General features: G+C 43.1%; 1 protein-coding gene across 2 annotated transcripts; it reads right to left on the bottom strand.

Moving 5' to 3' along the window:
- Positions 1–50,763: 50,763 nt before the first annotated feature.
- On the bottom strand, positions 50,764–211,859 carry LOC126181628 (amphoterin-induced protein 3-like). 2 transcript variants are annotated; one of them, XM_049924786.1, is made up of 5 exons: positions 211,763–211,856; positions 211,604–211,680; positions 76,638–76,808; positions 69,158–69,731; positions 50,764–55,262 (listed from the first exon to the last, which is right to left on the bottom strand). In XM_049924786.1, the coding sequence occupies exons 2-5, from the start codon at positions 211,613–211,615 to the stop codon at positions 54,973–54,975; spliced, it is 1,047 nt and encodes a 348-aa protein (XP_049780743.1). In that variant the 5' UTR covers positions 211,616–211,680; positions 211,763–211,856; the 3' UTR covers positions 50,764–54,972. The 2 variants fall into 2 exon arrangements, with proteins under 2 accessions (XP_049780743.1, XP_049780744.1); XM_049924787.1 differs by lacking the exon at positions 211,604–211,680 and having other exon boundaries at positions 211,763–211,859.
- Between the last annotated feature and the right edge of the window lie 60,239 nt (positions 211,860–272,098).

Here is a 272,098-nt window from a genome sequence, read left to right as displayed (position 1 = left end):
CAAAAATTAGGCATAATTCATAAGAGTATCTGCATTTTTGAGTTTTCTAGGACTACAATGAAAACAATCAAAATTAACACTACATGAATTACAGCAGTGCAAAATGCTTGCTGGTAAGGATGTGATCTGAAGATAGGACATCACTGTAGTCAGATCTGAAACAGGCCCAATAATAACATGAACAGTCTAAATAATAATTGGTGTAGTGCAGAGTCATAATATTTCCGTGGGCTGTGGAGAGGAACACATTTGAACAGAATTGATGTGAACCTGCAACCGCTTGGCCCTGAAAGGCCCATATTATCTGCCACTCAAAGATGTTGTCTGCTCACTGCTCACAGAAACCTGCCTGACATAGGTTTAATGGGCCACATCAGTAATATGGCATCATCCATCAATACCTCTGGTAGAATTACAATATACAGGATGAATCATAATTAATGGTATAAATGCACACAGTTGAAAGTACACAATACTAGAAGCAAAAAAGTCTCAGTAAACATAGAGTTGAAAATGCATACCTGAAGAGCTATGAGCAATTTTTCATCTTTGATACTGTGAATCAAATCTCTTCTATTGCAAGCTCTTTGATTTCCACATTTTGGGAAGTAGTAGTATAGATAAAAACAAGAAAATATCTCCAGCAAACATTTGCTCTAAAATGCATACCTTAAAAGTTATGAGCAATTGTTCATTAGAAGAGTTGTATTTCCAAGTAGCGAAGATGAGGACATGCTCATAGCTCCTAAGGTATGCATTTCCAGCACATGTTTACTGGAGATTTTTTTATTGTTATTACCATCTCCCAAAATATGAAAAGCAAAGAGGTTGCAGTAGAAGAGATTTGCTTCTCAGTATCGATGACAAGATATCGCTCGTAGCTCTTAAGATGAACATTTTCAACCCTATGTTTACTGAGACTTTTTTGCTTCTAGTATTGTGTTCCTTCAACTGTATGCATTTACGCCATTAATTATCATACATCCTGTATACGTGGTGATAATTATTGAACTTTGTGAAAAAAATGTAAATTAGTTACAAACTATGGCGAGCACATGCTTTATTCAACATGTAAACACCACTACAGATATTCGGATTTAGATTATGACATGTTCTATATGCGTGCCGTTTTTGGCAATGACATGGCACTGATGAATAGTGAAATCCTGTGTGACCCACTGAAGTGTCAAAACATCAGTGGTGATATAACCCCCTGAATGGCCAATCGAGGCCCACGTCAATGGCCTCTCGGTACCCCAGAGCCATAAAGCAGTCCCCAAAGTGCTCCTCCAAGGCATCAAACTCTCTCTTGCTTTGATGGGGTTGAGCTCTGCCTCGCATGAACCACATCTTGTCGAAATCAACGTCACTTTGGATAATGGGGATGAAATTGTCTTCCAAAAGCTTTACGTACCATTCGGTAGTCACCATGCCATCAAGGAATATCACACCAGTTATTCTGTGACTGGACATTATTCCATGACCAGACATTGCATACCAAACAGTCATCCATTGAGGGTGAAGAGACTTCTCAATTGCAAAATATGGATTCTCAGTCCAGTGTTGCTTATTGATGAACCCATCCAAACGAAAGGGGGCTTCATCGCTAAATCAAACCATACAGAGCTTACTACTTCCCACCATGCCCCATGACCAGCCATGCAGTTTGAATGTCATAATGCAAACCATTCAGAAGTTGTGACCATTTCATTTCACATACTACGATAACTGTCATCCTGCATAAAACCAAACGATAAGCAATAATACACTATCCCTTTCAAAACTTTTTTTTTGTGTAAAGATTTGTGACCAAAGAGTCAATGTTCATATTTGTGTTATCTGTAAAAGTCATAATACCACAACCCTTTGGGATCCTATATCCTTTTACAAGTCTCATCCCCACTCTCCCGAAGAGGGCATATGAATAATATCAGTATCCAGCTTTGATGTTGTCTTTAATGGTTATCTGGATTCGAATTCACTGAAGAATTTCTATTGCAACAAATTAATAATTTGCACTAATTTACACTATTGTTTCGACATTGTTTACTTTGCGGCTCATCAATATGCAGAATGAAGGAAACATTTTGGGTTAATCACAATTCGTACATTATACGAACTTCAGGCACATGGTAGGAATAAAATTGCTATTGTAATTATGGAGTAATTAATGATTACAGTTCCAATATTTCTAGTCATTGAAAGATAGCTATTTTTATGTTTTCAAACTAAAGAACAAATTGTATAAGTAAGAGAAGTATGACATGATAATTTTTCAGTCAGAATTAAGCATACTCATGTTCTAATTGGTGTTAATTAATGGACTTGTTATTACGACTATATAGAAATGTAAAATTTTGCTCATACAAAATTTAATTAATTGAATCTAGGCATTCCATTCAATAAAACTAATCCCTCTGTTCACCTGAAAATGATAGGATGATTGTCCTTTAAGTAAGTAAAATGATATATGCAAATTAATGAAATATATTGTTGCAATGATAAAACATGTAATTTATGGTGCTAATAGAAATAGATTCTTTCCTGTCTTTGTTCGAAATTATTCACTTTTATTTCATGTAAATGTCTATGTAATTTGAGAAGATGTATGTAAAAGTTTTAATTGTTAAGTATGTAAATTGAATTTATAAGACCTGCCAGGTTAGCTGAGAGCTCTAATGTAGTGTTTCCTGGACTCAGGTAGGTGCGTCATCCCCGAATCGAATCTGCCCAGTGGATTAATGATAAGGGCCAGTGCACCAGCCAGCCTGGATGTGGTTTTTAGGTGGTTTAACACATCCCACTCAATGAATCCTGGGCTAGTACACACATCCCACCACAATTACACACCTCACAGACATCTGAAATATGTTCGCACAATGTTATGGTTTACACTAGATGCAGACAGCTGGGGTATACTAGTTCCATCTCGTGGAGTATTGGTTGGTGACAGGAAGGGCATCCGGCAACCCCTTAACATTAACAATGCCAAATCTGACCTTAACCATGCCACCCTGCACAAAAAGCAGGACAAAGGCTCTAGCAAAAGAAAGATGTAAATTTAATTTATAACAATGTCAGTAATTGTGTAAAATCACATAAATAGAGATGATTTGTATGCCGCTTTATCTCCGTTGGAGTTCAGTTTGACATCAATCATGAGACAGTAAACTATCTTCCTGTTTATTACAGACAGTACGCACCTGCAGACTTGATTTTGAATGTCAAAGAGAGCAGTGAGTGGGTAAACCCTCTTCCAAAATTTCCAAGACAAGCTGAATACTACAAAAAATGGAAATATCTGTGTTAACTGCACTCACTCATCAACTGCATCTTAGAAAATCACGGTATGACAAAAGTCTTAGAAACATCCAGAATTAGAAAGAATGAAATTATGTTTTGCTCAGAACTCACTGCAGATCTTCACAGCTCAAACAAAAAAACAGCAAGTGGGCACTACTTTGTGGAGGACCGTAAGTCGTCACACACATTCCGCATCCAGGTTGTTATTTGTTAACAAATCCTAGAACCAATAAGATTCAAGGATTGTACCCACAAAAATATTTGAAGAAGTTTCAATGTACACAAAACTGTAAATAAACACTGTGTAGGGAAGGAATATTGGTCATACTGATGTCCAGATGAACTGAAGTACACAAAACATCACACATCCTGACTTCATTTTGGAATGAACATTAAATCTGTAACACATGTACATATCCCTGATACAAGATCTGCACTAACTGGAGTTGTACCTACGCATCTGCATATGTATTGTTGCGGCCACATGTAGTAAGCGTTGCTTCACGAAGTGGAGAATGGCAAAACAGAGGCACGCCGGCGACCGAGGCATTGTGAAGTAGGCAGGCACAGATAGCCTTGCTGACAGCAGCAGTCTACCAACAGACTGATGCAAGGATGCACACAGACCAAGCGCCGAGCGAAGCCTGGAGAGTGCTGAGTTAGGGGAAATGAGGCCAGCATGCTAAGTTATGCTGCAATACACTGCGGTGGGAGTAATAACAAAAGTTACCGCCGAGGGTGAAAAACATCCTCCTGCTGGATATAAATACTGGAGCACAGGCAGCAACAGACAGAAGCCATTAAGAAGCAGTTCGGATCTGAGGACGGACAAGGTCCATGTCCGAATGTTCAATCTTCATAAGTGACAATTCCAGAAGTCTGTTCCAGCTTGCAGGAGTAATCTGTTCACCACCAGATATCAACTTCAGCTCTGTAGGTTGGGCCGAGTTCGGTCGGCACCATGGCTGACTAACTACAGCGAGAACTTCCAGTAGGACCGGCCGCAGAGCGGTCTTGGTCACAGGCGCCACTGGGGACCAACTTCCGGACTTCACGGCAACCCTGCCCCACGGCACGTGGTCCGTTCATGATGGGACCTCACGGACATTGCGACTGATGACTTCCCAGCTGCCGGTGCAGCAGTCGTCAGCAGCTGACCTCACTGCGACGCGGCTCCATGGGCGTGCCCGTACTGGGGCGCTGAGCAGCGACGAGTTCATCTCAACCACAGGGCATCCTGGCTTCAGCAGAACACTGGTGGCCTGAGGCTCCCGAGTGTGATCAGTGGCACGCGTTGCATGCATTGTCAGAGAATCTACACAGCAGCAGCCAGACGGAGGGTTCCGCAGGGCTGGGCATCGATGACAAGGGAGAAATTGTAAAGAAAGTTCAATTAATAATTATAAAACTCCATGCCATCTCAGTCTCTGGCACAGCCACTGTGTCTGCTCCTAACAAGTGGTGCGGAAGTCATAACAAGTGGTGTCATGTGCACCCACACCATTACTTTGACTAGCACTGTGTGGAGCAACTGAGAAACACCCAATAGGGTGAGTCCAGCAACTGCCTTCTCTCTGTGTTTTCTGTGTAGCTAGACATGTCAAGGGTAATGTTAAGGGACATGAGAGTGTCATTTGAAAGGCCTAGTGGCCCTGTAGACTTATCGCAGTTTCGTGGTAATGATAGTCACGTAAACTTAGTACCATCTAAATGTGTAGTGTGTGGATTAAAAGGTCACGTCACTCCTTGTGATAAATTTGTACCAAGCACTTGTGATGTGTGTGGCTTCTATGGTCATGTAATGGGGCAATGTGGTAAGTCTAGATGGCTTGCCATTAGACGTGCTAGGAATTTACTTGCTTCTGAGTAATACAATTTTATTTTTGTGAGGTGAGGTATACCACATGGAAAATGCCAGAGACATGCGCAACCAGGACAAGTGACACCATAATCGCATTGACAGAGCAAGTTAAGAAACTGATTGAAGAAAATAAGTTGCAAAAGCAGCACATGCAGAGGACCGAGCAACAATTGCTGCAAAATACTCAATCAGGCTCGGGAAGCAATAGTGTCGAATGCAAGGGTACTGTCTTTTCCGGTGTGGCAGATTGTTCAGTGGCTAATTTGATACCTTCCTTCTCGGGTAAAACATCAGAGGATATGTAGTACGGCTAGACTGTGTGGCTGGTCAGAGGAAATGTGTTTGCAAATGGTGAGGTTATGGTTAGTAGGTGATGCAAAGACTTATGTGGCATACGACAAAGGGTTAAAGGATGCTACTATGTTCACAGAGTTGGCTGAGGTTTTATTGCAAAGGTTTAGTACCAGATTTTTTAGAGAAAAATTGGGGAGGATGATGGAAGAAATGGGTGAAATGGTAGAAGAATTTTCAGACAGAATTAGGAGAATGAATTCGCACATGTATGAGTTAATGCAAGATGCGAGTGCAAATGAAGTTCTATTGAAAGAAGCAGAGAATAGAGCTTTAGATGCATTTTTGCGAGGGGTCTCGCCAGATTTTTCATGCCGGATACGGATGGAAAATCCAAGTGACTTAGCAGCAGCATTGCGCGTAGCTACACATTTGCAGGAAGTGGATAGCGCCACTAGAAGTCACAATGACAAGAAAATTTTTTCGTCTTCCAAAGAGTGTTACCATTGTAGGAAGCAAGGCGATTTTAAGGGACAATGTCAGGAATGGCAGTGTTTCATTTGTCAGAAAATAGGGCTTAAGGCACAGCAGTGTAAAGCCAAGAAAGGGGTTAATGATACAGCAGGTAAAAAACTGTTAAACAAAAAAGGGAGTGTTCCTGCCATCGGGAGGCATTCCCAGTAAAAAGAGGTATTCAGAGAGTGCACGAAGAGGCGGATTGTAGTTTGATGGTTTGGATAAAAGTGGTGAAGAATTTTAATGGATACTGGAGTGCATGTATCAGTTGTCAGTGTGGACCTTGTGGACAAGAAAGGATTGGAAGCTCCGAGATACAGATTGCGCGCAGTAGGTGATAAAAAATTAGATGCACTAGGGACAGCACAGCTCAAGTTTAAGATGTGGAATGTGTGGTTCTGGGAGCAAATGGAGGTGTTGTCAACTGTGGGACAGGGATTTTCAGTGATACTTGGGTTGGAATTTCTGATTGAACATCATGCCAAAATTGACCATTCGCAACATACGCTGGAACTCGATGGGAACTCGTTCGCAATGGGTACAGCCGTTGCAAATGTTTCAGAGTCACAAGGTGCACTGATAGCTAAGGTGATACCAACTAAACTGCGTACAAGTGCATTAAAGGTGATTTCGTGTGACAAAGTATGATCAGGTACAGGGAAGTTGATCTGGGTACCGGTGGATGTCGATATGCCACAGCAGGGGTTATTTTTGGTAGAGCCACTACCGTGTAATGAGGTTTTGGATGAAAAGCATTGCTTCATTCGTAGGTGTGTATCATGGGTAATGGACATAAATGGGCAGTTTATGGTTCCGGTGAGTTTAGATAACTTTGGGCAGGATGATGTCGATCTGCCGAAGGGATTAGTAATAGCCACAGTAGAGTTAATGGACAAAGAGGACATTGATAGTTTGAGGCTAGACTATGATGTAAAGCAAACCGTCAGCATGTCTGCACTTCATGACAAGGTAAATCATTTGAGAGTAAATGATCGTTAGGGTATGGAAGCATTATTACTAATGTGTAATGCATTGTTTGAAGCACAGGGTACATTACCTGCTACACCGATAACACAGCATCAAATTCCAACAGGGAATCACGCTCCGGTGTATCGTAAGCCATACAGACTACTGAAACAATTACAACCAGTAGTAGAGCAATTAATAGAGCAACAACTGGAAGATGTGATAATCCAGCACAGTAATAGTCCTTGATCTAGTAGCGTGGTCCTAGTTTCGAAGAAGACACGGACGGGTCAAAAAAATTTCACTTTTGTTGTGATTACTGACATCTGAATGAATGGACAGTGGCAGATGTATATCCAATTCCAAATATCACAGAAATGTTAGACAACCTAGGGCAGTGTAAATTTTTCTCCACTATGGATTTGTGAAGTGGATATCACCAGATTGAAGTATGTCCGGAGGACAAGCCAAAAACAGTATTTACAACACATTGTGGTCACTTCTAGTATAGGAGAATGCTGTTTGGACTAAAAAACATTCCACCAAAATTTTGGAGTTTGCTGGATGGAGTCCTTTGCAGGTTGAAACCGAAAAAATGCATGGTTTATCTGGATGACATTATAGTTTTTTCAAGAGATATAGAGCAGCATGTGGAACAGTTAGAGGAGGTGTTTAAAAGATTAGGGGCAGCATGACTAACATTAAGTTTGGACAAATGCCATTTTGCACAAGCTCAAGTAATTTATCTCAGGCATGTTATCAGTCAGAACGGGGTACGGACAGATCCTCGTCTCACTTCTGCAGTATGAGATTTTCCGGTTCCGCAAATGGTTAAACAACTGCAATTGTATATTGGTCTTGCGAGCTATTATCGAAAATTCATACATGGGTTCGCAGGAATACTGAGGCCACTTACTAAGTTGCAAAGAAAAGGTGTTACCTTCCAGTAGATGTCAGAGTGCGAGAAAGCATTTCAAGAGTTGGAACGGATACTGACATCAGATCCAGTTTTCAAGTTTCCAGACTTTTCGAAGGAGTTTATACAACAATGTGATGCATCTAATCACGCTCTTGGGGTTGTACTTGGGCGAGAAATTGATGGCAAAGAACATCCGATTGTGTTCACGTCTTGTCAGCTTGACAAGGAGGAACAAAATTACTCCACGACGGAGAAGGAACTGTTTGCGGTAATGTATGGGATTTTGTACTTTCTATGTTATCTGTACAGTAGAAGGTTTAAGGTTGTGTCGGATAATTCAGCTTTGAAATGGTTATTAGGTCTGAAAGACCCAGCGAGTAGGTTAGTGAGATGGGCGCTGAAACTCAGTGAGTTCGATTATGAGGTGATACACAAGCCAGGTGTGAAACATGCCAATGCTGACGCACTGAGCAGGAAAGTGGCAGTATTACAAGTAACAGGGGTGACTGAAGATGAGTGGTAAAGGGCACAAGCCATGGATTGCCAATTGTTCAGAAAGCAACCGCAGTTCCTAGTACAGGATGGGTTACTTTGCAGGTCGACGAAATGGGGCCTGCGCGTCATCTTACCAGCAGCGTTAAGATCTGAAGTTTTGCAATAGGCACATGACCATTTTCTTTCAGGACATGGTGGGAGAAGAGATATGGATAGGCGGATAGCGGAGAAGTTTTGGTAAAGATAAGGTGTCAAGACGTGGATGAGTACATCAGGAATTGTGTGCCATGCGCACAGCGTGCAGTATTGAGCCATCAAAAGATTCAGCTTCATAGATTACCAGAGGCAGACAGACCTTTCCAACAAATCGGAATTGATGTATTAGGCCCATTTAATAGGAGTGCAGCAGGGAATAAGTATGTGTGATTGACCACTTTTCTAGTTATTGAGTCATGGTCGCATTACCAGATCAGAAAGCAACTACGGTGGCACAAGCTTTAGTTAATAATTGGTTATTCAGGTATGGGATACCTCAGTCCTTAATCTTGGATCAAGGTACTAATTTCACGTCTGATCTGATGAAGCAACTGTGTAAGTTACTGAAGGTAAAGAAACTACGGACTAGTCCATTCCATCTGCAAGCAAATGGATAAATGGAGAGAGTGCATCGCACGATCGCTAAGATGGTGAGTCGCTATGTAAATAGTCATGGGACATGTACTTGCAATTCGCAGCCAGTGCATATAATAGTAAGGTACATATGTTGACAGGATTGTCGCTGTATGAAGTGGTGTATGGGCGGAAGATGCCATCACCTTTTGACATGCTTCGTCCAAGGCTAGGAGCGGAGGGCGAGTATGTAAGGCAATTTGCGAAAACCATTAAGGAAGTATGGCAGATAGTTAGACGAGCTAACATGAAAGCATTGGAATGACAAGAAAGGATGGTAGGTACAACGGGGAAGTTGCCACAGTACGGAGTAGGCCAATGGGTGCCACTAGCTAATCCGTATCTTCCAAAAGGGAGAACCAAGAAGTTCACAAACAAGTTCCAGTGACCATTCCAGGTAGTGGAAATGACATCACCTGTCAATGTAAAATTACAATTGCCTACCAAGACAATGGTGGTTCACATTAGTAGAGTTAAGCCATTCCAGGGGGTAGTAGATCCGTGTATATGTACTTCTCTTTCTGGCAAAAAGCGAAAAGAAGGGCCAGAAGCAGATAGTTAGCTGGGTATTAAGTATAAGTTGCATTAGAGGGATGTGTAGTTAGCAGTAATTATCATGTGTGTATTATTTTTGTGCACAGACTAGGATTATTTTATTGGTATTAAGGGGTAGTGACGGGAGTTTTTCCTTCTCTCTCCATTCTGTAGGTGATGCAGGATGGGGTACAAGTGATATAGTATGGGGTGTAGCCCTCTGGCAGCTGACACAAGCTGGCCAGGTACAGGATACGCTGTTGCGAAGTGGGGTGTTGTTTGGGAAACAACTGGATGTGGTCCTCACGAGTCACGAGTGGATGCTTTGACTGGCCCTCAGCATCCTGCAGGTAAGGAACAAGATGCGGCAGCTACAGGAGGTGGTATTGAGTGTGGAAACAGTTGCATCTAAGAATGGAATATTACGGGACATGCAAGAAGAGTACGAGGCTTTTGATAGGTCATGTAAGGAAATAAGGGAACAACTGCATCAAGTCGTGAGCATGATTCCAGGGAGGAGAAAGTGAGTAAAGAGGGGTTGGTTGAATGCAGGTGGGAAGTTGCTGAAAACAATTTTTGGAACAGCGGGAAGAGGCGATATTGAGGGTTTGAACAATTCTTTAACAGTTATTCGCGACAGGGAGGAAAGCATAGGGAAGTTAGTGGATATACACACAACAGAGATACAGGGATTAGTTACAGAGTTGTTGAATGTGACATGCGTGGTGTGAGAGATGGCTACAGGGTTACGGGCATATTTAGAACAAACACAGAAATTATTGAATACGGATCTGGAACAGGTACAAACATGATTGGATGTAGTGGAAAGGAAGCTGTAAATGGCTAAATTGCTGTGGGAACTGGTTAACAGCATTGGTGATGCACGAGTGAGGATGGATGAACTGCAAGAGGCAGTACATCACGCATTGCATGGGCAGGTGAGTGTGACGTTGATGTCACCAGAAAAATTCAGACAGAGTCTGAAGCAGGCAGAGGGAGAGTTTCCAGAGGGGGTAGAGCACATAGTGCCAATAATTGAAGCGAGTGTGTCACTTTTTTATCGTATGTCTAGGATTAAGGCAACAATGGATCTAGTTAAGATGTAAATAGAGATTAGATTTCCAGTAACTAGTGTGGGGATACAGTATCACTGTTACACAGTGCATACTTATCCGGTCAGATGGGAGCGCATGGGGAATGGCATACAGTTCAGGACACAGGAGGTTTTATTAATTTCTAAGGAGGGGTATACTCATGCTTCTATGTCGAGTTTAGAGTTGAGTAGATATCTAACGGAGTCAGTTTCCATTTGTCCATCACGTTTAGTTTTCACGGGCAAGGGGTTTTGTGAGATCCAGTTATTTAGGGCAGAAGCAGAAGCTTCGGAGTGTTGGAGAATAATAGTGAAGCCTACGCTACATTTTCAGCAAGTTGGGCAGTATTGGTTGTATTCAGTATTCGCTACGGAGAGGATATCAGCCAAGTGTTATGACAATGGGAATTGGACAGCAACCACAGAAATGGAATTACGGGACAGTGGTTTGCTAATCAATGGGACAAATTGTGAAATAGTAGGGGATCATTTCAGCTTATCAGCGATAGTCATGGGAATCACCAAGGTTACAGATACTCGTCTGACATTGTACTGGCCAGATGCATCATTCAGCATCACTCCAGGAGAAAATTTGAGGTATATTAACAACACCTTGGATGCTACACTATTGCAAATGATAGATAAACTAGTAGGTTCAGAGAAAGGTCAAATTTCAATGCAGCAATTATTAAGGCATGTGGAGGAGTACGATACCAGGCAGAAACATAGCATAGTGACCATTGGTATTTCAACCAGTACTATTATCGTGTTGATTGTATTTATTGGTGTGGTATATTCTTATTAAAATGGAGGATTCAGCATGTTAATGCAAGACCGCTCCATGAGATTCCTGTAGAATGGATTACCAGTAGGGGATGAGTCAGGGCAACCTGGATGTATATAGGGAAGAAGTAGAATATAGGATAGAACTAGAGTTAACATATAGGGTAAATTCGGGGACGAATTTAATTTTTAGGAGGAGGCAGTGTTGCAGCCACATGTAGTAAGCATTGGTTCACGCAGTGGAGAATGGCAAAACAGAGGCACGCCAGCGACCGAGGCGTTGCAAAGTAGGCAGGCACAGATAGCCTTGCTGACAGCAGCAGTCCACCAACAAACTGATGCAACGACACACACAAACCGAGCACCGAGCGAAGCCTGGAGAGTGCTGAGTGGGAAGTGAGGCCAGCACGCTAAGTTATGCTGCAATATACTGTGGGAGTAATAACAAAAAACTACCACCGAGGGTAAAAAACATCTTCCTGCTGGATATAAATAGTGGAGCGCAGGCAGCAACAGACAGAAGCCATTAGGAAGCAGTTCGGATCTGAGGATGGATGTGGTCCCTGTCCAAATGTTCAGTCTTCATAGGTGGCGATTCCGGAAGTCTGTTCCATCTTGCAGGAGTCATCCGTTCGATGCCAGATGTCAACTTCAGCTCTGGAGGTCGGCCCGAGTTCGGTCGGCACCATGGCTGACTAACTACAGCGAGAACTTCCAGCAGGACCAGCCACAGAGCGGTCTTGGTCACAGACGCTGCCGGGGACTGACGCCCGGACTTCACGGCAACCCGGCCCCATGGCGCATGGTCCGTCCATGATGGGACCTTGCGGACATCACGACTGATGGCTTCCCAGCTGCCGTTGCAGCAGGCTTTGGCAACTGACCTCACAGTGACGCGGCTCCGTGGGCGTGCCCATACTGGGGCGCCGAGCAGTGACGAGTTCATCTCAACCACAGGTCATCCTGGCTTCAGCGGAGTACTGGTGGCCTGAGGCTCCTGAGTGTGATCAGCAGTGCACGTTGCATGCATTGTTGGAGAATCTACACAGCAGCAGCCAGGTGGAGGGATCCGCAGGGCTGGGCAGCGACGATGAGGGAGAAATTGTAAAGAAAGTTAAATACATAATTGTAAAACTCCACACCATCTCAGTCTTTGGCACAGCTACTGTGTCTGCTCCTAACAAGTGGTGCAGAAGTGATAACAGTATGCATGATCAATCTAAAGAGGATATGCAGCAACACCAACTCACTTTTTTTCATGGTTTTCTCTATGTTACTTAAATGCTAAGTTGTCCACCTGCACAGGTATAATAAGGTTGTTTTCTCTGTACACATCGGGGTACCTTGGACTTGCATATTGCTGAATACTTCATATGCTTAGCATACTACAATATTTATTTTGTGAAGAGAGTAAATTTTGTGAAGAGAGTAAAAGGTAATCATGAACTGATAAGATTGAGTGAATAGTTAAAATACCAGATAATGTTTTCCTGTCAATAAATGAAGACATTTATGCAGATACACTACACTGTGTGCCATGCACTCTCTAAACATGACATGATCTTACACATATACACAATGTATTAATCTATTCACAAAGTGAACATCAGCAGTACACTGACACATTATACTGTTAAGCAACATGAATGGTAATGTACCACTGATGGAAAACCTGCTCCCTTTGATGAGTATTTGCTTGTTCTGTAATTGAATCATTTCTAAATGTTGGTACTTTATTTGTGCTCATGAACTTTAGGTAGCATGTGTTGTGATTTTTCTCTGACTTAACTTTTACATGCATGCAAGTAATTGAAATATTAATTTCCTAATACATGAATTCTACACATAGATTCTAAAGCATATTTTAAAAGGCTGAAAGTAAGTTAAGCGAAACTGGTAAACAGAAAGAAATTTAATAGATAAAACAATTTAGAAAGAAAATCAATAAAAATAAATGCCCATAGTAAATAAGCAATTAAGTACACAGGCACCTAGGCTTTTATTATAACAAAACAAGAGAATTAGTGCACTGTGTGTAACCCTGATCACTGGTTGGATGCTAAATGCACATTAGGACATGTAAACAGCATTTCTGCCAGATACAAAGCTATGCAGTTACCCTTTGAAAAAACTGGAGCCATCTGCTCTAAGAGGGTGTGCTTCTGAAGGGGATGTCAGTGGATTCAAGTGCATAGGAACTCAAAATGTGTCTCTAATGCCAGTCTTGGCTGAAAAAACTTTACATCACATAAACACATTGAGCTGGGTCCAATGGTCATATCTGAAATAGTCCAAGGGCGAACCAGCAGTAAAATACACTGAAACACCAAAGAAACTGGTATAGGCAAGCATATTCAATTACAGAGATATGCAAACAGGCAGAATATTGTGCTGCAATTGGCAATGCCTATGTAAGACAACAAGTGTCTGGCACAGTTCTAGATTGGTTACTGAAGCTACAATGGCAGTTTATTAAGATTTAAGCGAGTTTGAACATGGTGTTACAGTCAGGTTGCAAGCGATTGGACACAGAATCTCTGAGGTAGCAATGAATTGAGGATTTTCCCATACCACCAATTCATGAGTGTACCATGAATATCACGAATCTGGTAAAACATCAAATCTCAGACATCGCTGCAGCTGGAAAAAGATCCTGCAAGTACAGGACCTATGATGACTTCAAGAGAGTCATTCAGTGTGACAGTAATGCAACTCTTCAGCAGATTGCTGCAGATTTCAATTTTGGGCCAACAACATGTGTCAGGGTGTGAACCATTCAATGAAACATCATTGATATGGGCTTTTGAAGCCAAAGGCCCAATCGTGTACCCTTGATGACTGCATGACACAAAGCTTCACACCTCGCCTTGGCCCGTCAACACCGACATTCGACTGTTGATGAATGGAAGCATGTTGGCTGGTTGGATAAGCCTCATTTCAAATGGTATTGAATGGATAGATGTGTACGGGTATGGAGACAACCTCATGAATCCATGGATCCTGCATGGCAGCAGGTGACTGTTCAAGCTGGTTGAAACTCTGTAATGGTGTGGGGCATGTGCAGTTGGAGAGATGTGGGCCTCCTGATATGTCTAGATACAACTCTGGCAGGTGGCATGTACACAAGCATCCTGTCTGATCACCTACATCCATTCATGTCTATTGAGCATTCCAGCGGGCTTGGGTAATTCCAGCAGGACAATGTGACAGCCCACACATCCATAATTATTATAGAGTGGTTCCAGGAAGACTTTTCTGAGTTTAAACACTTCTGCTGGCCACCAAACTCCCCAGACATGACCATCATTGAACATATCTGTGATGCCTTGCAACATGCTATTCAGAAGAGATCTCCACCCTCATAGTCTTATGGGTTTATGGACAGTCCTACAGGATTCATTATGTTAATTCCCTACAGCACTACTTCAGACATTAGTTGAGTTCATGCCATGTCAAGTTGTGGCACTTCTGCATGCTCGAGGGGGTCCTATGAAATATTAGGCTGCTATACCAGTTCCTTTGGCTCTTCAGAGCATAATAGTTGCTGGGTGTCTGTGTGGTGTACACTTCTGAACATTAAAATGTACTCACTAATATGCATACAGGTAAATAAAATTATGGACATGTTGATACACATGTGAATTTATCAACTTTTGATCTTCATAAATAAGATATATACTACCCAAACAAAAATGATCGTTCAACGTTGTTTGAATTTACATTATTGTTGTGCTATAAGCAATGCCCAAGTCATTCCAGTTGACGAAAACCTCATGTGAAAAGTGAGTAACTGCTCATCCTGACCTTCTGTCATTAGCTATTTTTAAGAGACCTATCCAAATTTTTATCTATGGTATATGTAATTATCCATACATGATTGATACAAATGTTTCATGGGTCAAAGTGCACATATATGTGAGCAGACATTGGGATGCAAACCAATAAGACAACACAGTGTCCCTGGACTGCCGGCACACTAAGCAGATCAGATCAGCTGGCTTAACACTGCCTGGGTGACATCATGTAACCTACTTCTACACTGCAATCCTGTGTCTGATGAAGAAATCCACTTCTGATGTCCATCCTCTGATGTCCATCCTCTGATGGACTTGCAGCCAGTGTTGCACCATGTACACAAACCGACAAATTTCTGGAATCAGTGCTCACCCTCAGAATATTGTGTTGCTCATCTTCCATTGTAATATTGCAAACAGACAAGCCTGTGCCAAGGACTTCATAATGGACAAGCTGTACACTAACTGGAATTGTTCTTGTCAGACAAGTGAAAGAAATGTATGTTTCCAGATGCATGACTACTCACAATGAAGCAACAAACTGCATTGTAGTCATACAGGGGACATTGTAATAACACTTTCTAAAAAATTATATTTATGTAAAATTTTGTGTAAAGATTTTTCACCAAAGAGTTGATGTTTATATTTGCACTATCTGTACAACTGAAGGAAGGTATGACTTTCAATTGTGTTTAAGAGTGCTAGGAGGAGCCTGGCTGTTCGCATTTGTCTTTCCTCTTACAGCCATCAGAATGTAAGCATTGAGTGCTGTAGTTATTACTGATTTCTAATATGCAAACTGACTGAGTAAACAATGTGCTGTATCTTTATTAACCCACCAGATCAGAGGTTTATCTCAATCTTTATTATATTACAAGTTCTATTTCTTAGCTTTCCTCATGTGTAAGATTCAACACTTTGATGTGCCACTGATTAGCCATTGGCAAGATTTTATTACTAATCTGCAGTGTTCACATTTGCTTATTGTATGACCAAAATCTGCAGTCATTCAGACAAGAAATCCAAGATTTTTTAATCAATCATACAGCTTAGAATGGTTAGTAAATCACTACATGCAATTTACATTTTCAAAAATTCCACCGGCCCACATTGCACCACTCCTAGTACTAATAAGGGACACTTAAAGACTTCATTTTTGCAAAATTTTGAAACATATTAGTTGGCGGAGGTGGAAGCCATATAAACCATATTAAAAATCATTATCTGCTGAACTGTTTACAGTTTCAATAATTAGTCACATCATTACACAGCATTTTTCTAGAACTTTCTATTTGTTGATTTTATATGAAAATAACTTTGGTGCAAAAATATTGTAAGTGGCCATTTAAATTTGATAACTTTGTTTTAGATTGTTACAAATGCTGTTTTTGGCTGGTCCTCTGGAATGACTACTAGCTGATGGTAGCTTCTCCTTAAGTCCATTGTCAAGAAATACTGGCACTAGCCTCAATAATCTATGGTTTCCATAATGTTTAACAAAGGGTAGGTGTCTTGAGAGTCAAGCGACAAAAATTGCCATGAAACCTATATTTTCATGACCCATCCACTGATATTTTGGGCAGGACAACTGTTCTGGTCCCCCATGGGCTATTACTTTTCTCAAGAATCACATTCTTCAGCTGCTGATCAATTAATTCCTCCAGAATCAGCTGCAAGTACATCAGTATCCTATATAGTTTGTGTAAAAGTGGTGATTTTTTCCAAACAGTATTCACTGTAACAATGGCAGTTTCACAAAAACAAATCCCTAAATTTAAGCAGTTATTCTTCCATTTGTTGTTGATCACTCTCATTTAGATGCTTCACTTTCCCTCATAATGCAGTTTCAGTAGCATTTGATGACTGTCCACGGCTGGCACCCATTGTCTTCCACTGCCATAATTTCCATGTTAGTGATCAACAACCCCTTTGTTAACCTCCAGTCCTCAGCACTGTAATTATCCACAAACACAGGTACCACCTTTTCAACATTTGCATCTTGTATGCATACATCACTTCTTTTCACTAAGCAATCTGCCTGATATAGTAATTCATTTACTTCCAATGGTTCTACCACACACAACACCCAGACTGGTAAATCAGGCTTAACATTAACCCATAGTAATTTACTGGTACCTTCAGATACACAGTTGTGAGAATTGAGTCTTAGTGTGACTGTTAATGGTTTAAATGGTTCATCATATTTGACAGATTCATCACATGACATTGCTACACTGGCAACAGTTTCACCTAGTGGAAACATGTTTCCATCAGGCTCCACAATGTGTTGCCAGAAGGTCAATTTTGGGGCAATGTTGATGCAAGAAATTGAGCCCCATAATCATGTCAGAACCTTCACTCACACATGGAAAAATCTCTACACATTGTCTGAACTGTACCATACCCAGGCAAAAATCTGTGCCTACTGACTGCAACGGTGTGACATTGCTATCCCCCTCTCCTCACAGTCTGTACCATGGTGGGTTCCAGTGCTTATGTTCCAGCAGATCTCTACCGGCAACAAACACACAACATACTGTACTTTTGGATGTCTTCTCATGATGAAGATGACAAAATTGCTGTGAAAGACATAACACAGGGCAAAAGGAACCCATGTGGATTTCTGTGAGACCAAACACTGCTCCAGGAAGTGCTGTGTTTAGCTAGTGTTGAAGACTGTCTTGAGGAATTTAATTCTGCTACAATAGCCCAGTCAATGAAGATGAAAGCATGTCAATTGGGGGGGGGGGGGGGGATTGTGTATTAGTAATTTTTTGTGCACTGGTAAAATTCTGACTGGTTGGATGTAAGCTTGGTGGTGGTGGTAGTGGTGGTGGTGATGGTGGGGAGGGGGAATTTAAAGGTCACTTTTTTAGGATTTTCTTGAATACCTCAGAAGCTGCAGCTCTAATGAAAATTTTTCCCAATACAATATTAAACTAAATTAAACTATCCACAAGAAAAAAAAACTACAATTTTTTGTCTAAGACTAACACTTTTTGAAAAAATCATAGATTATTAAAATAGTGTTCTGAATGACATAAAATTGATGTTCCCTGTTAAATGAAGTGAGTTAAGAACAAATATTAAATATTTGCACCACATGTAAGTGCAGCAGAACAGCATTAGGAATGAATTGTGTTGCAGGGTAGAATCATGAGCAAAGATGGATCACTAGATTGTAGCCATCACTTCCCTCCTTCATAGGTCCATGAAATAAAGAGCAAGTAGGCAATTCCCCTTTCTCTGTATCACATTATGTCACAAAAAGCAAGTACAGGCTATAACGTCATACGGATCCATCTGCAGCTGACTTTGTGAACCACTCGTGTCACAGTGCATAGACATCCCTGGGGTGCAGATGGTTATTTTCCACAAAGTGTGTTAACACTACATTGAATACCGATATGAGCTGCTAACAATACAAATGTGAGAAAAGCATATGGATAGAATCTATGAAGATCTCTGCACACTGTTCTACACTGATGAAGGGCAAATTGATTCTCACGTTAGTTATCCTGTAAAGCAGCTTCAGCATTCTTCTGGGAAAGGCAACTTACTTCACCAAGAGTCCCACTTGCTTTTAGGTTTACAGACAGTTTGCACCTCCCCTACATTTCTTGTCCAACTCTCTTACGCAAGCAGACAAAATAATTTCATTGAGCTCATGTTTATATATTGAAGTTATTTTAAGTTTATTAAATGAATAATTATTTGCAGTTGTTAAGTGACCTTTTATGTAAAAACTTTCAGCAGATGGAGTTCTCCATTGACTTCATCACTGAAGAGCCTGTCCCAAAAACAACATGCTGTTGATACGTAGTCGACAATGTCGATTTCATTGTCTCCACCATCACTGGCTGGAATGCTTTTCACAGCCTCAGGGATATGATATGTTTCAACCCAGCCTCAGCTCTCCCAATGTCTGAAGAGGCCCAGAAGCTTAATTTGGCTCCTTCTCCAACAGAAGTAGGTCACCTACGTGTTATGGAACTCAAGATATTTAAACACAAGTCAAGTAATGCATTGCAGCAGATTGAAGTTCTAGATCTGAACATAATCAGTCCTTTTTCATCAGACATTTTGGCACCCACCCTGCAAGATATACTGTGGATGTGCGGTAAGTGATTCCACTCAGTGTCACCCACTCTGCAAGTGGCAGCAGTTTCTGAATGGAAATGATTTGTTTAGTCTATCAGTAGCACTATTAATGGCGAGAGAAATGCAGTAACTTTCTAATCATTCATTAATTCACCACCATGTGACCACAGCACAGTTACACAGCTTCACTGTATGCTGTCAATGATAGACAGCAGCAAGGTGCCACATTTACCAATCCAATCCAATCCATTTCCCATGAACACTACACAGGTCACTGATACCGCACCTACAAATTAAACAATTTCCAGCCATTGTTTACAGGAATATGTTTTACATAAAAGGCCACTTAACAATTGCAATAAATACTCACTTAACAAATATATAAAGGCCCCCCCTTTTTTTTAAAAAAAAAGAAAAACAATACCTGTATTGACCCTGGCTGTTAAGACACTTGTCCCACTGTGACACAAGGCAGTGAACGGCTATCTCATAAAATCCCCGGGGCTGCAATGTTAACCAGTTCCACATGTACAGCTGGACGTTGTCATCCAAGGTGAATTGTTTGATCTTAGAGCTTTTTTAAGGGGATCAAAAATGATGTAATCACAGGAAGAGAGGTCCGGACTGTATGGAAGGTGGCCAAGAACCTCCCATTTGAATTTTTGCAGGAGTGCCGCAACTGTGTTGGCCATGTGAGATTTTGCATTGTCATGGAGCAGAATGATCCCACAGGTGAGATTGCCTGGTAGTTTTGATTTGATCGCTTGGCGAAGGGTGGTCAAGGTTTTCAAGTAACACTGGGCATTCACTGTTGTCCTGTGCTGCAGGAAGTGAATCAGAAGGGGGTTATCTTTGTCAAAGAAGAACTTCAGAATAGGGACAAACGATTCACCTCGGATGACAACATCCAGCTGTACATGCAGAACTGGTTAACATCGCAGCCATGGGAGTTTTATGAGATAGCCATTCACTGCCTTGTGTCGCAGTGGGACAATGTGTCTCAACAGCGAGGGTCAATACTTCTAACATACAGGTACTGGTTTCTGTAATTATGCCTCTGGTGCGTTTTTTTTCCTTTTTTTTTAAGAAAAAAAAAACATTCCTTATACATATTCCACCCTACCACTGTAGAAAAATCCATAACTCTGTGAATTTTTTCTGTAATTTTCCTTCGTTAACTGGAGTACAGTTGGATACATCTCATAGGCAACTTGGCAATAGTACTTTGAGGAAGACAATAAAAGAATTCAGCATGGTGCACAGGAGTGACTTTTCTTCGACTTCTGTTTGATCCACCATACAGCAGCATGCTCATCATTATGGAAGGAAGAACAACTCATAAATGAATGAAGCCCACACTCCATAATCAAGCATCTGATTTTATGCTTTCTAAAGAGAAGATGGTAAATGTTGTAGTATTACAATCAATCTCATAATGCTACAGCTGACTAAATGAGAAGTTTTGCGAAATCACTGGAAATCATGAGTTTTTTTAAACCTATTACAAGCCTGGGATAGGTGATAGAGAATGTAGGTTCACTCTCCAAACACTTCACAAAGGAAGTCACAGTGGTAATAATGGGTGGGGTGGGCAACAGCATAGACAGGAATCCAAATTATTCAATTGAGAGTGACCTGGTAAAGACAGCTTCAGCAAAGAGACATATTGTTGTTGAGAATGTGTCTGTTCTGAGGTGCCATGGCCAGCCTCATTTAAACTCTTCTGTTAGGAGAGTTAATTTAGAGGTGGAATGGCTGCTTGTATCAGGTATGGGGTTTCATATCAGTGTGGTTCCTGTTGACTCTATCAGCACATGGGACTATACTAGGCATGGCCTTCACCTCAACAGCAAAGGGAAGGGAAAACTGTATGGGCTAATAGCAAATAACTTAAGGGGGGACACTGTCACTGTCACAAGTAGTAAAGTACCAGTGGCTACAAGTGATGGAACAGCAGTTTTTTTAGGATAAGGAGGGCAGAAACAAAAATGTTTGGAGACAGGTTGAAAATGACATTCACATTGATAAAACAGGCAGCCAGAAAGCAAATTTTCATGTACACAACTCATGCAGACAGCCTCTGATTGAAACTAGAGATACTCAAAAATTGACAGGAAAATTAGGTCCATCCAGTTCTGATTCAGCCAGTGCAAAAAAATCAGTTATCCTTATTGCATCAGAATATCCAAGAACTACGGGGTAAGCTTAATGAGTTGCTTATTTGTGTTGAAGAATTAGAATTGTGCAAACCAGTTGATATAATCTGCCTCTCTGAACATCATGTGACTACTGGTATAGATATGTTAAATGTCGCAGGATTGAGATTAGCTTCTTACTTCTGTAGAGAAAATAGGAGAAAGGAGTTGTTGCCACATTTGTCAGAAACTTGTTTTGATTTCAAGAAAATTGATATTAATCAATTTTGCTTAGAACAGCACTTAGAAGCTTGTGGAACAGACAGTATTTCATAATAAGTCCTTTATAGTAGTAAGTACATAAAAATCACCCCAGGAAATTTTAGCCTCTTCATAAAAAATTTGGAATCTCAGTTGCCCCATCTTACAGTAAAAAACAGGGGTATAGTGGTTGCTGATGATTTTAATGTGGATTTATTGAAAATCTCTGGCAGTGAACAATTATTGCAATCAATAACACTATCATTCAATTTAGTTCCTTCTGTGAACTTCGCAACTAGGTTATGTAAATGCTCTGAGACTGCTATTGATAATATCTTCATAGACAAATATAGGGGAAAAAGTAATATCATAAAACCAGTAGTAAATGGGCTATCTGATCATGACATGCAGCGTCTTGTGTTAAATGTCAAAACTTGTCAGGATAAAAACTCTCTCAGGATAAAAAATCTGTTTACAGGAGGGTAATAAATCAGTCAAAAATTGAGAAATTAAGGAAATTACTCAAAAACATGAACTGGATAGATGTTTACAATATTTTTGAGTCAGATGGAAAAGACAAAGCATTCATTAATAAAGTTACTTCCACTCTTGAAAACTGTTTTTCCTAAAGGTAACTCAAATCATACAGAAGTAAAAAAATAAACCATGGATTACATAAGGAATAAAGATATCTTGTGGGACAGAAAGCAGACTGTATCTATCATCTAGGAACAGCTCTGGTGTTAGCATTGTAATGCATTACAAAGAATACTGAAGCAAGAATTCAGAAATCGAAGCACCTTTATTCCGAGGAAAAGATAATTACATCAGGCAACAAAAATAAAACTGTATGGGATATAGTGAAGACAAAGACAGGTGAACCAAAAAGGAAGAGGAACAGATAGCTCTAAGAATAAATGAGAGTTTGGTAAGAAGTACATGTAGTGTTGCAAACCTCTTAAACAATACTGCATTTCTGGTACTGACAGCCTTGGGTTATCAGGTTCGGTGAACAGTGCAATGGAGTTTCTGAGACCAGTCTTTAAAAATAACTTTAATAAAATGGAAATGACTCACACATCTCTCAAAGAAGTAGCAACCATCATAAAATCCTTAAAATCTAATGGGTACGATAACATATCAATAAAATTAATCAAAAAAGTGCTCATGCGAGTTGAGTTCCATCTTAAGTTATTTGTATAATCAATCTCTTCTCAGCAAAAGATTTCTAGACTGGCTAAAATACACCAAAGTTAAGCTTCTTTACAAGAAGGGGGATAAAGAGATACCATCAAATTAATGACCAATTTAACTTTTGCTAGCTTTCTCAAAAATATTTGAAAAGGTTGTGTTCAAGTGTTTGCTTAAGCCTCTGACTGCAAATAATGTATTGTCCAAGTCACAGTTTGGATTTCTTAGGGGTTCTGATTTAGTTAATGTACATAATTCATTAGATAATAAATTAAAGGCTACTGGCATTCTCTGTGACCTGTCAAAAGCCTTTAACTGTGTGAACCACAGCATTCTCTTAAGAAAATTAGAATATTATGGTGTCATTGGCAATGTTGCAAAATGGTTTGACTCTTATATAACAGGAAACATAGGATGTCATGGCAAAATACTTGTGCAGTAAGCAGTCAGTCTTCATATGACTGGGAATTAATTACATGTGGTGTGCCTCAAGGTTCCATCTTGGGCCCATTGCTTTTACTTGTGTACATTAATAACCTCTCGTCTGTTATGTTACCAGATGCTAAGTTTGTTTTGTTTGCAGATGACACAAACATTGCAATAAGTAGCAACTGAAGTACAGATTTAGAAATAGCTACTAACCAAATTTTCACTGACATTAATAAATGGTTTAAAGCTAATTCACTGTCATTAAATGCTGAGGAAACACACTATATGCATTTCAGAACCTTGCTTCTTTCCAGAAAGTGTATAACATATGAAGATATGCAAACTAAAGAGGTTGATAGTGTTAAATTTCTGGGTTACAATTCAATAAAATTCAGATAGGAAGGGCATACCATAGAATTGCTTAAGTGCCTAATGAAGTCTGTATGTGCAGTGATTCTTTTATATCATATGAGATCACATTCTGGGGTAACTCATCAAACCAAGCAAAAGTTTTTAGCTTGCAAAAGCATGTAATAAGAACCATTTGAGGTGTAAATCAAGAAAATCATGTAGAAACCTGTTCAAGGAATACACAGTATCAGTATGAGGAATAAGAACAATCTACATAAAGACCTCAAATTACTTACCTTGGTCCAAAAAGGGGTCCAATATTCAGGAACACACACTTCCAATAAATTTCCAGCAACCATTAAAAACTTGGTGTCAGGTAAAGCATGGTTTCAACAGTGTTTGAAAGACATTTTGATATGCATCTCCTTCTACTCTATACATGAATATCGTAACAGGGACTGTTAGACCAGCTTAAGTAAAAATGTCTGTTAGATTTCAGTTTTGACAGTACTTGGTCGCAAGAGTAGAGATTAGGTGTAAAGCACCATGTCTTTGGACTCGATCTTTGATTTATCTTTGTCTAGACTTACTCAGCACACTACATTTGTAAAGCCACATTGTATTCGCTTTCTTATGTGTTTAAATAAATGTATATTCGACATCTAAAGTGTGTTATTACCACTCTACGACATGTAATATCCACAGTAGCGACCCTGATGTCGTCGTCGTCATCTGTTTGCGAATTATTTTGTGCTCCTTTTCATCATTAACCGGCTTTGTGTGCCAGCCCACATTGTCTTCAGAACAATGTATCTACCAGTGTCTTTCTGTGCTTGTGCCTTGCATCCTATTAACTGTGTTTGTGTACTTACAAGTGTACCTAATGGGTGTTTGGTTAAAAGTGTACAATTACCTATGCCCAGCCATGCCAGCGGCTGCTCAACCATAACTGGTCCAAAATGGCGACTGTCAATTGCAACTACACAGCAACAGCTGCTACACAGACAGTGCACGCCTCTTTGTGACATTGTCAACAATAACCAAGTGAAGGACGTTGTGGTTTACCCCTCAGCTATGCAGTCTCCTTCAGTTTGGTTTGATGTGCCGACGAAGTTCGAGAGCTGTAATTCGAACTTTCAAGTACACGGGGTCACACATTCTAATATGCCTGAAGTCATAACACCTCCGCCCCCCCCCCCCCCCCCCCCGCCCATGACATTGCGGCAATGTTGCTCAACTTGAGTGCACCTTCCGTGACCATCACTCCGTGGTCACACCACAATCGTCCACCACCTGCTTTCGTAACAGTGCCCGCCATTCCACCCACGTACATTACTGGATCAGCCTCCCCCCCCCCCCCCCCCCATGGGTGCACTGTGATTACCTTCCGCCCGCTGTTGCAACAGCACTGGCCATTACACCCACACTGCCACATTTGTTATCGGGCCTGCAGTTGGGACACATTATGCCGCCGCTTGCACCGGCTCACTCCACATCGTGTGCTGCTTGCAGCTGCCCCCCACACAGACCCCGTCCATCACTACTGCACTCCCAGTGTTGGGGTATTTCTACCCATCTGACACAGATCTTCACCTCCCAGTGCTGCATCAACATATGTTACCTGGCGTGTTTCCTAAGCTGCCTGCTTTGTAAAAGGACAACCCTAAGACTTGGTTTGCATTGATGGATTACCTATTGGATATCCACGGAATTTTGGATGATGATGCACATTTCGTCTGCCTGGTGAGCAAGCTCCACGCTCATCCAAACCTCGTCAGAGATTTGCTCCTCATCCCCGCCCACCTTGCCCAAGTATTTAATGATGGAAACATTGCTCATCGAATCCCTTTCTTTCCCACCAGTGCAGACTATCCACCACGTCATCAATTACGAGCACCTCAATGACCACACACTTTCGTAGCTTTGGTGGCACCATCATGCATTAATTGAACTTTGTAGATGGTCACAATTCCATCGGACCTGCAACTTCACCTGCTATTTCATGTCACTGACCCTCTCGAGGTTCGTCTATGCATGGCCGATCGGGCCTATGCAATCATTCGTCACTGACAACACCTGTCACAGACGACGTACCTGTCGCCATCAGTTGGCGCACCTGCACCTTCAGTTCCACACTCTGCCAGCAGAGTCCAGCGCGCTCGCCTCAGCACCTCAGTGGCCTGTTAGGATATGCTGCCTAGCGGCCTACAGGAGGTACTGCCTGTGGCATCCTGGCAGCAGCCGACCACGCCCGAGCAGCAGCCCAAGTGGTCTCAGACAACGATGCAGTCAGCTGCATCTCCCTCCCACTCCACACTGCATCACCTCCAAGCTTACCCGCTAAGCTGATACCGTGCCACTTATGTGGACACCACCCGAAACTGCAGGGCACCTCGTGCATACCTAAACGATTCCAACGGGCACATTTATGCGCCAAGTTCCGTAACAATCGTCCACGGCACCCACCGGCCAACGTTGCACCACTTTCTCCATCTGCGCAACACCTCAACGTCACCGGGCACTCGATTTCTAGTCGACAACATCGCTGATGTCAGCGTTATCCCGGCCAAGCATGCGTGCAACATGCCTTCTGCTAACCTCGCTTTGATCGCTGCAAATCACTCTCCTAACGCTGTCCTTGGCTCCATCAAGATGTCACTTCCCCTATTACCAGCCACCACCTTCCCTCGGACTTTCCACATCACAGATGTGGACGAACCTGTGATCTGGTTGGACTTCCTACACCATTACAAACTTTCGCCAGACCTGCAGGTTGCCACACTCCGCCACGAATCTGGTTCTACTGTTCTGTACTCAAAAGAGTTCAGGACGACTCTGCTCTCTGCCTACTTGGCTATGCTTTCCACGTGTGCATCTCTGCTCGAGTGTATTACTGCACGACTCTCCGATTTATTGGACACGTGTACATAAATCGACGAGCTCTGCACACATAACAAGGCGTAACGCACCCACTTTGATGGCACCTCTGTCGAATTATCAGAAGCACAGAGTATGATTCACATCATGTCTGCAGAGCCACAATGCATCGACCCATCACTCATATCTACTGCGCCTTCGCACTACATTGCTACTGTGTCGAGCTATCCTCCACCTACTGTTGTATCCGTGCCGTCGCAGGTGAATCTACAGGATGCTCATGTTACTGCTTATGGGATCCCTCGCATCATGTGGCTGCCGCGCCATGCCCTCTGTCGTGGTCTGCTGCTGATGCTACGCCCACTCCATTCCAGCCCAGGAAGGTCAGTGAACCGTTGCCACACCTGCCCCCCCTCTTGCCCTCCTGCCTGCCTCCCTACATCGGCCATCAGCAATGGCACTTGTCATAGAATCCGCACCATGGACGGCCCACCTGCATATTATAAAGCTAGACGTCTTAACGTGTCCAAACTTCTGTGTGCGAGAGAAATCATTCAGGATTTATTGGCTTCCGGCACGCTTCGACCATCGGACAGCAACTGGCAGCACCTATCCACCTTATTCCTGAGAAGGACGGCTCCTTACACATGTAGGGACTACAGGTCCCTTAATGCTCAAACAATTATCGATAACTATCCTATTCCTTATATCCAGGATTTCGTGCAATTACTGCATGGCTTGAAGTTCTTCTCTGCCTTAGATTGTTCAAAGGCATATCACCAAATTCACATGCATCCACCAGATATTCTGAAGATGGCCATCATCACAGCCTTTGGCCTATTTGAATGCTGTTACATTCCTTATGGCTTGAAAAATGCTGCACAGACATGGCAATGATTCGTGGGTTCCCTTTTGCTACCTCTGTCTTTCAATTTTGCTTATTTGGATGACATCCTGATTTTTTCCTCATCTGCCGAGGAGCACCAGTCTCACCTTGATGCAGTTCATTCAGCTCTCGTGGCCAACAGTGTGGTGGTCAACAACGATAAATCTCAGCTCTGTTCTACATCAGCTACATTCCTAAACCATACTGCCTCGGCCGACAGCCTCTGACCGACGGATTCTCATGTCGAAACCATTCTCGCATTGCTCGACTGTCGTTTTCTGGGTATGGTACACGTTTATCAACACCATATTCCTCGGGCTGCCTCTGCCCAATCGACCCTTACCATTGCCCTCTCCAGTAAAAGTACCAAGAGGAAACGAAGGTTAGACTGGAATAAACATATGCTCGATGCATCTGATCATCTGAAAACTGCGATCGCAAAAGCTGTCGCTCTCACTCACCCCAATCCTGAGGCCCGTGTTTCTATTACAACTGACACAAGCGAGTCAGCTGTGGGCACTGTTTTACAATGGCAGACCACTGACCCCACCCGCCCACTCCACTTCTTTTACTAAAAACTAACCAGGAGTCAATATAAGTGGTCGGCTTTCGACCATGAGATTCTCGTAGTTTATGAGACAATCAAACAGTTCTGGAGAGACGTGAACGGGTGCCCTTTCACTCTCTACTCTGACCACAAACCTCTCGTGGACGCAGTACGCAACCTAGTGAAGGACCTTCTGCCACAATGCTTCTGGCACATGGACTGTATTTGCCAACATTCCTTGGATGCTTGTTACATCTGCAGTTCAGAAAATGTTGTAGTTGACATCTGTATCGTATCTCAGTGCTTACCGCACCCTGAAAGTTAGATGACCTCGTCCAACTCCAGGCTGAAGACATCAATACACAGAGATTAGTTTCGGACAACGAATCTTTGCTCACTATCCAACCCTGCATGTATTGACGACCCTGGTCCTTAGCAACGTTTCTATGGGCTCCCCCCGCCCCTTGGTGCCGTCCGCTCTTTGGCATGGGGACTTTGATGCTTTACACAACTTGGCCCAGCCCAGAATGTGGGCAATGACGAGACTAGTAACTGAAAATTTCGTCTGGCCCAGCGTGCAACATGATTGCCGCACCTTGACCTGCACATGTCTCCCTTGCCAGCGGACTAAAGCAGGCAGACATTTGCAGCCTCCTTTAGGCCAATTCGACATCCCAAGGGATCGCCTTTGGCATGTCAACATTGACGTGGTCGGTCCTCTCCCCCCTTCAGAGGGGTACAAATACATATAATCTATGACTGTCCACATAACCCCGTGGGTTGAGGCAGTCCATCTTGTCAACATACCAGCAGAGATGATAGTTTGCGCTTTCTTATCCGTGTGGGTCGCACGATTTGGTTGCCCTCTTTCACTCACTACTGATCAGGGATGACAATTAGAGTCCACACTTTTTGCTCAAACGTGAAAGCTGTGCAGTGAAGCAAAATTCCACACTATGGCCTATCACCTGCAGGTGAATGGCCTGGTTGAGCAATGGCACCAAAATCTAAAAGCCAAACTCCTGTGCCACGGTGGGCTATGGTCTGAGGTACTCCCTTGGGTCTTACCCGACATCTGTTCTGCACACAAGGACGACCTGAATGCTTCGCTGACGGAGATCCTAGACGGAGAGCCCCTCCTCCTGCCAGCAGAGTTTGTGGTGGGTGCACCGCCATCTGATGTCATTGACCTTCTAGCCTTGTAGAACGGGTGCGTGCGCACGTCGCTCACCTATGACCTCCCCTACCCCACCCTCATATCATGCCACTGCTATTTGTCCACAAAGTCCTGACATCATGTGAATCCGTGATGCTGCGTGATGACTCTGTGTGTGCGGTCTTGCAACCACCTTAATCAAGCCCGCACTGCATTTTACACCGTGGAGTGAATACTTTTTTAATACATCTCATACGATTTCTGTTAACCACCTAAAACCGGTGTGGTCCCTCTCCGAGCCACATTCCGACGTTTCCAATCTGCCTACCATCGCGGCCACCATGCCTGCTGACACCGCCGATGTAACTCCGAGCGATGTTCCGCCATCTACACAGCGGTCTGATGCACATGACCCTGTCAGTGCGATTTCCGAGGCGCCCACTTCTCGCACTGGATACCGTCTTCAACTGCTGCGCTGACACAAAGATTTTGTGTTCAAGTGAGAAAGTTTCCCTCTGCCGTGCTCAGCACTGTCGGGTGAAAGGGGGGGGGGGGTCTGTGGCACCTCTAGCGTAAAGAGCTATATCTTTGGACTCGATCAACTTTGATTTATCTTTGTCTAGACTTACTCGGCGCGCTACGTTTGTACAGCCATGTTGTATTCGCTTTCTTATGTGCTTAAATAAATGTATTTTCGACATCTAAAATGTGTTATTACCGCTCTACAACACGTAATATCTTAGAGTATTTTGTGTATGATAATTTTATTAAAAGTGCATTACAATGTTTCATTCTGACAGCGTATTAATTCTGTAAATATTAGCAGTTCCGAGTTTACTGTAACGTATTCACCTGTTTCGACAATCTACTGACAAACGGCCAGAGTAGTAAGTGTTATATTCAAATGTTTTATGTTTTCTTTGTTATATTTTCTGACATGTTCCACTCCCGCGAGAATCATCTCATGTTTGGGTCTATGGAACGAAAACTGAATCTAATCTAACCTAATCTAATAACAATTTTATGATTTATGAAAACATTGTACTCCAGATTCCATCGCAAGGATGGCGGCCCGATATTGTCATATTACGACACTTTCTGTGCTCACACGTGCGTTCTCCAAAGCACTGCTTTTTCGTACCTACTTTTTTTTATGAAATGCAGTGTTGTATTCCAGAATATTAATTGCTGTGTAGCTGATGAATGTAGACAGAAATTAGGCTCTAATAGTTTAATTTGAAATATGAAAAAACGTTTGTCGCATTATACATGGGCAATAACGATATGTTGGTAATTTATAGTTTGTTGTTAAAGGTAATGAAAATCTGCGTGTTTTATGCAAAAGGTGACGTTATTTCGCAAAACTGACTTTGAACACAGACGAAATTTAGTACACAAATAAGGCGTTAAAAACCAAAATCAGTAGAATATGTACAAATGAAATCGAGAATGTGACAAAAGTGAAGAATAGGTCTGTGACGAAAAAAGTTAATTTCATGAAAAGTTTTCAAATTATTGATTAAAAATAGAAAAGTTAAATAATTTATAATGTGAAAACATTAAAAACACCACGATGTTTTGAAGTTAATCATGACTGATTTTGTGATAATAAGGACCGATTTATATTGTCAATAAACTATAAACGTAGGGCCTACAAGTGTCAGAGGCCATGAGAGACCGTTTTTTTCGAAGATTGATTTGGCGAGTAGATTGTGTGTTTTTGTCTTACTCATTTATCGAATAAGTTAGTGTTAACATTTAGTGCCAAATTTATCTATCGGAGAAACCTGCCCAATTCATCCTGCACCGAAAATAATATTTGGGAATTTAATATATACACCTATGGAGCTATTGGTGGCAGCCCATAAAACGCAGCAGGCTACCATGTCACAAGTTAGATGGAATGGAATGTTAACCCTTGATTACGTTCGTGGCTAATGTGTTACCTATGCGTCACTATTTTGCTTACAATCCCGTTCCTAATGGAAAGTAGCCACTCCGCTTCTAATTTCTAAGTAATCTTAGTGCCGGCTGAGCTTCCGCATCGTGCTGGCATCTAGGTTACTAAGCAGCGACCATTATTTCTGTAGACACGTACCACTAGGGGTCGAAATCTATCCCACGAAGTTTAAAGCGTTGCTTTTCTTGTCACTACAAATGGTTTTTATTGTTTTAGATAGAATGGGGCGACATTTGAATGCTAATCAAATTTTGGAGTTTTTGTTAGCTTCTGAAGACTCTTGGAAACACTAGATTCTTTGGAGATGCTGAAGTTTCGTGACAAGAAACAGAAATATCTGATGATGAAAGTGATAGTGACACAGAGGATGACGAAAAGGCGTACGAAGAGAAAGTTTGCGAAGAAAACCAATAAAAAGTAAGACAATCTGGCTATCTTTATGGAAAAAACGATTATAGAGTGTATAAAAACAGAAAGACGGTGCATCGAGATTTCATGAAACAACTCGGCGTATCATTGCTCAAAGCAAATATTAGAGAGAGGAATATGAATTCCAGGAAATTTCTAGGGACTTGCAGACCGCAATGAACGAAGTTCTTCGCAAACATTTTTTGAAATGATAGCAGAGATGACGAATCTGCAGTGCAAGTTCAAGCAGGACCGAGCCAGCCAAAAAAGTCAAAGGTGCCACGGTCCCTCATATGTCCATGCCGTGGAGACAGAAACACTATCAAAACATGTTCTAAATGTCAAAAATACTTGTGAAAAATGCATTCCATTAACAAAAATGTAAGTCTTGACAATGATGAATAAATATAAGTGCTTAATTGATTTGTTCATGAACCTAGCGCCATTTTTTAGGGTTCCATACCTCAATCTGTACAGGCGGAACCCTTATAGGATCACTTTTTTGTCCATCTGTGTTACAGCATGGGGGTGTTTTTCGCTTTTATGGTAGAGTCCCCTTACTGCAATTAAGAAATCGATAAATGTGGGAGGCTATGAACAAATTTTACAGCATTGTGTACAGTAGATGAACAGTATGGAGACAACGACTGATTATATCAGGATGACAATGTAACTTGTCATAATGTAGTATCTGTGAAGCAGTGGATTTTGCACAAAAACATTCCTGAATGGACTGTCCCGCCTCGAGGCCTGGCCTGAACCCAATGAAACACTTTTGGGATGAGTTGGAGCTTTGACTTCCCTCAAGGTCCCAGTGTCCAACATCACTATCTGCTCTGGTCTCTTGAGGAAGAATGAGCTGCTATTCCTACACAGACATTCCGTTGAACGTGTCCCCAACAGAGTACGAGCCATCATAAAGACGAAGGGTAGATCAAATAGTGTGCACTACTGAACAAACTGCCCTTACTTTGGTTATCGTTTTGCTTTTATTTCACAACTTTTTTTTTCATTGCATGCCTCTAATTCTATGCGTCTCTGCTTCCTTTGAATCAGTTTATTTATAAATGTAGGTGAAATAGGAACTGGTAATATATAAAAGCCCCCCCAACATCATATGGCTTTAGCTATGTAGCACCAACGGAGTTTTAGCCAACAAACTTTTCTCTTATCATCAGGAATACCTAGTTGTGGGAAGGATAAATTTCATTTTCAATAAATCATTTTGAATTCAGTGCTGTATAATGAATGGACTATTTACTAGAGAAATTAGTAATTAGCCACATAACATCAAAGAGTCTGCTCCAAATCTAAACTTTATTATTAGCTTATACCATCGAATGTAGCCACGGCCCTAAAGTCAAAGATCACTTGTGTTTACTGCTTGGTTCGTCAGCGAATCCTTATCAACAATAGTCGTGTCATATTGTACTGCTGTATCCTTAGATGCCAAATTCCACTGCAATATTCGAAAAAAAAAAAAAAAAAAAAGAAAACGAGTCTCATATCTTCAGTGCTTAAAGTGGACATTATCTGATTCCGCATTGCTTGCTTGTTAGCAAGAACTTGGTTGCTCGGATGTCGCTATCACTAAATCAGCAGATGTTTTCAACAGACGGAGGAATGTTACCTTTTCCAACTACTACCGAAACGTAATGTCGCATGCATCTTGCTCTCGCTGCACATCCACCGCTCTATTCATTTCCCTATCTGAAGTGCATAGTGCACGCTAATGCGGTGACACTCGACTCAACGGCAGGAAAAAAAGATTTCCACAATTTGGCTGAACAGGGAAGTGGGGTGATGCAAAAAGTTCTTTAACTCCAGACCATGCATTAGCGTCCTCTAAATTCCAAAGTTCTCACATAAGTTCTGTCCGAATAAGAACATGTGACGCCGTTCACGATGGGAAAATTCAACCTGATGGCTTCTTGATGGTTATTTTGGCATGAGTTGGTTTCGTATCAACATTGCGTGTTCAAATGGTTCAAATGGCTCTTAGCACTATGGGACTTAATATCTGAGGTCCCCTAGACTTATAACTACTTAAACGTAACTAATCTAAGGACATCACATAAATCCATGACCGAGGCAGGATTCGAACCTGCGACCGTAGCAGTCGCGCGGTTCTGGACTGAAGCGCCTAGAACCGCTCAGCCATCGCGGCCAGCCATTGCGTGTTACCCTCTCCTGAACTTTCATAAACATCCACAACACTATCATAACCCTATGCTCCACAGCACTTGCACGCATTAAGTTCTTAACATGGCAACCCGAAAAATCTAAACCACTCTATGGAAGTGTCAGAAGAGAGGGGGTGGGGTTGGGGGGTGGGGGGTTGAGGCGTGGTGTGGGTGAGGGGCCGAGGAAAGAAAAGAAGGAAACTTAGGGTTCAACGTCTCGTTAACAAGTAAATTTGCCACGTCCTTTTCAGAGGAAACAAACCGGGATTTCTGGAAAGGCTGGAAAACTTTGAAATGTAACTAACGCAATATTAAATCAATAAACTTCCAGATACCACTACATTATGAGCGGTTCGGTACCCGCCCATACGTCATCGAAAACATTTCTTTTTCGGACTAGTTTTGTAAAATATTAAATATTGGTGGTTAGGTACATTCTAAAAGAAAGAAAAAAAAAACGACGCACCACGAAGGAATTATCCAAATGGGGCAGAAATCGGTAGATGTGATTTACATTTACCGCCAAACAAATGATTGCAATTTCAGAAAAAAATGCATGACTTTTTCACGATAAGGAGTAGAGAGCTTCATAAATCGAGAAAAACAACACGCGTTGGTCCACCTCTGGCCCTTACTCAAGCAGATATTCGGCATGGCATTGAGTGGTAGAGTTTCTGGCCTGATCTCGTGCCAAATTCTGACCAACTGGAGCATTAGATCATCAAAATCCCGAGCTGGTTGTTTAACCTCAGTCTAATACATACAGTCGCGACATTCTCTGCTGCAAAAATTGTTACCATTCTACAGCTGGAACAACACTAGACCTCCAAGCGGTGAGAAAGCAATCACATGTGTCATCCAACGAAACGGATGTTACATTGTTGCGTTCCGCGTATTAACAGATCATAAAGAGACACGAATGATCGTGAAATCAAAGTACAAACAATTAAATCTCTCATCTCACTGATATAATGACACAAGCTACAACTTATTATGGCCGGCCGGAGTGGCCGAGCGGTTCTAGGCGCTTCAGTCTGGAACCGCGCGACCGCTACGGTCGCAGGTTCGAATCCTGCCTCGGGCATGGATGTGTGTGATGTCCTTAGGTTAGTTAGGTTTAAGTAGTTCTAAGTTCTATGGGACTGATGACCTCAGATGTTAAGTCCCATACTGCTCTGAGCCATTTTTGAACTTATTATGAGGAAATACTTTTGAGCGTATGTACAATTGCAGCTTACTCCACTGAAGATGACAGGCATAGGCATATTTCATGCATACGAAAGATACATTTTCTGTTGTCTGTTGCTATTACGAATGACACTTTCCTTGGCACAGTTTTTATATGGATTCTAATGACTTGCCCATTCTTACTCGTTACTCGACCTTCGAATACACCAATATTTTTGTAAATGTAATTACTTTTGCCTCAAAATGATTCTTGCCGTTTATGGCTCAGATGTAGATTGGTTTCTTCTTTGTTGGGAAATAGTTTTACTGCTTTTGACATTTTGCGGAGGGGGTTCAATAAGTAATGCAACACTTTTTTTTCTCAACCAGTTTCGGCCGAAAACAATCGGAATTTGTTGTGGGCCATCGTGAAATATTCCCGCTTCAGCCCCTATATTTTCATGAAGTTCTGATAGGCGGCGGTGCTATACGTAGACTTCAATACGGCGTCTGTAACGGAAATTCGTTCCAAGCAGAGAGTTTTTCTTTCGGCGGGAAACCAGAGCATCACAGACATGCATAGGCGCTTGCAGAATGCCTACGGAGACCTGGAAAGGAACAAAAGTATGGTGAGTCGTTGGGGAAGGCGTCTGTCACCATCGCAACAAGGTCGCGCAAACCTGTCTGGTTTGCGTGCTGGCCAGTCACACAGAGTTGTGACTCCGTAATGTTGGAACGTGCGGACGCTCTCATTCGAGACGAACGACAGATCACAATCAAACACCTTGCTGCGCAAATGGACGTCTCTTTTGGTAGTGCTGACACACTGGTCCACTGATTGGGATAGCCAAAGATGTGTGCCCGCTGGGTGCGTCGCTGCGTAACCAAAGACCGTAAAGAGCAACGAAGGACCACCTGTGCGGAATTAATTGCGTGTTACGAATCTGATAGTGACAATTTTTTGTCGAACATCGTCTCAGACGACGAAACATTAGTTCCTCATTTCGAATCGTAAACAGAACGGCATGTCATGGAGTGGCTCCACATCACCTCTCCTCCGAAGAAAAAGGTCAAAACCGCGCCTTCCTGGCTCCACACCACCTCTCCTCCGAAGACAAAGGTCAAAACCGCATCCTCAGCTGGTGGAGCCCGGGTGACTGTCTTCTTGGACTCTGTATAGGCCATTTTGTTTGATCTCTTCCTTCATGGTGCAACCATCAGCTCTGAAGAGTACTGTGCTACCCTCAAGAAATCGGAGAAACGACTTCAGCGTGTTCGTCGCCATAAAAATGCAAACAATTTCTTCTTCTCCATGACAACGCAAGGCCTCAGTCAAGTCTGCGCAACCGAGGGCAGCTCACAAAACTTGGTTGGACTGTTATTCCTCATCCATCCGACAGCCCGGATCTCGCACCTTTCGCCTTCCATCCGTTTAATCTAATGAAGGATGCACTCTATGGGAATCAGTACATGGATGATGTGGAGATTATTGATGTTGCAAGATGTAGGCTCCGACGTCGAACCTACGGGCCCTTCCTGTAAGGTGGCTTAACGCCGTCGCATTGAACGGAGAGTATATTGAAAAATAGGGTTTTGTAACCAAAAGAGTAGGGAATAATATCGTGTATTGGAATCCTGAATAAAACCAACCTGCTTTCCGACAAAAGGTTTTACATTACTTACTGAACACCCCTCGTTTTATCACCCCTTTTGTGGTTTTTAATTCAGCTACAGGTGTGATGGCTTATTTGGTATTTTAAATAATATAGGTATTGCATTCCATAGACGTTTCCTACATGCAGTATTCACTGACTTGGCCGGAAGAGTAGCAAACAACGACTCAACACGCTTTTGTTCTGCAAGAGCCTATGAATGACTGCGATGCTCTGTTGGGTAGAAATTCACCGTCTTTCTGCAAAAGATAAGGTCGTGTGTTGTTTATGAGCAATTTTTTGTTCTTAAAGGAAAACATTCTTCGGTAAATATCAGTGCGTTACAAGAGACTCGCAAATAAAATTTCCTGTAATATACGATTTCCTACTTCCCAAGGTCATTAGAAAACTAAAGAAAGACAAATGTAGTGTCGTTTTTAGTTATTGTCGATGTTTATGACATTACCTACGTTCCTTAGTGTAAAAGCTATCTGGTGGTGGTGTTTTCAGTCCGAAGACTGTTTTGATGCAGCAGTCCATGCTACTCTATCCCGTACGAGCCTCTTCATTTCCCAATAACTACAGCAATCTACATTGTTCTGAGTCTGCTTACTGTATTCATCACTTGCTCTCACACTATGATTTTTACCCCCCATACTTCCCTCCCTGGTGATCCCTTGATGTCTCAAAATGTATCCTATCAACTGATCCCGTATTTCGGTCAAGTTATGTCACAAATTTCTTGTCTCCCGAATTCTATTCAGAACCTCCTGATTATTACAAGATCACCTCATCTAATCTTTAACACTATTCTGTAACACCACATTTCGAAAACTATTTTTTTCTAAGCTGATTATCGTCCAAATTTCATTTCCATACATGGCAACACTCCATACCAATACCTTCACAAAAAGACTTCCTAACACTTCTATCTATATTTGATGTTAATAAATTTCTCTTCTTCGGAAATTGCCACTGCCAGTCTACATTTTATATCTTCTCTACTTCGGCCCAAATAACTGACTTACTACTTTAAGTGTCGTTTCCTAACTAATTCCCTTAGCATCCCCTAATTTAATTCTACTACTTTCCATTAACCTTGCTTTGCTTTTGTCGATTCTCATCTTATATTTTCCTTTCAAGAAACTGTCCATCCCGTTCAGCTGCTTCTTCCAAGTCCTCTGCTGATGTCATCGACTAACCTAAGAGTTTTAATTTCTTCTCCATGAACTTTAATTCCTACTCCAAGTTTTTCTTAGGTTTGTTTTACTGCTTGTTCAATGTGCATATTGAATAACATCAGTGATAGTCTAAAACCCTGTCTCACTCAGTTTTCAACCACTGCTTGTCCCTTTCACACTCTTCGACTCTTAAACCTGCCGTCTGGTTTCTGTACAATCTGTAAATAGCCTTTCGCTCCAAATATTTTACCCCTGCTACCTTCACAATTTCAAAGAAAGTATTCCAGTCAACATTGTCAAAGGCTTTCTTTAAGTCTACAAAGCTATAAACGTAGATTTGTCTTTCCTTAACCTACCTTCTAAGATAAGTAGTACGGCCATTACTGCCTCGCATGCTCCTATATTTTTCCGAAATCCAAACTGAACTTCTCCGAGGTCGGCTTCCACCAGTTTTTCCATCTGTAAAGGATTCGTGTTATCATTCTGCAACCATGGCTTATTAAACTGATACTTCGGTTGTTTTCGCATCTGTCGGCAACTGTTTTCTTTGGAATTGGTATTAGTACGTTCTTCTTGAAGTGTACGGATATTTCACCTGTCTCATACATCTTGCACACCAGAGGGAAGAGTTTTGTCATGGCTCTCTTTCTCAAGGCTATCAGTAACTACGGGGTAAGATAGATACTGCCTACAGGAAAATTAAAGAGACCTTTGGAGATAAGAGAACCACTTGTATGAACATCAAGAGCTCAGATGGAAACCCAGTTCTAAGCAAAGAAGGGGAAGCAGAAAGGTGAAAGGAGTATATAGAGGGTCTATACAAGGGCGATGTACTTGAGGACAATATTATGGAAATGGAAGAGGATGTAGATGAAGATGAAATGGGAGATACGATACTGCGTGAAGAGTTTGACAGAGCACTGAAAGCCCTGAGTCGAAACAAGGCCCCCGGAGTAGACACCATTCCATTGGAACTACTGACGGCCTTGGGAGAGCCAGTCTTGACAAAACTCTACCATCTGGTGAGCAAGATGTATGAAACAGGCGAAATACCTTCAGACTTCAAGAAGAATATAATAATTCCAATCCCAAAGAAAATCAGGTGTTGACAGATGTGTAAATTACCGAACAATCAGCTTAATAAGCCCAGCTGCAAAATACTAACACGAATTCTTTACAGACGAATGGAAAAACTAGTAGAAGCCGACCTCGGGGAAGATCAGTTTGGATTCCGTAGAAATACTGGAACACGTGAGGCAATACTGACCCTACGACTTATCTTAGATGAAAGATTAAGGAAAGGCAAACCTACGTTTCTAGCATTTGTAGACTTAGAGAAAGCTTTTCACAATGTTGACTGGAATACTCTCTTTCAAATTCTGAAGGTGGCAGGGGTAAAATACAGGGAGCGAAAGGCTATTTACAATTTGTACAGAAACCAGATGGCAGTTATAAGAGTCGAGGGACATGAAAGGGAAGCAGTTGTTGGGAAGGGAGTAAGACAGGGTTGTAGCCTCTCCCCGATGTTATTCAATCTGTATATTGAGCAAGCAGTAAAGGAAACAAAAGAAAAATTCAGAGTAGGTATTAAAAGCCATGGAGAAGAAATAAAAACTTTGAGGTTCGCCGATGACGTTGTAATTCTATCAGAGACAGCAAAGGACTTGGAAGAGCAGATGAATGGAATGGATAGCATCTTGAAAGGAGGATATAAGATGAACATCAACAAAAGCAAAACGAGGATAATGGAATGTAGTCGAATTAAGTCGGGTGATGTTGAGGGTATTAGATTAGGAAATGAGACACTTAAATTAGTAAAGGAGTTTTGCTATTTGGGGAGCAAAATAACTGATGATGGTCGAAGTAGAGAGGATATAAAATGTAGACTGCCAATGGCAAGGAAAGCGTTTCTGAAGAAGAGAGATTTGTTAACATCGAGTATAGATTTAAGTGTCAGGAAGTCATTTCTGAAAGTATTTGTATGGAGTGTAGCCATGTGTGAAAGTGAAACATAGACGGTAAATAGTTTGGACAAGAAGAGAATAGAAGCTTTCGAAATGTGGTGCTACAGAAGAATGCTGAAGATTAGATGGGTAGATCACATAACTAATGAGGAAGTATTGAATATGATTGGGGAGAAGAGAAGTTTGTGGCACAACTCGACCAGAAGAAGGGATCGGTTGGTAGGACATGTTCTGAGGCATCAAGGGATCACCAATTTAGTATTGGAGGGCAGCGTGGAGGGTAAAAATCGTAGGGGGAGACCAAGAGATGAATACACTAAGCAGATTCAGAAGGATGTAGGTTGCAGTAGGTACTGGGAGATGATGAAGCTTGCACAGGATAGAGTAGCATGGAGAGCTGCATCAAACCAGTCTCGGGACTGAAGACCACAACAACAACATCATCAGTAACTCAGACGGAATATCGTGTATCCCCAGGGCCTTGTTTCGACTTAGATCTTTCAGAGCTCTGTCAAATTCTTCTCGCAGTAACATATTTCCCATCTGATCTGTATCTACGCCCACTTCCCTATTTATAACACTGCCTTCATATCCATTTCCCTTATATTGGCCTTCTATATACTCCTATCCTTCAGCTTTCCCTTCTTTGCTTTGGACTGGCTTTCCACGGGAGCTGTGCCACAAATCAATATAAACGATACTATTCGCACTCATCCAATATCGTATTTAGAATTTTAGCTTGCTGGCCACTGATGCATTGCCACCGCAGCGAGTGCGTGTAATAAAAACGAGGAGGAATATTGCAAGTGGTTTAACTACGTCGTTCACGTGAGGAGAATCGCTCACAGCATTCGGGTTAGAACTAACGATTAGATTAATTCATTATTGCAATATAAGAAAGAATCTGAAAATACAGACGACTCTGTATAGATCTTTCATACGGTGCTATTTCCACTGGGCTACCTGCTTATTTGTGTACCATGACTATTGTTTACATTTTTAATGCCTTCATGTCATGTTTGCTTTGCTTGCAACTTGCTTTCTCATGTTTCTGTATTACTCTACATAATTTGGTTCCTATGTCCCGAGAGTATCATGTACAATGCTTGCAGGTAGACAGACAGACACCGTTATGTGTAGCGGTATCGGGCACCGAACGACTGCCGTGTCATCCTCGGCCCTTAGGCGTCATTGGTTGCTGTACAGAGGGGCATGTGGTCAGCACATCGCTCTCACTGCTGTTGACAGTTTTCGTGACCGGTGCCGGTACTTCTCAATCAAGTAGCTTCTCCATTGGCCTCACAAGGGCTGAATGCACTCCACTTGCCAACAGCGTTCGGCAAACCTTGTGGTGACCCATCCAAGCGCTAGCCAAGAGCGACAACGCTTAACTTTGATGATCTGACGGGAACCTGGTGTTACCACTGCGGCAAGGCATTTGGCGCGATGCTTGCAGCCAACATATCTCTGATAGTTACTCATAAGTAGTTAGGTAGGTAGGTATCTCAGTTCCTTTCCTTAATAATTTGCTCCATGTTTTTATGTCTTCCGTGTGGTTACAACGGAATAGCACAAAACTCTGCCGTATTGGAAGACGGCTCCTTTTGTGCCGTAACAAGCAATTAGATTTTCGTCAACGCAATGCAAATGTGAAATAAGAAAATCAATGGCGTCCAGTCCATTCAACAACGCTAGATCTGAGAGACTATGGGATGAGGAAACGAGTATCTTCACACGTCGCTCAAATGATTGGACTCCAAGAGCTGGGCGTTGGCTTCAGGGCTAACCGGGTTGACCTCTACATTTGCTTTGCCGCTATCGGTAACTGTTAATACCTCAGGCAGAATCAGCTTGTCACAGAATGTATGATGAAAGACACTTTCCTGTCATCTGCTGGACGTATACACTGTCGGTAGAACTGACACCAATAACCCAATTTCACGAAAACGTATGCTAGGCAGTCGTGTTCTCTCACAGCTGTAAATGTAAAGAACAACGTCTGGCGGGAGGGCTAGAATTAACACAAATGGAATGCAATACACAAGCAGGCATTAATTTGTGTCATACTTAAGTTATTATTCACCTGTTACAGTCCAAAATGTTTACTCTGTTCCGCCATATTCCGTATCAGATACATATAATACCTCAGAGCCAACACCACAAACAGAGTGAAGCAAACTAAACAAGAACACTCCATCATGTTTTGTGAGGACAAAAGAATGGGACGTAGTACATTTTGTACATAAGGAAATAACGAAATAACTTTCAACTGTTAACGTTTAATACTTCTAGCCGGAAAAAATATTACCTCCGAGTACACCACACTAATACTTTATATACAAGGTGGTTATAATTAACTTAGGCTACTTGAGAGGGCTCTCATGAAAAATAAGTGATCGTGAGACAGTGAAACTTTGTGGAAACATTTGTAAGGACACGAGGAAAAGAAGTAACGAATAAAACGTTGAAAGAAACATTTTTATTTGCAATTAGGAGGGTAACATTTTTTACTTGCGTACAATGTTTACGTTCCAGGTTACAAACGTTGTTCAGTGTTACGCCCTTCTGCATGTGAAGTTTAAAAGCTTGAAGACTACACATTGCGTCCAGCATTATCACCCAAGGCAATGGTAACTTCAACAGTCTGTGGCGCATTCCCAAATCGCCAGTTCATTCGGACTTCCGCGTCATGTTCAACCCCGGCGCGACGAGAGGATCTATCCTTATATCTTTAATGTATATATAATCGAGAAGAGCAGCAGCAATACTGCTGTTGTTCTGATAGAACAGCTTTACGAGTAAAGCCCAACTCTCATTATCTAGACACTTGTTGACTGCAACTGCAGTGCACACTGCAACTCATGTTTCAACGCTACGTCTCCGTACCAGTACCTTAATGCAAGTCGTGACACTGCCACTAACCCAAATCCTGGATCGCACTGTCTGAACATCATTCGTATAAAGTTGGGTAACTATCTGGTAAATAAACTCCTGGAAATGGAAAAAAGAACACATTGACACCGGTGTGTCAGACCCACCATACTTGCTCCGGACACTGCGAGAGGGCTGTACAAGCAATGATCACACGCACGGCACAGCGGACACACCACGAACCGCGGTGTTGGCCGTCGAATGGCGCTAGTTGCGCAGCATTTGTGCACCGCCGCCGTCAGTGTCGGCCAGTTTGCCGTGACATACGGAGCTCCGTCGCAGTCTTTAACACTGGTAGCATGCCGCGACAGCGTGGACGTGAACCGTATGTGCAGTTGACGGACTTTGAGCGAGGGCGTACAGTGGGCATGCGGGAGGCCGGGTGGACGTACCGCCGACATTGTGCATGCTCTGTTGCCTGTGTCTATGGTTCTGTCAGTGTGATCATGTGATGTATCTGACCCCAGGAATGTGTCAATAAAGTTTCCCCTTCCTGGGACATTGAATTCACGGTGTTCTTATTTCAATTTCCAGGAGTGTAGTTTTCCATCTACACTAGCTTAAACAGCGAAAGTTTGGTTATAACCACCGTGTACAGCTTCTCTTGAGGGTGTCAGTAGCTTTCGTACAAATACTACAAAACCATGCGTTCAGGAACTGAGAATTTATGAGCTGAAGAATCGGTTTGGAAAATTTAGTTTGAGAACCAATCTTCGTGTGTTTTAGTATACTCTTTTCTATGCAAAACTTTCGAAGAATGACAAAGGTTTCAGAGACGAATGTTCTGCAAAAAGTTTACGATAATTTAATTTGTGTGCACCACTGAATTCAACTTCGAAACAAAAATTGTGTTGGACGGGGCAAGGAAACATTACTTCATTCAGCAGGTAGTGTGCTGCCAACTCGGTTTGTTTGATACACTTCCTGCGGGTGGCCGCCTCTGTACATTACTTTTTTGCAGATCATTTGGAGTATCGAAAATACCAGACACGGAATTGGTATATAATCACCTTTTGTCATCCACTTCATACATAAAACTGATTTAAAATGTGAGGAAAAAATGCAAGTGTTATTATTGGAAACCAATCTCTCTCTTCTCGTCGTATTAACACATCTTTTCGCCAGCAGCTTGTTTTTCGACGGAAACCCATGGTAAAACAACAAATTCACATTTCCACGTAAAATTAAGAAATGTGTTAAGTCCGCGCTGGTGTGAAAGAGAAATGTACAAAACCACTGGAATATTTTTCAACAGTACGCATGTAGAATAAAAAACCTTTATAGTTTCATTACTTCTGAGCGTGCAGTGGAAACGGAAGGCACGATTTCGAAAAGAAGTTCGGCAGTCGCTATTTCACAAGGTCGCACATGTACTTTCGCCTTTAAATCAACCACAGTCTTCACAACACATGACGGCTAATAGTACAGAATGGCACTGCAGGGAGCGCTGAATAACGTGACGTGCCATCTCTCTCTCTCTCTCTCTCTCTCTCTCTCTCTCTCTCTCTGCTTCGACAAGCTAAAATGTGTTGAGGCATGATTTCAGATACGGAACGACGATAGGGATTGTGTCATAACACTGTGCATCTGATAATTGTTATTCTCAGGCTGTTCTAATCTTATCAAGTGCATGTGTTACTATTGAGCAATCATCCGTCTTTGAAGCGGTCTCTCAAAGTTCTTGCGACGTCGAAGTTCGCTTGTTGATATCTTCGTGGTATTGATGTGAGATATCTGCAGTTTCTTCTGCGAATGTGTCAAACGACAACACATTACAAGAATGTTAGTGTGTTGAGCTGTGATACAGTGTTCTGTCTGGAGACTCCTAGCATGCTAATTTGGTTCCTCAGTTGCACATTTACATAACGTACGCAGAGTAAGACCGTTCAAGCGCTCGTGCATTCCACGTCCCTGTATGTATTTTCTTCGGCGCTGCTTGACACAAAGCTTTACTCCAGTTAATGTCCCGACATTTCATTCCACAAATAGACCAATAAACACGCCTCCCCTCCTTAGCTACCAGTTCACTGAATTTATTCTCCAACACTGTAGACCACGTGTAGTATGGCAGCTATTAGACGCACGTGGCTTCTACGTAGGATATTCGGAAGTATGGCTCTTAACAATTTCCACGCGTTTCCTCTGGCACCATATGGAGACGTATCATCCAACATTCTAACAAACTGTGTCAAAGAGAAAACTATAGATGGTCGTTCCTGCGCTAGCGATTTGAACTTTGGAATTGGCTGGTTTCACTCAGCAAGATGACGTATCGAGTTTAGTTCTTGAAATTCTACAATTGAAGAATGTGATTATCGTCTCCTCCTTAGCTTATTTCCAACTAGTAGTCAGTTTGTACAGAAGCGTCGGTTTCAGTCTCGGTGCATTTCTTTGTCTCTCAAGCGAGTTTTTTTGCGTATGTGAAACTAACACTATTCTCACTCCATTGTAAGGGCAAATTCGTAGTCTTAAAAAAACCGCTTTAAATAGAGACCTCTCAAACAGTAGTTGTTCGTCAATGCGGGATACCAGTCATAAATATTATCAGTTCTGCATTTCAAATCTTGTGACAGCCTTAGAACTTTCTTTTTTTGTATACATGACGAGCGGCAAAAAAATGAGATTTGCATCACACAGTGATTTAGCGAAGATGTGCGCTTCCCATTCCTCACCGCCAGCCGGGGTAGCCGCACGGTTCTAGGCGGTACAGCCTGGAACCGCGCGACCGCTACGGTCGCAGGTTCGAATCCTGCCTTGGGCATGGATGTGTGTGATGTCCTTAGGTTAGTTAGGTTTAAGTAGTTCTAAGTTCTAGGGGACTGATGACCTCAGAAGTTAAGTACCACAGTGCTCAGAGCCATTTGAACAATTCACCTTCAGGTTAGGAATGGTTGTTTCGTAGTACAAATTTCGACGTTCGGAAACTACATGAATGCATAGTTCGTAATGAGTGAGGTTCTCAATTTGTAGTGTTGCGAAAAACGGAACAAAGAAATTTCGGGCGGATGCGTTCTATCAAGATTTGTTGAGCTTGATTTATCTGAGAGTTTGAGCTGCAAAAAGCTGCAACAGATACATTCCTTACATACAGTACAAAATTTTTTGTGAGGAAGAAAGCAGTGTTCAAGTAATGGAAAACGGAAGCCACTCAGCTAAACCTTCAACATGCAGAATTGATGAAAATTAGGGTTCTTGTGGGATCAGGCCGTCGGCCAACATTTACGCCATTTTGGTTCAAGATTCTGGCGGAGGATGTCGTGTATCGCATTTATTCCGAAACGACCAACAAAAAAATATGTACTGCCAATTCTCCATATCACTAATGAATGAATGTGGATTTCTTTTAGAAGAATTTCGAACATGAGACATCGCAGTGGAGATTGGAACACTGGCCAAACTCTTCGAGGAAAAGGAAGCTGGAATTGACAAAAGTTGCATTAACCAGTTTCTGATGAAACCAGGTCTCCGAGGCTGTTCAGCTCCTCCAGTCTTTCGATCTCAAACTACCCAACCTTTTTCTTTCTTCGTTTCCAAAGATCAAAACAACTTGACAGGCCGTCGTGGTAGTGTCTGTTGCATCGTTAGGGGATCATCATACAGGCTATTGCGATACAGATGCAAATTCTACATAAATCTGATACTGCACGACACAAATATTACTCTGTAGAGTTCGTAAAGCGTTAAACAATTCACTCACAATCCAAAACGAAGAGAAACGATGAATAGTCGATGTTATTAAAGGAAAGTTGATTAGGGTTTAACGTAGCGTCGATGAAGATGTCATCAAGGACTGAACACAAGCTCGGATTTTCAGTTTCAAAAGAAGTATACCGTCATTCGCCTTCATAGTTTTTAACAAATCGACGAAAACCTGAATCTGCTTGGCTGGACGAGGATTTAAACCGCTGTCTTCTCGAATACAAGTTGGTGTCTTACCTCTGCGCCACCTCGATCGATAGATGATATTATTGACGAATGAATTGAAACATTATACGGATTCGACCTATTTGAGAGATGACATAAATAGGGGAGGAAGGAGAACTTAATAGCCGGCCAGAGTGGCCGTGCGGTTCTAGGCGCTACAGTCTGGAACCGAGCGACCGCTACGGTCGCAGGTTCGAATTCTGCCTCGGGCATGGATGTGTGTGATGTCCTTAGGTTGGTTAGGTTTAAGTAGTTCTAAGTTCTAGGCGACTGATGACCTCACGTGTTAAGCCCCATAGTGCTCAGAGCCATTTGAACCATTTGAAAACTTAATGTGGAAACGTTGATTAATCCTAACATAGGCGACAGTGATCATAGGTTTCCAAAATATACACCGACTGCCAAAAAAAGTGAACCACCCAGTAAGGAATGGTCGGATGTCACGGTAACTTCGTACATACGAGGTGTGATCAAAAAGCAATCGGAATTTTTTAATTTCGTGTGCTACATAGTCCGATTTTCTCATTTTTTATGTTGTTGACACACAGGTTCCTGATGTATGTTTGCATTTTCAGCTGTTTTCAATATTTAGTTTATTATTGGCAGTCAAAAAGGTTATGCATATTTTCGAGTGCTTGGCGATATTTTTAACTTAAGATGTATCAAACAATTTGCATTTAGTTTTGTTTGAAAAACGGAATGACGTTGCAGTATCGCATTCGATATGTTGATTGCGGCGTTTGGCGAATGTACTATGAGTCATGCAAGAGTTTACTAGTGGAATGAACGTAGCAAGGAGTGTCGAAGAACGTTGAAGACGACGATCGCCCTGGACGCCCTAGCAGGTCACTTAGTGTCGGAAATGAGGAATCAGTAATGAAAATTGTTCTGGACAATCGGGGAATCACCATCAGAAAGTTGCTTATGATGTCGGCATATCCTTTGGCTCTTGCCGAGCAATTTTCTCGGATGTTTTGGGTATGCAGCGTGTGGCAGTAAAGTTTGTTTAGAAATTGTCGAATTTCGACCAAAAACGAAGTCGCCTAGATGATGAAATGATGAATGAAATCATCAAAGATCCATCATAGCTTTAAAAACTGTATCAGGTGACGAAACACGGGTATAGCGGTATGACGTCGAAACCAAGACCCATTCATCCCAATGGAAACCGCCTGAAAATCCGAGACCGAAAAAAATTACGCAAGTTGGATCACATGTGAAGGTTATTCCACTGTTTTCTTCGATTACAGTGGGATAGTGCATCATAAGTTCCTGCCTTATGGTTACACGGTCAATAACGAATACTATCTGGAAATTACGTGCCGTTTGCTTGAAGCAATCTAATGAAAACAAACAGAATTGTGGCAAAACCACTCATGGAAATTGCATGACAATGTTTCCACTCGCACGTCAATGCTTGTTCGTGATTTTTTGGCAAACAACAAAACCGTTATGTAGCCTTAGCCACTGTAATCGCTGGACATAGCCCCAAGCGAGGTTTTTTTCTTTAAATTTATTTCCGAGGCTGAAATGAACCATGAACGGACGTCGTTTTGCCACCATTGATTATGTAATAACGCAATTGCTGAAGGAGCCGAAAACCACAACGAAAGATGAGTTCTAGATCTGGTTCCAAGACTAGCAGGAGACACCGGCACAGGGAAAAATCCAATCGCTGACAAAGATCCCTCAGAGCTGCCAGAGTCCATTGTCGCAGACAATGCTCCTCAATTCACTTTGGCTTTTTGCAAGTAAAATGGCTTTTCTTTCGTCATACTGCACCATTTCACCCAGTTTTAATGAGTTACTGGGAAGATTTGTCCATACTTTAAAAAACACACCTTGTGAAGCTGTGTCACTCACTAGAAGAGGCAGTAACCTGGTCACTGTACACCACAAGCCGACACCTCTGTGGCTGCCCTCACTGCTCCGAGCTCTCCATCCTTCATCCTAGGTAGAGGAAACGCACCTCAGATGCAGCGAACTCCACAGGTTGCCTCTAAGTCCTGGTGTGGGCCCTTGCTTATGGCCGTATGCCACCGTCCCCATCCGTCAGTGCACGATTCCAGTTTAGAGGGGAGGAGTTTGGGGTCATTGGCGAAGTCTTATTGGTGTGTAGGGACACACTGACCAATTCTTTGTAAATCTGACTATTTTGTAACCACTTTAACAACATTCGTACACACACATCAAGTTTAATTTCATTTCTGATCCCCTTCTGAAAGCTTAGCTTTTTCGTCAGATGGTGTATAAAAAAAAAGATGAACCTGCAAGAATTTTACACATTATGTTCAATCGAAGGAAGAGACCTTGTTCTTCGCTGTTCCATGCAATTAGATATCTGTCTTCCATTGCAAAACAAATTTCTACAAATACTTTGAGGGTAGATTAATCACAATGTCGACCTATTTTAGCATTACTGTTTAGGGAAAAACAATTTCAGTGGAACTGCTGGTGTTTAGGTGGAGTGAAAATTAAAAGGCAATAATTTTCTGGGAAGACTGATTATATGAAAGTATTTTGATGAATACATTCTGAAAATCTGTTTCATCTCAGCTAGTACTCTTCCCGAAGAACTGTATCTGGTGCCACTGACACTAGAATCTTCAAAAAAAAAATCACCATTGCTCCGCAAGCATAGTATTTGTGTCACTAGGTGAAGCAGCTTTTGATTAAATTTAGGGTCACACGCAGATTTGTTAATAACGCTGAATGGATTTAGGGAAACTAACTTCTCCATTAATGGCAGTTACTGCAGTCACATAAAATGACGAAGAAATGACAAAAGGTAATTAGTTTTTATACTTGGTTCAATTAAAACTTCAACAATTTATTTACACCTTTATTATAAAACTATATGTCTGTACAAAACAGTTAATACGTATTTTCTGAAAATAAACTAAATAAGAAATAACTATGTCCCATAAATCATCACCTCAATAATTACACGGCTTTTACAGACCTAAAAACAGATTACAAGTGAATATGTGTGTGTGTGTGTGTGTGTGTGTGTGTGTGTGTGTGTGTGTGAGAGTGAGAGAGAGAGAGAGAGAGAGAGAGAGACAGAAAAAGAGAGAGAGAGAGAGAGAGAGAGACAGAAAAAGAGAGAGAGAGAGAGAGAGAGAGAGAGAGAGAGAGAGAGAGAGAGAGAGAGAGAGAGAGACAGAAAAAGAGAGAGAGAGAGAGAGAGAGAGAGAGAGAGAGAGAGAGAGAGAGAGACAGACAGAAAAAGAGAGAGAGAGAGAGAGAGAGAGAGAGAGAGAGAGAGAGAGAGACAGAAAAAGAGAGAGAGAGAGAGAGAGAGAGAGAGAGAGAGAGAGAGAGACAGAAAAAGAGAGAGAGAGAGAGAGAGAGAGAGAGACAGAAAAAGAGAGAGAGAGAGAGAGAGAGAGAGAGACTTATTAAACAAACATTAAATGTAACAACTACATTCAGCCCATTTTCTTCTATATGAAAATTTCTAAATTACAACATAGCATACGGAACAATACATTTGAGAACAGATACATGTTGACTAGAAAAATTTTTTCTTTATTTTAACAGCAGTTCGTGAGACCCCATTTTTCGAAATTTTGCCAGCTCATACATTTAAAAACTAAACCCACGTTCATGGCAGCTTTATCGTCAAGTTAAGTATTTTGCCAACATTTGTTTCATGTACCTGATGAAAGATAATTATGTTTTCAGTCACAGGGAGTATCAAATAATTAGTATCAGTTCTCACAATGAAATTTTCTCCTTTGCTGTAAAGCCCCTTGTGAAGAACATTGTCAGGGTTGTGTGTTCCTGGTCGTTCATAGGTGTACTTTCTCCACAACTCTTACAGGATCAGAGAAGTTCAATGTTTGTAATCGTGTTTAAATTACAAGTCCATATTACGAAATTATGATTTTCTAAGCTAGTCGTTTTTGGCCTTCTCTTCAGTGTAAGATTTTTGCAGGGCTGTGCAAGCAAGTCTTTGATTATTCTGAGTGCTTAGGAATATTCAACATGTTACCGAGCATGTAAGTAAAGTGTATTGAAATCGTGATGCCTACATCCATCTCTCAACAAACTCACTCTCTGGGAACCTATCATGGCTTAAAATAAATAGTTTTGAAATTACATATGATTTTAAATGGTTTGAAAACTAGAAATTAAATTTGTCTGTAACATTTGTCAACTTTTAAGGTAACTGCAAAAGGTGGTGTGGGTGTATAACTTCAAATAATAATTTTCCATAAAAAATTAAAATCGAATTTCTCTCTAATTTTGTGTATGTTCTGTACATTTTAGATAACTATGTACTTTTAATTTATTTTAAAATTAAGTAATTAAGTAATTTCTACAGTTTCAATGAACACTTTCACAGTTACAACAAGTTATCTCGGGAGCTGTTTGGTCCTGAAGACCGTGATTTACGTTGATTTACAGTAAACCACCTGCTGTTACATTGGTTGCTCTGATACCACTTCCTGTTTGTGGTATAATGTGTAGTAACAACCAATTTTTGTAACTCGCTTTACACCTTTCATAGTGTACATTTGAACGTGTTGCTCACTGAATTGTGTCTCTCTCTTTAATATGACTCCACCAATGGGAATAATTGGGAGGAGAAGAAATCCTTTAAATGGATTCTAAAGATCATGACCTTTTGTAACCCCACATTCAGAGAATGTGGTTAGGGCAGGCAACACTGAATGAAATGCTTTACATCAAGTGCTTTGAAGAAGCGGCCTGTTAACAGTAATGAATGACCACAATGTTCAATGAAACTGAATGCTGTAATCTGTGTGATGGAGAGAGGATAATTTCTAAAAATGTCTTCAAAAGAAATAGTTTAGTTCTTAGTTTGGAAGTATCTTGTTCGAGATGAGAGAGTAAGAAAGAATTCTAGACCTCTGAAGAATGTAGAACAGTATCCTTTCTGAGACGAACATCAGATATTTCTATGGGCTGAAATGCATCAGTAAAGACTCTTGGGCTGGAAAAACTGTGTGCTCTTATGAATCTGTCATTGTCAGTTACTAATGTTTCAAGGTACACAGATGCTTTTGGGGGAAATGGTGGTAGAAGTAATAGCAAAGACTCAATTAAATCTGCAACAGTAAAAGTAGTTGACAGAAATAATGGTAACAATAACATTTGAATAGCATTTGATGGACTGTGGAAGAAAATGGACCATGAAGCTAAACAATCTAGTGCAGCTGCTGTAAGTATTGATAAGGGGCAGATGCTTGATGTTGAAGTACTGTTGAAACATTGCCGTAGATGCACAAAAGTTGGTACTAATAATGAAAATAAACAACTGTATGAACATAACTGTCAAAAAACATATGAGGGATCCAGTGGAGGTATGGAAGTTTCTTATCACTGAGGATCTTTCAGCACTGTCAAGAACAACATGGGGTTTGCTATGCTGAATTCATTGTGATGGTGATTCCAGTTCATTCAAATCAATAATTGACAGCAGGCCCTATGACGATGTAACACCACGAAAGTTAGAATATGTGTCCTGTGCGTAAATGAATGGATACCTGACTGCATAAAATCAGGCAGAACGTTTCTAGCAAAAAGGTTGAAGAAGGCGAGACTGTTTAAATGATGTCTGGCTGACATAAAAGTGAATACTTTGGCCAAGCCATTAGCAAGAATACAGATAACCTGTAAGAAATGAGAAATGCTGTCTGGGCAAAGTTAAGTGATGAGAAACCACTACACAAATTGTGTTCAATTGACTCGTGTAATACTTTAGAGCTGAGGCAACAGGAACTAAGTATACCCATTGAAATGCCATCCCTGAAGCTGTTAGAGCAGTAGTAAACCCAGCACATAGAGATATAGGACATCCAGATCTTCTGAAGAAATGCCTTGCAGGAAATCCTCAAACTGTAAATGAGTCAACAATGTAAAATGGACCAGGGTGTACAAATGTGTATTTGTGGGCTTGAAAAGAGTGAATACTGGGGTCAATAGTGCTGTGAACTCCTTCAGTGATGAATGCAAACAGAATAAAAGTTCTGAAGAAATTTGAAGTCTGGCCACAATACAGAGACAATCCTTCAAGAAATGGATAGTCAGTGAGTCCTCAAGGCAGAAACTTTGTTAAAAAATACAACAGCAGCAGCAGCAGCAGCAGCAGCAGCAAGATCCCCAGAAAGAGAAAGATTCGAAAGCTGGAGAGGCTTAGGCTGTCACTTCATTCAATAGTGAGTTTTCCTTTACTTCAACTTTCAAGTGCAATTTCTGATAAACTAGGTTTTTGCAAGTGTTTCCCATTATCTCAGAAGCTACTCGAACTAATGTTATGTAATTTTTACCTCTTATTGGTGGTGATATTTATTTATGTGGATCTACACTGGTACAGATAGCACTCATTCTTTGATCATAAAAATATTTTTTAAAAGTTGCTTAAATTTTTAAGACCTACATTAAATTCATGTCTTGATCCCTAACAAAGTGAGATATGTGCTAAGAAATCAGTGAATGTGTAAGATATTTCACTACATCCTTTCAAAGTTTTAATGTCTCTGATAGTTCCTAAAGGAATGGGCTACAACTATGTTAAATTGAACATTATCAGGATAGAGCATTGATACTCCCTTTAACTTAAAGATGTAAAGCCGATTTATATGATACACTGAACATGAAGACATTAAGAGTGTAACACACCTACAAAATTCGCAACTCTTAGCCTACGAAAAGACCCAATAAAAAAACAGGATTTAAAACTGTAACAACATATTAGGCAGTTTTTACACTGTGAAATCTGGCTAGACAAGTAGAGATTAATACACATCACACAACACAAGTGACTTTATTGTCTAACTGTATGTGGAAAGTATCTAGAAAATTAAAGGTAGGAAGGAAAATAAGGTTTTAGCTTAATGTTACACATGCACTATTTTGCCAAATGACTAATGAGTAAATCTCACATGGGCCATTAACATTCCACATTATGAAGAAAATGGGCAAAAGAACAAAAAGAAGAGATGTGTTTACAAGCACCTACATTAAACTGGAAAACTTGTAGGATTTAAAATTTGTAACTGTGTATGTATATGTGATGGGAAGGGCGGGCAGGGGGCATGCAAGGTGGTGATCACTAGCAAATATTGAACACACTACATGAAACCAAAATGTTGGCAAAACCTCATTTTCAGTCAAGTTACAACATACAAAAGCTCATACTAACAAGAAAATAGCCTACGAACTGGCTTAAATGTCTAACATTCACCGAATTAGTTCGAATATATTGATCAGCAGTGATTTATGTTACATAGATTGTAAGGTAAGAACACCTACTCAGCATTGTTGCTGTCATTGTGCTACACTGTGAGAAATGATTTTACTGCATTCTGATAATTAACAAGCAGTTCACTGAATGAGCATATTTACAGTGCATTCAAGAAGAACATATAGGAACTGTCCAACTTTCCAAACTTCGTCTGATATAGTACAAGTCACCATTCAGCATATCTGATAAAATGACACACTCGTCACTACATAACAAATTTAATCTTTTATATAACTGCCTCTGCAATTTCATGGATGTCATTAAAAGTAACATTCTGTTACTGGAGATTTTTATACTGTCTTAATCAAATTTAAAACATCAATAATATTTATACTCAAATGACTTCCATGCAGATTCTGTTGACAGTTAACGTCTGTACCAGTACCTCAACAAAGATTGTAACAATGCGACATAGGAATTTGAACAGTTCATAATCAAAATAACTGTTCTATAATAAATATTGCTAAATGAAGGTGCTCGTAGGTTTTAAGATCACTTTTCTCTTTAACTTTTAGCTCTATACTAATTTTAGAGGAGTAAAAATATTGTTGAGGGCAATGAGAAACCTTGGGGGTCCCCTTATTTTCACCTAAACACATCAGAAATAAACCTCATTCACGTTCTAAAGCAGTATGAATTAGATAACCTCTACAGCCTATCTTGAAAATAATATCTGCTGAAAAGAACACAGCCAATTCCAGCAAACTTTTATTATTGAATATACTCTTACTTCATTCTTTCATTTTGAAGTTCATAGTTTTGCCAAAAACTGCTTCTCACTCAATAAGATGATGAATGCTATTTAACTGCCTTTGATCTGCAGCAAAATTTCAAATAGATTTGCTTGGTCTGTTATCTCCTCGAGTTGTCATAACTTTCATAAACTTCATGGAACACTTCTTAGGCACATAAATGCTGGACATGGTAAGTTTGTAAGCTATAGTTTCTTGCTCTAGTCACAGCCACACTGAACACTAAAGTGATTGTATATATTGTCTTTGAATGTCTTTGCACTATCATATTTTCAGTGCATTCACTTTCACGAAGCGAAACTAATACTAACCACTTACATCACAGAAACATCACAGTCGTATTGCAGAACAGTTTTATGTACAAAGAGATGAGAGAAAGTGTAGGAAGCTCGAGTCACTCTCTGCTCCATTAAGAACTACAAGTCTTGTAGGAGCTGCGAAGATGAAGGGTCTGGAGGCATTTTCTTCACATCATTACACACCATCTGGTTGTTATTGTTTGCAGACACTTTTCTCCTGGAGGAATTCCTGCAGTGCATAAACAGTGCCCCAGTGAGCACAATGATCACAAAGATAGCAGCTGCTATCCCTGCCCACATCCATGTCTTCTTTATTGCAGCTTGACGCTGAAATGTCTCTACTTTGCTATTACATCTCGAATGGAGATCTAATGCTTCTCTCAGTGATGTTGAATTCTCACAGAGTTCTGTAAATGTAAAGCAAAATCTTTCTATTAGTGGCTCTGTTACCATAAACATGCACTGCATCTTTACAGCTACACTAAATCCAAACAATTTTATCTCAAACATATGAATACATTATAGTCAGAAGAAATAAAATTTAAAAATTAATCACAGTATTTTTTACTGCAATTTCTTGCTAAAATATAGAATAAGCGAGACAGCAGACAATAGCAGCAAACCCTCAATATCTACAACAAACTAAGAAATTACATGCAATGTGTGTATTTTGTTTTTAAGTCAGAAAAGTTTCCATACTATAAAAATGTAATTGACTCAACAATCAATTACCTGTGGTTCAGAGATATATCATATGATAAAGGGCATGAGTTTCAACCACTTTCGTATTTTCTACCAACTATCTTCTTATTACAGCAGGTTTTAGATTGTGTTGGTTGAATTACACAATTTATGTATAAATTATGTTTTTAAATTTATTTTGGCTGTCACTAACTGAATACTGAAATACAGCAGGACTAGTAGTGAAGCTGTTGGAGGGACTCTCCAGAGTCATTTGTACTTTTATTGTAGAGCCTTCGTAATTAATTGGGCACAAGGTAGATTGTCTGTCAAAGACTGCACTTCTTACACCTACGTTTTAGGGGAGGCTTAGAGTTTGAAATATTACAGTTAAAAAAATTAAACTTATTATACAACATTCTACACAAGAGTAACTTCCTTTAACTGCAAATTTGGAAACTGGTAAATAGCAATCTAGTGTGCATTTGCCAATTCATCTACAATGGTTAATCTAGATATTCAATATATTAACAGCAGAGTCTGTAACTGACGAGATAATGAAGTGTACTTTTGGCATCCCATAATCAGTAACGAACTGTGAAATCTAGGGCCACTGGAAAGAATCTACTAGAAAAAAAAAAAACCTGCAGTAAACCTAGACTATAGGAAGGAAAAAATTAACAAATGAAAGACTGCTATCAAATGTCACTAAACTGATTTGATGCCTGTACTGAAAGATTTAAATTTATTGCAACTAACCAAGGGAACATTCTGAAGTGTGATTTTGATGAAACTGTGTGTATATAGAAGAATCAAAATAATGCAACACATTTTTTGTTTTGTCCAATTCACTTAAGGGGTACAAGACACTGCAAAAGTAATTTGCATAGTAAGTTTCAAATGAGTATCTTTGAAACCACCATATTTAAAAATGTGTTCCATGTGAAAGTGGAAATGCAGTTAGGATTCTTAAGAAGTGTCAATCAACTTTAATAATACTTTGAAATTTTACAAAACCCTTCACTATCAAAAATATATTTTGAAAAATAAACAACTTTTCATAAATAATGAAGAAGCTTTCATGCCACATCCATATATGCGTAATAAAGCTGTTTTATGAAGAACCATTTTTAGAAAATAATCTGTACACAATGTGCTGTCAGAGTATTTCCAGCATGCCCAATTAAAATATCTGGAAGTTCATTATTATTCCAAATTATTTATTTTTTCTGATTTTTGTTTGATATTTGGTAACAGTTATTTTACATCCATGGCTTTTTTGTTTTTAGTTTATTATTGTGCATATACTTTATTAATTGAAAATAATAACTAATTATCACTACCACACAAAATCATTACAATAATATTAATCTGTAAAGGCATACTTAAAACATAACTTTTTTACATCATGCACATAAAATGAAAAATTTTTTGTGCATCATACACCAATGACAAATTACAACAAAATGCAGCAGGATTTCAGATTGTGGTCACAATCCTCTAAATATCTTTATCTATATCAGTCATATTTCAGTACACTGGTGTTCCTTGGTGAAGAGAAGTGATTATGTATTAGTGACTGAAATATTACAGTGAGTATCAATTAAATAACAATTACTCCTCTTCATTTCTTTGACATCTCCAATGCTGCAGAACCTATAAAAGAATTCTCTTAGTATCTACTCCAACAAAATTTGCTACAACTTGTAGAGTTCTTGACAGTGTAGCTGATGATTTGGTAGTGACAAGAGAAATTTTAAGAAATTCAGTATGACATGATATTCTCTTTCACAAATATATGTTTATTGCTGAAAACTGTAACAAAATTGGATCACAAAAGTCTCTCAGTAAACTCAGGCCTTCATGGTTGATTCGCCACTGTTTATATATATTTCTAACCATCACTGCTTGTACCGTTCGCTATTAGAAATATAAATTTTATGGATTACAATCAAAACCTTGTTGGTGTAAATTGACTGCATTAATTTATTCCTCTCATATTGCAACAAAGTTTTACACGGCTTTTAGCTTTTAGTGCTGAAAAATGTTCCTAACATTCACATGAGCTTATCAAAAATTATAACAATAAGCTAGTTTCGCACATGCATCCAGAAGCATACCAAGCTCGAACTCATATCAGAATCACCGAAATGCCATGAGTAATGCAGATAATGGGCGTGGGGCACTACATTAATAGTGTGTAGGTAAGATAAAAATTAGGGTCTGATGGGAGGTGTGCATATGTGATGACCATTGTGTCCAGACGGCTTAATAGTCAAAGGATCTACCTAGTGAGCTAGACACCCGGGTTCAAATCCCAGTCTGGCATAAATTTTCTGCCCTCTCCATTGATTTCAATCAATACCCATTTGCAGTAAATGTCTGTAATTCCTTTGCGTCTTAAAATTGCTTATGTTTTGTGTCAGTCCAACCAACACAAAGATATTTGTATGCTTGCCAAGTTCGAAACGAGATTAATCTCTGAAAATGAATCAGTATAATAAATCGAGTTCTAAAATTACCAGATAAATGAAATTCACTGAACAGAGAAAGAAACTGGTACACCTGCCTAATATTGTGTAGGGCCTCCACGAGCACACTCACGTGCCATAACACAGCATGGCATTCACTCGACTAATGGGTGAAGTAGTGCTGGAGGGAACTGACTTCATGAATCCTGCAGAGCTGTCCATAAATCCTTAAGAGTACAAGGGAGTGGAGACCTCTTCTGACAGCACATTGCAAGGCATCCCAGATATGCTGCATAATATTCATGTCTGGGGAGCTTGGTGGCCAGCGGAAGTGTCAAAACTCAGAAGAGTGTTCCTGGAGCCACTCTGTCACAGTTCTCGATGTGTGAGTGTCTCATTGTCCTGCTGGAATTGCCTAAGTCCGTCGGAGTGCACAATGGACATGAATGGGTGTAGGTGATCACACAGGATGTGTACGTACGTGTCACCTGTCAGAGTCGTACCTAGACTTATCATGGGTCCATATCAGTCCACCTGGACACGCCCCACACCACTGCAGAGCCTCCACCAGCTTGAACAGTCCCTTGCTGACATGCAGGTCCATGGATCATGACATTGTCTCCATACCCATACACGTCCATCCGCTCGATACAATTTGAAACGAGACTCGTCCAGCCAGCCAACACGTTTCCCGCCATCAGTAGTCCAATGTCGGTATTGATGCTCCCAGGCAAGGCCAAAGCTATGTGGTGTGCAGTCATCAAGATTACACGAGTAGGCCTTTGGCTCAGAAAGATCATGTCGATGTTTCGTTGAATGGTTTGCAGGCTGGCACTTGTTGATGGCCCAGCAATGAAATCTGCAGCAATTTGCGAAAGAGACGCACTTCTGTCACACTGAACAATTCTCTTCAGTCGTTGTTGGTCCCGTTCTTGCAGGATCTTTTTCCGGCCTCAGCGACGTCGAAGATTTGATGTTTTACCGGATTCCTGAAATTCACGGCACACTCGTGAAATGGTCGCAGGTAAAATCCCCACTCGATCGCTACCTCGGAGATGCGGTGACCCATCACTCGTGCGCCGACTATACCACCACTTTCAAACTCACTTAAATCTTACAACCTGCCACTGTAGCAGCAGTAACTGATCTAACAACTGCACTAGACATTTGTTGTTTTTTATATGCGTTGCCGACCGCAGCGCTTATTTTGCTTGTTAACGTATCTCTGTATTTGAATACGCATGCCTATACCAGTTTCTTGGGCATTTCAGTGTAATACTGTTACGAAATTTACTTAAGTCTACACAAGTGACATCCTGACATCTGAGGTCAACAGTTCATGTCATGCTTATCGTAACTATCAATATAGGTACGTTTCAACTGAAGCTTGATTATATTGTTTCTAGACTGGGGTCTGACATCAGTCATTCAGCAGAACTAGATCTGAAAATCTTCTAACAAAGTCCTTCCAACATCGAGAGCCATATACATTTAACGGCTGTACGTATCCTGTTGAGATCACCGGATGAACAAGTTGCTTGTCCTCAGGTATGACACCCAAAGGTGTTTTTTCTCATTGACTCCCTTTTCCATAGTTTTGAAAGAGACTAATAAAAAATTTGGACCAAGATTTCGAGAATCTCTTTCTGAAGACTAATATTCGCTGGAAGTTTTCTTTCCCGGTGCAGGTGAAAATATGTATTATTGTTAGATTCTTGGTGTGGTCAGTGCGAAAGAACCGTTTTGACCATCATACCTGAGGACAAGAAACTGTTTCATCTGGTGATCACAAGAGACTTGACAGGGCAGGTACAGCCATTGAGTGTATGGTGTGTGAAGAAAAATTACAAATCTACTTCTTCTTAATGGTTACAATGTAAAATTGCACCTGAGAAACGACATAATCAAGCTACAGTTATTAGTGCAGAATCAAGAAAATTAGGATGTATTAGATGATCAGTTTGGTTATAGTAAAGGAACCAAAGAGGCAATTGTGATGTTGCAGTTGACAATGGAAGCGAGACTAAAGAAACATCAAGATACATTCATAGGATTTGTCGACCTGGAAAAAGCTTTCAGCAGTGTAAAATGGTGCAAGATGTCCGAAATTCTGAGAAAAATAGGGGTAAGCAATAGGGAGAGACGGTAATACACAATACATACGAGAGTAGTCGCTATGAAATAAGAGTGGACGACCAAGAACGAAGTGCTCATATTAAAAACGGTGTAAGACAAGGATGTAGTCTTTCACCTCTATTGTTCGATCTGTACAGAGAAGAAGCAATGACGGAAATAAAAGAAAGATTCAGGAGTGGAATTAAAATTCAAGGGGGAAAGAATATCAATGATACAATTTGCTGACGACATTGCTATCCTGTGAAAGTGAAGAAGAATTACATGATCTGCTGAATGGAATGAACAGTACTGAGTATGGACTGAGAGAAAATCGAAGAAAGACGAAAGTAATGAGAAGCAGCAGAAATTAGAACTGAGAGAAACTTAACATCAGGATTGATGGTCGGGAAGTAGATTAAGTTAAGAAATTTTACTACCCAGGTAACAAAATAACCAATGACAGACTGAGCAAGGACATCAAAAGAAGACTAGTACAGGCAAAAGGTGCATTCCTGGCCAAGATAAATCTACTAGTATCAAACACAGGTCTTAATCTGAGGAAGAAATTTCTGAGAATGTACGTTTGGAGCAAAGTATTGTATGGTAGTGAAGCAAGGACTTTTGGCAAACCGGAACAGAAGAGAATCGAACCGTTTGAGATGTGGTGCTACAGACGAATATTGAGAATTTGGTGGAATGATAAGTTAAGGAATGACGAGGTTCTGATAGGAATCTGAGAGGAATGTAATATGCGGAAAACACTGACTAGGAGGAGGGGCAGAACGATAGAGGAAGCAGAGATTGGAATGCATCCAGCAAATAATTGAGGCCGTAGGTTTCAAGTGCTACACTGAGATGACGAGCTTTGGCACAGGAGAAGAATTCGTGATGGGCCGCATCAAACCAGTCTGAAGACTGACAGTTCAAAAGGACGTTCTGTTTCCCAAGGCTGTTCAATGTACTGAAATGTGCCTGATAGAAATCAGGATATTTAGAGGATCGCCCACAAATTGCAAATCTTGTGGATTTTTTAAATATTGAATTACACGATGTTACACAGTTTCACACAGTGTTATATGACGACATTTTGTTCATTTCATGTGCATTGTGTATAAGAACATTATTATTTAAGTATTTTTTTGCAGATTGTCGTTATTGTAATGATTTTGTACATTCATAATGAGCTAATTATTATTTTAAATTAAGTACACATGTGAAATGATAAAAAAGACGAATTTATAATGTAACAATTTCAAACAGGAAACAAAAATAAGTGAGTAAATAATAACGAGAAAAATAATTAACTTTTATATATTTTAATTATAGGTTTTGAAAATACTCTGGCAGCACATTCTGTACAGCTTATTTTCCAAAGATTGTATTTCAGGAAACAGCTTTAGTACAAGCGGATAGATGTGCATGAAAGCTTCTTTAATTTTAGTTGTAACAAAAGTTTCCATTTTTCAGAATTAAGTGTGGTAGGGTAGTTTGTACTACTTCAGCTTATTACAAAAGTTGATTACACAGTTTTCAAGAACATTAATAATATTTTAACTGTTGTATGAAGCATTTTTTTATATCATGGTTTTGAAGATATTCCTTCTATGCATAAAATGCCAAAGTACCTTTCATAGTATGTTTTATTGCTTAAAAGTGAAACTGAGCAGAAACTAAAAACTAAGTATTGCATTATTATGAGCCCTCCACATACGAACCAAGTTTCATCAAGATCGTTTAATTACACTTGGGAATGTTCCCTTATAAATACAGTTATTAAGTAATGCAATAATAAGATATGTTAATCTATGCAAAGTGTTAAGATTTAACTCTGTGAGTACAGTTACGCTGCTTTGTTTTCATTTATTGTATGATAATCTTTGACGCAAGTCATATGATCAGTGCCAAAAGTAATGCCTGTGTGATGACCATATAAAACAACTGCAATCTGGACTCAAGCGTGACTTGTGAAATCAGTTAAAGGACTTTGTCACTTTGTGCAAGTTTCAGAAAATGTGCAACATAGATTAAAATACTGTATTTTGCTATAGTCTAACTGAACTGATGTGTTTTTTGAAGTTTGTAGTACTTGGGTTGATTTCCAGTGCCTGTCCAAAAGAAACGATAGTTGTCATCCTTTCCCAATTCGACGAATTTTCCACAACTGAAATGCTGCATTAATTGGACATTAACAAATCTCTCCATTTGGAGTGGAGGCGGCTATTAGGTCTCAGAATGCGTTCCATGCAGGTGTTTCTTCTTTCATCGTCATCCACTGGCTTGTTACTTTTTTTTGTCAGTTTGCCAGAGGAGCGCAGCTGTACCTGGCTCTGTTTGAAACACCAAGTTTCGAACCCCTCAGCCTGCCTCCTTTCATACATTCCTAGTGTGCAAGTCTCAGTGTCATAATACAGCACACTTCATATTAATATCTAGGTTACTTTCCTCAGCGGCAGGCTAGGTGAGTTTAAAATTTTCCTTTTATAAACTGATAGTACAACTTGATTGTAGTCCATAATAGTGTGTATAAACGGAAATCTGAAGTCAAATGGTATGAGCTGGTAGAGGAGAAATTCTCTGACGCTATGCTATCAGTGTAATGAGCATTTGGAAGCCACTATCTTGGGTGTAACTTTTAATTTTCAAATACAAAGAGTGTCATGTGACTTTTCAAACAGAGAACAATATGAGAAAATCACTAGTGCCTTTCATTTGGGCGTAGCTTTGTTCAGTCTTGAGTTATGATGCTGATGCTGACTAGGTGATTCAGGAGACAAAACAGCTAAGGCCATCAGTTTCCTATTCACCTCTTCGCAGGACAGAAGCAGTGTACCCGATCTGTCTGTCTATGGTGCAAATTCTGTGTGCAAGTGTGAGAAAGTGTACTAAATGTTTGCGTAGTGTGTTTTATAAGGCGGAACTTCGAGACCAGCCCGGAATTCACCTAGTGGGATGTGGGAAACTACATAAAAACCACATCTAGGCTGGCCGGCAATCCGACCTCTCGTCATTAATCCGCCGCACGGATTCGATTCGGGGACAGCGTACGTCCCCATCCAGGCAGCGGTCGCGAGTCACGACTGACATTTCTTGCTTACAGGTGACGTGAAAGCTGACCGTGTTAACACATGCCGAACACATTTAGATCATCCTCGTAGGAGGAGGAGGAGGAGGAGGAGGAGGAGGAGGAGGAGGAGGAAGCTGTCTTCTCGCAGTGGGTTTCAAGTAACGCCACTCAGGTATACCACCTATTAGCTACGCTGAGAGGTGGTGAAATTTCCTGCGAAATTCCGTGAAACCGGCTCTGTCACAAGCAAACAAACCTGGCTGATCGAAAACTGTTACGGATGAAGTAACGCCAAATACTGTTCTGGCGCCAAGAGCGCAGTACTTGCCACGTCTCGCGGAAACTTTGGCAAGCTTTAAGTCAGTAATGAGAATTTTGGCCGTACATTAATAGATAGCAGAGATCTGGTGGAGTAGCCACGACGAAGTCCTGGTTTAACACCATCGCCTTTCTCTCCGTGGATAGCGACATTGCGATACAAGTTAATGCAACTAAATATTCAGTACTTTTGTTTCAATGCCGAATACTTCCATAATGAAATCATTTTTTTGATACTTACTGAGTATCTAAAGGACAGTACTTGTCGCGAATCGGTTTTACGCATGCATCTAGGTAGTGGGTGCCTTCTTGTGTCTATGGTACTTTCAGCCCTTCGTGTTTACCTTGCTGCCCCGGGCCTGCTAACCTTTCCACCGGCCGTATTGTTCGTTGATGTGTTCGCTTTCCCTGTATGGTGGCGCCGCCGAAATCTGAAGTACGGACATACTTTCCGAAAATGAATATCACGGCAAAGTGCAAACAGTGTTTTAAAGCTAAAGTTTTCGGCAATACGTACAATTTAGTGAACCCGCCAGTACTCATGAAAATGTTGAAGGAAAACAATACAAAACCAGCAGTGCCTCTGAGTTTGATTAAGCAAGTAAAATGTAAGTATGAGCCTAATAACAATTTTAACTTTCATCTCTGGATGAAAAAGGACATTAATGACGGTTGTGCCGTGTGATATTAATTTGAAACAAATTCGCTGAATGCGAATATCTTGACATCAGCTGTGTTTGGCCACAATTATATCACCTAATAGTGACATGCAAAAATCTGTGCCGGCTGGAACTGCAACACCGATTTCCCGCTTATAGCGAATGATTGCCTCTAACAGCTTGGCTATCCATGCACGCCTCCCGAACCGATCCAAATTTCCACACGTCACACTGTGTACATTCTGCACTGCAGTTCCCTACAGTCATCACTGTAAAGGGCTGTAGACAGTCTGACAGGTGGAAGATTCGGTTGGGCCAGTAAGGCTGCACAGATAACCGAAGTGGTTAAGGCGAACAGTCAGGGTAAGCGTGAAATCCGGGTTTGAGTCCCAGTCCGGCACAAATTTTCACATGTCACTAACAGGTGGTATATCTATACCTAACACAGCTGACGCCTTTATGTTTTCCTTCAGTGACTATCTTGAACTAACGGAGAAATAACACAGCCAACCGGTTGCAAATAATTGTTTAAGACAGTGACCTAGGTTTCCGCGCCTCTAAGGATGTCTTCATGAGAACGAAAATTCAAAAGTCCTATTAAATAATACACAGAAAACCGGTTTGACAGAAACATGAACCAAGATGAAAAATGTCATAACATATGAAGGTTACTTACGTAAAGTTACATAGTGAGAAGGCAATAGTCAACTTTTAGAGCAGTCATGCTCAAATCAAAAATTAAAAACATTCCAGCCTTTTGTACGTACATCTTGCAAGGAACAACATAAGACTGAACGACCCAATTGAGAAATTATAACAGAAATAATCAAATTAAAGAACAGTTTATCATCAAAACAAAATCCAAAGGATCAGAGTTTAATGTATTTTAGAAAATAGAAAGTAGTCGGGTAAATGAAGTGCGACTACTAGCTATCTATCTATCAGGTTTTACTGAAATGTCCATTACGTACCCAAGTATAGAGTATTGTAGAATATTTACACAAACAGCTGCACTGTCCAAAAACCTCTAACTGAAGGAAACATTAGTAGTACACAGCTACATGAGATTTGAAGAAAAGGAAGTTTTGGAACTAGAGGTAAGGAAACACAGTAAATAACAAAAGAATAAAAAGTCAGCAAGTCGTGATTAAAGCCATCGAAAAAAAAAAAACTTATGTTGCGTAGTTTTAACTGTTCATTGATGATGAGGCCATCGCTCTTAGAAATATGCTTAAAAATCTCCTGCTCTCCGAGCACGTCGAACCTGTGATCTTTTTATTCCCTATGCAAAATGGTAATCCCTTCGACACTTTTCAGTTTGTGAGCGGAAATTAAAAGACGACCAGCAAAAGTAAAATTATGTACATTAGTGCCTCTTATTCCCGATAAATGTTCCTTATATCTGACACTGAAAGATCTCCAAGTTTGTCCGATATAGCAAACAGTACACGTATCAGAAGTGAATATATAAACTCCTGAACTGTGAATAAGAGCAACTGTGGACTTGAGATTGTGAACAAGATTTTTCTGCGGATTAGTGTTTATAGAAAAGGCAACTTTGCCTCCATGTTTTTTCAAACTAGATGACGACGAATTCTATAAAGAAATAGGGCTTCAAAATAGAATCTAATAACTTATACGCGGTACTGTCAAAAACAGCACTGACACCTATAATATTCACCTTAACGTAAGTTTTAACGTTGAAGATGTTTTCAACTTACTAAGGGTCATAACCATTATTAATTGCAATAGCTTTTATTAAATTCATCTCTTCATTAAGCTTACCTGGTGACGACGGCACAAACTGCACGATGAATGGTTGAAGGAAAACATGCTTTTTATTATAGGAATGAGGATGCACTCAACTAATGGGCACCATCTGATCTGTATTAGTGGCTTTTCGAAAACTACCGAAGCAATCTATGGCAATACTAAGGTCCAAGTAATGCAGCTGACGATCATTTTCTAACACACAAGTGAAGCTCATTTTGTCGTGAAAACTACTAAAAATTTCTATGTATTATTTTATAGGGCTTTTAAATTTTCATTCTGATGAAGACATCCTTAGAGATATCGAAACCTAGGGCACTGTATTAAACAATTATTTGCAACCCGATGGCTGTGTTATTTCTCCATTGAACTTGCATATGGTTGCTGAAAGACAGCCATGTTCGAAACTGTAAGATTCAGAGCTGTAAGATTCAGAGCTGTAAGATTCAGAGCTGTAAGATTCAGAGCTGTAAGATTCAGAGCTGTAAGATTCAGAGCTGTAAGATTCAGAGCTGTAAGATTCAGAGCTGTAAGATTCAGAGCTGTAAGATTCAGAGCTGTAAGATTCAGAGCTGTAAGATTCAGAGCTGTAAGATTCAGAGCTGTAAGATTCAGAGCTGCAATAATAATTCTTTTCTGATATCCTCTGACGTGCTTATTAATGTAGCGATGGAAACGCTCCACCATTTTGCAGCTTTTTTAAAAGCCTTTTGAATGTCACAAAAGAGACTTCTGGACGTAAGGATGTTACAATATTCAAAATTATACCAATGATTAATTTTTTGCCAACATAACTTAGCAGTATCACACCAATATCAACAAATGTCAAAGATTGCAAGGCATTATTGAGAGAGCTGGAGAAAAAGTATCGTTTAACTGATTGAGATGACGATGCATCCACTGCTACCCTATTTGATCTAAATTTAAACACTTGCATTTTCAAAATCAAGCAGCATAGAGGCGAGTCATATACAAACTCAAAATTACGGTTTATGAGCAATGGCGTAGTCCACGTGATCGGAGGAAGATACTGCTTCGTCTACTGTACACAGGAATACGATTATTGGAAACGTCAAACAGCTAGCGTACGGCACTCTTTACTTGGCAAACCTCTTAATATATTTAAAGAGAAACCCATTTGGAGCATTGGAAGACAAGAACGACAATTTCCCATGTTTATACAAATACATTCAATAATATTAACTCATGGTCGTTACATCTCTGTCGAGTGAGTCAATGTCATTTCCGAAAGATGATCCATCTATGACTCAGAATAGAACAAGTTGTCTCCTAGATGTTTACAATAATTCCTCTTTCTGGACGGGGTCGCTTTTTATTAAAGGATTTTCATTGGTAAAGAAACAAAATTATTTCATTTACATCTACGTGACTACTACGCAATTCACACACAAGTGCCTGGCAGAATGTCCATCTCACCCCTTTCGTTCTTTTTCTATAGTGTCCCGCTCTAAAAGGGCGCGAGAAAAACGAACACCTTAATATTTCCGTACGAGCTCGTATTTTATTGTCATTTCTCCCTAAGTACGTGGGCGTCAAGAAAATATTCTCTCTTTCGGGGGAGAAGGTTGGAGATCGAAATTTGCTGAAAAGATCACGCCGCAATGAAAAATACCTTTGGTTTGTTGGATTACATAAAATAAGCAATCAGGTCAAATATACATACACAGCATTGCTTCATTCGCATACGAAATTAAGAAAGAATCGATATGAGTAGATATCGATACTTTTGGAGTAGTCATACGAATAATAACGCAAGACGACTTCAGTTGTTTTGAACTGAGTAGGTATCGATACTCTGATGTATTTGAACATCCGTATCTGTTGGGAAACACGAAGGCAATTGCATATGCGGCGAGGATCAGTACCTTCGCCTACCTTAGAGAGCGTATTGTTGACGCTTGTGCTCCCATTCCGGTAATGGGTCTGGTCAAGTCCATGAGGAATGGCTCAAGTGAATAACAACAGACTTAAAAACGTGCTAAACAACAGTTGGAGCGCACCCTCTAGTCTGTGTGTTATCACCAACATTCGCCTTATTGTGTACAAAATGGGGACAATTCTAGGCTGAATAAAGCTATGATCAAATAAAAACACTTCATTGCTTTTCTGGCGTAATTCTCTGTCTGCTTGATATGCCATGACCCCTTATTCATTAGAAATTTAGGAGTTTTATCCAAGACGGTGACTTTCAAAATGGCTGGTATGTTGTTAAATAGCGTCAAAGGTTTCCCTCTTTCCGAACTCATACTATTTGACTTCTAAATTCTTTTCATCTTCCTATTTTTGTTTTAGGTCTGTCGTTCCACATCTTCACACCAGCGTTTACTATAGTTTGTGTGTTTGTTGACAACAAAGGTTATAGTTTTACAACATTGCTCTCCAGAAGCACTCAACAAAGATGAATTCAGGACCAGCTAAATTTAACCTATGCCTTCACAGTTACAAAAATAATTAGGTCAATTTCTGTAAGAGAGCCACAATTTCAGAAAACCACTTTTCTGGCTAACAAAAGCTGCTACATGCGTGAGGAAATGTCTTCTGCTAGATACACAGTGTGATTCCGAGATGAAGTTACCAACTTTCAGAGATGGAGAAGTCTAAATGTATCAGTCTGGTCTGGAAACGATGGAGGCTAAATTTACAAGCGACAATCGTTCTGGTATCTCCGACAGTGGCACACATGCAGCGGTACTGTAGTTGCTAAGATTGTAGGGCAGGCAACGTTCCGAGATGATCGCATCGGCCAAACCAGGAAACTTTGTGCAGTAAACATGGGCTCAAAAATGCATACCTTGTTAAATAGAAAGGATTTGTTTCATATTAGTGAAGATGATGGGCTCTGAACTCTTCAGGTATGCATATCAGAGCCCATGTTCACTGGACATTTTTTCCTCTCCCCCGTTTTCGACATCTGATAGTTGCCTACGATACAATCTTAGCAGCAATAGTACCGATCGGAGGTATCAGGGTGATTTTTGCTTATAACTTCCGATTCTGTCGTTATCGTACCAATCCCTTATCTAAGACTGATACATTTACCAGTCTCTATCATCCATGAAAGTTGATATCATCACTGAATCACGTTTCTCGTCGGAGCTAATACTCCACTCGTAGGTACACAAAATAGTGGACATTGTGTGCGCCCGCACCAAACAGTGTTCATTTACAAGAAAAATATACGGCATACATTAACAGATACGTACCTGTATCGGTTGGAGGGCAGTTGAGAGACACTTGCGGAATTAACTTAATGTTCCTCCTCTCAATCCATGTGGAGAACAAGTAACAGTCACACTTATCGAGTCCACCTTTAAACAATTTTGAGTTGTGGCTTGCATCTATTTCTTTCAAGCGACACATTGGAGCAATGTCTGTGATTTTTATACTTCGCAGTTCATTCCCTGAAACATTTAAGTACTCTAACTGAGGCACCATCCACAGAGGGGGAAATTCTTTCAGCTTGTTCTTGGCAAGTGACAGCACCTTCAGGCTGTTGCTGACTGGAGCACCTTTGTAAACATCTGGATCGTCCAGAATAATCCCGTTTTGCGAAAAGTCGAGTTTTCTTAACACGGGCAACCGCAGAACATCGAAGGGTATTCTACGGAATACATTCAAAGAGAGATCGAGAACCTCTAGGGAACTTAGAGGAGTGAACACTCCATCGTCCGCAAGGTATATCGTGTTATCTCCTAAGTAGAGAAACCTCAGACTGGAATATTTTGACAGAGAGTTGGTAGTGAGCTCTCTTATCTTGTTGTCAGACACATCCAGAACCTGTAAAAAAGAAAAGAAAATCATTAATATTTTACATCAGAATATTCTAAACATTCTTGTGTTCATGAAAACTTCTTCACAACAGGTAACACCATATTTAAGGCCCATGTAAGGTGACAGGGTAAGACATTAAACGAAAAGAAGAAACTAGAATAGTGACATTTCAGTCAGGTGCCACAGAGTTGTGTGTGTTCACAGTCCACTTTTTAGTTTTAAGACTTTCGATAAAACACTTTGCTTACTAAAGCTGTAAGTGCGTTCTGTAGCTATAAAACAGACACTTGGTGTTTTTATCTTCTCTGTTTGTCGGCTTTTGTGCTAACACCTCAGACGCAGAACCTTCGTTCACCTCATACCTCCAGTTTCTGTTTATAAATTCGCTATACGAATACCAACGCTGACATTTAATAATGAAAAAATCGATAAGTCATGCATTAGCGAATCCTTTCCGGAGATACAAAAGAAATCCAACACTCATCTTAGAACAGAGAACTTTTATGACGGAGATTCGACGCTTCGCCGAAGCGTACTGCGTCCACAGCGTGCAGTCACTGGTGTCCCTTTGTACCCATAAGTTGAGTGTAGTGCCTCAAAAGCAGCAAAGTTGCACGAAGGGGGCTTTGCCTTTCACACACTTTCTTTACTCCTAACATGGTCTCAGATCGTCAATATGGTAGCTCTTTTTACACACATGTCAGTATTTATTTTCCCAGGCATTTTATGGACAGTAAGTAACTCTTGCACTCAGGTTGCCATGTAACCGTGACTTTTTTAGTTTCATAATCGAAGAAAGGCTTTCACACATGCATGTTGATCGAAATATTTTCACACACTTGCAACCTCATTATGGAGAAGTGAAAACACTTCCCGAAGAAAACAATCTAGATCGCCTGTATGGTTTTAACGCAAAAGAATTTGTCTTGTAAACGGGAATTACATTGCAGACCAGTCAGTTCCATCTGCACATGGCACATGCGCGCTTTCAGCTGAAAGAACAAACGATCTTGAAAACTTCTCGAAAACAGATGTAAGATTGGCATTGTACTCACAACACTGAGAAAATTATCCTAGAATCCTTTCAAGACCTCAATGAATTCTTGAAACCTGGAGTCGTCTTTAACGCCAGTGACCTTGGGATATGGACGGCGCTTTTTGCTGGAATTCGTCCCTTCAACAAAGCGATTTATTTTTTTAGTAGCTGTGTCCAATAGATTTAACATCAAAGGGTGGCCCCAGTAAATGAGTCTAGGATGTTGGTCTTCACAACAATCATAAAAAGTATAATGCATGGAAAAAGTATTCACCAACTACTGAATTAAATCTTCACCCAAGTGAATCTAAATTTATGAATCTTAATGACATGAACATGGATCTCAATAAGCACACTGCAGAAGAAAGATCTAATTCGAACACGGAAATGACATAAAACTAGCACTGACTAACTTTGTGACGTGTTCGAAAAAGCAATCGGGATTCAGAAATAATCATCATCCTCCTGATAAATTAGTCGTGTGAAACGTAGCTGCAGGTGCACACACATTGATAGCAGGATCATGCTCAAAGGTGAAATGAAAAACTCATATGCACCTACGCCTGCTCACCTCGTCATGGCCGGCCAGAGTGGCCGAGCGGTTCTAGGCGCTACAGTTTGGAACCGCGCGACCGCTACGGTCGCAGGTTCGAATCCCGCCTTGGGCATGGATGTGTGTGATGTCTTTAGGTTAGTTAGGTTTAAGTAGTTCTAAGTTCAAGGGACTGATGACCAAAGAAGTTAAGTCCCATAGTGCTCAGGACCATTTGAACCTCGTCATGAATTCACCGAAGAGAATTTATTTAAGTATCGAAAAACGTTAATTTGACATCTCCCTAACCAATTGGTGCGTCCAGATAACTCACCATAATCGCTGAGTAGAAATGCAAGCTGCATAGGTGCTGCCAGCTGTCTCTAACAGTCATCAGACACGCGACAGCCTCCTCTCCCAACGTGAATTATCTTGCTGATGATTAACGTTTTTCGATACTTAAATAAGTATCGAAATTCGAAGTCTCTAGTCTTAACTTTATGCGTGTGGACTGCTTCTCGTCTCCCTCCAGAGTCTACTCAAAAAAACTACATATACTGCCCTGTTCTGAGCAGTCTCGGGCAAAGAAATAATCCTCCAATAAATACAGGCGCGCCAAACTCTGGCCAATGAGAAAACCGTTAAGGAGTTGTCTTGTGTCATCAAAGAATCTGTCTAAAATCTTCTCTAATCAACCAACTTCCCACCAATACCATTTCTAGAGCATTGGATGTTGTGATTCCACGGGTGTTTATAAATTAGTTATACAAAATTAACCTTTAATAGTGAAAAAGGGAAATTACGGAAATGTTTGATACAGCACTGAATGCAATGTATCTTCAAGGTTTATTTACAAGTGCTCAATGTAGCAACCTTTAGCAACACGACAAATGTCCCATCTGCAATCAGTTTCCTGCAAAATCCTATGAAGCAAGTCTGCTTGTATTATCCGTCGCCGCAGCTCGTCGACGATTCGCGGGAGCGGAGGACCAAACATTCTATCTTTGATGTAACCCCATACACAGAAGTCGACTCTGGTTAAGTCAGGTGATCAAGTTGGCCAGGATATTGTTCCATCACGACCAAGCCAAGTCAGCACATTCCTACGGAGATATACGACAACTTCACGATGATAATGTGGTGGGGCGCCATCTTGTTGGAAAATAAGTTCTGTGCCCATATCGTGCTGTAACTCATGCCTTACACAATGTTTAAGCACGTCCAGGTACGATATGGCAATTACAGTTGACTCGGCAAAAAGAAAACACCGTAAATATTGTTGCAAAAAAAAAAGATTTTGTAATAAATCTTGTTGCAGCTTACAGTGCAAAGGAACATTTATCTTAGGTGAGTCCCGCATATGTTCGATTACGTGACGTCATTTCTGCTCAACATTGTGCTGACTCACTTAACCTCAGGTACGGAAGGTGGCTTTCGTCACTGAACACAATGTTATTTAGCATAGCATCTTCAGTCTGCATTTTGTTTAACATTTCTGCATAAAACTCAGCTAGTTTCTCTAGGTCACTTTCTCTTAAAGCTTTCAGCAGTTCCAATTTGTAGGGCATGAATGACAGGTGATTCTGTAATACCTTTCACACTGCAACACCAGACATATTCAATTGTAAGTTGGCGCGTCTTTATTTACCCAGATTACGAATGTAAAACCGCCGAACTTGTTCAATTGCTGCGTCAAAGACCGCTGGCCAACCGTAACCCAGTATCCTATGTGATACACAGTTTCGACGAAACAGTGGTACCAATTAATAACAGTTGTCTTTCAGGTGGTAGCTTGCGATGTTTAGTCCTGAACTGTCTCTGAACTCTGGTACAGTATTGGGAATCATGAATCCATAAATAACACCGTGCACGCTCTGCACCGTTATACGACTCCATGATGACTGAGTAAGTCATTTGTACACGCCACCTAGCGGGAACGTCAGAATCTAACAGTGTTAGACAGGGAATATACTGCATTCAGTGCTGTATCCAAAACTTCTGTAAGCTATTTATGATTTTGATAATTGAAGGTTACTTTTTTAAAAGTAATTTATAAACACCCGGTACTTCTTAAGAATTTCCAATGAGGACATCTCCCGCCTTTTGGTTGGTAGAACTCCGCCCTCCACAATGGCTGTTGTCTGACTGACACAAACTGCTTTCACCAGGAGACAGAAAATACATAAAACAAAATCAAATAGCGTTGATTCTGTCGAGAGGCCAGGACACAGGGATCTGTGCAAACTGTTCCCCACTCCAACTGCCTTGTGGAGACACTGCGGTCAGTAAAATATACTCTGAGAAGCGCAAACTGACCGACGTGGCTCTGGTTTTAAAACGGCTTCCTACAAGATGCACTATTCTCGTGTTTTAGCCAGACTCGCACTGGTCCCCACAGCTCACTGGAGAAGCTTGAGGAGCTACCGGAACGACACCTAACTGCATTATGGCAGAAGAAACATCCAGTTTCTCGTAGACATCTCTCAGATGTAAAAACACGTCTACAAACTTCCATTTATGCGCACAACTCCTCCTTGGTGTTGCGATTTCCTTTCCTTCAGTGTATTTTTAGTGCAATACGGACACGCAAGCAGATGGGGTATAAGAAACCCAACAGACTGCAATTAACTCAGAAAAAAGCCGCTGAAATCCATGAGTGCCTTATACGAAATAAAAATATTTGAAAACTAAAATAAACCGATAAAATCTTTTATGAAATTATATATCTAAAAGTAAGGAATAAAAAAGAGAAACATGCTACACACCTCTCTCAATAACGCTCGAGATTATGGACAGCAACTGAGATGTCGATGAGAATTTAGAGTTCAATGATTTTCTTAGAATTTTGAACAGTACTGGAGGATATTTGTCTGCTAGATTACGTAGAACGTGCCGTCTGCTGTTTAGTGGTCTTGAGATATTATTGTTGAATGATGCGGAGGAACGTCAAATGTTTATTTAATGCATTTTACTTATTACTTTTAAACAAATATTTCCATAAAACAATTGACCGTTTTGTATTTTCAGATTTTGTTCACAAGGTATGAAATATAATATACGGTGAACATTAATAAAGCGGATAAACTGCAGGGACAGATTTATGACTGGAAATGAAGGAAAAAGGTCCTATGAACACATATCTGGAAATGCATCTTTACCACGGTACTTGGCGCTGACGAATGAAAGTTGCTCTGACCACGTACTGCGTCTTTAGCCTACAGAGGAAGATTATGCAGATTGATGTTGTCAGTTCTGGTAAAGGTTGCTTCGTCGGTAAAAAGGACTAATGACAGAAATCCCTTAATTGTGATGGTCTGGTGCAAAAACCGACAAAATCCGTCCCACAGAGGGAAATCCGCTGCTGATAATCCTTGCACTCGTTGCAGTTGACAGGGATAGTAGCGTTTGTCATGTAAGATACAATCGTATGTTGGCTTACAGCTCGTTCGCGGGCGACTTGCCTGGAGCCTGTCTAGGAATCTTCTCAGTATCGTGTAGAACATGGTCTGCCAAATCTGATGTATGCACAGTCCGCCGGCTGCCCACATGTTCGTCTGTCTGAAAGAACCCATGAACACACAAACGCCCAAAAAGGGCTTGATATGTTGTCTGATGTGGTTGGTGTCTGTGAGTGTGCTTGTTTTCGTATAGTCCTGCTGCTTCTCGACCGTTTCCATCACCATGGCCTTTCAGAAACACCATCTCGGCTTGTTCCCGAAATGAATACCGGACATTCTGCTGCTTACAGTATGCTGCGTCAACCACACAGCCTATAACACACAAGGAACACACGGCATGTGGTCAGACGAACTGTAATTCGTCAGTGCCGTCTACAATGGCAACGACGCATTTCCAGACACGTTCGTAGTACCTTTCCTCCTCCATTTCCATTCCGGAATTCATCCCTGCAGTTTGCCGGTTTTACTAATGTTCACCCTTTATGTTTAAAAATCAGTGAGTATTCTATTATTTCTAAAAGTACGTTGACGAAAAGAAAACGAGTTTCTGTTTGTACTGAGATCTGCTATTTAATTTTTCAACAAGAAAGAAAAAAAGAAAAGAAAGAACGCAAGAAAGAATGAATCTATGTGCCCAACTAAACCACGCTCTAAGCATACTTTTTTTTTTTAAACTAGATCTCATGTTGGCCATTTTGATGACTCATTTGTCAGTTTCCCAGTCTACATTTGGATATGAAAATTCGGACAAGAATTCTTTCTGGAACACTACACATCATGCTGGTCAGTTTGATACCGTATTTGCCGATTTCCTACTCTTCCTTTGTTTATAAAAATTCGGACAAAAATCAATTTTGTAATTTCTAGGGAGTGTTGTTTTCACTCCGCTCAATCACGGGAAGACCGAAAGGGACCGAAGACGAAGACGAAGGAGAAAAACACTCAGAATATATCCGTGAGTGAAGTCTGAAATTTTGTTGGGAATACATAGTTACATTCATAATTTATAAAAAAAAAAAACAGCTACCAGCCACGTGTATGGTTTAAAAAGGTTTATTATCTTCAGACCATGACCGGTTTCGGATTTTTCTTTACAAATCCATCTTCAGATGGCAGTTACAAGCATTCTAAGTTAGACCTAGTTTTGTTTTAGTTATTCGTTTGCAGCAGAGCTATGTAGTTCTGCCTGACGAAATATTCGTGCGTTTATATTTTCGAGCGCAAGCTTAACACACTTTTCAATATGCACTATGTGAGTGCTATTCCAGTCAATGGACATCACTTTCAACCTCATCATCTTAATTACACACGCAGCACACACAAATAACGTTTACAAAACGTGGCCCAGCTTCATATTACAAACGTTTGTAATATGAAGCTGGGCCACGTTTTGTAAACGTTATTCGTGTGTGCTGCGTGTGTAATTAAGATGATGAGGTTGAAAGTGATGTCCATTGACTGGAATAGCACTCACATAGTGCATATTGAAAAGTGTATTAAGCTTGCGCTCGAAAATATAAACGCACGAATATTTCGTCAGGCAGAACTACATAGCTCTGCTGCAAACGAATAACTAAAACAAAACTAGGTCTAACTTAGAATGCTTGTAACTGCCATCTGAAGATGGATTTGTAAAGAAAAATCCGAAACCGGTCATGGTCTGAAGAAAATAAACCTTTTTAAACCATACACGTGGCTGGTAGCTGTTTTTTATAAATTTTAAACCTTAGTACAACAGCCACGTTTCTCAACATGTCGACTTTCGACAAAATAGCGACACAGTTACATTGTTGTAATGTTTCTGTGCAAGCGGCCTGTAATTTCTGATTTTAGGATGTTCTTGAACTTCCCTAGCGGGCAGCGTTAGGAGCCGGGAGGCCACGCACCTCTATGCGGGTGTCGAGGTTCTGCGGGACGTCCCTGAGGTCCCTGGAGCTGCAGTCCGCTCCCAGCATGCCGTGCGTCCGCAGCACGACGCAGCCGCGTCCCTTCTCTGGAAGCTCGAAGGCCGCGCAGCAGAGCGCCGCCGCCAGCAACAGCAGCCACCACCAGATCATCTGGAACACGCACGTGCACGCAGCTGTAACCAGAGCCCCACCTGAGATCAGCATTTGCCGCTACGCTCGCTGCGGAATCGCAGCTGACACTCCGGCAGCGGCGCAGCCATACTTGCTAATGCTTCTCTAACGACCAACACCTGTCGCATATTGACAGAAGCGCGAGCGCTCACGTCCTTTCCATAATAAATTTCTGCTGAAACTTTAATAATTAGCGGCTCCTCTAAGCACAGTATGTTTCAGTGAAATCCAAGTTTTACCAGACATTTTCATTCTTCAATACGCGCTGCACTATGTTATACACTGAGATAACAAAAGTCATGGAGTAGCGACATGCAGATAGAGATTGAATCACGTACGCGAGGTATAAAAGGGCAGTGCGTTGAAGGAGGTGTCATTTTTAATTACATGATTCACGTACAAAGGTTTCCGAGGTGATTACGGACGCACGACGGGAGTTGACAGATTGTGAATGCGGTATGGTAGTTGAAGTTAAACGCACAGGAGATTAGATTTCGGTAATCTTTATGGACTTCAGCAATATGAGATCAACAGTGTATAGTGTGTGCCGAGAACACCAACTTCAGCCACTACCTCTGGCTACGGACAACGCAGGGGCCGACGACCTTCACTTAACGACCGAGAGCAGTGGCGTTTCTATAGCTTTGTTAGTGCTAACAGACGAGCAATACTGTGTCGATTAACCATATAAGTTAACACGGGACGTACGACGAACATATCCGTTAGAGCAGGCGAAATTTGGCGTTAAAGGGCTATGGCAGCATACGACCAACTTTAATGTCTTTGCTAACAACACGTCATCGGCCGCAGTACCTCTCCTGCACTCTTTACCATACTGGTCGGACCCTACACGACTGGAAAACCGTGGCCTTGGCGGGTGAGTCTCGATTTCTGTTTTTAAGAGCTGATGGTAGGGTTCGAGTGTGGTAAAGATCCCACGAAGGCATGGATCCAAGTTGTCAACTCGGCACTGTGCAAGCTGGTGGTGGCTCAATGTTGCCAGCTATATTTAAATGGAATGGACCGGGTACCCTGGTCCAACTGAACCGATCATTGACCCGAAATGGTAATTTTTGACAACCTGGAGACCATTTGCAGCATTTTAGGGACCCCATTTTATAGACGGCAGTGAGCCATGTCACTGGACCGCAGTTGTTCGCGGTAGATTCGAAGAACATTCTGGAGAATATCAGCGAATTATGTGCCCATTCAGATAGTTCGAAATGAATGGTCCAGAACACTTATGGGATATAATCAAGATATCAGTTCCTGCACCGACAATGCTTGCAGTTTTGGACTGCTGTAGAGACAGCATGGCTACTATTTCTGCAGGGGAATTCCAACAATTTGTTGAGTCCATGCCAAATCGAGTTTCTGCACTACGCCGAGAAAGAGGGGGTCAGACGCGATACTGGGAGATAACCCATGACTTTTGTCACCTCAGGTTACTATAGCAAAGAAAACTCCGGTAAAGACCGAAACTTGTTCCATAATGACTATTAGTAACTTAATTTAACGATTAACGCTTCCTTCTACTAAGACAAAACTACTACTGAATAATCCTTTCTCAAACTTATGACGAACACAAATAACATTACGTTAGGTATACTAGACATCCATACTTTTTTCTAACCAAGGGACCATACTTAACTTGCTGTGCGTGATTGTAGCCTACTGTATACTTTGCACAGTGTGCTGCCTGTATACTATTTATCTTCATTTTTCATGCTCCCAGTAGGTTCGTAGTGTCAGCAAGTCTTCGAAAAGTGAGGATTTTTTTAGTAATTGTAGACTAGAATGTGTCAAACTTGCTGTTAACTAATATACTCTTCACTATCGAATAAGTGACTATTTTATCACAGCAATAATGTAATATAAATGTTATATTAAAATTCTAGCAGAATATAAATGATTCCGGATTAAAGGAGGCCAGTCATCGAAAAGGGGAAGACAGACAGGAATTATTGACCTTTCCTGCCAGTGTGCACTGATTTAAATCACTGTCCACTAGAAGCTGATGTCAATTTCTTTGTGTCTTGATTCACAGCGGCTGCAGGATCAACTTATATATTTATATGGATATGGTGTCTGTTCTTTCGGACATGACCTGCAGCCGACTAGAACGGAATTAGAATTATATTAATACCTTCAGCTGCTAACGGACGTTAGCCGGTGGCTCAGATGGATAGAGCGTCTGCCATGTAACCAGGAGATCCTGGGTCCGAGTCCCGGTCGGGACACACATTTTCACCTGTCCCCGTTGATATGTATCAACGCCCGTTAGTAGCTGAAGGTATTAATATAATTATAATTTCGTTCAACTTATATATGTCGTCTGTTATTTCTGACAAGTCCGAAAGAACCAAAAGCAAGTTAGTTTTTTCTTCTTTCTGCTTGGCTATATATCACTCCGTCAACTGTCTTTCGACGAGTGGTCTCCTTTAATACAAAATTACTTACAACACAGCGATACAACTATATATTATTCCAGAGGTAGCACTGTGACAGCATGCGGCAACGACCTGTACTTTTACATCCCAGCGGCATCTTTGTTTTCATTTTTAGGTGCTTAATATCGGCTGCCGAGGTACTGAAAATACTTCTCTAATTTTTTAACTCTCAACATGTTCCAAAATTCTGGTGAATCACGCCAATTTATTTTTGAATTTAGTATTTTTATCCAGAACAACACATTGGCCAACAATATAAACTATTCATACATAAAATCTAAGCTCAGGACTGAGGAGGATACGAAGGTATGTATGTTACGATGGAGATTGTCAAAGTCAGGGCAACACAATCGCTGACCAACTCAACGATGCATTACACTGTAGTTTGCAATTGTACATTTAATGTAACCCGGTCATGAAGCACACTGACTACGGAAACTATGTTCGACTGTTAAGCAATTCACAAGGCAGGGGTTAGTAGTACTCATCTGCTTCTACTCAACCATTAACTAGTTTATCCATCGTCTAATACGAGTTGAGCAGCGGTGGTCGACTACAACCCGACTGCTGGAAGGAATTTCCCAACACCTGCATATCGTTTACAAGGTATGGTCGAAAGATGACACAGTATTTGCGACCCCGCAATTTAACACAGGTCAGGGGACGGACACCTCTGCGCTGATGGCACGCGACACTGTCGCTGGTGACCCGACACGTCGGATGGGGACGTTAATGTCACGCGGCACCTTGGTGAGGACAAAGGAAGACAGCGTTTTACGTCCCACCGGCGTAGAGGTCATCGGAAGTGGGCAAGGCAGGTAATCGACGCGCCCTTTTCACAAGAAGCAACCTGACATTTACTTTAAAACGTAGATAAAACTGGTAGGACACTGACTGGGACCCCAGTAGTCCTGAATACGTGTCCAACAACGGAAAGGTCTCAAGACACGATCAACCGGTTCGACTCAGATTTAGCTGTCCATTGTATAGTCCACACCTGCAAAATTTCTACGGTGCTCAATACTTTTAGCCAAGGGTGTACGTTACTGAGGCTGCTATGTGTCCAATCAATCTGACTACTTTACCTCGCCAGACAGTCGTTATGCCTCAGTCTGTTTTCAGCCAAGTACTACCAGCAATGAGAGTCAAACCTACTGATTTTCGTCAATCTTTGCGTATTTGAAAGTAAGAATAATTATTTTTGTAATGAAATCTTCAAGTCATTTACAGCGACTGCTTACCATTTCTCTGCATATATTCCTTTTCTTTTCCTCCTAATAAGCCTAACGTTTGTACACATTGGTACTTCTGGAAAATGTTGACACTGTATATACTGCTGAAATTCTGCAGGTGTTCTTCAGCACGGCGCGCTTTTTTTGTCAGCGTGTGTCGCAGTGGATGTATACGCAGTAGCACCAGCTAACCAGTATTTGTGGAAGCTATTCGCGAAGTCGGGCGCCACACCGATCAACACGTACGGTCACCTCGATACATTGGGAGGAAATAGCTGCCTCCTTCTACATCTCTGGCCTTGTCTATCTGCACTATTGCTGTAAACCTATATGCAACAGAGTCGAGGCTGCGTTTGATAGGAGCGATCATCTATCAAAGTATTTGAATTAGGGTTGACACAAACCTGAGTAATTTTAAAAACTCTACCCAGTGGGATAATTGTATTTTATGGGTTTTAATCAATGTTTTGGGATTTTCTCAAAATATATTCAGCTAATTCTTATGATTAATTCATTCAAAACACTAATCCATTCTTGCAACTACTTTTAGTGTTAAAATTGGAATACAACAGTCTGAAGAACTCTCTGCTAACATTAGCAAAATCTTTGACAGTATTAATAATATGATGCTTATCTTCTCTAACAACTGTCGGAGGTTTGTACAATCTTAGTTCTTTGCCAAGCAGTCAGCACAAATATTGCACAAGCTGTCGAACTGTGGACTGATATTGTAGAAAGTCCTGATGTGGAACCCAACAAAAAAACCAAGGGAACAAGCACTAGAACCCTTTCATTAATTTACCAGTATGTTAGATCCAGGGTTTAGAGGGAGGGGATTAACTACTGAACAAGAAGAGTGTACTGAAATGTGGCTCTGAGATGCATCCAGATTGAATTGCAAATGTTTGTCTTTCAGGATTGCTGATTGTGATTATCTCTCAGACACTGATGTCATTTTAACTAAGTTCCATTCAAACAAATGAATGAAAACAGAAAATTTATCAACAGGATTTATTACTTTTGTGGAAAGCCTCATTCCTTCTCCTACTGCATCCACTGAGAGAATCTTCTCCACCTATGAGATTGTTTGGTCAAAATTAAAAAAATAATTTAGGAGAGGAAAAAAGCCAAGAAATTAGTCCAGTTCTGTAAGTTTCTGTTATTCCCCAAAAGCACTAAATTGTACTTTACAGCAGTTGCGTTTCTACGTGAAGTTAAAGTTTTTCTGGAAGTGTAAATTTTATTTAACTCTTTTCCTTATACTGCAAGAAAAGTTTAAACGCAATATTAATTAAATTATTTCCTGTTTTTCGTCATTATAGTTGGTTTTATTGGGTTGCTTTTTTAAATTTTTTCTCGGCTTAAATTACAACAACCCAGATTTTAATTTTATGTAGCCTCCGGAGACAAGAGCAGGTGCAGCAGGTGATTGCCTCTTACATTAAAGGCTTTGTTGGTAATTTGCATTATTTGTTTGAGAAAATTAGGATATACAGGGTAGTCCACTGATAGTGACCGGGCCAAATATCTCACGAAATGAACATCAAACGAAGAAAACTAGAAATAACGAAATTCGTCTATCTTGAAGGGGGAGACCAGATGGTGCTATGGTTGGCCCGCTAGATGGCGCTGCCAAAGGTCAAGGTTTTTTAAAACAGGAACCCCCATTTTTATTACATATTCGTGTAGTACGTAGAGAAATATGAATGTTTTAGTTGGACCACTTTTTTCGCTTTGTGATAGATGGCGCTGTAATAGTCACAAACGTATAAGTACACAGCATCACGTAACATTCCGCCAGTGCGGACGGTATTTCTTTGCGATATATTACCCGTGTTAAAATGGACCGTTTACCAATTGCGGAAGATGTCGATATCGTGTTAATATATGGCTATTGTGATCAAAATGCCCAACGGGCGTGCGCTACGTATGCTGCTCGGTATCCTGGACGACATCATCCAAGTGTCTGGACCGTTCGCCGGATAGTTACGTTTAAGGAAACAGGAAGTGATCAGTCACATGTGAAACGTCAACCACGACCTGCAACAAATGATGATGCACATCAGTAGCAGACAAATTGCACGAGAAACTGGAATCTCAAAAATCGGTGTTGAGAACGCTACATCAACATCGATTGGAGCCTCATCATATCTCTATGCACCAGGAATTGCATGGCGACGACTCTGAACGTCGTGAGTAGTTCTGTCAGTGGGCACAAGAGAAATTACGGGACGATGACAGATTTTTCGCACGCGTTCTGTATAGTGACGAAGCGTCATTCACCAACAGCAGTAACGTAAACCGGCATAATATGCACTATTGGGCAACGGATAAACCACGATGACTGCACCAAGTGGAACATCAGCGACCCTTGTGGGTTAATGTATGGTGCGGCATTAAGGGAAGGATAATTGGCCTCCATTTTATCGATGGCAATCTAAATGGTGCAGTGTACGCTCATTTCCTACGTAATGTTCTACCGATGTTACTACAAGATGTTTCACTGCATGACAGAATGGCGATGTACTTCCAACATGATGGATGTCCGGCACCTGTTACCAACTGTTCGTCTAAAATTGTTAGCCATACGTTGTGACGATTACAGCACCATCTATCACAAAGCGAGAAAAGTGGTCCAACTAAAATATTCATATTTCTCTACGCACTACACGAATATGTATTAAAAATGAGGGTTCCTATTAAAAAAAGCAGTTGATAAGCGTTTGACCTATGGCAACGCCATCTAGCGGGCCAACCATAGCGCCATCTGGTTTCCCCCTTCAAGCTAGACAAGTTTCGTTCTTTGTAGTTTTTTCGTTTGATGCTTATTTCGTGAGATATTTGGCTCGGTCACGATCAATGGACCACCCTGTATATTGTGAATGTCTGCCCGCATATATATAGCGAGCCACCTTACGATGGGTGGCAGAGGATACTTTATGTATCACATATCATGGAGCCCCCCTCCTGCAATCCTATTTCATTCACAAATGGTACGTTGGAGTATCAAGAATCTGTAAGGCCCCGGATTATCTCTAATTTATCAGTAACTTCGCGATATGTATGTTGGAAGCGATAATCTTGTGTATTACCTGACTATACTTGAGACGACTGATCTCGGAATTTCAGTACTCTGCGTGATGCACAACGCCTGTTCTGTAGCGTCTGTTTCTGGACTTGAGCATTTCCGCAACAGTCGTCGCTTTCCGAACGAGCCAATGACACAATACGTCGTAACCCACAAAGACTGACGACAGTACTCAAGAAAGATTATAGCTGTGACTTCTGATGTCGACGGGATCCGGCTGCATACCCGGAAATTATTAGAAGAAGATTATAGCTTCTTAATATACCGCATCGGACTGACTGACGAGTAGTGGGGCTCTCATCTGTTCATCACATTTGTTGCTACCAATAATAGTGTGCTTTAAATACGATCATTAATAAAATATCTTAACGAGAACATTTTAATACAGAATTTTACTACCGTTTGAGTTTATTTTCAAATTATCAGTTAATGCCTATACGTTTGAAGTCAAACGCGTCCCCTTTATGCAGTGTGTCCCTCCATAACGGCTGTTAGTCGCGTTTTCTCTTGTGTTTCGCCAGATATTTGCAGTTTCGTTTTTGAACTGTGTAGCTGGAGTCAGCCCAAACAAATACTGCTCATTTCATGCGACGCCCAGTGTCTACGGAAAGCGTAGATTTGTTTCCCTTCTCAAACAAAATGATTTTTAAAGCGGAATTTTACGTGCCCATTTGATAGGGCACCGCGCAGGGTAGCCGCGTGGCCTGGGGCGCCTTGTTACGGTTTGCGCGGCTGCCCCCGTCGGAGGTTCGAATCGTCCCTCGGGCGCGTGTGTGTGTGTGTGTGTGTGTGTGTGTGTGTGTGTGTGTGTGTGGTCCTTAGCCTAAGATTAAGTGGTGTGTAAGCCTAGGGACCTATGACCTCAGCAGTTCGGTCCCTTAGGAACTTACCAACAATTTCCATTTCCCCATTCGATAGAGCAGCCCCACATTAGTCCAGTGTGGTATCTGTTTTATCCGTATATATTAACACGGACAGTGAAACACTAAGAATAACCTATGCTCCAGCAGCGGCAACACCGACCATTCTCCCATGAGTAATACCGCCACGCAGCACCACCGCTGCTCGCGTACAGGTCATGCTTCATTTTTTACTGTCCCTGTTAGAACACATCGATAAAACATATCACACTGGACTAATGTGGGACCGCTCTATCGAATGGACACGTAAAATTACGCTTTGAAAATCATTCTGTTTGTAACGGAAAACAAACCGGCGCTTTTCGTCGACATTGAGCGTATCATGAAAAACGTGATGGGTAGTATTTGTTTGGGCTGACTACAGCTACACAATGCAAAAACAAAATTGCAAATATCTGCCGAAACACCGGAGAAAATGCGCCTGACTACTCTTAGGAGAGACAGTCAGTATAACAATTCTGCCTGTCTTAGTGGTCAGTGTAGATATCATGTATTAGTACTCCTGAAGTTAATTTAACGCAAGTTTGGTTTGCTACTTTTATCGTTCTTGGTAGCAAAACGTCATAGTTAACACCTATATACGTTCAACAAACAATAAACAGCCGTTATGAGAATGCATTTGTCGTAGCGCGAATTTTGGTACGCTGGAAGTCGTCGTAATATAAACTTCCACTGAACGTTGGATCACCATAGGGATATCCGGTACTTTCTGCACATCTCTCACATACTATCTGAGCGGTTGTATCTAGACATCAATCAGTGGACACTAACATAGAATGTGTCCATCCTTCGACTTTACAATTTGACCTCTTGTGATTACAGTGAGGGCGGCAACTAAATGTTTGTGGAGGAACGACAGCCCATTCTATCTGATGAGCTGAAAGTAATTATGCTGAAGGCTGGGATCTGGAGCGAAGTTCATGATTTAGCTAATTCTGAAGGTGTTCACGTCGGTGTTCTATGCACGCCAATCCGTTTCGAGAATGTTATTGCCCATAAACCATTGTCTACAATTACTGCTTCCTGTGAGGGTGCATTTCGTGCTGGTACAGTCAACTGTCTTCTCCCAATTGTTCCTTACTGTGTGGAGTACACAATGCTGTAAAACGTGTACATATCCTTCCGGATTTAGCGTATTCTCAAGTGCCGTTAAGCGACCCCACAACCACGAGGAACAGCCCTATACCTCAACACCACCTCCTCCGTACTTCATTGTTCGCGCTGTACGTGACGGCAGGTATAGGTTTCCAGGCATTCGCCGAACTCTCACTCTTCCACTGGATTGCCATGCGGTGTAGCGTGATTCATCGCTCCAACTCATTCGTTTCATGTCATCATCTGTCCTGAGGAGTCGCTCTTTACACCACTCAAGAGTCGCTTAGCACTGACTAGAAATCTCTAGTTCATGAGGAGATGCTCGACCATTGTATCGCATACTTTTTAACACCCTACCCACAGTCGCTGAGCTAGCTGGAGAACTGGTACTACTACGAAACTCACGAATGGTCCCTTCCCCACACGGCATGCCCTTTTTTTCAGCCACTTTTGGCGATGCTCCACAGCGCCTGTTCTTCAGGAAATGAGATCTGCCTCGTCTTGGTTCGCCTGTGGTCGCTCCTTCTTGTTTACATTTAACAGCCACGTCAACAGCAGTCGATTCGAGCAACTGTATAAGGGATGAGACGTCCCTGATATATTTGTTACTTCGGCGACATCAAATGCCTAGTCCGTGTCATCATCTCTCCTGACCGACCCACTGAGGTGTTACTACTTCTCTATTGACAACACTATACTCCACGCCACCACCTCTACTGGCGAATCCGCCTCTCGTGACATCTAGTCGCCAATTCCGCATTACATAGGGATGTCCAAATACTTTTAGTGTTTCATGCCTCAATATGTAAAAACGAGATCCTTACAGAGTCCCTTTGTTGTCTTTACATCCGACTGTTCAGAACCCATTTTCTCTAGCACGAGTGAACGTATCAACTTCAAATTCATGTCACACACCAACAACGAAAACTCCCATCGCACCCCCGTACGATTTACTGGTAAGATGGTCCAGTGAATATCCCGTCAAAAACTGATCACAGATCAAGCATGTAAACAAAAAAAGTGTACTGAGCAATGAAAAAGGAAGTAAAATCGAAACAGTGAATGGTCGAAGCTGAAGATGTGCAACATAGAGCTAACTGAAATAGCCACGGCGTCGTCGTTATGTGGTCACATATTGCACGTTGTACCATCATACAGCGAGACGTTCAGAGGTGGTGGTCCAGATTGCTGTACACACCGATACCTCTAATAAACACGTACTCTTGCATTGATGCAAGCCTATATTCATCGTGGAATACTATCCAAAAGTTCATCAAGGCACTGTTGGTCCCGATTATCCCACTCCTCAACGGCGATTCGGCGTAGATCCCTCAGAGTGGTTGGTGGGCCACGTCGTCCATTAACAGCCGTTTTTAATCTATCCCAGGCATGTCCGATAGGGCTCACGTCTGGAGAAAATGTTGGCCACTCTAGTCGAGCGATGTCGTTATCTGGAAGGAAGTCATTCACAAGATGGGCAAGATGGGGGCGCGAATTGTCGTCCATGTAGACGAATGCCTCGAAAATATGCTGCCGATATGGTTGCACTATCGGTCGGAGGATGGCATTCATGTATCTTACAGCCGTTACGGCGCCTTCCATGATCACCAGCGGCGTACGTTGGCCCCACATAATGCCATCCCAAAACAACAGGGAACCTCCACCTTGCTGCTCTCGCTGGACAATGTGTCTAAGGCTTTCAGCCTGACCGCATTGGCTCCAAACACGTCTCCGACGATTGTCTGATTGAAGGCAAATGCGACACTCATCGGTGAAGAGAACGTGATGCCAATCCTTAGCGGTCCATTCGGCACGTTGTTGGGCCCATCTGTACCGCGCTGTATGGTATCGTGGTTGCAAACATGGACCTCACCCTGGACGTCGGGAGTAAAGTTGCCGGTCATGCAGCCTACGGCACACAGTATGAGTCGTAACACTGCGTTCTGTGGGTGCACGAAAAGCATTATTCGACACGGTAGCGTCGCTGTCAGGGTTCCTCAGAGCCATAATCCGAAGGTAGCGATCATCCACTGCAGTAGTGGCCCTTGGGCGGCCTGAGCGAGGCATGTCATCGACAGTTTCTGTCTCTCTATATCTCCTCCATGTTCGAACAACATCGGTTTGATTCACTCCGAGACGCCTGGACACTTCCCTTGTTGAGAGCCCTTCCTGGCACAAAGTAACAATGTGGACGCGATCGAAGCGCGGTATTGACTGTCTAGGCATGTTTGAACTACAGACAACACGAATCGTTTATCTACAAAATCCACAGTCAACGTATATCTTCAGGAGTTCTGGAAACCGGGGTGATACAAAACTTTGATGTGTGTATATATTCATAAAATTATGAACGGTCCGTCCAGTCGTTGCCGTGTCTGTTCGCTGTATTGAAATTTGTGCATGTGGTGTGGTGTGACGTCCATTTGCAACAGCGAGATGTAAGGATGCACCTCCAGAAGTACGTACGTCCTATTTGTTCTATCCAAGTACGACATGATGTTACTCTTGCGTTCCGTTTTGGAAGCTTTGACTCTTGAATTCCTTTCTTGTAACATACTTCACACTCTTATTTGTTGTTTTCAGTTCTGTGAGTGACCTAGCCGAGATCTTTCATTCTCTCACTATTCATCACATTTACTTGCGATGGTAATATATTCTTATAACATGACACATATTCTTTAACCAATGTATAATATGGTAATTGCCAAGACTACAGAAGGAAAACAGACACGTCGATGATCGGACGGTTCTTTCATAATTTTGTGAAAAAAGAAAAAGTGGCATGAGTGAGATTTGAAAACGGATCTCCCGCGTAGCAGTCCAGCACCGTGACCACACAACCACGACGCCATAGTTTTTACAGTACGCTGGATGTTACACACATTGAGCTTGAAGCGTTCACTGTTTCTATTTCTCTTCTTTTTTCGCAATTCAGTACATCATATTGTTTTCACGCTTTATCTGTGTTCCGTTTCTGACGGGGTATGCACTAGACCATTTTACCATTGAATCTGAGGGGGCTGCGGTGGAGAGATTACATTGTAAAGACGATGGTCCCTTGAAGGTGTAAAAATTAATCTTCTACGTCAATGCAATCGAAAGATACGACCACTTATGTCACATATTTTGATATTCGAAAACGTACTTTTCAAAACCTATAGGATACTTCCTGTTGATCTCGTATCATGAAATTAAGGAAGGTTTAACAGTAAAAAACTGACCGAAAAAGCCTTGGAAGGCCCAACGGTACCGACCGGTCGCCGTGTCATCCTTAGCCCACAGGCGTCTCTGGATGCGGGTATGGAGGGGCATGTGGTCAGCTCACCGCTCTCCCGACCGTAAGTCAGTTTACGAGAGTGGAGCCGCTACTTCTCAATCAAGTAGCTCCTCAGTTTGCCTCAAGTGCTGAATGCACCCCGCTTGCGAACAGCGTTCGGCAGAGCGGATGGTCACCCATCCAAGTGCTAGCCCAGCCCGACAGCGCTTAACTTCGGTGATCTGACGGAAACCGGTCTTACCACTGCGGCAAGGCCGTTGGCTCAACAGTACAAGCAAAGGGTAAAATCCCAAACTGTTAATTTGTGATTACATCACACGAAAAAGTGTTTCTTTTGAAGTTTGTTGTCCGACTTCAGGCTTGGAATTAAAACATTCTCTAAAGTCTTTGAATCCCTGGGACCGATATTCTGCCAGTATCATTGTTCGTAAGGGGCAAAACTCATCAATATCCTCGATGATCGAAATGAACGAACTGCCTATATACATAATTAAATTTATACGGAATCTATAGTGCGCGAATCCTACTCACAATTGACCAATTTTTGACCAGGTAGTTTAGATCGACTGTACTCAATGAAATCACTATGCAGACACACTGCTCTAACACAACCACTGGCTTCACATTCCAAACGCACTTTTTCGTTTCGCGACGACCTCGCCTACATAGCATCGCGTGTTCTGGTTGGCTGAGCGAGAGCTTAGGCGCTACGCTTAGAGGAGGAGGAGGAGGAGGAGGAGGAGGAGGAGATTAGTGTTTAACGTCCCATCGACAACGAGGTCATTAGAGACGGAGCGCAAGCTCGGGTGAAGGAAGGATGGGGAAGGAAATCGGCCGTGCCCTTTCAAAGGAACCATCCCGGCATTTGCCTGAAGCGATTTAGGGAAATCACGGAAAACCTAAATCAGGATGGCCGGAGACGGGGTTGGATAGTCGTTAAGTAGGTGTCGTACGCGAATGTTGTGTGTGGTCTTTGTAGACTGTCGTGTGGAGCTTGGACACCTGCTGCATGAGGAACTTGCGCAGGCGACGAGGTGTCGTTTTCTGCCTCATAAGGTGCGCTGCACTGCCGACGAGGCGTTCCCCGTGCTGGCGAGCGCGTTCTCTGCAGCCAAGTGCGGCCGTGTCGAATCGCGGGCTCTCTGCTCCTGCTTCCCACGGTAGCCACCGTCGGGACAATAGGCGAGATTATGGTTTCCAACAGCGACGGCACGACAGTTGCGTAAATACACGCCGAAATTATTGTTTCCTAACTCTGGGGATCTGACGTAACGGCCGCAATACCATCTGGCATCCACTGCAAAATGTCTACAGCACAGCCGCGCGGAGTGGTCGCGAGGTTTGAGGCGTCATGTCACGGACTGCGCGGCCCCTCCCGCAGGAGGTTCGAGTGCACCCTCGGGCATGGGTGCGAGTGTGTTGTTCTTAGCATAAGTTAGTTTAAGTAGTGTGTAAGTCTAGGGACCGATGAACTGAGCAGTTTGGCCCCTTAGGAATTCACACACATTTGAACTTTTTTTTTTTTTTTTTTTTTTTTTTTTTTTTTTACAGTACACGCAGGGTGACGAAATTTTTTATTTGTCTGATTTAGGCTGTTCTGGTTGGTACGTTGGTAGTAGAAAATATACTAGTGTCCAGAAATAAAGCAACAAACTGCAGTTTCCCTGCCTGTGCCTAATTCACAATATAATCATAAAAACTGTCGACAGATGTCCGTACCATAATGTTCTGCACGGAAAATGGCATTCCAGTTAACGGACAATCACGCCAATGATAATATCAGGGTACCTATTATAAAGGGCAGTGTTTGCCGGGTAACCCCATATCCACAATCGCTGTAGACACAGTCACAGACGGTGGATTATGGTACAGCGAAGAGTCCTACCAGGCTCTCTGCGGTTGAGGACCGTAGGCAGAATGGAAGCAGGACAGTCGCAATCTGACGTGGCCCGATGGCTTCATGAGAACCGGTTTTTTTTGTTTCTCGGATGTGGCGACAGTTTGTAGAGACAGAAGTTGTATCCTGAAGACCGGGGCAGGGCCCGCCATGTGTGACACCGGAAAGGGAGGAACGTTATTTGGCTGTTAGAGGACGAGGGTACCGCCTTAGTACTGTAGCGCGAGTAGAAGCGTTTTATCTATGCAAACGATGTACAGAAGGCTTCGGCAGAGTGACCTTTATTGTCGGAGACCTGCTGTATGTGTACCTGTGACACATCTTTACAGAAAGGAACGTGTAGAGTGGAGTCGTCAACGAGCCACATGGACGGTCGAACAGTGGGCCAATGTTCTTTTCACAGACGAGTCCCGATATGGTCTGGAAAGTATTTGACGAATTTGCATCTAGAGGGAACGTAGAACACGATTTAGGGACCCAAACACTGTAAAAAGACACTGATATCGAGGAGCATCCCTAATGGTGTGGGCAGGAATTATGCTGACCACCCTAACGCCTCTTCGTGAAATTTTGCGGGTGAATCGGCAAGGTTTAATTGCTGTCAGGTACTATGACGAGATCTTGGGACCTAGCGCGGTTGTTGCGAGGTGCTGTGGGCCAGACTTCGTATTGATGGACGCTAATGCTCGGCCTTACAGAGTACACGTGAGTGGCACTTCTTGGACGGAAGATATTGAACGCATGGGGTGGCATGCAGCATGTCGGGGATTCACTAGGTAGACGGTTTGCATCACAAGCATCCACCAACCACACACCGAGAAATGCGGGCAGCTTTGCAGGGAGAATGGCTGTTACTGCCCCAGGATGAGATTGATGACATCATGCACAGACGCTCTGTCATTGTCATGCCAATATTGCTAAAAAAGAAGAACATTTTCTACCTTTATGGATATTGCAGTTGTTTACGTGCTGTATTCTTTACATTGTTTCTACTTTACTGTCACCAGTTCGTACTGTTTTGTGATAAAATAAACGCAACTTTGCAAAATTTTCGTTTGTTGCTTTAATTTTGCACACCAGTGTAAGTTACCATTGCCACTTAGGTGACTCGTGCTTTTTTGTAACGGAGATGAAATGATTAAACAGAACCACAACAAGTCCCCGAGCGAAGGAATCTTCGACCAGGCAGATAATCGAACCAGGAACCCTAGGACCCATAGGCAGCGACTGTAGCCACTAGGCCTTTTGTTGTGGACACCAATCCAAGTAATACGTTTGTTATGAATGTGCAACGTGCCTGGCTATTATAGGTGCAAACAAAAGAGGGGAGACGGTGGGCGAGGAGGGGACAATGGGACAAGCAAATAATTCTAGTAATAAGAGGTCCTGAAACTATTGGTATCGCCGATACGACGTACGGACAAGTGCAGTCGTCATTCCAATGTTACCACACTGCTACATTCTGGCTGACGGTGTTCCTTGTAGTGAAAGGATGAGTACATGGTACGTGTGTGACTGTGTACCGATTTCGTCAACTTGCTGGGGAGCAAGAATATTCCCACGTGTATCACTCGTGGCTCGTCAATATGATGACTCCACAGGATGCCCCGACTTCAACCCGTTGATTTTTTTCTGTGTGATGTTATTTGAAAGCTGTGGCGCACTCACTCAAGCCCTTCTACAGCAATTACTTGTGACTCAATGCCCGAGTGCATGTCTTACAACTGGATGCCACTTCAGTGATTTGCGCGTCGCTGATCTACTCTAGTTATACTAGGGTAGTTTGATAAGTCTAGTAAAAAATGAAGAAGAAATGCTTATTTTGTAAGCAAGTCACTTTACTTCTCGGCGTAATCTCCTTTCTCGGGTACACAACTGGTCCAGCGATCCTCCAGCTTTTTCGGCCCATAGCGCAAAAACAAGTTCTGTAAACTCCCAGCAAGCCAAAGTTGTAAGTTAGGGGACAGGAAGAAGTCACTTTGGGGCTAAGTCTATTGAATAGGGTGGATGAGGAACTAATTCAGCGCAATTCACGCACTTTCGTCATTATCGCTTTTGTGTGGGAGGGTGCAATATCACTGAGAAACAGCACTTTTTGTGTGCCAACTTTGATCTTTTTTCATCCAAAGCAAATTTCAAACAATCCAACAATGAAGCGGAATAGAGTCCAGTTAGGGTCTGCCTTTTTCCAAGTAATCTATGATAATTATTCCTGAGAATTCCAGGAAAAAAAACCGTGAACATCACCTTATGAGCTGACAAAATGGTCGTCGCCTATTTCGGTGCTCTTTTCCAGCCTTTGTCCACTCTTTTGATGCCATTTTGACTCTGGTGTGTAATGATGGATCCACGTTTCATCAAGTCACAACTCGGCCCAAAATGTTTTGCTGATTGCGGTTAAAAGTCACCAAACATTGTGTTGAAATTTGCCGGATGCACTTCTGGTCGCCTGTGAGCAATCGTGGCATCCACTTCACACACAGCTTATTCGTAGCCAATTCTCCGTGCAGAATATTGTGCACTAGCTCAGTTGAGATGCCTATAGTCTCAGTAATTTCACGCATTTTTCTTCGGCGACGTTGCATCGTATCACGGATTTTATCGATGGTTTCCTTTGTGGTGACCTCAACTGAGCGGCAGGCGGGCGCTTCGTCTTCGGTGCTTGTCCGACCACGTTTAAATTCATTAACCGAACAGTAGATGGTCTTCAATGATAGCGCTGAGTCGGCGTGAACTTCATCCAATTATGTTTTGATTTGTGCGACAGTCCAGTTCTTTAAATAAAAGCATGCAACTCTCTTTTTTCATTTCCAATCGCATTCGACACACTGACCAATTCAGACAGCTTTCAACAATGAACTGCACGTTGTACATTGTTGAAATTCTTTATACTATCCTTTGAATACTCAAGCTTATCAACCATGCAGGTGGAACAAACATTTTCCATTCCTTCACGGAAATTTACCAGATTTATGAAACCACCCTCGTCCTATCGGGAAGATGGGACCTTCAGTTGGATGTGCAATCCCGCCCATGTGCAGTTCCTCGCTACTCTTCAGATCACTAAGAGGTGAAAGCTGGATTGAAGGCCAAGCGAAAATTTTCGTGGGCCGACAGTGATTCAGTGCCGTGACCTCTCGATCGTCAAGGCACACGTTCTATCGCTGGACTACCACGCCCGACAGACCTGCACATAGTACCGATGATCTTCGAGAATGCATTTTATATGGTTATCAGTGCATTTGAAAGAAGTCTGAGATTTCTGAACATGAGAGCCATTAATGAGGAGACTTGTTGAAACTTGTTTTCACATGAACGCCGGAGCGTATCTGCAGCGTGTGCTCTGTTGTAAGACGTTCAGGTACTCAACCTTAATACATGGAATCAGGGAAACCAGTCGTTTCTGGACCTATGTTTATTTGTTTGTTTTTTCGAATAAAAATCTGACAAAATTTTTCAACCGTCACAACATAATTACGTACTGAGTGTTATTAACGCCGGCCGCGGTGGCCGTGCGGTTCTAGGCGCTACAGTCCGGAACGGCGGGACTGCTACGGTCGCAGGTTCGAATCCTGCCTCGGGTATGGATGTGTGTGATGTCCTTAGGTTAGTTAGGTTTAAGTAGTTCTAAGTTCTAGGAGACTGATGACCTAAGATGTTAAGTCCCATAGTGCTCAGAGCCATTTGAACCATTTTTTTGTTATTAACGTCTACGGAGCCGTATAAATAAAATGTCTTGTTGGTAGTAGAAAACACGTTATAAATGATAATAGAAAATTCATTATCCCCAATATAGGTAAGCCACGATCCTCCAACTTTAGCACGATTATGGAATCAATGCAAGTTACAATAACGCGGACTGCCGCCTATAAGGTCAAGATGACAAGACTCCAGTCAATACTCGGACGTGATCTGGTTGCTAAGTTATCGAAGCTTCTAAAATTGTATCTCTGAAGGTTTTCCACTGGAAACTAATTGTGGGGAGACACACAAAACGAGAGAGAGAGAGAGAGAGAGAGAGAGAGAGAGAGAGAGAGAGAGGGGGGGGGGGGCGAATACAGGCGTACTTGGTGCAATTGCATTGACAGTTTCGTGAAATTTGGAGAGGTTAGAGTTTCTGCTAAATCCGCAAAGTAGATTTATTTTGCGGGGGCGACCGCACAGGAAACGTAAGGGCTATTTCTAACCGCGTCAGTGAGGTATACACAAATTGGAGCGTGGTTTACACAAGTGCAGTATCTAAACGGGAAAGTCCTGTGTTTATTTTTGTCCAGTCTGTCTTTGAACGCTCAGACTTTTATGACAGTGCGTCAGAGAAATCGGACTGAAAGCAGACAGCGCAGACGACGGAGGCACTTTCTCGCGGGGTACGAGAACACTATAAACGCGTACTTTATTTCAGGTGACTCATCGGTATACCGCCATGCGGAGGCAGTACCATGTGCCTGCAACACCAAGTTTGAAAGTAGCGTGCAATTTTTTTTATACAGATGGTATATTAATTCTAGGATGACATTGGCTTATACCGTGTACCTACAACTATCATGATACCTCTCGTACATAGAATGTTGGTAGTGTGACACCTGTGATTCATAAGTAGCGTGGTAACATATGGAAGTGATCACGATCGTGAAGTCGACCATTAACTAGAAGGATGATATATATATATATATATGTGTGTGTGTGTGTGTGTGTGTGTGTGTGTGTGTGTGTGTGTGTGTGTGTGAAAGGCGAGAGGGAGGGTCTTCAAGAGTACATCGTGGAGGGTACACGGAAGTAATCATAACTTTATTGTTTTGGTATCTCAACACCACCATCCCGTTGGAAACCACAGCTTTTCATTTCACTTATCCGTTTCTACTCTCTAAGTAGCATCGTGTTTATTAGAAAAAGCAACTGCATAGCTTTCATTTTGAAACATCTATATAAATGTGGATAACAGAGTTCTGCATGGGGGGGGGGGGGGGGGAATTTCATGCTGACAACTGAAGGGAAGAGTTTCTTACCAGTAAGTAACACCAATGAATACCCTACCAAGAACTACTAGAACCACAAAGGAGTAAGATAAAACAATCACAGTACAGATCAGTTTTAACATCTTGTATAATATAAACTTACAAGGCTGGGAATGTCACACCTTTAAAAATACTCCCGAGCTACTATGCCGTGGATGGGGGAGTTTCTTACTGAAACTCAACCTTTCGTCCCCGTCTGCAAAGTAAATCTTCAAGAGGGGTTTTAGCATGTTTGAAGGCCCGATGCACACCCAGAATCGCTGTTGACCCTCCCTCGAAGATGTCCTCCACAGTCGGGCACGAAACATTGGCTGTCACTGAGAAATTTATCTGACCACAGCATAGTACTTAGATTCCCCCCCCCTCCCCCCTCCAAGGTAAGTTCCTTTAGACCCAGAAATATCTTCACTCATCTTAGTGGAATCAGTTTTTCTTTCACTTATCTGTCCCATCTTCGCCTTGACGCTAATGCTTCTACATTTCTTCATTGAGTTCTTGTTTGAATTCACAGCTGGAATATGCTGTTTGCTACACACCACTTTTCCCTTGTCAGTGATACCACTTTCATCGTCGACTAAGGAGTTCTTCGACTGATACCAGTTCGATTTGTGTGACGTATAGTCCCTGGCAGTGCTACTGTAATGGGATCATCCTCCAGGATTTGTAACACGTTTACTTTCCATCATTTTCTTTCTCCTTCACTATTTCGAATAAAATGAACTGACATTTCAGGCCTTCAAACTAGCACATGGAGGACAACCTACTATTGGTGCCTCGTAACGTCTATGAAAGAAGTTTATCCTGATGGACGACGAAACTGCAGATAAAAATTTTCCCTGGAGCAATAATAAAAGACTCATCTCGTGTTACTTTTTTACTGTTAATGGATGAAACTTCGAGAAACCATCAACCGCTTAACATCCACTATTGGTGAAACCTTTCCTCTACACCTCTCCTTGCATTAAAGTCTTCAGCGAATGAATCCAAATACTCCTTGTTGCTGCATGTTAGCTGATGTCATCTGTCAACCTTCAGTTAGCTCGTCGTCGTCGCCGTCCTTATCTTTTTAAGTCCACCAATGAACTTTATTTTCTATCTACTCGCCTGGAAACTGTAAACAGTATGTCAACTTGTTAATCTTTTGTGTTGAATCAACTGCTCAATACTACGCTGATTATTGATGGTTTTTAGTAAATGTTATAAATACATTATTGTAAAAATCTTTAGGAATAGTGCGGCAGGCTGGTAATTGCCGCTTGCTGGCGTAAACCTCTTGCATTATACACTCCTGGAAATGGAAAAAAGAACACATTGACACCGGTGTGTCAGACCCACCATACTTGCTCCGGACGCTGCGAGAGGGCTGTACAAGCAATGATCACACGCACGGCACAGCGGACACACCAGGAACCGCGGTGTTGGCCGTCGAATGGCGCTAGCTGCGCAGCATTTGTGCACCGCCGCCGGTGTCAGCCAGTTTGCCGTGGCATACGGAGCTCCATCGCAGTCTAACACTGGTAGCATGCCGCGACAGCGTGGACGTGAACCGTATGTGCAGTTGACGGACTTTGAGCGAGGGCGTATAATGGGCATGCGGGAGGCCGGGTGGACGTACCGCCGAATTGCTCAACACGTGGGGCGTGAGGTCTCCACAGTACATCGATGTTGTCGCCAGTGGTCGGCGGAAGGTGCACGTGCCCGTCGACCTGGGACCGGACCGCAGCGACGCACGGATGCACGCCAAGACCGTAGGATCCTACGCAGTGCCGTAGGGGACCGCACCGCCACTTCCCAGCAAATTAGGGACACTGTTGCTCCTGGGGTATCGGCGAGGACCATTCGCAACCGTCTCCATGAAGCTGGGCTACGGTCCCGCACACCGTTAGGCCGTCTTCCGCTCACGCCCCAACATCGTGCAGCCCGCCTCCAGTGGTGTCGCGACAGGCGTGAATGGAGGGACGAATGGAGACGTGTCGTCTTCAGCGATGAGAGTCGCTTCTGCCTTGGTGCCAATGATGGTCGTATGCGTGTTTGGCACCGTGCAGGTGAGCGCCACAATCAGGACTGCATACGACCGAGGCACACAGGGCCAACACCCGGCATCGTGGTGTGGGGAGCGATCTCCTACACTGGCCGTACGCCACTGGTGATCGTCGAGGGGACACTGAATAGTGCACGGTACATCCAAACCGTCATCGAACCCATCGTTCTACCATTCCTAGACCGGCAAGGGAACTTGCTGTTCCAACAGGACAATGCACGTCCGCATGTATCCCGTGCCACCCAACGTGCTCTAGAAGGTGTAAGTCAACTACCCTGGCCAGCAAGATCTCCGGATCTGTCCCCCATTGAGCATGTTTGGGACTGGATGAAGCGTCGTCTCACGCGGTCTGCACGTCCAGCACGAACGCTGGTCCAACTGAGGCGCCAGGTGGAAATGGCATGGCAAGCCGTTCCACAGGACTACATCCAGCATCTCTACGATCGTCTCCATGGGAGAATAGTAGCCTGCATTGCTGCGAAAGGTGGATATACACTGTACTAGTGCCGACATCGTGCATGCTCTGTTGCCTGTGTCTATGTGCCTGTGGTTCTGTCAGTGTGATCATGTGATGTATCTGACCCCAGGAATGTGTCAATAAAGTTTCCCCTTCCTGGGACAATGAATTCACGGTGTTCTTATTTCAATTTCCAGGAGTGTAGAAATTCATGTTACAAAAAATTTTCAACTGCATAAATCGTAGCTGCTATACGCTATTACTCTCGCAAAGTTTACGGAAAAGATGCCATATCTCCCTCTCGCGTTCCTATTTGCAGCTACTTGTGTATTCGGATTGAACGCGTCGCAACCGTACCCTGTCCTATGCTGATATATTCTAACACCTTTGATACAAGGGTCAACTCTAGAAGTTTCTCAATTCTGCGAATCGAAGACACACTGGTGACGCCGCGAAAAAATTACACCAGAACACGATAGGGACACCACCTTCAAAATGATAAACAGGTTTAATGAAATATTTTGCTGGTGCAATAATTAATGCCACTTTACGCAATGTTATAATAAGAGCGGAATAATAACGGGCGAGAGGGAGTTAATTTACACCAGTATTTGCAACGTTTTACTCAAAGCTGTGGAGTGTTTCTTCGACACGTGGAGACGTACTGTAATTAGAGACTGTGCCAGCCACGACGTTACTCTCGCACCAGGCGTCTTGCTAGCGTTGCCTTATCATGCGCTGCTTGCGTATCTCTAATCCCCATAATTTTTTATCTTAGCGCTCCTAAACACCAGACAAAAGTCGCTGCTATCTGCTGTATCTCTGAGGTACACATTGCGACACGAATTAAGAGTTACAGTAAATGTTTGCGTCTAGAAAGCTTTTCCACACCGGACGGGGCAAACACCGTGGATCAGTTTTCTAAGACTGCTCTATACTCCTCGGCACCGCAATTTCTTCTGTGCGCTCTGTTTGAGAGCTGCATCCTGCCAAACAACTTTTCGGCCATCCTCTATACCAGTGAGTCAATACTCTGTGTGACTTTTCTTTCCTGTTTTCATTTGGAGCCGCTACATCATGGCGAAGCGTAATCACATCGCCCGCGGTGAAAGCATGTAGACTGGATACAGCAAACTACTTTCCTATAATACACAATGAGATAGCTGCTTTGAACCAAAGTCTTGAGGGTGTTTCATAATAACTCAAAAGTTATAGAACGGATACTCCAAAATTGTGTATCTATTTGTGTCCCAAGTAAATATGTGTAAGGAATGCGTCCATTAAATTATTCTTATATGGAGGACCGTAATAAGAAAAAAATTCGCAGCTGTGATTTGTTACCCCACACGAAATCAGTTGCTAGCTACTCGTCATATTTACAGTATGAGTAACTAGTACTTCGATCTTTCCTTGCAGCAGATAAATATGGTGCAATGTTGTACACAGCCTACTTCCTATTTCGACATATTTAAATTACAAGTAGTAATTTTATACCTTTAATACTGCATATAATTTCTTCTTCTATCAGTTTATGTTCGCCGCCGTAGAACTGCTTTTTTCGGGCTACAGAGATCTTTTAAAATAGAGTGTAGAGAAAATATAGCGAAGATTATTTTCCCAGAACATGAGGCAAATTTTAGAAGTATACAACTAAGGAAATTTGTTCAGTAGCTTGAAAATAAATGAACTTTTATAAACTTGACGTACATAAATTTCACGAAACTTCCGTACATCTGTCGTGTCAGTGTCATTCTTCGTTGCATACGGATATTTTGTGTCCCAAATACTAAAGTCATGGTGAGGAATTAAAATCGCTAATTATTCTCCAAAAAATACATATTTAAGTAATTGTAGTATTATGTCCAGAAGGATAATTTGGCGCATTGATTATAACACTGGGTACGTATTCGACAGGAACTAGATCGGTATCCAGAAAGGGGCATCCACGATATAGTTTTTCGAGTTTGTCCCAAAACGCATCAGGGAAGCTGTGATGGCCGATGCTGTTAAATGGATCAATTCGGCTCTGGACGTGCACATCTGAGTCTAGTGATTCCAAAACGAATCAGTGTTAATAAGGGTAATTATAATGTGTAACTTTAAGTAGCCAGAAATATATTACGCAGCGATATTTGTAACAAGACAGGTTGTATTAAGACACTATGGTATATCCTTTTGCGTGTAAGTGCTGGTGTGTTTATCACTAGAAGTGCGATATTACACGCGAGGAATGAAAGAATAAAATAACTACAATGTAAACGTTTCCAAACAACTTGATAATATGGCAATGGCTCTTTCAATTAAGCTAAAGGCGATTACTTATCCAACCCTCCTAGATCTCTACTTTTTGGTCAACTTATTTAGTTCATCTCTCCAGCTTTCATGACCGGTGATACAGACAGAACGCAAAGCTGTAACTCATCAACTCTACTTGCCTTTTTTGTGTTGTTTGTAAAAACTCTAACCTTATGTTTTCTTGTTTTCTAAGGTGTAAATGAGACTTGAGCAGACAGTAAATCGCACGTGATCTACCTCGCAAACTCACGATCACGAGAGGACAGTTTGTACACAAATGTAGTCCCAGTGCATAGGAATCTCTGACCGGGTAGGTTATGAGAAACGTTGTGAATCAGTTTATGACAACGACAATCGTTTCCCAGCATCTTAAATTTCTCATAATTTCGTACAAATGAATTCAAAAACCTTACGTTGTTTATCACGACGAAGAACTTTTCTTTACCTCGTTCGTGGTTAAGCACCTATGAATTCGTCCAGTGAAAGATACGCCTAGAAATCAAGTAGAGCTTACGTTCATCCAATATACAGTTAACTACCGGTAGTGACACTTTTTTCTTTCTTTTCATACTTCCCAATTATAACGCTTGCATAGGAACAAACTTACTATAAAATTTTCTAGAAATTCTCACTGTCATTTGATCAGGCAAGTTTCATACCGGCAGGTCCAAAAACATTGTTCCAAAACCAAATTCCAGAACTGACAGCATATGGTACCGCTAGTATGATAACATAGTTAGGGCATCGCTTACATCAGCGAACAAATCCCAACCCTTTGCGTCCCTTTAAATTTTATCTTGCAGGTCTATCTAATCCGCACTTTCTCGTTTATCATTACGCAGATGTTTGAGTGCCAAACGCTGCTGATATTGCGGGAAAAATTACTCGCAGCTCGTTCTTAACTGTGAAAGTGAGAATCTTCGATCGCTGATATCACGGGAGCTCAGCGTTACGACGCTTGTGTCGTCTATCTAGTCGTTCATTTCTCATCTCGATAAAGCCTGGGTTTCGATATAATTGTGCCGCGACTGCGTAATCCTTATCGGCAGGCACTTCAGTTAATCGGCGCTGCTCGCTTGTCGAAAACAAACAATGGAAACGGGTTACACAAAGACATTCGTAGATTTTTAAAAGTGACAAGAGCTTTTATTCCGTGTGCAACGTCATTTAGACTTTTCGTCAGTTCCCCGAGCGTTGCTAAGAAGTTCTGCAGTTGTGACTCATACGAAAATGTATGGGAGCACTAAAATTAGTTTGCCTAAAGGTAGTGGGCGAGTCGAAAGACTAATACTGGGCTGTCTACATATGTCCTTAAATACTGCAGTCCATTTCTGGATTTCTAAGGAATCCAAGGGGTTCTAGGAAAATCTTGGCACCGAAATTAATGTGCCCGTATCATTTGTGGCTGCGTTGTTTTGTTATGTAATATAACTGCTTCCGAAACTGCTACTCGTGAAAAACTGGATACAAATCCCTTCCAGAATAGCGCCAATATGCCGAATCACGATTTTGAATACATCGTAAATCCATCTGTTCCGACAGCTGCTAAGACCAATACCAATATGATAGACATATCAGTTACAACAAGATTGGTGATCACCTTCGGTTTTTGGCTGTTCGTGATATATTCAGAAGTTTCATGTACTTAGGAAGCGCACTGCTCACCTATATCCCTCTCTGTACAAGCAGATTTGGTAAGAGAACTCAAGGAGTTCATAAAGCTACGTCTGAAACTTTTTATTTTGAAGTATGTGACAGAAGTGTGAATTCCAGAAATGCGATACAGGGTTACGGAATGTGATAAGTAACGTATACGAAGAACGTTATCAGAAAGGAACAGTTGGGAAGCTACTGCTCCAGAACAAAGAAACACGTGACAAAATTTACAAAAGGTTTCGAATATAATAATGGTTCACTGCTGCATATAGCTACTACAGTGATGCCAGAAAGAACTACTCTTCAGATTCCAATCTTTCGATGTTTCAAAGTTTTGGTGGTAGATTTATCACGTTTACAAAATGCATGGTGGGTCTCTGGCTTTTCCATTTCTGCATTCCTATGGACAACAAGCAAAGCGAGTGCCTCTACATAATCGTGCCAACTTTTGAACTGAAGTGAGATAGTTTTGTTTTACCACTCACGAGGAGGAGAATACGGCCAGTGCCATCATCCTGAAGAAATTCGCTCGAGCCGGCCGGAGTGGCCATGCGGTTCTAGGCGCTACCGTCTGGAGTCGAGCGACCGCTACGGTCGCAGGTTCGAATCCTGCCTCGGGCATGGATGTGTGTGATGTCCTTAGGTTAGTGAGGTTTAATTAGTTTTAATGATGATGATGATGATGATGTTTGGTTTGTGGGGCGCTCAACTGCGTGGTTATCAGCGCCCGTACAATTATCCAATCTTTGCTCAGTCCAATTTCGCCACTTTCCTGGATGATGATGAAATGATGAGGACAACACAAACACCCAGTCATCTCGAGGCAGGTGAAAATCCCTGACCCCGCCGGGAATCGAACCCGGGACCCCGTGCTCGGGAAGCGAGAACGCTACCGCGAGACCACGAGCGGCGGACAATTAGTTTTAAGTTCTAGGCGACTGATGACCTCAGAAGTTAAGTCGCATAGTGCTCAGAGCCATTTGAACCAAAATTCGCTCGGAGGAAGAGGGAGAAAATAAGCGACCACGTGTCGCGGCTTATCCGCAGACACTCTGTTTCTAAATAAACGACTGTAAGAGTTTTAGAGATATTTTAGAGGTACTTTATGTGCCTTTTCTCGAGCGATATCCTCAGAAGAAATGGTGGCTCAGCGGTTAGCGCCGCAACGTCTTTCCTTTGCACCCTGTATTCGAAACTCGATTCTTTATTTATTTGCTTTTCATTTATCTAAGTCCGTTAGGGGCTACTATACGTATATTTCTTATCAAACTAGAGGATACTAGGGCGTTATATTAATTGTAAAATGACAACTGGATATCACAGCAAGTATCGTATATTTATTATACATGAATTTATGGCAAGTTGAGGACAGCAATCTTTAAATTCTTATATTCTGATATTTCATCCTGATATCAGTTTTTATATTGATTCTTATATTTTACTGACTTCTTTACTCTTCACGAAAGTTGATGCATTCCTTTGGATGATACCGCCAGTAAAAATACACTCCTGGAAATGAAAAAAGAACACATTGACACCGGTGTGTCAGACCCACCATACTTGCTCCGGACACTGCGAGAGGGCTGTACAAGCAATGATCACACGCACGGCACAGCGGACACACCAGGAACCGCGGTGTTGGCCGTCGAATGGCGCTAGCTGCGCAGCATTTGTGCACCGCCGCCGTCAGTGTCAGCCAGTTTGCCGTGGCATACGGAGCTCCATCGCAGTCTTTAACACTGGTAGCATGCCGCGACAGCGTGGACGTGAACCGTATGTGCAGTTGACGGACTTTGAGCGAGGGCGTATAGTGGGCATGCGGGAGGCCGGGTGGACGTACCGCCGAATTGCTCAACACGTGGGGCGTGAGGTCTCCACAGTACATCGATGTTGTCGCCAGTGGTCGGCGAGAGGTGCACGTGCCCGTCGACCTGGGACCGGACCGCAGCGACGCACGGATGCACGCCAAGACCGTAGGATCCTACGCAGTGCCGTAGGGGACCGCACCGCCACTTCCCAGCAAATTAGGGACGCTGTTGCTCCTGGGGTATCGGCGAGGACCATTCGCAACCGTCTCCATGAAGCTGGGCTACGGTCCCGCACACCGTTAGGCCGTCTTCCGCTCACGCCCCAACATCGTGCAGCCCGCCTCCAGTGGTGTCGCGACAGGCGTGAATGGAGGGACGAATGGAGACGTGTCGTCTTCAGCGATGAGAGTCGCTTCTGCCTTGGTGCCAATGATGGTCGTATGCGTGTTTGGCGCCGTGCAGGTGAGCGCCACAATCAGGACTGTATACGACCGAGGCACACAGGGCCAACACCCGGCATCATGGTGTGGGGAGCGATCTCCTACACTGGCCGTACACCACTGGTGATCGTCGAGGGGACACTGAATAGTGCACGGTACATCCAAACCGTCATCGAACCCATCGTTCTACCATTCCTAGACCGGCAAGGGAACTTGCTGTTCCAACAGGACAATGCACGTCCGCATGTATCCCGTGCCACCCAACGTGCTCTAGAAGGTGTAAGTCAACTACCCTGGCCAGCAAGATCTCCGGATCTGTCCCCCATTGAGCATGTTTGGGTCTGGATGAAGCGTCGTCTCACGCGGTCTGCACGTCCAGCACGAACGCTGGTCCAACTGAGGCGCCAGGTGGAAATGGCATGGCAAGCCGTTCCACAGGACTACATCCAGCATCTCTACGATCGTCTCCATGGGAGAATAGCAGCCTGCATTGCTGCGAAAGGTGGATATACACTGTACTAGTGCCGACATTGTGCATGCTCTGTTGCCTGTGTCTATGTGCCTGTGGTTCTGTCAGTGTGATCATGTGATGTATCTGACCCCAGGAATGTGTCAATAAAGTTTCCCCTTCCTGGGACAATGAATTCACGGTGTTCTTATTTCAATTTCCAGGAGTGTATTCGAAACACAGGTATTTCGAACACCACGAGCATCGTGCGAAGGCTGATTTGTCACAGCCAAGTTTCTTCGTACGAATCTCACTCGGGAAAAAGACTTCGCTTAACATGGCCGAAAATTTCGCGTTTTGGCAATTTCGCGACAAACCACGCATAATGGATCACTTTCACGAGAAGTGGCACTTGCAATTAACTACGTCTGAAAATACTCTACAGGAATTCCACCGAAAACAATCTCCCTTTTTTTAAAATTCATACATCTGATATACAATTAATACACGAATAATGACAACGTTATGTCAATATACACAGGAAAACATCCGTGTAGTAATCTACTACAGAAACGGGTATATAAATGAAAAAGAAAAGCGAAATTAATAACAGGGATTCGAGCCTCGGGCACAGAATTAAGAAGCCGAGACGCTAACCACTGTGCCATCATTTCGTCTGAAGATATCGACCCGTAAAATGCCACGTAAAATACCTCGGATACTGACTACCATCTTCTCAGAAACGGTCTAGTATCTACGGATAAGCTGAGACACGTGTTCGCTTACTTTAACCCCTCTTTTACCAAGCGATGTTTTTGGGAAATCTGATCATGGTACTTGGCTTGTTGTCCTGGTCAAATTTTATGACCCTCCATTGCTGTGCATTAGACGAGAGAAGGGAAAGCAAGTGTGTGTGTGTGTGTGTGTGTGTGTGTGTGTGTGTGTGTGAGAGAGAGAGAGAGAGAGAGAGAGAGAGAGAGAGAGAGAGAGAGAGAGAGAGAGAGAGGGATGGGGAGGGGGGGGGGGAAGAATTTCTAGACAAAAAAAAGAGGCAGGTATGGCCGTTCATCAACAATATCGACGAGTCATACAGCAACATTGCTGTGCTATATTGTATTATGCCTGGCCATGTGGAGTCACATCAGTGTAATAATGTCGCATACCAGCAATGACGACGGCAACATTATTGCCTGCACTAATTGCCGTTTACAAGCACTTTTTCTTATTTATTTTAAATAATGCCCATCCTTTTGTGCAGTGAGTGGTTCTACGACTTCAGTTGTTGTGAGGTGCTGTATAGATGCAGTGACGTGCGTGGACCCTGCTGACTGACGCCTGCCGTCGCTGTCCCAGTCACGTAGCGAGTCTCCGGTTACCTGCAACGCCGATGCGATGTCTGGGGCGCCGGCGCCGCGCTGCTTGCTGTCTTCAAGGACCTCCGGCGTCTCCTCTAACACTCTGCACCTGGCGCCTCGCCTCACTGAAGGTTTTGTGCAACACGACGCCCTATTTGAATAACAAATCTCACTGCTGTGCTTCGCGTTTTCATATGCTAACTTTTTCAGTCACTGGGTCGACAGTGCGGAGGCAGCCTAGCAAGTTTCGTCACTGTCGCACGTGGTTCATTTTTCTTTAATTGCGAAAGGGGAAAACAGTGACGTCATAGTCATGCAAAGGAACGTTAACGAATTTTTTTCTTTCCTAGGTCGACATGGTACATGGTATACACACCTGTCATCATACTCAGAAATCAGAAGGAAGTTACTTTACATAGGTAGAAGCTGTGTACGTAGCAGCGGAGTCTTTTTTGTGCTTATGGGGTCTACAAAATGACATACGTCCACTGCCCTTGTCCATACGTTGGACAGACGGGACGTGAGGTTAGTAAGCATTTTCGTGATCACTTACTTCCGATCGCTCAGCATAATTTTCGTGGTGGAATACACTGTCAAATTGGTAATGCAAGACAAAGCCCACAAACAGGAGAAAAAGCCATTTGTATCATATTGTAGTGCTAATGATACGGTTGAAAACACTTATTTCGCATAACACTTCGAGACAGTATTAGAGGATAATAAACATAGCGAACACGTTCAATCAGAACTAAGGGAAGCATCTACACTGAGGAGCCAAAGAAACTAGTACACCTGCTTAATACCGCGTAGGGCCCCGCGGGCACACACAAGTGCCGTAACACTACTTGGCCTGGAGGAGACTAATGTGTGTAGTGCTGGAGGGAATTGACACCATGAATCCTGCAAGGCTGCCCATAAATTCGTAAGAGTACGAGGGGGAGGAGATCTTTTCTGAACAGCGCTTTGCAAGGCATCCTAGATATGCTCAATAATGTTCATGTCTAAGGAGTTTGATGGACAGCGGAAGTGTTCAAACTCTGAAGAGTGTTCCTGGAGCCACTCTAGCAATTCTGGACGTGTGGGATGTCGCATTGTCCTGCTGGAATTGCCCAAGTCTGTCGGATGCACAATGGACATGAATGGACGTAGGTGATCAGAGAGCATGCTTACACCGTGCCACCTGTCAAGAGTCGTATCTAGACGTATCAGGGGTCCCATATCACTCCAACTGCACACGCCACACACCATTACAGAGCCCCACCAGCTTGAACAGCCCCCTACTGACATGCAGGGTATATGGATTCATGAGCTTGTCTCCGTACCCGTACACGTTCATCCGTTCGATACAAGTTGAAACGAGACTCGTCCGAGCAGGCAACAAGTTTTCAGTCATCAATAGTCCAATGTCAGTGTTGACGGTCCCAGGCGAAGCGCAAAGCTTTGTGTCGTGCAGTCATGAAGAGTTCACGAGTGGGTCTTAGGCTTCGAAAGCCCTTATCGATTATGTTTCGTTGAATGGTTCGCCCTGTGACATTTGTTGATGGCCCAGCATTCAAATCTGCAGCAATGCGAGGAAAGATTGCACTTTTATCACGTGAACGATTTTCTTCAGTCGTCGTTGGTCCCGTTCTTGCAGTACTTCTTTCCGGCCGCAGTAATGTCGGAGATTTGATGTGTTACCGGATTCCTGATATTCACGGTACACTCGTGAAATGATCGCACGGGGAAATGCCCACTTCATCGCTACCTGGGAGATGCTGTGCCCCATCTCTCATGCGCCGACTATAACACCACGTTCAAACTCACTTAAATCTTGATAACCTGAAATTGTAGCAGCAGTATCCGATTTAACAAGTTCGCGTTGCCGACCGTAGCATCGTATTCTTCCTGTTTACATATCTCTGTATACCAATACCAGTTTCTTTGGAGCTTTAGTGTATTGTAGAAGCCTCTTACAAGGCGCTAGTGTGGACTACTTAGCAATATGCAGTGTTTGATGTCCTACTGAATACTTGCCTGACGTGAGGCGTCGGTCGGTTACACAGACGCGTTGTGGTTAATATATGCAATTCATTCAAGAGCGTAACAAAATTTCTCAGGGAAGGGAAGTGGGACTTGGAGGAAGTGCGATGTCGTCATCGCGAAAACCTATTAGATCATTTTTGAGAGCTGATATTCCATCATGTACTTCGATTAAAGGGAAACTCCTTCTAGAAGCTGATTTTTTCAGACTGTAGCAAGGAATAATTATCTGTAAGAACAAATAAATTGTACGGGGCTTAAATTCTATTTATTTTATACGTACAGCCATTCGTCAATCGCGTTGATTGGTTTCGTAATCGTATTCGTCATTATGTTTGCCACTTTTCACCTCTGGGTAACCACGTATTATGGAACAGTAAATTATCACACTTGTTTGTCAGTCATGCCACTTAACAATGCAGCCTATCAGATTGCAGTCGTCACAGTAGCATACGACTATAGAGCAAGTCTAAGGGAAACCCACGCGAAAACAACTACGTTTTCGTCGCTTACCGCACCGGTGGCGACGTTCATATGCGCTTTGGAACTTTAAACAGCCGACGCGCTGTTATGCGTGCTACCAGTCTTGTCTGCAGCGAACAACGTCAAACCGTCGACGCAGTCTTAAATCGTTACAGCGTCCCAGCGTCGATCAGCAGCACTGTGGACGATGATGGGCGGTCAGTTGCGGCCTTCTCTCGCTGTGCAACACTGCCTGGTTCGATATTCACCCGCCGCTCCGTTCGTCGTCCTCCTGGCTGCTTACCCCTGACGCTACATGGACCTCAACGAACTTGCTGGAAAAAACTCAGGCACCGCTCATTATGATCCGTTATAATTCACATGTTAATACGCCTTTCGGTGTCGCACAGGGCACACTGACCGTTGGTTTTCACGTTTCAGCTTCGTTTGGCAGTTCAGTCCCATCATTCATATCACGCTATGGTAGAAATGGGTTCTTCCTCCTGTTTCCTCTTACATTTACGTGTCACAATGTCTTCCACCATGAAGATTCTGCTGAGCGAGTTCTGATCTGACGTCCTGAGATCGGGTATTGCGTCACCGAAACAGAGTGGTCATTACTGAAGTGTTTATATTAATTTTCCTGCTTCATAATCTCGAAGTACTAAAATTTCTTGCCAGGGTTCATCAGTACACGTAGCCCTATTATTGACTGGCTTCAGGACAGTTTCCACAGAAGATAATCTGAGGAGACAATGTTATACGTGGCGACATGGTGTTACTCTCCTCCGTCTTCTTGAGAAAACGTGGTGTTGACGAAAAACAGCTTGCTACCGAAACACCACACTCTTACCGCGCGAATTTGCTCTTTTCCAAGAGCAGTAAGCGAACTTTTCATAATTCAATTTCTGAGTAAAAACTTGCAATAAATTCCAATTCTTTACTCAAAATTTAAATTCTACATCATCATACTTTTTTTGATGTTCATAATAATATGATGTCGATGACCGTCAAAATCGGCTAGTTGGCAACATGTCAAACTTTTTATAAATGACCTATCGTACTTGTAAGAGCACAGATACCGATCCTATACATTAACTATCGAATACAACCCAATGCTACTTTGCTACAGTGCTGCGACATCGCTGACCGGGATGCCCTGTAATTCCAGAAGGGAGCGACTTGTGCATAGATATCGTCTAGCGCGAAGTGTGTCAGTCGAGGCCGAGTTATTGCTGTCTAAATAAGCAGATATTCTTCTGGAAGTGTGATAAAGGAATGCTGGGACTCGTGCTTTCTTCAGCCTCTAAACAACCCGTACTTAACTGAGAAACAGCTTCTAAAAGACCCTGAAGTACCCTTTATCGTTTTTACTTTGGGAGACCTGGACGAAAGGACACGGTAAAAACTTTTACTCGCAATTTGTGTCTTTCCATCAGTGCATCTTGCCAGGAGAGTATCAGATGCAAGTCTCTGAAACACAGTTACTACCTTGACAACTTCGGTAGTAGTTGCTGTGCCACGGCTGCTCGCGCAGTCCGTATTTCAAATATTTCTTAGACGTACTTGTAACTAGAATACTGCCAAACGTTTTGCAATTAAAAACACTCCAAAGTTGGGAAATAGCCATTAATAATTTTTTGCAAAAAATGATGTTTTATGATGTAGCGTCCAGAGTGATACAAACAAGTTTTCCTTCGCTCCATACGCGGAAGGAATAGGACGACGAGTGAGCTCTATGGTACGAAAGACCTTCCTCCAAGAACCGTCGGGCGCTGATAACCTCGCTGTTGTGCGCCCTAAAACACCAATCATCATCATCATCATCCAAGAACCGCACAATGCCTTTTGGAGAGCAGACGTAGTCCTCGGAACGGATGTTGCGTACCAGTGCATTGTAAATAAGGTGGCCACACCACCTGACAGTCTGTAGCCGCTTGTTATGCAAATGCGGACTACAGTCGGCACCTGCTAATGGCTTTCCTGCTGCTTCACGATTCCTCATCCCCTGCCTTTCACACTGTTGTTTTACCCTTTATTTGGGGTGGCTTCCTAGTACAGAATTTTGAAAAATTAATCCTTACCAGGCCTTTATAATTGCGGTGTGGTGTAGGTGGTTTACAATTCATTAGCGAGCATTTGAAGGACGGGGCTGCAGTTTCTCTAGAAAAATTTCCAGTGGTTGTTCAAGAATCCTGGATGTTTTAAGATCCAGGAAGCCTACGAAACGTTCTAAGCGTTCTACAGTAAATACATTTTGTGCACCTTGTTCTACACTGATGAGCCAAAGAAACTGGTTTACCTGCCTAATACAGTGTAAGGCCTCCGCGAGCGCACAAAAGTGCCGCAACACGACGTGTCATGGACTCGACTAATGTCTGAAGTGGTGCTGGAGGGAACTGACACCATGAATCCTGCAAGGCTGTCCATAAATTCGTAAGAGTACGAAGGGGTGGCGATCTCATCTGAACAGGGCATTGAAAGGCATCCCAGATATGCTGAATTATGTTCATGTCTGGGGAGTCTGGTGACCAGCGAAAGTGTTCGAAGCCAGAAGAATGTTCCTGGAGCCACTCTGTAACAATTCTGGACGTGTGTGTGTGTCGCATTGTCCTACAGCAATTGCCCAAGTCCGTCGGAATGCACAATGGACATGAATGTATGCAGGTGATCAGGCAGGATGCTTACGTACGTGTCACCTGTCAGAGTCGTATGTAGACGAATCAGGGGTCTCATACCACTCAAACAGCACACGCCCCACACCATTACAGAGCCTCCACCTGCTTTAACAGTCTCCTGCTGACATGCAGGGCCAATGGATTCATGAGCTTGTCTCCATACCCGTACTTGTCCATCAGCTCGATACAATTTGAAACTAGACTCGTCCCACCAGGCAACATGTTTCCAGGTCATCAACAGTCCAATGTCGGTGTTGACGGGCCCAGAGGAGGCGTAAATATTGGTGTCGTGCAGTCATGAAGAGTAAACGAGTGGGTTCAAATGGTTCAAATCGCTTTGAGCACTATGGGATTTAACATCTCAGGTCATCAACCCCCTAGACTTAGAACTACTTAAACCTAAGGACATCACACGCATCCATGCCCGAGGCTGGATTCGAACCTGCGACTGTAGCAGCAGCGTGGTTTCGGACTGAAGCGCCTAGAACCTCTCGGCCATAACGGCCGCCTAAACGAGTGGGCCTTCGGCTCCAAAAGCCCACATCGATGACGTTTCCTTGATTGGTTCGCAGGCTGACACTTGTTGATGGCCCAGGACTGAAATCTGCAGCAGTTTGCGGAAAGATTACACTTCTGTCGCGTGAACGATTTTCTTCAGTCGTCGTTGGTCCCGTTCTTGCAGAACCTCTTTCCAGCCGCAGTAATGTTGGAGATTTGATGTAATACCGGATTCATGATATTCACGGTATACTCGGAAATGGTCGTACGGGAAAATCCCTACTTCATCGCTATCTGGGAGATGCTGTGTCCCATCGCTCGTGCGCCGACTATAACAACACGTTCAAACTCACTTAAATCTTGATAACCTGCCATTGTAGCAGCAGTAACCGATCTAGCAACTACGCCAGACACTTATTGTTTTATATGGGCGTTGCCGACCGCAGTGCTTATTCTGCCTGTTTACATATCTCTGTTTTTGAATACGTGTGCCTGTAACAGTTTCTTTTGCGCTTCAGTGTATTTTAGATGAGTTCTATTACCTCACACCACCATAACATAATGAACTACTACTCGGCAGCATCAGTACTGGCGTGTCGTCAATCATGGAAACCGTAGGGGACGCGAAGTAAAACTTGAAAAAAAGGGAGAACAACGTTGAACTGATTTTGGTTTTTACAACAGCGTCAACATCAACGGAGACTAGACCTTTGACAATGCCAATCATTGAAACGAGACGTCGTCCAAATATCCAGAGCCGAAAGCCAACATGCAATGAGGTTTTTACTATTGTAGGATACGAAAGAAATTAGCCAATAGGGTCATACCGAGTACTGAAAGGAATCGTCACATTGCCAGAATTAGTGGTGCACTGGAAAGATTTCCCACCATGCTGACAATGGTACAGGTCCACAGGTAGGTATCTTGGCACCGTGTAAACGTGGGGTAAGTACAGTTCAGTTTAAAGTGGGACGGTTAGGATTTAAAGTTGTGTGGACATCGATACCACAAGAGAATTAGTACATCTTCAGTTTAACGAAGATTGAGGTGAGAAACAAAATCGTTGTGCGGAAGGAACAAGACCACCAATAATATATAGCGACTTAAAGAAAGAACGGAGGAAACAAATGTGGACGACCAGCGGTGGATCTGAGGCACACACTGAAGGAATATGAATAAAAATAATGAACCATCATGTAGTACGCAAAAGTTCAAAATGTTCAAATGTGTGTGAAATATTATGGGACTTAACTGCTAAGGTCATCAGTCCCTAAGCTTACACACTACTTACCCTCAAGGACAAACACACACACACACACACACACACACACACACACACACACACACACACACACACACACACACACACACACACCCCAATGCCCTAGAGAGGACTCGAACCTCCGCCGGGACCAGCCGCAGAGTCCATGACTGCAACGTCCCAGACCGCTCGGCTAATCGCGCGCGGCACACAAAAGTAGTGCTGTCTCCAGTTAGTCACCCTAGATCAAGATAATACGTAACAAAACTCGCTAGTACAATTATTAATAGTTCTTTAGAGTTTGGTGAGACAAGGGCAAAAACTTTTTTATTTTTGCATAAATGCGAAAGGAAGAAAGGAGAATGTTCATCCTCAATGTAAGCTGACAAGAGCCACAATGAGAAAAATGACACCCCTAAATGAATTACGGTTTTCAAAAATTATTAAAAATTCGCACCGAATACCTGCCGACTGAAGCCAAAAATTTAATTCCGTTTCAACGCACGAGTGAACACAAATCTACAAAATCTCCAGAATATGAGAATAATTCCCGGCGCATTTGCGGACAACGGTATTTACCCCTCAATTGTCTGTAGTAAGTGTTGAGCATCTCTTGTTACACTCTTAGAGTTTTATCACTTTGCCTACGCATGCACGCGCACGTGCATGCTACGTCCCTTATCATCGTGCACCCTCCGAATAGGGATGACCCGTCTTAAATCACCCTTGAAATTTTTTACAAACTGAGGTCAGACAAATGGAAGATAAAAAATGTACACTGATTATTTCGGTATCTTGCGGATGTTTAAGAACACTTGAGCATGCTTTTACAATATTGCCGTGAAATATTCTGCAGCTTTGTTCAAATGGCTCTGAGCACTATGGGACTTAACATCTGTGGTCATCAGTCCCCTAGAACTTAGAACTACTTAAACCTAACTAACCTAAAGACATCACACACATCCATGCCCGAGGAAGGATTTGAACCTGTGACCGTAGCAGTCGCGCGGTTCCAGACTGAAGCGCCTAGAACCGCTCGGCCAGCAGCTTTGTTAAATTATACAAAACTTTTACTTCAAAACACTGCTTGACAACTGATAAGGAACGGAAAAAGTGTTGGGACAGGAATAATCGAAGACAATGATGGACGTCATGCACATAGTACGTATGTATTGGAGGTGGAGTGGTATATTTATAACGAAAAGTAATAGATTTCACCACATGGAAAGGAGGATACCGTACACAAATAACGTGCATGTCTGCCACAGGTCAGACTCCCGGCACAGGCCGATATCAGACTCTCCGTAAGGAATATGGCCTCCTAGTGCGCTAACGAGCCTGTTACTCAATCTGGCTACTGAACTGTTGAACGGGTTCCAAATCTTGCACGGTTCGGTGTGTTTGTTGAGAAACATTTCTGCCAGAAGCATCCCGGGCATGCTCAATTGGGTTTATTTCCGGGGACGCAGGGCATTCCACACGTTCAGTATCTTCAATTTCCACTAGTCCGACACCTCAGTTGCCCTGTGTGATTTTTTTTGTGGTTTTAGGGCGCAAAACTTCAATGGTCATTAGCGCCCAGACTACGTTAGGAATGCACCGCCAGGCACAAGTTTAAAACAGCAACTAAAAGGGAAAACACGATAAAAGACAAACTGACAGGCATAGGATGGAAAAAAAACAGCATAATCAAAGGTCCTTAGAGGGGTTGGTCAAGTTGATAAAATGAAGAACGCGAGCAGCTGCTCGTGGGTCATCCGCTAAAATGGCATCTAGACTACAGGGCAGGCCAAGATCAAGACGCAGTGTGTTAAAATCCGGGCAGGACGTTAAAATGTGACGGACCGTCACCAATTGCCCACATGGGCAGAACGGCGCCGGCGCAGCCGTCAGCAGATGGCGATGGCTGAACCGGCAGTGTCCAATTCGTAACCGGGCCAAAACGACCTCCTCCCGCCGAGAAGGCGCTCAGGGAATCGGAGCAGATGACATAAGCAGAATGTCGGTGGCGGCAGATGTAAAGAACAGCCTGGTAGAGGGCAAAGAGCTCAGCTGTGAAGACCGAACAATGGCCATGGAGCCGGTATTTGAAACTTTGTGCCCTGACAATAAAAGAACACCCGACCCCGTCATTGGTCTTAGAGCCATCTGTATAAATGAAGGTCATATTAATGAACTTCGTTCGAAGTTCGACAAAACGGGAGTGGTAGACCGAACCGGGGGTAACCTCCTTTGGGAGCGAGCTGAGGTCAAGGTGAGCGCGAACCTGAGCCTGGAGCCAAGGTGGCGTGTGGCTCTCGCCCACTCGAAAAGCTGCAGGGAGTGAAAAATTAAGGTGTTGAAGGAGGCGACGAAAGCGAACTCCAGGGGGTAGCAGGGAAGAGACATACAACCCGTATTGACGGTCGAGCGAGCCGTCAAAAAGGGAACGATAAGACGGGTGGTCGGGCATTGACAGTAGCCGACAGGCATACCGACAAAGCAGTATATCGCGCCGGTAGGTGAGTAGCAATTCACCAGCATCAGCATGAAGACTCTCGACGGGACTAGTATAAAACGCTCCGATCGCAAGACGTAAACCCCGATGTTGTATGGAGTTGAGGCGGCGTAAGATGGATGGCCGTGCAGAGGAGTATACGAAGCTCCCATAATCCAGCTTGTAGCGGACGATCGACCGATATAGACGAAGTAGGACGGTTCGATCCGCTCCCCACGACATACCACTGAGAACACGGAGGACATTTAAAGAACGGGTACAACGGGCAGCCAAATATAACACATGTGGAGACCAGCCCTGTGTGAATGGACATTGTAGTCCGTGAACAGAAAGCCGCGACCTACCGATACCTAAACAGACGGAAATGATCCAGAATAATACTCCCTACAGTACCGCTGTGCTGTAACGGTAGCTCGCGCAAATACATAGTACGCAGCATTGTTTGACCATCGTGCGTAATGCCTTCCCACACCATAGTGTCTCGACCATATAGACGACGTTCGTGAACATTGTGTTGTGTGTAACGTGTTTCTCTCTGTCTCCACACTAACTCGTGGTCAGAAGCACTTCCACTGTAGCGATATTCTCCGGAGAACAAAACTCTGGACCACTGTTCCTGACCCCAACCAACTCTTTCTCGATGATGGCGTGGTTGAAATGGAATGCATTTAATAGGCTTCCGGAGATACAAATCAGCCTGATTTAATCGTTGCAATATGGTAATGACAGACACGTGTATCGGTAGCGGTTGCAAGGTCTGCAGCGATCTGCACTGGAGTGAAATGTCTGTTACTTGGCCTTTTTTTATTGCGAGATCACACTTCTGTATACAACCACTACTGTGGCTTTGACAGGTTTTGAGCCGTTCACCTGCTCGTTCACGATCGCAAGCAATAAAATGTCTTACAGACACGTTGCCATCCTACACGGAATGTCTCACTAATCGGTTCCACAAAAATTTCCTCGGATACCATACGGCATGAAATGTTGAATGCAAACATAGCGATCGGTCACAGGCTTCGCTGCAACTAACACGTCCCGCCCTCTACATTTCCTTTTACTGTCACTGGTCGAATTTTCTATGAGAGTTCCTTAGCAAGTGTCAAGCAGTGCAGTTTTCATACTGAATATTTTGCGGTTATTATGTTGAAAGGGGGGAGGGGAGAGAGAGAGAGAGTTGCACATGGAATAGAGAGGAGTTAGTCGACGTCAAGATTTCGTATCACCTGGTTGCTGCAACACGAAAATCCACAATATGGAAAACAGTGTTCGCGGCATTACACGTTCTACTAGGTTCCTGCACGACTGAAAACACGCTGCAATATTCTGGGCGCATACGGCCCTTTGCAAAGGATAAACCAAAATACAACGTAATTTTGAAAACATTTCTCGTGGAGAAACAGCAGTTTGGCTAAAAGTACTTTAAATAATGGTCTACTAACAGTCTCGACCGCAAAATAGATGTTTTTGCTGTCGACATTGATTGTAATCGATAATACTATGAATGTGACTCCAAGGCTGAAGTTCCTTTTGAGTTAGGTGGTTTAGGTCAGAGTGTAGACAGTGGACTTGTCAAGACGCTACTTTAGTGCACAGCAGGTATAATTTGCGGCACCGTTACGCGTTTCCCGTAGGCAGCTCCGACGTGGGACTGCAGGCGGTGGGAACTGTGCGAGATCTGTCCGTCTTCCCAGAGAGCTACTCTGACGGCGCTTGCAATACGGTAACCTCGCTCCCTGTGTACCGTTAGCTTTCTACTCGGCTGCACTGTGGGTGTTCACCGTCTGCCGACGCTTCTGCTGTGCTGGAGTACCACGTACATTTGCTTGCTAGAAGATCTCGAGATACTTAATCCCCCACCCCCCCCGGAATCAATAGTAACAGTCAAATATCTATTAAGAGCGTTTATCTCTCTCACGAGAGCTAGACGGGAGGTTTTAACATCGTCCTGGTCATACGAAGATCCCAGAAGGCTGGGAGTGGGGCAATCGGGGGTTCCAAATCAGGAGTAAATGAGACTTGAAGTGCCTACTAGTTCCAGAATTTACCTGACAACCAAGGAAACACTCCCAAAAACCTTGGTCCGAATTAGGAGACTGGACCAATTTATCTCTGAGACAATGTCATTTACTGTCACAGATAAGAATTATGCATACAGGGTGATTCAAAAATCAAGTCCCCGTCGACAAACTTTCAGAGTTGGTAGTATAGACCAAAACAATAAATATGTCTAGTGAACATATGCTCTAAAATACATACGTTAAGAACAATGAATACTTGTCCATCTTCGTTACTGTGATACACATCTCGTCTACTGAAGCAGTGCTCCTTGCTCTCGAAGCATGAATTATATAGAGCCCAAGTTTGCCGACTTTCTTTTTCTTGTTTTGGCCCATACCATCACCTCTAAAAGTTTGTTCGTGGAGTTCTGGTTTAGCTTACTTGTGCAATGGGATACGATTTTTGAACCACCCTCTGTAAGTATTGCATATACATGTTGTGTACGTGCATGTGTGTTATTTTGCGGAGAGATCATATAAAACTAGCTGTAGGGAAAGCACATGTGGAATGGGAGGCCTAAAAATATTCGTTCGACCGATTCCTGAAAACTGCCCATCAGTTTGGGACTCCTGATGAAAGACAGTGTTATCGAGAAGATCAAAAGAAGAGCAGCGCGTTACCGCACGCATTTGTTGGGTAAGCGCGATAAAGATACGGAGATGCGCAGCAAACACGAGTGGCACACACTGTAAGAGAAGCATTGTATATCGCGAGGAGGATTACTGATAAAATGCCGGGAACGTACATTCTACAAAGCTTCAGGTAACATGTTGCTTTCTCCCACTTATGAAGAGTGTTTTGTATTATCGCGAAATATGGGAGAGAGTGTCACAGAAATGGTACAGGATTTGGGCTGGAAATCATTAAAAGAAAGGCGTTTTTCGTTACGACGTAACCTTCTCGCGAAATTCCAATCACCAACATTCTCCTCCGAATATGAAAATATTTTGTTGACACCGACCTACATAGGGAGGAACGATCATCAAGATAAAACAAGGGAAATCAGAGCCCGTACGTAAAGATATAGGTGTTCATTCTTTCCGTGCGCTATACAAGATTGGAATAATAGAGAATTGTGAAGGTGGTTCGATGAACCCTCTGCCAGGCACTTAAAAGTGACTTGCAGAGAATCCATGTAGATGTAGAAATGGAAAATTTAAGTACCAAATCTCAGATTTTTCGGAAGAATCAAAAATAGTTTCATTTTGTACATTACTTAATTGAATCTAAAAACTGAGACGGCATTGTGATACCACCGAATTATACTGCCCACCTCACCACTGAAAAAAAAAAAGGGGAATGAGGAAATACGTTATTAAGAACTTCCTAACTGCCATATCAGGAAACTGACTGGTTCGAAGTGCCAACAAGGAAGGTTTTGCGTCAAACGCTACTTATACAGAGAAATTTTGTTTCAATTGTGATAATGTAAGTACAGAAGTACCGCAGTAATACTTTAACTAGTACAACTGTAGTCAACAAAAAACAGTTCTCAATTCTTTTAAATCTTTTTACAAGAGACTAACGTAATGAAGTCCAAGCAAAAATTTCTCAGTATTGACTTCTGTTTCTTACGCAACTTCATTCTTGGAATCAGATATTGCGAAGTCTACTGTAGAATAGCCTCTGCCGATGAGGAGGAAGTCGCAACGCTGTCAAACAGGTACTTCTGTTTTGCAGCTGATAAAGGTAGCTTGTCTTTCAGATTAAGTACACACGCGTCACAGTTTTTCCTCTTTTGAATATGTTAGAATTTTTCCATTCTCCTCTTTAAGTGAAAGATTTTTTATGCAGCTATTTGAGATTTATGAGTATGCATTTGGATGTTTTACACGCCACGCCTGCACTGACAACCAGGTTTCAGCGGCACCTTTGAACGCACTGGAGTCAGTTGTATGCGTTGGAGTTACATGTAATGGGTTCACAGGCTAATGTGACTCAAGTGTCCCGTGTAAATTTTGTGGAACAGAGGCCTTGCTTTCGTTTCTTCGTTTCTGTATTATTGCAAAATGTATGTCGCAGTTCTAAAAGTTGTGCCCAGTCACCAAAAACTCCACGGACGATCTAGTAGTGAATGTTTGAAACATATTTTCCTTGATTTGGCACCTGCAACTAGTTCAGGGAACGTTTATCATTTCGACTCGACGAATGTCTCGGGAATAACCACGACCAGAAAAATCAAGCAAATTAGAGCTCTTAAAGAGACTTACAGATCGTCGTCCTTATCTCGCACGCAGGGAAATGGCAATGGAAGCCGGGTTGCTATAATTGAAGTGCACCTACACACGGAGGTGCATCATGGGATGTAATTATCGTGCGGCAGCAAAACTTGGTAGATATGCTAATGCATTGATGTGGAACAGATTTATGGTGGAAAGAAATTAGTTCCACTTTTGACCACCAGGTGCAAATCTGGTGCTGTACAGCATCTCGGTGACGTCTCCAGTGCTTATATTGAGCAAATTGTGCAAGCGGCAGTTAGTAATAAAATCAATATTATTCATTTCTCACTTGTTTGACCTTCCCTGCCCACGTCTCGGTCCTAATCCATTGTATATGGAAACAGTTCTATAGGTCTGTCTTGCATACTCAACGCCAGATTTGCACCTGGTGGCAAAAGTTGGAAACTGTTTCAGCGTAAATTGCTTCCGCTGTAATGCATTAAAATATCTGCCAAGTATCGCTGCTTTACGATAAATACATTCCGCATTGGATCTATGTGAACAGCTGCAGTTTAATTATAATCACTGGGTACCTTCCATCATGGTAAGGTAGCTTGCGGAAGTGTACAAGTTGATTTTTTGCAACCTCGGTGTTCGTTTAATTAAGAACCAGTGAGGAAAGAGCATTCGGATGGAGCACAGGACGTACTGAAAGTAAATAAGGATACATATTTATCAACCTGAATGTTACTTTGATTACAACAATGCTTTACTTACTACGCCAGGTCTGTCTGTATTGGCTATGATAAGGATCTATTTTCCTCCGGTCTAGAAACTGACTAATTTGTTAGGGGAGACAAGGTTCAACGTGGAATTCGAACCGCGCCGCAACTTAATGTTACTGTCTGGGTGTTGCCGTAGAGACAGTGGCGCCCTGATGTATGGGAAAGTTGGCTCTCCTCTGAGACACCTGACACCCACGCGCTTTCGCCGCGCCTCCAGTAGCGCGAGATGTGAAGTGTGCTGTGAGAATGATATCTTGTCTATTTACCGGTCGTTTCCCTTGCAGTTCTCACCGCTGTAAATCATCAGACAAGTCTCTTGCAAACAGTGGCCAGTGGAGTTTCTTTCCCGAGTTATTTCAAACAACAGGAGACTGAAAACAGCAGCGTCCGCTCTGCGTCTCTGAAGCGAACATCGAAACAGGCGTAAATTCCATCGGTGTTTGGTTACTACAAATAGACTAGAGGAGGTATCTGGAGGTGGAAGAGAGTAGCGACTTACGGAGGGATGAGTATAATATGTAATGCTCTCACCAAGACTCGGTAAGTAACGTTTCGTTTGACTGTGACTTCGTCTCTAAATAGCGCATGTGAGACGCGAGTAATGACCTGCATGCGAAAGAGGTGTGTAAACAGCCAAGATTCTGGAGTAGTCTGACTCAAATCCAAACGCGGCCCTCTTAGATGATGTACGACTGTTTCCCTGAATGCGTCCTCCAACGAGGCCGATGAAACTCCTTTTTCTGTGTTCATCCCCTGCACTGTTGTCAACGCGACGTTATACGATAAGAAATATTTCTATTTTCTGCCCTCAGAAACTTTATGCCTCTCTAGAAGTAAAGCTGTCTTCAGTCCGAATGTATATTTCTAACACCAAAGTGCTTCACTTGGCGTGGAACTGCAGAAGATGGTATGCTATTGCTCTCCTCCGACCTCTGAACTAGCTTATTCCACCTGTGCTGACATTGTTTAAAGTGGATTCCGAAGCATGATGTAAATAGATATTTTTCCCTCTAACAAGTCACTGTCAGAGGTAACTACTGAGTGACGAGCTCAATAAAAACGACCTGAGTAGGACTCGCGCTCTGAGGTTCCGTACAAAAAGATAATTACATACAGTTTATATGTACATACATACAGTTTACCCTGTCTCCAGTGGTCACAGGTTCCTTTCACTGTCGTAGCACATCACATGTATACTGTCATATTTTCTAAAAAAAAATGTATTGTTTCATAACATATGACAGTATACATGAAGACAGTGCCATAAGTTCCTCCAAAAGAACAGTAAGCCGCCAACACACACACACACACACACACACACACACACACACACACACACACACACACTTGATACCTCTACCATTCGCGAGAAAAAGGGGTCTTGACAGAGAGGAAAATGCCCCTATAATGGTTCTGTTTTTACTTGTTGAGGTACAGAACACTGATAAATGCAGACAAAGGAAAGCTCACTTCACCAATTTATATGTGACTCGTCAAACTGTTTTACTACAAAAAAAAGTTTTCAGGAAAACACCAAATGGCTTGATGCGTAATCGGGTATGTTTCGTATCTTACTGGAAGTCGTACATACAGCAGAGAGGTCGAACTCAAGCTAGCCGGTAAAGTCAGAGTGGTGGAATTAAGTTCTGTGCCCGAATATGTACGACAGCAGTTACGGAAGATGAGTGTACACGTGCCCATCAGCGTACTGTACGTGAATGAGCTGAAGACAAACGTCAACTTCCTCCGCACTGACACATGGGGTGATGGTAATCCGTCTCGTCGCGACCACATGTTGAGCTCTGCAATTCCTTTGAGAGTACTTCCGAATAGCTCGGCATGTGCTGCCGCTAAAACGTAGTGTTTCCCTTTTCGCTTCGTAATCAGGATTATCGCATTCCACAAAATAAAAAGCACGGGAACAAACAAACTTATACTTCGCCAAATTCCCGTTTTTGTCTTGGGAAAAGTTTTTTTCAAGCTAGGAAGCTGAACAGACCAACGTCTCAGCTATTTCTCGTTCTCTACCACAAGATGTTAAGGTTTTATAAATTATTTATGCGGTCAAAACCTACTTATTACACGTCTCCACAGCTGAAGTCATTAAATTACATTACGTGATGCCGTCCTGCGCGTAGGTAACCAGTTGACTGTGGAGACAAATTTTCATCATTACAGTAGTTCCGGCAAGTAAGGAAACGAGTTGAAAGTTCCCGAGATAATATCTTTGATTGAATTTTTTAGTGTCTCTCTTCAGTGTTTTATTGGATATGTACAACACTACTGTTACTGCTTTGCCTGCAGATAGGGGACTGATTCCAGCAGCCACTATGTTGGTAGAAAGACGTACACCGTGTGTCGAAGTAAGGTTAAACAATATCTTTGCCCTTCAGTAAATGTCTAACTACACGACACACTGCCGTCCCTCGGCTAAGGGCTTATCAACACCATAAATATAAACTATCCACAGATAGTAACATCCATAAATTGTTGGAAGGCTATGGAAAAGTACTGTCACTTGTCTCTCTTCGTTTGACAGTGCATTTCGCCATTAAGTACTTACGTATCTAGTTATGGTACGAAAGATGAAAGATGCAGGTTTAATTGAGGCACAGTCTCGTGTGATGCTCATTCTTTTACAACGTGTAGGTGAAATACCTTATTTTACTAAACGCAAAATCCGTTAACTTTTCACCACCGTCAGTATAACAGTTAATCTTTCTGTCTTCCGAAATAATTAATTAGAAATAAGAGTATACTTTATGAGAGAGACGCTAATTTCTATCAGATATGACCCCGAATCTGCGAACTCCATTCTTCTCCGATTTCTAACAGCGTTTCGAGGAGTGATGGAAGCAACTTGTGCCACATACACAGATTGACGTTGAGAGAGGGGGGCCGGTGTAGAAGGGAATGGGGGGGGCGAGTGAAGTTTCGCTTCTTTCAAGCAAGTCAGCCGGAAGACTAATATTTTCCGCTTCCTGCCCACCGTCTGCAACGGAACTCATACTCCACGGTGATGAAAATTTAAATCTTCCGTATCCTCTAAAAGTGAAATCGCCTTTTACATGACAACCAGTCACAACAAAAGCAGCTACAATCACCAATGGCTATTACTGCACCGAAGTACCGCCTGGTCTCAAGTTGGCAGCCACAGCTGAATAACCACCACTACCACCACCGAAACTACATCTACATTTATACTCCGCAAGCCACCCAACGGTGTGTGGCGGAGGGCACTTTACGTGCCACTGTCATTATCTCCCTTTCCTGTTCCAGTCGCGTATGGTTCGCGGGAAGAACGACTGTCTGAAAGCCTCTGTGCGCGCTCTAATCTCTCTAATTTTACATTCGTGATCTCCTCGGGAGGTATAAGTAGGGGGAAGCAATATATTCGATACCTCATCCAGAAACGCACCCTCTCGAAACCTGGCGAGCAAGCCACACCGCGATGCAGAGCGCCTCTCTTGCAGAGTCTGCCACTTGAGTTTGTTAAACATCTCCGTAACGCTATCACGGTTACCAAATAAGCCTGTGACGAAACGCGCCGCTCTTCTTTGGATCTTCTCTATCTCCTCCGTCAACCCGATCTGGTACGGATCCCACACTGATGAGCAATACTCAAGTATAGGTCGAACGAGTGTTTTGTAAGCCACCTCCTTTGTTGATGGACTACATTTTCTAAGGACTCTCCCAATGAATCTCAACCTGGTACCCGCCTTACCAACAATTAATTTTATATGATCATTCCACTTCAAATCGTTCCGCACGCATACTCCCAGATATTTTACAGAAGTAACTGCTACCAGTGTTTGTTCCGCTATCATATAATCATACAATAAAGGATCCTTCTTTCTATGTATTCGCAATACATTACATTTGTCTATATTAAGGGTCAGTTGCCACTCCCTGCACCAAGTGCCTATCCGCTGCAGATCTTCCTGCATTTCGCTACAATTTTCTAATGGTGCAACTTCTCTGTATACTACAGCATCATCCGCGAAAAGCCGCATGGAACTTCCGACACTATCTACTAGGTCATTTATATATATTGTGAAAAGCAATGGTCCCATAACACTCCCCTGTGGCACGCCAGAGGTTACTTTAATGTCTGTAGACGTCTCTCCGTTGGTAACAACATGTTGTGTTCTGTTTGCTAAAAACTCTTCAATCCAGCCACACAGCTGGTCTGATATTCCGTAGGCTCTTACTTTGTTTATCAGGCGACAGTGCGGAACTGTATCGAACGCCTTCCGGAAGTCAAGAAAAATAGCATCTACCTGGGAGCCTGTATCTAATATTTTCTGGGTCTCATGAACAAATAAAGCGAGTTGGGTTTCACACGATCGCTGTTTCCGGAATCCATGTTGATTCCTACATAGTAGATTCTGAGTTTCCAAAAACGACATGATACTCGAGCAAAACACATGTTCTAAAATTCTACAACAGATCGACGTCAGAGATATAGGTCTATAGTTTTGCGCATCTGCTCGACGACCCTTCTTGAAGACTGGGACTACCTGTGCTCTTTTCCAATCATTTGGAACCTTCTGTTCCTCTAGAGACTTGCGGTACACGGCTGTTAGAAGGGGGGCAAGTTCTTTCGCGTACTCTGTGTAGAATCGAATTGGTATCCCGTCAGGTCCAGTGGACTTTCCTCTGTTGAGTGATTCCAGTTGCTTTTCTATTCCTTGGACACTTATTTCAATGTCAGCCATTTTTTCGTTGGTGCGAGGATTTAGAGAAGGAACTGCAGTGCGGTCTTCCTCTGTGAAACAGCTTTGGAAAAAGGTGTTTAGTATTTCAGCTTTACGCTTGTCATCCTCTGTTTCAATGCCATCATCATCCCGGAGTGTCTGGACATGATGTTTCGAGCCACTTACTCATCGACGCACTCCCAGTGAATTTCTAATTCTGATCTTGTCTGCGATAATAATTTCTTAAATTAATGTACATAATTAATTCTTTTGATAAATTGTGTTTGTTTCCTAAAAATTAAATGTTCTAGTTTATTTTACTGCATTGGTCCTAACGCACATGTAGGGAAGTAGTTTCAGATAAATACGAGGGTTGAATGATAAGTAATGCCTCCACCTTCGTTAATTGGGTTTGGATGGGAATATTTTAATAAATCAAACGCAGAAATAATCCTTAAAATATGATCTTTAGTTAACGATATTCACTTTTCCACATAATCACCAACGAACTGGATACATTTCTGCCAACGATGAACTATTTCTCTGAAGCCATCACGGAAGAACTCTAGACACTGTTTCCGCAACCACAGTCTCACAGTAATGGTGTACCCATGTTTCGTCTCCCGTCGCAATTGAATGGAGAATGGCGTCACCTTCATTGTTGTAACGTGAGAGGAGTTCCTGGCAAATTTCAAGTCCGTGCACTTTCATTTCAGGAGTCAGCATGCGGGGTACCTATCGCGCACAGATCTTCCCACAGCCAAGCAAAGCAATAATGTGATCCACACGTTCTTGCCGCTTGTGCTGCTTGCAGTTTCTCTGGGAGTGATACGACGATCGTCCTGAATCAGATGTCAACATTTTGCTTGTGAAACTCGGTGGTTACTGTCACAGGACGCCCAACTCTGTCACCCAGGTCAGATGTTCCCGCCTCAACATCATTAAACTTACTCGCACAACGACGCACAGTATAGCATCAACACAATAATCAAACTGTTTTCATTATCTAATGAATCTCCTTTGGGGTGACACTTTCTGCTGTCAAGAATTCAATGACTGCACGTTGCTTAAATCGCATTGACCGACCGTCTGCGCAGGGTTTCACACTTCACACTGTAACAACACGGCCGTTCAATGTTAAGGCTTCCCGCCAACTGGAGCTGTAGAGAAGAGGCTACAGAACAAACCAGTGCCTGCTGCATAACAAAGTTGCCAAATGTTGAAGAGTTACGAAGGTGGAAGTATTAGTTCTCAGTCAACCCTCGTATTTTTCCACAGCTAACACTGCTTTTGTTTTGAAATCATGTTATCTACTAAAGTTGCTCTTAATTGTGAAATTCATTTATCACACGCATTTGTGAGCTGCTTCCTCTGGATGACTTCGCTCAGAGCATTGCTACGTTTCACCCTGACAACGTTTACGTTTCCATTACTGTAGCAGTAAAAAAAAATCCCTTTCCTGCTGGAAGTGACAGTTATGTTTATTTCCGGCTGAGAGCGGAGAGACTGCTCTTAGCTAGCGCCGCCCCCTCACTGGTGGTACCCTTTTGTCAGCGTGGTCAACAACAGTAACACGGCACTAAACTGTACACGTATTCGTCGTCATCTACATTGGACTGATACAGGTAGGACAAGAAAGCATTCACAGTCAGGGGCCCGAATCGACCTCTCACAGTGTCCCACTTAGTACCGCACAACTTAAAAGTCAACTGTGAGGGCAACTTTAAACGCCAGTAAAAAATTTTGGAAAAGCTACTGAGGCACAGAATTTCTTTCAGTTTTACACTTAGACTTGCAGCGAGAATCCAGTGAAACAATTATGTATTCAAGCAACTTTCCTGTCATTTTCTTGACCAACTAATGTTGGTAGCAGGCTGTCACAAGCCTGGATACTCATAAGTAATCTTTGTCTTGTGATAGTGGTCTTTAGTCCGGTGACTATTTTGACGCAGATCTGCACGCTGGTCTGTTCTATCTACGCACCTCTGCCTAACTACTGCAAACTACATCCCTCTGAACATGCTTTCTGTGTTCAAGGTTGTGTGTGTGTCTACTGTTTTTACCCTCACTTTCTTCCATTACCAACTCGACAATTCCTTGATGTCACAAGTTATCAACCGATCCCTTCTTTTAGTCAAAACGTAAGACAAATGAATTTTTTTGGTCAATTTCATTCAGTATTTCTTCGTTAGTTATTCAATTTACCCATCTAATTTTCAATATTATCTGTAGCACCAGATCTGAAAATCTTACGTTCTCTTCGTCTCTAATAAGCATATCGTCCACGTTTCTCTTCCATACAAGGCTTCACTCCACTACCTTCAGAAACGACTTCCTACCACTTCCATTTATATTCGAGGTTAAATTTCTTTTTTTCAGAAACGCTTTTGTTACTATTGCCAGTCTGCTTTTTGTATCCTATTTTGGCCACAGTCAGTCATTTTGCTGCCGAAATAGCAACTCAGTAACTGCTTTCGCTATCTTATTGGCTAATCTAGCTAAATCTATATAGGCTGATTGAATTGCAATAAATACCATTAACCTTGTTTTATTTTTATTGGAATCTTATATGTAATATCAGTTGAGTACATTTCGTTCAACTGATCTTCCAAATCCTTTGCTGCCTCTGACAGAATTACAATATCAGCAGCAAACTGCGAAGTTTTTATTTCTTATCCTTGAACTGTAATTCCTCTTCCATATTTCTCCTTGGTTCACTTTGCCACTTGTTCAATGTACACACTGAGTAACATTCGTGAGAGGCAACGACCCTGTCTCCTCCCTTTTCCACCCTTTCATGTCCGAATCGTCCCGCTGCGGTCAAGTCTCTGTATAAGTCAGTTGATAATTCTGCGCTCCCGGTACTTTGGCACTGCTACCTTTAGAATTTCAAAGTGTGCATTCCAGTCGACACTGTCGAAGGCTTCCTCCATATCTACAAAAGTTGTAAACGTGGGTTGGGCTATCCTTAACCTGTCTTCTAAGATAAGTCATAGTATTAGTACGGCCTCTTATGTTCCTACAATTCTCCCGGACCCAGACTGGCCTTCCATGGGCTGTCTTCTACTAGTTTTTCCGTCCCGCCATAAACAATTCGTGTCAGTATTTTCGGTAATTGCTGCAGTTCTCAAGCACGTGTTTTCATTGGAATACGAATTGTTACGTAGGACAATGGAATACTCGTAAACCCACTACACTTTCCACGTGCTCGCCGAGTTATTCTCGCCTCGGCAACGGTGTTGAAAGCGCCGTCGTGTTTACCGAGCGGTCCGTGGCTGCGGCTGTCACCTTCGGCAAGTGGCGCCGCGGCTACAGTTATTTTTGGGGAGGCGCGCATCTGGGTCGTGAGAAGGCATACGCGGCGGTGGTGGCAGGGGCGGCAGCGGCAGCGGCAGCGGGCCAGCCGAGCTCTTGGCCGGCCAGCAGCTGGCAGGGCGCGCTGAATGAAGTCTCGCGGATGAAAGGGCCGGCGCCTACCTGTGCTGTGAATGGCCGATGCCCAGCTGTCTGGCGGAACCTCCCACCGGCCGCTGTCTGTTGCGGGCGGGCGTCCACCGCCGTTGCTTAGCTATATATAGCTGCTCCGAAATACCGGCGTGTTTGCCCCATGCGGAATATGCGCGCAGCGGACTTGGCGGTCAACACAACTTGCCCAAGATTCTCGCGTAACCGGGTGCTAAGAGCGCTGTGGGAGCCAGCATCTTCACTGCCGAAGTTGTCGCAATCAAGAAAGGTATTAAGGCCCCTGGTAACGATCCAACTTGTTTGCCAAATTCGCTGTTTCCTATCCGCGGGTTTATCAAAAGTACAGAGGTGTTATCAAAGTTTCTCAAATTTAACCTCTCTTTTGAAGCAGCTGCCACTTTGTCTGCATTGGTAGCCATTCCCACTAGTGTCAGTAAACTTCACGACAATGTGGTTAGTGCACTGGCTTTAGCTCTGTATATAAATAATAAATGATAAAATAAGACGCTTGTCTAAGGAGTGGTTGAAATTGAAACATAAATATACACATCAAAATCTACCTGAAATTCATTAAAATATCAGAAAGTCGCAATATACATCGGGTGTCAGAGTCCTTCCTCGATTAAAAACATCGATGAAGCATAAAGTATAATACATAGGAAAATTTTTGTCTTTAATTGCATGTGCCATATTCAAGTTTTTGTTTACATTCACACTTACTGGTACTTTGTTACAGGACCCTTTGAATCAACTCAAACCAGGAGAAAGCTCAACGTGTCTTCTAGTATCACGAGACAGCCACTAAAAACATTCAAGGGAAAATTCCAGACGGCATACCATAGAGAGCCACCAGATGTTAAAACCATCAAGATGTGATCGGCAAAGTTTATGGAAACATGGAGCGTCTCTGATCTCCCTAGAACAGGCAGGCCTGAAGCTGATGCATAGGCAATTCAGACAGTGGGAGAGGCTTTCGTGAGAAAAATCAAAATATCAGTCCGCAGGGCCTCACCTGAGTTCCAGATTCCGAAGACATCTGTGCACCCATCCTACATAAACAACTTTTCCGCGCGTCCAACGTCCACATCCTACAGACCCTCCAAACAATGGATTACAGTGCTCATTATGACTTTGCAGTTGCCATGTTAGTTGAGAATGAAGATGATCACTGTTTGAAACGTGTGCTTTTCTCAAATGATGCGTCATCCTGAATGTGTCTCGCGATACCAGAGGACACCTTGCGCTGTCTTCTGGTTGTAGTACATGTTTGCTGTTGTTACGTCACTGGGTCCTGCAGAAAAGTAACAAAATTTGCATGTACACAAGAACTTTATTATGTCACATGCCATTCAAGATAAAAATAATTTGTTTGTGTGTCGTACTTCGTGCCTTATAAATGTTTGTAATCAGGGAATGACTTCTTGGACTCGTCCGTGGTGGAAGCGGGGAGCCTCGATTATTTCATTTTTCTTCTTAACATCTTTCTGCTTGATATAGCGCTGGGAAGACACACACCTCTACCATTATGGTGACTGACAGTGCACTTTTTATCTTATCCTTGTAGTTTCCACAAGTATGGAATCTCAAAAATATAGCGAGATGACTTTCTCGCTAACTATGCGCGGCGAAACATTAATACACACAAAGGCCGCCATCGTATCAAATCGGCCGCAATAAAAAATTCTCATGCACGTCGAACACAATCTACGTTTGCCAAATTGACTGTCAGTTTGCAGGGGTCTTTCAATAAACAGCTTGTCAGACGACGTCCTTATTGTCACGTATTCATGGAGGGTCCTGGGAAATCTATAGAAACAGAAATGGTACTAACCGGAACTGCTTGATGTGCTAAAATTAATCGTGTTAATGCCATGACAAATATATCTGTGAATCAAGAGCGACTGATGTTTCATGAGCTGGCGGACCATTTGGAGAAATGAAGTGCTATTAATGGTCACTTTACTACACTTGTCTACCTCATACGGATTTCGTTGCCAGCTTGAAGAAGCAAGCCTTTCAGGAATTGGCGCATAAGTGGTAGACGTCATAGCAGTTGGAAGGAACATATCACACTTCAACATACTCGACCGTTCAGTCGAAAACTTTGTTTTCGTAGATAAAACTGTCTAGGCGACACAGCATTACTGTTGCACGCATCAGGTTGTGTCATGGTTACCCTTCGCACTTACACAAGATGAAAAAACAGACATACCCGTACTGGGAAGAACATCCAAATAATACAGCAGACCTCAACCACGTGATACTAGGATGTTCGCGATATGAAACGCACCAGTGCATGCATGCTTCTCAAGCACCTGTTAACTGCAGGAATTCCCCAACCTAGGTCTGTTACAAAAGTGTTTCTGCAGCTCTCCACGGCTGGCCATTTCATTACATCCTGTTTTCTGAATGATCGGTTATGCACATATAGTGCAAACGCAAAGGTAGAGGCTAATTCATTGCAAAGAGATTCCTAAAAACAACACGCCATTTAAAAACGCCCGCCTCGCCAGTTGGAATCCAGCGAAAGATGACACATGGTCGGTGTTGAACAATCAGTGGCAAGCAAGGTGGACACCGCCGAGGCAAATACCGATGTCGGGCGGATACCTCCCGGCGCAGTGTCCGTGGGACTTCATATGTTCAAGATATCCACACACAACGTGTACGGAGGGCGGTCTACAGCGCTTGTGATATTCCAAACAGTGAATGAAATAACAGCTTTCAATTGTACAAACTCCATCATTAAGCTGATACTTTAATATGGTAATTTAAAATACCTACGTTGTATATATATATATATATATATATATATATATATATATATATATATATATATATATATATATATATATATATATATTGACAACAATCAAACTACTCATTTCGGTGAGCAAATGCTTAAGGCTAATGGCACATAAAATAAAGTAAGAGAAGGACACCCTTGTCACCAGCAACTGAGATTCTTCCGCGGATCAGTAAGAGTAGTAACACCACATCCCAGGACAGTCAACTCCTGCTTTCTATTTCAACAATGTTTCCGTTTTCACTTTATTAGGACCCGGAAGACCAGTTGAATGAAATGGAAATAGTACTGAGAAAAGGTTAAAGAGTAATAGAGGAATTTTTCTGTTTGGGCAGCAGAATAACTGGTGACACGAAGTGAAGGGGTTATAATATGTGGACTGGCAATAGGAAGGAAAATTGTTCATCAAAATAGAAAGTTTATAAAAGTGTAGCTCTTACAATGCATGTTTGCTAATCCGATATTTACATCCTTGGCGATGTTCAGTTTTATGGGCATTAGGCTGTGATCAAATGGACATTTGTGGTCCTACAGATTTGTCTCCTGTTGGAAGTGGAGACAACCCTAGAGGTTGTAACGACTTTGTTTGTCTACTGTCGCACTCAAGCTCAGCAACCCGGACTGTTTACACACAACAGTCGGTTGTTAGGGAACGTAAACTCTAGGAAAGTCAGTGTCAGATTCAGAGAAAGTTTTTGATAATGATGGCTACAATACAGCCATTGAAAATCTGATGGTAGCAGGTGTAAAGCACAGGAAGCGAAAGATTATACATAAGTTGTATAGAAACCAGGTAACATCTATAGAAGTCAAAGGAAACTAAAGGCAAGCAGTAATCGGGAAGGAAGAGAAGCAGGGATACAGGAAATCCCCAATGAATGAAACCAAGGACAAACTGATAAAGGCAGGAGAAACACTATTTTCTGATGACACTAATTCTCCCGGAAACTACAAGTAACTTGGAAGATCGAATGGACGGATTCGATAGTGTTCTGAAAACAGTTTATTACATGAAGACCTAGAAAAGTAAAGCAATGATAATGGTACAATGTCGAATTAAATCAGGCGATGCTGAGAGAATTAGATCAATTAAAAGTGCGAGTTTTGGTATTTGAAAAGGAAAATAACTGACAATGACGTAAGTAGAGAGGACGTAGGTTGCAGACTGGCTATAGCAAGAAAAGCATATCTGAAAAAGAAATTTGTGAACATCGAACATAAATTTAAGCTTCAGGAAGTCTTTTCTGAAAGTATTTGTTTGGATTGAACGCTTATAGGGATGATTAACGATTCAGACAAGAAATATTAAATTATTTTTAAGAGTGGCGTTACCGAAGTATGCTTAAGATTAGATGGGTAGAGAGCGTGTTGCTCAGACGACTGTTGGTCTTTTCTTGAATGATGTTAATCCATTTTAGTAGTCCAATGTATTCCTGATTTCATGTGCAAGTACTTTTGTATGATCCTATCGTGAGAATCTATAAGAACAGGTCCTTCACTGCAATCAAATGTTTAAACATTTTGGTTTAAACACTGTGGCAATGCTGTGTCTTCTTAACATCTGGTGGTTCTTTTTCGCCAGAAGCTCCAGATATTTTAGGAAGTTGTTCCTCATTTCTCTTTGGTCAATGCAATCATTTACTCTGGAAGTAATTTTTAAATGTTCGAGTTCTTCCTCTCAGATTCTTTTAGCACGCTCCATCAATCAATACCTTAACTACTTCTCCCTTCTAACGGGGTTGGTTGACTGGAATTTTTATGAAGATACCTAACAGCGTCGGAATTATGTAGATTTGAGGTAGTAAAGTTGCGCCACTTTTCCTAACTACCCATAGATCAAAAAGGAAATTTGACCTCTCTCTCTCTCTCTCTCTCTCTCTCTCTCTCTCTCTCTCTCTCTCTCTCCCCCTCCTGAATGTGGATTTTGTATGACAATATCGTTCACAAAATTTATAGGTTCTAAGAGTTTGTTTTCTTCATGAGATTATGTAACGAAAATGGCGTCAACGTACCGAAGCCACCAAGTGAGCTGCTTCTTGTCCGTAAAAAGGGTGCTTCTTCAATTTTTTCCGTATAAAAATTCTCTACAACTGCACTAAGTGGGTTCCCTAAAGTCGCGCGATCTGTTTGCTCATAGAATTCGTTGGCTTACTGGAAGCGAGAAGACGTCAGAGCGTTTGAAGAGATTTGCTTTAGAACACAGCTTACTAATCACATAGCCGGCCGCAGTGGCCCAGCGGTTCTAGGCGCTACAGTCTGGAACCACGCGACCGCTACGGTCGCAGGTTCGAATCATGCCTCGGGCATTGATGTGTGTGATGACCTTAGGTTAGTTAAGTTTAAGTGGTTCTAAGTTATAGGGGACTGATGACCTGAGATATTAAATCCTATAGTGCACAGAGCCATTTTAATTTTTAATTTGGTGATGGAGAGAAGCGTGGGACTTCAGAAGAGGGGTGGAGGGGAAGGGGGAGGAAAGTGTAAAAATTAGAGGGACACTACTGCTAGACTACAGTAAGCAGGTTCAAATGGATTAAGGGCTATCAGTTATGCACAGATGAAAAGTCTTGCACAAGAGACACTAGAATGGAGAGTTGCATCAAGCCAGTCTTCGGACTGAAAACCAGAACATTTCTTAATGTACTGTTGATAGAGTGGATTATAGACTGGGGGCTAACTCGTTAAACTGACGCTTGTACGGCAGGCAAAGCGTAATGGAAGAGGACGGAGTTCGTGGCTACAATGAGAGCATATCTGAAAAGCTTAAGATAGCTTAATCATTTGCCATACCGATGGTAATAGTAATTACGACCCATACTGAAATTAGTTTATATTTAACTCATGATGATGATGATAGCTGCAATGTTCGTGGGTTATTGATTCAATTAACTTAATTATGACAGGAGTTACCAATTATTACGAATTATTTCGTAAAGGGATATCATGCGAACAATTGTCATGCTGACCCGTCCATCGCATACAACAGTTCAACCGGGACAACCTTGGTGCTGCTCAGGAGTAATTAGGACGGGCAGATTCATTGTCATTGTGTTCCAACCACTAATGTATAATCTTCCATAAAACACTGCGAAAGCCGTCTCGCTGCTTCTTAATGTTTCCCACAAGGACCTTTCTTAGCGATTCTGGGGAGAACCTGTTCATTCCTTACCGTATAAGCCCACCTAAACATTCTTCCACAGCACCATGTTTTCTACCGCTTCGATTCTCTTCTTTTCCTGTATTATCAGAGTCCTTGATTCACCATCATACAATGCAATGCCCGATGCTTGATATTAGTACACTTCTTTTTGCCCAGATACGCACTTTTCTGTGCTGCTTTTTTATATACTCCTTGCATTGTCCGTGGATGATGATGATGATGTTTGGTTTGTGGGGCGCTCAACTGCGTGGTTATCAGCGCCCGTTGCATTGTCCGTGATTTTTATTTTTTGCTTCCAAGGCGATAGAACTTTTCCACTTCATTCAGTTTGTGACCCTCATTTTTGTAATATCAATTTGTAGGGAGCACATTGTGCTCATGTGGGAACTATCTAGATGCTTGTGAAACAAACTGGTAGCCGAGATCGCAGGAATTCTTTTTATTCCATGATTACCGGTTTCGGCGAAACTAAAGCCGGTTTATTGTTTTATAATGTCAATTTAACGTTCGTCTCATCTCTGCTACTGCTCATTACTTTCGTCTTTCTTCGATTTAACCTCAGTCTATATTCCGTGCTGATTAGACTGTTCATTCCATTCAACAAGTGCTGCAATTCTTCACCCCTTTCATTTAAGACAGCAATAACATTAGTGAATTATAATCCCACACGTAACTCTCTATTTCCGTCAGTGTGTGTGCTTTGTATGGATTACGAAACATGGACGCAAGAAACTCGTACAGGGGAGCAACAGGTTTCATAGAAGAAATGTTCTGTTCGTAGAGATGTCGAGGAGCAGACAGGTTGCGAATTGGAAGGCAGATAAGAACAAAATAGAACTTAGTTTGTAAGAAAGAAAACGTCGTTTAATGTTAGGCTGAAGTGGCACTATATCCCCCGTTGCAGTTCCCTTTCTTCCCGTGTCTCACCGAGCACTCCATGTAGTAAGTCACGTGATCAGCACAGCGGTGATTAACGTACCACTTGGGGTTTCCCAGTGCCTTCACTGGCTGTTGCTGGTATTCAACGACCCATCCGTAGCAGCTCGTCGTATCGACACAGAGGTGGCTAACTGCTTTGAACTCTTGATGAATCACCAGCTTCCGCTTGACAGCTGTCTAATTGGAGTAAGATGATTGCTAAACCCATTCCTAAGCTTCGTGTTTTATGTTTTAACAGACTGAGAACAGCAACTGAATACAGCTGGCTAAGTTTAAAAACAGCAAGCGAAGTACACAAAATGATAATTAGTTGTTCGTAGACAGATGGTTTACAAAAACTGTATAGTATTATAAAATAATTGTGTAACAGCAATTATTAAGAGTTTCAAACTGTGCGTATATTTTCCAGAAGTCTTGCGCGAGTAAGATTGGTTTACACAAAATTAACATCTGAACAAGCTACAAGATATTTGCAGTTTCATGTAAAGCATAAACAAGGAACTCTTGTGTGATTGTGTGACGGGCTATGACAGTATTGTTCTATATTTATCGTTTATTTTATCGTTGACATATAGATCATAGATAAGGAAACAAGCTGTACGTTACATATAGAACGCGTTAAGGAGAAGTAAAATAATTATACTGACCTTACCCTGCACATATATCACAGTTTTTGTTTGAAACCGTTAGAAACACTGTACACCTCTGAACAAAATGTTTTTCTATGTATTTGTTTTTAATGCTCTAGACAAGTATCTAGTAGTAATTATATGTAACAACGTAAAATTGTTATTAACTTTTAAGTTGATCTAAGCACCCCACAGTGTTTTATTAGGCACTGTGCTGCTGGAGGTGGTATACCCTTGCCTTCCACCCACTTCTAAATTGACTACCTCGTTAAGATAAGGGGTCCTACGTTTAATGTGGGCTCCGAACCGCGTCACATGCAAAATCAATGACAGAAGTGGAAGAAACAACAAACGGCAGAAAGAAGTCATAGGAAACGCAGTGTGAAACCATCTGAATTGTTTACGGTCAATTTTTTTCACACTTCGTATTACTCAAGAGTAATATGGCTTAACATGTTAGACGCAGAAAATCCTTAGCCGTGTTTTGTCAGTACCTAAGCATTCGGTTGCGGTTATGAGGAAACGCCTGCTCCGATGTACTTTGCAATCTCCTCCGGGAAACAGTCCAGGATGCGGAACGGTAGACCAGCATCTATGTCAGACTCCACGGCACGTTCACAAACAAATTTTTTTAGTTACTGTATAGAGGCTCCTGATTTGAGCTTCAACAAAAAGGCTTAAGCCAAACAAAGCAAAAAGTGATCGGAAACAAGACTGCGTGATTAAGAACCAGACCACGGCAGCCACACAGATTTCGACAAAACTCCCATGTCTGTTAACAACGCCCTTGCTATGCTAGAACGGCTAGCTTGGAACCTTCCGTTAGGCAACGGCCTGCAGACCCTAATGGAATGACGCAGCCGCTAACGTTTGTTTCCTGTACGGGATCTTCACTCACTAGTTAGACGGCAACAGAAGGCTGATTCAAGAGAACTTTTACAGAACGGCTGTTATATTCGGAACTTTTTATTTTGAGATGCTCAACAGCAACGTTGTTGACTCTTCGCGATATTAAAACGGTGTGATGGATTGTAGCTCAATCATTTGGCTGTCAGTATAGTAGCAATACCGAACCAGTTACGAAGTTTAATGAAATACATACATTTCTATGATAGCGTGAGGGCTCCATGCCATTTGATTCAGTGTGAATGCACTAATACCGGCAAAACTGCGGTAATCAATAATTTGCGAGTAGGGGGGTAGGGGTTAATGGATGAGCGGTAAGTTGGAAAATTGGGTTGTTCAGGGAGCGTGGCCAGGTAGGCGGAACAGTTAAAGCCAGCGCTCATAACAGGCGATAAATCCGTGTTAGAATCCCAGTCCGGCACAAATTTTCAACTTTCATCACTGCATTTCCACAGCGCCGTTTTGCGGCTGGAAGTCATTAGTTTCCCACCCACCCTTTCCCTTTCTTCCCATTCCTCTGTTTCAAACTGCGACACTATCTGGCGGTTACTGCTGAGTAGCTGCCCTTCCAATCATCATCCCATGCGACCAAACGAGTTTCATGTTTACCCTGGGGTTCCTCGTACTTTAGGTACCCCGGCTATACACGGCTATGTTTAAAAAGAATAGCTCACATACGGTCGAGCCGCACACGTCTCCTTTCATGCGCCACATCTAACCTATAGCTGTGATCCTGCAGTCAAATAGTATATTCATTGGCAGGAACTGCGACGTAACAAAATACAGAGAAATGTGAAACAGAAGTTGAATGAATAATTTAATAACAAGTGTTGCATTCTATTGCCTGTAATTGAGGTAGACGACAGATTTATGTTGAATCATGTTTATTCAACAAAGGACATCTCAAACAGGAAGTGGTCCTACGACAGTCAGTTAAAATACAGAAAGAAAATACCCTTATCAAATTCAGTAAAGTTACGTTGGGAGGGTTACGAGAATGGTAGGAAATTCCCAGACTAAATACTCAAAGATACGCGAACACTAAGTCCATTTCGCGATCACAACACTCGAAACATTCACCAGCTCAAAACAGTTCAGAGTTCAGCTTGATGATTCACAAACTAACACACGCGATACAAAGAATAGTAACTCGTACTCCGCCTATCCTCAGTTCCTTAACTTAAGAGTCTTTTTCCGGAACACATGCAGCTCTCTCTAAAGATGAAGTCCTTTCAAAAGTTAGAGTATTGTATCAGCCGTTCACTGCCCAGAATCAGTCACTTGTACGACTGAATCACGCATGTTACCATAGGCAGGTCTGCATTCTTGCAGTACTGGGCAGTGTGTCCAGAATCTCTCCCTAGAGCTCTTCAATCGCAAGGTCCCCACCTACACCTGACTCCCATAGTATTCCGCTGCTGTCTGCTTTTCCACTGCCTGAAGGCCGGCTCCACCAAAAATACATCGTCGTTACGTGCTACAGATACTATTTGATTCATCTTGACCACTTTCCCGCATTAAACTAATACATTATAACAATATTCTAATAAAAGAAGTGTTAGAAACATTAGGTTACTCTCAGACATTTACAATATATGTCAGTAATAGTTTGTACATAAGTAAATAAACCACTACCCTTGCAAAAGTGCGTTCACGTTAAATGACAAATTAATATAGTTAAATCTAGTTTAAACAGTTGTTTATGCCCCTCAACAGAAAAATTTTTTTGTTCTCTCTTCAATTGTGGTGTCTGCTAACTCATGCGACTGACCACTTTTAAAATAGCACAGTTTTTTAATAGCACTTGTAATCAACATCTCAATGAAGTTACTTGGGAAATGGTAAACTGTTCATTAAATAAAAACTCAAGTATGACAAAATATGAGGTACTGATGCTGTGTTCAATTGCTGTGTAAATGTGGGAAATACGATATTCTGATGAACATTTGTGTAACAAAATAGATATAAAAGACGTCGGAAGTCAACAAAACAGATACAGAAATGGTTCAAATGGCTCTGAGCACTATGGGACTTAACATCTGCGATCATCACTCCCCTAGAACGTAGAACTAATTAAACCTAACTAACCTAAGGACATCACACACATCCATGCCAGAGGAAGGATTCGAACCTGCGAACGTAGCGGTAACGCGGTTCCAGACTGAAGCGCCTAGAACCGCTCGGCCAAGAAACAGATGTGGCTTTCTGAGATATTAGCTATAGTGCAATGCTCTCACCTGAAATATCTTATGTTGAAATCGCACGAAGCGATTAGAAGTTCTTAAATCAGAGGTTCATTGTGTAGATGTTTATTCACTGTGAATTTCTATAGTTTTAAAGATATTCGAATATTGGTTGTGCTTCACTTTTCTGAGATCGCAGATGTATTCATATTCACTTTAATATGTTATTTATTGTCCAAGTTCAGAGAGCTGTGAATTAGGTATGAGTTTGTCTCTAAGCCCGCCATTGCTGGGAGCATAGCTGCCCTCTTCAGCAGTCTACGCGTCGCGAGCCCAGCGAGAAAATTTAGCTCTCCTTAAACCAATTCTAGGCGGCCGATTATCTCGCCTACATACGCGCAACGCTACAATACAAAATGAAATAAAAGTGCTCGCCGAGAGGTGACACTCGCGTGTTGTACATTACTTTCGTTTATATGGTGAAATAAACATAAAATGGCAGAGTCCATAAAGGTATATGCCAACACGCATCTTTTCTTTGCCAGCAGGTGACACATACAGAGGATGAACGGAAATATGGAAATAACACAAACGCAACCCATTACGATGCCTGATACGATGCAGACGAACCTCGGCATTCAAAACAAGTAAGTCTTCTCGAAATGAAAAGGTCCTGCATGGTTGTCAAGCGGATCTTATACCATGATTCCTGCAAAACAATAGCAAGTCCAGGTAACAATGATGGAGGCGGACAATAATCACGCACGATTCACTGTACAGTACAGCACAAAGGTTCAATAATATACTGTGATATGATTGCGGTGGAAAGGGAAGATGCGACAGTTCATCCTCCTGCTCACAAAATCAGTCATGGACGATGCGATCAGTGTGGACACAGGCCCTGTCGTATTGGAATAGAGCATCGTCATTGGGGGGGTGGGGGGTGGTGGTCTATACCATTAGGTGGACCTAACCAGCGAAATGGTCGCATAATGCATGGCAGTAAAGCTACCTTGCAGAGTACCCATGGATTACCATCGATGTCGTCTTCTTCTTCTTCTTCTTCTTCTTCTTCAGCCCACAGACTGGTTTGATGCAGCTCTCCATGCTACTCTATCCTGTGCAAGCTTCTTCATCTCTCAGTACTTACTGCAACCTACATCCTTCTGAATCTGCTTAGTGTATTCTTCTCTTGGTCTCCCTCTAGGATTTTTCCCCTCCACGCTGCCCTCCAGTGCTAAATTTGTGAACCCTTGATGCCTGAGAACTGTTCTAGTCAAGTTGTGCCACAAACTCCTCTTCTCCCCAATTCTGTTCAATACCTCCTCATTAGTCACGTTATCTACCCATCTAATCTTCAGCAATCTTCTATAGCACCACATTTCGGAAGCTTCTATTCTCTCCTTGTCCAAACTATTTATCGCCCGTGTTTCACTTCCATACATGGCTACACTCCATACAAATGCTTTCAGAAACGACTTCCTGACACTTAAATCTATACTCGATATTAAATTTCTCTTCTTCAGAAACGCTTTCCTTGTCATTGCCAGTCTACATTTTATATCCTCTCTACTTCGATCATCATCGCTTATTTTGCTCCCCAAATAGCAAAACTCCTTTACTACTTTAAGTATCTCATTTCCTAATCTAATTCCTCAGCATCACCTGACTTCATTCGACTACATTCCATTATCCTCGTTTTGCTTTTGTTGACGTTCATCTTACATCCTCCTTTCAAGACACTATCCATTCCGTTCAACTGCTCTTCCAAGTCCTTTGCTGTGTCTGACAGAATTACAATGTCATCGGCGAACCTTAAAGTTTTTATTTCTCCATTGATTTTAATACCTACTCCGAATTTTTCTTTTGTTTTCTTTACTGCTTGCTCTATATACAGATTGAATAACATCGGGGAGAGGCTACAGCCCCGTCTCACTCCTTTCCCAACCACTGCTTCCCTTTAATACCCCTGGACTCTAATAACTGCCATCTGGTTTCTGTACAAATTGTAAATAGCCTTTCGCTCCCTGTATTTTACCCCTGCCACCTTTAAAATTTGAACGGTAGTATTCCAGTCAACATTTTGAAAAGCTCTCTCTAAATCTACAAATGCTATAAACGTAGATTTGCATTTCCTTAATCTTTCTTCTAAGGTAAATCGTAGAGTCAGTATTCCGTCACGTGTTCCAATATTTCTACGGAATCCGAACTGATCTTCCCCGAGGTCGGCTTCTACCAGTTTTTCCATTCGTCTCTAAAGAATTCGCGATAGTATTTTGCAGCTGTGACTTATTAAACTGATAGTTCGGTAATTTTCACATCTGTCACCACCTGTTTTCTTTGGAATTATATATTCTTCTTGAAGTCTGAGGGTATTTCGCCTGTCTCATACATCTTGCTCACCAGATGGTAGAGTTTCGTCAGGACTGGCTCTCGCAAGGTCGTCAGTAGTTCTAATGGAATGTTGTCTACTCCCGGGGCCTTGTTTCGACTCATGTCGATATGACTGCCCAAATCATCAGCAACCCCTGCTATGTTTCGCTGTTGAGCCAGAAGTTGGAAACAATGCGAGACGAGACTCTTCCGACCAAATGCTTTTCTTCCATTTATCCGTAGTGCAGGTTTTATGAGTTCGGCACCAAGTTCTCCTGTTAGGACCATTTGCATCACTGATGAGTGGATTTGGGATTCCAGCTCGCCCTGCAGTTCCCTGCTTCCTGACCTTGCTTAGTGTTGTTTTGATGGTGACAGGATTCACAACAACCCTGCTGTTGTCCTCTTATTCTTCGTTACAATCCTCTTCAATGACCGTCTGTAACAATCACTCAGCATACACACTCGTCCACGTTCTGACTTGGCAGATGTTTTCCCGCTTTTCCTGTGATGTGGTATAAATCTTCGATACAGTGCCTCTTGAAACACCTAAACTTCGGCTGCGATGCTTGCGGAAGCACCCACCATATGTGCACGAACAATTTGCCCATGTTCGTATTCACTTATCTCCGACGCAGTGCACTGAAAGTTTCACAGATTGTTCTGGCCAGGACACTTGCAACGTGTTGAGGATATTGCAGGTAAGCCGTTCATGGCCAAATTCAACAGCGCAACCTGGATGCATGGCTAACTTCTCCATTTACGCCCAATCATGGATTTCTTGCGGCGTTTCTGTATTTTTGTCTAATTCCTGAATATACGCTGCGCAGATCCATATCATCGAATTTAGTCTGTCTACATACATACATACATACATACATACATAGTCTGACGAAATGTACGTAGACACCTATTAGTGAACATTAATATGGGGTATTTTAAGGTGCCTATAATTTAGCACCTTACAAGAACTCATCCACATACTTTGCCGTGATCTACAAACACAATTAGGTATCATGTGACAGGTTGTACATTGTATATATGAATATATAAAGGAGATTGACATTGTCACGTACGTCTTGTAAATAATTTTTAACGTTTATCACACGAAAGGTGACGGAGTGGCTTTATTATAAAAACGGCGTAATGAATGATTGCCTATACTAGCAGAGGTTTGGACGCCAGTGGAGATGAAATGGCAGGCAGAACTCAAACTCTTGGTGGAAGGCCCGCACAGGTGCTGGTCCTGCTTAAACACAGGAAGCAGCTGGACAGACGTCGTGGCACCTGAGCTCTGGAGCACAATAGGGTAACGGCCGGCCGCTATTGTAGTAGGGGCCGGAAGAATAACCGGATAATACTTCCGAACGCTGAAACTCTTGGGCGCAGGTGAGAGGAAAGAAGAAGTGGCACCTCGGAAATCAGGCAAGCTGGGTTATTTCCAAGGATTTTTACTCAGAAGCGCACCATTGTACGAGTATAGGTGTTTCCTCGCAAACTTTCCGCGCTGGACGACAAAAGACTGAAAATAAGGTTGGTTGGCGTTCACAAGAATTTGTAGAGAGGGAAAATATTCCGTGGTTTCGGGAATATGATGTGTTTTCGGAATTACGATTGTGGGGAGCCAAGCCTTGCTGGGAAGCCAGCGTTGGAGAGACGAGGTGTTCCGTTGTGAGCGCTCGTGTGTGACGGTCGCTCGGTATCAGCTTTTGTTGGTACAGAAGGACTTGCTGTCTTTGTTCCCAGTAGAGTTTATAGTTAGAACAGTTAGGAACCGTACTGTTGCGAACATATACGATTCTGGACTTCACCTCCAGGTTGGAAGTCGTCGTTGAATACGCAGCGTTCAGTAACTGAGAGCACCTTCTCTGCCTATACTTACGTTGAGACGTAATCTGAACTCCGTCCTTGTGGCTGGGAGTTCGCGTTTCTCGTCTGTAGAGCACAGAGAGGAGAAGACAGTATTAGAGTATATCAATCAGAGGACCACCTTCTGCCGTCCTTGTGTTTGACAGAGTTTGTGGCTGGAGTTCTTCCACCGTCGCATACGAGTACGAGAAACATCACTTCGACGTCCACAGCTGTGATCACGTTAGTTTATTTACACTGAGGTTCCACAGCTCCGTAGATCATCTTTGTAAGCAGTGTCCTCTCGTGTTTGGTATGTAGATGTCAGTCATTTCGCGTTATTGATATTAGACCGCGCAGTCATAATAAGGAGCAGAACTGGGCAATTGATCAGTAATTTTACTTAGGAAATGTGAACTTTGCAATACAAAGGTTTTTTTAATCTACAATACATACATAAGCAGGAAAAACGTTTATAATTTAATAGGAATAGTTGCCTTCATCATTCATTTACGTTTAGACTGTAATTTATAGAATTAAGAGATCCTAAGATCTGCTCAAGAGGGTAGTCAGACAGGGCAAAATCTTCATTTTAGCGATTATTATTTTCCGTTGCGCATATTCATTTTACACCCGCCTGGAGTAGCATCTTGGAATATGTCCACCCTCCAGCATTATGAGGGCTTGAAAAATGAGGTATCTATTCGTCCGTGTAGGGCTGGCAGCTGAAACTAGAGGAGGTATTGATGTTGGACGCTGCTATCTGGAGTGAAGTCTACTTTGCAACACATGAGAACATTTGGTTCAGTTTGGGACTCTGACCAGGCCAGTCCGTTTCAAAAATATTGACCACAAACCATTACCTCACAGGTACTGGTTTAAGACAGGATGCACTGTCACGCAGACGCCAACGATCATATCCTCCAAACTGTTCGTATGCAGTACGCACTAAACAAACACACAGTGCTGCAAAATGTATTCTGTCCTTCCGTATTTAGCGTATTCTTTAGTATAATTAGGGAACCACACGGAACATCGAAAAACACATCCATACCTTACCAGGACCTCCTCCGTAGTTCACTATTGGTACTTCACATGATGGGAGATAAAGTTTGCCATGCGTTAACCAAACTGAGATCCTTCCATAGGATTGCCATAGGGTATAGCGTGAGGCGTCGGTCCAAATTAATCGTTTCTGGTGATTCCGTGTCCAGTGGCCTTGCTCTTTATAATACCTTGAGGTACTGCTTAGTATTAACTACAGAAATGTGTCGATTGTGAGAAGCCAGTCAATCATCGTACCCCATTGTTGTTAACACACTGCGTGCAGTCGCTGTGCCAGCTGGAAGCACTTTGGAACTCACGAGTGAGTCCTCCCACGGATTCCTTCAGATTTTTTACAACCACCCGCCGCCATTCTCGGCGGTCCATTTCGTCAATGCATGAAGTCTCGCTGGCCTTAGTTTAGTTGCTGTTAGCGTTTCCATGTCACATTCACATTACCAGCAGTCGACTTGGGCAGCTTGAGCAGGGTTGAAATGTCCCCGATGGATTTGTTACTCAGGTGACATCGAACGACCGGTCCACGACCAACGTCTAAGAGTTCTCCTGTCCGAAGCATTCTGCCGTCACTGCTTTCTGCTGACAACGCAGTACTCAACGTCTTTTATACTGGCGTGCTCGCCTCTCGTGACTTCTAGTTGTAAATTACGCATTACACAGGGTTTTTTTTTTTGTGGTTTTAGGGCGCACAACTTCAATGGTCATTAGCGCCCTGACTACTCTAAAAATGCACCGCGAGGCACAAGTGGACAACAACTAAAAGGGAAAACACGCTAAAAGAGACTGACAGGCATAGGATTAAAAAACAACATCAAATGTCCTTAGCGAGGTTTGTCAAATTGATAAAACAAAGAACACGAGCAGCTGCTCGTGGGTCATCCGCTAAAACGGCATCGAAAGTATTAGGCAGGTTAAGATCGAGGCGCAGTTGGTTAAGATCGGGACAGGACATTAAAATGTGTCTAACTGTCAGCAAGTGCCCACATGGGCAGAACGGCGCCGGCGCAGCCGTCAGCAGATGGCGATGGCTGAACCGGCAGTGTCCAATCCTTAACCTTGCTAAAACGACCTCCTCCCGCCGAGAAGGGCGTGAGGAGGACGTCCAAGCCACGGGAAGAGGTTTTAAGGCCCGAAGCTTGTTGTCGGTAAGTGCAGCCCAATCGGCATGCCACAGCGACACAACGCGCCGACAAATGACCCTGCTAAAATCGGACGAAGGGACACAACAAGAAGCTGTCCGAGGCTGGAGGACCGCAGCCTTGGCCGCGGCATCTGCAGCTTCGTTCCCAGGGATACCGACATGGCCAGGAACCCACATAAAGCTAACCGGCGGACCGACGTCCACCAGCCGCTGAAGAGAGCGTTGGATCCGGTGTACGAAAGGGTGAACCGGGTACGGATCACTGAGGCTCTGGATGGCGCTCAGGGAATCTGAGCAGATGACATAAGCAGAATGTCGGTGGCGGCAGATGTAAAGAACAGCCTGGTAGAGGGCAAAGAGCTCAGCTGTGAAGACCGAACAATGATCATGGAGCCGGTATTGGAAACTTTGTGCCCCGACTATAAAGGAGCACCCGACCCCGTCATTGGTCTTAGAGCCATCTGTATAAATGAAAGTCATGTTGATGAACTTCGAACGAAGTTCCAAAAAACGGGAGTGGTAGACCGAACTGGGGGTGACCTCTTTTGGGAGCGAGCTGAGGTCAAGGTGAACGCGGACCTGAGCCTGGAGCCAAGGTGGCGTGTGGCTCTCGCCCACTCGAAAGGTTGCAGGGAGTGAAAAATTAAGGTGTTGAAGGAGGCGACGAAAGCGAACTCCAGGGGGTAGCAGGGCAGAGACATACAACCCGTATTGACGGTCAAGAGAGTCGTCAAAAAAGGAACGATAAGACGGATGGTCGGGCATTGACAGTAGCCGACAGGCATACCGACAAAGCAGTATATCGCGCCGGTAAGTGAGTGGCAATTCGCCAGCGTCAGCATGAAGACTCTCTACGGGACTGGTATAAAATGCTCCGATCGCAAGTCGTAAACCCCGATGTTGTATGGAGTTGAGGCGGCGTAAGATGGATGGCCGTGCAGAGGAGTATACGAAGCTCCCATAATCCAGCTTGGAGCGGACGATCGACCGATATAGACGAAGTAGGACGGTTCGATCCGCACCCCACGACATACCACTGAGAACACGGAGGACATTTAAAGAACGGGTACAACGGGCGGCCAAATATGACACATGTGGAGACCAGCTAAGTTTCCTGTCAAAGGTAAGACCTAAAAATTTGGTTGTCTCCACGATTGGGAGAGCAACGGGACCAAGTCGTAAGGACGGTGGGAGAAACTCTTTGTAGCGCCAGAAGTTAATACAGACCGTCTTCTCGGCAGAAAAACGGAAGCCATTGGCGACACTCCAGGAGTAAAGACGGTCAAGAGAACGCTGAAGACAGCGCTCCAGGACACGTGTACGCTGCGCGCTGCAATAGATGGTAAAATCGTCCACAAAAAGGGAGCCTGATACATCAGCTGGGAGGCAATCCATTATTGGATTGATCGCGATGGCGAACAGAGCGACGCTCAAAACTGAGCCCTGTGGCACCCCATTCTCCTGGCGAAAGGTGTCGGACAGGACAGAACCCACACGTACCCTGAACTGTCGATCCATTAGAAAGGAACGAATAAAAAGAGGGAGGCGACCGCGAAGGCCCCATGTATGCATGGTGCGGAGAATGCCCGCCCTCCAACAGGTGTCGTAAGCCTTCTCCAAATCAAAGAACACAGCCGCGGTCGGGCGCTTCCGCAAGAAGTTATTCATAATGAAGGTCGACAAGGTAACCAGATGGTCAACAGCAGAGCGGCGCCTACGAAATCCACATTGGACATTGGTAAGTAGGCGTCGAGACTCAAGCAGCCAAACCAATCGAGAGTTAACCATTCGCTCCATCACTTTACAGACACAGCTGGTAAGTGAGATAGGTCGATAACTGGAAGGCAAGTGCTTGTCCTTCCCCGGCTTAGGAATCGGGACAACAATAGACTCGCGCCAGCATGCGGGAACATGTCCCTCAATCCAGATGCGATTGTATGTACGAAGAAGAAAACCTTTACCCGCAGGAGAAAGGTTCTTCAGCATCTGAACATGAATAGAATCAGGCCCTGGAGCGGAGGACCGTGATCGGCCAAGTGCGGTTTCGAGTTCCCGCATGGTGAATGGGGCATTATAACTTTCACAATTCGAGGAGCAAAAGTCAGGTGGCCTAGCCTCCTCTGCCTGTTTGCGGGGGAGGAAGGCAGGGTGGTAATGAGCGGAGCTCGAAACCTCGGCGAAAAAGCGGCCGAAGGCATTGGAGACAGCCTCAGGGGCCACAAGGACTTCATTCGCGACCTTCAAGCCAGAAACTGGGGAGTGGACCTTAGTGCCTGATAGCCGGCGCAGGCTACCCCAGACAACAGAAGAAGGGGTAAAACTGTTGAAGGTGCTTGTGAAAGCAGCCCAGCTGGCTTTCTTGCTTTCTTTAATAATACGACGACACTGAGCACGTAATCGTTTATAATTAATACAATTCGCCACTGTAGGCTGGCGTTTACAGGTGCGTAAAGCACGTCGACGAGCACGTAAAGCGTCTCTACATGCTGCGGTCCACCAGGGGACCGGTACGCGACGTGGAGAAGAAGTAGGGTGAGGGATGGAATATTCAGCAGCAGCGAGAATGACTTCCGTGAGGTGTGCGACCTGACGATCGCAGCTTGTGAAGGTTTGATCCTGAAAGGTCGCCCTGGAAGAAAAGAGCCCCCAGTCTGCCTTGGAGATGGTCCAACTAGAGAAGCACGGAGAGGGAGTATGCTGCAGGAGATGGATAACACACGGGAAGTGGTCGCTCGAATATGTATCAGCAAGTGCATACCACTCAAACCGGCGTGCAAGTTGGGGAGTACATATAGAGAGGTCTAAATGGGAATAGGTATGAGATGTGTCCGAAAGAAAAGTAGGGGCGCCAGTATTAAGGCAGACAAGATTGAGCTGGTTGAAAAGGTCTGCTAACAAGGAGCCCCTCGGGCAGGAGGCTGGAGAACCCCAAAGGGGATGGTGGGCATTGAAGTCTCCAGTTAACAAAAACGGTGCAGGTAGCTGAGCAATAAGTTGCATCATGTCTGCCCTGGTAACGGCAGATGACGAGGGAGTGTAAACGGTACAAAAGGAAAACGTAAAAGTGGGGAGAGTAATGCGGATGGCGACTGCCTGCAGGCCGGTGTGCAATGTGATGGGATCGTAGTAAATATCATTCCGGACCAGCAACATAACCCCTCCATGAGCTGGGATTCCTACCATAGGGGGTAGGTCAAAACGCACAGAGGTGTAGTGTGCCAAGGCAATGTGATCGATGGGCGTAGCTTCGTTTCCTGGAGGGCTACGACGAGCGGACGATGCAAGCGGAGCAGCAACTTCAAGTCCTCTCGGTTGGAGCGAATGCTGCGAATATTCCAGTGAATAAGTGCCATCGTAAGAAAAGGAAGATGAGAGAAGGGGTCACCTCGAAGGCCGCTTAGGGCCTGGCTTCGAGCGAGCACTGCCGCCGCTATCAGTAGGCGGACAGTCATCGTCCATGGGGTCTATAGGGTCATCGGCCATCTCGGGAGGATGGCCGGGAGGGGGAGCTTCCTCCGCCGGTGAACGGCCAGATGTACGGCTACCGGCGGTGCGGCCAGGCGAAACGGATGACGGCCTGGGGCGGCAACCGCTGGGTGGCGCAGGAGAAGAGATGCGCCGTGGCGGAGAAGGAGAACTGTGCTTCCTATGCGCCTTTTTGGAAGGACGTTTGGTGGAAGTACCGGTCGAAGGCTGGGAGGTCGAGGGACGGAGGAAGTCTGCACGGGATGGTTCCTTCTTGAAGGACCGTGCATCTGACTTCGGGGTCTTCGACTTAGCAGAAGCTGAGGAAGTGGCTGGTGTCTGTGGTGTGATGGGAGGAAGAGGAGACGTCGACCGCGCGATCTTAGCACTGGCCGAACGGACGACCGTGGTGCTGAAGGTCAGATCGCATGTCTGGGTTGCGACCTCCCGGGTAGTCCGAGGAGAGGCGAGGACAGTACTATATTTCCCCGCTGGGAGCAGCGTGGGCTTCCTACTAGCCAATAGCTTGCGAGCAGCCGAGGTGGACACTTTCTCTTTGACACGAATTTCTTGGATGCAACGTTCGTCCTTATAGACAGGACAGTCGCGGGAGGATGCGGCATGGTCACCCTGACAGTTCACACAATGAGGAGACGGAGGTGGACAGTCACCCTCATGGGCATCCCTGCCACAAGTGACACATTTAGCCGCATTGGAACAAGACTGTCGAGTGTGATTGAAACGCTGACACTGGTAGCAGCGCGTAGGTGTCGGGACATAGGGGCGAACAGAAATAACCTCGTAGCCCGCCTTGATGCGCGATGGCAGCTTAACACTATCGAAGGTCAAGAAGAGTGTCCGGGTCGGTACAAGGTCGTTGTTGACCTTTTTCATGACCCGATGGACAGCCGTCACGCCCTGCTCAGCGAGGAAAGATTGAAGCTCCTCGTCAGTCAATCCGTCGAGGGAGCTAGTATACACTACACCACGAGACGAATTCAAAGTACGGTGGGCCTCCACCCGGACAGGGAACGTGTACAGGAGGGTGGCCCGAAGCAGTTTTTGTGCCTGAAAGGCACTCTCAGTTTCTAGTAATAAGGTGCCGTTACGCAACCTGGTACAAGATTTGACAGATCCGGCTATGGCATCAACGCCCTTCTGAATAACAAAAGGGTTGACAGAGGAAAAATCCTTTCCGTCCTCAGTGCGAGAAACTACGAGGAACTGTGGGGCAGGCGGTAGTACTTTTGTCACTGTTGGCTGGTCACGTTTCCGTTTTTGGGTCGAAGTCGAAAGCGATGGAGTAGAATCCATTGCGGAGGAATCCCCCATGATTGCCAGCGTCTCCGATGGCGCGCTCCTTCCTTGTGGGGACCCTCTCAGAGGGCACTCCCGCCTTAGGTGAATGTTTACACCTCAGGTCACACCTCCCGAGAAACAGACGGAGGGACCAATCGGCATGGTCAGAAGGTATCAGCTCAGGCAATCACCCCTCCCCGGGCCTGGCCTTTACCAGGGGGTACGCGCGTGCCTTACATGTCTACCCAGGGCGGGGACTTGCGCGTTACCCCGTCACCGGCTACGCGTGCGAACGCGTGGGTCGGCCTTCAGACACGCACAGGGAGGAAGGAAGAAGAGGAAAAAGAAGAGAGAGAGGGGGAAAGAGGACAGACTGTCTCAAACGCCGAGGCGGAGACCAGAGAAGGCAAGGAGAAGAAGGCAATGAGAAGAAGGCAAGGAGAAGAAGGCAAGGAGAAGAAGGCAAGGAGAAGAAGGCAAGGAGAAGAAGGCAAGGAGAAGAAGGCAAGGAGAAGAAGGCAAGGAGAAGAAGGCAAGGAGAAGAAGGCAAGGAGAAGAAGGCAAGGAGAAGAAGGCAAGGAGAAGAAGGCAAGGAGAAGAAGGCAAGGAGAAGAAGGCAAGGAGAAGAAGGCAAGGAGAAAAAGGCAAGGAGAAGAAGGCAAGGAGAAAAAGGCAATGAGAAGAAGGCAAGGAGAAAAAGGCAATGAGAAGAAGGCAAGGAGAAAAAGGCAATGAGAAGAAGGCAAGGAGAAAAAGGCAATGAGAAGAAGGCAAGGAGAAAAAGGCAATGAGAAGAAGGCAAGGAGAAAAAGGCAATGAGAAGAAGGCAAGGAGAAAAAGGCAATGAGAAGAAGGCAAGGAGAAAAAGGCAATGAGAAGAAGGCAAGGAGAAAAAGGCAATGAGAAGAAGGCAAGGAGAAAAAGGCAATGAGAAGAAGGCAAGGAGAAAAAGGCAATGAGAAGAAGGCAAGGAGAAAAAGGCAATGAGAAGAAGGCAAGGAGAAAAAGGCAATGAGAAGAAGGCAAGGAGAAAAAGGCAATGAGAAGAAGGCAAGGAGAAAAAGGCAATGAGAAGAAGGCAAGGAGAAAAAGGCAATGAGAAGAAGGCAAGGAGAAAAAGGCAATGAGAAGAAGGCAAGGAGAAAAAGGCAATGAGAAGGCAAGGAGAAAAAGGCAATGAGAAGGCAAGGAGAAAAAGGCAATGAGAAAAAGGCAATGAGAAGGCAAGGAGAAAAAGGCAATGAGAAGGCAAGGAGAAAAAGGCAATGAGAAGGCAAGGAGAAAAAGGCAATGAGAAGGCAAGGAGAAAAAGGCAATGAGAAGGCAAGGAGAAAAAGGCAATGAGAAGGCAAGGAGAAAAAGGCAATGAGAAGGCAAGGAGAATAAGGCAATGAGAAGGCAAGGAGAAAAAGGCAATGAGAAGGCAAGGAGAAGTCAAGGGAAAGAGTAAGGAAGACAGTGAGGTGGAGAAGAGCAAAGAAAGGGACCAACAAAAGGAAGGAAGAAACGAGAAGTTTAAAACCAAAAAGACCACGATTATAGGTCGTGAAACCGTCCGTCTCCGGACGCAGGTGCTAACTACCCCCGTGAGGGGGATGGACTCCTTTTAGTCGCCTCTTACGACAGGCAGGAATACCTCGGGCCTATTCTAATCCCCGGACCCGCAGGGGGGGTTTACACAGGGGTGTCCGGATACTTTTAAGCAAATAGAGGAAATAGCATTAGTTACTTCACCTGTGCCTGCCACGGAGTTAAGTACATACAAACCTACTCTCACGTACACTAGACTTTCAGCTTATTGTCTGGTACACACTGTCCCAATCAAATTAAAATTGGTTCCCATTCCCCAGATCTGACTCACGTTGCCAGAAGGTTTCTCTTGGTCCTACGATAATCGTGGAAACTTGTGACCTACGTACACCCAGTTAGGGCTCGCTTAGTGTTTGGCTGGAAAGTCGCTGATTCTGACGTAAGTTATAATTTTGATAATTTACTCTCCCTAAAGAATGAACAGCGTATGCCCAAAAAAGATATTCTGGCATATGTTTTAGCTTACAATGAACTTACTTTGACACATTCTAAGTTTGGTAGGCGTCTTTGCTACGTTAGCATCAACATCACTTGTAGGGTCTTAAACGCGTGAACAATGTAATAATTACAATGTGTACAAATTTGCTTCCGCCGTTTTTCCCCAAACATTTGATGCTTTAATGAAACAAATTGGTTACACATGTATCATTCAAAGTATTTTCCATCGCTGGGCACTACTTTCTGCCATCTTTCGGACATGTACGAATCCCGCATCGAAAAAATTGTTCATCTTTTGAAGCGATCCATGAGTCGATCCAATTTGTATCTTGTTCTTCAGATCAGAAGTGCTGGTTAGCCAGGCCATGCGCCATTGATCTAAACAGGTGATAGAGGGAGCAACGTTTAGAGAATACGGCGGGTGGGGTAGGTCTTCCAATTTTAACGTTTCCAAGTACGTTTTGACATGTTTCGCAACGTGGAGTCGAGCGTTGTCGTGCTGCAAAATCACTTGACCGTGCCTTTCGCTGTATTGCGGCCGTTTGTCTTTTAATGCTCTGCTCAGACGCATTAATTGCGTTCGATAACTAGCATCTGTGATTGTTTCATTTGGTTTTAAAACCTCATAGTACACGACGCCGAGCTGGTCCCACCAAACGCAGAGCATGATCTCGGAGCCGTGAATATTCGGTTTGGCCGACGACGTGGAAGCATGGCCGAGATATCCCCATGATTTTTTGCGTTTAGGGTTATCGTAATGAACCCATTTTTCGTCCCCGGTCACAATGCGAAGCATAAATCCCTTCTGTTTTTGCCTCTGAAGCAACTGTTCACAAACCCACCAACTCCGTTCAGCGTCTCTTGCTTGTACTTCACACAGGACCCTAGTTCCTTCTTTCTGAATCGTGCCGATAGCCTTGAGATGTTTTGAAATGGCTTGCTGTTTTACTCCAACTAATCGTGCCAATTCTCTTGAGTTTGGCGCGAGTCTTCACTCAGCAATGTCTCCAATTCTGCATCTTTGAAAACATTCTCTCTTCCACCACTATGCCGGTCTACGACGTTAAAATCACAGTTCTTGAAGCGTTGAAACCACTCACGACACGTTCTTTCACTAATAGCGCCCTTACCATACGTACTTGAGAGCATTCGATGATACTCGGCAGCTGTTTTCTTCATACTGAAACAAAAAAGTAACACCTCCCGAAAATGATGAGAATGAGGCTCGTAAACTGACATTTTCAATCAAGAACAACTTTATGATGCAGACACAAATCGACTAATGTTTGAATGAGGTTATGTTGACTGAGGTCAAAGCTAAATGCCTGACGTCTGCGATCTGTTTCTTTCGACCGCTACTTACCGCTGTCGCCAACTATCGGCAAACGGCGGAAGCAAAGTTGTACACCTTGTAAAAAGCTATGTACCGTAAGCGGTGTGTATAGCATTTTTCGCGAAGCCGCATGTGGCTCGAGAAGTCAGCATGAGTCGGCGAGGGGCGGAGCGAGTGTACCGGACAATGGGAGCGCAGTTCCTGTGCAGGCTCTAATTTGTTTCCAGCGGCGGTAATTGCCGGCGGGGTGACGACACGCCACTCATAGTCGACCGTCGGAACAGCACCTTATCTCCTGACGCCACCGAAGAAGCCGAGGGATACCGTCATAGTAAACACTCCGAAGAATGGTTTCAAGCAGATCTCCACTGTAGCCTTATCCTGTGCCAGCTGCTTCACCCCCGCGTAGCTACGGCAACCTACATCAAGTTTCGGCCTGTATTTAAGCATTAATAACGCAGAAAAAATGATCCCCCCTCCCCATTCCACATTACACTTCCCACTATTTCCCGAATGACTCCTCGATGCCTCATGCCTCAGTCTGTGACCTGTCAAGCGACCTCTTGTACTAGCTAAGTTGCGCCACAAGGGGTTTCTCTCTCCAATTCGAGTGAGTATCTGTTCATTAGGTATTCGAGCTAACCATCTAAACTTAAGCATTTTTGTGTTGCGCCACATTCCGATAAACCCTTACTTATTATATCATTGATTTATGTTTGTTGTTTTGATCCATAATTTATGCTCAAATTCTCTTCTTGTGTTAAAGTCGTCTGCTGTTTTCAGTGTCACTTCCTATTCTAATTCTTCTCAGCGTATCTGACATAATACTTATACTCTTCGTTAGCCTTATTTTTCTTTCGTTGATGTTCATCTTAGAAACTCTTTTCAACACGCTATTCGATCCAGAGTTACGATGTCAACGCGCAAGTCTCCAAGTTTTTATTTTATCTCTCTGCGCTTAGTTCGGTCTCCAAATTTTTCTTTTGTTTCCTTAACTACCAACTATGTGTAGACTGAATAGCATCAGGGAACCCTGTTTCATTTCCTTTGAAGTATTGGTTCCCTTTCTTGTCCGACTCTTAACTGCAGTCTGGTTTCAATACCAATAGTAGATGACATTTAGCTCTCCGTATTTTATTCCTGTTAAGTGTATTCCAGTAAATGCCGACCGGCATGTCCGAGCGGTTCTAAGCGCTACAGTCTGGAACCGCGCGACCGCTACGGTCGCAGGTTCGAATCCTGCCTAGGGAATGGATGTGTGTGATGTCCTTAGGTTAGTTAGGTTTAAGTAGTTCTAAGTTCTAGGGGACTCATGACCTCAGAAGTTAAGTCCCACAGTGCTCAGAGCCATTTGAACCATTATTCTAGTAAACAGACACACAAAATTTTCTCCAAATCTATAAATTCTATAAACGTAGATTTACCTTTCTTCAACTTCTCTCTTAAGATAAGTCGTAGCGTCATTGCTTCGCATGTTCCTACATTTCTCTACAACATATTGTAATCCCCCATCCCCAGATCCTCCCATCCCAGCCCAGCCCACCCCCTCCACGTCACCTATCAGTCATTCGATAACACTGTAGGTAATTAGTTTTAATACTTTGTAACCATAGCTTATGGAATTCATGCTTCTGATACACAGTTGTCAGCGTCTACCTTCCTTTGTATTGGGATTACATTCTTTTTGAGTCTAAGGGTATCTCACCTATCTCATATCCTCTGTATCAGGTGTAACAGTGTTTTTGTGGTTTCAGCTCTCGACAATCTTAATAATTCTGAAAGTATGTTTCATGGGAAGGGAAGTTATTACACGTCTAATAATATTTCTATTTCATTTGCACCATGGCACAGCGACCGGCACTATTATGAATCTGCAACACCACCACCACCACCACCACCACCACCACCACCACCACCACCACCACCACCACCACCACCACCGTGAATAACGGATGGGACGTGCGATAGACGGCACCTATTTCCCGTCATGAGACTGCACTTCGATCGTGGGAGCTGCCTCGTGCAACAACGTAAGGCGATAAAATTCCATCAGAGTGGCATCTCGGCCATGAAAATTTGTAAAAGAAACTAGGCAACTTTATATACCATTTTCTTCCTTGTATCCTTACTATTCCCACATCAGAAAACATAACAACTTACAGAGAGCATCTGTGCATTTCTTCTCACGAAGAGCCTCTGTGACGTACCATAGTCTGTCTGTCAGTTGCTTGTGACATATCTATATGTTTCTCAGTGATCAGGGGGGCGAGACGGCGGTCTTAATGTGGATTATTAAATTTTAAAAAATTAAAAGTAAAACTTTTAATGTTTAGACTGCAATTTTCCTATCACAAAATGAGACTGGTGGCGTGGAGCGTTCTCATCCTTAAATTTGTAATACGTTATCAAGATGACTACGTTATGCGTCACGCAGGATCATTCTTATGTAAGCCAGGCAATGCAACAGCTGACAGTTTTTGGAACCGTTGCATATACTGCCCTCACAACAACACCTGTTATACTATTGCAAGTAATCAGCTTTTGATCCAGCTTCTAGTCATGCAACTGGACAATTTCCTATATGACCGGCATTATCGTCTACAACCTGGCTTGCTCACGGTTACGTCTTCAGCTAAGTGTTGTTATTGTTTTGGTCCTTACGAAAGCATGTTATTGCATGACTATAGCTAACCATGCTTTCCGATGCTTGTTCACCACCTTCTCATATTTTGAACGATCTGAAGATGGTTGCAGATAGCAATCGAAACTAGTTATCGAACTTTAATTGCGATACGAAAATTGCGATCTAGGAAGTAAAAGTTTCACTTCTAAAAATTTTTTATTTAGTAAGCTACATTTTTTACATATTGACGCAATGTAATCTAAGCAACTGTCAGAAAATGAGTAATAATTTCAATTAAGAGCAAATTAATGTATTAACATTTTTGTTATACATTACTGGTATGAAGGGAAGGAAGGAGTGAGAGGCAGAGCAAGATTAGTACGTGTTTGCATATTCCATGATCTGGTATCCGCTATTTTGTTTGTATATCCTTACATAAATTTCTGTTATCAGATTACCATCTATCTAAATAGCCGCTGACCACACAATATCTGCAACAAACATAGAAAAACTTCCTTTATATTGAGCGCAACAACAAAGAAAACTGAAATTAATAATTACGAGGATGATTATTGCAACCAAGAAATCCTTTACTTTTAGTAGTGTGTGTGAAATTTTATCATCACTATTAAATGCATGTAAAAATTTTAGCTAGATTGTTCTCGGTATTTTTTGATTAATAAATCTGTGAATCGCACGAAATAGACATGCATAACAGATTTTCAGCAAGGCGTGGTGCTAAGAGAATAAAAAAAAATCGGCGTAGAGGATTTGGTAAGGTGTTTCGCTCTATGGCATTACTACATGTCGTAACTTCCCCTGAAACATTCTTTCAGAATTATTAAGTAGAATGTAGTAAGCCCAATACCAAAGAAGACAAACGCTGAGAAGTTAATAATTTACCATAATGTTAATAATTTACCATAATGTTAATAAAGTACGGTCACAGAATACTAATACTAACTACAAGAGCATAGAACGAGTGATAGCTGCAACGGGGCGGGGAAATAGTGAGATATGAGATTGTGCTGCGGGGAAATACAGGAACACACTCGGCAATAATCACCCTACGGCTTCTCTTTGGAACACTCATTTACTCAGTCTTCTTGGACTTCATATCTGATATCTTATCTCCATATCCCCATTTGGATCTCCTTTGTAGGCTTCTGAACTCCGGTTGGCTAAACATTTCGTCAATTTTTTTCAGTATCGGTACATTCATTCAAAAGCAATTTATTTTCAGAACAATTTTTTTCCTTTTGAAATAAAGCAAAAACTAAAATGTAATATTCCGTATAATGTACTGCTGGTTGAATATACATTGTGAAAATTGCCTGGTACTATTACCAACTAAAAGGCAATAATTAAGATTCAGAAATAATGTTTCCTTGATACCGGTACGTCGACTTCATAAAATCCCCCCCTCTCCTCTGTCACCGGCGCTCGCCGAAATAGCTCATCGACATTAACTGCCCAATTCCTGCACTGTCTGCAGCTACGTAGTTTTATACATCCGTGATGACAATCTCCAGTAACCATGAAACGAGTCTTGCTTATTGGAAACACTGACTCGCTGGCTGTTACGGTAGGGCTCCTTTTTGTTCGTTTTGTCTTTCCAGATGGCGTGCCGAGATGCGAAGCTGCACCCGGACACAGCGATGTGAAATGTAGCCCACTAACAACACTGTGTCCGAGAGACAATATAGGAGGGTTTACTTTGAGCCATTTGTGTAGCTTATTACACTTCGAGGATGAAACTGTTTCATGTTATACTCTGTGAAATAAGTAATTTCACAATTTAAATCAAAGCAATGCAAAGGCAGTAAGATAGAGCGCAAAGATAGTCAAACACTGCGAAGGACATTCAGAAAGATATAGGAAATGCAGACAAAAAGAACTGTCAGGTATTTTAATGTTAGTAAAGATAATTACGTTGTATTGAGGCAGGGCCTAAACTTTATCATTGAGGATTTATACATTTTCACGATACATAGTACTATTTTATGATTGTAGCAGTTACTCGTTTAAAAGCGAGCCGATACTGAACAAAATATATGATTCTAATGTTGTATTCAGTGTCATCTGGAGCCTTATATTGTAAAGATGTTTATTTTGTGAAGTATTTGACACAAAGAGGCACAACATCTAAAATATGATTATCTGTGGAGTCTACACTTGGCCCTTTAACAGTCCACAGTTCTTTGATTTTTATCGAGTCTAGTGGATGTACAAAGTACAGTAAATAAATAGTGCTCACATGTTATTTTAAAAACTGATCTACAGGTTCATGAGCGTGATATAACTCTTAAGAATGAGAGAAGATAAGTTTAATTTCCTTTGGTTAATGGAAGAATAATATTTCCTTGAATACTGTGATCAAAAGTGAATTTAATTTTCGGATATCAAAAATGCAACATACATCTCTGGTCGTAAAATATTATGCCGACTTCAGTTAACTATGGTATAATCTGATGGAAAATATATATTACAGGTAGACAATAAATTGACTAAATATTTAACAAGAAAAGTTTCTTTTAACGGAATTTATTAAAATCTTTCACCGATATCTTAAATGTCTAGCTCAAACATTGTCGATGGTCTTTAGGACAACGGCGGTAAACAGTTGAAAGTAAGACCATTCCTGAAAGTTTATTCGAAGTTTCTTCCTTTCTACAGCTTTCTGTACAATCGAATGAGCCCAACCTATAGAATTACAAAAAGGTAAGAACATATAAACAGAGATATTTAAAGAAATGCAATTGCTATTTCCTTTACAACAATCCGTAAAATTATTACTTGCTTCGGCATTAAACTGAATTGTCGACGAAGTAGCCGTGGCTCTCTGTACAAGAAGTAAATTGTACACAACGTAACAAATATCGTAAATTTAATGTTGTGATTACGGAAAGACACACCGTCACAGATAATACAAATTCAAGTTCACATTCAGTCCTAGTAGCTTAGATGTCCCCCGTACTACAATAGCGTACATATTAAGCAAAACTATCTTTTTTAAAAAAATGTAGTCAGTAATATTCACTAGAAACTATCACCAATATATAATTTTAGTTTTCCTGCCTTGTCGGATTCTGGAGCTTGATGGTACATTAGCGGAAAGCTTAAACTATACCTTTAGTAAATATGTTGAATCTATGTCGACTATTTTATCATGTTTTAAGTATTATATTCGTGTGAAAAAAAAACCTACCGCTTCAACAAAGTGACGTAGATTATATATAGGTTAACTAAGCATCTTTGGCAAAATGTTTATGATGCCCTTTCAGTATTTGTTAAGGACACTTGTTGGGACATGTGATGTAAGAAACCCACAGTTGCCCACGATGTATTACCGTGTTTGATGAAACTAAACGTAAGGAGTATTAGAACTTAGCCTCCCGTCGCCGACGAGGTCATTAGTGACTGAGAACAAGCTCATACAGGATAAACACAGAGAAAAATTCGGCTTTCTCCTTTTCAAAGATAGCGCCTCGGAATTCGCGTTAATTTAGGACATCCATGTAAAACCTACCGCAATGATCGCAGGGGGAAGTAAATCCTGGCCCTTCTGAATTGAGTCCTCTGTCTTACTGCTGTGCCATTTCTCTTGGAGTTTGACGATTTGTTCTACGTGTGATGTCTTAACATAAAAAATAATCGAGATTTAATTACGATGGTACTATAAGCAGCGATAGATATCTGTAACCGCTGTATACTAAAACCCCAAGTACACGAAAGTGCTTTAAACATACGCCCATAGCAGGACTAAAACACGCCAAATCTATGGCAAACAGGAAAAAGAAATATTAAAGATTAGAGTCTACAGCGACTACAGTGAGTCAGTGGTTCGGTATTGTTCATAAACAATGCTCCACGCATTCCTCAGAAACATACAAATTTAAATGTTGTAAGAAAATTGAACGTAACGCAGTTACTCGAGATAGAGACACTGGAGGCAACGGGCATCTCCCATTAAAGCCATCATCAAACGTCGATGAACACCGGTAAAGACCATACTCTTCTTCTGCGTATTCCATAAAAACTGTTGTTATGCAGAAATATTTAAAATTTACGCGAAGTGTGAAGAGAGGAGTGCGTCGAAATGAACAGCTGTTGCTGTCGCAGTAATTTCAGGTTTCAAACATTAGGCTGCCATTTTCCATTAGGTTAGATATACTGTCCGTTTGAGAGAGAGAGAGAGAGAGAGAGAGAGAGAGAGAGAGATTATGGATATGGGACATACAAGGTAACCCGTTTGCTGCTGTTCCACAGGTCCTGAGTGAAATGATTCTGATGATTGTGATTGTGTAAAAATTAATATTTTTATTAACGAATTAACAAAATTAATAAAATTTAAATACATTCATATACACCGTCTTAACACGGCAGGCTTAAAATTGCGCATTAACGCTGCGCATCTGTGGGGACTGACGTGACGTAGGGGGCACGCACTCTGAAGAATGGAAGTCTAAACAGTCTGTGGAAGAAAGGTGGATTTACTTTCTTAAGGAAACTGAAAATCCTGAGCGCAAATGCCAACTGCTAAAATTATGCGAGTATTTGTTTTCTATTCTCGCACGCCACTGTGGAAAGAGTATTTACGCTTATGTCAGCCCAGTGAACTGATGAAAGAAATCGACTGCTGACAGGCACTGTGGAATCAGTCTTACAGCGCCAGTTTAACAACAAGCTGACTTGCACGGAGTTTTATAAATACGTAAATGGGGAAAAAAGACTTCCTGAAAAGGGAGAAACTTTCCAAAAAGTATGGTGTACCACCTACATGTGCCGCAACAAGTTCCATGTAGGGTTCTAAATAAAATGTAATTATATTAAATAAATTTTTTACTTCATTTCTGCATCCCCATCTCAGAGTGTCCCGACGAGGTCCCAGCTAGATATGGCAACCCTATGTGAACACGTAGAGGTCGTCTGCTAAGGAGCCTCATGTTCAACACTGTGCACTGAACTGTTTTCTTCGACTCAATTGTGCCTGTGCTTGTATTGTACTATCGTCAGGTCGGTCACAAATCGCCGCCTATCCTGCCTTACAGAGCGAGTCGAGCAAGTCCACGACCTTCACGTTCTATGAAGAACGTGGACGTCCAACACTTTGTCACCCACTCGTTATCACTGTGCTTCAGCGACCTTCCATAGTACCCCATGACAGCAGTACGGGAAGAGCCGGCCAGACTCGCCTGTTTCTTAGGCGCCGAGCCACAAGAATCGGCCCTTTGATTAAGTCACTTATTAGCGGTCCGTACTGTCATTAGACAGATTTTTATTTTTCTATGCTCCGCTGATAAATTTCCCCTTTCGGCATCAATGCCCGCAACGCCACCAGGTGACATTCATTCATTAACGAGGTGGGCAGTAGCACGATTGTTTATCTCATTAGTGTAGTTTGAGTATGCCACACTAAGGTGGAGTTAATCGCTGACAGCCGTGACAGCTAACCATACAATAATGGTTTCTAAATTCGTCGATATAACGCTAAAAACTGAAACGTATGGACGCGCGTAAGCAATCATAGAGAACAACCAAGTAACGTAGTGTGTCATCTTGGAAAGATGAAGTCCATATTAACAACGTTGCGTGGACAAACCTTTACATTCATGGTCTGATATTTTAACAGGCGCGAAGCTGGTCAAGCGGGTATTACGTAAGACATCGTCGAAAAACACATGATGAGTATCCTGGACGTGAATGTTTTACTAAGAACGCAGCAGTGGAACTACGAAAGGCGGACACGGTATTTTAACTGCTTGTCTCTTCCCCGAGGCGTGCGATCACCACGTAAGTAATCAGACTATCACACTTATGTAACGTCTAGGGAAAAAAAAAGGTGTGGAATACTGCTTGTCAATATTTGAAATTCAATAGTTGTGGCGTGATGTGTCAGAAGTTAATATCGAGTGTGCCAGCGCAACATATTTTACTGCCACGTAAACAACGTAACAGCGGTGAAAAATCGCTACCTCTGCGGACTTGGATTTCACGTACGGAACGTTTTCGGTATTTTTGGGAATGTACTCTAGTACAGTACGTTCTGCAGCATAAAAATTCGAAATAATTAGTTTCTCAATGCTGAGGGGTGCTGATTCCGCAACTGTCGTTTAGTTAATGCAGAGACGCTCCAGCTGCTTAATTAGAACTTCATTAAATCCGTGCGACCGGTTTCGGCCTTTATATTAGGTCATTATCAACTGTATCTGCAAATTATGCTGTAGGGAAACAGTTTGACGTCACTTCCCTACAGCACATCTTTCAGATATACTTGATAATGGCCTCGTCTAGACGAAACAACTGGTCGTCTTTTTATTAATTAAAATTCGGAATGTCAGCAAGAATGTTTGAATTTCCGTTTCCTTCGATATCTAGGAAGACAATACATTGAAGAGCCAAAGAAACTGGTACACCTGCCCCGCGAGCACGAAGAAGTGCCGCAACACGACGTGGCGAGAACTCGACTAATGTGTGAAGTAGTGCTGGAGGAAACACACACTATGAATCCTGCAGGGCTCTCCATAAATCCTGCAGAGTACGAGGTCCTGGAGATCATCTCTGAACACCGCGTTGCAAGGCATCCCAAATATGCTCAATAATGTTCATGTATGGGGAGTTTGGTGGCCAGCGGAACTGTTTAATCTCAGAAGAGTGTTCCTGGAGCCACTCTGTAGCAATTCTGGACGTTTGGAATGTCGCATTGTCCGGCTGGAATTACCCAAGTCCGTCAGAATGCACAATGGAAATGGATGGACGTAGGTGATCAGACAGGATGCTTACGGACGTGTCACCTGTCAGAGTCGTACCTAGACGTATCAGGCGTCCCACATCACTCCAACTGCACACGCCCCACACCGTTACAGAGCCTCTACCTGCTGACATGCAGGGTCCATGGATTGTTGAGGTTGTCTCCATACCCGTAGGTCCCGTTCTTGCAGGATCTTTTTCCGGCCGCAGCCATGTCTGAGATTCCTGATGTTCCTGATGTTCCTGATGTTCACGGTACACTCGTGAAATGGTTCCCTTCACCGTTACCTCCGAGATGCTGTGTCCCTTCGCTCGTGCACCGACTGTAGCACCACGTTCCAACTCACTTAACCTGCCATTGTAGCAGCAGTAACCGATCTAGCAAATGCGCCAGACACTTGTCTTAAACAGTCGTTGGCGACCGCAGTGTCGTATTCTGCCCGTTTGCATACCTCTGTATTTGAATATGCATGCCTATACCAGTTTCTTTGGCGGTTCAGTGTATTATGATAGAGGAAATCAGCAGATTATCAGGATACAGGAACTTTCGCGTATTGTTGCACAATATTTAACAGTCTGTAAAATGCGAGTCGTTAGGCTACATTCTGTATGTATGTCTATATCTCTTTGTACAGAGCGTTGAAGACGATCGCGACATTGTATGACTCGCACGGCAACATGCTGTAGATTATTCGATGTGAGACATCCAACTTTGTTGGCACTTTGAACGACTTACCAGGTTGCGGCAATATCAAGCGAAGCGGTGTTCTTCCTAGAGGACCGAGTGGACAATGTCGTATCATAACATTAACTTTTCCCTCCTCCGCTTGGCGCCAGCAACGCTACACTGAGGATCTCCGAGAGAAGTTTAACGGGTGTGTAGGCGTACGACGCTGCTCGCCACTCATCGCGCTTCCGAGCAATGAACGTGTTGAAACATCCTCCGGCAACCTGTGATTGCACAACCAAGGTCTTCCCCTGTGGCTAGCGCTTTCTCCGTGACGCGAACGTTTCCAGTCAACGGGAAACAATTCCGCTCGCTCGCCGGAAGTCTTGCACCAGCCTCGTCGGCGACTGCGCCGATACGTTGCACAGACAACAGCGCCAAGGATTAAAGTTCAGGCTATCGGCCACCAGATAAGAGGCTTAGCTTCGTTAGGACGTCTGGCCGCGTCTGCTGCAGTACAGACAGTTTTAAGCCTACATCCCGCACCAGAGCACTGTTAAGTCGAACATTTGTTTCAGTGTAACGCTGGTGGATAAAATGAGTATTTATGTATTTATCCATTGTTTACATTCTCCCAGTAAGACATGGGGTGGGGGTGAAGCAGGCTGTCAGTCATGTTTCTTCAGATTCTGAATAAAACAAAAATACGTGAAAATATTTTATCCGTTCTGGATCTTGTGACTTCGGCGATCGCTAAGGATTGTTGGCTGGTTACGTTCTTCGCCAACATCATAAAAATACCCTAACAGGAATAAAAACGTTCATCTTAAGCTGGTGATTTATGTGATCTTGCAACCTGTCAGGATGCTGGGACTACGTGGTCCTGGTTATATTTTCTAGGCGGTGGAGTCGGATGCAGATGAGACTGAGAGGTAGTTATATGCTACACCAATCACCAATTTCCAGAACACACACACACACACACACACACACACACACACACACACACACACACACTAGGTGCCGGATATCACCTGGAGGATACTGAAACACTTCACGAACAATTATATTAATTTATTTGCCCTAGGGTTCATAGCCGACAGAAAATTCTTGAAAAAAAAATAAAATTAAAGTTTCATGCAACGGCTGTTATTTATTTCCATTTTATTTTTATTTTGCGTATTACTACGTTTCGGCTATGTAGCCAGTGGCAGTTAAAATGTTTAACCCCTTAACTACATGTGTTTTGAGTTAGTCATTTTTATAGGCAGTTTGTGGTTAGTCGGGCTTGAAACCTGCAACCACGATATTCTATACAGTACAAACAGTGTCACAAAATCGTGGCATTGACTGAATAGCATGGTTTCGTGCTACTGTTTGTACTGTACGAAGTATCATGGCTACAGCTTTCAAGCCTTATCAGCCAAACACGGACTGCCCATGAAAACAACTGTAACCTAAAGAGTTTGTAGTTAAGGAATTAACCATTTTACTTGAGAATGGCCCCACAGTCGAAACGTCGTAGCACGAAAAATAAAAATAAGTAACCGCCACTGCAGAAAAAAACCACAGTGGCTGATACACATGAAACGATACATGTTAATGAAAGCCGGGTCTAGTCCGTAGTACAGGCTAAGATTTTGTTGCACGACATACTTTTTTGCTTCAGTAGTTTCCCTCTGTATCGCTCCCAAGATAACAATCCTAAAAAAGATATGGAAATTACTGTACAGTACCAGCTAAGATGAGAACGAAGAACGAACGCGTCACTGTGGTGAACAGTTGTGTGATATTGATCGACGCTAATGACTGCGCTCGGCTCAGCACCAGCAGCAATGTTTAGAGCTCAGCTTCTCTGCTCCTCAGGCACGGTCTCCTTGAAACAGGATGGCGATTACGAATATTTTTGCAACCGCGCCGGGGTAAGCCAGACAGCAGAGTTTGTACACAGGAATATACAAACCTCCCGTGCTCTCTGTTTTGTTTCACGTTTCCTTTAAAGACAAGTTGCGAAATAATATCTTTGTAACTTCGGATCCTGTGAACTAAGGACTATTTTCTTGATTTTCACAAGTTTTAGAGTTAGGTAAGGCAAAGTGGTATCTCGTTTGTAAGGGAGCATACAATTGAAGGAGCAGACAGACGGCAGAGTTACTAACAAGGGAACCCCCCCCCCCCCATCGCACCTCCCCCTCAGATTTAGTTATAAGTTGGCACAGTGGATAGGCCTTGAGAAACGGAACACAGATCAATCGAGAAAACAGGAAGAAGTTGTGTGGAACAATGAAAAAAATAAGCAAAATATACGAACTGAGTAGTCCATGCGCAAGATAGAATACATCAAGGACAGTGTGAGCTAAGGAGCGGCTGCGGAACAAGAGGTCCTTGGTTAAAGTCCTCCCTCGAGTGAAAAGTTTACTTTTTTTATCTTCGCAAAGTTATGAACTGTCCGTTCGTTCATTGACGTCTCTATTCACTGTAATAACTTAAGTGTCTGTTTTGCGACCGCACCGCAAAACCGTGCGATTAGTAGACGAAAGGACGTGCCTCTCCAATGGGAACTGAAAACATTTGATCGCAAGGTCATAGGTCAATCGATTCCTCCACAGGAAAACACGTCTGATATATTCTATACGACACTGGTGACGGCATGTGCGTCACATGAAAGGAATATGTTGTTGACCCACCTAACTTGTACATTTGGCGAATGGGTAAAAAGATTCTTCTACCTCGCCCGATTTAGGTTTTCTTGTGGATGTGATAATCACCCCCAAAAAAGTGATGAAAACATAACGGACGGACAGATAATTGTCTGAAAATAAAAAATTAAACTTTTCACTCGGGGGAAGACTTGAATCAAGGACCTCTCGTTCCGAAGCCGCTCACGCTAACCACGGGAGCACGGCGCTCCTTAGCTCACACTGTCCTTGATGTTTCCTATCTTGCGCATCGACTACTCAGTTTGTATATTTCGCTTATTTTTTTTCATAGTTCCACACAACTTCTTTCTGTTTTCTGGATTGATCTGTGCTCCGTTTTTCAAGGCCTATCCACTGCACCAAGTTATAACTAAATCTGAGGGGGGTGCGATGGGGAGGTTCCCTTTCAAGTATCAGATGCTCCCTGTAGTTATAATCCTCCTGCGTTGGTGCCTTTCAAGTTTCTCCGAGTAGACGCCTTACAGGTTTTCCACTAGTGGGACTACGTACTTGCCATTTTCACTGCTAAATTTTTTATGTTGTAAACTAGTTCCACAGAGCTTTTAGAAGACTTGAGATCAATCAAGGCGAAAGTATAGTCAATATTCCTTCAGAATTTGTGAAATCACTGCTGGGAGTGGCTAGCTGACTACTATTCAAGTTGATCTGTAGAATCTGTGCACCTGGAGACACCATCAGAATTTAGAAAAAAATATCCACACCATTTCGTAGATAGCAAGGGTGGATATCTGCGAGAACTACCACAAAATCAGCTTAACATCTCATGCACCAAGCCTAGAAAAGGCGCTCGACAATATATAATCGTGCAAGATGTTCAAAATTCTCAGGAAAATGGGTGTAAGTAATAGAGAAAATGGTTCAAATGGCTCTGAGCACTATGGGACTTAACTGCTGTGGTCATCAGTCCCCTAGAACTTAGAACTAGTTAAACCTAACTAACCTAAGGACATCACACACATCCATGGCCGAGGCACGATTCGAACCTGCGACCGTAGCAGTCCCGCGGTTCCGGACTGAGCGCCTTAACCGCGAGACCACCGCGGCCGGCTAAGTAATAGAGAAAAACAGGTAATACTAAATATGTATAAGAATCAAAAAGGAAAACACCTGTTGTTCACTCTCACGCTTAGCACATTGTGTTTCTGTGCACCTTCTCTCTTACACTAAGTTTAAACAATTTACTGGAGTAGTTTAACGCTGAACTACAAATCACGGTTAATTTGAACATGTTATAATTTTACTCGCTAAGTAACTGCGTCGTACTCGGTACCATGGGCAAAGAAATCAGCCTCCACTAAAGAAAAAAAAAGAAAATAATTATATGTTGGCCCATTTGTCACAGCGATAATACTCCACATTTTAGTGCCTATTATACTAACCTGGATCTAATAAAATGAAACTTTTATATCCTTGCCTAGATCAAAAAACTTTTCAGTGATTATTGCCTTTGCATAGTTATTATTAATTATTTATGTAGGTAGATGGACATAGCCAAATTTCCAAGGTAGAAGGAGAACATGAATTCTGAAGCCCAGTATGGGAAGTTTCGTGTACTCTGCGTGTAAGTTCTTATAGTGATTGTTAGAAAAAATATAAATGTTAGTCTATATTTATACTGTGACCTAACGTGATGTACAGAAGTATACATTCGTAGTAGCCTAAAAAAACGTTTTTGTGGACAGTAATTTTAGTGGTGAGTGAGCACTAACTGCAGAACAGCAGCAGTATTAGTAACAGGTGTACCTGTCCATGTATATTTCTGTGTGTTGTAAATGTAAGAACTTCATTGCTGACAACGCATAGTTTGTGACGCATGCTCAAACATTTTCCGGTTTTTTTTTCCGCAGCAGCTGATAGAATTTTAGCATGTAGATTCTTTATTTTGTTCATATTAGTAAGAAATTAATAAGAAGTAATGCTCACCAAAAAACTGATCTATCAGAAACCTGTGTAAGAAAACAAATGGCCAAATTTTGAACAACTTCCTTAGGTAGCGTTCGATCGCATTTCTGGCCTGTGTTATTAATTCTTCAATTGAGCCGAGATTTATGTGATGACATAATTGCGGAGCACCAGTGCATGGTTTTACGTGACAAACTGGGAATAAGCACTTGTGTGTAAATATAACACTGAATGCCTCAGCTAAAAAGCAGTTTATTTTAATGAAATCGCCATATGAGGCTGTGAAGTAAATATTCTTAGAACAGAACAGGGATTCTGGATAACAATGTAGTTTATTTATTAATTATTAGTTATAAGCAAGTTTTACATTATGGCTATAGTCTGATTTCCACGCGTGATTTGGTTGCTGCGGTCTCATATACGATTATATTTTGAGAATGTGCTAAACGAGTTAATCCGACAGGTTTCGCAGATTGATTATACACAAATACGCAGCAATGATTGTTCAGAACTCTTGCGAATCTTAAGGCAGTATAAATAACAGTGCTAAACCACAGTACAGCAATGCGTGCTTAAAGATTTGGGATAACGTTGAGACTGCCAATGCAACCGCTACGGAAGTGACAGTCACACATTAGGATACTGTATTGTTCCTGTTCAGCTGAGTGAAACGGGCACCACAGCGGTGTGGATGCCAGAATTTAATGGAATATGAACGACATACTGCAAAGACGCTCTTTGATTATGCTTTTGGTTAATAGTGGGCGAAGTGTAGTACACTCTTGTGGTTAGTGTTAACACCCGAACTGTGCCAGAAGGTGGGCTCTGTGACAATTTAAAGGTATCATTACCACCGGCAAACAGTACCTATTTGAAGTATTTCAAGTTATACAATGAAAGTAAAACCAACGAGGCATGTGTATTTCTGACGTTTTCAATAGTCCTGGAACATTAATTAAATCTGTCTTCTGCAATTCGAATTTCAAGCAGATAATCATGTTCATAGGCGTCCGTAAAAGGGGGCGGGAGGGGGGGCAAGAGAAGGCAATCTAGGTAAGGTTTTCTTCATTACAGAAAATTCTCCAATTTCTAGTCGTCACGTTCTGCAACTACACTAAGCTGCAGATTTTGCATTGCCAACCACGACGAGAAATGCTGTACTTTACCACTCATTAGACACTGAGTTTTCTTAGTTGTCACTGTTCACGGAAAATTATGCAGATTCCTTGGTGCAGCTGCGGTTTCGGCACTGATTTACAGTTAACATGAATACGAACCTTTACAGAACCGTGCAGAAACTGTGTCTTCAATTTTTTCTGTCGCTTGTTCCTTCAGCCCTACCAAATTGCAGAGACGATCCGATATGACACCCTGGATTCAGATTCCGTAGCCGATTCCCATCACAAACATGAAGAATTCATACGTCCCATGAATTCCTATAAGGCTATCCCCTTCCCCTAATGCACAACGGCATCACAACAGTAGTTTATAACTTGTCTTTAGAAAACGAAAACACATTATGGCGTGATGATTCTGAATTAAGTTTCGCAGAAGAGAGCTATCTTAGGACACTCGGAAGAATACATGTGTGTATCGTTTTAGGTGTATACATCTATACTTAATCCCAAACACACCAATCGGAGGAAGAAAATACTATTTCTGTGCTTTATGAATGAGGGACGCCATTGTCAAATTTCAAGGTCGAAGTAATATCTATAGGATAGGGACCATCTGAAGCTCTGTGAGTACAACACAGTGCCACAAAGCCACAGAGCTACGAATTCTGCATTCGAATTGGCACGCTGCACAGTAATGTGACAGACGGTAGAGACGAGGATTATCTTTTTGCAGTTCCATACCACTAGATGTTGTTTATACCAGTCAATTTGAGGATGCGTTGGGAAGGCTTTCCACTTTCATTTAGTCGTATACTGACCCTGGACCACACTTTAGTTAACCGACCTAAAAAATGTAGCTTCTAGAATAGATATTGTTTAACTTCAATTACGCAGCCCCCCTTAAAAAAAGTTGCCTAATGCATTTGAAGTGTTATAAGAAAACAAAGTTTTATACATGGCATCAGGATTGAGTAATCCTTTTATAAAGTTTATTTTCCGTTCCTCCACTTTGAGGACAATTAATGTGGCATTTTTGTTTATACCGAGCAGAGTTTTCACAGTCATTCTGACTTTTCTTTCTTTGTCAGATTTTCACTTTTCAGTTTCAACATATCATGTGACTATGACTATTTTTGTGAATATTTTCTAGCTTCATTTCGTAACTCGAATATCCCCGATATAATCATATGAGGACGTAATTTTCTTTCGTTGATTAAAACAGGTTACATCCATATTCATGTCATTAACATAAGAATGTGTACTTTTCATATACTATTTAAATATACTTACATGTACCTTTTAGGTATCAAAATAATCTACTTTAAAAATACTGAGAAGATAACTACCAAACTTTTAACATGCGCTTTATGTGCTGCTTGCCAAATTTAGTTCTACAGGCACGAAGTATTTTGAGACTCATGGAATATACAGTTATATACACATTAAAAAAGTTTTGCATCACCCCGGCTCCCAGAACTCCTGAAGATAGACGTTGCCTGTGGGTATTTTATCACAGACGTAGACCCTTTGACTGTTGAGAGATGTCACTAAACCCACCCAAAGATGTAAACAACCATGCATGAGCAGCGCCTATCAGACGGAGGGAGTCCGACAACTGATAACTTCCAGTCATTCCATCAGGAAGGAGGTACACAGCTCGTTCAAACGTTTGTGAAATCTTATGGGACTTAACTGCTGAGGTCATCAGTCCTAGGCTTACGCACTACTTAACCGAAATTATCCTAAGGACAAATACATACACCCATGCCCGAGAGAGGACTCGAACCTCCGCCGGGACCAGCCGCACAGTCCATGACTGAAGCGCCTAAGACCGCTCGGCTAAGCCCGCGCGGCTACACAGCTCGCGTTGTCCGTAGTTCAACCATGGCTAGACGGGCGATGACAAGGTTCGAAGGCGTCCGCATTGTTACTTTGTGCCAGGAAGTGCTCTCAACAAGGGAAGTGTCCAGACGTCTCAGAGTGAACCAAAGCCATGTTGTTCGGACATGGAGGAGATACAGAGAGAGAGAAACAGTCGATGACTTGCCTCACTCAGGCCTCGCAAGGGCTACTACTGCAGTGGATGACCGCTACCTACGGATTATGGCTCGGAGGAACCCTGACAGCAACGCCACCACGTTGACTAGTGCTTTTCGCGCAGCCACAGGACGTCGTGTTACGACTCAAACTGTGCGCAATAGGCTGTATGATGAGCAACTTCTCTCCCGACGTCCATGGCGAGGTCCATCTTTGCAACCACGACACCCTGCAGTGCGGAACAGATGGGCCCAACAACATGCCGAATGGCCCGCTCAGGATTGACATCATGTTTTCTGCACCGATGAGTGTCGCATATGCCTTCAACCTGACCATCGTCGGAGACGTGTTTGGAGGTAACCCGGTCGGGCTGAACGCCTTAGAGCTGAACGTCCAGCGATTGCAGCAAAGTGGAGGTTCCCTGCTGTTTTGGGGTGGCATTATGTGGGGCCGACGTACGCCGCTGGTAGTCACGGAAGGCGCCGTAAAGGCTGTACAATACGTGAACGCCATCCTCCGACCGATAGTGCAACCATATGGGGAGCATATTGGCGAGGCATTCGTCTACATGGACGACAATTCGCGCCCCCATCGTGCACATTTTGTGAATGACTTCCTCCAGGATAACGCCATCGCTCGACTAGAGTGGCCAGCATGTTCTCCAGACATGAACCCTATCGAACATGCCTGGGATAAATTAAAAAGGGCTGCTTATGGACGACATGACCCACCAACCACTCTGAGGTATCTACGCCGAATCGCCGTTAAGGAGTGGGACAATAGTGCCTTGATGAACTTGTGGGTAGTATGCCATGACGAATACGGGCATGCATCAATGCAAGATGACGTGCTACTGGGTATTAGAGGAACCGGTATGTGCAGCTATCTGGACCACCACCTCTGAAGGTCTCGCTGTATGGTGGTACACCATGCAGTGTGTAGTATGTAGTTTGCATGAGCAATAAAAAGAGCGAAAATGATGTTTATCTTGATCTCTCTTCCAATTTTCTGTACAGGTTGCGTAACTCTGGGAAACGAGGTGATGCAAAACTTTTTTTTGATGTATGTATATTGTACTTTCTTGCTTTGGGCTATCGATTTTTGGATGTGATAGTTTTCTTCTTCTGTTAATTCTTGCTAAGGGCTGTTAGTAGTTTTAAAATTTTTACGTCTTTTTCTACAACCTACCATTTCTAAATAATGGGAACAAGAAGGGTCATCTAGCATATAGAATAATGGTACATGGCCTCACAAGATGTGTACGCTTGTAAACCACTCTAAGGCAACTGGAATTGAAAAGGGTGATGACTGATCTGAAAGATAGAACACGCAAAGTGATATCCATTCCCGCTAAACTTTGATCTCAGTGTGTTACGCAAGTTAAGACCATTATGTAATTTACAAATTATGGCGACTTTCGTTTAAATTCCTTAAAACACGCATTTCATGGCCCGACCTATCATCTGGTTAACAATTTCGAATCACCCTGTATACACTATCTGATCAAAAGTGTACGGGTCTTCCTATGTAATGGGGAACTTGCCATTAAATGTTACGAGACTTGCCAATATGAAAGGGGTGGGAAGTACAGGGTTATTACAAATGATTGAAGCGATTTCACAGCTCTACAATAACTTTATTATTTGAGATATTTTCCAAATGGTTTGCACACACATACAAAAACTCAGTTTTTTTAGGCATTCACAAATGTTCGATATGTGCCCCTTTAGTGATTCGGCAGACATCAAGCCGATAATCAAGTTCCTCCCACACTCGGCGCAGCATGTCCTCATCAATGAGTTCGAAAGCATCGTTGATGCGAGCTCGCAGTTCTGGCACGTTTCTTGGTAGAGGAGGTTTAAACACTGAATCTTTCACATAACCCCACAGAAAGAAATCGCATGGGGTTAAGTCGGGAGAGCGTGGAGGCCATGACATGAATTGCTGATCATGATCTCCACCACGACCGATCCATCGGTTTTCCAATCTCCTGTTTAAGAAATGCCGATCATCATGATGGAAGTGCGGTGGAGCACCATCCTGTTGAAAGATGAAGTCGGCGCTGTCGGTCTCCAGTTGTGGCATGAGCCAATTTTCCGTGGGCTACGCGTGAAACTTGCCCGCACGCGTTCAACCGTTTCTTCGCTCACTGCAGGCCGACCCGTTGATTTCCCGTAACAGAGGCATCCAGAAGCTTTAAACTGCGCATTCCATCGCCGAATGGAGTTAGCAGTTGGTGGATCCTTGTTGAACGTCGTCCTGAAGTGTCGTTGCACTGTTATGACTGACTGATGTGAGTATTTCAAGCACGACATACGCTTTCTCGGCTCCTGTCGCCATATTGTCTCACTGCGCTCTCGAGCACTCTGACGGCAGAAACCTGAAGTCCGGCTTCAGCCGAACAAAACTTTATGAGTTTTTCTACGTATCTGTAGTGTGTCGTGACCATGTCAATGAATGGAGCTACAGTGAATTTATGAAATCGCTTCAATCATTTGTAATAGCCCTGTATTGTGTTGTGGACTACTCATTGGATGTCACAGGAGTAAGTAAACCATCAGGGACCTTCCAACCCTTCTAATGCCGCAGAAGTCTGATGAAGGCGATTTGAGTGTCGAGTGGAAACTTAAGGGAATAACCACAGGTAAACCGAGACCAGGCATACCTCATGTACTGATGAACAGGCACTGTCGAGCACTGCTGGGGGGGGGGGGTTAAAAATTACCATGAAATCAGGGCTACGTGCAGTCGAGCTAACCCAATGACAGTGCACAGTGAGTTAAATGGAATTAGGTAGAATGGTTCAGCAACTCTTCATACGCTATACGTTTATGTAATGAGGTGAGTGCTGAGCGATACCTGAGGTGGTGAAAAGAGCGACGCCACTGGATAGTGGATGACAGGAAATGAGCGGTTTGGCCTGGCTAATCACTTTACTGAGTCCACGCAAAACTGTGGCCAGTAGATCGCAGCCGGTAAGGCACGCGTGGGGAGAGCGGTAGTTGCTGGGGCTACGAGCAGGCGCTGTAGGGGAAATGTCGAGCGCTGGAGGGGAAACACCGTTCTAAACTGAAGCCCACATTTTTTGTATTTATTGAGTGGAGACCCTTCACACCCACACTTGCACAGTGACCATTCGACAAAACTGTCGCCCCTGCTTTGGATAGTATCTCAAAAAAATTCTTCTGAACTGCAGCGACTTAATTTCGATTGGCTTGTTAACCATTTGTATCTTTCAGAGAAGCGTCATGAGTGGCGAATTTTGAGAAAAAGCTACACATTTCTCTTGTTGCCACGTTAAAATTTGTTTCTTTTGCCGAAACAAAGCGGACTTTACAAATATCACCTCACAACATGTTGTGCAAACACAATTGCGGGAGAATTCTGAAACAGTGGTTCATTACGTTTATCAAGTGAGGAACTGAGGGAAAGTAAGGTTAGTAGCTTATGAAAAAATTCGTCCTCGGTACAAAATAATCGTGTAATGTCTTCAGTTATACTGTTCCATTCGTCATTTCAGCAACTATCGATGACTCTCAAAAATTACATTCTTTCTTTGAAAAAGTGTGTTATTGGAATGACAGGGTAGATAATGAAGTTTTGCATCATAAACATATGGCAAAATACTCTCCTCTTTGTGTGCCATCATTTGCCAAAACCTCTTCGATATCTCAAATCGTTTATGAAATACTACGAATGTTGTGGATATTTCACTCTGATTTTATCGCTGGCGCGGCGCTATTGCAAATGAGTGTTCTACATCAGATCAGTTTTTTTGAGATTGGTGACAGAGACCTCCACCCAAGTGTAAAGAAAAATTCTGTGTGTCAGCTACATTTCACACACAGAAACGTATAATGTAATATGCAGCAAATGCAAAATCATAACCTCTATTTTTCATTACAAACTTTTTCGAATTTCTCACAATATCTTACTTCCACGCAAATATCGCAATAACAATGACCATTAACGAAACGATGGTCACATCATCGTGAACCTCACGTAAAAAGCTATAGCTACTTCAAAAGTGAATTTTTTTTACTGAACAGTTTATGTAAAATAATTGCCTCGATTCTGTTGGCCGACCGGACGAAAGGTGGCAAACATTGTCGGCCTCCCCTTCCGAATGAGCTCGCCCGGCGCTTTGCACTAAAACTGGTCACTGTGCATCGCCCACCGTATCCTGCGTGTTTTTTTGTAGGGTTTTAGGGCGCGCAACTTCTAAGGTCATTAGCGCCCAGTCACAAATGTAAGTGCACATATAATCTGGTATAACTCAGGGGGGAAGGGGGGGGGGGGGGACACCAGACAGTTCTCACAAAGACGCAGATAAAATAATTAAAAAGTTAGATGTCTTTGGACAAGTCCGTCAAAGTGATAAAACGAAGAACACGAGCAGCTGCTCGAGCGTCATTAGCTAAAATTTCCTGTAAGGTAGATGGCAGAGACAGGACAACACGAGAGTGATTAAAACGGGGACACGACAATAAAACATGGCGCACTGTCATATCCTGCGTGTGACTAATGCCTGGAAAACGTTACCTGCGTTCATGTCCAGTACCAACAGTGAAGTACGGAGGAGGTGATATTACCGTATGGTGGTTTTTTCATTGTTAGGGTGTGGACCCTTATTGCGCTTAAGACAATGCTGAAGCGGAATATTACGAACACATTTTACAACACTGTGTACTTCATACAGTAGAGGAACTGTTCGGAGACGATGACTCATTTTATCAGCATAGCCGACACCTATTGGGCAATGGATTGTGGACACTAAAATTTCCGAAATGAACTACACCGCCCACAGTCCCAGCCTGAAACAAGTGGAACACCTTGGTCACTAGCTGGATTCCCGACTCCGCTGCAGATCCCAGTATCCATCACTACCTGGTACGGTTTCGGCCCTTGAGGAATAATGAACTCGCATTCCTGTACAGACATCATGTTAATGGTCACTTTTAGGTGTCCACGTAGTTCTGATCATATCGTGTATAACACGATGAGCAAGGTTCCCAAAGACTTCGTTCCCAGAGTGATTCTACACCAGCATACTATGTACCAATAATGTCTTATTGAAACTGTATCGTGCAGGAAAATAAACTATTTTCAAAACAAAAAGTGAGTCCAGCGTGGATCCTGCCTAAGACACCCGAATGGTTACAGCCATAGCTCCGGAAGGCAAGAAACCTACATTCGAGACTCAGTATTGCACAGACTTAATTGTCTCGACATCTTCGGTTCTTAGGACTCCCTCCTTAAACTTGTGGTGACACCGTTGTCAGCAGAGATGACGCTCTTCGCCATAGGGTACCAAGAGGCAGAGAGTGCTGCAGAGAGCGGGCAGACTGCGACGTGGCCTCGACTTCCGGAGAAACTCCCACGCTCCGCTGCTCTCCAGAACAGAACGGAGCCACAAAGCGAGCTTTTTCTCCAGCCGTGAACGCCGTGGCCAATCGCCTCAGAGTTTCTTCTCGACTTAGCGCCTCGCCGTTTCCACAACACTGGTGGGCCCACGGTCTCTGTTGCGACCCAGTAGCCCCGCACGCGGCTGCCTGGTGATCCAGTCATGCTTGACGAGACAGCGCTGAGCGCCGCGGGTCGCTCATAGAAACCGTGATCCTGTTTTTCAAGACCACACGATCAACTGATTCCACACAACTGTTTCAGAGTGATTAGTGGTGGAATGACCACATAATACTACTGTAGGATAAGCGGATGCCCCCTTCTAACAGCCGTGTACCGCAAGTCTCTAGAGGAACGGAAGGTTCCAAATGATTGGAAAAGAGCACAGACCCAGAAAATATTAGATACAGGCTCCCAGGTAGATGCTATTTTTCTTGACTTCCGGAAGGCGTTCGATACAGTTCCGCACTGTCGCCTGATAAAGTAAGAGCCTACGGAATATCAGACCAGCTGTGTGGCTGGATTGAAGAGTTTTTAGCAAACAGAACACAGCATGTTGTTATCAATGGAGAGACGTCTACAGACAAAGTAACCTCTGGCGTGCCACAGGGGAGTGTTATGGGACAATTGCTTTTCACAATATATATAAATGACCTAGTAGATAGTGTCGGAAGTTCCATGCGGCTTTTCGCGGATGATGCTGTAATATACAGAGAAGTTGCAGCATTAGAAAATTGTAGCGAAATGCAGAAAGATCTGCAGCGGATAGGCACTTGGTGCAGGGAGTGGCAACTGACCCTTAACATAGACAAATGTAATGTATTGCGAATACATAGAAAGAAGGATCCTTTATTGTATGATTATATGATAGCGGAACAAACACTGGTAGCAGTTACTTCTGTAAAATATCTGGGAGTATGCGTGCGGAACGATTTGAAGTGGAATGATCATATAAAATTAATTGTTGGTAAGGCGGGTACCAGGTTGAGATTCATTGGGAGAGTCCTTAGAAAATGTAGTCCATCAACAAAGGAGGTGACTTACAAAACACTCGTTCGACCTATACTTGAGTATTGCTCATCAGTGTGGGATCCCTACCATATCGGGTTGACGGAGGAGATAGAGAAGATCCAAAGAAGAGCGGCACGTTTCGTCACAGGGTTATTTGGTAACCGTGATAGCGTTACGGAGATGTTTAACAAACTCAAGTGGCAGACTCTGCAAGAGAGGCGCTCTGGATCGCGGCGTAGCTTGCTCGCCAGGTTTCGAGAGGGTGCGTTTCTGGATGAGGTATCGAATATATTGCTTCCCCCTACTTATATCTCCCGAGGAGATCACGAATGTAAAATTAGAGAGATTAGAGCGCGCACGGAGGCTTTCAGACAGTCGTTCTTCCCGCGAACCATACGCGACTGGAACAGGAAAGGGAGGTAATGACAGTGGCACGTAAAGTGCCCTCCGCCACACACCGTTGGGTGGCTTCTGGAGTACAAATGTAGATGTAGATATTCACTGGAAGACTATTACGACAATGTAAATGATTCACTAATGTCTTGTCTCCCTAAATATTTGTAAGACAGATTCATGAGTATTACTTATCAGTGTGTACATCTATACTCCGCAAGCCACCATACTGCGTGTTGCGGGGGGTACTTTGTGTAGCAGTGTCAGATTCCTGTTTTTATACCAATTATGAATCTCTCTAATTTTACCTTCATGGTCTTCTCGCGACATATACGTAGGAGTAAGCAATACATAGCGTCTCTTCTAGGAAAGTACGATCTCGGAATTTTAACAGTAAACCACTCCGTACTGCAGCACGCTTCAGCGACTCTGCCTCAGCGCCTGCCACTGGAGTTGACTGAGCATCCCCGTTACGCTTTCGCGGTTACTAAATGAACCTGGAGCGAAACGTGCTGCTCTTCGTTGGATATTCTCTATTTCCTGTATCAGTACTATCTCGTTAAGATCCCAGACTGACGATCAACATTCAAGTATTGGTCGAACGATGGATTTGTAAGCTAGCTACCTCCTCCTCCTCCTCCTCCAGTAACGGCCTCTGTAGGACCACGGGTAGCCCCTTCGTGGACTCCATTTTCCTCTTCTCCAAGAACCTCTTCATTCTCTCTTCTTCTCTCCCGAGATCTTCAGTGTCCGTTTCTCCTGTCAGCTTCACTGGCAACACATTAATCTTTTCCTGTATTCTTTTCTGGCACTGATCTCCGGCATATTGGTCGGTGTATATTTGTTCCTCCAATTTTCCTTTCCTTCGATCTTGATCCCCAATTCCAACCAGTCCTTCCGACGTTCAACAACCCACTTGGTTTCTGTCTTTCCCCTTGTCCTCCCTGTTTCCCACACATTCTAGGTACACTCTTCCAATTAGCATGTCTGGCTTGTGCCGTACCTGCGATTAGTTTTACATCGTCATTCCACTTTAAATTACTCCGCACGCAATACTCTTAGATATTTTATGGATACCACAGATTCCTGTGATTACCCCGACATTTTCTCGTCATATATTATTTCTTTCTGCCTATTTACGGGCAAAACGATGTATTTTCCAATCGCTACTCCAAGCGCAAATCCTCTGCAGGTGTTCTTGCACTTCGCTAGTTTTCTATCGTTTCGACATATCTGTATACAACAGCATCATCCTCGAAATTCTTCACGGAACTTCTGAAATAATACACTAGGTTATCAAATGGGCTCTGAGCACTATGGGACTTAACTTCTAAGGTCATCAGTCCCCTACAACTTAGAACTACTTAAACCTAACTAACCTAAGGACATTACACACATCCAAGCCCGCGGTAGGATTCGAACCTGCGACCGTAGCGGTCGCGCAATTCCAGACTGTAGCGCCTAGAACCGCTAGGCCACCCCAGCCGGCACTAGGTTATCCACACAGTATTGTGCATCTGTGCTAGAAACCTTCAAGAAAACGGCTGAGCTTTCTTGCAATGACTAGAAACGCTTCGCTTCTGCAGCAACCTACGCTTTACTACTGCTAGTAGAGGGAAAATTTCTTTTGCGTTCTCTACATAGAATTGTATTGGCTTCCGCCAGATTCAGTCCTCAGACAGGCAGTTATTATTCACGAATGATACTTGTGGACGACAATAGAAAACGATACTTTGAGAAACCAAGGACTAGGAGCACTGAACTCAATCTGAAGTCGAGGTGTGCTCTATGCAAAAGCCCATCACGTGATGGAGGCAACAGAAGAGTAACACTTAGCCGCCTTCTCACTTGGCTAGTCTGTAAATCCCGTAACACACGCAGACACAGAGAGAGAGATCCAAAGCAAACTTCCTGACATTGGGATGTAGGGCCAGTCGAACGAACACTTTTATTCTGCCTTTATTGTCGGTGAACCCTCTGCCAGGCACTTAAATGTGATTTGCAGAGTATCCATGTAGATGTCGATCCAGACCAGCCTCTAGGTACTCAGACGTATTATAGTATCTGCTGCGTCTAGGACGCAGAGCATTTGAATGCAGTCTCTCTCAGTATCAAAGAGAAAAGAAATGCCCAATAAATACATGAAAATTTTTACTTTTCTCCTGCATACCAACATAGAATTTTGTGAGCTGACAGGACAGGCTGTCACCCCAATGAGCAAAACCTGACCTACAGACATAAGAAAAAAGTTGAACCACAAAAGTTTCATCAAATTTCTCCTGTCAATTGAATTACATTCGCCGAAATGAAATGGATGATGGGGATGAAAACATCGCAAACTGGTGTCATATGGGGAGCTGAACTTTGATTTCCAGCTTTTAGACAGCGAACATACTCGCAAAGCATAGCGGCAAAGGCTACTGGTGATAGAAAGTAGGTAATAGGGATTCGAGTGCCTTTCTGGCAGAATGCTCTTTCGTCAGAACACTTTTTCGCGCTTAGTGTTCAGCGCATCTGTCCAGTTTTTTCTGACTTCGTTTAATTCCGCCTTCATAAGTTTCACCCCATCGTACATTCATTTAATAGTTCCAGAAAGAAGCAGATGCGCAAAGCGAGTTTTTTCCGGCAGCGCTTTCCGTGGCCATACATTTCCCTGTTGTGAAATATACGCTAAGAAATATAGTTTGGAACTTATAGCGAAGAAGGAATTACGTAGTGTTCGCCAACGTAATCGGAAACTAATATTAGCGTCTTTGTGTTATTAAAGAGCTTCGGAATCTTCAAGATGAGCTGGATCTACGATATCGGTTTTTCCGGTGCTATATGGAAACATACGGGCTGCAGTGAGGAAACATCAGGAGAACATTACTTAAACTACGATTCGGAGCAGAGGGGAAAAGGCCTCATTATGGAATCGTTAACGCCTAGGCGGCTGTAGCGGAACTTTCCGTCAACAGTATTCCACTCGTTAGTGTAGTTACGCAACGGAAAAAAAATATTAGGTACTATTTCGTCTTCAGAGTTACTTGCTGCATTCCTATTAAGGAAACAACTGTGGCCGATTTCATCAAGTGCAGATTCGATGCGGACTTCTACGAGTTGCTCTTTATTCCGAGAGCGTATGGTGGCAGAGGTCATCTCCCTCTTATCATCCAGGGACGTAAACAGTCGCAATCACGCGTCCAGACGGTCTCGTTCCAGACGTTCTCGTTCACCACAACTTTAAACTCAAAGATTTCCATGAAGTACAGGGTGGCTCTGTTTAAGTATTGAGTTTTATTTATTTCGAAAAGGAATGATTTGTGGTCGCTTTTGTTTTCACTTTACAGAATCGTCAAAGTCCACGTGATTGTCCAATTATTTGGCAGTACGTAGCTTTGTTTGACGACTAGTTTTAAGAATCAGTTTCACGCCTTACACACGAGTTTCGATTTGGTTCTCAGTAATGCGTACTCCAGAACCCTTCAGACGCCAACATACATATTTATTAAATTACCTGAGTACCCGGGTATGTATTTATTCCGATCTTTATTAGTCCATCTCCTCCTTTCTCCGTTTCCCCTTTCCCCCTGTCTGGCCATCTACTCCTCCCCCTTCTCTTTTCACGTTATCCCCTTCAGGCCAATAGGACATACGTGTTTCTAACTCCCACAATATTTCTTTCCAGATCACAACTAACACGAATACCAAATTTGGTTGAAATCGTTCCAGGAGTATAGAATGATCTTACCTATGGCTTTGCCTGTGAATGCACACGTCAAATGTATTTCACAAGTATTTAACACACCTCACATGTATCTGTACGCTTATTTCGCTTGTGTGTCTAGTGAATTTCGCGATGCAACTTGATGTTGGACTATGTGCTGTACAATAATATAACTTCGCCGGTACATTCAGTAGTAAATGTGGCTATTGTCGGTGAAATGTGTTGTAAACAGAGTTTGTAGTAAAAAAGTAATTTAGAACGTCACGCATGATGTGCAGTTTTACTGCATGTACAGCAAAAATGTAAGCGATAAACTCTTTCCTTTATTTTGTGGTACTTATCAGCGAGAGAAAGTTTCGTAAGGGTTTGAAATTGTGTGTAACATTCCTTCAAAGTCACAAAGTGCTCTCATTTCCAAATACTGGAAGGCTAAAGTACGGATATTTGCGCGTCGTGGGTGACTGCTACCCCCCGCAGCGATTCTTTTCAGTAAGTGATGTGTGTACCAAATTTGGTTGAAATCGGTCCTATAGTTTAGGAGGAAATGTAGAATGCATGCATACATTTTTATAATATGTATGGATAAGTTGGAACTGCACGAGTTAAAACGCGACACAGTGTGAACACGTTTGGCTGGTTTAGTAGTAAAGTGTTACAGGGCGTCCCAGGAGGAATTGTCAATAGGCAGGGATGACAGGAACGACCATTCTAAACGAAAATGTCTAGTAAACCCGGCCTCTAAAATGTGTACCTTAAGAGCTGTGAGCATATGTTCAATAGAAGAGACGGGTTTCACTGTTTCGAAGATGAATAAGTGCTCATAGCTCTTAAAGCATGCATCTTAGAGCCCTTGGTTATTAGACATTTTTGCGAACACTGATCACTCCTCTTGGCATGCCCTGTACACCACCATGGGGCAGGCAACAAAAGAACAGAATCAGTAATGTTAACAGAATCTTCCGTCGTTTCTTGGTATAGCGACATTATTATAAATGAAAAGCACCAGTTTACTTTTGTTCTACAATATTACTTTTATTGTGTTAACCAGTTTTCGGCTTTCAAGACCATCTTCAGACATTTGCTGAGTTGTCACCGAAGAAATTACAATATTTGCAATCAAAAGTAACACGTCAAAAGAAGTAACAAGTCTAGACTGAAGCAGAAACATACAGTAAGTAACATCTTTGACAGAGTGGTGATAATGCAATGAAGAAGTAAAAAATTGAACAGTAAATAAATAAAAATGGTGTAGGCAGGAAAAACTTCAACACAAAATACGAACAGCATGCCTACATAACAGTTTCTATTACTAAATAAAACCAATAAAATAGAATTAGTACTCGACAAGGCTACATCAGGAGGTATGAAACATGGAGAGTGATACATAAACCAATTAAAAGAAGAAACAATTATCGATGTAACTACAGAATAAATAAGGAACTTAAGAAATATCAAGAAGATAAACAGAAATAAATAAATGCAGGAAAATCGAGGTGTTTGAGGGAGCATACAGTAAATGCAATCTTTGAGAGTGTGGTGGTACTGCACTTTAAGATTAACATTACATTCAAAATTGTGACTGTGCAACAGTATGCGTTAAACAAATGACCCAAGTAAAATACAAACAATATTTGATGAGACAACTACAAGAGGTGTTAAACATGGAGAGTAATACAATTACCAGTTAAAAAAAGCCTTGACAATTGAAACTACAATCTACATGGAATACATAAACAACGTCAATAAAACAAAAGACCTTAATGAATACAGGAAAATGGGAATATGTAGGAACAGAGTGTGGGAAGTAATGAACAACAGAGATGATCATATGAAGTTTAGGAGGGGGGAGGTGTTCAGCTGTCTCTGGTCATTTAAGATTATATCTGGACTGTGAGCAAGATGTTTGTTAATTTCCAGGGCTTCGAGCAGGTTGAGTTTATGGCCTTTGTTCGCTAAGTGAAGTATATAGGACACTGGCTGGTAGTTGTGTTATTGTATTAGTTTGGTCTATTAATAGAAACTTATGCAGGCATGCTGTTCCTATTTTGTGTGAAAGTTTTACCTGTCTACTCCATTTTTATTTATTTACTGTTCAAATTTTTACTTTTTGCATTACCACCACACTGTCAAAGATGTTAGTTACTGTATGATTCTGCTTCAGTCTATACGTGTTACTTCTCTTTCAGTGTTGTTTGCAAACATTGTAACTTCGGTGACAACACTCAGTAAATGTCTGAAGATGGACTTGTAAGCCGAAAACCGGTTAACGCAAACGTAATACTGTATAACAAAAGCAAACCGGTGCTTTTCATTTCTTAGAATCAGTGATATCCAACGGAAGTATGCAGCTGTTAATCAAACGCTACTCTCTTGAGACAGACCGAACCGAAGAAAGGAAAAGTGTGGAATATTTCACGTAAATACGTGAATTGTGTCTCATTTCAACTGTATATCAAATAGCACAGTAATTTTCTAAAACAAAATAAACTAGAAATTATTAACTCCGCTCGAATTCGTACAAAAAGCCTTACACGGCGTAATTTTAAGTTATATGGTTCCATACTCACTTGCAATTTTGTAAGAACTCTTGTTTGACAAATGTAAGTAACAGTATTCGTTTGCTTTTTGCTAGTACGTCAACCTAATTTTTAAATTTCAATTCTGACGTTGCAATTGACTCAGCCTTTAAAGGAAGTTCGATTTTTGTCTACAGTGGAGTAAAATTATCAACGTGAAAATGGACATACTAAAAGACGATCAAAATAACGGAATCTGTAATTACAACAAAACATATCACAGATAACGAGTCCATTCTGGAGTATGTTCCTTCTAAAGGGACAGAGTCAACTTTCTAACGCCAATTGTGGAAACTTTAGTCAAGCCATTCATGTGAAACTAATTTCGGTATACTTCTTTACCAAATGGGTTAGGGAAGAATATTGTTATCTATTCAAATACTTGTCCGTTAAGATTACTGACAACCTTTTTAAGAAGACATTAGCACATAGCGTTAGGTAAAGCGATTTAAACGTGGTTCACACTTGTCAAGTCCAGGTCAAGAATTTCTTAGGAAACAGTCGATTTCTCGGTGTTGACCAACTCCACCCAAAAACAGCCTGCAATCAAGGTGCCGTTTCCTTCAATGGGGCAAAAAGATCTATTGTTCCGCTCAGGATGTGGTCTGTGAACCAATGAAAACGAACTCTCGAGTTCTTCAAGCTCTATTTATCATGCGATCGAGGTCAGACACTTTAAACAACACTTTTTTCTTGTGATAAATCCCGCCCTCCCCCCCCCCCCCCCACCCTTTCACAAAGATGCAGGAAGCTCTCTCTGCCTACTGAGACAATAGTATTTTTGACGTTCTGGTGTAGAAATCTGTCTGGTGTAAAAATCTACAGCCATTTCAACGAAAGGTACTTCAGTCTTTCAAATAGAATGAGATTTCCCTAACTGCTGTTAAATCGACAGCTACCACTGAATAATATGGAAATTACACCACCCCTTTTCCTTCATTGGCATTTCGAGATATTTCTACACAAAGTAAATGATTACAATATTTCGTATGGAAACTGTACTGTAAATAGCTGCTCCAATCTTCGCATGGAAGGTGGACAGCATTGTGAGATACCTAGGGAATGTAATGTTGGGTCGTCTAATTACATTAATAAATAATTATTAAATAAATCAATTCAAATTAACTGTCAGTACTAACCGAAGGAGACCATTAACAGTCCCTGCTTTATGTACTGATGGAGCCTAGCGTCTGAAATAAATTGGTTGATTTGGCAGAAGGAATCAAACAGCGAGGTCATCGGTCCCATCAGATTAAAGGAGGGTGGGAAAGTCGGCCGTGCCATTTCAAAGGAATTATCTCGGCATTTGCCTGAAGCGATTTAGGGAAACCACGGAAAACCTAAATCAGGATGGCCGGACGCGGGTTTGAACCGTTCTCCCGAATGAGAGTCAAGTGTGCTAACCACTTCGCCACCTCGATCGATTTAGCGTCTGAAAAAAACACTGATAATACAGAAACGATACACTGTCAATAAGCATTAAGTAAATATACCGGTTTTAACAAATGTCAGTGCACAGAATGATAACTCTCTACATAGCTATCACTTAGAGAAACACATATTTAGTGGTTTGAGATTGCTTTGCAACTGTTAATCTATTATGTGTTATTAGATTTCCAAGAGTAAATGACAAAAGAAAAATCCATGGCGTCATGTTCCATTACACTGAAAATGTGTCGTGTGTGATGAATAACGTTGTTTCTTCGCAGTCTTACTTTTATTTCGGATGGTCATGGAGTGTACCTTCAAATTTTCTAAAAATCTAAATTAATGCTGCGAACGATGACAGTTTATACTGTTAACAACTTTTACGCTGTGCTTACTTCATATTTTAAATTTCTAGTTGCCATATGCCATTCATCTACTGATGTATCCGGTACCGACAGAAAACCGAGAAAAGTTTTCTTATTACCTACGTAGTTCAGCCCCAATGATTCAGAAGTTATTTACTTTGACACAAATGAAATTGACTTATAAATACTACGTCTGAAAATTTTTCCTAAGAATGTATCGTACGAGTTACTTTCCTCACCATCGAATCTGTCTTCAAAGTCCAATTTCCGCTTCCTGTTTCTCGAACGCAGCACGCGCTTCGTATCTAACAGTGTAACAAACATCTTGAGTAAAAGGAAATAGGCGTCAATCTCTGGCGGCTCCTCAAGGTGTTCTAATTATTTTAAGGTGAGAAATGATGCATGAAATAGACTACCTCTTCATTTTTCAGCTATTCCTCTGTAGATAGGTTTCTTTCTGCCCTCAGATCGTTTGATGCCACCCTCAATGTTATCAATTTTACTAACTCAGCGCTGTCCATCCCTTTATTGAAAGTAATACTTACGTCAGGTATGGATATCTGTCACATCTGAGACCCTTATGCTTTCATCCATATTATGAAATTTACATTCACCACATTGCTGCTTCTACACACAGCACAAACTGTAGTTACGATTAGTTGCAGTACTGTCCACTTTTCTTAGCCTTTCGTTCTTATTTTTGTCATTCTTATGAATCACTTATCTTTGTCTGTACTTCTTGATAATTCTACGTCGCACCATCCAAGAGTTTCGTTGTCCAGCATACATATAACTCGTTCATCTAGAGATATTTCCCTGCCTATTTCGTCACTTCTACACTAATAGTTCTAGATACAAAAAGTAAAACAAGAATAATTCTAGAGAATATTCAATAAAAGTTTCTCGTCTATGTGAATATACGATGTCACGATTTATCTTTATAGTATTAAAGTGGCAAGTTTGCTTGTGAGCCCATCTGAATATACCGTATAAAACTAAAACGAAATGCTTTAAAAGGGTGAAAACGTAAAGTTTGCCACCGGCTATATACACATACTCTTTATTCGAATAACCAAGAGACTGGAAACTTTAGTCAGATTTCCTGAAGAAATCAAGTTAAGCTACAACGAAATGATTTCACGATGGCGACGAATCATGTGATAAGAAGTACACTATCTAGAGATTCGTCACCGAATGTTTGCTTTTCAGATTGCGAATCTTATCCGCCAACGGCTGACCTTGTCGTTCACCTGAAAAATCGATTCCGGCAAATACAGCGAGATGGATATCAACTTTATCGCTTCTTTAAATGGACGATTTAAAAGGAACGCTGCGTTCTGTCTCTTGCACGGAAATTTACAGTCTTTCCAGTTTACGCTCGTTGTATAATATGGGATCCTAAACAAAGAACATTATATGCAATGCTTTCTAATCCTTCGCTATTTCTCTAACTGAAATAAAGCATAATTCACTAATCTTCACTTCCAAGACTTACTTTACCCGGAGAACTACTATACGCGCAATAGTTAACTTCTGATGAATCAGTGCCTATCTGTGTGATTTTTGAGTGTTTTCTTCACATATTTTCTTTTGGTTTCTGAAATTTACAAGATGCCAGTTGTTTGACAGCATTTACAACATCATTTTATCCGATTCTCATAATATTTCCCCATTGGAAACTAAACGTGCACGTTGATTCGCGCAGCCATTCTGTTAATTTCAGTGTGTCGAAATCTCCTTGAAATAACGGTTATGTATTCGCCGTTAGTGTGTAAGCTGGTGGTGTAATAAGGGGTTGTTTTACACAGGGTATCCCAGAAGGAATGGTCACTATTCAGAGAGATGACAGGAACGAACTTTGGAAGTAAAAAAGGGTGGAAGTCGGTAGCAGATATGAAATCCTCTCTTCTTTAACTCCTCCCACTAGCTAATTACCAAGCGTTTCGCACTTAAGAATTTTTTGCACGTACAGAGGGGTGGGAAAGGAATGAATCTTTATTGTGTAAAAGTAGTCTAATTTTTAGATGAGTAAATGTTGTACTTTATAGTACAAGTATTTGACGAATTCATTGTATAATAATATTAAATTCATATAGACAACATTCTCAATGTCCTTCTCCTGGTGTGAGAGTAAATATATTCTTGAGTGTCCTATCACTACCATCACTACAGGAAAAATATGTCCTCAGGCTTGTTACCAGTAGGACTAGCGACCTCAAACTTCGGACTACAGTAAATTCAGTTTTTATTTTACATATCAACACTTTCTCGCATTCAATCCCACAAATAAAGGTGCGAGGAGAGGCTTACCCCTACAACACTTTTGCTTACATAATGTACGTAAATATGAGAATACACTGTGCATCAATCTCATTATTCTAACTCTTACTCTATTCACGGTTGTTAGGCGGCAAGGTAAGCAGTTTTTTCTTCTTTATTGGCATTTGGGTATCGCCGTACAGCCAACCCAACACATTTACAGAATGCCATTCTGAATCATTATTCTACTAGGCACTTCATTAATTGTTATGTAAAAAATATACCTTGAATAAATGTAACAGACCACCACAAGCAAATATTCTGTCATTATACCGTATTAAAAGGAGACCATACCAACATACAAGATATCCACACATCATGTACACTATCTCTTTGATCTCGCAAGTGCTTCAACATCACATTCAATGCTAGTTCATTCTTAAGCCGTCAGCAACACTGCGGCCGTTGTTGAAACGGAAATGTCTGCGTAAACGAATGATCGGATAAAAGATGTTTTTTGTCATGCTCTGTACCTGGTACACGAAAATAGTATATGGTTAACTTGTCCTCTTTTATTGCATAAATCGTATAATGGGGATTCCTTCAAATCTAAAAAATGGTTCAAATGGCTCTGAGCACTATGGGACTCAACATCTTAGGTCATAAGTCCCCTAGAACTTAGAACTACTTAAACCTAACTAACCTAAGGACATCACACACACCCATGCCCGAGGCAGGATTCGAACCTGCGACCGTAGCAATCCCGCGGTTCCGGACTGCAGCGCCAGAACCGCTAGACCACCGCGGCCGGCCCTTCAAATCTCTTCGGAATATGTGGGCTACAAATCTGTGCGAATTAAGCACAAACACGTAATCGTTGATATGCTTCGTCTGTTTCTACTGCAGTCAGTAAACGAAGGATGTAACGCTAATGTAGTTTACAGCCAGCCATATTGTACAGTTTTTGAGATCTTCGCCGAATCCTATTGCGTCTGCCAGTCGATGCTCGCTTTCTTTAATAAACTCAACACTGCTTGGTGACGAAGTCCACCATTTAGGATTCAGTCTAAGTTCACTGCTCGCTTCACCAAGCTGTCTACTAAAAGACATCATCTATACACCATGAGCTGAACTAGAAATGTTTTATTTTCCAAAACCAGTTTTCGGGATTATAACCCATGATCAGTGGCAAATTATGTACTTCTATAGTAATGACATGTTTGCCAGTTAATACTACTGGATCTAAAATATCTTCTTTAACACAGTATACAGATTGTCACGTACGTTATTGCTGCCAAATTTTAGGCAGTGACTTTTCTTGATAATGTTTGACATAGTTACCTAACCTGTCTGCTGTTTCATTATGAGAAATGCCACTGTGTTCTGGAATCCAGAAAAAATGTTACTGTTCAATTTTTTATCAACCGCCGCGCGGTGTAGCCACGTGATCTGAGGCACGGTTCGCGCGGCTTCCCCCGTCGGAAGTTCGAGTCTTCCCTCGGGAATGTGTGTGTGTGTGTGTGTGTGTGTGTGTGTGTGTGTGTGTGTGTGTTGTCCTTAGCGTAAGTGTAAGATTACGTAGTGTGTAAGCCTAGGGACCGACGACCTCAGCAGTTTGGTCCTATAGGAACTTACAAATTTCCAAATTTGTATCAACTTATTTAATAATGTTTACAATTACAGGCAACAAATTTTTCCATTTTCTTAGGCTCTTCAGTACACTTAGGTAAACGGTTAATATAATCATTCTGTCGTATAGGCGGAGGAACTATGTTTCTTGAGTCATTTTACATCATGAACTGTAGGAATTTTTTGAGTAATGCATTCTCTAAACTTTCTCAGAAATTTTTACTTTTATGTCTGGATGAACAAAATGACGACTGACAGCCGTCCGACATTAATTCGAAGCAAATTCGCTAAATGCGAACATCTTGGCATCAGCTGTTTAAAGTATAGGTGTCCTACCTGTTAGTTACATATGGAGATTTGTGCTAGAACGGGACTCAAACCTGGATTATCAGCGTATCGCGAGCGGTCGCTTTAACCACTTCGGCTTTCAGTACAAGTCTCCAGGACCGACCCAAACTTCCACATGTCACACCGCTACATCATAGTCCCCTACATTCATCATTTAATAAACGCAGCTTCAGTCTGTTTTCCCGCACCAGTGAGAACTAGCCTGAGTAACCGGGGCCCATGAAATCTTGTGCCCACGCTGGCACGTAGAATGTACCTGCAAGTAAATCAATGTTGCAGTACCGGTCCAGCACAAATTTTCATATGTGACTATTAGGAAGTACAACTATATCTAACACAGCTGATGCCAAGATATTCGCTTTCAGCGGATTTGCTCTGAGGTGGCAAAACATATGGGATAGCGATCTTCATATATACAGATGGCGGTAGCGTCGGATACACATGCATTCGCGGAGCTGTCATTAGTACTCAGGTGGCCCTTGTGAAAAGGTTTCCGACGTGATCACGGCCGCACGACGGGGGTTAACAGACTTCGAACGAGAAATGGTAGCTGGGATGTTCCACGCGTCTACTTCCATTTCGGAAATCGTTAGAGGTTTCAATATTCCGAGATTCACAGTGTCAAGAATGTGACGAGAAGATCGCATTTTACGCATTACCACTCACTAAGGACAACGCTGTGGTGACGCCCTTTACTTAATGACCGAGAGTAGAGGCGTTGGCTGAACACACTAATAGCATCCAAGAATGGGCTGCAGATCGGCTACACTTTCCTAGCGTTCCCCAATAAATGCGGTTGACCCTTCACGCTCCCTTCAGCAGACCTTAAGTGCACGTTCCTCTTTATGCGGCTTGGCAACGTTGTTATTGTTGTTTTCAGTCCTGAGACTGGTTTGATGCAGCTCTCCATGCTACTCTATCCTGTGCAAGCTGCTTCATCTCCCAGAACCTACTGCAACCTGCATCCTTCTGAATCTGTTTAGTGTATTCATCTCTTGGTCTCCCTCTACGATTTTTACCCTCCACGCTGCCCTCCAATGCTAAATTTGTGATCCCTTGATGCCTCAGAACATGTCCTACCAACCGGTCCCTTCTTCTTGTCAAGTTGTGCCACAAGCTCCTCCCCAATCCTATTCAATACTTCCTCATTCGTTATGTGATCTACCCATCTAATCTTCAGTATTCTTCTGTAGCACCACATTTCGAAAGCTTCTATTCTCTTCTTGTCCAAACTATTTATCGTCCATGTTTCACTTCCATACATGGCTAGATTCCATACAAATACTTTCAGAAACGACTTTCTGACACTTGAATCTATACTCGATGTTAACAAATTTCTCTTCTTCAGAAACGCTTTCCTTGCCATTGCCAGTCTACATTTTATATCCTCTCTACTTCGACCATCTTCAGTTATTTTGCTCCCCAAATAGCAAAACTCCTTTACAACTTTAAGTGTCATTTCCTAATCTAATTCCCTCAGCATCACCCGACTTCATTCGACTACATTCCATTATCCTCGTTTTGCTTTTGTTGATGTTCATCTTATAACCTCCTTTCTAGCGACTGTCAATTCCGTTCAACTGCTCTTCCAAGTCCTTTGCTGTCTTTGGCAACGTTGCACCTAGATATTTAATCGATGTGGTTGTTTCAACCAACACGCCTCTAATACTGTACTAAAATATTGTAGGATTTATTCCTAGCTGCTGTTCATCGCACCAAATAGAAATTCCGTCCAAGTCATTCTTTATCCTACTACAGCCAGTTAGAAGACGATATTGTTCCGTATACTACAGAGTCATCTGCAAAAAACCGCAGACTGCTGCACAGTTTGTCATATAGTTCGTTTACACAGAGAACAGAAGCGGCCGTATCACGCTTCCCTGGGGCACTCCTGAAGACACCTTTGTCTCCGACAAACACTCGCCTTTGAGGACGGTGCTGTCTTCCCTGCGAGTGCGGTGCAGTGACGTAGGCAGTTACCGGCAGAGCAGCGACAACTGTGGAACCGCAGGCGTGCAGAACGGAGCGGCGGATGCGGCGTCATGCAGGGTGCTCGCGATAGGCCGGCGGATGTTACGGCGCCGCGCCGCCTGTCGCTGCCGTGTTTTGTGGTTCGCCGTGTTGCTGTCCTCCCCCGCGTCCAACCTCGCAGGACACCTGCGCGTCCGCACGCGATTCCGCACAACAAAGGACGATGTTATGGCCAAGTTCGCCTCCAGCATGTATACCTCAACATGCTACCAACGAATCAACCAATACAGCATTCAGCATACGGAATCGTTCGCTTCAGTTTTTAAACCCCCATCAATACAGCAAGAGAATGAGCTCTTTACCACGATCTTATATACAACAAAGAAATTTCTCAAATGAGTCAGCGATTATTATGAGATGTTGGGAAAATAAGAAAAAATCAAAAATTATAATACCAAAAAATAACTACATACTTTATCTGAGTGTAGGTGGACAAAAATACCGGGTGATCAAAAAGTCAGTATAAACTTGAAAACTTAATAATCCACGGAATAATGTAGATAGAGATGTAAAAAGTGACATGCTTTGAATGACATGGGGTTTTATTAGAACAAAAAAAAAAAACACCCCATGTTGCTAGACGCGTGAGATCTCTTGCGCGCGTCGTTTGGTGATGATCGTGTGCTCAGCCGCCACTTTCGTCATGCTTGGCCTCCCAGGTTCCCAGACCTCAGTCTGTGCGATTATTGGCTTTGGGGTTACCTGAAGTCGCAAGTGTATCGTGATCGACCGACATCTCTAGGGATCCTGAAAGACAACATCCGACGCCAATGCCTCACCATAACTCCGGACATGCTTTACAGTGCTGTTCACAACATTATTCCTCGCCTACAGCTGTTGTTGAGGAATGATGGTGGACATATTGAGCATTTCCTGTCTTTGTTATGCTAATTATTGCTATTCTGATCAGATGAAGCGCCATCTGTCGGACATTTTTTGAATGTTTGTATTTTTTTCTAATAAAACCCCATGTCATTCCAAGCATGTGTGTCAATTTGTACCTCTCTGTCTACATTATTCCGTGATTTATTCAGTTTTCAAATTTATACTGACTTTTTCATCACCCGGTATATAAACACGAAAAACTACGCTATGATACGGTATAGGAAAACCCTTGGCATTCCTGTCGTTTTGAACGGTTAAACACAGATACTGTATGGTATCCAACGGGATATTATACCAGTCTTCATGCGAAAGAGTGGCAAGTTCACGTAACGATGACGGAGAGGGCACGCGGTCACGAACCATTCTCCCCGAGCTACGAGGGGCGTCCAGTAAGTAATGTAATACTTTTTTCTCGCCCAGTTTCGATTGAAAAAACGCAGAATGTTGTGGGCCATCGTCGAATATTCCGGCTTCAGTCACTATCGTTTCATTAACGTCCGACAGGTGCTGACACTGTACGTAGGCTTCAAAATGGCGTCTGTAACGTCGATGCGTCCCACTCAGAGAGCTGTCATCGAGTTTCTTTTGGCGGAAAAACATAGTCCCAGATATTCATAGGCGCTTGCAGAATGTCTACCGAGACCCTGCAATGAACAAAAGCACGGTGAGTCGTTGGGCGAGGCATCTGTCTTCATCGCACAAAGTCGCAGAAACCTGTTCCATTTCCCACGTGGCGGTCGGCCCCACACAGCTGAGACTCCTGCAATGATTGAATGTGCGGGTACTCTCCTTCGAGGTGATCGACGGATCATAATCGAATACCTCACTGCTCGAATGGAAGTCTCTCTTGGTAGTGCTGACATACTTGTCCACGAGTTTAGATACTCACTTTGTGTGTGCCGCCTAACAGAAGATCATAAAGAGCAGCGTCCGCCCACCATCGGTTTGGCCCAAAGGAGGATACACTCGCCGGAAAGCAGTACATGGATAATGGCGAAGATACTGACGTTGACTCCGACGTCGATCAGTAGAGTAGTACCATCTGGGCTTTCAGGCCCTCCCAGTAAGGACGTTGCATTGGATGGAGATTATGTTGAAAAATAGGGTTTTTGTAGCCAAAACAGTGAAGAATAATATGGGGTATTGGAATACTGAATAAAACCAATCTGCATTCAGAAAATAAAATGTTGCATTACTTATAGAACGCCCCTCGTAAGTCAAAGTCAACAACATTGAGATCTGGTGACTGGTTGCAGGGGAGAGGCGTCAATTCATCCTCGTGACCACTAAACCAGTCCTGGATGATGTGGGTTGTGTGAACCATGGACCCCATGGCTGCCACATAAATCCCCTAACCCCTGCCAAGTTTCACTATTGGGACGCAAACTCGGCTAGACTTTGGAAACACTGAAACAAGACTCATCCGACCAAATGGCATTCTATAGCTTCATAGCCCAGGTTTTAAGGCTACGGAACTTCGTTTTCCCGTTACCTGTATTTGAATCACTGGTAAGTGGTTTTGGAAACCCAGCTCGCTCTGCAGTTTCCTGCGTCTGGTGCTGGCAAGTTTCGCAAAAGCGACAATGAGTTCTGCAGTGACTTGCAGCTGTCGACCTGACATTTTTCGTCACAATCCTCTTGAATAACACTCCGTCACACACTCTTTTGTATATGCTGTGACTTAGATGATGATGTTTGAGACACTAACCACTTCGGCTACCTTGGTTACGGAGGCACCCATCATATGAGCACCACCAATTTTCCCACATTCGAATGCACTACGCTCCGACGTAATGCACTCAGGATTACACAAAATACTGTTCTAACCAAGACTAACACTTCCCACGTATTGAGGACATTGTACAGGTGTCGTTCGTGGTTATATACAACATCGCAACTTGCAGGCTTGGCTAGCGCCTGAATTTTTGTTCAGGCATGCATTTCTCGCGATGTGTCCATATTTTTATCCACCCAATGTATCTGCAGAGCTGGTACGCACTGAAATTTCCGTGCCGCAGTACCGCAGCATGCCGCTAGAGACGCGAAAATAAAATAGTGGAGGCTGTTGAGAAAATGAAGTACTGTGAATAATTCGAGTTGGTCGAAGTGAACGGCAACGGTGCACTACCGTATGACAGTCCGTCGTTAACACAGGCAGTGCCCCTGTGGTAAACAAGTCTGGAAGGTGAACGATCTGGCAGACCAAGAACCAGGAACCGCGAGAGAATTGATGGCCCTGGTGCTCGAAAACCAGCCTATTACTACCAAGGCGGCAGTGAAAAAAAAAATGAAAATCAATCACGCATCATCTGAGCTACCGAAGCACGACTCACGCCCGGTCCTCACAGCTTTACTTCTGCCAGTATCTCGTCTCCTACCTTCCAAACTTTGCAGAGCTTCTGTAAAGTTTGGAAGGTAGGAGACGAGGTACTGGCAGAAGTAAAGCTGTGAGGACCGGGCGTGAGTCGTGCTTCGGAAGCTGAGATGGTAGAGCACTTGCCCGCGAAAGGCAAAGGTCCCGAGTTCGAGTCTCGGTCGGGCACACAGTTTTAATCTGCCGGGAAGTTTCACATCAGCGCACACTCCGCTGCAGAGTGAAAATCTCATTCTGGAATCGTGCATCAGTTTGAGACATTCTGAACATGTCAAAGGTCGCCGCCCGCTGGGTTCCACGACTGGTAACACTCATCCAAAAAGCGCGCCGAAACCGAGACAGTAGCGTACACGTCGTGTTTGTACCAGGACAATTTTGAAGCCTTTTTTTACCCACCTTATTACCGTGACGACTGATGGGTTTATCATTAAGACCCCCAAAACCAAAGAGCAAAGGCAATGGTAGAAACATTTGGATTCCGCATTACCAAAGAAGACCAACATCATCAAACAATGTGTAGCTGAGTGTTTAGTGTCATCCTTGTCCGATCCGAACTTGTGCTCCATCACAAACGACTTCGTCGACGGGAGTTAAAAATCCAACTGGAGTGATTTATGCAGTTGACTGAAAAAGAATTCAGAAAACGGAACTATGAAAACGTCCTTTTCTTCCTCCTAATTTAGTAGCGTGATGCACAGTGCGGCGGTTGTTCAGTTTTATTAAAAGAGGAAATGTCACGAAACAACAGTGATAAGTATTTGCTCCGAATGGAACTCTGAATAAACGTTTCTCCATAGTCAATGTCGGTGTGTTTCCCGATGACTCGTCAGACATACCTTGTCTTAGGTAAGTGAAGAGCACTCTACAATACAACGAACAATTTTAAAGGTAAATGCTGTCCTTACATTTCACTCTGGGGAAATATGCTCTAATGCTGGCAGCGGCTGCGTAACTATAGAGTCAGTGGAGTTGATTGTACAGTATCCGATAACACTCTCATTCGAATCTCTAAATGACTGACGGCATTTATTTTTTTTAAAGGTCATTACTCTTCATTTTAGTGGGTATCAGGCTTAAAGATTGCTCCTTATCAGCCAGTTACATAATTCTCATATGACAACTTATCACTCATACGAAGGTCATTTCATTTCTCCTAGCACGTTTTAAATTCATACATCAATAATCCACGCTTGCATAGCTAAATTGGTGTACGGTATTGGCATACGGCCATGAATACTAGTACGCTCATCCTAGGAGGAAGTCTCTGCAGTTTCACAATTATTATGGTGCGGCCACTGCATGCGTATGGTCGCGTGTTCTCTCATTTAGCATCGACTCGTATGCCAAGTTTACTTTATTTTCGAGTTAGCCATAGTGCTGTAACTTCAACAAGTGGCCGTGGGCAAACAAAGCAAGCCCTGTAGGAGCGGCACGCCGCCTCAGCCCGCTAGAGTGAGCTCTGGGCGTTCCACTTGATCAGCCTTGCCTGTAACGGCGGTTTGGTTTCTTCAGTTTCGACCTCCAGCGAAATACGCAGACAAGGTTGTTTTCCAATATCGATACTCTTTTTTTCCGAAATATCTGCTGGATTATGAGTTGACTAACTTTACCTCAACGCTCGCTACACAAGATTCGCTCCAGTTGAGAAAGTTTCGTCGGGAATTCCGAATCTAACTTCTCCTATGACATGTATTTTAACGGCGAAGCGATACTTCGTTCTTTGTAAACGATATTACAAGCTTCGACTGCAACGTGTCAAAGAGACATACTTTTATGCTGTAGGAAATTATGAGAAGTCAAATTAAGAAGCCTGTATCACTCAGGACGAAAATGATTGTGAGAATATTTTTTCCTTGCCAATCTCTCTGGCAATAATATTTTTCTACTTTACTGAAAAAAAGTACAACCAGTACGACAGAAAACATACAGCGAACGGTCACAGTTTGCTTGTGTTTGTTACAAGACAGAAACGAAGAAGGTGTGAGAGTGTACAATGAGTAATCCGTAATCTTATCCATCTGTTCTAGAGTACAACTGATTCCATCGCTTCGTAGCGAAATGCGTCTGCTCCATTCTCGGAATAGCGCAGAATGTATCACATCACGTATCGAAGATCGCTGCGGACGAATGATAAGACGATGAAACTACAGGCTACACCCGCCATTGTGACTGAATGGACGACGTCACGCCACGGCAGCAGAGCAGATCTTGGGCTCCGCCCTTAAGGACGGAACCGCGCCAAGTGCCGAAACTGTCCCAGTAGAAGCAATACAGACGCACTACAGTTAAGACTGAACTTTTTGACGTTACCTGTTTTGTGTATTATAGAAATGATTCAGATGACAGAGAGAATATTAAATGGGTTCCACAAGCTTCAGTTTTTGATCCACTGCTGTTATTTATACAGAGAATGAATGAGACCTCCTTTGATTACATTCAATGTACTGTAACAACTTCGTACAACAAAAATCAAATCAATATAGGACACCACCGTATTTCGCTTTCTGATCAATGCGTAACACGATACCATTTTTTTATGGGGCTCGAGACAGGTCAGCGTAATGGTACGGACTGCAACATTTTGACGCCAGTCAGAAGTCCGTAATGGCTCGTAAGAAGTTATAACATAACCCTCTACAACTACTTCCTCTGCACGTTGGACAAAGAGGGACGTAACGTAAGAGAGAAAAAACTGTTGGTCAACTGGAGAAACATAATCGCCGAGTCTTTAGAAATGAACTGCAGAAGTAACAAGGACTGTCTAATATCTCCAACTGTTTACGTCTATTTTTGGCCGACCAGTATATAAGGTGCTTCAATAAGAAAGAACAGATTTCAGTTGTTTATTATGCACCAACTATAAAAGACAGAGACACAGTACGCTTGTCACTGTATCAAGGAATGTTCAAAGTTTAGAAATAGTTGCGGTTTTGTTTCTGGCAGCACGGCGACTACATCACAAGAGAAATGATTCTGTGTGTTGGAAGTTGCACTAAGTCAATCCACTACTCAAATGCAACGTGCATTCCACCGTCGATTCAGCAAGCCGCCGCCTCTGCACACGCAGATTCATGACTGGCAAACAAAATTTTTAGAAGGCGGTTGCATATGCGAAGGGAAGAGCACTGGTCTGCCATGCACGTCTGATTAAACTGTCGAGCGTATCCGAGACGCGATAACACGCAGCCCTCGCAAGTCCACAAGACAGGCAGGCCAGGGGCTGCAACTTCCTCCAGCAATGGTGTAGCGTTTTCTAAAACGACGCCTTACAAGTTGCAGTTACAGTTGGACAACAGACTCTTGCTCATTGCTTTTGGCCTCGCAGGTCACCAGACCTAAACAACGTAACCGTTTTCTGTGGGGTTACATAAAAGTCTGAGTCTTTCTCCTATCTGTCGCAGATACGCGCCAAGAGCTGAAAAAACTAACTGTTCAAGCTGTCGATTCAATAAATAGGGACCTGTGGACTCGTGTGTGGAATGAAATGACCTACCGTTTCGACGTTTCTCGAGAAACGCGTGGTGCTCATGTTGAGTTTAAGGTACGGTGTCTGTGCGAACACAAAACTTTGAACCTTCCTGTGTCCAGTGACAAGCGCAATGTGTTTCCATATTTCACTACTAGTCTGTAAGAAATAACTGACATCTGTTCTATCTTTCTGAATCACTCTGTATTTAATTTCAACTGTATATAATCATTCTGATGAACGTCAACAAAAGCAAAACGAGGATAATGGAATTCAGTCGATTTAATCAGGTGAGGATGAGGGAATTAGATATGTTGTCAATGAGACAAAGTAGATGAGTTTTGCTATTTGGAGAGCAAAATAAATGACGACGGTCGAAGTAGAAATGATATAAAATGTAGACTGGCAGTGGCAGCGAAACCGTTTCTGAAGAAGAGAAATTTCTTAACATCGATTATAGATTTAAGTGTCAGGAAGTCCTTTCTGGAAGTTTTTGTATAAAGTGTATATCTACATGGATACTCTGTAAATCAAATTTTGTGCCTGGCAGAGGGTTCATCGAACCACCTTCACAATTCTCTATTATTCCAATCTCGTATACCGCGCGGAAAGAATGAACACCTATATCTTTCCGCACGATCTCTGATTTCCGTTATTTTATCGTTGTGATCGTTCCGCCCTATGTAGGTCGGTGTCAACAAAATATTTTCGCATTCGGAGGAGAAAGTTGGTGATTGGAATTTCGTGACAAGATTCCGTCGCAACGAAAAACGCCTTTCTTCTAATGATTTCCAGCCCAAATCCCGTATCATTTCTGCGACACTCTCTTCCATATTTCGCTATAATACAAAACGTGCTGCCTTTCTTTCAACTTTTTCGATGTACTCCGTCAGTCCTATCTGGTAAGGATCCCACACCGCGCTGTAGTACTCTAAAAGGGGACGGACAAGCGTAATGTAGGCAGTCTCCTTAGTAGGTCTGTTACATTTTCCAAGTGTCCTGCCAATAAAACGCAGCCTTTGGATAGCCTTCTCTACAAGGTTTTCTATGTGGTGTTTCCAATTTAAGTTGTTCGTAATGGTAATACCTAGGTATTTAGTTGAATTTACGACTTTTAGATCAGACTGATTTATCATGTAACCGAAGTTTAACGAGTTTCTTTTAGTACTCATGTGGATGACCTCACTTTTCGTTATTTAGGGTCAACTTCCACTTTTAGAACCATTCAGATATCTTTTCTAAATTGTTTCGCAGTTTGTTTTGGTCTTCTGATGACTAGTAGTCGATAAACGACAGCGTCATCTGCAAACAACCGAAGACGACTGCTCAGATTGTCTCCCAAATCGTTTATATAGATAAGGAACAGTAAAGGGCCTATAACACTACCTTGGGGAAAGCTTGAAATCACTTCTGTTTTACTCTATGACTTTCCGTCAATTACTACGAACTGTGATCTCTGACAGGAAATCGCAAATCCAGTCAAATAACTGAGACGATATTCCATAAGCACGCCATTTTACTACGAGCCGCTTGTGTGGTACAGTGTCAAAAGACATCAAGGAATACGGAATCGATCTGAAATCCCTTGTCAATAGCACTCAGTACTTCATGTGAATAAACAGCTATTTGTGCTTCGGAGGAACGATGTTTTCTAAACCCGTGTTGACTGTGTGTCAGACCGTTTCCTTCGATGTAACCATGTATGCAAGTGAAACATTGACGATAAATAGTTTAGACAAGAAGAGAATAGATACTTTCAAAATATGGTGCTACAGAAGAACGCTGAAGATTAGATCACGTAACTAATGATGAAGTTCTGAATAGAAGGAGGGAGAAGACTAATGTGTGGCACAACTTGACTAGAAGAAGGGATCTGTTGCTAGGACACGTTCTGAGGCATCAAGGGATCACCAATTGAGTATTCGGGGAAAGCGTGGAGGGTAAAAATCGTAGAGAGAGATCAAGGGATGAGTACACTAAGCAGATTCAGAAGAATGTAGATTGCAATAGGTACTGGGAGATGATGAATGCTGTAAAGGATAGAGTAGCATGGGCAGCTGCATGAAACCAGTCTCTGGACTGAAGACCACAACAAGAACAACATCGTTCTACCAGCATAATGAGCTTCGTCATTTTATCTGTTTTCTGTCGTTCCTTAACTGCTTCCAAATTCATAGACATCTATTTCGTCTTTGGAACTATCATTTATTTGCAAAAACTTAGTACACATCCATGAATATTGAACCTATTGCTCTTTTTCATAGTGAAATTAATTATTAAAGATATACAGTGTTCTGATAAACAACAATTATTAACATTTGCCTATAGAACTAATTTTGATTCCGAATTAACGAAGAAAGTTTACTATTTTTCTCTGTACAAAAATTCATGGAAAAATGGAACTCATGGTCTTTATATGGGGCGGTAACATCAAACATAGAATTTAAATATTGATAACATTATAAATTTGACATAATACGTGAACAAATAAGAACAGAAATTGCTGCAATCGTCATTCCCAGCCCGAGACAGAAAAGTCCATATACCTTCCACTGTCAATTTTATTCATTAAGGCTTAAGAAATTTTTCAGATGCATCGTCTTTTCGAAACAGTTTCCCATGTAGAAGAGTAAACTATTATTTCAAATCGTATGTATTCCAGAACGAATACTGTTAGACGTATATAAATTAAATTAACTGAAATGAATAAAATAAAACAATGAAATCAAGTGCATTGACACGAAAAAATATCAATGAAAATCTTTTTAAAATGGCAGCTACTCAACAATAAGCAGGAGTTCCGGTTTGGAATATTGGTCTTCTTTTAGTTTTTATTTGTTGCGATATTCTTTACGTCAACGGTTCAGCATTCATAAACAGATTTCATTTATGCATTTTCGTGTCTTTACATTTTCAGTGATTACATTCATTTGACTGAATTTAATTCACTTTATATGTATCTCTGTGGGAGAATAAGCTACTGTAAACACATTCCCCCAGAGGTACTACTACTGCATATCCGCTCAAGGAAGAGGACTGAAACTTTTTAGTCAGTCTTGGAGGCGTGGTCGAAAGGCCTAATTGGATGAAGTGACTGCTTGAGATCAGCAGGAATCCGCGACTGGCATAAAATATCACTTGGAACTACATAGTCATTGACAGAAATAATTTATATAGGAAAAACGCAATGGTAACTATAATTATGATACAGGTGGAGAAATTCTTTCATTTTTCTTCTGTACCTATGAATTTGACTCAGACACGGACGAATTTTACTGTGACGATTGTTGCTCACACAATTACATAAAATACCGAACAGTAAATATTAGGGTTAGGCGAAAATTATCTTCTCATCTGCTGTCTCAAAACACGATTTCTATACAGAAACTTTCAGAACACAAACAACTGAACAGGATACACGCTCCTGCGGAAAATTATTTTTCACTGGCGTCGAATAGCGAATACATGATCACAGCGGTATCAACTATAAGCGTGCACGCACAGAAGGCAGTGTGAGAATTTTAAAGGTTTCATGACGAAAAGGGAGATAATTCTTGACTATCCCGTCTTAATAAAGGCGATAAGGAAACAACAATATTGAAATTTAAACAAGTGCAGGAATGAACGGTTGTGATAAGTGAAATTTGTTTACCGTGCCAGAACTCCGCAAATTCTTAGCAACCTGTTCCAGAGGTGTTGATCTAGCAGCATAACGCCTGTGGATCTTGGAGGAGGGCAACAGGCGGATTCCATATTCCAGGATTTGGTTCAAATGGCTCTGAGCACCATGGGACTTAACTTCTGAGGTCATCAGTCCCCTAGAACTTAGACCTACTTAACCTAGCTAACCTAAGGACATCACTCACATCCATGCCCGAGGCAGGATTCGAACCTGCGACCGTAGCGGTCGCGCGGTTCCAGACTGTAGCGCCTAGAACCGCTCGGCCACTCCGACCGGGTCCAGGATTTCCGGAAAGCATCTGGCGTGGAGCCCAACTGCAGACTAAACGAAGGTCCGGGAATATAGAACAGCATCTTAGATACGTGAGTGGCTCGAAGACTTCTTAAGCAATAGAACCTAGTGCTTTGTCCTGGAGGGAGTGTTCATCAGACAAGAGTGTCGTCAGCATTGCCGCAGGGTAGTGAGAGGAGACCGCTCTTGTTCTCTACATTAAAGTTGTACGTAAATAATCTGACGGATAGGGTGAGCAGCAATCTGTGACTCAGTTAAAATCGCCGTGGTGTAAGGAAAAGTGTAGTTATTGAGTGAGGATGCAGGATGACTTCGACGAACTTTCTGTTTGTTGTGCTGAATGGCAGCTTGCTCTAAATGGAAAAAAAGGAAGTTAATGCAGATGAGTAGGAAAAACGATCCTATAATGTTGGAATATAATATTAGTGACGGAATGCTTGACACGCCGATTAAATGTCTGGGTAAACACGAAGCAGCAGTACCTGTCTTATTACGAAGTACGGTACAAGGAACATTGCATCGTACTTTTTAGGCATTGCTACTTCGGTTTTACTCGCGAATACAAGGCCCTCGACTCTCGATAGATACGTCTTCCTTGGACGAGGATTTATGTAACGCACGAGTGGACGCTGTGACATGGACGACGACATACGGAAGTTGGAGGCTGCCCGTGATTCGGGCACGGATAGCCGAAGCGGGAAATCCGTATTCCAGTCCCGGTCTGGCAAAAATTTTCAGTGTCAGCCGATGGTGGTTCATATTGCAGAGCCATATGAAATGGAACGAGCACATAAGGACGGCATGAGAGGTCGACTTCGGAGAGAGTTTTAGAAAAGTGTAGATCATCTACAAGGTGATAATTATTGAATTATATGAAATAAAAATCGTCATAACCTCTGAACGGTTTGCGTTAGTACATTAAAACTGCACGGTTGGTCGCGGGGCATGATGGGAATTAGTGTCAGCATGGTTTGACTTAGCTCACTTTCATTTGAATGGTTTCATCAATAAGCAAAATTAACGCATTTGGGGGACTGAGAATCCGCATTTGGCGATCGAGAAGTTTTTTCATCTCAGTGGATAACTGTGTGGTGTGCAGCGTCCAGTCACGGAGTTATCAGTGTAATGTTCTTTGATGGCGAGGTGACTACCAAACGGTACGTCAAAGTTTTGGACGTTCATCCTCATTATACAAAGTGATACTGATTTCGACAAGACGTGGTTCATGCAAGACCGAGATCGAGCCCATCAATGCAGGAGCGTGATGTCCTGCAGCAGGAGCAATTCGGGGACAGCATTCTGGCTCTGGGGTACTCAGAGGCCACTGGCATGGGCCTCGAATGGTCGCCATATTCTTCGGATCTGAACTGCTGCAACTCCTTTTTGTGGGGCTGTATTGAAGATCAGGTGTACACCAATAATCCCAAAATCATTGCTGAGCGGAAAACAGCCATTCAGGAGGTCATAGACAGTATTGATTTTCCGACACTTAGCAGAATTTCGCTGTTCATCTGCGCCACATCATCGCCAAGGATGGCAGGCATATCGAACACGTCATAACCCAAATCAGAATAGCTTTCGTGACATTTACATGTCTAAGAAAGGTCGTGTACCCAGTAGTTTGTAATTAATTTACGTTGTTTTTTATGTAGTTCAATAATTGTCACTTTGTATGAAGCAGACCGCGTAGAGAGCACTACTGATCTTTTAGTACTGCTCGAGTGTTCGGGATCCTCACCAAATCGGATTAAAGGAAGACATCGAAGTAATTCAAAGGGGTGCTGCTAAATTTATTACCGGTACGTTCGATCAACAAGTATTACGGAGACGCTCCACTGCATATCTTTGGACAGCATACGACGTCCTTTTCGCGAAACGCTATTGAGAGAATTTAGAGAACCGGCAGACGCTAACTTACATTTTGCGTAAGGATCACAACAATTAAGAGAAATTAGAGCTTGTACGGAGACACGTAGACGGTCGCTTTACGCTCGCTTCATTTGCGAATGAGACAAGAGAGGAAATTAGTAGTGGAACAGGGTACCGTTCGCCATGCTTCCGGAGCATGAGTGTAGAAGTAGGTAAAATAGTGACATGCTGCAATGGATTGCTTGAGGAGTGAAAGCGTAGGATGATCAAAACGACTTGCAAAATGATTTAGATGAGATACCTGTATGCTGCGAAAAGTGACAATTGACCTTGAATAAACAAAAGTGCGAATTTATTCACAAGAGTACTAAAAGAAATCAGCTAAATTTCGATTACGCGATAAGTCACACAAATCTGAGGGCTGCAAATTCAACTCAATACTTAGGGATTACAATTACAAATAACCTAAATTGGAACAATCACATAGATAATATTGTGGGCAGAGCAAACCAAAGACTGCGATTCATTGGCAGAACACTTAGAAGGTGCAGCAGGTCTCCCAAAGAGACTGCTTACACCACGCTTGATGGTCCTATTCAGGAGTACTGCTGTGCGGTGTGGGATCCGCATCAGGTGGGACTGACGGAAGACATTGAAAAAGTACAAAGAAGGGCTGCTCGTTTTGTATTATCGCGAAATAGGGGAGATAGTGTCACAAACATGATATGTGAATCGGAGTGGCAATCATTAAAACAAAGGCGCTTTTCGTTGCGACGGGATCTTCTCATGAAATTTCTATCACCAGTTTTCTCTTCCGATTGCGAAAACATTCTGTTGGCACCCACCTACATAGGGAGAAATGATCATCACGATAAAATAAGAGAAATCAGGGCTCGCACCGAAAAATTTAAGTGCTCGTTTTTCCCGCGTGCCGTTCGAGAGTGGAACGGTAGAGAGACAGCATGAAGGTGGTTCATTGAACCCTCTGCCAGGCACTTTATTGTGAATAGCGGAGTAATCACATAAATGTAGACAACTGGTAATTGCGATGTGTGTGTGGCAAATGATTTTATATTATGACGGACTTTCGTCGCAGTCTATAGTCTGCCAAAGTGTTATCTATGCGACGTTTTGAGAGGGTTATTAGAGATAATGGAGCAGTAACAGTGGCAGAAAAAGCAGCATGCAGAGTAGGAGGCGCAAGCAGAGCAGGACGACAGGAGCAGCTGGCGGGCTGCAGGCGAGGGCGCTGCTGGTTAGCGGGCGCTGCTATCGGGACAAAGCGATCTGCGAAGTGGCGACTCGTGACGGGCAGTTGCAGCGCCGCACCATAGCGCAAGCCGCGGAACGGGTTCCCGCTGCAGCCGCGGCACAAAAGCTGGCCTCTCCTCTCCGGGAGGCGAGCCGCTCTGAATCTCAAGACCGCAGCGGCGACAGAAAAGGCGGTCGTTCGTCTGCCGAACATCGGCGCGGCGCGACGCGACGCCAGGCCGGGTTTCTGCAGAGGCGAACACCCGGCTGTCGGCTGTCGCAGGGGGGAACGTAGAAGGGCGGCGCAGACGTGTTCGGCACATGGCGCGGTCTTCTTACGTTAAGACACGGAAAATAGCTGTGTCTGGGGTCCTGCCTCTTGATCTGCTAGCAGGAGCCGTCACCTATGGGTGAGCGAAACCAACTCATATAGTAAATGAAATACTTGGGGCTAATGATTCATGAATGATTGGCAGGAGATGCGATTTCTCTGGCACTGGAAGGTGAAGCTACTGCCGGTTCCAAAATGTCAGTTCACATCGAACCAACAGCTGCTCCTGTGCATTTACAGGACATGATAAATACTCTGTGTATTTATGTCGACTCCAAATTAAAGACCAACACATGAGCTACTGAGGACTCATTCGTGCACATGACGTTCTATTGGAATGCCAAGTTTATAGGTCTGATAGAAGGCAGGCAGCAGATTACGGGGGCTCCTATTTATGGGGAATTTTATGATGAGAAATTTGGCTCTTGAACATAATCGCTTCCATCCCAGAACAGACAGCGAAAACTATGAGCTGAGCAGTTATTGAGTATTGCCGGCACGGTTGCTCAGCGTGTTCGGTCAGAGGCCTAGTTGCCCTCTATAATAAAAAAACTGAGTTAATGGATCAACAACGAACTGAAACGGGTGTTTTTCGACGTCCGCCCAGAGCAGATACAACGAATGAAAACGAACAAAATGAGAAAGCCGGCACGGTAGCTCAGCGTGTTCGGTCAGAGGGTTACGTGTCCTGTAATAAAAAAAAAAAAAAAAGTCAATCTATCAACAACGAACATAAATGGATGTCTTACGACGTCCGCCCCGAGCAGTTGCGACGAACAAAAGCGAACAAAATGAGATTTAAAAAAAATTACCGAGGGAAGAAGGCTTCGACTTGCAATGAAGAGAGGGAACGGTTCGATACGAGGATAACAACCAACCGAATGAATGAAGAGGGAGGAATGGCTTATCTTACGATCCGAAGGCGAGTTTGAGCCGGCCGAAGTGGCCGTGCGGTTCTAGGCGCTGCAGTCTGGAACCGCGAGACCGCTACGGTCGCAGGTTCGAATCCTGCCTCGGGCATAGATGTGTGTGATGTCCTTAGGTTAGTTAGGTTTATCTAGTTCTAAGTTCTAGGGGACTGATGACCTCAGAAGTTTAGTCCCGTAGTGCTCAGAGCCATTTGAACCATTTTGAAGTTCAGTTTGAAAGGGAGACTGTCTCCAGTACTACCTTATCACACACCCGGTGAAATAGTAAATACGCTTTACGTCGCAAACTTGCTTTCCGATCCACAATTATTCTGTAACTATCGAGTGAAGGAAAACAAAATACCAAGAAGATGCAACATTTAGTCTTTTCCGTCCACTTCTCGAGCGCTGCTGGGCGGTATGGGATCGTCACGGAACAGGATTGACGGAAGACATCGAAAAAGTTCAGAGAAAGCCAACTCATTATGTACTATCATGAAATGGAGCGTCACAGACAAGATGCGCGAGTTGCGGTGGTAATCGTTAACGAAAATATGTTGCGCCGAGATTTTTTTACCAACTTACTCCTACGAAAGCCAAAACATTTCGTTGATTCCCACCTATATGGGGAGGAATGACCATCGTAATGTAATAAATCAGATCTCGCACGGAAAGATTTAGGCGTTCATTTTTTCTATGTACTTCTTGAGATTGGAACGGTAAAGAAATAGTCTGAAATTATTTCATGAACCCTCTGCGCGCACTTGCCAGCTAACTGCAGAGCAGTCATGTAGATTGGAACAACGTAAGCACTGTTGTATTGACTTGCGCCTCAGAATCATTTTACTTATGGGATTTACCAACAATCACATGCCACTATTGGTCAGTAAACGATGGTACTGACAGTCACCGGACATTATTCTGTTGTACACAGATTTTTTATTATGCTATGGGTATCCCCGAGCACCCAAAATTTAAAAGAAAACACATAATTCTGTCATTGCGTAAGATAATTTTCATTACAAGTGTGATCCTTAGTTGGCAGGTACATTTTGTTCCATATGTCCAACACAAGAGAGCTCTAATCTGCCTTTCATTAGCGAAGAATCCAAAGGAGGATTCACGGGGCTCGTTCACGGACCACGTGTTATCAGGCCATAAACAACACAAAGCAGCTTTACTATATGGCTAATCATTCATCAGCGTTATTTCGAGAAGCAGAACGGCCGCGGAAGATCCGCTACCACTTAAAGCACCGTTAATGTGTGCAGCGTACACAGCTACTGGTTATCATATTCCACAGACTAGTCTGCGTGACTCAACAACGCTCACCTACAAGATTTAATGCATATAGTTTATTTAGGAGAAATCTTGTCCACAAACTACGCTGATTCGTCAAAGAAGAGCACGAAGCTGTGAAATTGTTGACAAATTTCAAAATCTGTTTAGCTTTAGTTTCTCGAGTTTTGTTGAGACGCCATTCAGAAAACAGATACACATTGGATCTAATTCTCTTTACGTATGCTAAATATTGTAGCCCTTCCACAGCTATGCGCGCCAGATAATTCATCGCAGTTTCGTTCCTGTCATTGCCAAACCTTGATCTCGTCTCCGTTTAGCATGGAACTACCAACAGTTACAGGGCCTATGAACACAAGAGTCAATAATACGGATGTAACAATATACGTAAATCTGAGAACATAATAATAAAAAACGACGTATTCAAGACGACCTCGCCGTTCCCGGTCGAAGGGGTTATCTGCTCCCATTTTTTATAGAAGAAAGAAATGTTTTTCTGATTGCTCCAAGTACAGCTATATGCTGCATACCACAGTATTTACCCGATCGCTTCGCTCTCTCTCTTACACACACACACACACACACACACACACACACACACACACACACACACACACACATCCTCCTTCAAGGAGAATGTTTGTATATCCAAAGTTACTGAATAATTAACAGAACATAGTAATTACAAGCACTAAACGTAGGCAAAGAAAACAGTTGATAGCATCAGATATCTACAAACAAGTCACAGTCTCAATCGCTGCATCAATGGCGGAGGGAGTATGACGCGGTTTATCTCGCCAGAACTCACTGCAAAACTACGGGAAGAATTTGTCAGAGATAATCGTAAATACTTAACAGCAGCAGGCGTATCACTGAAGAATATAAGATTAGATTAATTATAGCAGATATAGTGTCGCCTAAAGCGTCCCAGAGACACTAGAAAGACGCGGTAACACTTAGCAATACTGTTAGAAGAGATCCTGACAACGAAATGGTACCAGTAGGCAGGGAAATTCTGAACGACAGGCATACGATCAAAATAACTAACTACAGTGTATCTATAACGTAAATTTTTACAACCATAACAGTAAGGGGCATTCAGTGAAAAAAGAATTGCTTTCATTAACAGTAACCACTTTCTGTCGATCAAAGAATTGGGAGCCATGTGGTTTCTGGTGCTCGGTTCAGTAAAAAACGTACGTCAGCAACCGATCCTGACAGTTCCTTTATTCCTGCTAAAATATTCCACAATTTCTTTATTTCATAGTTTATAACAATGGTATAACAATTGCCCCAATAAACAATGTCGGAAGTGGATCTACCGGTAATTGCAGTAAATTTACTGAAATTTGGAATATCAGACTTCTTTAAAAATCTGTCAAAACTGATTTAATAAATACAGAAATTGGGGTACGTTTACTTGAAGAGGCAAACAAACGGAATACTAATTCTGCCTGGACAAGGGATACAAAAAATATGTCGTCCTTTGTAGGAACACAGTCATATGCCTCTATAGATGTAGAGGTAGCCACGAAAAACTAAATTAGGGCCAGCCCGTGGACATTGTGGTCTTTTCCCAAATAAAACAATGCTCCACATCGCTTGGTCGTTTGTGACATATGAGAAAGCACAATATCGCGGTGAATGGGGGGGGGGGGGGAGGGGGGGCAGTGCGTATGACAATCATCCTAGTTTCGTGACAGCAAAACCTCGGCACTTCATTGCTGTTTAATTCGATTAAGTAGCTGCGTGGAGTTTTATCTGTATAGCAAACTTCTTTCAGTGATCATAAAATATTTTCGATCTTGAAAAAACTACAAAATAAAGGCTTCACGGACGCATGCAGGGTTGTAAAAAAAGGTAGAAAACACACTATTTCTACACTTGAAAGAATAAAATCAGTTTGGTGAGTTAAACACCTGATACGATTGTTTTTATTCGGATATCAATGAGTTATTACCTCAGTTTGAGACAAATTTCAGTGGCCGCCACTTCTGGTACACATAACAATCAGTCACTCACATAAAACGGAAAAAAATTTTTAGTGGTCGTTTGAGAGATTTTTGGTAGGCAAAGAAAAAGTCAACACCCGACACAAATTTAGGGTCCGATTGGAAATACTGTCTGAAAGTAGGCCGACAGCGTTCGAAATGCGTTATGCACCGTAATTAAAATTTGCTTTTGCCATAAATTTGGTTTTGTTAACCACTGAACTGACCTTTATTCTCATTGTGGTGTCCAACAGTCAACGTCACTCGTGATCCCCACTTGCTCACAGCACACTCAACACCAGAACTGTAAACACGATGCCACACACAGACGTCGGCACTCGGCGTGTCACGCACTCTGGCAGCAGAACACTGACGGCGCCACCTACCTCGAGGGCTAGACCGCCGTCCGTGCCGCCACCCCGCGCCGCATGCCGCTCGTTGCCCGCTGCTGCCGTCCGCTAGCTGTTGGCTGGCTCGGCCGCCGCTGGTCGACTGGACTGGACGCCTGGATGCGCCAACCAGTGGAGCCCCTGCGCCGCCGCTGCCCGCGCACACTGTGACGTCACGGCAGAAGTCGCGGCCCGCTATCTGCTCAGCCGTGCCGCCGCCGCAGACTGCACCGGGGTTCGAGCACGACTACTCTCAGGCGGGAGAAACCGCTTACGTACTTGCAGGTACACTGTGTCCTTTCTCCTCAAACGGACCCCTGAAAGCAGAATCAGACATATTACTACGTAACTTCAAATGTGAAAATTATGGAGTAGACTTGACGGTGACAGTTGTGATTATCAATTATATTGTATCCAGAATGAGATTTTCACTCTGCAGCGGAGTGTGCGCTGATATGAAACTTCCTGGCAGATTAAAACGGTGTGCCGGACCGAGACTCGAACTCGGGACCTTTGCCTTTCCCGGGCAAGTGCTCTAGTTCTGCTAGGTTCGCAGGAGAGCTTCTGCAAAGTTTGGAAGGCAGGAGACGAGGTACTGGCAGAAGTAAAGCTGTGAGGACGTGCCGTGAGTCGTGCTTGGGTAGCTCAGTTGGTAGAGCACTTGCCTGCGAAAGGCAAAGGCCCCGAGGTCGAGTCTCGGTGCGGCACACAGTTTTAATCTGCCAGGAAGTTTCAATTATACTGTTCTTTCCACAGGCGTTTCGGACGATTATACCCACATAATCAGTTGAATTTTGCGTCAAATAATAACAATGGATCTTACTTGAGGAAATAAGGCAATCAACTATTCTTTACACAATGAAGTGCCAAAGAAACTGGTGCAGGCGTGTGTATTCAAATACAGAAAAAAATGGCTCTGAGCACTATGGGACTTAACATCTGAGGTCATCAGTCCCCTAGAACTTGGAACTACTTAAACCTAACTAACCTAAGAACATCACACACATCCATGCCCGAGGCAGGATTCGAACCTGCGACCGTAGCAGTCGCGCGGTTCCGGACTGAAGAGCCTAGAATCGCTCGGCCACCGCGGCCGGCTTCAAACACAGAGATATGTAAACAGGCACAATACGACACTGCGGTCGGCAACGCCTACATATGACAGCCGATGTCTTCGCGCAATTGTCATATCGTTAGTTGCTACTACAATGGCAAATTATCAAGATTTAACTGAGTTTGAACGTGATGTTACAGTCGGCGCACGAGCGATGGGACACAGCATCTCCGAGGTAGCCATGAAGTGGGGATTTTCCCGTACGACCACTCCACGAGTGTACCGTGAATATCAGGAACTCGGTAAAACATCTAATCTACGACGTCGCTGCGGCCAGAAAAAGGTCCTAAAAGAGCGGGACCAAACGACGACTGAAGAGAATCGTTCAACGTGACAGATGTGCAACCCTTCCGCAAGTTGCTGCAGATTTCAATGCTGGGCCATCGACAAGTGCCAGCGTGCGAACCATTCAACGAAACACCATCGAAACGGGCTTTCGAAGACGAAAGCCCACTCATGTACCCTTCATGACTGCACGAGACAAAGGTTTACGCCTCCCTTAGGTCCGTCAACACCGACACTGGACTGTTGAAGACTGGAAACATGTTGCCTGGTCGGAAGAGTCTCATGTCAAATTGTATCGAGCGGATGGACGTGTACGGGTATGGTGACAAATGGTTCAAATGGCTCTAAGGACTATGGGGCTTAACATCTGAAATCATCAGTCCCCTAGACTTAAAACAACGTAAATCTAACTAACTTAAGGACATCACACACATCCATGCCCGAGGCAGGTTTCGAACCTGCCACCGGAGCAGCAGCACGGTTCCGGACTGAAGCGCCTACAACCGCTCGGCCATGGTATGGTGACAACCTCACTAATCCATGGACCCTGAATGTGAGCAGGGGACTGTTCAAGCTAGTAGAGGCTCTGTAATGGTGTGGGGTGTGTGCAGTTGGAGAGAGATGTGACTCCTAATACGTCTAGAAACGACTCTGACAGATGACACGTACGTAAGCATCCTGTCTGATCACCTGCATTCAGTCATGTCCATTTTGCATTCCGATGGACTTGGGAAATTCCAGCAGGACAATGCGACACCACTTACGTCCAGAATCGCTGCAGAGTGGCTCCAGGAGCACTGTTCTGAGTTTAAACACTTCGGCTGCCACCAAACTCCCCAGTTATGAGCATTATTGAGCATACGTGCTGTTCAGGAGAGTTCTCCACCCCCTTTTACGGATTTATGGACAGCCCTGCAGTATTCATGGTGTCAATTGTTTCCAGCATTACTTCAGACATTAGCCGACTCCATGCCACGTCTTGTTGCGGCACTTCTGCTTGCTCGTGGGGATCCTACACTATATTAGACAGGTGTACCAGCTTCTTTGCTCCTTCAGTGTATAATGTATCTACGCATTACTGAAGTGACGAATGAAAATTTTACCAAGTCCAGGGTTCTAATCGGGTCCCCCTGCTCACTAGGCAGATGCGCAAACTACTACGCCATCCTGGCACAGTGACAATTGTGCAAAGTCACTATCCTAGGTGCCGTAGTGGTTGGTGCAACGCCTAATGGGCAGGAGTCCTGGGTTCGAATTCCGGCCTTGGTACATATTTTCATTCACGTTTTCAATCTGTATGCATGCATCATAGACGTTTGCGACCTGAAAAGGTATCTGGTATCATGTAGTTTCATTTACTCTTCGTAGAGCTTTACTAGGCGGACCCTGTGGTATAAAAGGAGGCGGGGAATTTTGTGTTGAAAGCAGAGAAGCAGTAGCAGCAGAATGAGACAGTTCAGGAGAACTCAGTGACTTCGAACGTGGTTTTTTTATTATTAATTTAATCGGATGGCTAGGGCCCCCCGTCGGGCAGGCCGTTCCCCGGGTGCCGGTCTTTGTACTTGACGCCACTTCGGCGACCTGCGGTCGATGAGGATGAGTGGATGATGATGACGACAGCACAACACCCAGTCCCTGGGCGCAGAAAATTCCCCTACCCAGCAGGGAGTCGAACGTGGTATAGTCATTAGATGGAACCTCAGTAACAAATCGACTGTTGGCGACGTGACTGTGAGGTGGAAACGAGAAGGAACAATCACAACTAAACCAGCACCAGCTGTCCTGGTGTTCTGACGGACGAGGGTCGGCGAGCACTATGGAGCGTGGTTGCAAAAACCTGTAACCAGCTTCCCAACTAGCACAATGATTGTCCGCAGGGAGTTAAAAGAAGGGTAAAACGGTCAAGCGGCTCCTCGTAAGCCACACGTTTATGTAGCCAGTACTAAGCGACGCTTGAGGTGGAGTAACGAGCGGCACTACTGGACAGTGGATGACGAAACGAGTGATTTGTAGTGACGAATCATGCTACACGCAGTGGCAGCCTGATGGAAGGATTTGGGTTTGGTGAATGCCTGGAGAATCTTACCTGCCTTCACGTGCAGGGCCAACAGTGAAATATACAGAGGAATTGGTGTTACGGTATGGACGTGTTTCTCATGGTTAGGGTGTGGTACCCTTATTGCGCTTAAGAAAACGTTAATTGTGGAAGGATATGAACACATTTTACAGCGTTGTGTATTACATGCAGAAGAGGAGCAGTCCGGGGCCGATGATTGTATCTGCACGACAATGCACCGTTTCATAAAGCAGCATCTATAAAGTGATGGTTTGCTGACAATTTATTTATTTATTTATTTATCGTAAGGCAATACAGTTGTGGCTTAATATTGGGAGCCACTGCGTTGGAGTGGGTTTAATTACTCCAGAAATCATCCTTAGAGTGTTATGCAACTGGACATTCAGCTTTTTTACATGTGGGCTGTTTAGCCAAATCGGAGCACAGTATTCAGCAGCCGAGAATACAATTGCTAAAGCAGAGGTGCGGAGAGTGGAGGCCGTTGCTCCCCAGGTAGTACCACAGAGCTTTTCAATAAAGTTGTTTCTTGTCTTTAATTTTTCGGCAGTCTTTGTTAGGTGTTCTTTAAAAGATAGTGTTCTGTCCAGCGTCATGCCCAAGTACTTCGGAGTTTTACTGTTTTGCTGACAATAATATTCCTGAAATGGACTGGCCCATCGAGCGACCTGGTCTAAGCCCAATGGAATACCCTTTGTATGAGTTAGAAAGTCGACTTCGCTTCAGACCGCAGAGTCCTATATCACTACCCGGTTCTTGAGGAAGAATGGGCTGCTATTCCCCCACAGACATTCAGACACTGAACTGAATGTGTCCTCAACAAAGTTTAAACCCTCATGAAGGCTGAGGGTGGACACACATCATATTAATCTCCGCTAGTAGGTGTCTGGGTGCTTTTGGACGGACAGCATATATATATCATCTGGATCTTTAGCGGATTTAGACCTGCATTTTCATTGGCATCTTGTAAGTCTGCGTGGGTAAGACGTATGGGGAAAGTCGTTGGCAATGGTTCAACATTTTGGATGCGGAAATTGAACAAATACTTTTTACGTTCACTCTCATTTCTTGTTTAAAAAGTCATTATTTAGAAGAGTCTGGGTTTAAATTAAAACAACATTTATTTCATTTTAGAAATAATTCTCCGAAAACAAGTAAACTCTTTGTGTTCGTGAAACATTCTTCGATGGGATTCAGGAAAGAAATACTCACTGTTTAGTTTCAAACATTTCCATTTGACACTCTTCCTTATCCTCACTCCCTCAACCGGGGATATCAGCTATATCTTACTCCCACCGTATTTTTATAGAAATAATGAATTGTATATGCATCAAATTTGGCGAGATTCCTCCAGGAGTCTTGAATTATGCCCTTTGACCCCACGCTAAACCATAGAGGTGCTAGGATGTCTAATTGTCAGTCACTTATACGTGTACGTTACACATTTCCTTTTAAACCATTAATTCGATTTCAGCCAAACGTTGTAACATGTCACTTACGATCTGAAAACAAGCATAAACTTCATACAGCGCTGGAGATGGAGGTGAAAAGAGCGCGCACGCATAATCTACGTAGGTTTGGGGCAATTTCGCCCCACTTTTATACACACATGATTCATTATTTGTATTTATTACGTATTTATTTGTATAAAAATATTGCGGTGGTATTATACCCCTACCACACCTTGGGTAACGGGGATGGGGAAGCCGTAAGGTCGAACAATATTTCACATTTATGCTAAGACGCATTTCGGGCTCTCTCCTTCCTCAACAGGCCTAATAAATTTTTATTTTAGTCAATATAGCGTTTTTATCGGCTGCATTTTGAATGCTGCAACTGCCTTTTATTCCGTAACTTGCAGTCCTCTTTTTCTCCTTTATGTGCATACTACAAACATTGTTAGCTGCTCTGATGCAACATAGTATTTGCATGCGGTCGACTTAATAAGGAGTATTACTTGTTGCTGGAATTTGCATTAATGTGAAGAGCAACAGTATGCCGTGCCCGGAAAAGCGACAATGTACACAGGAAAGCTTCGGAACTGGTTAAGTTGGAAACTCCAATAGAAACTGAAGAGTAACTGGTTGGGAAGGTCCTAACTGCCAGTCTCATTGTACAGCAGCACAATAGCGTCTTATGAGAGAGAGAGGCCAGATGTTTATTGGCCGTTGCAATGTGTGCATTTGTGCTGGTGACATTTCCAACAATTTCTACGAGCTTAGGTTGTTCCTGTGAGGTTTAAGTTGCTTATGTCAATAAAAGACTAAATATTAATTTCCGACCATTAGCTCCTGATCTCGAAGTACTAAGTTAACCGTGTATTCGTTCCATTTCATGAGCTATTCCTCAATAGCAAGTCCAGTCCATTCTTAGAGGTGGTAGCTGACTCAGAAGACTTATTTGTGGTGTGTTTTTCATCATTACTTCGTCAAAAATGCTTTTTCTAAATAACCTGTTCTCACCAAGCCAAAAAACAAGAACAGCGTCTACGCGGCCTCATGGAACTAATTCTCGTGGTTAGACACTGGACTCGCATTCGGGAGGACGACGGTTCAATCCCGCGTCCGGCCATCCTGATTTAGGTTTTCCGTGATTTCCCTAAATCGCTCCAGGCAAATGCCGGGATGGTTCCTTTCAAAGGGCACGGCCGACTTCCTTCCCCGTCCTTCCCTAATCCGATGAGACCGATGACCTCGCTGTCTGGTCTCCTTCCCCGAAACAACCAACCAACCAACTAATTCTCTCGACATCCCTGATTCGTGAGGCAAACACAAAAGCAGCAGTCTATGACTACGATACGCAGCAGACGATCCCCAGTTAAACAGAACCAAAGGAAAAAATTAAATATATTAAATAATAGACCACTAAAACAGCGGCGACACCACGAAGATAAAATCGGGTGTGTTGACATGGGATGCCACTAGATACACAACGTTATCGCTTCTAGTTCACGTATGCAACGTTACTGCTCTGAGACAGAAGGGCAAATGAATGGCTCTGAATAAAGATCGCCTCGTAAATGTTCTAGGGACGAGCTGTACACCGTCTGCTTTACGACCTGTTGCTGTATTAGCAAAATACCTTATTAAAAGGGGATCCTTCGGTAGAACAATTGAGAGTAGACAAGTTATACGAACTGGAAATCAATTTAACTATTAAGATCAGACGGTTTATTCAGTAAGGTCCAAACTCCTACTGAATGGTGTGAAATATGTCATAGTCCTTGAATTATCTTGTGTGACACGAAAAATGACAAAATCCCCACTCAGAATCAAGCCACGACATGTACTCAGTATGTGAATTTCTTCATCTGCATTCTTATAAGCCCGCGGCTTAGATCCGAAGTGTCTTTACATAAATTCAATCACACCACTCTGCCGCAGTCACCGACGGCATGTCCGGAACTGTTCTCCCTTCTGTTCGTCCATCCTGCTCCCAAGAGCACCTCTTCCACCACCAACACGTACCCACGTTATGACACTTCAGCCAGTGAGAGTTCAGGAGCTCCCCGCCAAGGTACGCACTTGGTACAATACTTTCACATACAAACAAATCGACCACCACTCCTACTCTAATGATTCTGTAACTAAAGAGCTACATATTCTAATTGACAGTTTATGCCATGACTATCTGCCGACATCAATTCCTGTCATTTTTAATTACATATCTTATTAACATCGATCTATTTGTGTATCTAACACGCCCTCATTGACATTGTAATCCGCATTGATCACAGATTAATAAATCTATTCGCCAGTAACTACATACTACTTCATTTTATTAGTGTAATTGTGAAGAACGATCTGGTTCGACATCCTTAGACGTACAAGGAGTGACTAGAAAATAACAGGACTATTGCTGCAAACAATTTTATTTCAAAAACATACATATTTAGTTTCTGTCACTCTCAGTATACCCCCCCTCCCCCTCCTCTATCCCTACAACGCTCCATGCGAATTTTCCGTCGATGAAAATAGTGCTGGGAGTCTCTCTCTGTGAGCTCCTTGGTGACGCTTACCATTTTTGCTTTCACTGTTTCGACGCACTGAAATCTTGTTTCTTTTAATGCAGATTTGACCTCGAGGAATAGATGGAAGTCACATGATGCTAATTCAAGCGAATAAGATGGGTGCTCTAACACTGAGACTCTGTACGTCTCTACAAACCTCTTCAGTAGGAAATGTGCTATGAGCTGGTGCGTTGTCTTGATGCAGAACCAGTGACTTGTTTTTCCACAATGCGGATAGCTTTTCTCTTATTTTCTCGAGGAGTTGACCAACAACTTCAAGGAAGTAATGTTCATTAGTACTCTGACCTTCAGGAACCCAGTGAAGATACACAATTCCATAAATATCGGGATAAAAACAATTGCCATCGCTTTGAATCTTGATTTGTTTATTCGAGCTTTTTTAACGCTTAGTGAAATTGTTATCTTCCAACGCATGAATTGGTGCTTCCGTTTCTGGATCATAAGCGAAAAATCAAAATTCGTCTCATTTTATCATTCTTTCCAAGAAAGTAGGATCATTTTCAATGGTATTCAAAGGATCATTGCAAACATTTTCACGATCTTTTTGTTCAATCGTGAGAATTTTCGGCAGCAGTTCCGCACATACGAGGGTTGGAACTTCAATAGTGGCAACTATTTATTTACAGCTCGTACAAAATAGATACGCGTTTCAAAGTTTTACTGACCTTCATTGCAGTCACTCACCTGCAATGTGTACAACCCGTTGCCAGCGATGTGGAAGTCGTATGATACTCCTAGCACTGCCAGTTGTGCTGAAAGATCGAGTGGCGGGATCTATTGCCCTTCAAAGTTTTAGCAGTTCTGAAGCGAATGTCGTGAAGTGTTTCCTTCACTTTAGAAATCGAGTTGAACTCACGGGAGCTTAAGTCAACGGAGTGCAGTAGATGGTATAGCACTTAGCAGCCCCATCAGTCAAAGATGTCAGTATTAGCTTGCATCCATCACTCTCCTATAAAATGATGTTCAGATACTGCAGAAAGTGTCACCACTTCTTTCTCTACGCTGTTCATTTGTGGAACACAACCTACGACCAGCTTAGAGACAGAAGTGATGACACTTCGTGCAGGACCTGACCATCATCTTGCAGGACAATACTCAAGCACGTACAGTGCAAGCTGTTACTGATTTGTTTGACTGATGGGGCTGCTAAGTGCTATACCACCTACTGCACTCCCCTGACTTAAGCCCTCGTCAGTAAAACTTTGAAACACGTATCTATTTTGTACGAGCTGTAAATAAATAGTTGCCACTATTAAATTTCCCACCCTCGTACTTTTATCATTTTAAATTGTTTATGTATAATTTACCTTACGCATTCTTTGTCAGTTCCTAGTTTCAGCAATCGATCGAATACTCAATCTACAGTCAGATCGAATTATATTACCTACTTTTTCAATATTTTCATCCGTTTTTGAAGTTGATGGAAGTCCCAGGCGTGAGTCATCTTCAACGTCTTCTTGGCCGTCTTGGAAACGCTTGAACCACTCAAGAACTCGGATACGTGATAAACAGTCTTCGCCAAACACTTCTTCTAGTAAAAGACAGGTTTCAGTAGCAGTTTTATCCAAGTTTCATGTGAAACTTGACGACGGTTCGTTGCTCTATATTACACGCATTATTTTCCTGGCAAAACTAAATAACAGCTCTTACACAAACGAGGACAATGGCCATACTGATTTGTCTACAGGCACCAGGGTACCGCATTAGCCTGCGAAGGTTTCACGTTCCACAGCTATTGGTCGTTCATCTTCGCGCACATGCGTATTTACTATGTGACAGCTTCAGTCCCGTTATTGTATAGCTACATCTCGCATAAACTTAATATTATAGAATATTTAACATCAACGGTGTAATATTGGTTGTTACCCTCAGTGACGTCTACTCTGCAATGCTGTTATCGGCCGTATGGTTTATTCTGCATCAGAAAATCATTTATTACTTAGTAAGTGTAAACATATGTGGTGGAGTGAATGGCCTAATTGTAAATATGTTTATGATTGCAGTTGGCAACTTTTTGTACGATGTAATGCATTGTGTTGATTGATTTGATGCCCTTGCACTCACTCTACCAGTTTCTCCAGCCTCAGTTCATGTAATTAAAGTGAGGAATATGTCTACCGTTAGCCGGTCGTGTACTCCAGGGTCCTGCTACCTGCGGTCCATCGCGGCTACCCTGAGTCCGCCTCTACTCGCCCTGCCGGTAAAACCCAGTCGCTCGTTCGTGCTAATCTTGTCATTGTCCGTAGGCCTTCTCCATACCTGTTTAGCAGCAATCATTACTGAGGTATAGCTGTTCGTATTTATTCAGACTCAAAACCCACTTTAAGTCTCTGTTATGTTTCACTGCTACTTGGGGACTCTCCCGAGACTCGTTAATGCGTTCTCGGCCGCTCAACAAACGTTAACTGCTTGTTATGACCATTTCGACGAAGGGTTCCTTCCTCAACTCGTTACATTACAATACTTCTACTTAATTTGACATTTAGTTTCCTGGATGCGACATTAAGTAGCACCTAGCATAACTAATGATAGAGCCCATCCTCTATTGGCGTCTTACACAGCAGTGCAAACAACTTGGTGGTACATGAAGCTATGAGACTTACCTAAAGAATTTACAAGAATTCAGTACAAATACACTAACATGTACATTTAGTATTAAATTAACTTGAGCATTTAAATTACAATAACAGTAACTGTAGATCTCTGACTTTTAGAAGTTTTTTAAGCATTTGCGTGCATTTAGGCAATTTATTGCTTGCTTTAATAAATCAACTCATTTGAAACGATATTTGTATCTTCTGAAACAGCACACGGTATTGCTCCACAGCACAGAATTCGTCGTTACTTTCTCAATCATTTCAAATTACCTTAAAGATGTTTTGTACTCAGCTCGTGGTTTCGCGGTACCGTTCTCGCTTCGCGAGCACGATGTTCCGGGTTCGATTCCCGGCGGGGTCAGGGATTTTCACCTGCCCCGAGATGACGGTGTTGTTGTGTCATCTCCATCATCATCATTCATCCTCATTACGGCCGGAGGAAGGCAATGGCAAACCACCTCCACTAGGACCTTTCATAGTACGGCGGTGCGGGTCTCCCGCACCGTTCCCCTACGCTCTGTCGAGGTGTATGGGACTTCATCATGAAAGGTGTTCTGGTGTCGGACTCCCTACACTTCAGAGTTGCAGAATCTCTCGGAGACGAGCCCGGGACCAGACGACAAGTACCGCGACCACGCATAAGTTATTTTGCAGCTACAGCCAACAATGAAGATGTGAGATCTGTCGGGGAAGTGATCAATATATTACATTCTAACGAATCCCAGGAGTTCAGGCCCTGAACGGTCTCCCCAGTGGAATTGACAGACACATAAGTGGCACTGTAAATGACGCAATTACCCGGCTGAAATACTTGATTATTTGAAACTTTCCCAACAGTCCTTTCATTTATCAAAAAGAGCTCCATGTTAACATCAGTTTACCCAGTAACCAACAGTAATGACTTTCTTAATGTGAGTTCAAATTTTTATTCTACTATCCCTCTAATGAATTGATACTAAATTTTGTTTCAATCAGGCATTTATGTACTTCAGTAACTTCTACCCATCTCAATATGATACTTAAAGTTCCAGTTAACTATTCGTATTCCATTCTTTACATTATATCACTTAATTCCTCATGAATTTGCGACCACCATGCACCTAGAGCGCGCCCATGCCCTCAAATTTTTGCACGTCCTTGCACACAGAAATAGAGACTTTTGCGCTATTATTTCCGAACTATTCCAGGTGTTAAACCTTTAGAGTGCAGTCGACACGTCGCTCCCCTGTTTGAATACTTTTGAATTTTACCTTATGCTTCTTACTCTCTAGCTTTAAGCCAGCCGAAGTGGCCGTGCGGTTAAAGGCGCTGCAGTCTGGAACCGCAAGACCGCTACGGTCGCAGGTTCGAATCCTGCCTCGGGCATGGATGTTTGTGATGTCCTTAGGTTAGTTCGGTTTAACTAGTTCTAAGTTCTAGGGGACTAATGACCTCTAGCTTTAATTTCGCTTATGCTCAAATCTTCCTTGCCACTACAAAATACTTCTTCGGAATTCGAGGTAACTTTAATTTCTATCACTTCCAGACTGATTTTCGCCCCCTGTTCTAATGCATCATTCCCAACATTTTCATCATAGACGTTAACTGTAGATACATTTCAGTTTCATTATCTCCTTTAAATAAATCATCACACACTTTCGTTGCACCCAGCTCTTTTCCTCTTCTCTCAAGCTCCTTTGTCACCACGTGGCCGGTCATATGGACAGCAGAGATCATATCCTGACGTGTAAAGGTCGGTGGCTCAAATGGCTCTGAGCACTATGGGACTTAACATCTGAGGTCATCAGTCCCCTAGAACTTAGAACTACTTAAACCCAACTAACCTAAGGACATCACACTCATCCATGCCCGAGGCAGGATTCGAACCTGCGACCGTAGCGGTCACGCGGTTCCAGACTGAAGCACCTAGAACCGCTCGGCCGGCAAAGGTCGGTGGCTGTGTACTACCTTTGAGGCCTCCCTAACGTTATCTTTCAACGAGATTACGCGAGACCGCATGTTGCCCGTGCTGTCCTGACCTACCGCAGTACAAAGGATGTTCGACTGTTGGCCTGGCGAGCACTTGCTCCAGATGTCTTACAGTCGGAAACATCTGATGATGGGCCACAACTATTCGTCGGCCCCACACCTGATGAACTATAACGTAGAACAGAGACAACATGGAATGGCGGATTCGTATCTGTCATTCATCCTTATCTTGTCTCGATCCCCAGGTGGATCAGTCTTTGTTACAGCCAGAGCTGGCAACTCTAAATTTTGCTCTCTGCACAGCCCCAAATCAGCTACAAATTTAATCATCTTCCTACTACACTGTAGACTTACCATAAGCAGAAGTTAGTTATCTACTATTGTTTCTGGCGTTGCAGTTTTAATGGGCAGGATTGATATGTTGCTTTTGTACGCTTACATATTATTTTGTGAACCCAAACGTCGCTTTTAGCCGCTATAAAGACTGTGTGGAAAAGTCTTAGAAGTTGGGAAAGGTAGTGAGAGGTAGTGGTAAATTAAAGCTTTGAGTTGTGCCTGGTGTAAGATATCATGCTGTATTACGAGATACGAGTTCCCTTTTCACCAGAATAATTATTAGGTGTGCAGTAGTGATCTTATGCGCCCAATACCTATTGTACTCGCTGCTGCCAGTCTTTTGTTCGTTATTGAGCCCCTTACAAGGAAATGAAATAATGACACACTGTATCGCTCGTCATAGGTGATGTGTATAAAACTGTGCTACGAGATTGCCAACATTATTATTCAAAACTTATATCGTGATTTCTGGATTAAAACTGAATAGACAAATAAATGTCAACGCTGGCTATTGGTGAGACTGAACCCTACAGTATAGCGTCAGCACAGTTGTTTTTAGACTGGAATATTAACTGTTTTCCATTTCAGGAGAAAAAGCTTCGTATTGGCAGATAATGGTGCAGCGATACCGATAGCCTGATATCGGTGACGAGTTTAACAGCATTTTTCCTGTTACCTAATTTGAAATTTCACTCACGCCAACCATTACCTGTACAATCGAACGAGCATTGCACCATGCTCCGCTATATACCAGCCACTTAAAGGGAGACCACTTAACTTAAAGAAAAAAAGAGGTATTATTTACTGAGAAGCTCAGCCGGAAGGAGTATTTCATGAGTGCGGCGATCGTCCGGGTTCGAAGCTGGTAGAAACTTTCATTCCCGGCGAACTGTCTGCTAAAGAGCTGAAAATAATTTTTAGTTGGAGGAGAGTTTTCTTTCGTTATGCCGTTTCAGGTATCTTACAGCTCGATAAAACTTTATCGTATTGAACGTTTAACGTTTCGAGCTATATCTACTTTTACAATTTGTCATTTATCCATGTAAACCACTACTTAATGATGCTTTAGGAAAAGTTCTTGACAACGTACTCAGGGAATGAAAAACTTAAAATTGTTTTAGAACGAAAAGTCTGTGGCGTAGGCCGGCGGGAGTGATTCATATGCGGGTACAGCGCGATACTGAGCGATAAAAGGTCATTGGATCAGAGGCGAGGTCATACTGTGTGCAGCAAGCGGGGATCAGGGAGTTTCGGAAATTTAACGCTGGTCTAACGAGTCTTTCTATTGCCGACATAGCACATCAGCCGATCAGCTGAATATTTCGACCATCAACCTAGAAATTTACTCATTCCTCTGTGGTACAAGAAACACTTGGGGTTCGTTGTAGCGCGAATTCTTCAAGTGCTTATTGTGTGGCTGGTAGCATGTAACACGAAACATACATGTATAAGACACGGTATATCTGAATTACCTCGGCAGTGAGACGCAGAAGATGTGACATATAGCGCCAATGCCCCACGGGCTCTGGGACTAAGAAATTAACTGGCATTCACCATAATGCTCCCCGAACCAATGTAGCACTATACTGGAGACAACTGACCGTTTACATAATCTCTTGTTCAATGGAGAAGCTACCAGCCATGAAGGGATGGCAGCTAGCGCTCCGTAGAGACGTTGTCGATGACCTGATATGCGGCTAAGCTGTGCGAGAGAACCGTAACGATATAAAATTGTAGCAAAATGCAGGAACATCTACAGAGGAATGAAGCATGAATCGGGGATTATTTATTCACCCTCGACATTAACAAATCTAATGAACTGCCCATAGAGAGGTGGAAAGACCCATTACTGAATGATTACACGACTGACGAACAATCGCTGAAAGCAGTTACATCCCTTGAATATCTGATATTACATGTGCGGAGAATTTAAAATGGAACTTCCGTCTTAACCCGCCGTCGCCAATGTGGGGTCTGCCTGGAACCTACTCACATTTTTTGGCTCCAGGGCCAAGTGATAGCATCGTACCGGCGTCAAAACATTGTACAGTAAATTCACAGGTGTTTACGAGCGCATTTAGAAATTTCAAGCAGTTTTTAGCACTGAAAATACATGGAAAGTAGCATTTTGTCATTTCAGAAAACCAATAATGCAAGAAAATGATACGGAAGTGGGTACATTGTTAAAGTACGAAATGAAAAAAACCAACAGCTTCAACTTTCGTAGTCCTGTCTTCCTCAGCTGCGTGTAATATTGCGGTATATTGATAATTTTTAGTTTTTGGATCGTCTGACACAACTGAATGAAACATAATTTTCGTAGCATGAAAATGGTGTTTCATTCAGTAGTAGTCAGACGGTCCTAAAACTAAAAATTATCAATATACCGTAATGAAAAACACCAAGCCTGGTAAGTATTTTATTGCCACCAGAAAGAGATATAAACTTGAGCGAACAATGAATAGGAGAACGGCCTTATTTCTCGTATAGGTAGAGGTACTTACAAAACTTCACATATTTTCATCGCAAACTCAGACTTCAGGCGTCATCTTCAGAAATTTCTTGAAAATTTCCACCAGATACGAATTACAGCCAACCAATCAACGTCCGGAAACAGACGTAGAAAAGTACATAAACTCGAAATTTTGTATTGACTAAAAAAATAAATATAAACTCGAGCACAGTTTGATTAAGACTGCCACAGTTTTGGAAATTGCCTTTTCAGCGACGAAGCAAAAACAGATTATGCTACAGACAGTACCAAATGTCAGTATAATCTCTTCCATCACAGAATCAGTCTTCTCCGGATTCATCTTGTGAATCCGCAAGATCACACAGTAAACATGACAGACTTAATTTTTCGTACTCCTTGCAAACTGGATGGTTACATTTGGTGCATATGTTGTTGCAACTGTTACCTTTTTTCTGTCGCACATGTGGCACCTCCTTTTCTTGAGGCTAGGTTTGCAAGAGACTGGATGATTGCTATCTTCCTTAGTTCCAAGAACCACCCTATTTCGAGACTTGAGGTTCTCCTAATCATCACATCAGCTTGCCTTTGCTCCATATAGCTTCCAGCTAAGGTGAATAAAACCCAGCTGTTTATTCCCACCATGTCGAGTATGCCACAGAAATATCGCACTGGCCATCGACAAGAGCAACTCTTTGTTGTGTAAGAGTGACACATCCTGTCGAAACAACCAACTGCTCCTTTCGTCAAATTATGGAATTGAACGACTTCAGGTTTCCGTGTATCAGGATTTGCGGTTCCTGGATCATGGATCGTGGATGAAAGTACTATCTTTTTGTTGTTCTTTTCAACGTTGGAGGTGAGTATTTGTCGGGCTGTAAACAAATCTGGATGTCATAGAATCTAATCCTTTCCCAGCGAGCAATCCATGAAGTGTTTCTCTTTTGTTTTTCCGCATGGTGCCAACAAATGTGAGTTTACGTTCTGTAATCGTCTCAGGCAATTCGTACGAGCCAAACCAGTTGTCTGCTGTTACATTGTGATTGTTATTTCGTATGTTTTCACACAGGCGAACGACATAACATTTTTACAAAGGAAGGGAGCTTTCCCTCTGAATTGTATTTCTACCTACGTCGGCTATCACACTGCAAAAATATGTAAAGTGTGCAAGCGTCGCAAAGTGACACAGTCCTCAATCTATATTTAGCGCTTTTTTAAGGAATAAACGTTTTGAAGGGACACCTCCCTCCGAAACTAAGAAGAGTTTCATCGACAGTCATATACTTGGAAGAGGTATAATATTTCTCACAGTTTGCATTGAAAATGTCCCATGAATGGGCGCTAATTTATCATTTCTCCCGCTCTCATCGCGTGTTTGTTTAGAACAAAATCTCATTGGTGAAAGAAGGAATTCAGATAGATTTTTGGACGTCACACATCTGACAAATGAAAGACCAATTTTTAGGCTATAAAGACCATCAAGAATCACAACAGAGTTCTTGGCAGCCCCACAAACAGAGATAAATCCGATAAGCTCTCTCACCCCTATGTCACCAATGGATCCACTGTACCTCTCTAACTTCGGGGCCAAAGCCTGTCTTTTACTGATTTCTTTATTAGTGTGAAGTACAAGTTTCTTAGTAATTTCTTCACTCACGAATAGTTCAATGAAGAAGAGAGTAGTCTTGCCTGTTCTGGCAGTTCCTTTTGCACCAGGGAGGTTGGTAATTAAATTTCTTCGAGGAGTTCTGGTTGTATAAGTTCTCAATGGCAACGTCGTACAGATTCTCTGTCCATCCTTCCCCAAAACGAAATCTCTATATTCATAGTGCCTAAATCTGGCTGTTGCAAGGGATCCCCAGTTTCTTCAGGAGCAACGAAGAGTTCATCAGACGTATAGTCGTTTGAAGAAATTTCTTCCCCCACTTCACTGTCTGTTTCTTCAATATCCTCGTCTCCAAGTGTCTCTTCTCCCTCTTGTCTTGTCTTGTAATGATTTGAAGCTTACCAGCTGAATTATGTGAGAGAACTTCTGTGAGATTTCGAAAGCAGGACAGCGGTACTGGCGAAAGTAAAGCTTTAAGGGCGTCTCGTGATCCTTCCGTCGATAGCTCAGTCAGTAGACCATTTCCCGTGATTAGTGATACTCCTGGATGCTTAATGGATGTCACTGGATTTAGTGACTATGCTGCGGTTGTTTAATCATTCGGTACTGGATCTTTCTGCCTATTTATGCGTATTTCGGTGCATTTCGTTATGCTGAAGGTCAACAGCCAACAATTTTCTTAAACATCGTATTAAGGCAGCTTCTTTTTCTTTTTATCATCAGTCTTCTGACTGGATTGATGTGGCTCGCCACTAATTCCTCTCCTGTGCCAACCTATGGATGTATTCTAATGCCAGCCTCTGGATGTATTCCAGTCTCTGTCTTCCTGTACAGTGTCTTCCCTCGACAGCTCCTCCTAGTACCATGGAAGACATGTCCCGATGTCCTAATAAATGTACTATATCCTGTCCCTTCTCCTTGTCAGTGTTTTCCACATATCCCTTTCCTCTCCGATTCTGCGCAGAAGCTCCTCATTCTTTACCTTATCAGTCCACCTAATTTTCAACATCCGTCTGTGGCACCGCATCTCAAATTCTTCGATTCTCTTCTGTTCCGGTTTTCCCCACAGTCCATGTTTCACTACCATACAATGCTGTGCTTCAAACGTACGTTAAGGCAATTACCAGCTTGTAAATACACGACGTTCGCCTCAATGCAGGATCGCGCTCTGCTTTTAAAGCTGTATTACAAGAATGATGACTGTGCACACGTCGCTCTGCATAAGTTCCGGATATTGAAAGCTTTGAAAAAAGGCGTTGGTCCGATGACTGCCGTGGGCCTGGAGAAAATAATTCGGAAATTCGAAATGACGGGTTCTTTTGGTGTGAAAGCTGGTAGAGGGAGGAAGCGAATTGATTCGATGTCAGTGAAAGCAGTGGCCACAGCAATGCAGGTGGAGACAAGAGGTGGTGTGCAAACGTTTAGTGCAATGAGAACTGCCCGAACATTGGACATACCCTTGAGCACGGTGCGTAAAATCCTACGAAACATCCGTCTTTGCCTACCATTCAAAATTACCCATGTGCACGAGTTGCTTCCTGTTAACCTGTCAGCAAGAGAGACCTTTGCTTTAGAATTTCTTGCTCGCATGGAAGTGGACAGTGATTGGCACGTTTAAGATTTTGTGGACAGACGAAGCACACTTCCATCTGACAGGATATATCAATACACAGAATTATTGAATATGGGCACCGAAACATCCACACGCAACCAGTACCATATCATCCTGAAAAGGTCACTGTGTGGTGCGGGTTTACGGCATCATTTACCATAGGGCCATATTTTTTCGAAAAGACAGGTGATTCCGGTCCTGTTACCTGTACCGTCACTGGTAAGCGCTATGAGTGTCTTTCGTGCAACCACGTCATTCCAGCTCTCCAATAGCATGGATGTGTGGATGGGATCATTTTCATGCAAGACGGCGCACCTCTGCACATTGAAAATCCAGTTAAGCAGCTGCTGAACCGCCATTTCGGAAATGCTAGAATTATCAGCCTGCATTTCCCTACAGCCTGGCCGCCCCAATCACCTGAACTTAATCAGTGTGACTTCTGGCTGTGGGGCTATCTGAAAGATGTTGTGTTCAGTGCCCCGTTGTAAACTTAGCTGCATTGAAGGCATGCATTGCGCCACACATCCTGCACGTGACCCCAGAAACACGTCGTTCAGTTGTGGGACATGCTGTTTCTCGATTTCAACTTGTTGCAGAAAACGATGGACAGCATACTGAACATGTTTTGCGGCAGTCACACGGAAATTAATAATCCGATTTCATTTTGATTGATGCTTTTTTTCGGCCTCAGGACAGTTAAAAACGATGTGATTGATGCTTTTTATGCGGTTTGTGGGTTCAGTACAATTAAAAACAGATGTGAGAGATGCTTTTTATGAGGTTTTTGACCTCAGAACAATTAAAAACCGATTTTTCCAAACTGATGTGATATGACCTTGCCGAGGTGGATGGGCTTATGCAACTATCAGTATCACACCTGCACACCTAAGCACACTGTTTAACGTCAAATGTACGCCTTAGGCATATTTGTATGATTCATTTGTCTTTTGCAGTCGACCATTATTAAATTATAATGCTTACTGCGCCATCTATTGCTACATTTTGTAACTATTTCTTTTTCTTCTGCCATACGTTTTTCCCCTTCTCCGATAGTATTCTGTTGCAGTTTGGCGTCATTCTTGCCTGTGGTGTTATTTCTACAGCGGTTTGAAAGTTTAACTTCAATTATAACCACACTGTATGTTGTCGCACAAAACGGTTCTATAACAACCTTAGTCAAACACCGCTCTGCATAAACTTTCGAGTGCATACAGAGTGCTCGTGCACAGGCTTCACTGCAGTTAACACTTCCCTCCCTTTACATTTCCTTCTATTGTCATTGGTTGGGTACTCTGCAACAATTGTTGATTGTCCCGTAGAAACTAGCAGTTGTTCCATAGCAAGAGTCAGTTGTTCCTTATCAATTTTCGAGAAGTGTGGTCTGATATCACAAATTGATGATAACCTGGTTTTCGTTTCGTTATTGTGCATAATTATTGTGATACATCGCAGTAACGTACTACATCGCGTATTGTTTGGAAAGGTTGTAGTGAAGTATGTAGTGGCCGGCCGGTTAACGTTTGGTGGGTTTTAGGTCATGGGTTGCTGCGTATGAAATATAGTTAACATGCGGTGGACATACTGCGATACCTCTTTCCGTTCTCAAGAAAATACATGACATATAGTGGACGTTGTGTGTGACGAAGTCGGCAGATAAAATGTTCAAATGTGTGAAATCTTATGGGACTTTACTGCTAAGGTCATCAGTCCCTAAGCTTACACACTACTTAACCTAAATTATAAAAAAAAAATGGTTCAAATGGCTCTGAGCACTATGGGACTTGACATCTATGGTCATCAGTTCCCTAGAGCTTAGAACTATTTAAACTTAACTAACCTAACGACATCAGACACATCCATGCCCGAGACAGGATTCGAACCTGCGACCGTAGCGGTCGCGCGGTTCCAGACTTTTAGTAAAACCCCAAGGACAGTCTTACTTGATCACTGTTCCTACCCAGTAGCAGAATCTTTGCAACATGTGAATTACGAAGCGAAAAAGAGAAAGGAGCAAAATATCTTTATACAAGTAGCGTAAGCTGTCCTGTAGATTAAGCCATTCGAAGTGTCACCCCTCAAAAAAAGGTAAACTTGTATTTACGTAACATCAAATATTATAGTATATACTAATATTAAACTAATAATAAAGTATCAGAGCCTAATAAAAACGCGAATGTTAGGGGAAAAAATGAAGGTGTAAAGACGCGAACTACCGCCCTGTACAAATATCTCATTATTGGAAAGTGACGCTGCTCATTGCGCTATACCAACAACAAGCGTCATGTATCTTATCATAGTATGTTACCTCTTGCTGAAAATCTTACTTGTAGATATGTTACTAATTGAAATTTAATTATAACAAAGTGTACCAAGAACAATGCGTTTTGAGTGGATCTTCAGTGTGTCGCTGCCTTCAAATAGCCTACTCTCATAATAAGCAAGTCACAATAATTCGTTTGCCACAAATCTGATGTTTCTCATTATTTTATTCGAACGAATCACACAGTTAACAACGGGTTTTCCAGTGATCCTCAATTTGCTGGTGCTCAGAAACGGCATATAATACGTATAGGCTTGAACTGAATGCCAATATGGCGCCTCACAGCTCTGTGCTGCAGGGAAATTGCGTGCATGTGACTTAGTTGGCGTTGTGCTATCTCATCGGTCAACGTTCAGACGCACGCTCAGAATACCTGACACGCCAGATATTGCTCTGGACGTTCAGAAAGACTCCCAAACGTGCTATTCCACGCTATGACGTCATAAACTCGGCACGCTCAACGCTCAACGTTCGGATGCATGGTCCGTGTGCCGACGGCTCTAGACCAGTCAGCAGATATGCGCCATACGCGACGATACTGCCGGCTCCTATGCGAAGTGCGGAGCTGCCTCGCTTTTCCCTTTTTCGTATGCTGCCAATGCTGGGTAACGAAAAACTTCCTGAAATGAAAAGACACCGGGATTCATCAGCTGATGATGCTGACTGGATGTTTTTTCAGTTTCTGACCCGTAATTTCAGGAAACTTCGTGACAAGTGTAAAACAAATCCGAACACCAAATTCCTATTACTTCTGAATGAGCAGCTGAACGAAGCCGAGAAGTATATGTCGCGATTTTGCTTATCATCAAGGGTTTATTCTATTTCTTCAAATACACTGTCTACCCCTAGGAAGAGTACACCACCCACTGCTACTCCATCGACGGTGACTGATTTCACACCACATACAAGAACTTTTCTTCTTAGTGCTCCTCAAGCTGAATCATATACTAATGGCTCTGAGCACTATGCGACTTAACTTCTGAGGTCATCAGTCGCCTAGAACTTAGAGCTAATTAAATCTAACTAACCTAAGGACATCACACACATCCATGCCCGAGGCAGGATTCGAACCTGCGACCGTAGCGGTCGCTCGGCTTCAGACTGTAGCGCCTAGAACCGCACAGCCACTCCGGCCGGCAATCATATACTAGTTTGCGCAACTAAACAGGTGTAGATATGGTATCGTAAGTTTACTGATTTGGAACGATTGTTTATAAATGGCCACACTGAGTAAAGTACCATACTAGCTGGTCTTACAAAAAAACATGCTTTTCATGGTGGCGTTGTTACTTCATTCGAACACTGTCACCAACTTACCCAATTGTAATGAGTAGCTCCTCAGCAAAAGAAACAGTGCGTCGAAAATTTTTGTGCTTCTTTGTCAGGGTAGCTGGTACTAGTTGCTGCAAAAAGTGGAATCTATCTGGACTCATTATGCCGAATTCGTGAGAATTTCACGTTGAGAGACCTAACGAGGAACAACAGCCGAACTTTGTCTGTCATTTATATTGTACAGGTGCACTCAGTATCCTTTTATTTTTCAGTTTTATGGACTTTAAATAATGATAAGCCACAATAACGCCTTCTGGAGAGGGGCTGATGATTGCAACTTAAATTGAATCAGAAACGTGATTCGTTCTGTCTTGTTCCTTATCGCATGGTGAGTCACATAGTATGTCGTATCGCATATCGTATCATCTCAGTGGCAACACGAGTGCCACATCGATAAACGTCGCTTGGCGAGATCTTTATTTTAACGGGTCGTATCACGAATCATACTGTCTCGTAGTGAACAGCTCGTAATTCCTGCTCCAGATGTGTTCCACTTCTCTTGTACTCCGTTATTATCGGATTTATTCTCTTTGTTACAGGCCCATAGCATTAAAGTCGATATGTAGCAGATTTTTGGAGCATATATTTTGTTCGAACATTATGAATTACCTCGAAGAGAACTGTCTATTGACACACAGTCAACACGGATTTACAAAACATTGTTCTTGTAAAACATAACTAACTCTTTACACACACTAAGTGTTGAGTGCTATTAAGAAGAGATATCAAATTGATTCCGTATTTCTAGATTTTCAGAAGGCTTTTAACACTGTACACACAAGATGGTTGTACTGAAAGTGCGTACTTATGGAATATCGTCTCAGATATGTCAATGGGCTCGTGATTTCCTGTCAGAGGGACAGTAATTGACGAAAACTCATCGCGTAAAACAGAAGTGATTTGTGGCGTTCCCTTAAGCCACTGTTAGAGGACCAATGCTGTTCCTTATCTACATAAACGATCGAGGAAACAATCTGAGCAGCCGTCTTAGGTTGTTTCCAGATAATGTGGTCGTTTATCGTTTAGTAAAGTCATCATCAGAAGATTAAAACAAATTGCAAAACGATTTAAACAAGATATCATTTACGAACAACTTAAATTGGAAAGAAGACATAGAAAATGATGTGGGGAATGCGAACCAAAGATTGCGTTTTACTGCCAGAACACTTAGAAGATACAACAGGTCTACTAAAGAGATTGCCTACACTACGATTGCCGGCCATTGTTGCTGAGCGGTTCTAGGCGCTTCAGTCCGGAACCGCGCTGCTGCTACGGTCGCAGGTTCGAATCCTGCTTCTGGCATGGATGTGTGTGATGTCCTTAGGTTAGTTAGGTTTAAGCAGTTCTAAGTTCTAGGGGACTGATGACCTCAGATGTTAAGTCCCATAGTGATCAGAGCCATTTGCACCATTTGAACACTAGGCTTGTCCGCGTCCTCTTTAGGAGTATTGCTGAGCGGAATGGGATCCTTACCAGATAGGATTAACGGAGCGTATTGAGAAAATTCAAAGAAGAGCAGCACGTTTTGTATTGTCACAAAATAGGGGAGAGAGTGTCACTGCCATGATACAGGAATTGCGGTGGACATCATTAAAAGAAAGGCGTTTTTCGATGCGACGAAATCTTCTAACGAGATTTCAGTCACCAAATTTTTCCTCCGAATGCGAAAAAATTGTGCTGACATCGACCTGCATAGGGAGAAACGATCACCATAATAAAATAAGGGAAATTAGAGCTCGCATGGAAAGATATACGTGTTCGTTTTTTCCGCGAGCTGTTCATGATTGGAATAAGAGAGAATTATTGATGGTGTTAGGACAGCAACCAGCCACAAATTTACTTCAGATCCTTTATTCAAAGGTTACCGTTAGCAGTTTCGAATCGTTGTGATTCATCCTCAGACGCTTTACACGCTTTATTTATGACATGTGGTGTTTGCTTTCATAACATTCGTCCAATAGATGTAAATACATTCCCACGGCATTCTTAAAAAAAAAAAAATAAATAAATAAATATGTACATGTCATAAAGAAAGCGTGTAAACCGTCGGAGGATGAATCACAACGATTCGAAACCGGTAACGGTACCCTTTGAATAAAGGAACGGAAAGAAATTTTGTGGCTGGTTGCTGTCCTAATACCATCAACATTTGTCTTCAAACAACAGCCACGGTCTCCATCGTGTCATCACATGGAAAAATTGCATAGGGAATTATTGTGAAGATGATTCGATGAACACTCTGGTAGGCACTTAAGTGTGATTTGCGGAGTCTGCATGTAGATGCTTTATCTTACATTTAAAGAGAGTTGACATTGTTTACACCAAGAGGAAGTATTGTATTTCTGCATTTCCTACTATACTTTCCTGCAGTGAGAAGATCCTGAACTTCCATATTGTTTTTTTACGTTCACGGATCGACTGAGAGGATTGGGTTTATCCTAGACCCATTAATCACACTGCCCGAGTGCGGAACTTTACGAGTACATAGCGCCTTCGCGTATCGTGCCAGGAGTGCAAATACGATGCGGCCGGACAGCTTTACGGGCAGTGATTCAGTTCGCGGGACGGACGCTTGTTGTGCTTTCAACTGTCGCGTTCCGCCCGCAAAGCTACGTTACAGCCCGTAAAGTCCGCAGGCGGGCTGATCACGTCCGTGGCCGCCAAGAGGCCGCCAACGCTGCGGCGAGCAGGCGGAGGGCGTAAACATCCCGTAAACTCTGAAATGGCGGTGGGGCGGCATCCGTGAAGCGGCCAACCGGGCTTTACAGAAAAACGGCTCATCGCTACGTCTCTGTGGGTCGCCAGTTCGGAAGTGCAAACGTCTTTCCTCAGGGAAATATTAACTATTTACATTCGTAAAATATTACGTGTGATGAATGTAGCTTTCTCTAAATATCATCATCATCATCATCATCATCATTTAAGATTCCATATAAAATTTCTCCATGATCCCCTACTCAGTGCTAACATTGGTGCCTTTTCTGATGTTACGCCTATTACTTCAAAATAATTCTTAACCGAATCCAGGTACCTTCTCCTTGGTCTGCCCCGACTCCTCCTACCCTCTACTGCTGACCCCATGAGTCTCCTGGGTAACCTTGCTTCTCCCATGCGTGTAACATGACCCCACCATCTAAGCCTGTTCGCCCTGACTGCTACAACTATAGAGTTCATTCCCAGTTTTTCTTTGATTTCCTCATTGTGGACACCCTCCTGCCATTGTTCCCATCTACTAGTACCTGCAATCATCCTAGCTACTTTAATATCCGTAACCTCAACCTTAATGATAAGGTACCTGAATCCATCCAGCTTTCGCTCTCATACATCAAAGTTGGTCGAAAGATTGAACGGTGCACAGATAACTTAGTCTTGGTACTGACTTCCTTCTTGCAGAAGAGAGTAGATCGTAGTTGAGCGCTCACTGCATTAGCTTAGCTACACCTCGCTTCCAGTTCTTTCACTATGTTGCCATCCTGTGAGAATATGCATCCTTAGGTACTTGAAACCGACACCTGTTCTAACTTTGTTCCTCCTATTTGGCACTCAATCCGTTTATATCTCTTTCCCACTGGAGATGCTAATCTTCATACCGTAGTCCTTACATTTCTGATCTAGCTCTGAAATATTACTTAGCAAACTTTGAATCGAATCTGCCATCACTACTAAGTCATCCGCATATGCGACACTGCTTATTTTGTGTTCAGATAAATATAGATAAAAATAATTTAATGCGGATGACTAGGAAAACAATCCTGCAGTATTCGAGTACAATGCTGCTTGACACAGTCAGATGGATTAAATACTGGCTGAATATAATTAAACTGACGGTGTTCTGAGTGCAGTAGCGCAGGCTCTATAAATCGCAGGACGCTGAAACATCGTAACTACGTTCAGTATTCGGTGCGCTCACAGAGTATTCTGAAAAAAATAACAGTTGAACTTCCTGCCACCAGGTGAAAATATCGCGCTGTGAGGAGTTAGAATGTGAAATGTTGCCTTTTTTCATGTCAGTATGGTGTTTGTCTCTTGGCGGCGCGAGTTAATTTCTTCTGTGAAGTGACTGTTGGCAAGTTTTCTGTACGAAACGCAATGGCCCCTTGAGCAGAAAGACCGTACTTTGCTGGTAAAGTTGTTTATCAGAATGGCAGAAATAACAACGCCGCAGTGCGGGAATATTACCGACAGAAACAGCTGCGAAGAGGCACCATGTCAATAAATGCACTAAATAATATGAGCAAGAAATTTGAAGAAACAGGTGAGTTAGGTGGCGCAGCAGGGGGAGGGAGGCGTCCCGTTCTTATGCCAGTTGTTGATGAAGTTGCCTTAGCTACAGCTGACCGTGCAGCACATGCCTCAGAATCTGCAACCAGTGCCCGAGCTGTGTCACGGGAATAGTCTCTGCCCCTGGCAACTGTTCACAAGATTTTACCCGTGCATTTTACTACACTGGTGTGCTTACAAGATTCTGAATGTGCATCAAATGAATCCAAGACTACAATTCCGTGACTTCGCACATCGTTTTTTAGCACGCATGGAAGTGGACGACATGTGACAGGGGAATTGTCTTTGGACGGACGAGGCACATTTTACTCCGCACTGTGCCGTGAATGCATAGAACTTTCGCATATTGGGTTCTACTCCGCCACATGTTTTACAGGAACATCCACATCTTATGTGACTGTGTGGTGTGATTTTACAACTTCCATCATTCTCGTTCCGTTTTTCTTCGGAGAGCTGACACTTCGCGGGTCTGTTAGGTGCCCAGTGACATTTTCATGTTATAAGGACCTCCTTGTGCAACACGTGATTCCAGATTTGTAAGAGCGCAACTGTTTCCACACCATTATTTTCGCGCAAGATGGTTCGACACCACATATTGCTTGCCATGTGAAAGATTTGCTTCGAGAAACCTTCGGTGACGAGCGCACCACCTCTAGGCTGTTCCAAGATGTGTGGCCTTCCGCCGCGCGGGATTAGCCGAGCGGTCTACGGCACTGCAGTCATGGACTATGCGGCTGGTCCCGGCGGAGGTTCGACTACTCCCTCGGGCATGGGTGTGTGTGTTTGTCCTTAGGATAATTTAAGTTAAGTAGTGTGTAAGCTTAGGGACTGATGACCTTAGCAGTTAAGTCCCATAAGATATCACACACATTTGAACGTATTTTAGTCGCTTTCTAGATCTGCCTATCTAAATCCACACAATTTCTCGCTGTGGGAATATCTGAAAGATCGTGTCTGTCAGGTATGTACCCAGACTCTTCCAGATCTGAAGTATAGCATATGACGACATATCGCTCCCATTACACAGAAAATGCTGCGAGCAACTGTCGACCATGCCGTGTTACGGATGCAGCACGTTGCTGAGTCGGAATACCATATTGAACATATGTTGTAACATGTGACCATATCCTAATACACGTGTCAGAACCACCGCTATCATGTGTTTGATCGTTGCTCCCATTTCCCTGCACACAAACCACCTTCTCACTGCTTACATTGCCATATTTTCACCTGGTGGCAGAAAATGGAACTTCTAGTTTTTCAGAATACTCCGCCGAGCGCACAGATTAATGAACATACCTACGACGCTTGAGCGTCCTGCGATGCATACAGCCTGCACTATAGCACTTAGAACATAATCAGTTTAATTATAACCACCTGGTGTCTAGGCGTAACGTCCCCAAAGCGACATGAAATGAAAGGAACACGTAAGATCGACTTCAGTTCGTTCGTGGAATTATAGGGAAGTGTAGGCCGTTTATACAGGAGACCGCACACAGAACATTTGTGCGACCCATTCTTAAGTAACGCTGGAGTGTTTGGGATCCCCGTGATGTCGGATTAAAGGAAAATTATCGAAGCATTTCAGACGCGAGATGCTAGTTTTGCCACCGATAGATTCGCTCAATACGCGAATATGATGAAAATGCTCCGTGAACTGAAAGGGGAAACATAGGTGAGAAGAAAATTCTTTTGTCTAAACGCTACAGAGAAAGTTCAGAAAACCGACAATTGTGGCGGACTGCAAAACGATCCTACTACCACCAATAGTCCGCAGCTCGTGGACGTGCGGTAGCGTTCTCGCTTCCCGCGCCCGCGTTCCCGCGTTCGATTCCCGGCGGGGTCAGGGATTTTCTCTGCCTCGTGATGACTGGGTGTTGTGTGCTGTCCTTAGTTTAGTTAGGTTTAAGTAGTTCTAAGTTCTAGGGGACTGATGACCACAGATGTTAAGTCCCATAGTGCACAGAGCCATTTGAACCATTTTTGAACCACCAATATATACATCTCGCGTAAAGACCGCGAAAACAAGGTAACAAAAATGAGGGCTAGTACGGAAGCATGTAGACAGTCGTTTTAGGTCAGCAATCCAAATAAACATAAAAAGTGATTCAGGTGGAGCCCATCTGACTTCATGAATTGTCGGAATGGTTTTACTGAGAAGAACACGGCGTCAACCGCCATCCATAATTGTCTATTTTCAGTTTCTGTACAGTTAGTAAGATCTCACCATCGATCATATGATAAGATTTTCTCGGTCAATTTCACTGATAATTTATTCTCTGACTGAGTTATAGAACATATGGGAAGCCTACCGCAAAATGGCTAGTCAGAGATACAAACAAAATGTACTCTCCTGAGGAAAAAGTAGATGACGCCAGTAGAAGAAATCGAGTGTCTTATTTTGGTACCCTATTCAGGAGCGGTTACTGCCCACACTGCTAGTACATTGGAGAAACACCATACGAGATACGTAATCCATCCAGTACCCAAAGTCAAGCTCCATCAAATGACAACTGCGGCTACGGACGCCTGTGTTTACAGCATTGGGCGCCGTCCTGCTGGACGCAGTGCTGTATCATGCGACGTTATGTGAAGCACTTAAGAAGCATTCGCCTCCGTCAGACAGATAACCCTGCTGTGACAGAAAACAGCATCAACGAAGGACACATGTTTGATTCTCAACAGCCAATATGTTCTGGGACATCGGCTTTCAACTAACTACGACCACTGCAGCAGTTTTCAACTAAGTGCTACATTGGTCTTGGCATTAGCGAAAATTCGTCAACAAATTTCACGCCCGAGCGCGGGGCCGCAGCGGATAGAATGGACAGGAAGCTCTAAGGCCGATGCTCGTACCTTGCACTACCTGCTGGAATTGCCCAAGTCCGTCGGAATGCACTTGCACTACCTGCTGGAATTGCCCAAGTCCGTCGGAATGCACAATGGACATGAATGGATGCAGGCGATGAGACAGCACGCTTACGTACCTGTCACCTGTCAAGAGTCGTAACTAGACTTATCAGGGGACCCACATCACTCCAACTGTACATACCCCACACCATTACAGAGCCTCCACCAGCTTGAACAGTTCCCTGCTGACATGATGCAGGGTCCATGGTTTCATGAGCTTGTGTCCATACAGGTACACGTTCATCGGCTAGATACAATTTGAAATGAGTTTCGTTCGACCAGGGAACAGTTTCCAGTCATCAACAGTCCAATGTTGGTGTTGTCGGGCCCAGGCAAGGCGCAAAGCTTTGTGTCATGCAGTCACCAAGGGAACACGAGTGGGCCTTCGACTCCGAAAGCCCATATCGATGATGTTTCGTTGAATGGATCGCACGCTGACACTGTTAGTGTCCTAGCATTGAAACCTGCAGCAATTTGCGGAAGGTTTGCACTTTGGTCATGTTGAACGATTCTCTTCTGTCGGCGTTGACCCCGTTCTTGCAGGATATTTTCCCGGCCGCAGCGATTTCGGAGATTTGATGTTTTACCGGATTCCTGATATTCACGGTACACTCGTGAAATGGTCGTACGGGAAAATCGCCACTTCATCACTACCTCGGAGATGCTGTGTCCCATAACTTGTGCGCCGAGTAACACTACGTTCAAACTCACTTAAATCTTGATAACCTGCCTTTGTACCAGCAGTAACTGATCTAACAACTGCGCCACACACTTGTTGTCTTACATAGGTGTTGCTGACCGCAGCTCTATAGTGTGCCTCTTTACGTATCTCTATATTTGAATTAGCATGCCTATAACCAGTTTCTTTGGCGCTACAGTGTATAAAACAGAACACAGTGCCAATCTCAGCAGTCGGTGATTTTTGACTCCTGATAATCGATGGCGGAGACAGTTATCGAACGCTCGAGTGCTGTATTCGAAGTGACGCGGCTCGTAGACCGAGATGTTTTTATTGAAGCATGCCACCGTGAAAGACTTCAAGGAAACAATTATCTTCGCTGTTCACCAATTCACTTTCGTAGGTCAAAGTTACGGTAACACAATCTCGCTGACTTTAAGCATTTACTATAACGCTTTCTATTCGTATCAGTTAATTATGAGTCCCATAACACAAAAGAAAATGATTACTGAATAGTATTTGGCGAACGACGCAGACACTGCCCCTGGTGCTGCGCGAGAACTATTTAAAACACAGCCAGATTATGATCAGCGCATAATGCTACGATTTATTGCACGAGCTGTTGTAGTATTGGTTTTAGACGGGTTGGAAAGAAGTCCGAGAGAATCGTTGCTCTAATTAGCGTTTCTACTTGAGTGTCAGTAGTGACTGCTGACAGAGCTATGCAGAAACTAAGACTTAAACCCTACAAAGTAACGGTAGTACATCGACCAAGCAGTTCAGGTAATGTTGCTTGACGTCAGCATTGCAACTGCGTATTCTCTTTTTCTTTTTTTTTCTGTCGAAGCATGGCTGCATTTATCGAGGTACGTGAACCGTGGTGTGGCATCAGTAACACACGAATTACTGACCAATACTTCAGTTAAAACATTCGAGCTGGGAGGCAATGGCCGGCATGTAAAAGTATTCCCAGAAGTTTCGTCTCTGACTACGGGAGACATCTTCGTAGGTCATACGGCAACTGCATCAAGGGCTTGCGGGTCCTCGAATTAAAAGAGATGTATAGACGGAATCTCCAGTCCTCGCGTGATGCCGACTGCATGATTATTAGTGTGAATAGTACCAACGTTCTTGATTAAACGTAACCTTCCTCGTTTGCAAAGCTGACAGTTTGTGACTTGTAGCCGCCAACCAATTTCGTTTCACGAGTATAATTGTAATTCTTGTTACGGCGTTTATTTTACGCATTCTGGATTTCTACGAGTGGTTTATGTACATCATTTTATGATGTCACTGGTTACAGCAAATGAGTGGTATCGACAGGTTCACTGTTTCCCCCTCGGATGGCACTGCAACTGTTGGCTCCTGCAGTGGAAAAAACAGTCAATACCGTCACTGCGCGATAGCGATGGAAATGTTACCGATGATGGTACCACTATAGCGGAGTTACTAAATACAGTTTTCCGTAATTCCTTCACGAACGAAGACGAAGTAAATATTCCAGAATTCGAAACCAGAACAGCTGTTAGCATGAGTGACATAAAAATAGATATCTTAGGTGTTGCGAAACAACTAAAGAAAGGCAAGCCTTCCGGTCCAGATGGTATACCAATCAGGTGCCTTTCAGAGTATGCAGACACAATAGCGCCTTTTTTTAGCAATCAAATACAATCGCTCACTTGAGAAAAGGACTGTTCCTAAAGACTGGACAGTAGCACAGGTCACACCAATATTCAAGAAAGGAAATAGGAGTAACCCATTGAATTACTGACCCATATCACTGACCTCAATTTGCAGTAGGATTTTGGAGCATATACTGTACTCGAACATTATGAAACACTTTGAAGAAAATGAATTATTGGTACATAAACAACACGGATTCAGAAAATATCGTTCTTGTGCAGCACAGCTAGCTCTTTATTCCCATGAAGTAATGAGTGCTGTCGACAAGGGATCTCAGATAGATTCCATATTCCTAGATTTCCAAAAGGCTTTTGATACCGTTCCTCATAAGAGGCCATTAGTCAGATTGTGTGCATATGGAGTATCCTCTCAGTTGTGTGACTGGATTTGTGATTTCCTCTCAGAGAGGTCACAGTTCGTAGTGATAGACGATAATCATCGAGTAGACCAGAAGTGATATCTGGCGTTCCGCAAGGTAGTGTCATAGGCCCTCTACTGTTCCTGGCTTACATATTTGATCTAGGTGGTAATCTGAGCAGCCCCCTTAGACTGTTTGCAGATGACGCTGTAATTTGCCGTCTAGTAAAATCATCAGACGGTCAATTCCAATTACAAAATGATCTAGAGAGAATTTCTGTATGGTGCGAAAAGTGGCAATTGGCACTAAACAAAGAGAAGTGCGAGGTCATCCACATGTCTCCTAAAAGAAATCCCATAAATTTAGGGTATACGATAAATCGCACAGATTTAAGGGCTGTCAATTCGACTAAATACCTATGAATTACAATTACGAGCAACTCTAATTGGAAAGACCACGTAGATAATATTGTGGAGAAGGCGAAACAAAGACTGCGCTTTGTTGACAGAACACTTAGAAGGTGCGACAAACCTACTAAAGAGACAGCCTAAATTACACTTGTCCGTTCTCTGCTGGAATATTGCCGTGCGGTGTGGGATCCTTATCGGGTAGGATTGACGGAGGACATCGAAAAAGTGCAAAGAAGGGCAGCTCGTTTCGTGTTATCGCGCAATAGCGGTGAGAATGTCACTGATATGATACGCGAGTTGGGGTGGCAGTCACTGAAACAAAGGCGGTTTTCTTTGCGGCGAAATCTATTTACGAAATTTCAATCACTAACTTCCTCTTACGAATGCGAAAATATTTTGTTGACACCCACCTACGTAGGGAGAAATGATCATCATAATAAAATAATAGATATCAGAGCTCGAACGGAAAAATTTAGGTGATCCTTTTTCCCACGCGCCATTCGAGAGTGAAATGGTAGAGAAGTAGTATGAAAATGGTTCGATGAACCCTCTGCGAGGCACTTAAGTGTAAATTGCAGAGTAACCATGTACACCACTGGCCATTAAAATTGCTACACCACGAAGATGACGTGCTACAGACGCGAAATTTAACCGACAGGAAGAAGATGCTGTGATATGCAAATGATTTGCTTTTCAGAGCATTCACACAAGGTTGGCGCCGGTGGCGACAGCTACAACGTGCTGACATGAGGAAAGATACAACCAATTTCTCATACACAAACAGCAGTTGACCGACGTTGCCTGGTGAAACGTTGTTGTGATGCCTCGTGTAAAGAGGAGAAATGAGTACCATCACGTTTCCGACTTTGATAAAGATCGGATTGTAGCCTATCGCGATTGCGGTTTATCGTATCGCGACATTCCTGCTCGCGTCGGTCGAGATCCAATGACTGTTAGCAGAATATGGAATCGGTGGGATCAGGAGGGTAATACGGAACGCCGTGCTGGATCCCAATGGCCTCGTATCACTATATAGCAGTGGAGATGACAGGCATCTTATCCGCATGGCTGGAACGGATCGTGCAGCCACGTCTCGATCCCTGAGTCAACAGTAGGGGACGTTTGCAAGACAACAACCATCTGCATGAACAGTTCGACGACGTTTGCAGCAGCATGGACTAGCAACTCTGAGACCATGGCTGCGGTTACCCTTGACGCTGCATCACAGACAGGAGCGCCTGCGATGGTGTACTCAACGACGAACTTGGGTGCACGAATGGCAAAACGTCATTTTTTCGGATGAATCCAGGTTCTGTTTACAGCATCATGATGGTCGCAACCGTGTTTGGCGACATCGCGGTGAATGCACATTTGAAGCGCGTATTCGTCATCGCCATACTGGCGTACCACCTCGCGTGATGGGGTGCCATTGATTACACGTCTCGGTCACCTCTTGTTCGCATTGAGGCACTTTGAACAGTGGACGTTACATTTCAGATGTGTTACGACCCTTCATTCGATCCCTGCGAAAACCTAGATTTTAGCAGGATAATGCACGACCGCATGTTGCAGGTCCTGTACGGGCCTTTCTGGATACAGAAAATGTTCGACTGCTGCCCTAGCCAGCACATTCTCCAAATCTCTCACCAATTGATAACTCCGGTCAATGGTGGCCGAGCACCTGGCTCGTCACAATACGCCAGTGACTACTCTTGATGAACTGTAGTATCGTGTTGAAGCTGCATGGGCAGCTGTACCTGTTCACGCCATCCAAGCTCTGTTTGACTCAATTCCCAGCAGTATCAAGGCGTTATTACTGCCAGAGGTGGTTGTTCTGGGTACTGATTTCTCAGGATCTATGTACCCAAATTGTATAATATGTTTGTCCAATGAATACCCGTTTATCATCTACATTTCTTCTTGGTGTAGCAATGTTAATGGCCCGTAGTGTAGATGTGGATGTATGGGGCCAGCAGCAGGCGCGATCCTAATGCAGATTAGGGTGGGCGTCATTCGGGAAAGACACATTATGCTCGCCGGCTGCTGCCTGAAGAGAAATCAGGAGGTGGGGTGGAGGAGCCGGGAGCCGTGTAACCGGCCCCGCACAAGAGGCGCGAGCTGGGCCGGAGCCGTGGCGGCCCCACCTGGCGGCCCCGCAGCTGCGGCTGGCCGGAGTGTAACAAGAGCAGCCTGCGACCCCCGACGACCACTCGGCTGTGGCGCTCTCACGTGGGAAGGCGGCGCGGCGCACAGCCAGCAGGCCCGACGTGACACCTGGCAGGGCTGTAATCGAGTCAAAGGTTAGGTCGTTCTGTAAAGGGTGAGTCAGCCGATACGTAGCACCAGTTTCCCGTTGGCAATAGAGATCGATGCGGCATTGGCGAATTTCTAAAAAATTCGACTCGACACATCTTTACCAAAACAAAATAATGGATACAGACAACCGTAAGTACAAGAGTCATACAACGAGTATCGCCTCGTAAGGATGAAGTTACGTAATTAATTTTTGCATTGAAACACAGATCACTGGTATAATAGTCTACAGTGTGAGACGTGGGACATAGGGTAAGCAGGAAAGGTGTGGACGGGGCCTGATCAGTTACCGTTGGTTGCACAGAAAACACATACACTTTATTTTAAAAAAACTCTCAACAATCATTTTTAAAAGATTTTACTACACTGGCGGCTGAAAGCCTTATTAGAAGAATTGCAAGTTACTGTCGGCTGGAGGCCACAAGCAATGTTACACACAATCAACGGGTGAAGGCCTGATTAAGAAGGTTCTAAATTATTCGTCGGCTGAAGGCCTGCAGCAATTCCAAAAAATACACAACGGCTGGAGAACTGAATTACCAATAACGTGGACAATTACACGTTAAAAATACCAAAAACCCTTTTAACAATGTTAATAACTGTAACAAGCTATAGTGACGGCTGAAGGCGTTATGAAGACAGAACTGAAACTATATGTCGTCTGAAAGCCACAAGAAATGTTACAACCATTTAACGGCTGAAGGTCAGGAGCAGTTTCAGAATACACAACGGCTGAAGGCCTGAATTACAAGTGAGGAAGGCAGTTGCACATTAACAAATACTAAGATATTTTCGTCTTAACAATCAAAACAGTAACAAGCTATAGTAACGGCTGAAGGCCTTATTAAAAAAATTGCAAATTATTGGTAGGCTGAGCGCCACAAACAATGTCACACACAATCAACAGCTGAAGGCCTGATTAAGGAGGTTGAAAATTATTCGCGGGCTGAAGGCCACAAGCAATTTCAGAATACACAAGGGCTGAAGGCCTGAATTACAAGTAAGGAAGGCAGTTGCATGTTAAAATACTAAAACCTTTTTAAAATAATCTTAACGAATTGTAACAGGCTATCGTGACGGCTGCAGGCCTTATTAAGAGAAAACTGAAAATCATTTGTCGGCTGAAGGCCACAAGCAGTGTTACAAACAATTAATGGCTGAAGGCCAGAATTACAAGTGAGCAAGGCAATAACATGTTAAAATATTAGAGCAAATTTTAAACAATTATGACAACTTGTCCAAATAAGACGGAATGATCCATAGACAATGCTCCCTGGATCGACCTGGGGAAGGTGGCTACAGCAATGTAAGCCAAGAATTGTACTCACGTAACAGGATGGCAACTCACACCAGGGGTAGTTTAAGCGTCGACCGTCCGACTAACCAATCCGCCTAACGTCCGATCACCGGTCAACGATGGAATATTTTTAGGCAAGGGCAAAGAGACAGACAGCACCATGTCTTCAGAAACGCCCCCAAGGTCGAAGGAAACACTCCAGGGCACATAACTGGGGCTTTAGCGGCCACAAGGCAGAAAATACCGCTGGTTGTACTTCACTAATAAGAATAATACTAGATCCAAACTAACATCAAGGAGTGGATGGTGGCTAATAGCTTCTGCCAACCTGACAGACTCCACTCGTTGCGGTTGGTCTCACCGACCCTGGGAGCAGCAACACGCAAACAACAGCGAGATCTCAAGCAGTGGAGGTTCCAGTACTGGACACGGTTCACTCAACTTCAAACGTCCTGGGTTCGGTCGTCGGCTACAGCCCCTCGGTCCAACAGTGCCTGCACGCCGCCAGCGGTCCCGACCTGCCCTCGTGCTGCGGACCTCCTCGCTGCTCCGTCCAAAGCTAACTGATGTCCGTTCGCAACCCGCTCACCAAATCCAGTACGCAGACAGCATTAAAATAACTGCTCATTCAAAACCACAAGATACACACGGATCTGGGAAAACAATTACACCAACAACTCACAATACTAAAACCATTCACTTGAAACAACACGGACGAATTATACGTCAGCACAAACACAGAGAAGCCAGAAGCGGTCGGAAGATAAAATGCACATCGTCCGCTGCGACGACTGCCCGAACGACCAACGAACGGCCGTTCCCACTCAAGTCAGGCACGGGTAAGACCCCAGTATAAATCGTTGACTGACAACTTATTGCCAAGATGTCACTTCGACAGACGGACACACACACACACACACACACACACACACACACACATACACACAGGTGAAAGTTGCGCTACTCGAATATCACGTTCCATTCAAATAAACTCGCTGAATCCGGCCCTTGACGTGGTCGTGCCCTCTCGCGACCACATCCTTCCGTCGGACAGTGCATGTGTGTCGCCAGAGGTCGGGAGAGTACTGGCTGTCCGGACCTCACTATTGCTCCGTCCCAACTCATTAGCTCGACACACGACCACCCGGAAATACTAGAGGCTGCTCCAAAGACGGTACCACAGTACACGCTATCGATAAGCGCTGCTGCTGCCACTCACGGAGAGACAAGGCGAGCAAACCTAGTGACGCCGGTGAACACACTAAGGAAACGAGACGCCACTATCGCTATTACAAGATGCCAAGCTATGAACGGCGTGAACGCTAGCCGCACACGGCTCACCATATTTATTATTTATTCCACAAACCGGTTTTCGGCTGTTACGACATCATCAGGTAAAAGGATAAATATATGATGCAGTGAAATTTTGTTGGATCAGAGATTTTAAACTAGCGTATCTACACAATATCTCCGCTTCCAGAAATAAAAATGTTAATATTAGATTTAGGAATAGAACGAGAGGAATTATTTCAGTGTAAAAGTAATACGAGATTATGTAATCGATGAACGATGTACAAATTACAAGAATTGTTCATAGAAGAAAATAAATTTAATAATAAACTTACCTGACATGTTCGCTGAAAAATTACTTTTTATAGTCATGGCTGCTTCCGTTACCTGATTAATCCCACTAGTACACTTTGTTCAGAAAAAACAGAATATCTTGAACGACTACAGACAGGACATTCATATTCACAGAACATGTACGAGGGCAGTTCAATAAGTAATGCAACACTTTTTCTTCCGAAACAGGGGTTGTTTTATTCAGCATTGAAATACACCAGGTTATTCCCCAATCTTTTAGCTACACAACACTATTTTTCAACGTAATCTCCATTCAATGCCACGGCCTTACGCCACCTTGAAATGAGGGCCTGTATGCCTGCACGGTACCATTCCACTGGTCGATGTCGGAGCCGATGTCGTACTGCATCAATAACTTCTTCATCATCCGCGTAGTGCCTCCCACGGATTGCGTCCTTCATTGGGCCAAACATATGGAAATCCGACGGTGCGAGATCGGGGCTGTAGGGTGCATGAGGAAGAACAGTCCACTGAAGTTTTGTGAGCTCCTCTCGGGTGCGAAGTCTTGCGTGAGGTCTTGCGTTGTCATGAAGAAGGAGAAGTTCGTTCAGATTTTTGTGCCTACGAACATGCTGAAGTCGTTTCTTCAATTTCTGAAGAGTAGCACAATACACTTCAGAGTTCATCGTTTGACCATGGGGAAGGACATCGAACAGAATAACCCCTTCAGCGTCCCAGAAGACTGTAACCATGACTTTACCGGCTGAGGGTATGGCTTTAAACTTTTTCTTGGTAGGGGAGTGTGTGTGGCGCCACTCCATTGATTGCCGTTTTGTTTCAGGTTCGAAGTGATGAACCCATGTTTCATCGCCTGTAACAATCTTTGACAAGAAATTGTCACCCTCAGCCACATGACGAGCAAGCAATTCCGCACAGATGGTTCTCCTTTGCTCTTTATGGTGTTCGGTTAGACAACGAGGGAACCAGCGGGAACAAACCTTTGAATATCCCAACTGGTGAACAATTGTGACAGCACTACCAACAGAGATGTCAAGTTGAGCACTGAGTTGTTTGATGGTGATCCGTCGATCATCTCGAACGGGTGTGTTCGCACGCTCCGCCATTGCAGGAGTCACAGCTGTGCACGGCCGGCCCGCACGCGGGAGATCAGACAGTCTTGCTTGACCTTGCGGCGATGATGACACACGCTTTGCCCAACGACTCACCGTGCTTTTGTCCACTGCCAGATCACCGTAGACATTCTGCAAGCGCCTATGAATATCTGAGATGCCCTGGTTTTCCGCCAAAAGAAACTCGATCACTGCCCGTTGTTTGCAACGCACATCCGTTACAGACGCCATTTTAACAGCTCCGTACAGCGCTGCCACCTGTCGGAAGTCAATGAAACTATACGAGACGAAGCGGGAATGTTTGAAAATATTCCACAAGAAATTTCCGGTTTTTTCGACCAAAATTGGCCGAGAAAAAAAATGTGTTGCATTACTTATTGAACTGCCCTCGTACATTAGTATGTTCTGCAGAAATGATCAGCATTACAGTCACAGTGTCCTGCTGCCTAGTAGGCACAGGGTCCGCCATCGGCCCTGGTAATTTGTTCCTTCGTGATGGCATCGACGCGTATAAAGCGCGAATGGCGTCCTGTGGTATATTCATTCACGCTGCGTTCACCTGGTTGCAAAGTTCATCTCTGGTGGTCGGCACTGGGTCACAGCGCCGCACTCGTCGTTTCACCATACCCTACACATTTTCGACTGGCGACAAGTCTGGTGATCTGGCGGGCCAGCGCAAAAGGCTGATATCCTGTGATACCAGAAAGACACGGGCTCGTGCAGCAACATGTCGTCGTACATTATCTTGCTGAAAAATGGCGTCTCGAGTGTTGTTTAGAAAGGGTACGGCTACCGGTCGCAGTATGACATTCACGTAGGTGAGACTTGTCACAATGCCCTGGACACGGACCAACTGTGATTTGTGATTGCAGCCATGAGTTGGCGCGAATATAGTCACCGTGATGCCGCTCCCTCTGTCTGCGGCGAACCAAAATCCGACCATCAATTTCAAACAAACAGGACCTGGATTCTTCCGAAAACACTATCTGATGCCATTCCAGTCGCTAATGACGTCGTTCCACACACCACTGCTGTCTAGCGCGTTGCTGCACATTCTTCAAAGGTAGGCAGAGAAGTGGACGACGCGCACGGAACCTACGGACTGTCGCCCCTGACAGTGTACGACGTGTTCCACTGTTGCGGCAGAGGTGAGGAGGACACAGATCAGACCTGCACTGCCATTAGGATCAGGTGTCGATCTTCTCGGGGGGTGGTCTGGCTGGTGCGACCTGACCCATCTCGTTACGTTCTACGGCCTTCCGTCAACCATTCTGTACACACCCGTTGCACTGCCGAAACACATGGGCTTACACGAGCACCAGTTATACAGATGGATGCCTCACATTCTCTCATGCCAATAATGCACCCTTTTTCAAACTCATTGATATGACGGTACGGTTCGCTCATATATCTGCGAGGCATCCTTCACATCTACTCAAGTCACAATAATCTATTATCTTCGGTTTATAGCGACAACGAGAGCCTCAGGCACATTTTACCGATGAGTGGTGTTACGCCGCGCTTTCGATATCGACCTTGAACCCGCGGGCAGACAAGGTGCGAATGACAATCATTTCTGCAGAATATACTACACTACCGGCGATTCCCCCCATGAACCATGGACCTTGCCGTTGGTGGGGAGGCTTGCGGGCCTCAACGATACAGATAGCCCTACCGTAGGTGCAACCACAACGGAGGGGTATCTCTTGAGAGGACAGACAAACGTGTGGTTCCTGAAGAGGGGCAGCAGCCTTTTCAGTAGTTGCAGGGGCAATAGTCTGGATGATTGACTGATCTGGCCTTGTAACACTAACCAAGACGGCCTTGTTGTTGTGCTCCTGCGAACGGCTGAAAGCAAGGGGAAACTACAGCCGTAATTTTTCCCGAGGACATGCAGCTCTACTGTATGGTTAAATGATGATGGCGTCCTCTTGGGTAAAATATTCCGCAGGTAAAATAGTCCCCCATTTGGATCTCCGGGCGGGGACTACTCAAGAAGACGTCGTTATCAGGAGAAAGAAAATTGGTGTTCTACGGATCGGAGCGTGGAATGTCAGATCCCTTAATCGGGCAGGTAGGTTAGAAAATTTAAAAAGGGAAATGGAGAGGTTAAATTTAGATATAGTGGGAATTAGAGAGGTTCGATGGCAGGAGGAACAAGACTTCTGGTCAGGTGAATACAGGGTTATAAATACAAAATCAAACAGGGGTAATGCAGGAGTAGGTTTAATAATGAATAAAAAAATAGGAGTGCGGGTAAGATACTACAAACACCATAGTGAACGTATTATAGTGGCCAAGATAGACACGAAGCCCATGCCTACTACAGTAGTACAAGTTTATATGCCAACTAGCTCTGCAGATGATGAAGAAATTGAAGAAATGTATGATGAGATAAAATAAATTATTTAGGTAGTGAAGGGAGACGAAAATTTAATAGTCATGGGTGACTGGAATTCCACAGTAGGAAAAGGGAGAGAAGGAAACATACACTCCTGGAAATTGAAATAAGAACACCGTGAATTCATTGTCCCAGGAAGGGGAAACTTTATTGACACATTCCTGGGGTCAGATACATCACATGATCACACTGACAGAACCACAGGCACATAGACACAGGTAACAGAGCATGCACAATGTCGGCACTAGTACAGTGTATATCCACCTTTCGCAGCAATGCAGGCTGCTATTCTCCCATGGAGACGATCGTAAAGATGCTGGATGTAGTCCTGTGGAACGGCTTGCCATGCCATTTCTACCTGGCGCCTCAGTTGGACCAGCGTTTGTGCTGGACGTGCAGACCGCGTGAGACGACGCTTCATCCAGTCCCAAACATGCTCAATGGGGGACAGATCCGGAGATCTTGCTGGCCAGGGTAGTTAACTTACACCTTCTAGAGCACGTTGGGTGGGACGGGATACATGCGGACGTGCATTGTCCTGTTGGAACAGCAAGTTCCCTTGCCGGTCTAGGAATGGTAGAACGATGGGTTCGATGACGGTTTGGATGTACCATGCACTATTCAGTGTCCCCTCGACGATCACCAGTGGTGTACGGCCAGTGTAGGAGATCGCTCCCCACACCATGATGCCGGGTGTTGGCCCTGTGTGCCTCGGTCGTATGCAGTCCTGATTGTGGCGCTCACCTGCACGGCGCCAAACACGCATACGACCATCATTGGCACCAAGGCAGACGCGACTCTCATCGCTGAAGACGACACGTCTCCATTCATCCCTCCATTCACGCCTGTCGCGACACCACTGGAGGCGGGCTGCACGATGTTGGGGCGTGAACGGAAGACGGCCTAACGGTGTGCGGGACCGTAGCCCAGCTTCATGGAGACGGTTGCGAATGGTCCTCGCCGATACCCCAGGAGCAACAGTGACCCTAATTTGCTGGGAAGTGGCGGTGCGGTCCCCTACGGCACTGCGTAGGATCCTACGGTCTTGGCGTGCATCCGTGCGTCGCTGCGGTCCGGTCCCAGGTCGACGGGCACGTGCACCTTCCGCCGACCACTGGCGACAACATCGATGTACTGTGGAGACCTCACGCCTCACGTGTTGAGCAATTCGGCGGTACGTCCACCCGGTCTCCCGCATGCCCACTATACGCCCTCGCTCAAAGTCCGTCAACTGCACATACTGTTCACGTCCACGCTGTCGCGGCATGCTAGCGGTGTTAAAGACTGCGATGGAGCTCCGTATGCCACGGCAAACTGGCCGACACTGACGGCGGTGGTGCACAAATGCTGCGCAGCTGGCGCCATTCGACGGCCAACACCGCGGTTCCTGGTGTGTCCGCTGTGCCGTGCGTGTGATCATTGCTTGTACAGCCCTCTCGCAGTGTCCGGAGCAAGTATGATGGGTCTGACACACCGGTGTCAATGTGTTCTTTTTTCCATTTCCAGGAGTGTAGTAGGTGAATATGGATTGGGGCGAAGAAATGAAAGAGAAAGCCGTCTAGCAGAATTTTGCACAGACACATAACTTTATCATAGCTAACACTTGGTTCAAGAATCATAAAAGAAGGTTGTTTACATGGAAGAATCCTGGAGATACTAAAAGATATCAGATAGATTATATAATGGTAAGACAGAGATTTAGGAACCAGGTTTTAAATTGTAGGACATTTCCAGGGGCAGATGTGGACTCTGACCACAATCTATTGGTTATGAACTGCAGATTAAAACTGAAGAAATTGCAAAAAGGTGGGAATTTAAGGAGATGGTACCTGGATAAACTGATTAAACCAGAGGTTGTACAGAGTTTCAGGGACAGCATAAGGGAACAATTAACAGGAACTGGGGAAAGAAATACTGTAGAAGACGAATGGGTAGCTCTGAGGGATGAAGTAGTGAAGGCAGCAGAGGATCAAGTAGGTAAAGAGACGAGGGCTAGTAGAAATCCTTGGGTAACAGAAGAAATATTGAATTTAATTGATGAAAGGAGAAAATATAAAAACGCAGTAAATGAAGCAGGCAAAAAGGAAAAATGAGATCGACAAAAAGTGCAAAATGGCTATGCAGGCATGGCTAGAGGACAAATGTAAGAATGTAGAGGCTTATCTCACCAGGGGTAAGATAGATACAGCCCACAGGAAAATTAAAGAGACCGTTGGAGAAAAGAGAGCCACTTGTATGAATATCAAGAGCTCAGATGGAAACCCAGTTCTAGGCAAAGAGGGGAGAACAGAAAGGTGGAAGGAGTATATAGAGGGTCTATACAAGGGCGATGTACTTGAGGACAATATTATGGAAATGGAAGAGGATGTAGATGAAGATGAAATGGGAGATACGATACTGCGTGAAGAGTTTGACAGAGCACTGAAAGACCTGAGTCGAAACAAGGCCCCGGGAGTAGACAACATTCCATTAGAGCTACTGGCAGCCTTGGGAGAGCCAGTCCTGACAAAACTCTACCATCTGGTGAGCAAGATGTATGAGACAGGCGAAATACCCTCAGACTTCAAGAAGAATATAATAATTCCAATCCCAAAGCAGGTGTTGACAGATGTGAAAATTACCGAACTATCAGTTTAATAGTCACAGCTGCAATATACTAACGCGAATTATTTACAGACGAATGGAAAAACTGGTAGAAGCCGACCTCGGGGAAGACCAGTTTGGATTCCGCAGCAATGTTGGAACACGTGAGGCAATACTGACCTTAAGACTTATCTTAGAAGAAAGACTAAGGAAAGGCAAACCTACGTTTCTAGCATTTGTAGACTTAGAGAAAGCTTTTGACAATGTTGACTGGAATACTCTCTTTCATATTCTAAAGGTGGCAGGGTTAAAATACTGGGAGCGAAAGGCTATTTACAATTTGTACAGAAACCAGACGGCAGTTATAAGAGTCGAGGGGCATGAAAGGGAAGCAGTGGTTGGGAAGGGAGTGAGACAGGGTCGAAGTAGAGAGGATATAAAATGTAGACTGGCAATGGCAAGGAAAGCGTTTCTGAAGAAGAGAAATTTTTTAACATCGAGTATAGATTTAAGTGTCAGGAAGTCGTTTCTGAAAGTATTTGTATGGAGTGTAGCCATCTATGGAAGTGAAACATGGACAATAAATAGTTTGGACAAGAAGAGAATAAAATCTTTCGAAATGTGGTGCTACAGAAGAATGTTGAAGATTAGATGGGTAGATCTCATAACTAATGAGGAGGTATTGGAGAGAATTGGGGAGAAGAGGAGTTTGTGGCACAACTTGACAAGAAGAAGGGACCGGTTGGTAGGACATATTCTGAGGCATCAAGGTATTACAAATTTGGCATTGGAGGGCAGCGTGGAGGGTAAAAATTGTAGAGGGGGACCAAGAGATGAATACACTAAGCAGATTCAGAAGGATGTAGGTTGTAGTAGGTACTGGGAGATGAAGGAGCTCGCACAGGATAGATTAGCATGGAGAGCTGCATCAAACCAGTCTCAGGACTGAAGACTACAACAACACTGGCGATTAAAATTGCTACACCAAGAAGAAAAGCAGATGATACACGGGTATTCATTGGGCAAATATATTATACTAAAACTGACGTGATTACATTTTCACGCAATTTGGGGGCATAGATCCTGAGAAATCAGTATCCATAACACCCACCTCTGGCCGTAATAACGGTTTTGATGTGCCTGGGCATTGAGTCAAACAGAGCTTGGATGGCGTGTACAGGTACAGTTGCCCATGCAGCTTCAACACGATACCACAGTTCATCAAGAGTAGTGACAGGCGCGTATTGTGACGAGCCAGTTGCTCGGCCACCATTGACCAGACGTATGGAGTTGGTGACAGATCTGGAGAATGTGCTGGCGAGGGCAGCAGTCAAACATTTTCTGTATCCACAACGGCCCGTACAGGACTTGCAATATGCGGTCGTGCGTTATCCTGCTGAAATGTATGGTTTCGCAGGGATCGAAGGAAGGGTAGAGCCACGGGTCGTAACACATCTGAAATGTAACGTCCACTGTTGAAAGTGCCTTCAATGCGGACAAGAGGTGACCGAGACGTGTAACCAATGGCACCCCATACCATCACGCCGGTCGATACGTCAGTTTGGCGATGACGAATACACGCTTCCAATGTGCGTTCACCGCGATATCGCCAAACACGGATGCGACCATCATGATGCTGTAAACGGTACCTGGATCCATCCGAAAAAAATGACGTTTTGCCATTCGTGCACCTAGCTTCGTCGTTGAGTACATTATCGCAGGCGCTCCTGTCTGTGATGCAGCGTCAAGGGTAACCGCAGCCATGGTCTCCGAGCTGATAGTCCATGCTGCTGCAAACTTCGTCCAACTGTTCGTGCAGATGGTTGTTGTCTTGTAAACGTCCTCATCTGTTGACTCAGGGATCGAGACGTGGTTGCACGATCCGTTACAGCCGCACGGCGTTCCGTATTACCCTCCTGAATCCATCGATTCCATATTCTGCTAACTGTCATTGGATATCGACCAACGCGTGCAGCAATGTCGTGATACGATAAACCACAATCGCGATAGGCTACAATCCGACCTTTATCAAAGTCGGAAACGTGATGGTACCCATTCCTCCTCATTACACGAGGCATCACAACAACGTTTCATCAAGCGACGCTGGTCAACTGCTGTTCGTGTATGAGAAATCGGTTGGAAACTTTCCTCATGTTAGCACGTTGTAGGTGTCGCCATTGGCGCCAACCTTGTGTGAATGCTCTGAAAGGCTAATCGTTTGCATATCACAGCATCTTCTTCCTGTCGGTTAAATTTCGCGTCTGTAGCACGTCATCTTCGTGGTGTAGCAATTTTAATGGCCAGTAGTGTAGAAATGTCCTGTGAACGTGGACGTCCTATCTCTAGTCGTTCAAGATGTTTTGTTTTTCCTGGACATGAGTGTATATACACTCCTGGAAATTGAAATAAGAACACCGTGAATTCATTGTCCCAGGAAGGGGAAACTTTATTGACACATTCCTGGGGTCAGATACATTACATGATCACACTGACAGAACCACAGGCACATAGACACAGGCAACAGAGCATGCACAATGTCGGCACTAGTACAGTGTATATCCACCTTTCGCAGCAATGCAAGCTGCTATTCTCCCATGGAGACGATCGTAGAGATGCTGGATGTAGTCTTGTGGAACGGCTTGCCATGCCATTTCCACCTGGCGCCTCAGTTGGACCAGCGTTCGTGCTGGACGTGCAGACCGCGTGAGACGACGCTTCATCCAGTCCCAAACATGCTCAATGGGGGACAGATCCGGAGATCTTGCCGGCCAGGGTAGTTGACTTACACCTTCTAGAGCACGTTGGGTGGGACGGGATACATGCGGACGTGCATTGTCCTGTTGGAACAGCAAGTTCCCTTGCCGGTCTAGGAATGGTAGAACGATGGGTTCGATGACGGTTTGGATGTACCGTGCACTATTCAGTGTCCCCTCGACGATCACCAGTGGTGTACGGCCAGTGTAGGAGATCGCTCCCCACACCATGATGCCGGGTGTTGGCCCTGTGTGCCTCGGTCGTATGCAGTCCTGATTGTGGCGCTCACCTGCACGGCGCCAAACACGCATACGACCATCATTGGCACCAAGGCAGAAGCGACTCTCATCGCTGAAGACGACACGTCTCCATTCGTCCCTCCATTCACGCCTGTCGCGACACCACTGGAGGCGGGCTGCACGATGTTGGGGCGTGAGCGGAAGACGGCCTAACGGTGCGCGGGACCGTAGCCCAGCTTCATGGAGACGGTTGCGAATGGTCCTCGCCGATACCCCAGGAGCAACAGTGTCCCTAATTTGCTGGGAAGTGGCGGTGCGGTCCCCTACGGCACTGCGTAGGATCCTACGGTCTTGGCGTGCATCCGTGCATCGCTGCGGTCCGGTCCCAGGTCGACGGGCACGTGCACCTTCCGCCGACCACTGGCGACAACATCGATGTACTGTGGAGACCTCACGCCCCACGTGTTGAGCAATTCAGCGGTACGTCCACCCGGCCTCCCGCATGCCCACTATACGCCCTCGCTCCAAGTCCGTCAACTGCACATACGGCAGCTACCAGTGTTAAAGACTGCGATGGAGCTCCGTATGCCACGGCAAACTGGCTGACACTGACGGCGGCGGTGCACAAATGCTGCGCAGCTAGCGCCATTCGACGGCCAACGCCGCGGTTCCTGGTGTGTCCGCTGTGCCGTGCGTGTGATCATTGCTTGTACAGCCCTCTCGCAGTGTCCGGAGCAAGTATGGTGGGTCTGACACACCGGTGTCAATGTGTTCTTTTTTCCATTTCCAGGAGTGTATTACTTGTTTGTAATTTTGGATCTATTAAAGACTAGATCTTTTTTTCAGCCACACTCCTGGAACATGTCTCGTAAGTATAATCTAACATTTATTTTCTTCTATGAACAACTGAAATTTGTATGTAGTTCATTAGTTAATGTGTCACATATTTTATCTTAGTTCTGTACTCTTACATCCCATTTACACTGAAATAATTCCTCCTATCTTATTCCTAAATCTTACATTGACTTTTCATCTCTGGAAATACAGATACTGAGCAGATGCACTAGTTTAAAATCTTTCATCCAACAAAATTTCACTGCACTACATATTTACTGCACTCTTTCGTTCACCTGCGCTTAAGAGTATCCAAAACAATCCCAAAGAGAACACATTTAGCAAATGTCACAAATGAATGCAATGTCACCCTCAAATGAGGAGCACTGTTTGTGCCACCATCTCTCACACTTAATGCTCTGGATCCAGTCCTCTGGAAATGACAAAATCTATGTTCTCCACTCACAACCTTTAGTCTTTTCCTTACAGCAGACTCTTTCGTACCAAGAGCAGCGGCAACTTTTGTTTGCTTTCTCCATTTTCAATTCGTTGTCTGGCCTCATGGAATAGCTCTTTAGTTTAGATGTCCTTCCGGTCCGATTTTTGTACTTAATTTGAATTCAGAAACAAAATTTTTCCTTCGGGCGCGACAGCACACCCAAGAGATACAAATTTGCAGTTGGGCCATAAAGAGAGACCGAGCGAGTTGTAGCAGTGATTAGGACACTGGACTAGCTTTCGGGAGGACGACGGTTCATACCCACGTCAGGCCATCATCATTTAAGTTTCCGGTGATTTTCCTAAAACGCGTCTGGTAGATGCCGGGATGGTTCCTTTGAAAATGAGCGGCCAATTTCTTTCCCCATCGTTTCCTAATCCGGTGGAACCGATGTCCTCGCTGTTTGGTCCTCTCCCCCACATCAACCAACCAACCCTAAGGAGAATGCACACATTCTTTGAGGTCGTTTTATGCACGCTCTGTCGTACAGAAACAATGATTCCAAGCGGAGTCAACAGATGGCACCATATGTCACATTTGCAAAACATGTGGATGCAGTATGGTAGATTGCAAGCCAGCCTTTCAAAACATAATCAGGAATTAAAGGCTATTGATCGTGTATTCTGTGTATTCTTATGAAACAGAGTAGCAGAACTACACCAAGAAATCGAAAAAGTGATTCTTACCTGTTTCATTTAGGACAAACAGAATGTCTTCACACAACTTCTGCGAGTCGTTTCTGATACCACTCTGAACCCAGGTACGTCAGTGGCGAGCTCATCAGTTTAGTCAAGTGTCAGCAACGCAAGCTGCGCTCTCTTTGGGACTGCCCACTCTTCAGCACATTTATACTATCCTTGTACCTGATGACGGCATAACAGCCGAAAATCGGTATGTGAAGTAAATAATAAATATTATAGAATATTTCACCATTTTGTGTGTATTTTCATTCATAATGATGAATTTTTGTTTATGTTTTTGGATGACCATCTGCTCCAATAGCTCTTACACTAGGTGATTTTGGTAAATGAGGACAAACCGCAAAAAACGCTCCCTCAGATGATAAGGGGAAGAAAATGTCAAATGGATATGCGGCCTGAAATGCGTTCGAAGTGAGGTACGCACAGCTGAAGGTGGAGATATCGATCTTTGACAGTAACCCTGGTGTCACCATTAGGCAGATGGCTCGCCAGCATGAGGTAAGCCAGAGTACTGTGTAGAACATTCTTCACAACAACTGCCATTATCCGTTATCACCGACACCGCTTGCAGACGTTATTATCTACGGGATTGCCTCCGCGGCGGCGTTTTCTCGCCGTCCGTCGCACATGTCACCACGCTCTTGGGATTTCTGTCTTCCACCCTATTCACAGATGAGGATGCTTTTACGAGGGGCGGTACTGTCAATATTCACAGCACCCATGTGTGGGCAACGGAGAATCCCCACAGTACGGTGGCCTCATCGCCTGTGTTTGGGCAGGTGTTATTGGCGACTGTGCCGTGGGACCACTCATCCTTCCACAACGCCTCAAATGTGAGGTTTATCTGCCCTTGCTACGCATGACCCTGAATCCCTTGCTGGGAGATGTGCCTTTGGTGATACGAAGGACGATGCTGCTACTACATGGTGGTGCTGCAGCTCACTGCCCTCTTTAGTGTGGAGCTAAAACACTACTACGTGCAAAACTTCCCTATTTGCCTCGTGTGTTCTCATGTGTACTTCGAATCATTGAAATTCATTTTGTTAAAGATCGTTTATCTCCACCTTTACATAAGAATATTTCCCCTATCGTTTCCGGTCACATGTCCCGTATCATCTTGTTTTACCCGTTATGCACTTAGGACTCATCTCCTGCAGTTTGTTCCCAGTTAGCAACATCACCCAGTATATAAATTATTTTCTATTAATAGCTACATTCCGCAAGCCACCTTACAGCGTCTACCGAAGACCACTTCTCGTACATCTCATGTTTCCCTCACATTCACTGTTCCATTTCGGGATGGCGCGCGGCAAGAAAGCATAGCAACTCCTTACGTGGTTGACGAGTACTCTGTAACGTATTCAAGTCATCTGATAATATCGGAACCGGAAGTTCCACCACCTGACTAACCAGAGGCCGGAATATACTAACGACAACACCAAGTTGTGCGAAATAAACGAAAGTTGGTAGGAGTGTTTCTACATCTAAACGATGATGCCTATTCAAATTTCGCGCCTTGGTTACCTTTGAGATTGGACGTAGCGAGTTGGTGTTAGTCAAGAATATACGAATTTTTTACATGTTGCAGCCCTGTGTGCAACTGTGATAAATTAATATGTCAAATATCCCCTTCAGTTGCGAAATGTTACTGGTCTTTCCCCAGGTTTCAGCTAGAGTAACGTAGCCTTCTTCAGAAGCATAAAATAAACTAATGCGTGCCAGAATAAGGCACCGTCAAACATAAAAAACTAAACTACCAAGTTACGTTACTTAGCTGAGGAACAGTCCCGGGCCGGCCGCGGTGGCCATGCGGTTCTAGGCGCTCAGTCCGGAACCGCGCGACTGCTACGGTCGCAGGTTCGAATCCCGCCTCGGGCATGGGTGTGTGTGATGTCCTTAGGTTAGTTAGGTTTAAGTAGTTTCTAAGTTCTAGGGGACTGATGACCACAGATGTTAAGTCCCATAGTGCTCAGAGCCATTTGAACCATTTGAACAGTCCCGGCCCCACTTCGTGGAAATGTGGGAATTCCACCACGTTCACAATAATACTCATCCTAAATAGTTAACAGCCTTATAGGCAATATCCTAAATAATAGGCATTTGTAGCAGCAATAGGCATTTGTAGCAGCAATCTGAACAGCAGTTGACACCACAGTGACACAACGAACTGTTACAAATCGAATACTTCAAGGACAGCTCCGAACCAGACGCCCTTTGGCGTGCATTCCACTGACCCCAAACCATCGCCATTTGCAACTTCAGCGGTATCAAGCGATACCTCATGGAGGGCAAGGTGGAGAGGCCTGTTGTGTTTTCCGATTAAGGCTGCTTCTGCTTCGGTGCCAGTAATGGCCGTGTGTTGGTTAGCAGGAGCCCAGTTGAGATCCTGCAACCAACCTGTCTGCGCGGTAGACACAGTGGGCCTACACCTGGAGTTGTGGTCTGAGGTACGATTTCGTATGACGGCAGGAGCAATCTCATGGTTATCCTACGCACCCTTAATGTAAATTAGTACGTCAGTATTGTGATTCGACCTACTGTGCTGCCATCATGAACAGCACTCCAAGGCGAGCACATACGGGACATCATCGGACGATGTCATCCACAACCAGCATTAACCGTCCCTGTATTGACCGACCAAGTGTGACAGGCACTGACAGATATCGGACAGCTGTACAACACATTACATGAGCGTCTGTATCCTTGCATTCAACATTCTGGTGGTTACACCTGTTAATAATATACCAGCGTTTCGTGTCTGCAATGACTTGGGTCGCGCTTACATTTATTAACTTGTGGTATTGCAGCGTTAATTACTTAAATACGTTACCTAGACAAATGTGTTCCCGAAATTTCATTACTCTACCTTAATTATTTTTTAGTACTGCGATTATTTTCCGTCTGTGTACATAACATATTTATTTAAACCTTTCTCATTACCATCATCCGAAGGATTCTACTATGTGTTGACGTCAGGCGTGGACCAGTGGTTCGGCGTACCCGGCGGGGGGAGGGTGGATTAAAAGTTTATTACTTGCCGTCACCCGCACTTGCAGAAGTATTCGGACATCCATATACACAGGGCAGAAAAATTAAAGGATCACTTTTTCGAAACCCCGTAATTGCCTCCCACTGCAACGCATAAGTTTGAAATTTGGCTCAGAGGTGCCTACACGCTTCCTCTGTAATGGTGCAAAAGCGTGGTGTCCTGTGACGTCACCCTTCCGCCTCCTCCTCCCCCCCCCCTCCACCCCCACCTCGGCGACGCTTCATACAGCACAGTGTGGACACATGCTAATAAAAGGCCACAGCTCAGAAGATCAAGTTAGCTGTAAGGTGGGTTAATCATGTCACATTGGCACCAAATTTCATCACAGTGCTGCCCAACGCTACCGTGGATGTAACACACGAAGGGAAGGTAGTCAAACCCTCTCCGACCACATTTCACGACTTATTTAGACGCCTCATCAGTGACGAGAGCTGCGACACATAGCGTTGAGATCACGTGGTCTTCGTATGGGTGGGCGGTTAAAGTATTTCTGACTAACCGCCGCTCAAAATCGACATGAAAACGCCACAGGGACGACATAAAGGGCGTAAATGGAACCACCTCCTTCCCTTGGCGTGTTCATTTCCACACATTTCAGGATCGAAAACGACATTTCACAATATGAAGAGCAGCAGGTCTACGTTTTTGACCAATTTTGCTACTACTACCACCCCCTGGGCGTTTCAATCCTACTCTAAAGACATCGAGGAGCTGCAACCACGATGAACTTGGTCTCACCACTTTGGTGTGTAGCGACTGCTTTGCCAAACAGGGTGCAATCACTAGGAACAGTTCAATATCATTCAAGGAAATCTGACCATGATCCGACGCAGTAAAGTGCTCCTTTTTCACTCCCTCCTGTGCCGTGATGACGGGAGGGTACGACTTTGATTCACGAGTGAATTAAATGGCAGTGTGTTCCTCGAAGATGACCCAGTTCAGCAACATCCTCGCTGCCACCGACGCACCTTTCTTGAGAACGTTAAAAATGTATCTATCCGAAACGTCGACACCAATCAACTTAGCAGCTCGAGCGCCTGAAGTTTAGGCAACCCCTTCGACACCCTTAGGTGGAGATTGCCTCCTTTCAAGCACTAAAGCAGCTGCGAAACTGAATTCGTGGCTAAGTGTCTGACAGGTACATTTTCAACGTGCCCAACAAAGGTGCAAGAATGGCACGAAGGGTGGTCTTAAACCGACACTTTCGTGTTATTCACACATTTCTCAACGTTGGACCCTTCCATGAACATGCCACAAGAGGGCGCGAAAAAGGACAAGCGAAGAAGCATAAAAACACTTTACCGCTACGGATCGCGATCAAATTTCGTCGAATGGTTTTGAACGATCCTTAACAGCTCCATCCTGTATGGAACAGCCAAAATTCCTCAAGCAACACTCCAGAGAGGTACGATCATGTTCTATGGTGTTGCAGCCCCCCAGCGTCCATAGAACGGAGTTGAAACGACCAGTGGGTACCGGCAGTGGCAAGATTTGCAAAGAACTTCCTGTTGCTCTGCGAAGTGTCGTCTTCGATCGCGAAATGCTTGGCAACCAACGGGCCGATGGATGGGGTGATTTCATTAACACTCTTTATGCTACCCGCTGAGGGTGTGAAGAGCGGTGTGTCTGAAATGTTTTGCTCGGCCACTCATAATGACCGCAAGATTTCAACGCTGGGTGTCGCGGTTCTGACCCATCGCAGAGGTGCCAAAAGAAAGGGTGAAATGTGGGCAAGAGGGGGTGTGGGACATTCCCGTCGTTTGAAATGCCACGGCGGCGTTGAACAGAACTGAGGTGAATTTTGGTGCCAATGAGACATCACTAACATACATTACACAAGAACTCCGGAACTCTGGGCTTCTCCTCGCATTTGTCGACACCTTGCTGTTCGAAGCATTACTGAGCGGGAGGATGAAACAGCAGGACGCCACGGTTTTGCACCATTCTAGAGGAAGGTTGTGCGCGTATTTGAGACAACTTTCGAATTAATGCGCCACAAAGGGAGACAATCGCGGGATTTCAAAAAAGTGATCCTTTAATTATGTTGCAAAGGGTATAATGCGGAATGGACAACTAGACGTCACAAGAGGCGGACCCGCCAGTGTAATAGGAGTCGGGAAATATATTGTTGGCTGTAGAGCCGCAGTAACAGCAAAATGGGTCGGTCAGTAGAGCTCAGTCACTTCGAACGTGGACTACTCACTGGATGTCAGCTGAGTAACGAATCCATCACGAACATTTTAACACCTGTAAAGCTGCCCAAGCCGGCTGTTGATGTGACTATGAAGTAGAAACGCAAAGGAACAACCACAGCAAAACCAGGAAAAACAGACATCATGCACTGATGCACATGAGCCGTCGAACACTGCAGACGGTGGTTGTAAATAATCGAATGAAATCAATGTCAGTTCCAAAGTGCTGCCAGTGTTTCAGTCAACACAGTGGCTGTGCGTAGACAGTAAAAAGGAATAAGGTAGAATGGTCGAGCAGCTCCTTGTACGCCACATTGTTCTGTAGTCAATGGTAAGCGACGCTTGAAGTGGTGTAAACAGCGATGTCATGGGACGCTGAATGACTGGGAACGAGTAATTTGGAGTGATGAATCACTTATGCTCTGTAGCCATCCAATGGAAGGTTAAAAATAGTTCAAATGGCTCTAAGCACTATGGGACTTAACATCTGAGGTCATCAGTCACCTAGACTTAAAACTACGTAAACCTAACTAACCTAAGGACATCACACACATACATGCCCGAGGCAGGATTCGTACTTGCGACCGTAGCAGCAGCGCGATTCCTTACTAAAGCGCCTAGAACAGCTCGGTCATAGCGGCCGGCCCTATGGGAGAGTTTCGTGTTTGACGAATGCCTGGAGAGCGTTACCTGCCATCACATGTAGTGCTAACAGTGAAGTACGGAAGAGCTGGCGTTACGGTACGGCTGAGTTTTACGTGGTTAGCTTGTGGCCGCTTATGGCGCTTAAGAGAACGCTAAATCCCGAAGGATACAGACAAATTCTATAGTAGTGTGTACTGCGTACAGTAGAGGAACAGTTCGGGAACGATCATAGTTTGTTTCAGCATGACAGCACCTGTGGGGCAATGGTTTGTGGACAATAACCATTGCTGAAACGAACTGGCCTGTCCAGGCTCCAGATCTAAATGCAATGGACCACCTTTGGAATGATTTAGAATCTCGAATTCGCTCCATACCCCAACATCCAACGTCACTACCTTCTCTAGTTTGCTCTTGAGGAAGAATGAGCTGCTATTATTCCGCAGTCATTCCAATGTTTCATTGAAAGTGTCCGCGGCAGAGTTCATGTCGTTATCAAGGCGTAGGGTAGACGCATCATATATACCACATAATAATGTCCACCAACAGGAGCCCGGATATTTGTGATGAGATAGTTTATAACACGCTGTCATATATGTGTACGATTTTTGTAATAACAGCAATAAAATAAAAAGTAACAAGAAAGTATGAGAGAAGAAATAGAAAAAAAGAAATTAAGATGGGATGGGCAGAGACTCCCCAAAATTATGGAAGAACTAAAGATGGGTGGGAAAAGACCTACAGGGCGCCCAAGAACACGGTGGAAAATGGGAATGAGAATATCTGTGCAGAGGGGAGGTGTGACCTGGCAGCAAGTGGAGAAAGAAAAGTGGTGGGAGGACCGAGCCAAATGGAGAGGACTCGTCAGCACCCAGACCCGGCAGTAGCTGGAGCGGGATCCGGATATAGATAGATAGATAGATAGATAGATAGATAGATAGGTAGAAAATGAAAAGTGTTTTAACTCAATAATAATAAACTGCCTCATTACTATGAGCTATATAAAATATTTTAATACATTAGTAATTCTGCAATTTGAAAACTGTGTTCATATTTTGTGCATTTGTTCCCCAAAACAGAATGCCATAGCTAAGAACTGAGTGTACATATGAACAGTATGTAACTAAAAGACACTGCATGTTACACACTGATGATAGGACTTTAAGTGCATCACATTCTGATGACATTCTGTTTGCAAGTACGTTTGTGTGTTCACAACACTTCAACTGAGAATCAGTATTCATTCCTATAAATTTTGCATTTCTTACACAGTCTTTAGAGGTGCCATTTACATTTAATTTAACATTGTCATTTTCTCTCTTCAAACTGAAATTCATGGCATTAGTTTTCTTTATGGTCACTGTCACTTTATTGCTTATTGACCAATCGTAAACTTCCTTGAGAGTTTCATTTGCTTTCCCTGCGAGGAGTTCTCTTATTGTCTCAGTGATTATAATATTTCTGTCGTCAGCGAAGAGAATTTTTTCACCATGAGTAACACTTCTGGGAAAGTCATTGATGTATATCAGGAATAGTATTGGTCCTAATATGCTACCCTGTGGAACACCTATATTAATGTATTTTGGTTCTGATAAGTTTTTTACTAAATGTTTTGATCTATTTGAAGTGTGTGCTGTCCCTACTCTTTGTACCCTGTCTGCTAGGTATGATCGAAACCAGTCATTAGCTACCCCTCTTATTCCTAATGGTTCTAGTTTATTTAATAGGATCTTGTGGTCGACTGTATCAAAGGCCTTATAAAGCTCCAAAAATATGCCTGTGACATACTCATCTTTACCAAGAGCATCAGGTACAACTTTTATGAATTCTACTATGGCTGACTCAGTATTTTTGCTGCTACGGAAACCAAACTGTGATTCGCTTAAAAGATTGTATTTATTCAGGTAATTCGTAATCTGTCTTTCATAATTGCTTCTATTATTTTTGAGAATGGTGACAGCAGGGAAATGGGTTCAAATGGCTCTGAGCACTATGGGAATCAACTGCTGTGGTCAAAAGTCCCCTAGAACTTAGAACTACTTAAACCTAACTAACCTAAGGACAGCACACAACACCCAGCCATCACGAGGCAGAGAAAATCCCTGACCCCGCCGGGAATCGAACCCGGGAACCCGGGCGTGGGAAGCGAGAACGCTACCGCACGACCACGAGATGCGGGCAGGGAAAGGGGCCGGTAATTTTCTATGTCTTCTGCATTACCTTTCTTAAGCAAAGGTACAACTATTGCCTGTTTTAACTGCTCTGGAAATGTCCCTGATGTGAAGAATTCATGTATTATATATGTTAAGGGGCCTTGCGTAATCTATATGCATTGTTGTAGTAGACACACTGGTACTTCATCTAAGCCTACTGACTATTTATTTTTTAGTTTTTGAACAGTTTTATTGACTTCATTCTCGTTGGTTGGAAGTAACACCATTGTATTTAGTGCAACATTATTTACAGGTGTTATATTTGTCTCGGGGAATTTTTGCGGTTACTTCTCTGCAATACTTGAAGAATTCTCTATTTACATAGTTTGCTAAGTGTTTTGGATCATTTATTACATTATCCCCCTCTCTTAGCAGTATGTTTATTTGCCTCTCCCCGATTCCTTTTTCATAACATCCCAGATTGCTTTGCTTTTATTCTCTGCATTATATATTATTTTGTCATTAAATGACTTTTTTGCTGCAATCAGCACGTTCCTATAGATCTTTTTGTATCTATGTATCTATGTGAAGCAGTGACCGTGCAACGGTAATGTGTCAATGTTGTTGAAGCAAAGCGCAATGTAGCAACGAACTGAACATCTCCAAACTTAGTGCTGAAGACATTCTCCTGAATCTTTTGAAAAAGAGAAAGGTGTGCGCAAAATTTGTCCCGCACGCATAAAAACAAGGGCGCGAGGACGCCTGCTGCTGCTTCATTGAAATGAAAAACGCAGACAGTTCTTGTTCTTGAAAAAATCATGACGTTAATGAGAGCCAGTGTTATCAATACGAACTTACCACAAAACAGCAAAGAGGAGAATCTCTGATAGTTCGCCAAGACAAAAGAACGCAAATTGAACAACATGCCAAAGAATGGCTTTTCTGATGGTTTCGCGTGATTGTATGAATGTTGTGTGCGTTGTGCTCAAGTGCGATGCGGCTATGTAGTACACCCGAATTACTAAAACCATTTTTTTAACTGTTCTCCTTTTTTTATTAATTCAATCTCTAAACATTTTTGGACTTTGGCTCGACGAAAATTAGTCAGAGATGTCGTAGTTGGATAGCACCTCCTGAAACGGAGAAAGCAAAACCCCATTTGTTGCCATGTTATCTGCACCTCTACTCGGCTCACAGCGGGTAATGAACGAGCGAGGTGCATCAGCGAGATCCTTTATATTCGTACAACCACATGAACAGGCAACTTATAACTGGTATCAAGGTAAAATTATTTTGGCGTGTAACTTAAAATCTACCCCAAGTATGTATTTTGATTCGTGCAGAAGTCGTAGTCTCATGATATCTGACGGATCTTTTTGAAACGAACTGTATTTCGGCTTTCCGGTTTTGAATATCACAACGAACTTAAGAAGGCGATTTCAAATGAAGGGCTTAAGTCCATTTTTGTTCATTCTGAGATACAGAGTCCTAAAGTTAAATGAGCGCTGAAAAATCTGCAGTTGAGATAGCAGAAATATTCAAGTATATGGCTTCTTGCTAGAGATGAACCTTTCTTTCTGTTTATTTCGACCATTAATTTCAGAAGCATTACAGCCATAAAAGTGGAGGTAATGGACTTGTACCACTACCATAAGCCCTTCAAATATAGCTATGTATCTTCAATTTTCATCGAAACAGCTGTGTTTTGATAGTCTACAAAAACGCACTGCCACTGCCATAAACTTCACTTATCTCAGCCACACTCTTTTATTGGATGAAAACTTCCTTACGCGTTTCGATGTAACATCGTCTTCCAAGCATACACCACGTAGCATAACGATCACTTAGCACTGGCCTGTAGTACACACCGTATGACGAGACGTAATGTACCCATATATCAGTATCGTGAACAGCATTTTAGCATGAACATTGTTTATATTTTTAAAATTTGGTAAGATTTCTCAGTAATTTTTGCAGTGTTACTGTTAACATTTACGTAACCGTTACCTGTTTACGAGCCCTTGTATATACTTCTTCGTAGCATCCGGAAAAGAAGCAATATCGAAACGCGTAAGATAATTTTTACCCACAAAAAAATGTGGTTCAGACAAGTGAAGTTTCAAGCTACTTTCTGACCAAAAGAGTGACCGTTTTGTCTGAAGAACAGAAGAATGTCCATTTTTCAGAGGAGAGGGGGAAAACGTGGAAGCTACGATGCATTTTCAATAAAAAATGATACGACAAAAATACAACTGTTTCCAAAAGAAGTTTTCATTTACATTTGAAGAAGTACACGTACATGGTATATCGTCTTCTTATGACATCAAAAGTTAGTATATTATTCCATAAAGAAGAAATGAATTTGAACATTATTGGCAGAGTATTCTAACAAAGACTTTACAGTCTTGCAGTCACGTTCAAGTTAGAAACCCTTTTTATTGAGCAGTATTAATCACTAAAATAGTAACAGCCTTTACGTGTGTTTCTGAATTTGAAAATTTGACAATCGACCAGCTTTTCCAGAACAGCTTTGTCTTTATGTATGACGAGTAACACCTGGCCGGTATATGTCAGATGCATTGTGTTGTGGACTGACAAGACAGCCAGTCCACAGTGACGGGTAACCGAAAGGCACGCGTTTACACACGCCGGCTGGCGTTAGGTCTGAAACAGGATACGTAATCAATGCTATAAAGAAAAGTACGTAGCTGCTGGAATACTTAACTTTAATTCATCATTTGTACACAGCATTCTTGATGATACAAATGAGACTCTCTCTAGAAATGGTTAATGGCGCCTTGCTAGGTCGTAGCCATGGACTTAGCTGAAGGCTATTTTAACTGTCTCTCGGCAAATGAGAGAAAGGCTTCGTCAGTGTAGTCGCTAGCAAAGTCGTCCGTACAACTGGGGCGAGTCCTAGTACGTCTCTCTAGACTTGCCGTGTGGTGGCGCTCGGTCTGCAAGTACTGACAGTGGCGACACGCGGGTCCGACATGTACTAATGGACCGCGGCCGATTTAAAGCTACCACCTAGCAAGTGTGATGTCTGGCGGTGACACCACACATTGCATTATCATTGCAATTCGAATCAGATGAGCGCAACCGAAGGAACTGGTTTCAACTTCTGACATTTCTGAATAGTTAATCAGCATGCGAAAGAACTTGGGTGGGATGCTTTATGAAGCACGATACAATTGTTGATTCGGATAATGCCATTACTGATATGTATAATATTTTTTCTCTTATTTAAAGACACGACACTCAGAGATTTTACTCACACAGTTACCGGTTTCAACTGGAATCTATTCTCATAATCAGGTCCCGTACTGCAGCATAAGAAACCTCGTTACTCTGCATCCGGAGATGAGATAGATCACCGCTGAAGCCGGTAATTGTACAAGGGGCAGTAATGAAGCTTTAATCATCATCTCGAAAAATTAAACTAGGTAATTAATTTTTTGTTTGGTAGTTGTCTGCAGTTGTGGCATACACTGAAATCCTCGCACACAACTAGAGATACCAAAACTAAATGGCGCAACCCACTGACAAGGTGACGCGTTTTGTGAACTTGAAGGGATACTTCCACATCTACATCTAAGTGACTACTCTGCAATTATTCACAGTTAGATGCCTGGCATTGCGTTCATCGAACCACCTTCAAGTCATTTCTCTGCCGTTCAACTCTCGAAAAGCGCGCGGGAAAAACGAGCACTTGAATCTGATTTTTTAAAAACTTTACCTAACAATCATTCTTTCCTATGTAGGCGGTCACCAACAAAATATTTTCGCATTCGGAGGACAAAGTTGGTGATTGAAATTTCGTGAACAGATCCTGCCGCAACGGAAAACGCCTTTGTTTTAATGACTGCCACCCCAATTCACGTATCATATCCATGT

The sequence above is a fragment of the Schistocerca cancellata genome, chromosome 1 (assembly GCF_023864275.1).
Source record: "Schistocerca cancellata isolate TAMUIC-IGC-003103 chromosome 1, iqSchCanc2.1, whole genome shotgun sequence".
NCBI lineage: Eukaryota > Metazoa > Arthropoda > Insecta > Orthoptera > Acrididae > Schistocerca > Schistocerca cancellata.
This window is presented reverse-complemented; position numbering and strand designations above follow the sequence as displayed.

Coding starts and splice junctions, on each gene's coding strand:
- LOC126181628 (XM_049924786.1), bottom strand. Junction 69,732..76,637: donor ACCTCGACACCCGCATAGAG/GTGCGTGGCCTC, acceptor TCTTTTTTACAG/GTTCTGGATGTGTCTGACAA. Junction 55,263..69,157: donor CTGCCCTCCAACCGATACAG/GTACGTATCTGT, acceptor TTACATTTACAG/AACTCTGTGAGAATTCAACA.